Genomic DNA, 287,328 nt, shown 5'->3' with positions numbered 1-287,328 from the left:
TACACACTTCATTTTTCCTGTTGTTAACATGTTACATTAGTATTGTATACTTGTTACAATTAATGAACCAATGTTGATACATTATTATTAACTGGAGTCCATAGTTTATTCATATTTCCTTAGTTTTTACCTAATGTCCTTTTTCTGTTTCAGGGTCCCATCAAAGGATCCCACATTCTATTTAGTGATCATGTCTCCTCAGGCTCCTCTTGGCTGTGACAGTTTCTCAGGCTTTCCTTGTTTTTCATGACAATGACAGTTTTCAGGAGTAATGGTCAAATATATTGTAGGATGCCCCACTTTCATAATTTGTCTGACATTTTTCTCATGATGAGACTGGGTTTATGGGTTTGGTGAGGAAGATCATAAAGTGCCTTTTCAGCACATCCTATAAGGAGTACATGTTAGCAACATGATTTATCCCTGTTGATGTTGACCTGGCTGAAACAATGTTTGGAAGGAAGTCACTATGCACAGCCTACACACACATAAGCAGTGGGCACTTAGCCCTGCCTCCTTTAGGGCAGAGTATCTACATAATTTTTTTGGAATTCTTGTGCACTCATTTGTACTTTCTTCTCCAGGCGTTAGCATACTGCCCTCACCATCATAGGCTGTTATGGATTGCAAGACTAGGTTTAAACAAAAATTTTCCCTGCAGGAAAATGGATAATATTCTCTGCATTTTAGCAGAAAAAGAAAAAACCTTATGATAAAGCTCCATTTTTTAAAAATGTTAGCCATAGAAGGGAAGATAAATGAGGTGTTTGTGGTGGTGGTGGTGATGCTAGATGTTGCGTAGTTTTCTTTATAGGTAGAAGTACTGCATACATTTTATTACCGTCTGAAATGTCTGTGGCATCCCCCAGGGGGCCAGACCTCCTCCTACACCGATTAGCCATATGACTTATTTTATCCAATGAAATGTTAGCAGAAGCGATGTGCCACTTTCAATAGGAATCTTTAACAGCCTTTCTGTTGTTCCTCTATTTCTCTTGCCCTCAGCCACTAGATTAGCATTTTAGCAGATGAGGACAGTCCCTTCCAGAAATAAAGGCCACACTGAGCCCTCCACCAAATCACAGAGGACATAAATATCAGCAAGGAATAAACCACTGATATTTGGGGGTTTGTTGTTACCACACCTTTGCCTAACCTATCCAGTCTGACTGCAGTGTCCTTCCTAAGTTCCTATAATTGGACCACCAAGTGATATGCTTGATTCAGTTCTCATCAGTGATCACCTCTGAAGTACAGCCTTTTAGGGCATCTTTGTGTTTTGTTATGACAAAGGTATGTTTTAAAATTGTTTTCCATTACGTTTAAAAATAAATGTTTCTTACGAATGATAAAAATCCCATCCTTTATTATGACACTGTCAATAAAATTAATTGAACACCCACTAAGTGCAGAACCCTGTAGCAGATCCTGTAATTTGTTTTTTCTGAATACTAGTTTCAGGGTGATGCCATTTAAAAAGTAAAGATACAATATTTAGAAGTAATAGATAAAGACGTTTAGCTGGAATAATATACCAGAGGATGATTTTGCTATGAAGCTAATGAGGCTTCAGTTTCAGAGACCCTCATTTGCACAGACATCTTCTAAGGCTCTGTATTTATAATTTAGTATTATTTTACTTAATAGGGCCCCAAATATGTATGAGCTTCAGACCCACCAAACCTGGCTCTTTCCCTGTATAATACCAAATATGAAAGGATGAAAAAAAAAGAGCTGTAAGAATTATAAGAATGACAGGCAACATTCCCACAGTCTGTGCATCTGACCTCCCAGAAAGTGTTCCATGCAAAGTGGCCCTGAAGTTTGGGTTCCCTGGTCAGATTTAAAACTGAGTCAGCATGTGCATCTATAATAAGATATATATATATATATATATATATATATATATATATATATATATATATATATATATATATATATCCATCATCAAGCAGAGCCTGTTGAACTCAGAAACAACCCAACCTGCAAGGCCAATTCTGTACACCCACTGTAGCATTTTTCCATCATGTACCTTTAATTTTGTTAGTAATCCCAAAAAATCTTTGAGCACATTATTAGTCCTCTCCATAAAAGTTCCAGTTTTCACTGAGATAATTTTTTCCTAGAAGTCATTTCATTTTGCAAATAATTTTTCTCATGGCTGCTGATAACCTCCTCGGGAGGTTTAAGTGACTATTTTTTCTGAATTCATTTTGTCCATTTCTAGGTTTGCAACAATGGATATTGTATTGCTCATCATCTGTTCAGGAATTCCCCTTTGAAGGGAGAGGTCTATGCGCTAATAGAGGTTGTAATGTTAGCATTAAGGATTTCTTTCCCTTGCTAAATATTGAATGGAAACTAGATGAATATGCTGCCTCTATTTTTAATAATTCCTTTCTTAAGCAAAAATGTGTGGGTCATAGTAAAGTTTAATCACAACCCCTTGCTCATTTATGAAATACTCTGAACTGCAATTAGTCACATACAGATGTGAAGTGCTGTTATCACGTGCATGTTAGCAGGCTGTCAAACGGAGTTTTAGAATTATGAAACAATCAAAGAAAAGCCTTTGCTTTTTATACTTTCACAGTGAGTTTCTTTTAAAGGAGTAGTTTTCATATCCATATTAAAGTGATTTATGTACCTCTAATCTATAGCTAATAAGCTTACAGTGAAAGAAATGCATTCAAAATCTAGATGTATATTTAAATGCACATGCCTATATTTATACATAATACTGGTGGGTAAATTAAGTGTTTATTAGAAAATAATTCTTAACATAACTAAATTTTATGCCAATTAAGTTAAAGGAAGAACTTGAACAAATTAATGCCATTTGTGGGTTGTTTTTTACTATGCTTGAAGTAATCATTAAGTTATATTTTAGCTCTTAAAAAAATGTTACCTTAGGGCTTCCCTGGTGGCGCAGTGGTTGAGAATCCGCCTGCCGATGCAGGAGACACGGGTTCGTGCCCGGGTCCGGGAAGATCCCACATGCCGTGGAGCGGCTGGGCCCGTGAGCCATGGCCTCTGAGCCTGCGTGTCGGGAGCCTGTGCTCCGCAACGGGAGAGGCCACAACAGTGAGAGGCCTACGTACCACAAAAAAAAAAAAAAAAATGTTACCTTATGATGGGAAAGTATAAATTTAATGTTACCTTTTGAACTTAGGCTGTTCAACCAGCTGCATAATGTTGTTTGCCATATGAATAAACATATACTACAAATTTTAGGATGCCTTCCTTTTTAAAGGAGTCTATTTTCAGTCCTCTAATAGTTAAAGTTTGCTTTCCTCTGTGGAAAGTCTAAATAAACAGTGCCTTGAGCAAACTAAAAGTTTTATTTATTTATATTTTTAGCACAATAAGAAGTCTGGAGATAGGAAGCTGCTGGTATTGGTTTAGTAGCTCAAGGATGGAAGGCCAAGTTTTCATGATTTTTCAAGGCCTTTTCCTTATTGTCAGAAATGGCTGTTGCAGCTCCAGACATCAAGTCTACTTTCTACAGGGTAGGAAAAGGCAAGGGTGAGGGGAAACGTAAAATAGGTAACACATACATCAAGGAAACAGAAACTTTCTCAGTCGTCCCAAACAGACTACTACCTAGTTCTCACTAGCCACAGCTATGTCATGCCATCAACCCTGTCTGCAAGGATGGCTGGGATAGCAAATTTTATTTCACATTTATTTATTATTTATTTTTCCAGCCTCTATACTAGAGAAAGACAAGGGAAAGAGAGTTTGAATGGGTGAGTGAACCAACCCATAATATCTTCCAAAACTCCAAAGTTGTTTCAAAAAATTGATATTGGCTCCACTAGAAAAATTCTGTTGCTCAGTATTGTTAAAAAGACTGTGTTTCGTTACAGAATTTCATGGAGTTTCAGAAGTTTGTTACCCTGATTTTCGTGGTTAAATCTACTCCAGTTCAGTTTTACAAATGAGGAAACTGAGATCCAGAAGTTTTAAGTAACTAGCCAAAGACCACAGTCAGGTCCTGATTTTTTCAGAACTAAGAGCCCCTCTTTGATCTAACACATACCTTCTGTGTCAGTATCGTCCTCCAAGTGAAATTCTTGCCCAGTCTGCCTTTTCTGTGTAAGCACAAAAAAGAAGGAAGGAAGGAAGGAGGAAGGAAGAAAAGTATGCCTACCATCCTTTTCTAACCTATTACTTTCTTCTGAGCCAAAATTCTATACATGGTAAAAATTTTCCAATACATTTGATATTATTTGGATTAGTATTTAAAGACAGTTTACCACTATAACCCTCCTTTTCTGCTGTCCCATTCTAAATCTTCTGCTGTTAACTTTGCAGTTATTATTTCTGAACATTCAGAACACTGGAATGCACCTTCCTTCTAGGAAGATGATTATAATTGCCTATAAAGGAGTACATTCTCTTCTATAGTTCCTGTGGCTGCCTAAGAAGATAGGATACAACCATAAAAATAGTCTTAAGAAAATTTAAATTTAGAAAAAAGATTAATTTGGGGAGTGATTATTAACAAAAAGTTATTTGTTTTATAATAGTTTTGATCATTGAAATCTATAATCATATAGTGTTAAGTATAATTGGAAAATCTATGGAAATTTTTCATAAAATTTATGAACAAGTGTTTAAAAATTTTAATCTCTGGATTTTATTACATAATAAGCTTTTCTAGTGACTTCCAAATTCCCAATTTTTATTTTCATGCAATTCAGGAACACATAGAAAGTATTAAGAAAAGTAATTCCCATTATGCCGTTGTCTTTTTTCTTTTAATAATTTATGGTAATATGAATTTCTGTTTGAAATTATAGGCATTATTTCTTCTAAGCAAAAGAATAGCAATAAACAGCTTTTAAATTATCTGAATGTCATTTGCAGAAAATTCTTAAAAGAGAAAACACCAGGGTTTTATAACTAAATTTTCATAAATTGCCATGTGACTCTTAACAGAATATCAAATATAAGACAACGATGGAACTGAGTAGAGGGTAACATGAACTTGTCTTAAGGGTGGCACTGCTCTGAGATCAAGTCTTTTATTGGACAACTGATCAACTTCACTAAGCCACAGAACATATATTTTACTCTCTGGAAAGGAAACAAAGCCCTACAGGTATAAAGACAGTGAACAAGTAACAGTCTGACAATGAATTCTGTTGGCATATTTGCTTTCTTTAAGTTATGCACAATTGCAAACAGCCCCCCCAAAACTCAGGGTTTACTTCACGCTCATGAAATTGGTCCCTAGCAGTTGAGCTGCCAGTCTCCTCCATGATGTGTCTGTTCCTGGGCTTAGACAGGCAGAGCATAGCTGTCTCGAAAGTGCATTCTTGGCAAAGGGAGCAAAGCTCTGGAGGACACTGGTTCTAAAAGCTTCTGTGTGAAAGTCGCATACCTCAGTTCCCCCCATATTTCATCAGCAGAGGCAAGTCACTTAGCCAAGTATAACTTCAGTGCAGTAGGAAGTACAATCCTCTCACAGGGAGGAGCCTCAAGTAGTACTGATAATAATATACCAATAATATTTATTAAGGATTTCCTATACACCAGGCACTAGTCTAGGTTATCCCATTTAATTGTTATCACAATCCTAAAACCTGGGTGCTAATAGTTGTCACCACTGAAGAAGAGGAAATTGAGACAGATTAAATTAATGCATGCTAAAATCCCACAGCTAGCCAGTGAAGATTGGAGCCTAAATTCAAACACAGGCAGTCTGCCTCCAGGGCCTAGCTCCTAACCAGTGTGCTGAAGCAGCACACAAAGTCCTAGTCCACAGTTTACTGATTATGGAATGAAGGGGACAAAAGATGCAATATTGAGAAATATGAGATAAACAAAAGAAGCTCATAAGACTCTAGCACTAAGTCAGCCAGTCCTGGTAATACACATATTCAGTAAACTTGATTACTTGCAAAAGCAATCCATGCATCCCTTGCAATATCCATAGAAGTAGAGAAAGAGCCATTCCTAGGGATTGAGGCTAAGAAGACCAAGAAGGATAGTGTGAGAAAGATTATATTTATTGGAAAAAGAAAAAACAAAGATCAAAACCAAGGAGATCTAAGAAATTAACTAATATGTGGATGCCTGGCCTTTCAGACTAGTGAACTGCCTCTCCCTGATTAAGAGGGATTTGTGATCAAAAGGAAACTTACACACAATGTTTCTTTATTTTTAGCTATCTATACTAAAATGCTATCACCAATCTTAATGTGCTAACAGTTTTGTCTATAATACATACTTGTGACTCACTCTCAAATGATGCCATTTTATCAAACCTGAAATTTCATTGATATTGTTCCTAGCAATAGTAGCCATCAGAAAGAACCATTCTGACATTGCCATTGTGACCACATCGGTATTATCCTTAACATCACAGCAGCTCATATTCAGTGAGATTTAACAAGTATCAGGCATTTTGCTCTGCTATTTCAATCAATCCAAATAATAACTTGATGAGAAATATACTGGTATAACCCCTCTTCTGCACTTGAGGAAACTGAGTCTTAAGGGATTAAGCAACTTGCCTAAAATCACAGAGCTAATAAGTGATGAGTCAGGATTAGATGCCAGCTCTGTCTGATCCTACAGCCTAGCTTTTACATAAGTGCCTAGGCAGTCACTTTGTCCTCCTTGTGTATTTAGTGAAAAAAATCTGCATATAAGTGGACCTGCACAGTTCAAACCTGTGTTGTTAAAGGGTCAACTGTATTTGTTTTATCCCTATAATTCCTGAGTTCTAATCCTGGCCCTCTGATACACTAAAAAAAGGGAGCAGTTTTTGTTTTTAATTAAAATTTAAGCTAGGCTTTGAATATAACTCACAATTTATATTAAACCTCTCACCTTGAATAGACAAATAGATGACTGAATGGATAAATAAATGAACAAAATATTGACTGAGCACATTATTAAATGTGTCAATTCATTTGGGGTTCCAATCTTAACTGTTCATTTATGCTCTGCTTTTCATCATTTGTGCCTTTGTGTAATCTTTAATCAGTAGCTGAGTTTTACTGAATCACATTTTCAGTTTAATCTCAATGTAATTTCAGTTTCATAGTAATCGGGTCACATTTTCAGTTTAAAGGGACTATTTCAACCATTCCCTCCAGGCCCACTCTCCTCCCAGTCTGGCTCTGTGCCCAGAAGGCTGGCCTCTGCAGACTGCATCACCTGGACTTCCTTGCCTTTGGACTACTGGTTGGGTTTTGCCTGTGGGAGGCTCAGAGAGAGAAGTCACACCATTCTTAGTCCAACCTCTCCAGCTCTGCCTACTGAGCCATAATTTGGCAATGACTGCATTCTTCTTCATCCTGCAGCTCCCACAGATGCAGCTCTCACAGGGTTCTGCTCAACTGCTTTCACCCCTCAACACCTCAGGCTGAAGGACATTAAGGACTTGTTGCTATTTCTGGGCTGTAGGTACTTCTCTACAACTTGTTGACTCCTCTCACACAGCCCACATCTCCATAAGAAGTGACTCAAACCCTCTTTACCCCTTTGATTGTGCCACCTGTTTTCCTGCTTGGACGGTAATATAGACTAAAAACCACCTGTACTAAAAATAAAGTTTTAAATTAGTCAACCACAAAATGCTCTGATTGCAGCTACCATATAGCTCTATCATCATCACAAGAGTATGGTTGGATAACTGTTTTAAGGAACATCAGGGCACTCACCAAAGCCAAAATTCTAAGATAACTGAAGAACACTGGATTTTCCCATCCAACATTATTTAACATAAGTGGGATGTGTGTATTCCTCCAAGTTTTAGCCTCACCAGAAAGGGAAAGATCACTGTGTATGTATGTGTGTGTGTGTGTGTGTGTGTGTGTGTGTGAATGTATGAGTGTGTGCGTTTCAACTTAAGATGTACATATGTGTCTTCAATGGGCATATCTAACACAATAATAGTAGTATTGACATGACAAGTAGCAGGTTACATGGAAGTGGATCCTCCACATAAAACATGTGAATTATGGACCAAGAAGAAAACTGTTTTTGCGGTACTTGTCACAGAAAAGCATTCTTTCCATTACAGTGTGTTCTTAGGGGCCATGATTGAAGAAAGTAATATTCCTGTCAGTCTTCAAAAGAGGCTGTTCAATACTCCCAACTCCAAAGGCAAATTTAGAATAGATGGTCTAACAGCATAATGAGGTGTTAGGAGAATTGGAAGAATAGGAAACTTCACCATATATGAAGAAAAGGAAAAAAATGTGGTTCTTCTCCCATTTGGTTATTTCATTAGCATCATGGTTCATAACAAAACTACCAAACAACTGAAAGGGGGAAGTTTGTTGGGAAAATATCAAAGTAATCAATAAAAATAGTCTTTAATAAATGCAAAATAGTTAGCAAAATACAGATGACTCAAGGAATGGGGATTAGTTCCATAATGCAGTAAAGAATGTTTTAAACTACTTCTGTTGGTTTGGAACTGCATGCTTCTTTATTATTCCTCCAGTCTTCGTATTTATTTGTATTTTTTAAATGTAATGTCACCATTGTACCTCTCATGGATGCAATTCTTTTTATACCTTAAAGAAATTGACTTTCCCTGAATGAATTCAGAGTAGGGTAAATCCCTAGTCCCACCAATAACACCATCCTACTCTTCAAAAAGAGACTTCGGAGGAGGCTGTTCAAGATAGCGACACAGGAAGAGCCTGAACTTACTTCCTCCCACGGACACAACAAATATACACCCACCTGTGGATCAATCTCCTCTGAAAAAAAGCTGAGAAGTAGCTGAACACCTGCTCCACAGCAAAGAATAAAAAGGATGACATGAAGTTAGGTAGAAGAGGCAGAAAAATGCCCTTACCAAAAAACCCACCGCCTGACATACATTAGGGAGGGATCTCACCAGACAGGTGCTGCTCCTGGAGAAGCAAAGGACTGGCACCCGACATCAGGCACACCAGCCCCTAGAATCTACACAAGAGGGAGGAGCACCCAAAATGCTTGGCTTAGAAAACCAATGGTGGTAGGGGGCTTCCCTGGTGGTACAGTGGTTAAGAATCCCACAGGTTCGATTCCTGGTCCAGGAAGATCCCACATGCCAAGGAGCAACTAAGCCTGTGTGCCACAACTACTGAGCCTGTGCTCTACAGTCCACACACCACAACTACTGAGCCTGCATGCCATAACTACTGAAGCCCGCACACCTCAGAGCCTGTGCACCACAACTACTGAGCCCACGCGCCACAACTACTGAAGCCCACGTGCTTAGAGCCCATGCTCTGCAACAAGAGAAGCCACCGCAATGAGAAACCTGTGCACCTCAATGAAGAGTAGCCCCCACTCAACACAACTAGAGAAAGCCCGTATGCAGCAACAAAGACCCAACGCAGCCGAAAATAACTAAATTAATTAATTGATTGATTTAAAAAACAGAAAACCAATGGGGCTGCCATCCAAGGGTCCCAAAGTGCTATGGGAAACTGAGACTCTCCTCTTAAAGGGCTCCCATGCAATCTCACTTACCCTGAGACCCAGCAAAACAATAGCAGCTTGAAAAGTGCCACAACTATACATGAAATAGAGTCATTTGTGAATATAAAAGCATCAGTCAGAGAGATGGGGATGGTGGAAACACTCCCAGGAGACTGAGACACTGACAGACACCACTGTTGTACTCCCACCTAACCTGCCAGTACAGGCCAGCAAGCTGGGACATGGAGGCAAGCAATCAATTGTGGGCACTCTCTGCTGAGAGTGCCAGAGAGCTCCGGTGGCTTGCAGCACTCTCCCACTTCCTGGTTGGGGCAGGTGTGCTTGACAGTTGTGGCTTTCTCCTCCTCCCTAGCTAAAGTCTGCCAACTCAACACTTCTCTGCCCCCTGGCTAGGGCTGGTGTTTTCCCACCCGTGGCCTAAAGCCAACACGTGCACAGACAAGTCATTCTCATGGTACATTGCTGAAGCCAGTGGATGCAAATAGTCAAGTCATTTCCTGGTTGCCTTCCTGAAGCAAGAGAACAAGCCCTGACCCCTACACTCTCCAGCTACATAGCTAAAGGCAGCGTGTATATGCAATTCACACAGGGGACACATCCTGATCTCTTGGCCCTGGTGGCCAAGGGCACCAGCATTCCTGAGCTCCACAGGACTGTAGCAATCAGAAAGACAATTCTTGGCAGGCCACCACTCCCAGGGCACTGCACTGACAGTTGACTGTAACACAACCCCAGTCTTCCTATGGAAAAAAACTATTTACATAGCCTGAAGTTTCACCCTGCAGGACAGACTTCAGGTTACCCTCACATCTGGAGGCTAAAGAGGAAACATAAGCAAGGAGACCCCACCCTTGCACACCCCTTTAGCTTTATTAAGACTCACCAGAAAGGAGCCTATACACTTATCAGGAGCCACAATTTTTGCAACTGTTCCCAGAAGACACCTGCAGATCTCCTGGTCTGGAGGCCAGCAGGCATTAAGATTATGGCCCCACAGGACTGAATACATATGCATACTTTTTTTTTTTTTTGCGGTACGCGGGTCTCTCACTGTTGTGGCCTCTCCCGTTGCAGAGCACAGGCTCTGGACGTGCAGTCTCAGAGGCCATGGCTCATGGGCCCAGCCACTCCACGGCATGTGGGATCTTCCCGGACCGGGGCACGAACCCGTGCCTCCTGCATCAGCAGGCGGACTCTCAACCACTGTGCCACCAGGGAAGCCCCCATATGCATACTTTAAAAGCTGCTGTCTGAGGGTCTGGCAACTAATGAGCCTGAAATTAAGTGCTAAATGAGATTTCTCTCTTTTGAACACTGATAGGCTTCAGCAAACACCCAAAAATAGAAGCATATCAAGAATAAATCAGGCAGCACCTCTTACAGAGTCAGGACAGACGAGTGTCCTGAGACCTACCCTCCCCACACAGTGGATGGGCCGCAATTGGGTCATCAAGCACCCCAAGACACCACCCTCCTTGCAGCAACCAAGCTTTAATCTGCCTAGGTGGGTGCCCTGAGCCCTGCCCTCACTGCACACTAGCCATGGCCCTAACATAGCCAGAGGGTGCAAACAGCTCACACAAGGAATGCCCACAGAGTTGCATGGTGGCTCTGGTGGCCAGGAGAAATTGTGCTTCTGGGTCACACAGAAAATCTACTACTTAAGACCATTACTTCAAGACTGAGGAAGGTAAGTGTTTCACCTAATACATATAGACAAACACAGAGAGACAGGTAAAATAAGGAGACAGAGGAATATGTTCCAAACCAGAGAACAATGCAAATCCCCAGAAAAAGACCATAATTAAATGGAGATAAGCAATTTACCTCATAAAGAGTTCAAAGACAAAAAAAGCGCATTTAATAATGATAAGTGGGTCAATCCAACAACCAACAAGAGGATACAACATTTGTAAACATTTATGCACCCAGTATAGGAGCATCTAAATATACAAAGCAAATATTATGAGAAATAGACAGCAATGCAATAATAATAAGGGACTTTAATACTCCACTTACATCAATGGATAGATCATCCAGACAGAAAATCAGTAAGGAAACATTGGCCTTAACCAACGTACTTGATCACATGGAATTAACAAGTATATACAGCACATTCCTACCAAATGTAGCAAAATACATACACATCCTTTTCAAGTGCACACAGAACATTCTCCAGGATAGAACACATGCCACACCACAAAACAAGTCTCAATAAATTTAAGAATATTGAAATCATATCAAGCATCTTTTCCAACCACAATAGTATGAAACTAGAAACCAACTACAAAAAAGAAAACTGGAAAAAATGCAAACATATGGAGACTAAACAGCATGCTACTAAACAATTAATGGTCAACAATGAAATCAAAGTGGAAATGAAAAAAATACCTTAAGATATGAAAATGGAAACAGAAAGATCCAAAATCTACAGGACACAGCAGAAACAGTTCTAAGAGGAAAGTTCATAGCAACAAAGGCCTATTTCAAGAAATAAGAAAAATCTCAAATAAACAACTTAACTTTACATTTAAAGGAAGTAGAAGAAAAGAACAAAGCCCAAAATTAATAGAAGGAAGGAAATAATAAAGATCAGAGATGAAATAAATGAAATGGAGACTAAAGAAACAATAGAAAAGATCAGTAAAACCAAGAACTGGTTCTTTGAAAATATAAATAAAATTGAAAAACCTTTAGCCAGACTCATCAAGGAAAAAAAGAGACCAAATAAATAAAATCAGAAATGAGGAGAAATTACAGCTGATATCACAGAAATACAAAGGATCATAAAAGAATAATATGAATAATTAGAAAACAAATTAGACAATCTAGAAGAAAAAATAAGTTTCTAGAAACATACAATCTTAGACTGAATCACGAAGAAACAGAAAATCTGAATAGACTGATTACTAGTAAAAGCATTGAATCAGTGATCAGAAAACTCCCAAGAAACAAAAGTCTAGGTCCAGATGGCTTCACAGGTAAATTTTCCCCAACATTTAAAGATTTAATATCTAGACTTCTCAAATTATTCCCAAAAAATCGAAGAGGAGGAAATACTTCCAAATTTACTTTACAAGGCCAGCATTACCCTGATACCAAAACCAGACAAAGACACTACAAAAAAAGAAAATTGCAGGCCAATATCCATGATGAACATAGATGCAAAAAGCCCCAATAAAATATTAACAAACCAAATTGAACAATACATTAAAAGGATCACACACCATGATCAAGTGGGATTTATTCTAGGGACACAAGGATCTTTTAACATCCACAAATCAATCCACCTGATATACCAAATTAACAAAACAAAAGATAAAAATCATATAATCACCTCAATAGGTGCAGAAAAAGCATCTGACTAAATTCGACATCGCTTTATGATAAAAACTCTCAATAGAGTAGGTAGAGGGAATAAAAAAGGCCATATATGACAAACCCACAGCTAACATCATACTCAACAGCGAAAAACTGAAAGCTTTTCCTCTAAGACTAGGAACAAGACAAAGATTCCCACTCTTGCCATTTTTATTCAGCATAGTATTGGAAGTCCTAGCCACAGCAATTAGGCAAGAAAAAGAAATAAATGTGTCCAAATGGGAAAGGAAGAAATAAAACTATCACTATTTGCGGATGACATGACAGTATAAATAGAAACCCAAAAGACGTCATCAAAAAACTACTAGAACAGGCTTCCCTGGTGGTGCAGTGGTTGAGAGTCCGCCTGCCGATGCAGGGGACGTGGTTTCGTGCCCCGGTCCAGGAGGATCCCACATGCCGCGGAGCGGCTGGGCCCGTGAGCCATGGCCACTGAGCTTGCGCGTCTGGAGCCTGTGCTCCACAACGGGAGAGGCCACAACAGTGAGACGCCTGCGTACCGCAAAAAAAAAAAAAAAAAAAAAAAAAAAATACTACTAGAACTAAAAATTGAATTCAGTAAAGTTTCAGGATACAAAATTAATATACAGAAATCTGTTGCATTCCTATACATTAATAATGAACTATTAGAAAGAGAAATAAAGAAAACAATCCCATTTACAATTAAATCAAGAAGAATAAAATACCTAGGAATAAATTTAACCAAGGAGGTGAAAGACCTGTACCCTGAAAACTATAAAACATTGGTAAAAGAAATTGAAGACAATATAAATAAATAGAAAGATATACCGGGCTCATGGATTGAAAGAATCAATATTGTTAAAATATCCATACTACCCAGAGCAATCTACAGATTCAATGCAATTCCTGTCAAAATACCAATGACATTTTTCACAGAACTAGAACAAATAATTCTAAAATTTGTAGGGGGACCACAGAAGATCCTGAATTGCCAAAGCAATCTTGTGAAAAAAGAACAAAGCTGGAGGTATCATGCTCCTTGATTTCAAATTTACTACAAAGCTATAATAATCAAAACAGTATGGTACTGGCACAAAAAACAGACACATAGATCAGTGGAACACAATAGAGAGCCCAGAAATAAACCTATGCTCATATGGTCAATTAATCTATGACAAAGGAGGCAAGACTATACAATGGGGAAAAGACAGTCTTTGCAATAAATGGTGTTGGGGAAACTAGACAGCTACAGGCAAAAGAATGAAACTGGACCACTTTTTCACATCATATACAAAAATAAACTCAAAATGGATTACAGACTTAAATATAAGGCCTGAAACAATAAAACTCCTATAAGGAAACCTTGGCAGTGCTCTTTTTGACATTGGTCTGAGCAATATTTTTTTTGTATATGTCTCCTCAGTCAGGGGCTACAAAAGCAAAAATAAACAAATGGAACTACATCAAACTAAAAAACTTTCACATAGTGAAAAAGTCATCAGTAAAACAAAAAGGCAACCTACTGAACGGGAGAAGATAGTTGCAAATGATATATCTAATAAGGGGTTAATATTGAAAATATATAAAGAACTCATACAACTCAATATCAAAGAAACAAGAAACCCAATTAAAAAATGGGCAGAGAATCTGAGTAGACATTTTTCCAAAGAAGACATTCAGATGGCCAACAGGCACACTGAAAGATGCTCAACATCACTAATCATCAGGGAAATGCAAATCAAACCACAGTGAGATACTATCTCACACCTGTCAGAATAGCTATTATGAAAAAGACAAGAAACAAGTGTTGGCAAGGATGTGGGGAAAAGGGAACACTCGTGCACCTTGGTGTGAATGTAAATTGGTACAGCCACTATGGAAAACAGTATGGAGGTTCCTCAAAAAGCTAAAAATAGAACTACCATACAATAGAGCAATTCTGCTTCTGGGTATTTATCCAAAGAATACAAAAACACTAATTTGAAAAGACATAGGTACCCCTATGTTCATTGCAGAATTATTTACAACAGCCAAGATATGGAAGCAACTGAAATGTCCATCAATAAAGGAATGGATAAAGAAGACATAGTGTACATATACAATGGAGTATTATTCAGTCATTAAAAAAATGTAATCTTGCCATTTGCGAAAACATGGATGGACCTAGAAGGTAGACAAATACCATATGATTTCACTTATATGTGGAATATAAAAAACAAAACAAACAAACAAAACAAAATGGAAACAGACTCATAAATACAGAGAATAATCTTGTGGTTTCCAGAGGGGAAGGGAGTGGGGGAAATGGATGAAATAGGCGAAGAATTAAGAGATATAAATTTCCAGCTATAAAATAAATAAGTCATGGGTATGTAATGTATGGAATAGGGAATATAGTCAGTAATATTATAATAACTCTGTATGGTGACATATGGTAGCTAGAGTTATCATGGTGATCATTTTGTAATGTATAAAAATATCGAATCACTATGCTGTGCACCTGAAACTAATATAATACTGTATGTCAATTATAATTCAATTAAGATAAGACTTCGATCTTTTGTTCCAGAACAAAAATTTTCTAGTGTCTGTTGAAAACCCTTGAAAAATAGAAATCAGCAACTGTATCTTATGGGGTATTACTCATCTCATAGCAGTTGCAAACTTCAGTGCTTTAAAAAAGCATTTTAGATTTGTAATATATTTTTTAACTATGTATCTTTTTTTCCCACTGCTTTGTGTATTGCTCAGACTTGTCCATTTAATACTCAAGAACAAAGTGCTATTTTTCCTGACTCTTCAGCTTACCGGTAATAAAAGCATGTTTTCTCATCTTTAAATATGAAATGCATCCATGATTTTAAAAATATGCTACTTTATTGCCTGACAAAGACTGAGGTAAAAAATAGGACACAAGAGACATAAATTAATGTTAAGAAAAAGCTTACTGGGGAAAATATTCTTTCCTGACTGCTTTTCTTACTTAGAAGTTTAAAAACATGAAGAAGCCTTCCCCATAAAGGACTGAGGAATTTTAGAAGAACTGATAGGCTATATTCACAAATCCTTATATTGAAATGCTATTTTAATATATTTCATATGGAATTATAGAAAATCCTATTTCCTCCTATTTCAACATGATTTAACCTCAATGGTAGCCAAAATATTTATCCTACAACAAATTCTTTTAGAGACTAATTCCTATATTTCATAATAATGAGTTTTCTACAATTTTATTATAAACCTAGGGTCTATGAGACAAAGTTTAACTGTTTGAGAATACTGTATTTGGAATTTTGAGTTAAACGTAGTGGATTGAACATGTATTTGTCTCAGGTTCTCCTGAAACCCCATTAAAATGACAACAAAGATTTTTTTAAAGCATAAATCCATAAGAAGAAAAAGAATGGGAAAGAAGATGACAACAGCACAGTTGTCGAGGTGGAAACAAGATGGATGAATTATAACCAATTTCAAAGCCAAGAGAAAATGAAAACCAGAGATATGTCAACTCACAGGTCAAGAATTGGAAGTAACTGGAACTTCTAAGTGGAACTGGCTAGTCGATACAGTATTGTAGAGTGCATAGGTAGATAATACTAGCTCTGAAAATTTTCACTTGCCCTTAGGAGATAATTTAATAGCGAACCACTGGATGACTGGGGAAACTGAGGAGACAGACTGTACGTGGCATTGATACCTAGACTGCTTGTAGACTGACTTGAAGTGCCACTGCCCACATGGGACTGTCCAGTTGATGCCCAGACTTTGGGACTGAATTAACACCCTGGAAGGGAGAGATAATCCCCGAGGGAGATGATCCAAGAAATAGTGTAGGTTGAGAGTGGGAAAACCCTAAAAGAGAAAAAAGAGGTATACTATGAACGTTTGAAAATGGAAGTGCTTATTGCAGTGTGTGTGTGTGTGTGTGTGGTGGTGGTGCAGGGGAGGGGAGAGACAAGGATTTGACAACAAAGAACATAATAAAGACTCAGTGTGAGTCCATGAGGATCCCCCAGTAATGGATTTAACATTTTATGCTCCTCTTCATTGCACTATGGAGTCAGTCATATTTACTTGCAGTAGCTTTTGGTTGCCTGCAATGCTTCAATAATTCTGATATACCTTTGTAACCTAGTGTGGGTGATATTGCAGGGAATAAAAATAAGACAGTAAAGGGAGTGGTGCCTGCCCCATGTGCAATGCTCTAGAGGGGCACCTGCTGGGAGAGAGCAGCATCGTGGTTCAGGAAGTGGCCCACAGCAGAGCGAGTGGTGACAGACAGGAGCACATGACGCAGAGAAGCAGCTGAGGGCAGGCAGTTCAGGAACAGGTGTAAGAAAAACTCTCTCAACCTCAAATATTCTGGAAGGAGGTGACTATGAGGGAATGGCTTCCCCAGAAAGCAGACACTGATATGGAGATAAGTGTGCAGAAAGCACAGCTCTCAGAACCAACCCCTTGTGGGGAAGAGAAGGCAGCAGGATAGGGTAGAAGCAAAAGTCGGGCTTCAGAGAAACCACAACATGGCCTTAGCTGACTGCACAGCAATTCCTGGAGCTGGGATGGCCCTTCCAACTTGTCCTGAGCTGCGGTGAGGAAGCTGAGCCATTTTTATCCTTAGCTCAAAGGCATTGAATTTGAGTAAAGAGGTTCCCATCAGCTGAGGAAATAAGTCCCTCTGTTCTGAACAGGGGATTTGGACAGCACAGTAAAGTATCCATGATAGTAGAGAAGATTAGTATAAGGGAAAATGTTAAAATACAACATATACTCGTTTATATCCAATTATCCAGTGATGCATATTTTATATGGCAGAGTGAGAGAGTTCAAAAATAATTATATTAACATGAATAAGTAAATAGTATGGTAAAGATTAGTAAAAAGATTGTGAATATATGATTGAAATTTTCTTGGCATTTTATATTGTTCCTTATTCAAATTATGACCAAATAAAAATAATACATTCTCAGCCTACAATGTAGTTCTTACCCAAACTTGGGAACAAATGTGCGTTGATTTGGAGAGTTACATTTTCAACACACAGTCTCTTTCTTTCTCTTTCTCTTTCTCTGTTCCTATCTCTCTCTACCTCCCTTACACACACACACACACACACACACACACACACACACACACACACACACTTAAGAAGACCTGGGTTTTCTTGGTTATTTGGATAAGTACTTTGGAATGGATAGCTGGTCACCTAAAAGACAAACAAGTTACAGTAGAAGGTTGCTGAACTGCTTTGTAGGAAAAATAGGTTTGGTTAAAAGTAGGTAGAGGTTTTGTTTTGTGGAGGGTGAAGAGTAAACAAGTCTAAGACCAAAAGTGAATTATTTGAGTAGTAAGAAGGGTTCTGAGAAGTAGTGGAGGGGTTGGGGGAAGAGAATGAAGATGTGATGACTGGCAGTCTAAGAAAAACTGAGAGGGAAGAGCAAAGGAGGAGGAGATTTTTATTACATTTAATCCGTGTCATGTGCAGTGTCAACTTCCTTCTCTGTCAAGCCACAAAATCTGCAATAAGTTTTTCATTATTTGCCAATACGTTCTAGAGTTGGATGTTTTCTGCTGTGTTTTGTTTTGACCTCAACAAAGTATGAGTAGTACTGTCTCCTAGGTGCCTTGAGGTTGGAATGCTCACTAGTGCTCACTAGTGGCCAGCCCTATCTGGCAATAAATGCTTTCACAGTGAAGATGATGGTTGAAAATTGAAAGCTAACAGTAGAGAAAAGATATGTGTTCAATGTTATCATCAGACCAACTTCAAGTATGTCAAAGCACCTAAAATCAATTTGTTTACACCATCACCATCAGAAAAGACAATAGCATTAGAACTGGGAATTTGATCTCATGAGCCAATCCATTCTGATCTATTTAAATACCACCTATATATGGATGATTTCCAAATGTGTATCTCAATCCAGATCTCCTCCCTCATTGCAGGCTTTGTAACTGTTACTCAACAAGTTCACTTAGATGTCCAAAACCAAGTGTCCCAACCCCCTCTGCAATCCAGCACCACTAAACAGTTTTTCCCATCTCAGTTAATAACTCCCAAACTACCAACTACCCAAGCCAAAAACTTGGATCCATGTTTAATCACACTCTTTCTCTCATAAACTACATCCATTAACATACACCATCCATCCATAAACATACACCATTCCTTCAAGCTGTCATTACCTCTCACCAGGATCATTTCAGTAGCCTCGTTTTTTTTTTCCGGTATGCGGGCTTCTCACTATTGTGGCCTCTCCCTTTGTGGAGTGCAGGCTTCGGACACACAGGCTCAGTGGCCACGGCTCATGGGCCCAGCCACTCCGCCACATGTGGGATCTTCCCAGACTGGGGCACGAACCCGTGTCCCCTGCATCGGCAGGCAGATTCTCAACCACTGCACCACCAGGGAAGCCCCTCAGTAGACTCTTAATTAGTCTCCCTTCTTGCACTGTTGTCACACTACAACTTAGTTTCAAGATAGAAGCCAACAGAGAAGAAGACTTTCAAGATGGTGGAGGAGTAAGATGTGGAGATCACCTTCCTCCCCACAAATACATCTACATATGGAACAACTCCTACAGAACACCTACTGAATGCTGGCAGGAGACCTCAGACTTCCCAAAAGGCAAGACACTCCCCACGTACCTGGGTAGGGCAAAAGAAAAAAGAAAAAACAGAGACAAAAGAATAGGGATGGGACCTGCACCTCTGGGAGGGAACTGTGAAGGAGAAAAGTTTCCACACACTAGGAAGCCCCTTCACAGGAGGAGACGGGGGGGTAGCAGGGGGTAGGCTTTGGAGCCACAGAGGAGAGCACAGCAACAGGGGTGCGGAGGGCAAAGCAGAGAGATTCCCGCACAGAGGATCAATGCCGACCAGCACTCACCAGCCTGAGAGGCTTGTCTGCTCACCTGCTGGGGTGGGTGGGGTCTGGGAGCTGAGGGTCGAGCTTCGGAGGTCAGATCCCAGGGAGAGGACTGGGGTTGGCTGCATGAATACAGCCTGAAGGGGACTCTTGCGCCACAGCTGGTGGGGGGGTGGGGTCCGGGAAAAAGTCTGGACCTGCCTAAAAGGCAAGAGACCATTGTTTCAAGGTGTGCGAGGAGAGGGTATTCAGAGCACTGCTTAAATGATCTCCAGAGATGGGCGCAAGCCATGGCTATCGGCATGGACACCAGAGATGGGCATGAAACACTAAAGCTGCTGCTGCAGCCACCAAGAAGCCTGTGTGCAAGCACAGGTCACTCTCCACACCTCCCATCCAAGGAGCCTGTGCAGTCTGCCACTGACAGGGTCCCATGATCCAGGGACAATTTCCCCGGGAGAACACACGGTGCGCCTCATGCTGCTGCAATGTCATGTTGGCCTCTGCGGCCGCAGGCTTACCCCACATTCCGTATCCCTCCCTCACCCTGGCCTGAGTGAGCCAGAGCCAACAAATCAGCTGCTACTTTAACCCCGTCCTGTCTGAGCGAAGAACAGTCGCCCTCAGGTGACCTACATGCAGAAGCAGGGTCAAATCCAAACCTGAACCCCAGGAGCTGTGTGAACAAGAGAAAGGGAAATTTCCCCCAGCAGCCTCAGGAGAGGGGATTAAATCTCCACAATCAACTTGATGTACACTGCATCTCTGGAATACCTGAATAGACCACAAATCATCCCAAAATTGAGGTGGTGGGCTTTGGGAGTAACTGTAGACTTGGGGTTTGCTTTCTGCATCTAATTTGTTTCTGGTTTTATGTTTATCTTAGTTTAGTATTTAGAGCTTATTATCATTGGTAGATTTCTTTATTGATTTGGTTACTCTCTCTTTATATATATATATATTTTTTTCCTTTTTCTCTTTTTGTGAGTGTCTATGTGTATGTTTCTTTGTGTGATTTTGTCTATATAGCTTTGCTTTTACCATTTGTCCTAGGGTTCTGTCTGTCCATTTTGTTTGTTTGTTTGTTTTAGTATAGTTTTTAGTGCTTATTATCATTGGTGGATTTGCTTTTTGGTTTGTTTGCTCTCTTCTGGGTTTATTTTTTTTAACATTTTAATGTTTTTATTTTTAATAATTTTTTATTTTAATAACTTTATTTTATTATTATTTTCTTTCATTATTTCTCTTTCCCTTTCTTTCTTTCTCTCTCTCTCTCTCCCCCCCCCCTTTCTCTTTCTCTCTTTCTTTCTCCCTTTTCTTCTGAGCACTGTAACTGACAGGGTCTTGGTGCTCCAGCTGGGGGTCAGGCCTGAGACTCTGAGGTGGGAGAGCTGAGTTCAGGACATTGTTCCACCAGAGATTTCCCGGCTCCAACTAATATCAAATGGTGAAAGCTCTCCCAGACATCTCCATCTCAATGCTAAGACCCAGTTCCACTCAATGACCAGCGAGTTACAGTGCTGGACACCATATGCCAGACAACTAGCAAGACAGGAACACAACCCCATCCATTAGCAGAGAGGCAGCATAAAATCATAATAAGGACACACACCCCAAAACACACCACCAGATGCGGTCCTGCCCACCAGAAACACAAGATCCAGCCTCATCCACCAGAACACAGACACCAGTCCCCTGCACCAGGAAGCCTACACAACCCACTGAACCAACCTTAGCCACTGGGGTCAGACACCAAAAACAACAGGAACTATAAACCTGCAGTCTGTGAAAAGGAGACCCCAAACACAGTAAGTTAAGCAAAATGAGGAAAGAGAATTACACAGCAGATGAATGAGCAAGGTAAAAACCCAACAGACCAAACAAATGAAGGGAAAATAGTCAGTCTACCTGAAAACGAATTCAGAGTAAAGATGATCCAAAATCTTGGAAATAGAATGGAGAAAATATAAGAAACGTTTAACAAGAATCTAGAAGAACTAAAGAGCAAACAAACAATGATGAACAACACAAGTAATGAAATTTAAAATTCTCTAGAAAGAATCAATAACAGAATAACTGAGGCAGAAGAACTGATAAGTGACCTGGAAGATAAGATAGTGGAAATAACTACCGCAGAGCAGAATAAAGAAAAAAGAATGAAAAGAATTGAAGACAGTCTCAGAGACCTCTGGGACAACATTAAACGCACCAACATTCAAATTATAGGGGTCCGAGAAGGAGAAGAGAAAAAGAAAGGGACTGATAAAATATATGAAGAGATTATAGTTGAAAACTTCCCTAATATGGGAAAGGAAATAGTCAGTCAGGTCGAGGAAGCACAGAGAGGCCCATACAGAAAAATCCAAGGAGAAACATGCCAAGACACATACTAATCGAACTATCAAAAATTAAATACAAAGAAAAAATATTAAAAGCATCAAGGGAAAAGCAACAAATAACATACAAGGGAATCCCCATAAAGTTAAAAGCTGATCTCTCAGCAAAAACTCTGCAAGCCACAAAGGAGTGGCAGGACATATTTAAAGTGTTGAAAGGGAAAAACCTACAACAAAGATTACTGTACCCCACAAGCATCTCATTCAGATTTGATGGAGAAATTAAAACCTTTACAGATGAGCAAAAGCTAAGAAAATTCAGCACCACCAAACCAGCTTTACAACAAATGCTAAAGGAACTTCTCTAGGCAGGAAACAGAAGGGAAGGAAAAGACCCACAATAACAAACCCAAAACAATTAATAAAATGGTAATAGGAACATACATATTGATAACTACCTTAAATGTTAGTGGATTAAATGCCCAACCAAAAGACAGAGACCGGCTGAATGGATACAAAAACAAGACCCATATATAGGCTGTCTATAAGAGACCCACTTCAGACCTAGGGACACATATAAACTGAAAGTGAGGGGATGGAAAAAGATATTCCATGCAAATGGAAATCAAAAGAAAGCTGGAGTAGCAATTCTCATATCAGACAAAATAGACTTTAAAACAAAGACTATTATAAGAGACAAAGAAGGACACTACATAATGATCAAGGGAGCAATCCAAGAAGATATAACAATTGTAAATATTTATGCACCCAAAATAGGAGCACCTCAATACATAAGGCAAATGCTAACAGCCATAAAAGGGAAAATCGACAGTAACACAATCATAGCAGGAGTGTTTAACACCCCACTTTCACCAATGGACAGATTATCTAAAATGAAAATAAATAAGGAAACACAAGCTTTAAGTGATACATTAAACAAGATGGACTTAATTGATATTTATAGGACTTACCATCCAAAAACAACAGAATACATTTTCTTCTCAGGTGCTCATGGAACATTCTCCAGGATAGATCATATCTTGGGTCACAAATTAAGCCTTGGTAAATATAAGAAAATTGAAATTATATCAAGGATCTTTTCTGGCCACAACACGGTAAGGCTAGATATCAATTACAGGAAAAAATCTGTAAAAATTACAAACATATGGAGGCTAAACGATACACTGCCAAATAACCAAGAGATCACTGAAGAAATCAAAGAGGATATCAAAAAATACCTAGAAAAAAATGACAATGAAAACACAATGATCCAAAACCTACGGGATGCAGCAACAGTAATTTTAAGAGAGAACTTTATAGCAATACTATCCTACCTCAAGAAACAAGAAACGTCTCAAATAAACAACCTAACCTTACACCTAAAGCAGTTAGAGAAAGAAGAACAAAAAAACCCCAAACTTAGCAGAAGGAAAGAAATCATAAACATCAGATCAGATATAAATGAAAAAGAAATGAAGGCAACAATAGGAAAGATCAATAAAACTAAAAGATGGTTCTTTGAGAAGATAAAGAAAATTGATAAACCATTAACCAGACTCATCAAGAAAAAAAGAGAGAAGACTCAAATCAATAGAATTAGAAATGAAAAAAGAGAAGTAACAATTGACACTGCAGAAATACAGGGGAACATGACAGAGTACTACGAGCAACTATATGCCAATAAAATGCCAATAAAATGGACAACCTGGAAGAAATGGAAAAATTCTTAGAAAAGCACAACCTTCCAAGACTCAACCAGGAAGAAATAGAAAATATAAACAGAGCAATCACAAGCACTGAAACTGAAACTGTGTTTAAAAATCTTCCAACAAACCAAAGCCCAGGACTAGATGGCTTCACAGGTGAATTCTATCAAACATTTAGAGAAGAGCTAACACCTATTACTCTCAAACTCTTCCAAAATATACCAGAGGGAGTAACACTCCCAAACTCATTCTACGAGGCCACCATCACCCTGATACCAAAACCAAAGGTGTCACAAAGAAAGAGAACTACAAGCCAATATCATTGATGAACATAGATGCAAAATCCTCAACAAAATACTAGCAAACAGAATCGAACAGCACATTAAAAGGATCATACACCATAATCAAGTGGGGTTTGTCCCAGGAATGCAAGGATTCTTCAATATACTCAAATCAATCAATGTGATACACCATATTAACAAACTGAAGGATAAAAACCATATGATAATCTCAATAGAAGCAGAAAAAGCTTTCAGCAAAATTCAACAACCATTTATGATAAAAACTCTCGAGAAGTAGGCATAGAGGGAAATTACCTCACCATAATAAAGGCCATATATGACAAACCCACAGCCAACATCATTCTCAATGGTGAAAAACTGAAACCATTTCCTCCAAGATCAGGAACAAGACAAGGTTGTCCACTCTCAGCACTATTATTCAACATAGTTTTAGAAGTTTTAATCACAGCAATCAGAGAAGAAAAAGAAATAAAAGGAATCCAAATCGGAAAGGAAGAAGTAAAGCTGTCACTGTTTGCAGATGAAACGATACAATACATAGAGAATCCTAAAGATGCTACCAGAAAACTACTAGAGCCAATCAATGAATTTGGTAAAGTAGCAGGATACAAAATAATGCACAGAAATCTCTTGAATTGCTATACACTAATGATGAAAAATCTGAAAGAGAAATTAAGGAAACAGTCCCATTTACCATTGCAACAAAAAGAATAAAATACCTAGGAATAAACCTACCTACGAAGACAGATGACCTGTATGCAGAAAACTCTAAGACACTGATGAAAGAAATTTAAAGTGATACAAACAGATGGAGAGATATACCATGTTCTTGGATTGGAAGAATCAACATTGTGAAAATGACTATACTACCCAAAGCAATCTACAGATTCAATGCAATCCCTATCAAACTACCAATGTCATTTTTCTCAGAACTAGAACAAAAAATTTCACAATTTGTATGGAAACACAAATGACCCCAAGTAGCCAAAGCAATCTTGAGAAAGAAAAACGGAGCTGGAGGAAGCAGGCTCCCAGACTTCAGACTTTACTACAAAGCTGCAGTAATCAAGACAGTATGGTACTGGCACAAAAACAGAAATGTAGATCAATGGAACATGTAGAAAGCCCAGAGATAAACCCATGCACATATGGTCACCTTATCTTTGATAAAGGAGGCAAGAATATACAATGGAGAAAAGACAGCCTCTTCAATAAGTGGTGCTGGGAAAACTGGAGAGTTACATGTAAAAGAATGAAATTAGAACACTCCTTAACACCGTACGCAAAAATAAACTGAAAATGTATTAAACACCTAAATGTAAGGCCAGACACTATAAAACGCACAGAGGAAAACATAGGCACAACACTCTATGACATAAATCACAGCAAGATCCTTTTTGACCCACCTCCTAGAGAAATGGAAATAAAAACAAAAAGAAACAAATGAGACCTAATGAATCTTAAAAGCTTTTGCACAGGAAAGGAAACCATAAAAAAGATGAAAAGACAACCCTCAGAATGGGAGAAAATATTTGCAAATGAAGCAACTGACAAAGGATTAGTCTCCAAAATTTACAAGCAGCTCATGCAGCTCAAAATCAAAAAAACAAACAACCCAATCCAAAAATGGGCAGAAGACCTAAATAGACATTTCTCCAAAGAAGATATACAGATTGCCAACAAACACATGAAAGGAAGCTCAACATCACTAATAATTAGAGAAATGCAAACCAAAACTACAATGAGGTATCACCTCACACCGGTCAGAAGGGCCATCATCAAAAAATCTACAAACAACAAATGCTGGAGAGGGTGTGGAGAAAAGGGAACCCTCTTGTGCTGTTGGTGGGAATGTAAATTGATACAGCCACTATGGAGAACAGTATGAAGGTTCCTTAAAAAACTAAAAATAGAATTACCATATGACCCAGCAATCCCACTCCTGGGCATGTACCCTGAGAAAACCATAATTCAAAAAGAGTCATGTACCACAATGTTCATTGCAGCACTATTTACAATAGCCAGGACACGGAAGCAACCTAAGTGTCCATCAACAGATGAATGGATAAAGAAGATGTGGCACATATATACAATGGAATATTATTCAGCCATAAAAAGAAATGAAACTGAGTTATTTGTAGTGAGGTGGATGGACCTAGAGTCTGTCATACAGAGTGAAGTAAGTCAGAGAAAAACAAATATTGTACGCTAACACATATATATGGAATCTAAAAAGAAAAATAATTGGTCCTGAAGAACCTAGGGGCAGTACAGCAATAAAGATGCAGATGTAGAGAATGGACTTGAGGACACGGGGAGGGGGAAGGGTAAGACAAAGTGGGACACTGGGACAAAGTGAGAGAGTGACATGGACATATATACACTACCAAATGTAAAATAGATAGCTAGGGGGAAGCAGCCGCATAGCTCAGGGAGATCAGCTCGGTGCTTTGTGACCACCTAGAGGGGTGGGATAGGGAGGGTGGGAGGGAGATGCAAGAGGGAGGAGATATGGGGATATATGTATATGCATAGCTAATTCACTTTGTTATAAAGCAGAAACTAACACACCATTGGAAAGCAATTATACTCCAATAAAGATGTTAAAAAAAAAAAAAAAGCCAACACAAACAAAAGCCAAAGTCTCAAGAGTGGCCTGCAAGATCCCTGGATAATTGTCTACTTCCTGCTTTCTTCTTCTGACCTGATGTCTTATAGCTCTATGACTCCCTTGAGCATGCCTGGCACACCACTACCCAGACCCTCTGCACTTGCTATTTCCCTTTTAGCAATGCTCTTCTCCCAAATATATGCACAACACAGCCCGTCATGTGAGTTAGTATTTACTCATAAGTCACTTACTAAAATTGAACCCCCCTCACATTCTGTCATTCCTTATCCCCCTTCCATCTTTATATCTATGGTCCTTATCTATGTTTGATGACTGTATTTTTTACTTATTTATTTGAGTACTGTATGTCTTCCCCCCACTTCTACTTGATGCAAACTCCACAAGGTTAGAGATTTTTGTCCTATTCAGTGTCATATCCCTAACCACTTAGAACAGTACTTGGTATATAGCACGACTGCAATAAAATTGATTGAATTTAATAAGTAATTTTACACTCTGAGTATTTGAGAATGTTAATGTCTGCATCTTGACCTTTATTTTGAGGATTTTTTTCAAGTCTCAATAGTATAGTGATCTTCGAACTGATGCTTCTAATTGATTCTCTGCAAATAGAAGCATTTCGTTTGTCTGTTTCACTTTCTAGTTGCTCAGGTTTGATGTTAAGTCAGGTTACCTGCTGACATAATCTTACTATGAGTATATGCAGGAGGTAATATAAGAGATGCTTGCGGCCCAAACTGCAAATCTCAAACCCTCCCTAGGAATTCACTCCTTCTGTAAATACAGAATTACATAAAACATTTCTAACAGAATCGAATCATTTGAGGGATGTAGAATGGAAAACTGAGTAGATAGCTTGAGAGAAAAATACTGGAAGTCATAATTTGCCTTTCATAAATTCACACAAGTGAGAAATTCATCTAAAAATGGAAATTCTAAAACAACCAGAAAAAAATTACGAACCAAATCTTTTTTTTTTTTCTTTTTCTTCTTTTGTAAAAGTGGCTTCCATTTCCTGTGATTTTATCCCACAAAACGGACTATCTACATTGGTAAATGCACTCCTGGGGCACATCTGTCCTTTAATCCTCATCAATCAGCAGCACTTAGTGAGTATCCACTGTTGGTACCAGATACTATGGTGTGTTTAAAAAGAATTAGACAACACTTTCCTTACTTTCCTTAATTTTTCCAAATAGAATGAGCAGCATTGGAAAAGCAACAATACTTCTTTAATTCACACTCCACTAAAGCTGAATTTGTAATTAGAAGAAGGCCAGACTAATGTGTATACTATCTCTAAAGAATGTATTTTTTCAAAGTTTTTAAAAATTAATTAATTAATTTTTTTCTGCACTACGTCTTCGTTGCCATGCACGGGCTTTCTCTAGCTGTGGCGAGGCGGGGGCTACTCTTTGTTGCCGTGCGCGGGCTTATCATTGCCGTGGCTTCTCTTGTTGTGGAGCACAGGCTCTAGGCACGCGGGCTTCAGTAGTTGTAGCTCGCGGGCTCTAGAGCACAGACTCAATAGTTGTGGCACAGGGGCTTAGTTGCTCCATGGCATGTGGGATATTCCCGGACCAGGGCTCGAATCCGTATCCCCTGCTTTGGCAGATGGATTCTTAACCACTGCGCCACCAGGGAAGCCCTAAAGAATGTATTTTTTAAGTAAATAAATTTTCCACAAAATTTCATGAAAACTGTTTAAACTATATTCAAGTACCTTTAAGCATTTAAAAATACTCATTTGCATGTGGATCATTATTAGGCTATTTAGAAATAATTTTGATCTATTTACTAAAAGCCAATCGGCAAAGGACATCTAAGCCAATTTTTCTCTTAGACCTAGTTATGGTACCTTCCTTAAAAGAGAAAAAAAAAACTGTAATTATTTGTAACTATTTTCTCCAGATTTCATAAATTTAGCTGAGGATTTTTCATATTAAATATAAGTGAGTGCTCTTTCTATACTTATAACAAGTTTTAAAACATCCTTATAACTAACTGAAGTTATATAGAAATACACACAAAAAGAGAGGAAGGAAGGCTGAAAGAAAGGAAGGGAGGAAGAAAGAAACAAAAAAAGAAAGAGAGTGTTAGATTTAAAGTCAATGACCACATACATTAACATTATATTTGATGTAACTGAAACCAACTATGTTATGACTACAGATTACTCAGCTGGACAATCAAAGCTCTCCATGAACTGGTCCTATGTTCTTCAATTCATCCTCCAAATAAAGGTGTTTTGTGCATTTAATGCTGGTCTGGAAATTTTCCCAAAGATGAGGACCATGTAATTTACATATTTTGTATCCTCTGTCAGTATATAGATGGTACATAGTTAGGATTTATTATCCAGGAAAAGCAGTGGACTAGGAGCCAGAAATTTTAGTCCAAACCCTTCTATTTATAATTTTGAGTGGTAACATAGCACAGGTGGTTAAGCACCACAGAGCCAGATATCCTGGGTTCAATGCTGGCTTCACCTCTTACTAGCTGAATATACATGTCACAACCTCTCCGTTCCTTGGTTTCCTCAACTGTAAAATGGAAGGCATAATAGTTGCATATACTTCATAAGTTGCTGCTGTCAAGATTAAATGAATTATTGCCTGTAAAGTGCTTAGTACAGTCCCTGGCACAAAGTGAGTGCTCCATAAATGTCAGCACTAATCATTACTGCTACTGTTACTATGACTGTAACTCATTCATTATCTTTATGTTTTGTTTCTTCATGTACTTAGTGATAACTTCCCTGTCACACACCTACCTTTCGAGCCAAGCCAGCAATGTAGCCAAGGCTCATGGAGGAAAGCTGGGCCCAAGCTGTTAAATGGAGGATGAATAATCAACACTGAGATAAGTAAATCCAGAGGAAAAGTCAGGATACTGTAACTAAATGCTATTAAAGATATGTGAACCTGTATTCATTTCTTGGATAGGACAAGGATTGATGACTCCTCAAATAAGAGGATTACTCTACTATAGCTGTCACCTATGAAATGAAGCCACTAGACCTCAGAAGATGGTTTTCTTTTTTTGAGTGATCCAACTTCAACTTGGTATTTGACTTAACAGCTAATAATCCTTTTCTGAAGTGTTCTATTCAATTTACATCTCTCACCTCCTAGAAGGAAGAATGTTAGTGGTGAGGAAAGCTGTCAAGTCTCTGATTACTGCCTACAAATGTTATCACTTGCTTCTGTTCAACAATGTTCTGATGAAAATATTACTACTAATGGAACAACATGCATATGTTCTTAGGATAGAAATAGTATCACTACGTTCTGTTTGCTTACAAGTAAAGTAAATTAACATTGAACTGAGGTGAACAGTCATTCCTTGAACAAAGTTCTCATGAGATTTTAACTCTGAATGCACACATCTCATAGATATTGCAAGAGACTTCAGGCTTGAGCACTTTCCTAAATAAAACCTCATCTCTCAGTAGATACTATCACAGAATGAAAGCAGTTAATGCCCGTTCCTGAAGACAAAGTTCATATTGTGGGGTATGCTGCATTGTGTTTATTGTCATAAACTTTCCCAAACGGGCTGACAAAGGACAAAAGAAAGTGCGGGAAACTACCATCAAGTCAATCTACAAGCAAATTTCACACACATCAGCCATCTAGCCAGTCGTCTTTCTTGAATTCAAACTTATAAAAGCATGTCCAATATCTTCAATGAAAATGACAGAACTGCAAATTTAAATGTAAAAGACGTTTAGGATACAGTGAGTTTAAAAAGTAAAGGGTAGGTAGGTGCAAGCATTTTACATGAAATAAGGAATAGCAAAGAAAGTTTGCAATTAAAACTACAGAAAATTTATAATATTTATCAGGAATCAAGCTTTTTCACATACTCGAATCAATCAATTCAACAGTGGGGCTCTATTAAGGAAATCATTTTGTGTGGACATTCTTTATTGGTAAAGATGTTCATCACAGCATTATTTTTAATTTAGAATTATTCTTAGTTTTAAAAGTTAAGAAAACAATGTCCCCATCAATGGCAGAGTGGGTGTATGCAGTGAGGAGAGGTTAAGTACACTGCATACATCTATTCAATGGAGTTTTATATAATCATTAAAAGTCTTTTTATGATATAATACCATGCAGCTATTTAACGGGGTAAAGAATAAACATGTAGATGATAGTAAAATATTTTTAAATGTATTAAGTGCAAATGTAGGTTGCCCAACTGTATACAAAGTGTGATCCCAGGATTGCATATTTATGTACATAGATTTTATCTGTATATATGCATACTTTTTTGTTTAAATGCATGGGCAAAAGTCTGGAAGGATATACACTAAATTTCACTGCATTTATTTATGTGGGGTGGAATTACTTTTGCTCTATACATTTATGCATTATCTGAAATTTCTATAACTAGCATGAATTATTCATATAATGAGAATAGGAAACAAAGAAATATCCATTTTTCCTTTAAAAATTATATTTGCTAGGTATTTCAAATAACTAAGGAAAACCCTTATGTTATAATATTAAATGCAAAAACAGGATATGAAATTGTATGTATAATAAAGTCTCAAATATGTAACAAAAAAAATGCAAGAAGTATGCCAAAATGAGTAGTAGGATTTTAAGTGACTTTCTTTCCTACTCACTTATGCCTTTTCATACTTTTAAAAATTTCAACAATGAACACTTATTAATTTAAAAATAAGAAATAGATAAACATGAAGTTTTACATATTTATGTTGAATTCCAAGTAAAAATACTAGGAACTAACATTCGCCATTGAAAATTTCCTACTGGAATATGCTTTGATGTGTACGGTGTTTGTGACAGGCATCTCCTGCCAAGCGTTCATTTATTCCTTTTTAAAAACTATCTTGAAATTTTTTGTAGACTAGAGCTCCCAAATTTTTAGCTCCTGGGGCTATAGTGTATCTAACCCAATCAAGTATGAACAAATCAGTGGCTAAGGTAACTAAGTTTTTAATGAAAGACTAACCAGTTACATACTGTGTCCTTGAGCCTTTGTCAAATAGATACAAAATATAGATAACAGTGCTTTAAATTCAGAGCTTAAAAAAGAGGGTGCTACTTTGACTTAAGAAAATTAAATAAGCTGGGGGTGAAAGAGTGAAGGGAGGGCAAACTTGCATAGAATTTAATTGGGGCTTTAAAGGATGGGCAACATTTGATTAAAAGCAAGGGAAGTATTTCATATACAGCAGTCATCATTTACATATAACTGGTTTGAAAATTAACAACTTATTATGCAGATGTGCAAAGAAAATAGTTCCTTTGTGTTTTATAATGCTCATGAATGTTTATGTTGAGTCCAATACTGCAGGGAGTTGGTGGGGAGAGAGTGCTGTTGGTGAAAGATGCAAACTTACCAAATGTTGGGTTCTCGGTCTCTTACACTCTTATTAATTGCTCAGTATTTTAAGATTAATGCTCAGCCTTTCAGATTTCCTTCTGGAGGCAAAGGAGAAATAAGTTATTCTACGTAAAAAGAATAGTTGGTGTAGTCATGAGGTTGTAAAAATTCCTGATTGTATTTCCTTCTCCATAGACCCACCAAGGTAAAATGGAGACATGCCTTATCCTTTAAATAATGGACGGGTTGAATTTAGCCATGCTATCTTTACCAAGAACAGATGTTAGTTGGGGGATAGTATAGTCTAAATCTCAGTCTAAAGACTGTGAATAGAAATGTTTTCTCAATTAGCAAGATGCCTCCCCCTTCCCAGATTGTGAAATGTCACATTTGGTTTCTTCCATCTGAGAGACCCTACAGAGAAATAATCTCTTCTAAGGAGTTACAAGGCACTTTAAATGCTGCTACCTTGTTTCTCTAAGAAAGAGCCCAGATTCTAGAACTTTCTTTAGGCTTCATAGTTTGGAAGTATGAGAAATCAGAGAGACAGGGATGCCAATAATTTTTTTAAGCGTCCTATTCTTCCCATTCAGCTTTCCAACTGTGCTGCACCCCTGCACTGCTGACTAAAGGAACTAATTGCCTACCCCTCACTTGATGGCTCTCAGTTGTGTGTCTTCTCATGTAGGGGACATCTCCCCAGGGCTCTGCCACAAATCCTGAGGAAGCTAGCAGTTGAGGAGAGAAGATCTAAGCTGAAAGACCAGCTATATGTTATGCCTGTGATTCATTCAAAGTTGCCTTACCCTTCTGACTTTTATCCACTGTCTGTGGGCCAAGTCTGTGAACCTCAGCTCCCCTGACACTCAGGCTACACTCATTCTCCATCAAGCATACTGCCAGGGAAGTTTAAGCATTAGCTTTTATCACCAGTCTGGGGAGACCAGCCATCACCTCCAACAATTCTAGTCATTGACTTTCCCACGAAGGACAGAATGTGTTTGATTTCTCCATAGTCTAGCTTAGGCCTCTCTGAGTCACCTGCCACTAATAAAATATGTCTTGAGCCCTCACCACCTGCCAGGCCCTGAGCTTCAGCTCAAGTTGGAATAAAAAGATGGAAAAGGCATGTCTCTACACAAAAACACATCAGAGGCTAAGGAGGAATTAAAGGCAGAGGTGGAAAAAAATCCATCTTAAGACTGGACTGTCTAGAGGGTCTGGGAAGAGGGTGGGTGCCGGAGGTGTCTGGAAGATAAACTGGGGCTAGATTACAGAGGATATTTAATTCCAAGTGAAAATGATGAAATGCAACAAATCTTATTTCTTAAGCACTGGTATTTCTGTGATTTATGTCAACAGTTTATTTTTGAATCTTAAAAAAAGTTATTTTGGTCATTTTAAATATACCACAAGCACATTTAAACTTGTAGATTTTGTTAACACCTGCAGCTTTGTCATTGTACAAAATAAGTCACATTAAATGCTAAATGGAAAAGCTTAAATTAAGTCTTTCAAGAATAGCCTCATCTGGAAACCAGTGCTTATGGTGAGGTTCTGGAGCACTTCTACTCTAATACCATGCTAATCATTATTAACTTTGACTCTGGATAGAGCCTTAAAGACATGTAAAGAAATAAAGCAAACTTGTTGCTGATCAGTCATCAAAATCATTAATGACTGTCTATTAACACATGGCAATATACTAAGTCCTTTTTCAGAGGCAGTTAGAAACATGATTCTCCCCTTTTTCATACTTAGAGCCCTAAAATAAATTTAATTCTGAAAAATCTAATGCCTTAAATCAAAATTCAAATTGATTTTTCACCTATCATCATAAATCTGGTACATGATCTTCACTTTTTCAAGAATCTCCCAGTAACGCCACACACATTTTAGTTATTGACTGCCTACTCTATTATTTACTGAGCACCAACTATGTGCTTGGCCTTTACATATATTACCTAATTTAATCTTTACAACACCTTATGAGATGGACTTTACTATCCTCATTTCAAAACAAGTAACCTGACCCTCAGCAAGGTTAAGTAACAGGGCTTAGTTACAAAGCTAAAAAGGACCTAACACAGTTTTGCCCAATTGCCAAACCTGTGCTTTCTCTCCATTACATGTTACCTGAGCATCAAGTTAAGAAAATACAAAGTATAGAGGACTACTGGGAGGATATATACCAGGCATGGGGGGAGGGGGCGGTCATAAATGTCCGCTCGTCTAGTTCTGCCTAACGGAGCCAATTTGCAAAGAAATCTTCCCAGGAGAGGCAGAGACCTGGTACAGATTTAAAGGGAAACTACTTTACTAGACAGAGGGGTCAGCAGGTTCAAAGGCAAATATGAGAGGAAAAAGCATGTTGGTTTCAGAGACCTTCCTCTGATAAGTGAGTTAATAATGTTAGAATACAGAGTAAGCATGGAGGAAAGACAGAAAGTGGATCAGGCAGAGAAAAAAACACAAAAAGCTTCCTAGAGTTTTGTTTGATATGAAGGTCTTGTTTCCAGAAAATAAAAGTTTCATTTAAGGGAATTCTATGGTTATAACTGAGGTCCTAAACTGAAGTTGCCAAATCAAAAATGTGGCACCCAGGCAAAAATGGTATGTTCATTCATAAACCATTTATTGAGTATTGTAATCCAACAGAAATTGTGCTTGGCACTGGGGATACAAAAGTGGGTAAGATACTCTCCTATTTGGGATTCTCAACTGTAATTGATATTGAGGTGGACTCCCCATCATCCATCCCAGCACTCCTGCTTGGTGTACTAGCAATGTAACTTTGAGGATTGGCCCCAGTAACTAGGCTGTAAAGATTTTTCAAGTCAAATATAGTAATTCTATCTCCCTCTCAACTGATAGGTTCAGGAAACCAGATTTAAGCCGAACAGGATTTTAAAATGTGCTTGAGGGCTTCCCTGGTGGCGCAGTGGTTGAGAGTCCGCCTGCCGATGCAGGGGACGCGGAGTTCGTGCCCCGGTCTGGGAAGATCCCACATGCCACGGAGTGGCTGGGCCCGTGAGCCATGGCCGCTGAGCCTGCGCGTCCGGAGCCTGCGCTCCGCAACGGGAGAGACCACAACAGTGAGAGGCCCGCGTACCGCAAAAAGAAAAAAAAAAAAAAATGTCCTTGAGATTACTCTTGTCCATAGGTGGACTCATAATCCAATCCAGTCTCTTAAAAAGAGACTGATAGATGCATTGATTAATATTCTACTTTATTCCAGAAAGAATTTGAGGCAGCCTGTGAATATGCACACAAAACAGCAGAATAAAGATTAAACAGATGAAGACTTGAGAATAAGGGGAATAAAAGAATAATGGACAACTACTAAAAGAAACAGATTTGATCCTTAACGTTCCTAGGAGAAAAAGCAAAGAAGAAAACATGAATAGTTATAAGAATTGCCAGTTCCATGAAAGAAAACAGTAACAACAATAATAATAACAGCTTACACTTGTTAAGTACTTACGTTCCAGACACTGTTCTAAGCACTTACAAAATATTAATTCATTTAATCTACAGAACAACTCTATAAAGTGGGTAAAATTTTTATCCTCACCTTTGAAATGAGAGAAAGTGAGGACCATAAAGGTTAAATACATTATCAAAGGCTTAAATCTAATAAGTGACAGAGGTAAGAAAAAGTCAAAAACAAATGGAGAGCTCAGAGGAAGCACTGTATTTTTAATGCATTGTCAGAGGGAAATCTCTCTCATGGGTCCTTATAAAGGTAGATTTTTGAATTATAATACTTAATATAATAACAATTATTTTGGTGGTGAAATAATGCAGAAAATTCCTTAGCAGACAAATAAGATTTTTTAAAGTATAGGGAAAAGTCCTTGAAGATTAAGATTTAGAAGTAAAATATGGATACTCTGAAAGATCTTTGTATTCCCTCTCAATGGTTATGATCCTTTTCTCTGCCAGATGAGTAAGGTTTCAAGTTTCAAAAATATAGGCTTAAGCTGATTGCAAAATGAATCTTTCATTGGGGTCTGGAAAACCTACTCTCCTAGCAACTATCTTTCAAAAAAAAATGTAATTCTAATTTGCTATTTGAGGTTTCCAGTAGAATGACTGTTTTTTGTGAACTCTTTTTTTTTTTTTTTTTTTTTTTTTTGCGTTATGCGGGCCTCTCACTGTTGTGGCCTCTCCCGTTGCGGAGCACAGGCTCCGGACGCGCAGGCTCAGCAGCCATGGCTCACGGGCCCAGCCGCTCCGCGGCATGTGGGATCTTCCCGGACCGGGGCACGAACCCGTGTCCCCTGCATCGGCAGGCGGATTCTCAACCACTGCGCCACCAGGGAAGCCCTAGAATGACTGTTTTGAGCAATAGTAATTTCTGTATTCTTTCTTATAATAAATAAAAAGGAAAAAACACCTTTAAAGCCTCAGATATTTTCACATCACAATCATCTTACATTTCCCTTATCATCAACGTTTTGGATTGTTTTCCACTTGGACAATGATTCTGATATTAAAATCATGGATAAATCTCTGGTGATTTATTAGCAGGCATGTGGCCGAGACAGACATGGCCTTTTGGTAGTAACCCCTCTCTACGCCTGAGTCACCTGGTTCCCCCCAGGCTGTTCTCTTCTCCTTTTCATTAAAAGCCATTATAGAGAAAAGATCTGAGCAACCCGCTTCCACTGAGGCTAAATACAGGTAAGGCTTAATACACATCTACTTTACCTACATTTTAATCCAGCAAAGAACCTGAAGGATCCAGTCACTGAATGTAGGGATTATCTGAAGCTAGGGAGATCCAGCCTCTTAAAGAATATTACAAGCTGAGAGAGGGAAATAAGGAAGCTCCCTTATTTTTGCGTAAGAATTTCAAAGTTACAAAAAAGATAAAGTCAAACTTGCTTTTCAAGACCAGTGCAATTCAATGTCTTATCCACAGATCAGTACAGTTCTATGAACTCTTTGCTTTCAGTTTATGACAAGTATAGACTTTGAGAATGAAAATTTGAGAGAACTAATTTTAGAGCAGTTTGACAGAATTATTTTATGTCTATTGCAACATAGTTTTAAAAATTTGATTTGTATTTTTTGTCTTTTTAAGATATTGTTTTTCTAGTAATTCATTTTCATTGTATTTTACAAAAGAATTGGTCTGCAGTGGATTGGATATTAGTTTGAGAATCACTATACTATAATATAAATAATTTTGTATTAATGGTATGTTCTGTCATATTTTGTTCTACTGTCATATTTTGTTCTAACACAAACAAATGGTACCAGGTGACAGAGGTTTTAAAATATTTTATGGAAGAAGTCTTTTATCCATTGATTTAACTGTTGTATGTGTGAATTAGGAAAATATTTCCACTATTTGTGTAAGCAAATGTATATCCAAGAATCAATATCTGAGAAACACTATAATTAGGTAATAAAATACTAGATAGAAGATAAAGCAATTTTCCAGAAGTTAGAGAGTAACCAGGGAAGAGATCTCTAGGTACAGGGGCTGCTACATTTTTTGGCAAATGGCTGATAATGAAGGACAGATTAATAGAATCATAAAAAAGTTAGAAATTATAGAATCCTATTTCTTGTTGATAAATGAGCTCAGAATAAGGAAGAGACTGTTGGAACTAAAATGATGAACTGGTGGGTGAGAACTGCAGTTCCCATTATATACACAGTTTACATGTATAAATATATCCTTGTTGCTATTTTATAATATCCAGATTCACATAATATTAGAGCAAAAAGAAGATACCACTATCATATAATACAACTTCGAATTTACATCTAAGATAACCAAAGACTTAAGAGGTTAAGTGAACATGCCTGAAATTGCCCAGTACTTAAAGAAGGAAGATAAGGAAGAATAGAATTCAAGTATTCTGATTCCCATTTCAGTAATTTCATGTGGCACCATGTTGGGAGAGACTTTTAAGTAAGTTACCATATTAATTCCCTAGGAAAAGTCTTCTACTTGGAACCTAAAGTAGTATATGTCACAAGAATGAAGCTTTGTTTTTCTTATATAAATCAATGATAAAATAAGGTTTATTTAACAAACTAAATGATTAACCATAATGGTAGGACCTGAGGAATTTTGCCAAGTAGAGACAATGTATCTGTGTGAATGATACAATTTATAAAAATTAGAGAAATTCAGGGTTAGAATAAACCTTAACTAATCTATATACACTGACTGGAACAATCTAGCCTACCCACCGGAAGAATGGCAATCAATCCAAACCCAAAATTTCTATGTTTTTGGACTTGTAAACTGTGCTGACTTATAAAAACAGACATTACTTCCTTAGTACTTCTATAATCCAGGTACCAAGCTACTGCTTTATTTAAATGCCTCATAACTTTGGGAGAGTTACTTAACCTCCCTGTGCTTGCCATTTCTTTCCTATAAAATGGAAGTGGGGCTATGGTGAAGAATTCCAAGTATTCAGCTTATAGTAAGTACTCAATAAATGCTAGCTACTATTACCAAGGGCCAAGGAGTCAACTCAAGCTAAAGTAGCCCTCTTGGTTATAATGGGCACAGCAAAATCAACATACTAACTCTACTATCCCTAATCTCCTTGTCTGTAAGCCCTCTATCTGGTGGGAGGAAAGCAATCCAGCTTCTGTAGTATTTCTCAAAGAAGTCATATATTTCTCCTGCTGAGGTAAACAGGCTCAGACATCTTCCCATGCCAGAACTTGCTTGGAGCTATCAGCCTTCCAGGGGTTATTAGTATAACTTTTTAAACAAAAAAAGGGAAATATTTGAAGATGGTAATGAAATTGTAAAATTGTAAACCAAATCAATAGTCACTATAAGGAACTCTGAATATCATACTTCTAATAAAGAAATGTATTGTTTAAAGAAGTGGTTCTCAAAAGTAGCTGGACTTTAGTCTGAAAAGATCTCAGTTTGGGTTAAAGTTAGGGTGACAGAGAATTACATCAGGATCTCTGGGGATGGAGCTGAGTCATCAGGTTTTTAGGGTGGGGGTTAATCTCCCCAGAGGATTCTAATGTGCAACCAATGTTGAGAATCTCTGATTTAATGCTACCAAGTAAAAAAAAAAATTCCTAAGGTTGAGTCTGGAAATCTGTATTTTCAGAAAACAACCCAGATAAGGCTGATGATTGACCATATTGGGAATCACCGGCTTAGGACACGTTAACGTCCCAATAAAATAGCTGAGAGCCTTTATTTATAGTAACAAAGTCTAAAGAAACATTGCCAATGGAGCTTTCAGACAAAAAATAGTTGGTAATAGTTTGTATTCCAGATCATAAAATTGGAAACAGATTCTTAAGATCTCATTATTTACTAACCAATAGACAACATAGGTTAGTAAATAATGTTTAAGTCTGGAGGTTTAAGGTGAAATTTAAATGTCTATTTCCTGCTTCCATTATACTTAAACCATAACCTTTAACACTGAGCCAACATAATTTGTCTTTTACCTACCAGGAATTATTTCCATAGGCAAACTGTATGAAACTCAGCCGTTTTAATACAGAGAGACAGCACAAAAATCACTGCTATGTAGCAACCAAGCAAAAACAGTGATGATTTATGAAACTTCACAGACTCAGAAATAGAAACAAAGCACTAAATATTCATGAAATCCCATACAGTGCCTGCACATAAGTTACATCTCAGTGATTTGTAACTTAGTTATAGGCAAAAAATAATAATCTGAGCACATTCAAACATATGGAACCTTTCAAGTGTTAAGTTTCACTAAATTTTGGTCTTATTTTATTTTGAGTCATAAATAAACTATGAACATGCTGTAAATGGTTGGCCATAATCTAAACCTCCCAAAGAAAAGTAAACAAAGATTTCATCGGAAAAACAAGAGAGCAACTATGGAAAGAAGGATTTAATGAAAATCTTCTCTGATTGCAGTGTTTTTAGAAAGTGGTAGAAGCTCTTTAAAGACACAAAGACACAAGTGAAAGAAGCAAGTAAAATTCTGTCATTCAACAAAGCAACATCATAAACCTATCATGCAAACAGAATTAAAGTAAGAAAACAATCTGTGTCATGTACTCTTTGAATTAATCATAAATTCAAGATATAATCTTATAGTTAATACAATAATCAAGGAAATCTTAAATTTCAATGAGTTACCTTGCCAATTTTGGTTCCAATTTCATAATGTAATTATCCCAATTTTATTTAACTATACCAATGACAGATGCAAACTTCAAATACAAACAGTATGCCTATATTCCATGTTTAAAGTGGAAAGATCAAAAGCATACCACTGGTAAAATCTAACAATTCAACCCAAAATCTGTTTATTTATTTCAGATATATTAACCTTTTTTAAAGAAATATAATTTAATTAATTGCTAAAAATTCATTCTTTTATCCACTTTGCACCCTGTGTTTTTTTTCTTCAGTGTGTGATAAACCATAATTAACCCCAAGTAGCTCCGGAACACAGTGCTGTTCTTTAACAACTGTTAACAAACAAACAAACAAAAACTTCTTTAATTAGAAAAAACTTACAATCAAGATATACACTTCTGTGTGTGCGTGTGAAGGGAGGCTGTTTGTTTTCAAATGGGCTTAGTTTACCTGTGATACAAATAAATGCTCAGAGATAATGTATCACCTCCACTGAAATGCTTTTGTTCTTAAAAAAGCAAGCGGGATACTGCGATGCATAAACAGTAGTTAAGCATTAGGAATGTGAGGTGACACATCCAGAATAAAACTATAAATAAATAAAACATAGGTCAGACCCACTTGAGCGCAAATTGTTTAGATTCAGAGATTCAAGAAAGAGATGTACAGAGCAGTAAAAAGGATCAGAGGATTTAAAAACAAAACCTATAATAAAAGCCTTGACAAAATGAGATTATTCAGCAAAGGAATTTTTTAATAATGGTTCTCAAGTATGTGAAGAGGATGGTATCAGCTGCTCTCCATCTTTACTGAGGAATGAATAAGTAAAAATAAGATTAATTCTCAGGAGAGCAGACTTAAGTGAGATATAAGAGAATATCTCAAATCAGTTATATTTTTAAAAAGAGCAAATCATTCAAAGGATCTGTGGGATTTCCTTCCCTGGAGATATGTACAAGTAAGGTATATATTCTTGTTCAAAATGTTTCAGTGATGTCTTTCTGGGAGGAATAGTCTACTATCACTGAAACTCAGGATAGGAAGATCATGTTTCCCAGTCACCATTTATTGCTTTCAAGTATTCTAAAAATGGAGACTTACTATACAGTTATAAGAATTAAACTTGAAATATTCAAAAGATTTTATGATCTGTAGTTAAAATATGCTTAATCCCTGTTAGATAAACTATGGAAAATGAGAAACCATCCTCTTTTAGTTAACCAATAATTTTCTACATGGCCTTATGATTAAACTTTTTTTAAAGAGACCTTACTCTATCCTTATATCTGGAGAAAACTTGCTAACATCAGGATGCATTAAGCTGTCAGTGTCTTCCCAACTCTCACCTGACAGAGGAGTACTTGGGTGAAGGCTCACTCTAGTTCAAGAAGTCAGATGGAACCAAGCTCTCTATGTAACGAACAGGCATACCTTCAGCATGTGACCCTCTCATTACAGCTCTCTCTAATCCCATGGGAGAGATATGGACACAGCAATAATTTGCTGGCTCTACTACACTGTTATCACCCCTCCAGGAGGAAGATATATGGCAAGTGAAAGAAGAACCTGGAGCAGATCTCCATATAGACCAATCCTGCTATCACTTTTCAAAATTTTCAATGCTTGTCTGTATTCTGTGCACATAAATAGCTAACATTTATTAAGTGTATATTTACATGCGTTATACATATAATATATAAAGTACTGTTACTGGTGGTTCATATTTGTTCTACTTATTTAATCCTCACAATCCTGAAAGGTTGGTACTATTATTGTCATCCTTTTAACACAGATGAGGAAACTTTGGCAAAGACAAGTTAAGTAATTTGTCCAAAGGCACTGAGATATTAAGCTATTGAGCCAGGATTCAAACGCAAACAGTCTGGCATCAGAGTCTGTGTGCAAATCCATAACATCAAACATCCATCCCCTCTGCTGTTGGATTAAACATACAGAAAATAAGAAATCAGCTATTTCTATTCTACTCCTTATACTTGGAAACATCATTAGTCACTACTTTTCTAGGCACCAAACACAGCACAGAACTCTCCAAAGTTAGTGAAAATAAAGTATTGCTTTAAATTATTTATACATAATTTTCAAAAAATAAAACAATATCTCATTGTCATACATTCATTTATCCACTGGCAAAACCTCTTATGTCTACAAAAGGAAGGAAACAGATTGACACTAATAAGCTGTTTCTTGTTTTTCACTGTAGTATATTTGAAAAGAGAGCTCATGAATTGAATTGATAAGAAGTAAATTAACATATAAGGATATGAAGCAGAATGTATTTACACAAAAAGTAACTGTTGGTGAAGTAAACTGCTAAAGTCAACAACAATCACAAGTAATATTTTTAAAGACAAATTACTAGAAGGTAGTATACAGAATATACATTCATTATATATATTTAGTCTCTCTTATCATTGACCTTAAGTTTATCATAAATATAAGAATAACCTTGATTTCAAAGGTCCTAGCAGACATGGGAAAACCAGGTTGGAACTGTAAATATAACTACCATGGCGCAAGCACACTCTAGCTAATTCAAAAAATGAGCCCCATCTCTGAATGTCCCACAGTGAGCTATTTCTGACAATTTCTCAGACTACCAGTTTCTGTTTCTGGTAAATAGCCTGCAGACTTGTCCAGTCCAGTCTCTTTACCAGCCACCATGGCACAATCTCTGATACCACTAGCCTTTTTAACATGGCTTCTCCACAGGGACAAGCGTTCTCTGCCTGTTCCAATTGCTGCTTGCTGCCTGCACCATTCTGGGAATATGAGAAAAGGCTCACCCTATATTCTGGATACAAGAGCTAAGACTAGCTCTAATTATCTTAGGTTTCAGTTTTATAGACTTCATGGGTCAAGGGTAATGAAAGTTAAGGCCCAGGGCCTGCCCAAGGTGAGGAGTCTCATAGGAGACTTTCTACTCATTAAATTGAGACCCCAAAGCTCTCTATCTTCAGAATAATGGTGAATCAGAAGTAAACCTGCCTCCATGGTCTAAAGAGGGTGGGATGGTTTGTTGGTGAGCACAGCAGACAGCAGAGAAAAACAGTGTAAGAAACAGGGGTGAAAGGGTTGGAAGGTGTGGATTCCTGAGAAGTTGTGACCTTAGGCTACCCTTACATAGTTCTGCAGCCTGGGGTTATATCACCTTGACAGTCCAGGGAAACTTAAGGTAGTCGCAGACTAATAGCAACTCCATATAGGAGTCAGAAGCAAATTCTCTCTGGAAGAAAAACTTTCATTCCAGACTTCAAAGAATTTCCTCAAATAAAATTTCATATGCCATAATGGTACATAGCTAAGCATAAACAAGCACAAAAGAAAAAAGCCAGCCTGAGCAAGAAAAATAGACAGCAGATACAGATTCCAAAAACTTCAGACATTGAAATTATCGCATGCATCTTATAAAACAGCTATTATACTATGTTTTTAAAGATAGTTTGAAATAAGAACAAGTTTGAAGATACGTTCAGAGAGCAATGAACTCTAAAAACTGCCCCAGTAGAACTTTAAAAGGACTAAACAAAATGTCTTCAAATGAAAAATGCAATAATGAAAATTTAAAACTCTGTAGTTACACACACCTATTAGAATGGCCAGAATCCAGAACACTGACAACACCAAATGCTGGTGAGAATGTGGAGCAACAGGAACTTTCATACATTGCTGATGGGAATACAAAATGGTACAGCCACTCTGGAAAACAGTTTGGCGATTTTCTTACAAAACTAAATATACTCTTACTATATGATCCAGAAGTCACACTCCTTGATATTTACCCAAAGGAGTTGAAAATTTATGCCCACGCAAAAACCTCCACACGGATGTTTATAGCAGTCTTACTCATAATTGCCAAAACTTAGAAGCAACCAAGATATCCTTCAGTAGGTGAATAGATACATAAACTGTAGCACATCCAGACAATGGAATACTATTCACTGCTAAAAATAAGTGAGCTATCAAGCCATGAAAAGACATGAAGGAAACTTAAATGCATATTACTAAGTGAAAGAAATCAATCTGAAAAGGCTACATATTGTATGATTCCAAAAATATGAAATTCTGGAAAAGGCAAACTATGGAGCCAATAAAAAGATCAGTGGTTGCCAGAGGTGGGAGAGGGGAGGAGAGATGAGTAGGCAGAGCACAGAAGACTTTTATGGTAGTGAAAATATTCTGTATAATACTATAATGATGGATGTATACCATTATACATTTGTCCAAACCTGTGGAATGTAGAACAGTATGAATGAACCCTAAGGTAAGCCATGAACGTTGGGTAATTATGATGTGTCAAGGTAGGTTCATCCTTGGTAAAAAAAAAAGAATGTACCATTTGGTGAGTGATGTTGATAATAAGGGACACTATACATGTGTGGGGCAGGGGGTTACATGGGAAATCTCTGTACCTTCCTCTCAATTTGTTGTAAAGTTGAACTGCTCTAAAAACAAAAATAAAGTTGTTTAAAAAACCCTCAATAGGGACGTCCCTGATGGCGCAGTGGTTAAGAATCCATCTGCCGATGCAGGGGACACGGGCTTGATCCCTGGTCTGGGAAGATCCCACACGCTGTGGAGCAACTAAGCCTGTGTGCCACAACTACTGAGCCTGTGCTCTAGAGCCCACGAGCCACATCTACTGAGCCCATGTGCCACAACTACTGAAGCCTGTGTGCCTAGAGCCCGTGCTCCACAACAAAGAGAAGCCACCACAGTGAGAAGCCTACACACCGCAATGAAGAATAGCCCCTGCTCACTATAACTAGAGAATGCTTGCGCACAGGAACGAAGACCCAATGCAGCCAAAAAACAAACAAACAAAAAAAGGCAATGGGGAGTTGTCTCCATTAGTATTTTTTTTTTTTTTTTTTTTTTTCCGTATGCGGGCCTCTCACTGTTGTGGCCTCTCCCATTGCGGAGCACAGGCTCCGGACGCGCAGGCCCAGCGGCCATGGCTCACGGGCTCAGTCGCTCCGCGGCATGTGGGATCTTCCCGGACCAGGGCACGAACCCGTGTCTCCTGCATCGGCAGGCGGATTCTCAACCGCTGCGCCACCAGGGAAGCCCTCCATTAGTATTTTTAAAAAACACAAAAAACAAAACAAAAAATAAATAAATTAGCCTCAATATACTGGTCTTATAGCATAATAGACACATATGAAAAGAGAACGAGTAAGCTGGAAGATAGGTGAGAAGAGAGGCAGAATACAACACACACACACACACAAATTTTTTAAAGGAAACTGAAAGAGAGGTTCATGGAAAACAGAAGAGATATGTTTTGAGTTTCATCAGAGTTCCAGTAAGAGAGAGAATTAGACAGAGGCAATATTTGAAGAGACAATAAAAAAATAATTTCACAACTGATGAAAAACAGCCATAGATTCAAGAAACCAAATGAATCTCAAGCAAGTAATTACTTTACAAAATTCCACACCTAGACATATAATAGTGAATCTGCATCAGAAAGAAAGAAAAGAAGAAGGAAAAGGAAGGAAGGAAGGAAGGAAGGGAGGGAGGGAGGAAGGGAGGAAGGAAGGAAGGGAGGGAGGGAGGAAGGGAGGGGGAGGGGGAAAAAGAAAGAGGAAGGACGAAAGGGGAGGAGAGAGGGAGGAAGGAAAACCTTAAAAAGCATCTAGAGGGTGAAAAAATGTATTACCTTTAAAGGAATAACATTAAAGGAGACAATTATAAACTCCAAGCCAAAGTTTTTCACCAGTAGTATCTCAAAAATTTGTAAGGATATTTTTCAAGCAGAGACAAATGATCCCAAATGAAAGGTTTAAGATGCAAAAATAAAAGAGAAGCAAAGAGAATAATACATAGGTAGGTATATATAAATGAACGTCGATTATGAAAAGCAACAATAATAAAGTGATTGTAGAAGTGAAAAAGGGAAGGAAGGAAAGAAGGAAAATAGGAAGAAAGGAAGGCAAAATCATAGGCAAATATCCCCACACAATGTCAGAAGGGGATAAATGAAGTTAAATGACTTGAAGTCAAGTGGCATAATTAACATGAAATTAAATGACATTTATAAGCAATGCATCTGATACATAAACATACAGTAAGGTTGAAACTAAAAGATAGGAAAATCAACCAAATGCTATTTAAAATTAACACCAGACAAAATAGAATTTAAGGCAGAAGCCATTACTAGAAAAAAAAGTGTTACTTTAAAATGATATATCAATTCACCAAAAAGTTACAACTTAAATTTGTAGATAACCAATTAGCCTCAAAATATAGAGAAAAGAAAAACTTATAAGGAGAGATAGATATATACCAATAATCACTGTGGAAATTTTAACATATTTCTCTCAGTATTTGATTAAATAGATTTTAAGAATCAGTAAAGATACAAAAGATATAAATAACATTACAAACAAACCAGATCTAATGTGTGTGTATGTATACAGTACTTAACCACTCAAGAGTACATATTCTTCCTAGCACACGTGGACTATGTATGAAACGTGATCACCTAGGACCTTAAAAATAGTTTCAGCAAATTTCAAAGGGCTTAAATCACACAAAGTATGTTTTCTGTCTTCAGTACAATTAAGCTAGAAACTAAAAACAACACCAACAAGATATCTAGATGTTCCCTATACATCTGTTATTTAAGAATTAAACTAAATGGTCCCTGAAACAAAGAAGTCATCATCAAAACTGTAAAATAGTTTTACCTGAATACCAACAGAAATACTATAAAAATATTACATATAAATCTTAAGTTAAAACAGTACTTAGAAGAAAAATGTATACCTTTGAATATTAATAAATAATAAGCTAAGCATACATCTCAAGAATTTTAAAAAAGAACAAAATAAACACAAAGAAAGGATGAAAGGACATAATTAAAAATAATCTTAAAGTCAACCAAGTTTGAAACAAGCAGCCAGTGAGGGTGCATCAACAATTTCAACCATTAGTTTTTTTGGAAAAGACTGATAAAATGAATAGCCTTCTGGTGAAACTGATCCAAAAACCAAAATAGTTTCAAAAATCTAACACTAGAAATGACGAAGGGAATCATATTAAAGATGCTGTAGATGCAAAAAACATAATAAAAGGATATTGTGGGAAGCACTGTCAGTAAAATTTGAAAATTTAGATAAAGTAGGAAATTTTGTAGAAAAATAAAACAACAAAACTGACAAAAAAATGGAAATCTGAATATAACCAATAATCTATAACCTAAATGTAACTGATAACCATTAGAGAAATCAAATAAGTAGTCAAATATCTTCTGGACCAGTTCCACTTAATGTCATAATTTTGACAACTTTTCCATAGGACAGAAAAAGATGAAATGCTCTCCAACTCATACATAGCTAGTATAATCTTGTTTTCTTAACCTAATAAGTACAGACAAAGGATTATGGGTGAAATTCTCTCATAAAGATACATGAAAACATTCTAACTAAAATATTACCTAACTGAATCAAGTAATATATAAAAAGGACAATATATCATGATTAAATTGGGTTGATCCCATGAATGTAAGGTCTGTTTAATATTAGAAATCATTGTAATTTACTATATTAAGCTGATAACCAAGAAAAATCATATTATAATCATGAAAGATGCAGAAAAAAAGCACTTGACATAATCCAAGTCCCTTTGTTGATCAAAAAAAAAAAAAAACAAACTTTCAACAAACTAATAATAGGAAACAACCTTATAGAGTATTTCCTGATAAAATACAACACACAAACATCATACATAATGGTAAAATATTAAAAGTTTTCCCTTTTGAGATTAGAAATAAGGCAAGAATGGCCTCTGTCACCATTTCTAGTCAACCTGACATTAGAGGTCCTACCAAGGCAAGAAAGGGGAAAAGTATAAGGAATAGATCAAAGAGCCATATTGTCATTTATTTCCAGATGATATATGGCTTATATAGAAACTTTTAAAATCCACAAATGACTTTTAAGAATGGACACAAAATTTAAACTATGAACTATATTACTATGTAACAGAAAATACAATTTCCAGTAGATACCATTTAAATCATATAAAAATGAACTGCCTGGAAAAATGTAAAAATGTATATCTGAGAAAAGATTTCTATGGAAAAATTACAGGAACTTATTGTCATTTTAAAGAGTAATTTAAAAGAGAAATAGTATGTTCATGGATTTGCAAACTTAATATTATAATGTCAATTTTCCTTAATTGATTTACAGATTTAATGTAATTCCAATCAAAATCCCAACAAAATTCTAAAATGTATGTGGGAGTACATGGGAACAAAAATAGCCAAAATACCCTCGAGGAAGAACAATATGTAGTCCATAGGGGTCTACTCATTCTAACATATATTTGAATAGAGAAATTCTTTTGTTTTTACTTATTTTGTTTTATTTCATTTTGTTGTAAACTGATATACAGACCTTCCTCAACTTACGATGTGGTTACATCCCTATAAACCCACTGTAAGTTGAAAATATCATTAAGTCAAAGATGCATTTAATAACCTAACTTACCAAACATCACAGCTTAGCCTAGACTAATTTAAATGTGCTCAGAACACTTACATTAGCCTATGGGCAAAATTATTTAACACAAAGCCTCTCATGTAATTTATTGAATATTGTACTGAAAATGAAAAATTGAACAGCTGTATGGGTAGAAATTTGATGTAAGTGCATATCTCATGGCTGACAGGGAGCTGCAGCTGCTGCCCCTGCCCAGTATCACGAGAGAGTACTGTACCACATATTGTTAGCCCAGGAAAAGATCAAAATTTGAAGTTCAGTTTCTAATTAATGTGTATTGCTTTTGCACCATGGCAAAGTGGAAAAATTGTTAGTTGAACCAGCATAAGTTGGAGAGAGTCTGTACAATGGTTTCCTCCCAAAAGGCAACATCAAATCAAATCAGCAAGTATTCACTCTGTACAATACTTGGTATCATCACGGACAGACAAGTGGTTTTCAGAGTTTGACAAAAAGATCCTTCTCAGTGATGAACACTGTAAGAGACTCAAGGAAGGAGGGGACATGGGATAATAAATAGGAGAGCCTCTTGGTTTCAATCAATTCTTAGTGTGCTAATAGGTAGAAATTAATTTTTAGATGTTCAAATATCTAATGGATTTTTAAAACTCCCCAAATAACAAGAATTCACATCTTACACATATTTTTCAAAGTATTTCTGTCACATAATACAGGTATTTTAAGTTGAAGGATATATGTGTACTGTTCATACAGAATTATGTGATACTGGAAAGCAATATTCATCTGTAGGAAAGAACAGGAAAAGATCTAGAAGCCAAATAAAATATGCAAAATTACAAGGGCTAGTGAAATGAGTAGAAGCAAAATAAATCATCTATTACCTTTTATTTTCCCAAAATAAATAAATGTTAATGATGCATACCAGTGGTTCTCAGAAGTGTGGTCACCAGAATGGCAGCATCAGCATTACTTGGTGTCTTGTAAGAAACATGAAGTCTGAGTTTCCACCCTGGACCTACTGATCAGTAACTCTGGGGATGAGATTCTGTGGGAAATTGTTTTCTCAAAGTATTGTAGATGATTATTATGAACAAAATAAATGAGGTAAGGTAATGTTACAATAATGATCTGGAACTCTGAGTCAAATGTGGAAGATTAAAGGCACAAAGAAACTCTTCCTAATAAACTCTTTGATTTCCTAAAAAACAAGTAGATAACTGCTGGAAAGAAAAATATGTTCCTTTTTGAAACTAACTGCCATACATTCTCAAACTACACAAAGCTGTCAAAAAGGACATCTAAATCTGTCCTTGTTTGTAACATGTGTTGTGACAAGATTTGACAGTTTATCAAAGACCTATAATTGTCACCTAAACATCTAGCATTTTGTCAACTGCAAGCATGTTTAGTGAAAGCATTTATTTTACTTATAATACAACAACCATTTTTCTCCACTTTCTGAAAGAACCGACTGACTTTCTTTTCTCCTTAGTTGATCAAGCTGCATCAGGGCTCTCTTTGAATTATTTATGTTGGAATTGTGAAGGGTAAAAGAATAATCGGTAAAGCAAGAAACTATTCCCAAGGTAATAGATATATTCTGGGTATTGACTCAAAAGACCTTCAAAATACAACAATTCTCACAGATCTGTAGAGATGACATTTAAATATGCTTGCCTTGGGAAGGAGAAAGATAAGGCAGTTTCTCTATACCACAATTTTTGTTTCCAGAGTAATTTATTAACAACATCTTAAATAGAGAGAATGTTGTTCAATGGGCATCATTCCTACCTGTAACCTTTGTCAGAAACAGTCAATGATGAGATAGATGTCTTTCTCAACCTACAGAGACTAAAATAAACAGGAGCTAAATCCCCTTACAATAGACCCATGTAACAGAAATATCAGAGTAATAAAGATATTTCCATGACACTACTAATCATTCATTTCTTTCTGGAAATAATTCTTAAAAGCAAAAGAATTTTCCAGTCTCAGCTTTGGAGTTTTGTTCTTTGTTGTAGTTATTCGACAAAAGAGTAAAATTTTTGTGCAACAATTTCTACGTAACCTTTTGATTTTTTCCTTCATTCTGATAAACCTCAAAGAAAAGTCCTAGACATGGTATAGTGAGAAAAGCCCTATTTGGAAATTCAGGGATTCTGCGTTCTAATCCATATTCTGCCTCTAATTAGCTGTTAGATCCCAGGCAAATTGCTTCGTTTCTCTGGGCCTCGGTTCCCTGTCTGTGAATTTGGATGCTAGACCGGGTGGTTTCTAAGGTCATTTCCATCTTTAACATTTTAGGATTCAAGACAAATCCCCGAAACTGTGAGGTGTTGCAACAGCCAGAGCATGGATCAAAAATAGCAACACAAAAATTTCTCGTACTTAACACCTCAAGGGAAACGCAACCAGCTATGGGTTGTTGTTTTTTGCGGTACGCGGGCCTCTCACTGCTGTGGCCTCTCCCGCTGTGGAGCACAGGCTCCAGACACGCAGGCTCAGCAGCCACGGCTCACGGGCCCAGCCGCTCCGCGGCACGTGGGATCTTCCCAGACCGGGGCACGAACCTGTGTCCCCTGCATCGGCAGGCGGACTCTCAACCACTGCGCCACCAGGGAAGCCCAACTATGGGTTTTTAATGTTTACATTAGCGTTCAGCCCAATATAGGTAATAATAAATTGATTTAGAAACCTGTTTTGTTTTTCTTTAAAAACTGGAAAATGTGTGACACATTTAGAACACTAAGAATCATTTTAATTGAAGCTGCAAGTACTTTTTAGTGTTGCTAAATTAAGACACAGAATTTTCTTTAGAAATCACTGTAAGTAGTCTTGGCTAAAGATGAGAATTATATAGTATAGGTGGGTCTGTTGATTTTATGATAGGAAAGAAAATGAATGAAGAGTTGTGGACTGAAATGAGCCTGCATATATGGTCAACCTTGAAGAGTTTGAACTGAAGAGAAAAGCATATTGATGTCTCCAGAGATGTGGTTGGATCTGCAGCAGGACATTTTGATTTAGCCTTTTTGACATAACTGTTTTTATGTTTTATAATAACAGCACATTTAATATATAAAAACACTGTTTTCTAGCAATGTGTTTCACAGACATAGCCAAATCTTATCCATTTCTGTTGCCTCTCCCCATTCCTTACCTCATTCCTGATCTTATCCTATCCATGAACCAAACCCGGCGGGGAAGCTCAAAAGTGGGGTGTGAAGGGCTTCCCTGGTGGCGCAGTGGTTGAGAGTTCGCCTGCCGATGCAGGGGACACAGGTTCGTGCCCCGGTCCGGGAAGATTCCACATGCCGCGGAGCGACGACTGGGCCCGTGAGCCATGGCCACTGAGCCTGCGCGTCCGGAGCCTGTGCTCCGAAACGGAAGAGGCCACGGCAGTGAGAGGCCCGCGTACCACAAAAATAATAATAATAAAATTAAAAATAAAGTGGGGTGTGAGGATATATTCAACAAATTATTTAGTAATTTCAAAATATTATAAAATGATGATTTAGTTTTAGGCTAAATAAAAATATCCCAGAACCAAATGTTAAACACACAATTAGTAGGATAAAACTTTATGATCTCTATCTGATGTTTCCACTATTTTTATGACACAGTTTATTGTTGAAATTCCTGTTATCTATGATCTCTTCCACTTTTTAGTCTGTTACTCCAACCCCCATGCATTTGGAAACTGTGTACTTAAAATTTCCTAAAAAAGACTTATCATATATATATTTTGTTAGTCTTTTTTTAATTATAAAAGTAATGAAAGTTCAATACTACATTAATAGATGTCAATAAATTGTGACATATTCATCCCCAACTACAACCAACCTACTCCCCTCTGCAAAGGTAATCATGATAAAAAGGACTTCCTTAATGATTTGATGATTTGACTATTACTTAATTTTAAATACATAAATATCATACTATACATATTTTTGTGAATGATTTTTTTACATTTAAAAATATCTTGGATCACCTCACACTGGTCAGAATGGCCATCATCAAAAAATCTACAAACAGTAAATGCTGGAGAGGGTGTGGAGAAAAGGGAACCCTCTTACACTGTTGGTGGGAATATAGCTTGATACAGCCACTATGGAGAACAGTATGGAGGTTCCTTAGAAAACTAAAAATAGAACTATCATATGACCCAGCAATCCCACTACTGGGCATATACCCAGAGAACCATAATTCAAAAAGAAACATGCACCCCAATGTCCACTGCAGCACTATTTACAATAGCCAGGTCATGGAAGCAACCTAAATGTCCATCAACAGAGGAAAGGACAAAGAAGATGTGGTACATATATACAATGGAATATTACTCAGTCATAAAAAGGAATGAAATTGTGTCATTTGCAGAGACATGGATGGACCTAGGGACTGTCATACAGAGTGAAGTAAGTCAGAAAGAGAAAAACAAATATCATATATTAACACATATATGTGGAATCTAGAAAAATGGTATAGATGATCTTATTTGCAAAGCAGATGTAGAGAACAAACCTATGGATGCCAAGGGGGAAGGGGGAGGAGGTGGAATGAACTGGGAGATTGGGATTGACATATATACACTACTATGTATAAAATAGGTAACTAATGAGAACCTACTGTACAGCAAAGGGAGGTCTACCCAGTACTCTCTGGTGACCTAAATGGTAAAGAAATCCAAAAAAGAAGGGATATATGTATATGATTCACTTTGCTGTATAGCAGAAATTGACACAGCAGTGTAAAGCAACTATACTCCAATAAAAATAATAATAATAAAATTTTAAAATGAAAAAAATAAATAAAATATTTTGGAGACACTTCCATATGACTTCTTTCATATGACCACTGTGGTCTCTTTAATGGCTGCCTGTGTATGTACACTATCTGATAATTTAGCTATTGACAGATATTTTTGGTTTCCATATTTTGCTTTTATAAGCAATTCTAGAAAGGTTACTATTTGTCATTGATCATCTTATACCCTGTAAATGGGGCAACACCTGACACACAGAACACCTCAGGAAATATTGACTAAATGGACTAATACAGCAAAAAATACTGTTATCAATATACTTTGTGAATCTATTGAGTAGATTCCTAGAAGACACATTGAGCCATATGTTATGTACTCAATTTCCCTTGCAAAATCTACACACTTACACTTTCCATTAGACTAGAAGGAGTTATCTATTTTATAATTTTGGTTTACCTGGTGTGTGAAAATGAATGTCAATTTCTTGATTTCTAGCATTTTTTCATACGTTTATGCCTACTTATCTTTTTCTCAGTCAGTTGGAAGAACTCTGGGCACGTTTTACACATTTCCACCAGTCCAGAACTTTCCTTTCAAAGTTACATGTTTTGCCTTGTAGAAATTTTATATTTTTACGTATTCAGATTTAAGCTGCCCTTGGAAATACAAGCACTAATAGAGGAGAAAAATAAAATCCATGAACTGAAAAAAGATTTGATTCTTTAGTTTAGAAGAGTGAACTAGGTCCCAAGAAGCAATTTTTTTTTTTTGAAGACCCAGAAGGCAGTTTAGAGGGGCACACATCCGGAAGAGACCGGAATAGCTAACAACCGGAAGCCGTTAGTTAGCGTCTGCGGTCTCTCGCGGCTGGCTAGGAGCTGGAATAGTCTGTGGTCTGACCGCTGTTCCTTTCTCAGCTGCCGGGGTGATCACTGGACGTAGACAGCCTAGGGCAGTTGACCAAAATGCCAAATATCAGAATCTTCAGCGGCAGCTCCCGCCAGGACTTATCCCAGAAAACTGCCGACTGACTGGGCCAGGAGCTGGGCAAGGTGGTGACCAAGAAATTCAGCAACCAGGAGACCTGCGTGGAAACAGGCGAGAGTGTGTGAGGAGGGGATGTCCACATAGAGCAGAGTGGTTGTGGCGAAAGCAACGACAATCTAATGGAGCTTTTGATCATGATTAATGCCTGCAAGATGGCTCCAGCCAGCCGAGTTACTGCAGGCACCCCGTGCTTCCCGTATGCCCTCAGGATAAGGAGGATAAGAGCCAAGCCGCAATCTCCGCCAAGCTTGTTGTAAATACGCTGTCTATAGCAGGTGCAGATCATATCATCACGATGGACCAACATACTTCTCAAATTCAGGGCTTTTTTGATATCCCAGTAGACAATTTGTATTCAGATCCAGCTGTCCAGAAGTGGATGAAGGAGAATATCTCTGAGTGGAGGAACTGCACAATTGTCTTTCCAGATGCTGGTGGAGCTAAGAGAGTGACCTCTGTTGCAGAAAGATTGAATGTGGACTTTGCCTTGATTCACAAAGAACCGAAGAAGGCCAATGAAGTGGACCGAATGGTACTAGTGGGATATGTGAAGGATCATGTGGCTATCCTTGTGGATGACATGGCTGACACTTGTGGTACAATCTGCCATGCAGCTGACAAACTTTTCTCAGCTGGAGCCACCAGAGTTTATGCGATCTTGACTCACAGAATCTTTTCTGGCCCGGCCATTACTCACATCAACAGTGCAGGCTTTGAAGCAGTCGTAGTCACCAATACCATATCTTAGGAGGATAAGGTGAAGCATTGCTCCAAAATACAGATGATCGACATCTCTATGATCCTTTCAGAAGCCATCAGAAGAACTCACAATGGGGAATCTGTCTCCTACCTGTTCAGCCATGTCCCATTGTGATAGAATAGCGTTGGGGTTGTTGTATTTTAAATAAAATAAGATAAAAATGTACCAGGACCATTGGTTTCCCTTGGTGTTTGATGAAAAGTTCAGCAGAAGACCCTGTTTGTTCCAGTGTAGCTTTCTACATCCCACATCATGTATATTAGATGCTTATTTTAGATTGGAGAAAGACAGATTGAGAATAATTGCTGGAATATCCTATCTGGGTTGTCTCATTCTGGTTTCTTTGATGATTTTGTGAGCCTTGCAGCCCTAACTACAGTTCAGCTGCTGACTTCAGACTTTGAAGGTGTTGTGTGGAGTTGTATGAAATTAATTGGGGAAACTTAGACTACTTTATATGTGAATGCTTCAGGGTTCACTTTGTTCAGAACAACTAACAATGCAACCAACCCAATCCACCACCACCACATCTCCATCCCACCAACCCCCTCTTACTCCCTATATTACCCTCCCCTCTTCCCTATTTGTCACAAGTTCTCCAAGATCTGTGCTAAATTAATCAAGTCTTGTGCAACCCAAACCTAGTTTACCTGGCTGCTGAGCCATCTGCAAGGCAAGAGCAGCAGCTTTCAGCTTGAACAGCCATTGGGTAGGATTATGAGAAAAGGCTGCAAAGTGCAGCAGATGCTTCTGAGAGGAAGAAGATAAATCTGTCACCATCTGTTTGGAGATTACATATTTTGGATTCTCCCGTGTACCTGTTCTTTTTGATTTAGTTTTACTTCTAACCATCTTGACATTTTCCTGGTCAAACATCCTATTGGATCCAAATTATCAGTTTACCAGTCTTCTGGAAAGCAAGTCCACTTCCTGCTATATAGTCTCTAAAATTTGCACCAGATGTTTTTGCTGTAGCTTAATCTTAGCCTGATACTGCCGTGGTAGTAGATTTTAGGTGGCGTTGTAGTACCTTTTGATTAAGCATTTAATTTTAATCTTTCTTCCTTGCCTCTCAGATGACTTCAGATTTATATTTTAAAGCTTATGTTATTGTCTCTTGTAGGGAAAACCAATAAAAAGTCTGCATGGGGCTTCCCTGGTGGCGCAGTGGTTGAGGGCCCACCTGCTGATGCAGGGGACACGGGTTCCTGCCCTGGTCCGGGAAGATCCCACATTCCGCGAAGCGGCTAGGCCTGTGAGCCATGGCCGCAGAACCTGTGCGTCCGAAGCCTGTGCTCCACAACGGGAGAGACCACAACAGTGAGAGGCCCGTGTACTGGCAAAAAAAAAGTCTGCATGTATGTGAGAAAAAGTCCACATTAAGATATATCCTGAAATTTGATTTCCAAGAAAATTCAGACAGGCCCTAAAAGTTTCTGAAAGGTAAAATGTAAGATAGTTTTAAAGAAATAATATTCAGTTGCTGTCAGACTTCTCATTTGATCTCTCAGGTAATAAGCAAAATGGAACAATATTTTTGCAGTTCTAAAGGAATATTCCTTTTAACCTAAATTTGTGTGCTTAGCCAAACTATTATTTAAGTTTGAGGACAAAATTAAGGCATTTTATATATTAAAAGACTCAGAAACTTTACCACCATGAATGCTTCCTGAAAGTATCACTTGAGGAAACCTAAAACAACAAGTATGTACAACTAAGAGGAACACATGGAATTAAAGAGATAATGGTGAGCAAAGAAAGAAGTGAAACTGATAAATTTTTTTTGTGAAATTATTATGAATATTATCACAATTATTAAGATAAATTTCACATAAAAATTGAGCCACAATGTAAAGCAAATTATTTAAAAATCTGTAAACAAAAGTAGTTACTGACACCAATGATTGACATGATAGAAAAAAACAAAGTTTAAATATGTTTTCTAAAATTCAAGGACAAGCAAGAGAAGAAAAGAATGGGATAAATTATTTCCAAACTCCTAGACAGAAAAAAAAAATGGCATAATAGCCATAATAATGGCATAATGGCACAGTAAACAAATCCAGCTGAAGATAGGAAATGAGGAAGAAAACAGATCAAGTAGAAAATACCAAATATATGTTATCACAAATAAAGTCAATATATTAAGTTAATCTGATAAGAGTTAGATTATCAGAATGAGTAGCAAAAATATCTAATGCTATGCTGTTTATGGGAGACACACCAAAACAAAAAATTAGATATAAAAAGATAGTGAAAAACATACCGAGTAAATGCCTACAAAGAGGAACTAGAAGTGGTACTTCTAGTCAAAGTAAAAACAGAATGTTTTGCTGATTATGAATCTTTATGAACCTAACAATTCAACATCAAAGTATAAGAAGAAAAATAAAACAGTGAGAATATAAGGAGAAATGTATAATCTACATTAACTGTGAAATTTTAACAAAACTCTCACATAAATAACCAAGAAAAGATATTATAGGGTTTAAAATAACTCCACATCACAATTTAATAACTATACAGGGAAATTAAATAGATGATTAACATTTTTCCAGCATGAATGAAAACATTTATAATATTAAAAATGTAGTAAGTCACAAAAAGTCTTCATAAATTTTTTAAAAGGAATTTATAAAGACCATATATAGTAAAGTGGATATACTACAATCATCCAGACTGCATTTTGAAAAAATAAAAGTCTCAGTAAAATAGTAATAGAATGAAGTTTGCTAGATCTAATAAAGAAAATCTGCTAGAGACCTACAAAGATGTACTTAATGATGAAATATTGAAAATATTCCCATTAAAATAAGGCAAATTTCAAAGCCAGTGAAATAAGGCAGGAAAAAGAAAAGAGCTCGCAACACTGGAGGGAAAAGAGGCAAAACTCACATTATTTGCAAATGTCATGATTATCAACAAAAAATCCAGCAATCAAAAGAAAAATTATTCCTACAAGAGGTCAGTAAAGTGACTGTACATCAGGTAGATAAAATAATAGCCTTTCCTAAATACCAACAAATCCTAATTGAAAAATATAATTGAAAAAAGTTTCCACAACCTGGAGCAATAAAATCTGCAGAATAACCAGTAATAAACTCCCAAACTGTAGGACTCGTATGAAAGAAAATTATAAAAAGATATAGAAAATAACCTGAATAAAGGTGTTATGAGATGAAGATGAAGAGCAATATGAGAGTTTCCTCAAATCATCTACTCAGTATAAACTCAGTAAAAATCCGAAAAGGATTTTTTTTAAAAGAACTAGATAGGTCTTCCCTGGTGGCGCAGTGGTTGAGAGTCCGCCTGCCGATGCAGGGGACACGGGTTCGTGCCACGGTCGGGGAGGATCCCACATGCCACAGAGCGGCTGGGCCCGTGAGCCATGGCTGCTGAGCCTGCACGTCCGGAGCCTGTGTTCCACAAAGGGAGAGGCCACAACAGTGAGAGGTCCGCGTACCAAAAAAAAAAAAAAAAAAAAAAAAAGAACTAGATAAACTTTTCTTAAAGTTGATCTGGAAAAATAAGAGATCAAAAATATCCAAGATCTTTTTGAAAATGTTTTTGTACTACAATATATTAAAACATTGTAAAGCTAATAGTAATAAAACTGTTGTACTGATGCAGGGATGAACATGTAAATTAATACTGTAGAATTTAGATTCCTGAAACAGACCTATGTATACTTATGGGAATTTAGTACACACATACACTATTTAGTGGAGGGATTATGTTACTGGAAAAAAAGGAGCATAACTGAATCAATTCTATAGGAAAATCACTATTAGAAAGTCCCTCTGGAGATGCTTTCCTGATATCCTGCCTTGGCAACCGCTCCTGAAATCTACTCAGATTCTCTGAACGGGGGGATAAGACTCCTGCCATAGTTTTTTTTCCTAAGTATCGTCATATACATGTTGATCAATCAGATAACAGTGATGCTTATAATGGGCTTCTTAATGTCAGTTGTCATTTATCAATATCTAGCTCCTTGATGATCTTAACTTTCTGCCTTCTTGATTATATCTTGGAAAGCACTTCCAGCCTCCTTAAAACTTCCACTTTAAGCACCATTATAACATTATTACCTTGTTTATATGAAGCATATCCAATGTTTCTTTTACACATACAAGCAGTCATTTTGGACAAACTGTTCTCAGAATACAAAATAGATGAAAGAGGCCATACCACAGTAAATACCACACACTGCAGAATATATTCACCCCATGGTTAGCAAAGTAGCAGTTCCATAGTTGAAAGCGATAGTGTGCTTATGCTTATTGACCAAAAACTGTTTTATACACTCAATAGTATTACATACCAGTTCATATATATGATAAAACTGGCATATCATGTCATTGGATAAATAATGCACTGATCAGTCAATGATGCTGGATAATTGACTACTAATTGGGGCAGCATTTTTGTTTGTTTGTTTTTGTCTTTAAATGATGCACAAAAATAAATTCCAGAAGGAATGGTTATAAGGAACAAAACTGTAAAACACTGGAAGAAAACGTGGAATAATTTTTATACTCTTATAACAGAGAATTTATAAAAATTTATAAAAGATGAGATTGAGGCATGACTTCTGAGATTCTACAGGCAGGAAATAGGCTGATAGAGCTACTCAGCTGCAGACTTGGGCTACTCTTCGAGAAAAATAAAGAATGACTCTAAGGGCAGAGATGCCAAGAGTGGTACAGAGGTCAGAGGGTTCATTGAGAGAGGGCTAGAGGCTGACTGAGCCTCTTCTGTGAACCCAGAGGCTGATGGAGCCACTGTCGCAGGCCTAGAGGCTGGAGTTGTGGACCCAGCAAGTGGAGCATCAAGCCACAGAGAATTACTCCCAGTCCTTAAAACCTAAAGAAATTTTCCCTGCTGGATTTCATACTTTCTTGGGATGTACAACCCCTTTGTTCCTTCAAATTTCTTTATTTGCGAATGAGAGTGTATATCCCATGCCCGTCCCACCATTGTATTTTGGAAGCAGATAACTGCTTCACCAGTCCCCATATGGAGAAATGCAAGGTGAAGACGGTATCATTCTCTATCACATTCTGGATTTGCTGCAGGTGTTCTATCTAAATGGAGCATTTTTCAATGCAGCTGGGGGTGCAGTCATTAGTTACTTTATGAGAAAATTGATTTCTGTGGGTAACAGAGTAACACGGTGCAGCTCAGTATCCATGAATTTAGAGAATATAACGTGGTACTCTATGGAATGCTTATTGAGCGAGGCAGAAAATTCTAATCTTGGTAAGCCACTGGATCTATGGCCTTTCCCTTTAAACATGATAAAATGACTTTCAAAATAACATTCTTCAAATTTATGAGGTGGTATGTCTCCTACACTATAAAATACATTTAAATTATGATGTTAAGTCATCATTTTATGCTAGAAAGGGACTGTCTTTGGACTTAGCACTGCCTATGATTTTTGGCTAGGTTCCTGAAAGGCTCTGAAGAATTTTGAGGTGCATGATAATAAAAGCCTAGATTACTTTGAAGAGACTGTTGGTAGAAATAGAGACATGAAAGGAGATTCCAGGCAAAGCTCAGAAGGATGTGAAGAGGATGATGTAACTCACAGATCCAATCTACCATCTCAGCAGAAGGCAGGAATGGAAATAGTTATCCAGGAAGGATTGGTGAGGTACCCTCTTATCTCATTGTGGGGACCCCATGACAGGCACAAAATCATAGGGTACAGAGACAGGATAAAATAAATGAGTGCTGTCATTGGGAGCTATTATTCAGCCTACTACACTGCATCCTTTCCCTTCTCTGTTTATCTTTTTTTGGATCCCCTATTAGATGGGTATTTTATTTTCTGGATATATCTTCCCTATCTTATAACTTCCTCATATTTTTCATCATTTTGTTCTTTGTCACTGGGTTGGTGGTTAATTCTTTAATTTGATCCTCCAGTTAATTCAGTCTTCATTTAATTCTATTAGTAATTAATTTTATTATTCATCCCATCTATTGAATTTCCTTTCAATATCAAGCAACCATGCTTTTAATTTTCACATACTCCTTTTGTTTTTGACAGCTTCCTCTCTTTTTTTATGGTTGATATGATTGACATTATTTTTCATTTTATGGAATATAATATCTGGATTCTCTGTAGATTTTAATTGTATTTAACTTTTAATTCTGTTTCCCAGTATTAGCTGTTTTATTGACGACGTACAGTAATGGAGAGAAAGAAGTATAGCAGGGGGACTTTCCTTTGTGATGGATATTTTGACTTCTGGCTGCAAAGATTTCCTAGCTATTGGGGTGACCATAACTTACTTTGGATACTGCACTTTTCAAGCCTAAAAGCCCACATGAAATTATCCCCTCTCACTTTTTTTTTTTTTTTTTTTAAAGCTTTTCTTTTTTTTTTTTTTCCCCGAGCCTCTCCCTTTGCGGATCACAGGTTCCAGACACGCAGGCTCAGCAGCCATGGCTCACGGGCCCAGCCGCTCCGCGGCATGTGGGATCTTCCCGGACCGGGGCACGAACCCATGTCCCCTGCATCGGCAGGCGGACTCGCAACCACTGCGCCACCAGGGAAGCCCTCCCCTCTCAGTTTTAAGAACCGAACTCACAAATTGTCTCCTGTGGCAAAATTCTGAAGTCTACTGGTCTAAAAGTTGGAGACAGTCACAACCATTCCACTGCTCTTTAATGTTTTAATTTAATTCAATAAATTGCTCATAGACCCTTCCCTGTCTCAATACCTGATAACCCTTTGAGAGTTTTTCTAGAAATTTGCTATACAACTTCCTTTGGGGGGATTATTTTATCTCTATGAACGTCCAATTCTTCAGTTCTATTGGGAAAGAACTGGCAATTGGTTTGTTGGCAATTGGTTTCCATATACTTTATATTAACTGGGAATTGTTTACTTTTCTGGTCTTCTGATGGTTTCCCTTCAGACTAAGTAAATATTTATTTGTTTTTATTGACCTCCCTCATTCTCCTTGATCTTTCTAAAACCATTACAAAATGTATAACTATTTTCTTATCAAGGTGCCTTCTTCACTTGGCTTTTTACAACACTATAGTACAGGGGCTTTCCTCCCAACTCTTAGCTCTTCTCAGACTTCTTCCCCGCCATCCCACTGATACAGCTCGTTTCAGCCACTGTGAGCAAATCAGAAGGGTTGAGGCCTCTTCATACACTAATGTCTAAGGTAATCTCTTGCTTACCCTAATATCGTCCTTCAGATTCCCTCTGTACTTCTGCCAGACTTATTCCTAAAATATTACTTTCATAACTTTAATCCCATAATCAAAATTTTCTATTTTTTTCATTATTTACAGAAAAATCCACCCTTTGTTTTCATGTATAGCCATTAAAATCTGGTCTACTACCCCCAATATAAACTTTCCACTTCAGTCTTATTGATCTATTCTTTGCCGCAGGAAATACCTGCAAATCTCTGCCGTAATTCCTCTATACAATTCACCTAACCTCCAGTAGCCTCGCTATTATCCTCCACTTGACTAAATCTTACCTTTCTTCAAGGCCTATTTTTTTTACAAACATCTCAGTATCTGATCTCTTTCTCTCTCCCGTAAATTCCTATTGTGTGCATCATTCTCTACAATGTTGCCCTCTCTTGTGAGATTAATTTGGGTAGTCATTAAGGATTGGGAATATTTCATATATTCTTTGTATCTTTATGATGCTTCATATAATGTTTAATACTAAGCAGTCAGATATTATGCTTCAGTTGATTTTTAAAAATTGATATAAATCTTACCTAACGGTGGGTAAACCTAAAAATGTCTAAGTAAGTGTCTTAAATACCAACCTAAAGATTTTTATTTATTTAAAAAGCAACAGGGGGGCTTCCCTGGTGGCGCAGTGGTTGAGAGTCCACCTGCCAATGCAGGAAACGCGGGTTCGTGCCCCAGTCTGGGAGGATCCCACGTGCCGCGGAGCGGCTGGGCCCGTGAGCCATGGCTGCTGAGCCTGCGTGTCCGGAGCCTGCGCTCCGCAACGGGAGAGGCCACAGCAGTGAGAGGCCCGCGTACCGCAAAAAATTAAAAAAAAAAAAAAAGCAATAGGGAACTGTTGTAGCTTTTTCGATATGTTTTCTGTAGATGACTGTTGCAGTGAAAATAGTACTTTCTGAAAAGAATGTCGCAGCATTGTGCAAACTGAACTGGACTAGAACGCCTATGCAACTGGGAGACCAAATGAGTCCAGGTGGGTTCCATTTTGAGAAATTAGGCCAATGTAATATTTTTTTAGATTTATAGTAAACAAAGAAGCTCTCATTTTCCTAATCCCTAATGCACACATGGGTTGTTTACTGGAATTCAATCTGATATAAATTTCTAAACGTGACACTGACAGTATCTCTTATCAGATGACATGATTAATGATGTTTTCTTCAGAGTGGCTTCAGTTAGTGTTTATTAAGATGCTTCCCAAATCCTAATTCTATTTCAAAGATACAGTCAGATGATTAGACTTATGAGCACCCTGCAAGAATCAGAAAACATAAGGCAGTGATCGGTTTTAAATAATACATTTTACCCAGATTTAATTATTTTGCAACTAGTGACTCTATTCTCTGTTTTTATACTTGTCATTGTTTCCTTCTTTTCTAGGAAAACCATTACTTTCTTTACCCTGATTTCATTGCAGATGCTATGCAGTGACTGGCATAACTCATTGCTTAGAGCTAAGAAAGAGCTAGGATCCTCTGTTTTACAAAATTAAAGAGTTTGGTTGTCAGCTAGGCAATGAATCTGCTTCACAGATTTAAAACTGTGCTTTTCTTCCTTCTCTTTGCTTGCCATTTGGCTTGTTCACTTAACAGCCCTACCACTTCAGAGAGGATTAAAAGGACACCAGCCCTGTGAAGGTCTCCAGGAATGACATACCATGCAGGGGGGACCAGCAAGGGCAAAGACTTTGAGGTGGGAGCCTGCACGTATTAGAGCAACAGAAAGAAGACCAATCTAGCTGGAGTAGCACTGAGCAAGAGGAAAAGCAGAATGAGATTAAGTCAGTAAGTTGGGCAGAGCCAGATAAAGTAGGTAAGTTATCACCTGCTCTGAATTTCTCTGATCACCAGTCACCATCAAATTGATCTATTGTTTGCCCCTGGCCTGTAAGTGCTCAAATCTTTACTGGGAAGACTATGTCTTAAATTATTGCTGCTTAATAATGCAATGTTTGTCTTTCACAGGGGCTTTCTGAACGCAAAAGCAACTCAAGTATTCCCAAACTTGCCAGATGATAAAATTCCTGACTTCCCACTCTTAACCTCCTGAATCTCCAGGGAGGCCTGGAAAACAATATTTTCAAACAATTAATCTAGATGATTCTTATGATGATGCAAGCTTAGGAAATACTAAGCCCCCAAAGTGAAATTAATAGAGAGAATTTTGAGTGTGGAAGGCAATTTTGAGCAGTAGCCTCCCAAATTACATACTACTTTATTAATACTTGTGGCAGTTCTAGGCAATACTGGTACATGAGTTGCCATTTTCCTCTCCCATGACTATGGCCTTCATCTCTAATGGATCCCAAGGCTCCTTCCTGCTGACTCTAGACATAACTTCAGATTTCTTCTCCATGCAGAGGTCCAGGCAGCCCTACCAATTGATAAGACCTGACATAGAAGATGAAATTTATATGACATCCCTTTTGTAGGGTTATTTCTAGACCAGGGAGACTTCTCAGGTGATTTTTACTTTGAGCAATATTGAATTATTATATAGAAAAAGGTATTTGGGGGGGGATTGATCTGTAGGGATAATTTTGTTTTATCGGCTCAGAAATATCTATTGATATAGACTTCATAGGTTCAATATCTGAAAAAAATGGATTTTGAAATTTCTTTTATAAAAGTGTATGTATACAGACATATTTCTGGAGCATGGGGCAGTGAAAATAAAAATTAGCTTTAGAATTAAATAGACCTGAATTTCCATTCCTGAGTGTGCTGCTTACCAGCTATGTTACCACCCAGTTAGTATATGTCTTTGAATCACTGATTCCTCATCTCCATAATGGAGACAAAATATCTCACACAATTGTTGTGATTCAAGATGAACATGTGTGAAACAGCTAGAACAGTTTTGGTCACATGGTGTGTACATGAAATAAAGCCTAGATTTCCTCCTTTCCTTTGCTTGAAACAGAAATCTCCCTCTATTAATAGACTTGCTTAGGAGACTGTTTCCTGTGTTCCTCTATTTGGTAACAGAATTTGGATAGTATAATGTGGAAATTTTAAGAAATACTCTAAAATGTTATTTATTCAAAGTTTGATAGCTCACATGTATTCAAACAAGCAAAATCCTCAGTTAACCCTTTTTTTGTGTATAGGTGTATACCCTAGACTTGTAAGGAAACCATGGAATAACAGTCCCTCAGAATTAAATGGGACCCTCAACATATTTAGTAAAACATACCGAATTCCTACAGGCAAATGATGAAAAAATAAGCTCAAATTGGTGCCTCATTTACAAAAATGTAGTCCCGGAGCTAATAAAGAATTGTCTAAAAATACTTTCAGTTTTTTCAGGAAAGAGTTATGACTGTGAGTTCTATGCAATCTCCAATTATTGAAGTAATATTAAATTGTGTTCATTATACTACCATAAGTCAGGAAAGTTAAGCTAACCTAAGAAAAATAAATAGAAGAGTTTATGTTCTGAAAAATTTCTACATAGCTTAAGTAATCAGAAATCTAAATGAATCAGAAGAATACAGTCTCTGAACATGATAGTTATTCAAAATTTTACTGAAGTTGAATGTAAATACCTTTCAAGTTTTTCCAACTTCTCTGCTTCCTTTGCCCCTCAAGCATGTATACTTCTTCAAAACACAGATCACTAGGTTAAAATATCAAAAAATTAAATTATTGACTCTTACTACCTGTATTATGGCATCAGTTCCTAAGGTCAACCCTTATTTTGCCTCCCACCTCTCCCTCCTCAGCTACTCTCACAGGGATTTGCTAGCTTCTGAACTAATCCTAAAAACTCAGGATCAACAGCTTTGAATCTGTAACCTGGTGTAGGCCTAGAATTGATCACAGTGATGCAACAGGCACCCACAGTTGTTGGCCTTCCACATGTCCTCTGTTTCCCCTTCATCATCAACATAGCTCAGCCCAAGGTCTGCTATATGAGGACCAACCCTCAGGCCTTGGCATTCCTTGGGTTGGCAAACTCTGACACTCCTCCTGTGTTAGCCATTAGATCAGGATTTTCCTTTCATTATCTCTCCTCTCCATATTCTATCAGCTCTGTGCCCTGGTTCTTATTTGGTCTAGGGCCCTAGACTGCACCCCAGGTCAAGGCCCTAGAAGTGTGCTGGCTCTAGTGTCTGCATCCTTTCCTGAGGAGAAGCCTGGAATGATTTCTCCCACACCTGTTGCATTATCACATCTGGTCAACTCTCTTGCACCATCACCTAGATGTCCCGTCACTGTATGCTGCCCATCACATCAACTCTTATGATTCTGGCAGCTGCCAGTATCATGCCTAAGCATGTCTTTTGGATTCCATGCTTTTGAAGCCCCCACTGAACCCCACTGAGGCTACTCTCCCACTTCCCATACCCTTACCTCTGCCACAGTGAATAAGCAGCTTGCCATCTAGTCGTGGCCTTGACCTGCTCCTTGATGATGTCCCCATGTGCTTTTTAACAAGGCCCACCTAAGTTGCATCTCCTTGTTCCCCTGCTGCTAATCTTTACCTATATCTTTACCTTCATCATGCTGACATATTAATCTTCAAAGACATCTTTTTAATGTCATCATTCTGATGTTCAGAAGCCCTATAATAGCTTCCTATTGCCTGTTGCATTTAACAAATTCTTCTTTTGGCTTTTAGGAACCTCCCAGGATCCCTCCAAATTTCTCAGTAATTGCCCAGAGTCAGCTATGACCTGCTCACTGGCCAAGTCCTTTGCTTATGCTGTTGGTCCCACATAGACTGCCCTCCTTTTTTTCTTTCTGCATGCCTCGGTCCTAGTCATTGCTCATAGACAAGCTCAAGAAGAAATCCCAACACAAAGCCTTTCCTGATCCCTCCAGCTATTTACATTAACCCAGTTTTCAACAATTTAGTACTTAATTCTTTCCTGTTTGCTTCATATATTTCATTAGTCCTGATTTTCCTAAGAAGTTTGGAAGGATTCTGTAAGAAATGACCATTGTATCCCCTACACTGTTTAGGACAGTAATAGGAGCCATGAAATAGACAGATAAAACAAGTTCATTTGGTTTAAACAGTACCCTTATGCAAATCTTTCATTCCCATTGAAAACACACTCTTTGCTAAGCTGAGTATTGATTTGGTTATCTCTGATATAGTGATTTAATTATGTGATGCTCTCCTCTGTCTAAGCCATCTAAGTATCAGGGAAAACATAAGGTGACTCTGCCTGTGTAAAGAAGAAACAGGTGTTATAATTGTGGAAACCTGTCTGGAAAGGTAACTGGGATGGTACCTGACTCAGCTGAGTTGAAAGGCCTGGGAAAACTGTTCCCTAATTGTTTCACTCTGAGAGAACTTTTAGGATATTTATTCAAAATAGGGCAAAGGACTGAGGAAAGGTGGAGGAGGATGAACTATGCTCCCAGGAAGAAAGAGAGAGAAAGAAAAAGAGAGAGGGGAGAACGGGTGGAGAAGAATGATTATAAATATAAAGATTCCTCTTCTATGAACCAGTTAACAGCTTAACCAGAAAAGACACGGTAAGAGACCCACGCCTAGTGACACTGACCTGGCTTATAAACAGTGGGGTGCTGGTAAAGGTTTAACAACCAGCTCTCTGGAAAACGAAAGTCCTGACTGATTGCATGTTTTCGTGGAATATATACTCCTACTGCCAAATTCAAGCTACCAATCTGCCCGCACTGAACACAAAATTGGGAAGAATGTGTGTAATCAGGTCCAGTGGGCAGGAAGGAGCTGGCTCCAGCACACCCTTGCATAAAGTTTAGGACAGTCACTATGAGCACTTTCTGAAATTAACTTGAGGGCTTCTGAGTTCTCTCGTGTTATTCAGTCTCCCGAGGTGGCAGGGAGTGAACCCCTTGGTGAAAAGGGCCTAAATGCTTTTATTAAAATAAGACCAGTGAAATAGTATTCTGAAAAGACTAAGTTCTAATGTTCAAATCATCTTTGGAGGCAAGCAACCCAATGCTGCAGAATATATAGAAACACTTCCCATCAATTTTTCTGTTCTTAAAATAACCTGTTTTATAACTGATAATATTTTTTCACACAGCAATCTTGAGCAGACCTTTAAAGTTTACTGTGAGCCTGGTTGACCCTAACCATTGTTTTCAGGGAAGGCCTAAAAAGACCAAGGTCTTGGTCCCTACCTCAGTATCATAAAAAATCTTTTCTTTTGAGAGAGGCTCTAGCAGACTGTTATGCGAAGAATTTGTTGTGTTTTTTTTTTCTCAGTAGTAACCTGTCTTAGTCAGTTCAGACTGTTATAACAACATACTATAGACTGGGTGGCTTAAATGGAAAACATTTATTTTTCACAGTTCTGGAGGCTGGAAAGTCCAAGATCAAGGAGCTGGCCTATTTGATGTCTGACGAGAGCATGCTTTCTGCTTTGCAGCCCTCTTGCTGCATCCTCATGACATGGAGACAGATTTTGTGTCTCCTCTTTTTATAAGGACATTGATCCCATCATTAGGGTCCCACCCTCATGTCCAAATCTAAGCCTAATTGCCTCTCAAAGGCCCATCACACTGGGGATTACGACTTCAACATATTAGTTTGGGAGGGACACACATTCAATCCATATCACAGTCATTTTCTTATAATCAGTAAAAACAGAGGATGAAGGGCTGTGGCCAGGATTGAGGGTAGGAGAAAGCAGAGGAAGGGTAAACTAAAGCAGAAAGCCTGATGGAGAGGTCAGCTTAACTGAAAAAAAAATATTTTCTTCCACTTGGGCCAACAGGGACAATAACCTAGCTATAGTAGCTGTAGAAATGTAAAGGTAAGAAACCGTTTACGAATTAGTTGACCAAAAAGTAAGTAATCTGATCTAGCTAAAAGGTTACAAAAATAAATTGGTGTTAGAGCGATCTGTACAAAATAAGTTTGGGCAACTTTGATTTATTTAAATGAATAAACACAAAATGTTAATTTATGGACATAATTCGGTAGGCTAATTAGTCATGCAGTACAGCATTGCCCTTCGACAGTTTATTTCCATCAGCAGAATTAATCACAGCAGAGCAGATGTAGTGGGGACAATCCAAGGTTAAAACAAATGATACAAAATAATGAACTAGAGTACAAGATGATAACCTGGAGAAAGTAATGATTTATTATTCTGCCAGAGCCTTCTGTGGATTGTGCAGCCACTTTATGCAAGCCTGTCTCCCTTTTAACCAGATATCTCTGATTGTAGTGATCTTTTACTTTGCATTAATTTTATCTGCCTGTGTAATGGTAATGTAACTGTGATAAGAGCCAATTAGTTTTGCACCATTGAGAAGAACAACGAAATGTGACTTAAGAAAACAAAGATAAAATTAACTGTCTAAATGAGACTACAAGGCAATCTCATCTTTACTATTTTCTTATAGGGTTAGAGCACCATATGTTCAGCATCATAAACTGGAGGACAACTATAAGGATACTTGAGTTGGTTCAAAGACATGCTGTACTGAACACGATTCTTCCAGAGTTACATTAACCAGTAATTTAATGCTAACTTTCCACAGTACTTGAGATCTATATCTACGGATTGCATTACCGGCAAACACAAATGTCAGGGTAGCACTGTGGGGAACCAAATCCCTTTTAAACTCTTTTTGGGATTTTGGTTATGCAATAAAATGAGCAAGAGAGTCTTCAGTTGAATATCATCTGGCTTTATTATACCATCACCATTGTTTCCTTGTTGCTTCAGTATATCCGGGAAATTTTCAGTGTGTCTATTGCAGAAGTGTTGCAAAAAGGAAAAACTTTTGGAGTTAAACTTTTGCATGTCTTTTGTGTTTATTCACTTATGCTTCTGGTAAGAAATGGATGCAAAACAAATAATGGCTGAGTAATACAAACCTGTTATACTCTTCAGATCTCATTTATTTATCACAAAAATAACAAATTTCAGTCTTGATAAAGGTTATATTTTTGAGGGTTAGAAAAATTGTTAATGAAAAATTGTATTTTTTAAGCCAAGAAACTGGCACACATAGATCAATGGAACAGACCAGAGAGCCCAGAAATAAACCCACACTTATATGGTCAATCTACAATGAAGGAGGCAAGAATATACAATGGAGAAAGGACAGTCTCTTCAATAAACAGTGTTGGGAAAACTGGACAGCCACATGCAAAAGAGTTAAACTAGACTACTTCTTTCATCACACACACAAATTAACCCAAAATTGATTAAGGACTTAGAAGTAAGACCTGAACCTATAAAACTCTTAGAAGAAAATGTAGGTGGTAAGCTCCTTGACATAAGTCTTGGCAATGATTTTTTTGAATCTGACTCCTAAAGCAAAGGGAACAAAAGCAAAAATAAACAAGTGGGACTACATCAAACTAAAAAGCTTCTGCACAGCAAAGGAAATCATCAATGAAATGAAAAGGCAACCTACTGAATGGAAGAAAACATTCGCAAATTGTATATCTGATAAGGGGTTAATATCCAAAATATATGAAGAACTCATACACCTCAATATAAAAAAGTTTTTAATTAAAAAATGGGCAGAGGATCTGAATAGACATTTTTCCAGAGAAGACATACAGATACCCAATAGGCACATGAAAATATGATCAATATCACTAATCATCAGGGAAATGCAAATCAAAACCACATTGAGATGTCACCTCACACCTGTTAGAGTGGCTATTAGCAAAAAGACAAGAACTGAGAAGTGTTGGCAAGGATGTGGAGAAAAGAGAACCCTTGTGCACTGTTGGTGGGAATGTAAATTGGTACATCCACTAAGGAAAACAGTATGAAAGTCATTCAAAAAATTAGAAATGGAACTACCATATGATCCAGCAATTTCACTCTGGGTATTTATCTGAAGAAAATGAAAACATGAATTCAAAAACATATATGTACTCCATGTTCATTGCAGCATTATTTACAATAGCCAAGCTATGGAAACAACCTAAGTATCCATCAGTGGACAAAGAAAATGGTACACACACACACACACACACACACAGGAATACTATTCAGCCTTAAAAAAGAATGAAATTTTACCATTTCCGAAAACATGAATAGACCTTGAGGACATTATGCTAAGTGAAATAAGTCAGACAGAAAGACAAATACTGTATGATATCACTTATATGTAGAATCTATAAAACAAAACAAACAAACAAACAAATAAAACCAAAACCCCAAGCTGAGAGATACAGAGAACAGATTGGTGGCTACCAGAGGTGGGCAAAATGGGTGAAGGGAATCAAATGTACAAACTTCAAGTTATAAAATAAATGTCATGGGGATTAATGTACAGCATGATGACTATACTTAATAATATCATATCGCATATTTGAAAGTTAAGTGAATCTAAAAAACCCTCATTACAAAAAAAAAGAAAAAAAATTGAAACTATGTATGGTGGTGAATGGTAACTAGATTTATTGTGGTGATCATTTCACAAAATATACAAATATCGAATCATTGTGTTGTACTCCTGAAACTAATCTAATATGTCAATTATATCTTGATTTAAAAATACATTAAAAATAAGCTGGCACTAAAAAAATAGAAAAAATTTTAAAAGATCGAATTATTTAATTTTATAAAGAATCTGTATGGCTAAACAACAATGAAAAGCAAACAATCCTGAATATATGCACAACATATATGACAAAGGATCTATAGCTTTAGTATGCAAAGAGAAATAAACAAATCAGAGAAAAGATGATCACCCTAGAGAAAAATGAACAAAAACAGGTATGAATAATTCACAGAAGGAAAAAAAGGGCAAAATAAACTGGGAATGGGGTGGAATTCAACCTTCCTAGTAATGCAAGAAATAAAATTAAAATAAAACATAGTTTTATTTACTTCCAAATAGAAAAAACTAATAATTAAATACTCAGTATTAGCTGGAATAGTCAAAGATATTAATACATACATTGTTGGCAAACGTATAAGTTTGTAAACTTTTTTGAGGACAGTTTGGAAATGTTTAATGCTTTTTGATTCAATAATTCCAGTAGTAGGAATTTGTCCTAAGAATGTAACCACAGCTCTGCTAAAAAATTTTGCTAAGAGGACGGTCTTGTTAGTGTTGCTTAAAGTAGTGAAAATTTAACAACAATCTTAAAATATATCTATTGAGAAAATATTTATTAAATAAGTTATAGTGCCTCCATTCAAGGACTCTGCAAACATTAAAGCCATGGTTCCCAAACTTGTCTGCAATTCAGAATTATCTGAAGATATTTTTTAAATTCCAAAGCCTGGGTCACTTTTTAAAAATCATGATTTCTGGGCTTCCCTGGTGGCGCAGTGGTTGAGCGTCCGCCTGCCGATGCAGGGGACGTGGGTTCGTGCCCCGGTCGGGGAAGATCCCACATGCCGCGGAGCGGCTGGGCCCGTGACCCATGGCCGCTGAGCCTGTGTGTCCGGAGCCCGTGCTCCGCAACGGGAGAAGCCACAACAGTGAGAGGCCTGCGTACCGCAAAAAAAAAAAAAAAAAAAAAAAAATCATAATTACTGGGAATGAGACACAGGCATCATTATTTTTTTAAGCTCCCAAATTGCAATGTGCAATGTTGTTTGGAAACTATTGCATTAAGGTGATATCAAAAAAATTTATTACCATGAAGAATGTTTATAATATATTGCTTTGTCAAAAAAAATCAGCTTGCAAAATAGTGTTATTGAGGGTATAGCAGTGTTCTTAAACTGGTGTTCTATGTGCAAGGTGGATCATCTTACTGACGGGACAGTTTCAAGCCTTTGATGACGCGCTCCACTTTTACCAAATCTGACTAGGCAGCCAGTCTGCGAGCTGGCCAGAAGCTCAGGGTGGCTTGGCATCAAAATCTCTGACCAAGCAGAAATAAGATGGGTCAATCAGAATCCTGCTCTAAGGAAATTGCAGTTGTGAATTTTGAAGGAATCAGGCAGCGAGATTGAAGCTGAAAGGATGTACAAAGAAAGGTCTTAAGGCAGAGAAGGGGCCAAGAGAAAACTAAAGTAATAATGAAGCAGACAGCATTAATTAGCAAAAGCTGTGAAGTAGTCAAAGAGAGACTGATGGGTGAGCAAGAGACTGGTGGGAGAGACAAGTTTGAAAAGATGTGCAAAATAAGGAAAGACCAACAGAGTTTCTGAAATGTGGCATTAGTGCAGCTCCACAAACCCTTGCTTGGATTGTTGGAATTTCCTCTTTCTGAGTAACCATCTTAAAAACAGCTATGTTTCAATATTAATCACTTGTCAGTATATTTAGGCAAATGTTTTAGTGTTAAAGACCTAGTTCACCAACGATGTTCAGCCCAAGGTTCAGTATCTTTGGGGATATTTGAAGGCACTCTGTACGGAACACAAGTGTTGACAGTACGCATTAAGAAAATCAATTTCAGGTCGTTTTTTAAAATAAATTTTTTCTTAAATGTGAGAATGTGGCTATGGTCAAAATATCATGTCTGCTTTCCTTCTCTAGCTTCACTTTCCCTAGTGCCTTTTTCCACTTTACCAAAAAAAAAAAAAAAAAAAAAGAAAGCATACCTCTTGCCCATTCTGAATTTACGAAGGCTGCATTTCCCCAGATTGTATAAAGATTCTGGGGTGCCAAACATAAGACAGTTCAAAAATTTGGTGTCTGTGAAACTGTTTGGGTCTCTGTGACATTTTTTAAAAAATGATTTCAAGAGGAGGTAGTGAAATATATATATATATATATATATTTTACTTCCTATGACTATCTCAAGCTTGGGTGATAAAACAACGGTGGAGGTAAGTTAATGGGTTTCAGAGTTTTTTAGCATATACTCAGACTCATAGGATATATATTTTCATCAACATTTCTTAAAATTCATTGATATTGTAAATTTATTGTCTTTTCTTTGGGTGGGTCTCCTGTTCACCATCACATGTCAACCACTTCTCTATTTTTTCATTCTTGCCACATACTTAACTCAATTTAGACTAACTTAGAGGAGATGTGCTGTGGATTCTATCATAAATAATGCACTTAGAAACAATAATGAAAAAACTTTATGTAAGCCATACACTTATAACTGAACATTTAGTTAATTTCCACTAGAACTCTCATTTTAGAAATAGGGCATCCTTACCTATGGATATGACCTTTACTGCAGGAAAAAACTTCATCTATTTAATTAGAAATGTATTTCTGGGATTTCCCTGGTAGCACAGTGGTTAAGAATCTGCCTGCCAATGCAGGGGACACGGGTTCGAGCCCTGGTCCGGGAAGATCCCACATGCTGCAGAGCAACTAAGGCCGTGTTCCACAACTACTGAGCCTGTTCTGTAGAGCCCGTGAGCCACAACCACTGAGCTTGCGTGCCACAACTACTGAAGCCCTCATGCCTAGAGCCCGTGCTCTGTAACAAGAGAAGCCACCACAGTGAGAAGCCAGTGCACCACAACGAAGACCCAACGCAATCAAAAATAAATAAATTAATTTTTTAAAAAGAAATGTATTTCTGATAAAATCTTACTTTAATGTTTAACAGTAAATTATGAAAAGTGCAATGCATTTAGCTATCTTTGATCAATCATTTAATACTAAATATAAATATAACTCAATCCAAAAGAATTTCTAACAGATGGTAATAGACAATAAGTAAATTTTCAAATGTCATTTTATGTGTATATTTTGCTTCAGAGAGGTATAAAAATGTAATCAATTAATCTTTTCAAAACATAAATACTTCAAAAATAAAAATAGATTATACTAGGATAAATCAGTGAGGTAAATGTAATGGAAATATGAGCATAAGAAGGAAAAGGAACAATGTATACTTTCTGACAAAAACATCTTGTTGATGTATTTTTCAAATGTACAATTGTGGGCACCAAATCACTATGATATTATATTCCATTAGCTATACTTAAGAGCTCCTAACAGTTTTAATTTAAAATGTTAATATTTTAATATTATGGACATGGCACATTTGGTAACTATTAAACCCAAGATTTAAAATGTAAATATTACTTAAAATGAACAATTGGGTATCTAAATTTTTCAAAACAGTTTTAGGGAATAATAAAACAAAAACAATTAAAGATTCACTTATAGGACACTATATTTAGTCTTTAATATTTTCATACCACTGTAAATGGGCTTATTGAAGACATGGAAAAACATTCAAAATATATTGCTTACTAAGTGACAGTCATAATGTGATACACTGCAATTTTTAAAATCTAGAAAATGTTAAAAATTTAGCACTATTGTCAATATTAGCAAATTATGGCTATTATTTTTAAAATGTTCATCTGATTATATACTAATATTAAATACTAAAATATTAACAATAGTATATCTGAGTGGTGGAATTATGAGTGATTTTTATTTTCATTTTGTTTATTTCTTTTTCTAGTTTATACATGAGCACATATTATTTATATTGTAACAAAAATTTATTTAAAATAAAACAGTAATGTGTATTCTTTGATCTGGACATCAACAGCTTTTCTAAGCAAAAACAATAACAACAACAACAAAAATCCCTGCAGAATTAAACCTTTTAATAGTAATTCTGAAGGTTTAGCTCTGACTAATGCTAAAATAAAACCTTGCTTCTTAATCCTAAATTCAGCTGTCTTTATCCAGGATTCTCAGGATATTTATTCTGAACAAGGAGTGCAGAATCAGAACCCCTAATAGCAACGGTACTACATCAGGAAAAATATGCTGCATAAGTCTTTGTAAAAAGGCCAATCAGCAGAAAACATATTCTATAAAGGCACCTCCTGCGTGGTCCTGAATTATAACTTAACTGAAAAATACAGAAACTAAAGAACACAGAAATAGTAGTCAACTTACATTCTACATTAAGTGTGAAATATTATTCTTCAAGGAGTTCTGAGGCTGTTCAGCGTGTATTAAATCTTGAACAAGTTACAGGATTTTGGAACTGAACAGTAATTAGTTTGTAAAACTGGCTTAAGCATTTCCATCTGCACACATAAATTTTTGATTAATTTTCTTTCTAGTTATGTGGTGAGGCATAGCAATGTATTTTGACTTTGAGCTGTTATCCACATTTAGAGGACTGAAAGGTCATTATCCTTTCACTCTCTGTAAAGATATTTCTTGATAATAATAGACTGTACAAAAATAGTACCAGGTGATACTTGGCTCCCAGTCAGATGGAGCTCTGCTTTGTCTACAACTACAATTTTCAAAGGACTCAATTCTACAAATACTTGACTGAACACTTTGGTTTTGTTAGTTTCATCTTGCATATTTTGGAAATACCCTGACTAGAGGCTCAACTCCACAATTTCTCCTTAACCTAAAATATAGAAAACAAAGTTTTACAGGGAAAGTAAATAATTATAATAAGCAATGTTCTAATAAAAATAAAATATTCTAATAAGGAAAGATGGAATTTTATTTAATCTAGCTCAGTGGGTTAATGAAATAGAACTTTGAATGCCAAATGGGATATTAAGGCAAGACCATCATGTCTTGAACCTACATGTATTTCAGATGTACAGGTTATGACATTCTGTGGGTTATATCTAAGCACTTAAGGAAGAGAGCACTTGAATTTCATGTACAGATAGGAGATATTACTCCCTTAGAAGTGGGACTTTGATTGAAATAGAAGCAGCTTAAAATAAACAGTGATGAACAATTCTAATGCCCTTTGATTTGAAATGAGGCCTCATAGAGAGGAGAAACTGTACTAAGTTTGAACTGCCCAAATTCTCACCTGCAAAAAAATCTATTTTTCATTTTAATATGTGATTTATTTGCCTAAAGTATTGCTATTACTTATTAACACAAAAAATTCTTCATAAAAGCAGATTTTTGTGCTAGATTTTGCTATCTCTTCTATGGTTCCTCATCTTGCTCTCACCCTAAAATTGTTCACACAGTACCCCCCAAAGCTTTCTTAGTTTATTTAGAGATCGACAGTGACTACTATAATTCCACAGTTACTTCTGATGAGGTGTTAGGAACAATAGACTTGAACACCAGAATTTGAACCCCAATGTTAATACTGACTGGATGCTTGACATTCAGCAAGTTATGTAAACATCCAAACATTTGTTTCATCATCATTTAAGAGGAAATGGTAATATCCACCTCACGTTGGTGCAAGGAGTAAATGAGGTAATGTAGGAAAAGATCTACCATTGTTTCTAATACATCACAGTTCCTCAAGAAGTGTTCTGTTGCACTGTATCCTACTGTACCACCTATTAGGTTACATTTATTCAAAATTAGCCATGGGAGAATCTCTGCAGCACTAATGCTAACATACGAGTAACTATATGAAAATAATATTCTCATCAAAAGTCCATTGGATTTGGTCAGAAATATGTCTAGGACTTTCCTGGTGGCTCAGTGATTAAGAATCTGTCTGCCAATTCAAAGGACACGGGATTAAGTCCTGGTCCGGGAATATCCTGCATGCCACAGAGCAACTAAGCCCGTGTACCACAAGTACTGAGCCTGCACTCTAGAGCCCACGAGCCACAACTACTGAAGCCCACATGCCTAGAGCCTGTGCTGAATAACAAGAGAAGCTACCACAATGAGAAGCCCACGCACCGCAACAAAGAGTAGACCCTGTTCGCCGCAACTAGAGAAAGCCCACATGCAGCAACGAAGACCAACACAGCCAAAAATACATAAATTAATTAATTTTTTAAAATACTGTGAGTTAATGTTTAAAAAAAGAGAGAAATATATCTATATTAAACTGAATTCCAGGCTGCAACTGGTTTGATCATGCTCTGTATTAACCTCAACATGCTACAATGTACTTACCTTATTGGTGCATTTTTTTAATGGATGTCCTTAATAATTCTGTCAATGTCGATGCTATTTATTCTAAACTTTTAAATTGCCTTTGGACTTCAGTTAACACAGAGTTGTTACATTAAAAATTAGAATATAAAGCTTAAGAACTTAAGTGTTAAACAAATGGGGTTTGATTTGGCTAAAAGTCCAAAAGCTAATGGTGAAAAAGGAATCTTCGGCTATGGATAGATTTACTTTTAGTAAGATCAAATTATTGAAGGTTTACTGCAAGGGAAAATGTATTAATAAAAATCTTCCTGCAAATGTAGGATTAGCTACAAAGTAATTAATGAAAAGCTGTGTCACTCATTCACATGTGAAGAAAGTATTAAATAGTCATTTCAATGCTGTTGTGACCTTTGTTTCCCTGGGCAATGACAACTTTGGAAGCAATCAAAGCTTAGTCAATAATCACATTAGTAATTGGGTCTAATTGCCATATAGAATTTTTCCTGGGATTCCAAATTCTCTTTTCCTTGTGGGGCTATTAAAAAATATTAAAAGTACTAGTCAGTTTAAACCATGAAATGCTACTCTGGAAACTTCCATGGATATGTTAAAAGGTCAAGTTAATTAGAATAAAAAGAAACAACTACTTGTTTTATTCATCAACTTCCATCTGTTGTTTAGAAATCATAATTACAACATACATTCACTGATAAAAAGCACAGACATAATAACACTAAACAAAAGGGAGATTTACAATCTATTTTCCTACTGGAAAGGTTCTAGCTCAATTCCCCTGTAACTGGAGCATTGAGTAGACAAAAGCTCAGTGTAGTAAAATCTCTACTTATGCAATTCAGCATCACCATGGAAACATCTCCCCCTCAGTGAAATAATGAGATGGTAATGAAAACAGCTGCCACATAACGAACCTAGGCACAAGCAGAGGCCGAGATCCTCATGCCAAAAAGTGAGTGACAGAAGGGTCGACTAGATGGGGGTGGGATGAGAAAGGAGTAAGAAGAAAGCCATCAGTGGGTATTGTGGGAAAGGGCAGGAATAACTACATAAAATTCTAATACTGAATCTCTCAGATTTTGAGTTTTGCAAATTTTGGTACCGAGTTTGTTGCCTTCCCATTGCAGAGACAATGGGGTATACAACTTGAGCTTCGATTATCTGAGTTCAACCTAACGTTTTACACATTTAACACTCCAAACTCAAATATGTAGCGTGACCGTTCAGGGTTCTATATTTTACTGGGTCCTAAGGAACATGTGTAAAATGAGAACAACATCAGGATACCAGGAAGACAGTTGCATTTGGGGGGCATGAAAGGATATGATGTCATCACTTAGGAGCACTCCCAAGTGAATAGAAATTACACTCGCGGGCTTCCCTGGTGGCGCAGTGGTTGAGAGTCCGCTGGCCGATGCAGGGAACACAGGTTCGTGCCCCGGTCTGGGAAGATCCCACGTGCCACGGAGCGGCTGGGCCCGTGAGCCATGGCCGCTGAGCCTGCGCGTCCGGAGCCTGTGCTCCGCAGCGGAAGAGGCCACAACAGTGAGAGGCCCGCGTACAGCAAAAAAAAAAAAAAAAAAAAAAAAAATCCTATTTTTGCCTTCCTAGAGAAAATATGAACCATAGAGGAAGCAGAAAGCTTTTAAGGAGTGAGCAAGTCACATATAAAAACAGTACCTGGGCCTCCCTGGTGACGCAGTGGTTGAGAGTCCGCCGGCCGATGCAGGGGACGCAGGTTCATGCTCCGGTCCGGGAAGATCCCACATGCCGCGGGGCGGCTGGGCCCGTGAGCCATGGCCGCTGAGCCTGCGCGTCCCGAGCCTGGGCTCCGCAGCGGGAGAGGCCACAACAGTGAGAGGCCCGCGTACCGCAAACAAACAAACAAGAAATTACACTCGCCTCCTCCGAGGTAATCTGGGCCCACCGATATCAAGATTATGAACAGAAATAGGTTGGAACTAATTATATACATATATACATATGAATCACTTTCTGTACACCTGAAACTAACACAACATTGTAAATCAATTATACTTCAATAAAAAATTAAAAATAATTTTTAAAAATAATTTTTTAGAAAAGAATAGCCTGTTGAGAAGTACGCAGAGCCGCCTAGTGGTTAAAATGCATTGTTCTGGAATCAGAGAGGAAATGATTTGAACTCTGGCTCTTTCATATGCTAACTGTGACTAGGAGCAAATGTCTCTAATTCTAGATTTCTTCACCTGTAAGATGAGGTCAATAATAGTACCTGTCACTATGTGGTTGTGAAAATAAAATGAGGTAATGCTTGTAGAACACCAATCACAATGAGTGCTCAATAAATATTAGCTATTTTTTGTTTTCTTACAAGTAAATGCGCTGACAGATTATCAGAGCTTTGGGGAGAATGTATTTCAACACACTACGTTTTTAAAAGGATTTTCATACAGTATTAAAAGACCAACTGGGACTGGGTGGCCTACATTTGGAATGGCCCCATTCTATACACTTAGGCAATATTTTGTAACCATGCTTTGCAGGCTGGATATAACAGGAAAGGAAAAAAAAAAGAGAGAGAAATCATACAATTGATACAGAGTTGAAAATTTGCAGGAAGGGTTCGCCAAAGAAGCTTTAAAGGTGCTGGTGAGAGATCCGCATGCACTGTGAGGTACATTGTCTAAAGAGAAGCAAGTGTCATGGGCAGATAAAGGTGAAGACATTAAGAGAATGCAGATGTCCTTGAAGTTGAAGGCAGGTACAGAGGAAGCGAGAATGAGCCACCTAAATACTGAGGAAACAAAGTGGTTGGTGAGCATGGAGAGCAGTGACTCATGAGAGTTCCCTGTCCATGGGCAGTGTGCCTTTGAAGGCAGGTAGGGCTGGTTGAGAGTCCAAAATACAATCAGCAAAACCCACATCACAAGGTCACCATTCCAGCTGCACCTGACCAGCCCAGCTTATGTGTACTGCCTGTCTCCTACTCCACTGGAATTTGACTGCCTTTCTCAGATGGCTCAGGGTACTTCTTGACCACCCAGTATCGAATTCTATTCTCTCTCGCATTATTGGGTCCCCATGAGTAAGGGGTGTCCTCTCTTGGGATCCTGCCCAAGCCATTGCTCTGCCTCCAGGTGCTGGTCAAACTCTTCCTTTCAGATCCCCCTCTAGCCTGGGATTGTTCTTAATAGCATTTCCACCCATGAGCCTTTCTGCTTTCCCCTGCCTCAGCCTTGCTGCTGAAGTGCTCATAGCTGCCTCAAGAGATCACCATCAGTGGCTGGTGTAATGTCTCCTCCCTCTGACTGGCCTTGGTTGAGGTAGAAGAAAGAATGCTAAAACTTTCATCCTTACCTACATCAATCAGAAAACCTCTGCTGATGACGGATGATGAGAGACACTCTCCATTAGATAATGTGTCACTTTGGCAGTTAGCTGTGTTTAGTAGATTTAAAACATGCAGTCTTTACTCACATGTACAGAAATGATAGTGAACATCTCGTATTTTTGCCATTTCAACGTCTTAAACTCAATGTCTTGAAAATTCAACGTCTTTGAGGCAGGTAGTTAAAAAAAAAAAAAAAAAAGTTTTCCTTCTCTTCTTCCTCCTCCTATTCAGTCTTCCCTTCTCTCCCCTAAGTGAACTAAGTTCCCTGGGGACTTATGTATCAGCCTTGTGTATCTACGTGTTGAGGGTGAGGATAGGGAATTGCTGGTCCAAAGCTGTAGTCTGGTTAGCTGTCTCTTGTCCCACCTGGCCTTCAGGCATCATGACCTGACATTTGCTGTGGTCTGGCTGCCCTTACTTGGACTTTGGGTATTGCGAGCTTGCGTCTGCTGCTGATATCTGAGATATGGTGCTGATGTGGTGCCTGGTCACAAGATCTCATGCATTTGGAGTTTTTCTCATCCTAATTTCAGGCCTTTTCCAGTCCTCCAGGTTTCTCAGCTCTACTATATACCTCTGTTATATAGCTCTTCTGTTTCCCTCTCCCACGCTGGAATGTGTGTTCCCCTCTGTAAGACCTCCCGTCTCTGCTGCCCAGACCCCTCCTCCAGCCACAGATGGACATCAAAGTCCTAGAGCACTGAGGTTCCTGCAAAGTTTCTCTAAAGGGCCTGTGTTCTTCTTCACTGTTTTCTTTGAATTCCTTCTAAACCTATTTGGGTTTTCTAGGTAAGGTAGGATCTAAATTTTTGTCATGTGCCTCTCACCTTCTTCTTGACAGCTGACTGAAATTTTATCACTTTTCATAGTGGTGAGAAAAATGACCTAACATTAAATAGTAAATTCTTTCCATTTAGGATTTGTAGTATAAATCAGATTTTCAGACCATAAATTGTCACTCATAAACAGGTTATAAAATAAATGTATTTTTCTTAAAAATTAAATAGAATCAAACTGAATAGAAAATACTACTCTATCACATAATAAGAGTAGCTATTGTTTTATAAAACTCCTCTTTTACTTCTGTGTGGGTTTGTGTGTGTTGTATATTGGATATATATTTATTTCTGTGAGTTACTATCAAAAAAAAAAATTGAAAGACTCTGGTATAAACTAGTCTCAGTTCTCCAAACTCTGACTTTTGGGAACCTAAAATATTTGTCTCCTTCTAATTGTTTGGCTCTAGCAAATCAAATTGCTTTACTCTACTATTTGTCTTTGCTATAAATTTTCAGAAATAACTATTAGTGCTTTATTCCAGATTCTATCACATCTTCCTCTGAGGCAAAGAATAGCACTGGGTGATTGGGTAAGATGCTTTTGACAAGAAGAAAAGTAAGAAAAAAGAAACCTGGGACTAAAATCTTCATGTATTTTCCTATTAAATGGTCTCAGAATATGTACCAACAATTAACTCCCCAAATGGGTGAAAATAAAAGGATTTTCACAGTTCTGTATAAAAGAGACCATTATCCTTTTATGCAACAACTATATCTAACATTTGTTGAACATCTAACATCTGCCAGAGATGGGAACACAGAGATAGATAAGAAATTTCTGCTCACATCCTAACTGGGTAGAGAGACATAAATAATTAATAATTCAGTAAATGCTAGTAATGTAATTCAGTGCAAAGAGCTAAAGATCCATAGAGAAAGAATGTCAAACTTCAGAATTTTAGAATGGCTACTCCATTTAAACTCTGAAGATAAATAAATGCTTCCCAGGCAAAGAATGGAAGGAAGGGTACTCCAGGTAGGAGGAATAGCAAACATGGGAAAAGTCCCGAATGCACAGTGCATGTTCAGAGTGACTGGACAGAAGGTACAAGGCACAAATGTAATGAGATGAGGCTGAACACATAGCTTGAAGAAAGACTGAAAAATGGGAGGTTTTTAACCCAGTCCTGGCAATCGTATACCTGATTAATTTTATTGTTATGTGCCATGCTTAGAAATTTGTACTTTTGTAGGCAGATGGAAGCCAGGAAGTTTTAAACAAGTGTGTGATGCTTCAGTGTATTTTATAAAGATAAGTTCTGAGGAGAAATACTGCAATGTGAAAAAGAAAATTGGTAGAATCAAAAAGAACAAGGTGGGGCTTCCCTGGTGGCGCAGTGGTTAAGAATCCGCCTGCCAATGCGGGGGACATGGGTTCAAGCCCTGGTCTGGGAAGATCCTACATGCCGCAGAGCAGCTAAGCCGGTACACCACAACTACTGAGCCTGTGCCCTAGAGCCTTCGAGCCACAGCTACTGAAGGCCACATGCCTAGAGCACATGCTCTGCAACAACAGAAGCCGCCGCAATGAGAAGCCCGTGCACAGCAACGAAGACCCAACGCAGCCATAAATAAATAAATACATAAATTAATTTTTTTAAAAAAAGAACAGGGTGACCAAACTGCAGGTAGGGATTAAGGGAGCCAAGAGCATTCCCAATTCTCCCAGCGTAGGTAAATGTGTAGATGGTGATAGCGGTACCTGAGATGCGGCCAATAAGAGAAGGAGCTAACTTGAGAAGCATGGGCTCATAAGTGCAGTTGGGTGTAAAAATAGAACTAGGGGAGCAAACTATAATCAACAGTATAATGGCATTTAGTGTGAGCTTCCAGGGAGGGAGGACTGACAAGAAAATGTGTGTCAATCATAAAGACATTCCTTCTCATGTGTTTGATGAGATACTTTGGCTGTATCAGAATGAGGCAGAGTGCACCTCTCACCTTCTGCAGTGGCCCACACTGTCTGTGGAGTGTGTCTTTCCCAAGGCCGTTCTTGCCTTTTGAGATGGACCTCATTCTGTCTATGGAATGTGTATCCCTCCTTATCCACTTCCTAAGTATCACTTTGTCTCTCACTGAATTCTTTCTGCAATGAGACTTAAAGAACCTGAGCTTCATTAAGTCCTGAGACTAGTTAGACCAATTCCCGCTCAGCGTCAACACTGTACAGACACCTTCTGTACCATTCCTTTGCGACAACTTTTCTGGCACTAACACCTGGTCGGGCAACTACCTTGGAAGGGATAGCATCTAAAATCGCCAGCTTTAATGACCACAGTAGATGGAATATATAAGGTTTGCATCCATGTAGGATCAAAGCTGATAGAGAAGATTTTTCTCAACATTTCTGCTGACTGGCTCAGCAGAGTTATGGTCCCTCCCTCAGACATCACCTACTGCCTAATCGCCGCGGATCTACTCCATGCCTTGCTGTCGGGCAGCGGGGCACCTTGTGTCCCAAAGGTGCAGCCTCTTTGTGTTAGATGAAAACAGCTACCCTCTGCAACAGGATTTCTCCCTCCTGGATTTTTATCCTGATGATGTGAAGCACGTGTCCCATGCCCTTCTCTGAGACCAGAGGAAGGAACTGCAGGCACTTCAAGGGAAGAGGACTGAAATGATTTGTCTTTCGAAATGAATGTCAGGGCTTTTGCTTGGGCTTTTAAAATAAGTATATTTTATAAAGAGAATTGTGCTAAATATATTAATTAAAACTCCCCCCCCCCCAAAAAAAAGGAACAAAGCAGAGTAGAAAGAATATATAACCTGGATTTAGTACCAGGGGTGGCGCCTGGGCTGAGGTGATGAACACGGCTGAAGGCTGAGGAAGTCTGTGGCACCTGGAATGGATAGAGACAGGCAGGAGGTGGTGGCAGAGGCAAATCCCCAGCAATGGGAAAATCTACTGTGATCTGAGGAAAGTGTCCAATGGGCAACCAAGCAATGATATAAAATTCAGGGAAGGGTAATACCTGGGAATCCCAGCAGTCAGACAACTATTACAGGGGATGTCTGTCAGCAGGTGACCTATTTACTGGCTGGGGTCTTTGGAGAGAATTCTAGTGTCTGAAGGAGAAACTAGCAAGGCAACAGATGACAGATCTATGGGAAATGGAATACTATGTGGGTTCAGTAGGGGCCAAAGTAGGGAAACAAAAACAAGGATCCAACTATAAGACTCCAGGTAGAGTTTGGGAAGTGTGTTTTGGAATCAAGATGGAAGCCTAATCAGCTGATCAGGAAGATCATAGAGAAAGCTATTGATAGAAAACTGAATTCACAAGTGTCCGCCAATCAACTGTACTTCAGTTTTAAAAAACGAAATGAAAAAAGTGTCCACCAATGTTTCTCCACCTGGCTTGTACATTATAGTCTCTTGGCGGAAATTTAAACAAATATCTTTGCCTAGTACCCAATCTAAACAAAACTAGTACCCAATCTAAACAATTAAAATCAGAACCTCTGGAGCATTGGAGATTGGGCATAGCTGTTCCAAACAAAAACTATACAAATGTTCTAAGCCAAAGTTGAGAAACACTAATCTAGCCCTTTCTCAGCCTTAGCTGCCCATCGTAGTCAACTGGGTATCTTTAAAAAATTTGTGAGTCCAGGGTGTCCCTGGTGGCGCAGTGGTTGAGTATCCTCCTGCCGATGCAGGGGACACGGGTTCGTGCTCCGGTCCGGGAAGATCCCACGTGCCGCGGAGCGGCTGGGCCCGTGAGCCGTGGCCGCTGAGCCTGCGCGTCCGGAGCCTGTGCTCCTAAACGGGAGAGGCCACAACAGTGAGAGGCCCGCGTACTACAAAAAAAAAAAAAAAAAAAATTTGTGAGTCCAGTTTCTACCCCAGATAGACTCTGATTTAATGAGTCTGGGGTTTGGCCTGGACATCAGCGCTTTTAAAAGGTTCCTAGATGATTCTAATGTACAGCGATGGTGGAGATTCATGGTCTAGAACTACAGTTCCAGTATGGTAACCCCTAGACACATGTGTGTTAAAGCACATGAAATGTTACTAGTTTCAACTGCGATGTGCTGTAAGTGTAAAATACACAGTGGATTTGAAAGACTTACTATGAAAATAATGTAAAATATTCATTAATAATTTAATACTGATTATATGTTGAAATGCTAATATTTTAGTTATGTTGGGTTAAATTAATTACATTTACTTTTTTAAAAAACTTTTTAAAATATGGTTACTAGAACATTCAACATTACATATGTGATTCACTATATTTCTATTGGACAGAGGTTCTCACATGTTTCTAGCCCAAAGTCCCAGTTGGTCCTAAGAACTGCAATGAGCTGAGCCTGGGGAAGATCCAGGGAGCAACTCCTGGGGAGGGAAAATGGCCTGTGGCCAAAAACCTCTGTCCCTTATACAACTCCTATTTTGTCATAAAATTAAAGAACATAAGGGAGCATTAAAAGTCATCCAGTTTAACTCCATCTTATTACAGGAACTGTATACTTTATTTTACTTTGTTTTCGGGAATGAAATTCTTCCAATTAGCCATTCTTACTAGGTAACAAGGCTCCTCCTTTAATAAAGTGAATAACTTGAGACTAAAGAAACTATTACTCACTGACACAGAATTCAAACTAATTCAATCAGATTGCTTTCCTCATAGTACCTAAGGGAAGGCTGTGGGGAAGGAGTTTGGACTCTGGGAGGGGAGGTAAGATAACTGGGAACAGTGAGTGCCCTGGGGAAACGGATGGCCTCAGAGAGGTCTTATAAAAGGCACTTAGGGCAGAAAGAAGACACTGAGAATTTGAGCAGACTAGGAGGAGATAGTGGGGGAAAAAAGGACACTAAAAGGGAATCAAGAAGCTTTTTAATTTCAAAATTTTGCCCATTTCCAAGGAAACAAGGAAAAGAAAACTAGACTTTCTAGCAGTTGTCATAAGCCTGACTAATACCACAGTATTAAAGTTTAGTGATACTGAAAGTTAGGTAGGCTTTTCAAAATTGAGAATTGACCATGTAGAGCACTAACTGCTAAATGGAAAATTCCTCACAAAACTTAGCTAGAAACAGCACCTGCACTTTCTAAATGGTAACATGTGGGATATATGAGGACAAAACTAAGCATATAATATGCTCAGGGGGTGGTAGCTTTACAGCTTGGAGTTTTTGCCATTTTGATGGTTAACATCCTGGAGCTGAATACTTTGGACAAGAAGGGAAGTGTTCCTTTCCCTTTCATATACCAGAGTCTGCCCTACTGGGCAGTTTTACAGAGTCAAGAACAATAGCTTGGGCCTAGGAGTCTAAATCTGATTGGTAACTTCTTGACAGCCAATAATTTTTAAAATAAATTATGTTCCAAATACCTTGAGAGACGTTTCTGTTCCTCCTATTCACTTCCTCATATGAGATTGTGTATCGTTTCAAACCAGTTTTCTATGTGCAACATGTAGCAAATGCAAGATTCTTCTTTAAGGTGAGGCATTCTGCTTTGGGATACAAGAAGAGAACCTCAGGAGAGCGGTAAAAAGAATATCTAGCCAAGCAAAGGGGGCCATACGAAGAAATAATTTTGAATTGATGTTCTACTCTAAATGCATTATTGGTTCACAAAAAAACAAACAAAAACAAGCACAAAACCCACATATAATCTTTGTGAGAAGACCCAAGTTTGACCGAAAATTTTAACAATAAGAGAAAATTCTAAGATTACAAGAGCAATGTAGTTAGTCAATAGGTTTATGAACGCTTAGATCCTTGTATCTTGGCAGCTTTATTTTCCCCAGTTTATAAACCAAGATCTACCGCTCAGAACCTTGAATATCAGGCTGTTTGCTGATTGAGTCCCAGACATGTTTCTTCATCTAGTGCAATTCATTTTAAACTCTAAGGCTTTATTTATCTATCTTTCTCAACTCGATAGCAAACGGTTCTGATTCGACTCAGTATAGAGATGATTACCTCTTTACGAAAAGAAACACTGTATTGCCCCCAAACTATAGGTCTGTGAGTTTAACAGATTTTTCTCCTCAACCATGAACTGATTTCTTTCTTGATTAAAAAATAAGTCTGTGGTTCTCAGACTTTACTAGGAACTAGAGTTAAGGCACAGGGAAGCAACTGCAAGAGGAGCTGAAGAGGCTTTATAAAGTAGCTTCACTAAACCTCCCAAACTCCCCAGGAAAATGTGGCCATTATGGAATTGGTTGCGTACCAAATTCCTAGCACAGTTTTTGCAGTTCCTTCTTTATAAGACATAAGTACTATTTAAAATTTTTATAATGCTTACAAGTCTAACTTCTTAGTATAACATTGGCCCAAATGGACAAGTATGCTATATTAAACTGTAACATTTCTAAATAATTTTTATTAAAACAATATCAATTATCATTATCATTAATAATCACAATTCCTTGTGATTATTAATGGAAATCCTGGTTTTTAACTGAGTACATGTCACCCAGAACAAAGACTACATTTCTCAGCTGCCCAGACAGCTAGGTATGGTTACTAAATATGTTCTATTAAATGGGATGGAAGTGATGAGCACAAATTTCAGGAAGCCTTGTTAAAGTGAGGGGGAGAGTGGGTTAAATCGTAACTCCCTGAAACATACAACCAGCTGAAAACTATAAATGTGAGCTTATTTGGTAAAACGGTCTTTGTAGATGTAATTAAGTGAAGGATCCTGCGACCAGATCATCCCAGATTTAGGGTGGATCCTGAGTCCAATGACAGTGTCCTTATAAGAGAAAAGGCAGAGGGACATTTGAGACCCAGAGACACACAGGGGAGATGGCAATGTGAAGACAGAGCAGAGCTCGGAGCTCTGCAGCCCCAAGCCAAGGAACACCTGGAACCATCAGAAGCTTGAAAAGACAAGGAAGGATTCCCCAGTAGGAACTCTGGAGGGAGAACAGCCCTGTCCACACCTTGATTTCAAATTTCTGGCCTCCAAAACTGTAAGAGAATATGTCTTTTGTTTTAAATCACCACTTTTCTAGCAATTTATTTCAGCAGCCTTAGGAAACTAATACAAACGGTATGCATTCTTCTTTTCTTTCCCCTATCCTGCTGACTGGTAATAAAAGCTGCAACCCCAAAAGCAACATGGTACCATAAAGGAGCCTTGGAAATGGAAGGCGAGCACAGCAGAGTAATCTTGCAGCCATGGTTCACTGTTGGAACTGACCAAGTCTCCAATTCTTAAAATGGATAAGCAATATCTTCCTTAAACCACTGCTGTTTTGAGTTTTCCTCTTACTCACATTTAAACCTAATGCTGACCACAACCTCTTATATGATGCTTATTTTGTGTGGTCATCTTCCTGAGAGCCAACCTGATATGGGATTCATCTCTGTATTCATTTTAGATGTTGATATTTGCACCTTACATAGTATGGCCACTCAAGTATTTGTTGAATGGATGGATGGATTTGATTTTAAATCTTCCTGCCAGTTTACAGAAGGTTAAGTTTCTGATCTTAATCAAAATGCGATAAATCCCAAATTTTAACAATAAAGACTACTCTGTGGTGATAGGCACATAAAAGGAAGTCAAGGGAAATTAGGAGATTGTAGCCATTTTTGAGGGAATGTAAGAGAGAGAGGTACAATTTATTTTTAAGTTCCCGTAGTTTTTTAGTTTCTACTCCCCTCTTCCTCCTGTTCTTGCCCAAATGAAAGGTCCTTTTCTCATAATAATGTGTCTATGTGTTGCTATGGAATTGTTTTAAACCTTCATGTAAAACACAATAGAAAGTTCTAGAGGCCTAAATAATGACCCATAGAAAAAGAACTAGAAAGTGAAATCCAACAGTCTTCTACCAAAATCACAATCTAAGAATGAAGCTAGGGACATCAAATTATATATTATAATGTATGTGGAGAGAACTTTTATAGGGATATATCTTCACTTCTCCAAAGCCAACATCTTCCATTGATGAGGTGGGGAGTGGGAGGGGTAAATTTAAGAAAACTTCATATCTGACTAGCTGTTACTGACAGTGACACAACTTGTCACTGGCCTCAGAGAGAAAGAACAAGGAGAGTGATTCACATTTCTTCTTCTTTTAAGTTATAATTGACAATCCTAATGTTTCCAATAATCAGGACAGAGTCCTGATTTGTAAATTTACTTGTGTCTATACAGGTAGTTGGAGTAGAGCAACGACAATAAGCTTGCCAATAATTACATTCAAATTTGGTGTTAACACAAGTCTAATGCATGTGATTTTCAGATTCCTATTGTCCAAATGTTCAGAGTGATCGCTTTTCATTTCACTTCCCTGTGTTTAAATATCACTTTGGTTCTCAATGTGCCATAGTCAGGTGTGCATATTAAAATAAAATCGACTCCATATATTTAAACTCAGTATTCAATGTCACTTGTAGTAATGGAGTCCATAAAAGAATCGATGACTAGTATCCCTATGTCTTACTCTTATGTATGCATGCTTTCATTCAATATTAATATATATAAGGTACTCTTCCCAATTCCAGAATTACAAGGTTAAATCAAATACAAATCTGTCTTTCAAAAAGTTTATACTTCTCATAGATTAATGAAGTGGAGATTCATAGTTGTCCCTTACATCATCCTCTAGTAATATAACCTCTATTTTTTTTTTTAATTAAGCATGTGGCCATGTGGAATAAAGGCTGCCTTTTCAGCTGACCTGATTGCTAGATGTGGACATGTGATTCAATCCCGGCTAATGGAATACGGGTAGAAGTGGGGCATGCAACTTTCAGAAAGAGTCCTTAAAGTGCAAAGGTAATGCTCTTCTTCTTCCTTCAGCTGGTTAGATTGCTGACATGATGGCCCCAGCTTGACCAGCCATCTGGGACCATGAGGTTGGAGCCATGTGCCAAGGAAGGCAGAGCAACAACATAGAAGAACCTAGGTTGGTGACACTATGGAGCACTGCAACAGCTCTTAGCTGCCTCCTTCTGGACTTTATATGAATGAGAAAACAAAATTATTTGCTTAAGCTCTTGTTATTTGAGGTAATTTTGATAATTTTGAGCTACATAGAGCTGTGCTTAATCCTAGTTAATACTGGGGTACAAGATGCATATAGAACATGAGAACAGCCACATAGAGAGCAAAATAAAATGCTGAGGTTACTTAGAAAACGGAGGGATTAGTTCTCATTGGAGGAAACAAGAAAGCTATATAGAGACAGTTGCATTTGAATCACATAGGGTATGGGTATGTGGAAATGAGACTGACATTCCACCATCGGGTATGGAAGTGTATTGGTGGGAAATAGACCTAGAAGGGTAGCCGGGAGCCAGAGAGTGTATGGGCTTGAATACCACCGTAAGAAGTTTAGGCTTTGCTCAACAGGCAATGAGGAGTCACCAAAAGCTTTTGTATATGATCAGTACTCTTCTTTGGAAATATTATTGAGAGGTCATATAATTATGGACTATATTCAACCCTTGATAGTGAGAATACCTGGTGATGCTAGGATAGTTCTTTCTAAACTTTTTCACATAAGGGTATACATAGAAGTAATATCTGTAGAGCACCCTGGGTTAAATGGATGAGGCTGCATATGCTGAGGGCAGCTGGCTCCATACAGAGCTGCTCCGGGCCCCATCTGGGAGCCCTGACACCTTCGAGGAGCAATATGACAGCATACCTATTATCTATTCCCTCTGTGCTATTGCAGTTAGGCAGCTCTGCCACAGGGATGTTTTACTTAGACATATTTATGTGAATGATTTAGAAATGGAACTTGAGTGAAATAAAGGATTACATTCTATTATTAGGGTCAGTATCTTTGATTTCTATATAAACCCTGAAGAGTGTCATTCAATAAGATGAGAGTGCAGATGATGATGATATTTCAATGCATATGTATCTCTCCATCCACACATATAATAAATATATGTGCATATATATATCTATATACGCACATATATATAGACATATACATATATAAAGGAGAAGTGCAGAAACCCAGTTTTACCAAATATAATTTTATATTCATTTTTATAAACAATTAGACACATTTTGGAAATTGTTCATTTTCTCACTTCAGTGACTAATATTCTCACCCCCTACGCCCATGCCATATGGCTTTTTCCTATGTTCCTTTTACTTGTGGGAGACTATGGAGACAGCGCTTGGCCCAGGGGAGCTAAAGGCATGCAACTCCATAAATAAGAACTCTTTGTGAGTTTGTCACATTGACCAGTCTCTTTGAGATTCTAGTTGATACACTTTATTAATTTTTAAAAGGATTAGTAAAAATAAGAATAACTAATATGCACGGAATGTCTGGTGCCAGTTACTGTGTACAAACATAATCTTACTTTATGCTCACGACAATGCTGTCAAGTAGGTACTGTTACTATCCCCACTTTAAAGGAAATCTAATTTTAGGACGATTTAAATCCTTATCCGTTCTTCTATTTCTGGGACAAAAAAATGAAAGAACTATGAACTGTAGCAAATTATTTGGGTGGCAAATGCCTGGAGATATTCTGCATAACCCATTGTTAGGGTCCTTATGAATGTATAAAACAAAACAAAACACCTCACACGGAGTGGCTTAGGGAAAACGTAGTGTTTAATCGGGCAGTTTGAATATTTTGGTCCTTGATGACCCAAATAAACTCTAGCTTTAGCTATTTCCATCAATGAGATGCAAAGAGAAACACAGATATGAGTCATCTTCCTTTTTATAGTGTATTTTTCCTTCACCTAAATTAATATCATTTAAAAAAATCTCAGAAAATTCAGTGTCTTGGATATCCTTGATATTTCTGAAAATGTGTATATTCATGAAAAAATTATTCATCCTAAATTCTATTCTGCGTGATACAAACACAACTTTGACACAGAATGATTGCCATGATTTGAGGATAATATTCCTCAAAAAAAATTAGTTAAAATGTTCGTCTTTATTCTTTTTTGTTTCATCCCATCAACTTAATGAAACCAAGAATGGTAAGATACATGCAAAGCCTGCATCTCAAGCCATGATTTTATTCCTAAAATCAAATCTATTTTTAACAGCTACTGAGAGCCAGGGACTAATTTTTACACAAAATTATGCATACATGAAAAACTGTGAATGAATCTACTGCTTGTTAAAGAACATAAGTAAGTGATGGAGTAAACTGCCACCTAGAGTTGAAATTTTAATTCAGTTCAAAATACAATATAAAAATGATTCTAACAATCTGAGATTGTATAATGCTTTAATATTTACGTGTACACAGAAGTCCTTTACTTCCAAAACTTAATGTCTCTATATATTTGGAAGTTATTCCGAAAAAAAATAGTATTCTTATGAGGAAAATATAAGACTACTAGAAGTAAAACATTGCTTTTTATTGGCTATAGTTTTAAAAAATGAGTCTTTGGGAAAATATACTTAATGTATTAACATATGTATGTGCTCCAAAAGAGTCAAATTATTTAGGATGCCTTATGTCATAAATTCCTAGAACAAAAATATATTCAGCCCAACTCTTTCATTCATAGCCTATTTGATGTCTCTGCTTCACTTACAGCCACAATGCGGGGTCAAAGGCTTCAACTGTACATCAGGATCACTGTCAAAATCTGAGTGAACTATTCAGATTTAAATATGACAGTTATCTGTTCTAAGGTCTGAAAAGCTGAATTTTCACTTCCTTAACTAGGTTGTTCTAAAATCATACCCTTGTCAGAAACCCTGAAATTAATACAGTAGCTATAATACAACTCAGCCAGCTTAATAAATGGTGAACAGCTCATTCTCATTCTCAATTTGCACCTACCCACAAGTGTGAAAAGGATTCCTATGTCTTAACCACTCATATGCAGCATGGATCAAGATGTAATTCTGTGTGTGTGTCATACTGTGAGTATGGATTTTCTGGGTCAGGCAGAGAATGTCTATGACACGCGGGTTTAGAAGTAAGTCATGTGGGCTTCCCTGGTGGCGCAGTGGTTGAGAATCCGCCTGCTGATGCAGGGAACACGGGTTCGTGCCCTGGTCCGGGAAGTTCCCAGATGCCGCGGAGCGGCTGGGCCCGTGAGTCATGGCCGCTGAGCCTGCGCGTCCAGAGCCTGTGCTCCGCAACAAGAGAGGCCACAACAGTGAAAGGCCTGCGAACCACAAAAAAATAAATAAATAAAAGAAGTAAGGCATGTAACTCGGAGCCTGCACAATTCTATGACTGTACGTTTATCACCAGACTACCTTTACTTTTCAAACCTGGCCACGTACCTGATTTATCTTTAAGTCTCTTGGTGCATGGAAAATAGGCTGTTGACTCTTTTCTGCTTCATATAACAACCTCCTTCTTTCTCCTACTCCAGTACTTCCTCATTCTTATTTTCCCCACCCACTTTCCTAGAGATATATTATGAGATATATATTATCCTGAGATATATTGTCCTCATTTTTTTCCATAAAATTCTCTTTCAACAATCCTTTCCCCCTCATTTCCATTATTCTCTTTGTGACCTCCATAGCTCAATCCCCTGAGGGTGTATTTGTGCTTAATCCTGTCTATTTTTCATAACTTTCTTGCATCTCCTCTGAGTTCTCTGTAGGTGTCCTTGCATCTCTTACATCTTCCCCTAGGAAGTTCTTGTCTTTGCTGCTTCTACAATCAGCCAGAAAGGAGGTTTCCTCCTCACTCCCTAGCAGTTTCTGTATTGTTAAATTTTATTTTATTTCTCAGTATTTGATATATGCACCTTATTCTTTTGGTTCAACTTACCTAGAAGTCCCTCTGCATTTTCTCTTTTCTTTCTTCTCCCCCTTCCACTAAGCCATTTCTGTCCGTTGTAGAGGATATCAATCCTCAATCTTCACTGCCCTCTAGGTTTCTACGCCTGTGTCCAACCATAACATTAGTGTCTTGCTATTTATGTTGAAATATCTTACAACATGAATTGAACGCTCCCTGTGTGAAAGGCATTATTCTCTGTGCTTTGCAATATTTATTACTTCATGTTTTAAAAAACCTCCATGAACTAGGTTTTATTACTGTCCCCAGTTAGCAGATAAGGAAACTTATGCATGAAAAGTTTAAGTAATTGGCCCAAAGGAACACAGATAGTAAGTAGTAAAGCTGGAATTTGAACATCACAAGGTTAGGCTTCAGGGTCCATAGACTAGTCACTAGGCTCCACTGCTTCCATGCCTCAGCACTTCTCTTAACTTTTCTTCCTCATTAGTTCTACTGCACACTAGTGTTGAATCTCAAAAGACATCAGACAACCTAGATTTAGGTTGCTTTGAGAAGAGGCTGAGAAACTCAGCTCACCTCAGACTATTGCAATAAAAAAGCACCAAGGGTTCAGGCAGCACTGCTGTAAATAGAGAAATGGTAGGAAGGATTTGGAATCATACAGACTGGGATTTGAGTCTAGGATCTACCACCAGTGTGACTTTGTGTGGTTGTTTGACCTTTCTTGTTCCTCTTCTGTGAAATGGAAATAGGTATCTGTCTTTAGCCTATGTTATGGTTTGAATACAAAATTAACACTCTTTTTTCTTCCCCTTTCTACTCCCAATTGTGTCTCTTCCAATCTAATACTGTGCTTTTGCTGGCTGCTAGCTGAACTGATAAAGGGCTGGAGCCCCAGACCCTGTCTTTTCCCTCTCTAATCTTCCCTAGTTGTTCACTCTTGTAATTTTTGACTCTTGTCAACATCTGCTAAGTGACAGTCTACTTTTTAAATAAAACTTGCTAGAAGTAATAAGTAAACCCCTAGAGAGCAAAGAATATTTTCTATAGGAAATAAGTGATAAATGGGAAAACTGCATGTCAATGCAGAGTGATTGGAAGAATTTTCATAGCTCTCATAAAATCATATCATCGAGACACCTATTCAGTATACATAATGGGAAAGTTAGGCAAATCTACACATATATTTTAACATGTATCAATTAGTATACACGGTATATGAATATATGATATGATTCAGCTTTTAAAGGAGATATTAGATAAGATAATTCAAATCAAATTGTTACCGACTCTCTCAAGTCGGGGCCCAACAAGGGTCCTCCTGCCCGATGTCGCTGGAGCCAATAGAATGAGACCGAGTTCAGTTCATAAGCAAAGGGAAATTATTCTTTGATCAGAGAATGGAGACGTGTGGTGTCATGCTTATCTATCAATCTATTTGTACATGTTTGGATTAACATTATAGCCAATAGCATAATAAGTACTTATGAAGACACTTATAGACTCCAAGGCAGTTATAGACTCTAGCCTTAAAGGTTGGACTAACCCAACTACCCATTAAATAGGTATAACCTACTGTAACCTTAGAACTAAGTTTCGAATTCTTTTTCTGTGCATTGATTAATCATTCTCAACTTAATAGTTTATGTGATTTAGAGAAGCAACACTAAATTTCAACTAAGTGTAAAGTTTAAATGTAGTCATTTTTTTTCTTAAAATGGTCTGTTTAACTTGATAACTTTAGCTCTTAAGCTCTCATTACTAGACTTACCAATTATCCTGATATCTTAGTCTAGTTGTATTCGTATAAGCCTTAAACATTGTTTATTCACTTCTGTCTTGACGGGATATTTATAATGCTGTCTATTGGCTTTGATGACAGTGTTTTTATTTTTTAGAAATTTAAATGTATCACATTTTAATTTTCAGACCAAATTCATTTTCAAAGACATTTTGACTATATTACTTTATTGTGTCTGTTATATTTTAAATGCGATTTAAATAATTTCTTTTTCGTGGAGTAGGTACTATCAACCAAAACTCTTACAGAGGCTAACAAAATATTGCTTCATTTAGGTGAGAGGGACCTGCACAGCCTTCTATGTCATGCTTATCCAAGCAATAAATTACCTTTTTTAGACAAAAATCATCCTCGGAAATTGCTTTAGCTTTTGCTGAAGTGAAGGGATTGAATGCCTAGTACTGGGAACAGTTTATTTTGCTTTTTATCGAATACAGTTATTTTCCACTTGAGAACTAACATCACAAGACAACAAGATGGGTTTCTTACCTTTTACTGTTTTCTTATTCATATTGAGCCCAGTTTTAATTTGCCCCAATAAAGATGTTTCCTGCCCTGTAACTTAATTTCCTTAACCTCTTAACCTAGAAAATAATCTTAAAACAACTGATATATATTTATCCAATTTAGATTTAATGCCTGATATTACTTCCTTGAAAGTTATTTCTAAAGGTGGATAAATGTCATTTTTAAAGCTTTGATAGAATGTAGATACTGGCTTCTTATCAGATGTTCATCTTCCTTGAAGTTTCGTAAAAGTCAAATGAATAACAAGTGCCTCCCACTTTAGTCTCTCTCGAGAACTATGCTCACAATATCACACATATAGAAATAGGCTAGTATGTGAAGAATGTAACAACAAGGAAGGAATTAAATGAAAATTAAGTGCCTTTGGGATTTAAGACTCTTGGGAGGCCTTAAAATCTAGGTTAAAAACGTCAGACAAAGACAAACTCAAATTCATACTCAGGTGAATGTAATCACCTCTAGGTTGGTGTAGTATATATGCTGAGCAAATTTTGACACAGAAAGATATAGGTTTAATTTATTTTGTTTCACATTAACTTAAGTAAGCTTTTGTGGGTTTATAGGTCTTTTTGTGAATCTGAGGGAATCTATGAACCCTATTTTCAGGGGGGGAAATGCACTTACACACAAACACACAAAATCTTGCATACAATTTCAGGCAGTTTACAGACTTGCTGAAGTCCGTCCATTAACTGCATAGGGATTTGTATCAGTCAGGGTTCTATAATTGCAAGTGATAGAAAACCAGCAAATATTTTCTTAAGGCAAAGATAAAGGCATTGGTCCATGTAGCTGGGAAGATATTGAAATAACTCAAAGAAATGGTTATAGGAAGCAATGCCTATAGGACAAACTGGATCTGGGAACTCAGCATCACCAGGACATACTCTATCTGCACTCCTTGAAGTGCAGATATTTCTGCTTGTCTCTACTTCTCTTGGCATGTTAATCTCATTTTCTCCTGTTGCAGGGATGCCTTCTTCATGTGGCTGCGAACATACCTGCCAGCATATCCAGTTTGGCAACCCCAGGAAGAACAGCGCTCCTGAGCAGCCAGGTATCAAAATCAGAGAAGGACTTTATTGTTCAAGTCATAACCAATCAAATGTGAGACTGGAGGAGAGGGGAGTAAGCTGGTAACTGATTAATAAATTGAGGCTGTGTGAAGGGGGTCAGAGTGTAAGTGCTAGACAGTAGTGAGCTTGTAAACTGGCTCTCTGGAAAACATGCATGCATATATTAAAAGATACATATAAACTTATTACACATTTTATTGATATAAAGAATGAGTGGCACACAACTTATTAAAAATGATATAGTGTTCAAGACTTTTATTATTTGAATATAGCCAGCTGATTCTCATTTGATGCTTTTGCTGGTTTTTGCTGTTCTTGTATCCTGGCTAAACTGTGGTTGCAATTGACAAGTGTTTGACGAACATGAATATTGGCTGATATTTTCTTTTTCATTAACTAGTAAAATGCCAGAACTTCACTCATTTGTCAGTGGTGTGAGCAACTTCTTTGCTGAATTGGATAATAATTTTTGAATAGTGGAAGGGTAGTTCCTCAATTTTTTTGTGTGTTATTCACAATGTAACAGCTAGTCCTGACACTTTTAAAGTTTAATATGCATTATTAACATGTTCTCGAGCACTTCCTTAACTCTAAAAAATCAACAAAACAATAATTCGTCTTGACTTGTAATAATTGCCAATTTCCATGGTGTAAATACTCCCACCACAGCCGATTTTAAGCTACTAATAGGACATCAGTAAACAAAGAGTTGGGAAGAAATGAAAACTAGCACACTAACACTATTCTATAGTATTTTCATCATACTCTAAGCATAAATAACCTCAAAACATAGATAATAATAAAAAGTAGTAAAATAATTAGGAAGTGAGGATTTTTGAGTATTTATTATGTTTGTTTTGTAGATAATATATTTAATTATAAGTTTATATACTTTAATTTTTAATAATTACTTTTCTAAAAATTAACTAGTAAAATTCTAAGAATTTTAACAACTCCCTGAGTTCGTGAGTCAGTCTGAACCAGCTCCAGCACACCACTAGTGATGGTTTACATGATTACTATGAAGAAATGGCAGTTAAGAAATAATAACTGGAAGTTATCGTAAAATAGAGAGCCGACATGTAACATCAAGATTCTGCCATGGCATCTCTAAATCTCTAGATTTATCTAAAACGATATACTCAGTAAATATAGCTAGGTGGGTATCCAGCATTAGATACATTCAAATTTCAATGGCTTTACTTTATAGTTTGACAAGTTTTAGATTATTCACTATTTGGGATTTTTCAAATCCATTTTCTCTTTTTATTAGTGCAAGTGAGTGAGAGGTTATTTTATCACATTTACAAAAAGTGTAAATTCCATAAGCTTTATATTTTAGTTAGAAAAGGAAGCAAAAGCAGAATCTCTGAAAGCCTTTTCTGCTCCTTCACTGATGTGTGTGATTAAAATCTGACTTCTATTTCTTCACATTATAAACTCTTATCCGAATCTCTTTCACACTCTAATAATTTTCTAAAATACTAGACAAAGTGGGACAATGAACACTAGGAAAATGCTGTTTATCTCAGATATACTGCTGTCTTTTAGTGAGTATGCTTTGGCCAAGAAATAGGAATAAAGGAAAATAACAGTGAGGAACACTTTCGATATTTTACTTTACTTTTATGTATTTAGCATTGACTGTAGAGGTGTCTACTTGTTGGCTTTCCGGTGACTCAAACCCTCATGTGCTTTATTCAGTAAAAGAAGTGGATAAATGAGAATAATTATTGAATAAATTAAGTTCAAAACTTGGTAGTAATTGTGTCATTTAGTAATTATTTTGTCTTTGATGTTGAATATAGACTTGTTGCTTTTAAACATTGCACAGTTGTAAAACCTTATTGGTTTCCTCAGTGTACGTTTAACATTTTAGTGTCTTTATTTCTAAAGATAAGCAATGCAAAAAAACCCCATACAATTATGTGAAATACAGTATACCAAACGCGTTTCTGAGGAATTGGTTAAAAAGAAAAGGGATAATGAATGAGACTAATATGTAAGGGAAAGATTATCTGGAGCTTAGGAGAAAAATCACCAGAAATGACTGAAAATAAATTGACATTAGTAGTCTGTGATGTCAAAAATGGGAGACTTTGCAAACCACCTGGACTTAACATCTCATACGTGTCGATGTGCTGCAGCAAAATAGGCCTGCTGATGAAGTTACAACCTACGCTTTGTGGTTTGTTCTTTCTGGTGTTTACAAATCACGGGGTCATCCCTTTCTGCTCTAATGGGGCTCAGAGGCAGCTTATGACCATGGTCATGAAGGATACTTTAGGGACTAGGGATTAGCCTAAGGAGAAAGAGGAAGAGTTGATTAATGATGGAGTTGTCAATGTCAGAAGCAGGTGAGGAGAGGGAGATGTAATTCGTCTGGAAAAACACAAAACCATAAGCCTCTGAGGGAAAAAAGTGAAGGGGAACAGAACCGACACAGCTTAAAGTCTGGCACCTCACTTGGAAAGGAAGGCAGAACAAAAGAAACAGACCACATACCCTTTGGTTATAGTACAGATATGGCATAAGGCAGAGGTCAATAGGCCTGAGGCAGACATATGAAAATCATATTGCTGTTAATGATAAACGGGCATCGAGAGGGCTCTTTAAGATAATAATGAATGTGGAATGCATGCTAATCAATAAGAAAAATTCAATAAATATGTGAGATTAGCATTTTACAACTAGGAGAGGTAAAGCGTGTTTACATTAGAGAAGAACTATGGTTAGATTTGACAAATTAACAGAAGAAATCGGGTAAAATGCTATTGGGCTCATACCCTTGTCTCTTATGATATGAGAGGGAGGAAAAAGTGAGTAAACTGGAAAAACAAGTCATCATTAGATAAATGATAGTTTATTCCAAGAGATCCTCAAGAGATCTGGACTGTAAAAAGCAGGAAATGCTTGGGAAAAGAGACAGGTTTTTATTGGCCATTCGAAGGGTATCCTAGATCTGAGGCTGAGCTTGGGGGAGGTATCGTGGGAAAAAATGAGTTAGTTTCAAGTCAGAAAGTTGAAATCGATTTGCTGTTTATTAGCAGAAGACTCTTAGGCAAATTAAATAACCTTCTGAGCCATAATTTCCTCATTTTAGAAGTGGGGCTAACACTGCTTACCATGATGTTTAAAGATAAGGTATGGAATGCACCTGGCACAGAGGAGGTGTTTAAAAACATTAGTTCCCTTGTTCCCAAGCGAACTGTTCAGTGTGGAAGACTGTCAGAGGTGAGGAGTACCTGTAAGACATCCCCAGGGCAAAACCTTCCAAGTGACCAGGAAGTCATTCTTTGATGGAATTCCTGAGTCAAACACTGGTCTGGTCTGAACTCTCCTTAGTTCCAAATTTGGCCACATACTTGGGCAGTGGCTATTAGAACTCTCCGGGAAGGCTCTCAGGATTTTCAGAGCAACTGGTCCGTGATTCTGGTTCATGACTGTCTGTTACTCACTTTTTTCTATTCCATTAACTTCCCTGGTTTTCTTTTCTGAGAAGACTGGATGGAACAGGGTCTTCAGTCCATCCACCTCTCCCAGAAATCTTTACGAGCCATCTCTGTGGGCCTATGTGTGTGTGTGTGTGTGTGTGTGTGTGTGTGTGTGTGTGTGTTTGTGTATGTGCGTGCACACACACGCCTGTGTGTGTGTCTGTCTAATCTGTAACACCCAGGCCCTGACTTTTAAAATGGTTCTCCTTAAAACAATGTGGGGCTTCCCTGGTGGCACAGTGGTTGCGAGTCCGCCTGCCGATGCAGGAGACACGGGTTCGTGCCCCAGTTCGGGAAGATCCCACATGCCGCGGAGCGGCTGGGCCGGTGAGCCATGGCCGCTGAGCCTGCTCTTCTGGAGCCTGTGCTCCCCAACGGGAGAGGCCACAACAGTGAGAGGCCCACGTACGGCTAAAAAAAAAAAAAAAAAAAAAAAAGTGGAACTTTTGAGGATCTACTTAAGTAATATCACTTAAAACAGTCCCGTCATTTGCAGGGAGTGGGGAAGGTGCGAGGAGGGGGAGGATTTCTCAGGTTAGACACTTTCTACTGACAGTAAGTAGAGTGAGAGAGGGTTTTAACAGGTAACAACAACCCAAGATAATAAAAGAATTTGTCACTTGTGCAAAGTTCGAAGATTTTCTTTTTGGATATGGTGGGCAGATTCTCCTGTGTGGTTCCTTCCATCTCAAGTCTCTATTATCTAGCATAGCATAGCATCTGAGGTCACCTTGGAGGGTGGAAAGAGAGGAAGATTGCTACATTCCATTGAGCTAGTTACTGGACCCCACCTAGACAGGCAGGATTTGTAATCTCCCTCAATGCCCAGGAGGAAAATGAAATGACTAGGCCAAGGCAACATCATCATGCCACAGAATGATTTAGAGAGATGTAATGAAATATTCCCTCTTCCCCAAAAGCCAGTGGCTCATAGATTAACAATTTACTTCTAAAGACAAAAAATGAAATTTGAAAGTTGGAAACTCAATTACATTTTTCACAGCATAGAGTTTCAGTGTAACCAAAATTTCTGGCATAACCATAAAGTATAAACTTGATGAATTACCGAGAGACACAGCTTCACACAAAACAAAAGTCCTTGTTTAAGAAATCAACCGTTTTTCACAGAGTACTACAATACAATTAAGATGGTGATAATATAGAATTTAAAGTTAAGACAATTACATTAAAAAATTAATTCTGGGGCTTCCCTGGAGGCGCAGTGGTTGGGAGTCCGCCTGCCGATGCAGGGGACACAGGTTCGTGCTCCGGTCCGGGAAGATCCCACATGCCGCGGAGCGGCTGGGCCCGTGAGCCATGGCCGCTGGGCCTGTGCGTCGGGAGCCTGTGCTCCGCAACGGGAGAGGCCACAGCAGTGAGAGGCCCGCGTACCACACACACAAAAGAAAGAAATTCTGTAATTCTTACCTTAAGCTGAGGATAGCCAGAATGGCTTTTTTTTTTTTTTTAATGCAGTTTTAAGCATGAAAGTAAATATACCAAAGTAATATTTTGTTCAAATTTGCTTGCCTGTGATATTTCCCCTTTCATTTTCCTGCCCTAAACAGTGCAAACAGTAATACATAAAGATGAAGAGGAAGATGCCTTATATTTTAATTATATGATCATAAGATTTGAAAGGAAAGTCAGATCTCATCTATTTCTTATTCCCCTCCCCCCTTTGAGGCTAAAGTATATCAGACAAAAATGGGAAGATGATAAATCATCTCTTCCAACCATTAGAGATTGAGTGATAACAGATGTTTCAACAAGAATTCCATAGCCCTGTGATTTTTAAAAATTGAATAGTTTGGGCTTCCCTGGTGGCGCAGTGGTTGAGAATCCGCCTGCCGATGCAGGGGATACGGGTTCGTGCCCCGGTCCGGGAAGATCCCACATGCTGCGGAGCGGCTGGGCCCGTGAGCCATGGCCGCTGGGCCTGCGCATCCGGAGCCTGTGCCCCGCAACGGGAGAGGCCACAACAGTGAGAGGCCCGCATACCAAAAAAAAAAAAAAAAAAAAAAAAAAATTGAATAGTTAGCTCATTTAAGGTTTAGTGAATAAAGTAATGTGTAAACAAATGAGCAAATTCCATGATGCTATTAAAGGATACTCTGGTAAATAGCCAATCATATGCTTTTACCCAGAAGGCAGACATTTCACTTACAGAAACAAGTTAAAAAAAAGGGGGGATTCCTTCATTCATTCCTTCTGCCACTCCTACTGATAAAAACAAACATCTTCCATTCAAAACAGAACATTTAGCTCTCAGTTAGCAACAGAAAGTACACTTCCCCAGCAACAGGAAAACCCAAAAAGGACATCTATTTTTAACGATAAAATGTGAAACCCTCAGCATTTTGCTGATTAAGTGAACAAGATAAATCTTATCTATCCAAATTAGGTGAATGTCCTATAGATTTCAAGAATAGTGTGATTTTAGATGCTTTTTATTTGATTATTTGCTATGTTTTTTATACACCAGAACTCTTCCTGACATTTCTGCTGATTTCTCTGTTCATGGATATTTGCAGACATGGCCGTTCCAAGGTAGGAGGTGTCTCATTTTAAGTGGAAAGGCGGTAATTCAAGGAGTTCATTACTACACTCCTAACAGTTCACAGCAGCCTCTGCTTGGTAGCAAGGTTTTTGAAAAAGGTGATGATGAATATGCTTGTTGAAGGAAAGTGATAGGAAAACTTGCTATCATAAGTACCACAGTTTCAAAATTGAAAGAAACCTTCAAGAGCATTTGATCTTGAGCCGCAGTGCATTGCCCAATGCTGCAAACAACTGACTGTATTAATGTACACAGTATATTAGTGTTAATCTAATTATATGTTTCAAGCTCTTAACTTTACAGAAAAAGACAGTGAAACTCAAAAATGATGAATTTTCACTTTCAAGGTTTAATCCTATTTAATAGCAAAGACAGGACCACAATGCAAATCTTCTTAGGCTTCTACTCTTCTCATTCCATGGCCAATATTATGGGGCATGTGTCTAATATCTCTTCCATTCAATTATACATACATCTATTAAAGTTATTTTCGTTTTTCTTAATTTATTTTAATCTTTTAAGTTTTTTTTTTTTTGATGTAGACCATTTTTAAAGTCCTTATTGAATTTGTTACAATATTGCTTCTGTTTATGTTTTGTTTTTTTGGCCGCGAGGCATGTGGGATCTTAGTTCCCCAACCAGGGATCGAACCCTCACTCCCTGCATTGGAAGTCTAAGTCTTAACCACTGGACCTCCAGGAAAGTCCCTATTACAGTTGTGTTTTTTTTTTTTTTCTTTTGCGGTACGCGGGCCTCTCACTATTGTGGCCTCTCCCGTTGCGGAGCACAGGCTCCGGCGGACGCGCAGGCTCAGTGGCCATGGCTCACAGGTCCAGCCGCTCCATGGCACGTGGGATCTTCCCGCACCGGGGCACGAACCCGCATCCCCTGCATCAGCAGGCGGACTCTCAACCACTGCGCCACCAGGGAAGCCCTTAGAGTTATTTTTAAATTTAAAATTTTTATTGAAAACAGAAAGATTACCATACATGCAAGGGTGAAGGCAGGTCTCATTAACTTTATGCCGATGAACGTAATATATAACCATTTAAAAACACTGGTGACTCAGAACAATTTTTTTTTTTTACCTTAGTTGTTAAGCTAGTAAAGTAGGAAGCAATATAATAGCAGTCTTTGATTTCACCCATACTCTGTAAAAATGGAACTAGCTGAGGTTAGCCTTAAATAAGCGGACATACTAGGTTCTGTCTGTGAGTACTGATTCCTCTTCTCATTTCCTCCTTTGGCTGAAGGCAGAAACAGGAGGTCAAAGGCCAGTCACTATTCTTATGATTTACAGAAGAAACTGGGGACAGGATCACTGAAAAATTTTAGTTTTTAAAGTTAACTGATTTAATATACTTGAAAACACGATATATACACACATATAATTCTGAAATATATAACTATACAGTGTATATATATACATACATGTATGTATATATTAATGTTTTCATTAAATATTGTCTCTACTACTAGTTGTGCAACTAGGACAAAAAATTTAACTCTCTGGGGTCCAATATCTTCATTTGTAAAATGGGAATAATAACAGTTCGCATATTCTCGGGTTGTTGTGAAGCACTTAGAACAGAGCCTGGCACATGGTAAGAATTTAATATCAGGTATTATAGAGGATTATATACCTAATATATCTAATATTATATATGTATATAATATAGATGTATATATATTTATGATATCTCTATATCCAAGTGAGGTTTCTTCTATAAAATCATTAGTTGTTTGGGTCTGTACATAAAAATGTAAAAGTAATTTCACTATGCATTTCTCTTTATGTTTTAGAGCTGTGAAACTATTCTGTATGATGTGACATTATACGTTTGTCAGAAATCAGCACAAAGAGTGAAACTTAAGGTATGCGAATTTAGAAATTCAAATTATTTAGGAGGTTGGGGGAATCTCAAGAAAGAGACTGCAACAAGAGAATCTAACTATATTACCAATATAAGAAATGACCTCACGGAAGAGGGTGGGAGGAAAGGTGCTGAACTAAGCAACTTTGGAAATGACTGAAGTTTGTAAGACTAAAGATAAAAGAAACTGCACCTAGACACTGTACTCTAGTTGATTTCACAAGGGGTTATAGGCTAACAATTCTGATACAGCTATACATGCATACTGAAATTGAACAAGTAAATAAATGGATGGCTGATAGTAGGAATCAGGTTTCTCACTGCTGGAGTGGAAATTGACAGATAAGCCAAGGAGGAGGCTAGAATGATCCTTCTGGTAATGGGTTAGAGTTGTAGACATCACTATGAATTTGTGTTTAGTTTAATATAGGTACAGATGATTCCATACAGAAATATATATAGATAGGTGTATATATATAGATTAGTGTACATGCATATATTTCCTTGCTTTCTTAACTGCAAGGGCTGAAAAGAAAGGACACCACCAGTAGCAAAGAACACATCTAGATTTTAGATGTGTTCCTAGTTTCTAGTTTCTAGAAACCCAGAATAGATCTTGGTTTCTAATACCATTCTCCAGTAAAGGAACCAAAGTTCCTTAGAGAAATGGCTGATTCTAGGACAGAGGTATGACGAGCCTGAAGTATCTTGTAGTATGAGAAATTAAGGAAGTACTCAAAACCAAATAAAACCAAGAAACCATCCCACATTGATGGGATTATATTAAAAGGACATAGGACAACTGAAAGAGCTCCCAGTGGCCAAAGCTGAGGCAATTTGAGCAACCAAATAAAATACTATTGGATTTAAACCAAAGTATAAAATAAATATCTACGAGTACATATGCATATAAAGAAATGATTGAATCAATAAAAAATGGGGAAGAGACAAGTCACCTATGCAAGATAATTTGAAATAATTTATGTAGATCTATATTCAAAGAGGAGGAGGTGACTGAGGTCAACATCAAGATCTTGTTGATAGCATGTATCCTTGATAGGTGATGGGGGAATGTTACTACACTCACGGCCTGGAGGGTAATAAGATCTACTGTGATGGTCTTTTTCAATTGTTCAATATATGCGAAATGCCTCCCATAGCACCTGGCCCATATATTGAAAAATAGTATTCAAAACTGAGAATTAACCGTTTGAAAAGTGCTGATTTTTATGGTGTAAAAATACTTGTTTTAAAAACTATTGACTGGGTCTGTCAGTGATCTACTAAAATCTCTGAAATACACTACAGACTCTATATATTTGTAATATGGTCCTTTCTATTGAGATCTTGGTACCATTGTGGACTTGTGAATATTATTTTACGGCTGCATTTGCTGTTAGCAAAACTTCATCTTATTACTGTTTCTCTCTTAGTCTTGAGTTGCCTCAGTATTTCCTCAAAAAATACTGTGTAAGAAAAAAGCACCTGCTGAGCTATTTGAAGCTAGACTTCAGAACACTCTTAAATGCCTTGAAATTTCTGCTTCACTGTTGTCATACTAAAGCTATAAGAAAGAATCAGGATGTCGAGCTGCTGTCTGTTCTTAGAATGTGTCTTCTCTGTTGCCAATGCATTATTTTAATACTGATTCACTGGCTGTGATATTGGACCTTGTTAATGAATGTATGGTACTATTTAATGGTCAGTACAGGTGGTAGATGACACGGATGACATTGCATTATGAAGAAACTGGAGTTAATAAAATGGTTTAAGAAACCAAAAGATTAAATGTTACAACTGTTTGATAGATGCAATTTGCTTGGGAGATTGATGCTATACTTTTCCAGTTTCTCAAAAAGAATTATAGTCAACATGTGACAACCTGAATATGTAGATTAATTTTTTTTCTTTGCTTTAAAATTAAAAAATTAGGCAAATTGGATATTCGGAATTGTTGCTCAGAGGTTTGGAAATCACTGGCAGTGGCCTGTTTAAAAGCATCACACACTTGATTTTTGCCTCTGACCTCTTTTTGTCATCCTTTCCTGTGTTAATTAGACTGGACACTGCTGTTGAAGAATCAAACCTTTTGCAATAACAACCACAGATGTATCCTTATCATGTGTTTCTTAAGATGGATAGTTTTGTTTTGTTTCAAATTTCTGATTGATAGCCAAAGAACGTGGCATCTCAGGTCAGCCTGTCCCAGGTTTCCTCTGTAACAACTGATAGGATGTTTTTAAGACCACGTGGAATGAAACTGCTATCTGTGCCAAAATAGACGCTTACTTTTTTTTTTGAAGCTAGCTGCTTCTATAAGCATTCTTTCCCAACTTCCATAAATCTCTGAAATGACATACCTTATTTACTTTGTTGCTTCCCTTGCTAGCAGATTAACTTTGACTCATGCCAATGTATATGTACATAAGAAAGCTTTTCTTCTAAACATATTTTAGCTTTATTATCCCCCCATCCCATTATCACCATTGAAAATATCAGCAGTGTTATAAGCTTAAGGGAAAGGCTCAGTTTACTATTCTGTCATAAACTTCTCTCTGGCATTCTAGTGACAGTAAAAGTAATTCCTCCATTAATTGCAAGATAAGAACACACAATGGTCAATTGAAAAAAAAAATTCTTTCAACACAAAGGATTTTGTTTTCATTTTTAATTAGGCCTTTTCCTTTCAGAGTCTTTTAGGAGGACATTGGGGGAGGGGCAACATTTTAAAAGGATGGTCAGAATAGGCTTCCTTGAAAAAGGAGGTATTTGAGCAAAGATGGAACAGAAGTGAGAGATCTAGCCATGCGGGTACCTGGTGGACAGATCCTTCCAGATAAATATTCAGTGCAAAGGCCCCAGGGCTAGAGGATGCCTTGCTGTTATAGGAGCAGTGCTTAGAAGAAATGAGGTCAGAGAGGTGGATGTGGGGTGGGACTGGGGAGGCTAGATAACATAAGGTTTTTTAGGTCACAGAAAGAACTCTGGCTGAGAAAACTTGGAGGTAATGATTTTGGCCTGCTCCTAGGTCTACGGACAAACTTCTAAATGTTAAAAGCATAGCCATGTCATATTACAGGTTGGTACAAACCTCAAGTTGTGCCTACATTTAATTTATCACCTTTAAAATAAGTGAAAATGCCTTCCTTCTGGAATGGGAAAAACATGTGAAAAGAAAATTAAATACTCAGGCCAGACACCTAAATTACAGTTTTAATTTACTAGTTGGTATCTTAAATATTAATGAGCCTCCTCTGTTTTCTTATTTATAGGTTGGAACAGTTATCTTTTTCCAGGTTCCTTGTTGTCTCTAGTATCTCTTCGTTTCCTTAATATCTTAGGCCAGAGAGTATTTTCCAATCTTATTTTCTATTCATGGCTATTTTGTCAATCCCTGTAACACATTTTATTCTGTTGCAGAGGTCAGAATTTTGCTAGCCAGGTAATATGAAAATTATGTATTAGATGTAGATTAAAACAACAGCAAAGTTACTTTGCCTCACTTAGTTGAATTGAGTAAAATCAGGATTTATCTTGAATTTCTACCTGGCTACCTAAATGAATCATTCTCTTTCCTTGATGAGGACACAACAGAGGTTACACAAAGTTTCTAATGCCTTTACTTAATGTTTTGAGAATTTAAGAGTAATGTATTAAGTAAATTTCATTTTACACAATAGTACCATTGTTAAGGGAAGGGGGGACTCCGGTTAAGGGGAAGGATCTTCTTTCCTAAATGCCTCTGTATCTCCTTAAAAGAGGTGGAAGAATTCTGCGTGTCAAATTTGAAAATTTACTTGTCAATTTCCTTGGAAACTGGTTTCTAACATACAACAAGGTAACTCACTTTGACAGCAGGTTCAGGTAAATTACTTTCATTACAATTCTGGTAGATGTGACTGCCTCCAGTTTCACACACTGTAACTCGCCTAGTGGCAGGTTCAGAACGGTGTCAGTAACAGGGGCTTCTATGCACCCTGCGTTCCAGAGTTCAGTCCCATTTAAGTTAGGACTATTGACAATGAAACGTGCTGAAATTTGCTCATCATGACACACACACACGCACACACTGTATCAAGAAACCAGTGAAGTTGTACAGTCCGCAGTTAAAAAGTAAAATTGGGTTTACATTTTTTAGAGGTCTCTTACGAAGAGCAAAACCAAGCGCTCATTGTTATACAGGTGCTGGCCAAACACCGAATCAGCGACACTCTGCTACGACCGGGGTAAAGCTGATATGCCTGTATCACTTCTACTACCTGTCGCGCACCCCAGTAGAGAACTCGCTGAGGACTGGTAAGGACAAAGGAAAGTTTCTGTCAAAGTTTAGAAGGAAAGAGGGTCTGAGCAGGGAGCACTTTCAGATCACATTTAAGCCCCAGACAGTGGAGAAAGGCGAACATCCCCCTCCTGCTCTTGGGTCGCCGCGGGGCCGGAGATATGCGAGAGGGAAGTTTTTCTACTGGACATCTGCCGCCTTGTCCCCGAGACGCGCGAGGTCCGCAGCGCCATCCGTTGAAGCCTCGGCCTCTGCTCGTCTCGCTATACCCCAGGGCCGACCGACCCCGGCGTGCGGCGGAGGATCAGCGGCAGCCGCGGACGCACGCGCTGACTCCCGGGCCGGCATCGCGCTGGGGCCTCTTTGCCCTCCCAGCGGTCCCAAGTCGGCCTCTGCGCCCTGCCTCGGGGCCCTTGCAGCTGGCGCCGATTGGGTCTCCGGCCACACGCTTCCACTTCCCCTCGCGCCGGCGCTATGGCGACGGTCACGAGACGCCGGCTGCCCCTGCGCCCGCCAATGGGAGCGCACGTCGCGGGGAGACGCGGACGTCGCTCTTCCAAGATGGCGGCGCGTCCGTCGCGAGCTGCCGGGCCGGGGGGAAGCCAGCGAAGCCGAGTACAGCCGCCGTCCGGGAGAGGACTGAAGGAGCTGTTGCCGCCGTTGGCGGCGGCTCAGGCAGTTTTCGCTGCTGCTACGGCTGCTGCCATGCGGCGAGGCTAGGGAGGAGCTCACTTCCCCGGGGTGTAATAATGTTAACAGAGGTAAGCGGCGACGGCGGCCAGTGTTTACCTGTGAAATGGGGAAGGGGCCGGCGCCGGCCGGTCGGATAACATTATTTCCGCCGCCTGCGGGCTCGACCCTTGGTAGCGGGCCCTGGGGCCCGAGCAGAGCGGGGATCCTACAAGTGCCCCCTGAAGAGGAGCTGTGCTGACTCAACAGTCCCGCTACCTCCGGCTGCCTGTGCCTCTTCTTTCGTAGTTGCCACTTGCCCGTCGTCCCTGGCACTGGTCTCCCTCCTGCTATCGCTGCCTCCTAACTCGCCGCTCCCATCGTGGCGTCCCCTTACACGCTGGTCTGTGGCAGTGTCGGTCTCTCTGCGTTGCTGCTGGTTCCTGTTCCCCTACGGTTTGCCCGAGGTCTCTCTCTCCGCGGGTCCCTGGCCTCCAGGCCCTCCACCTCCAAGCTCGGTCAGCATCCTGGGTTTGTCACTCGGCCAGACCGGTTTGTTTCCTACCCCCTCGACTGCTTCGTGAAGAGGACCTCTTTTTCTCAGGGGGATACTTAGATAGCCCAGTTACATCACCTCCCTCTCCCACACCCTGTCACCTTTCGCTTAAATCGTAGGAATCTGAAAGTTGAGTTTAGCATCTATCCTCTTGATTTGCTTAAGACTTCCTTGGTACTCTCAGTGGAACAGTTTTTTCCCTTGGTCCTGAAATGGAAGTAGGGCAACTATGACTAGCCAATCAATTTCCCTTTTCTAGTGCTTGATGACCATTGCAAAAAGCAGGCTTTTTTAAGAAGTAGGGTTTGCCTTTACTAGTAGTACTTTAAGGGGAAGAACGAAATTGATGTAAGTAGGTACTTGACCTAAGTTAACAGTTATGTGTTGTGGTATATTGTTAGTGTGGGTGTCATTGAAGATAAATTCTGAAGCTTGTGGATTTGAGGAAATATCTTATATATATATATAAATCTATACTCACTTTAAGTCCTGTGAAGCTTCCAGTGTCAGCTGTCAGGGACTAGTTTGGGCATCTTTGTGGGCTGAACTAAGGATAGCAAACAATTTTAATGAGTAATGGGAAGTATTCCTACTTGGGCTAACAAGGACATAAAAATGTTTGTAGATGAGTGGCTTTTGTTGTGTGAAAATGTGATAATAAAGGACTTGCCTTTCCAGTCTTACTAACTCTGAGGAACTTCATACTTTGGTATTTGTACTTAATAATCTGCACACAGCCTGGTGTAGGATGGGCCTGGTAAATACTTATTGGTTGATTTTTAACTCATGAACTACTTATTTCTAGTAGTTTGTGGTTCACTTTATATTTCTGAATTCCACAGTTGTTTTTCATTCCTGTGGTTAAGTGTATTCCCATGGTTAATTTTATTCACAGAGATTATGGTATATCATAAGCTCTGTTGTCATTAGCAGTATTAGGTTAAAAAAAAAGGCAAGTAGCAGAAGTTCTGTTTTTACCTTTAGTGTGATATTTTGTGGGGAATAATTAGCCTTATAATAAATTTTCAGTCGTGTTGCTAATGTACTATATTTTATGAGATAATCTTTTGGTTAAATTTGGCTTAGGTTAGCAGCCTTTGAAGAGTTGTAATGCTTTCACATGAACTCAGTGCTTGCTAGTAAAATGAGAGTCTTGATTTGGAAAGGCTGAACTTTCTAAGCTTCTGTATTTTATTTTATTTTATTTTATTTTTTGGCTGTGTCACGCACTTTGCGAGATGTCAGTTCCCCGACCAGGGATTGAACCCGGGCCACGGCAGAGAAAGCCACGGAATCCTCACCACTTGGCCACCAGGGAACTCCCTGAAGCTTCTGTATTTTAAAATAATTTCATCTTTCAGTGAAATATTTTAAACAGTGAGTCAGTGATGGTAGTTAGATATGCTTTAGTGCTGTGTGTGTGCGTGTGCGTGTGCGTGTGCGTGTGCGTGTGCATGCGCTGTGCGTAGCTTTTAAGTGGAAGAGCCAGGGTTCCAACCTGGGCAGTCTGTTGAGTTTATCGTTAACCACTACAGTGGATTACCTCTCCAAAGTAAGGTCCATATTAAATGGTACTTGGATCTCATCTATGGTTGTGAGTAGTCATTTTATAGATGAGAAAACTGAAGCCCAGAGACTTGTCCAAGGCCAAACAATTATTAGTAGCAAAGGTAAAACTAGAATCCCATTTCCTGACTCTCAGTATAGAACTCTGACCATTTTGCTCTCTATGAGTAGTTTTCGGCTCTCTTGAGAGATTTTATTTAATTAATTTATTTATTTAAATTTATTTTTCTTTTATTTATTTTTGACTGCATTGGGTCTTCGTTGCTGTGCACAGGCTTTCTCTAGTTGTGGAGAGCGGGGGCTAGTCTTTGTTGCCGTGTGCAGGCTTCTTATTGTGGTGGCTTCTGTTGCAGAGCACGGGCTCTAGAGTGCACGCTCAGTAGTTGTGGTACATGGGCTCAGTAGTTGTGGTTCGCGGGCTCTAGAGCGCAGGCTCAGTAGTTGTGGCACATGGGCTTAGTTGCTCCGTGGTATGTGAGATCTTCCTGGACCAGGGCTGGAACCCGTGTCCCCTTGCATTGGCAGGCGGATACTTAACCACTGCACCACCAGGGAAGCCCCACCCACTCTTTTTTAAAAATAGGAGTGAACTTCCATATATCAGACTTAGGGTATAGAATGTTTACCTGAGAATTTGTTTCAATTAATCTGAATTTTTGCAACATTCAAATATAATGAAATATTTATTAGTGAATTTTCATTACACACACTTTAAGAAGCTACTGGGGTTATTATTTCTGAGCATGTATTATTACAGAGAACTAAAGGTTTAGAAGATGTACGAAAATATGCTGAATTTGCAACACTGCTGTGGCGTACTCTAGAGGTTGTCTCTGCATAAAAACCACTTACCAGCCTGTTGACACTTGTGCTTTTAAAAATAGTGAATAAAAATCGTACTTATTTAAACTTAGTATTTGTTTGGGTTGTGTGTAAATGTGGAGCATTAGTAAATGTTACATAAAAATTGTTTGTAGTTCTAAGTTATTTCCATCTAGATTTATTGATTTTTAATATATTAACACTCATTCTTGATTTTGTGGTTAACACATATGATACAGATGGGTAAGGCATAAACTGCTGCACTTTTAGAGGTCCCAGGTTTAGTAATTAAGAGAGTAAAATTTTGTGGTTCAAATAAATTTGGAAGAGTTGCCTAAAGGAAGTTAAAAAGGACTTCTTATAGCTTTTGATAGGTGATTTGCTGTTAAAGAATGTGTTAGAATTTGTGCCAAATTGCATAGAGACTGTAATGGTTAATTTTATGTGTCAACTTGATTGGCCCTTGGGGTGCCACATTAAACATTATTTCTGGGTACCTCTGTGATGGTGCAGCTGGATGAGGATGAGATTAGGATTTGAATTGGTGGATTTGTTAAAGTAGATTGCTCTCCCCAATGTGGGTGGGCACCATCCAACCGCTTGAGGGCCTGAGTAGAACAATAGGAAGAAGGAATTTGCCCCTTTTTTCTGCATCACTGTTTCAGCTGGGACATTTCATTTCATCTTCTCCTGCCCTTGGACTGGGATTTATACCATCAGCTCCCCTGATTCTCAGGCCTTTGGATTGAATTACACCACTGGCTTTCCTGGCTCTCCAGCTTGCAGACAGCAGATGGTGGGACTTCTCAGCTTCCATAATCTTGTGAGCCAGTCCCTCATAATAAATCTCCTTAAAAAAACTTCCTATTGGTTCTGTTTCTTTGGATAACCCTGACGAATACAGATACTTAACAGAGTTTCTTGTATTTCGCTTTGGGAAATCCTGAGATGTGATGAGTTGTGCATTAAGAGAGAGTCTTCGGACTTTCAGAGCTCTTTTTAAAGACACACACACAACACACTCTTGCCCATAGTAAGTGCTTAAGAAAAAATTATGACTTGATTTTGTTGATTAATACATTAGTTAAGAGAAATTCTTTTGGGGTGGGTTACTCCTTAAGTGACATGAACTATTTCTTTAATTATTAATTAATGACATTATAAAGGCTACTAACCAGAACAAGAAGCATAGGCCCATTGCTATTCAAAGGATGTTAAGAGGTGGGAAAGAGATTTTACAAGGGAAGTAGAAGGACATTACTGTCTAGAATGAGGCTGGCTTGCCACTCTATGTCTTTTGACAAGCCAAGTTGAGTATTGCCAACCATTTCTCAAGAATTCTAAAGGGCTTTTGTTTTATTTTCCCCCGACTGATTCCACACTTTCAGAGAGCTTATAAACTATATTTATTTAGTATTTATTTTCATTATATTTTCTTATTCTAGCACACATATACCATTTTTCATCACTTCTGATTATCAACTAGTTGGTTGACAGAATTGCAAACAAAAGCAAATGTGTGATTTTTTTAGTTAAACTCTACAACTTTATATTAGATAACTGTAGGTTTTCCATTTGGCATTTCAGAATATTAAAATAGAGGTTTTAGATTTCCATAACCATCCTTGGGAGTCCTAGGTAGGGAAATACTAGTGTTCAGATGGATTGTTCCAAAGTTTGTTGACCAGTGTTTAATAGAAATTGATAAAAGTTTCTTAACTAGTCCACTGTGTTTAAAAGTTTTGCCTTAATTGCTACAAGTTTATAAAATAACTTTTATTTACTTGAGGAAATATGGAATTAAAGTACAGACGTTTGTAGTTTTAAAGATACAAGGCATTGGTTTGTGAATCGTAAGGCTACTGCAAAGTGTATGGGGTTACATTTCTGTGTGCAGTAACTACCAGCACATGTATAGACTTTGGCAGATTATAAAGGGTGCTTTATCTCTTAATTTAATCACAGTGTTAGATGTGCTCATGCTTATGTTTAGTGTCATTTCTAGTTTAACTGGAATAAAGAGTATCATCTAGAGTAAAGAGAGAAAAAAAGGGTATGCGAGGATGTTTGAAGTAAAACGTTTTAGGTGCATCCAGTAAGCTCTGTTAGCTGAGTAATAATGGAAAAGGAGGAAGCATGAGCTTCTGGAAGAGGAAGAAAACAGGTTCTATCATGGTTAAGAGTTTCCAATGCTGGCTACTCACTAATTAGCCATTTGGTGGCAAAGCTAAGTGACTTTATGGCCTTCCTGAGTGAGGTTCTCAGGGTATGGTTTTTTAAATTGTGTTTTGAAATTCTGCGGTTTCACAAACCATCAAGTGCTCCCTCAACTGTTGGAACTCTAACATTGACTTTCTATTTCTGAGTCAAGTTTAATTTTCATATTACAATGCCTTATATATTTGTGAGGAGAGGGAACTTTGAATTAAAGCAAGTGGACAGCTGTGTTTTATCATGTTAAAAAATGGTTAGGGCTTCCCTGGTGGCGCGGTGGTTGGGAGTCCGCCTGCCGGTGCGGAGGGCGCGGGTTCGTGCCCCGGCCCGGGAGGGTCCCGCGTGCCGCGGGGCGGCTGGGCCCGTGGGCCGTGGCCGCTGGGCCTGCGCGTCCTGAGCCTGTGCTCCGCGGCGGGAGAGGCCGCGACGGTGAGAGGCCCACATACCGCAAAAAAAAAAAAAAAAAAAAAAAAAGAAAAAGAAAAAAAAAAAAAAATGGTTAAAACTTGAGTAATAGGTTGAAGTCATGGTGATGCATACTTTGTCTATCAACTACCACAATAGTGAGGCTACACAAATATGACCTATATGTTAGGCATTCTAAGGATGAGTCTTAACTTCACTTATTTATGATGTGACATTGGGGAAGTTGTTTGAACTTTCGGAGCCTTAGTTTCCTTCTTTGTGAAATTGGGATAATAATAGCACCTTCCTAGCTACTCTCACATTGTTATGAAGATCAAATAAAATGATAGAGAGTAACATTCTTTGTAAACTGTCAATCATTATACAAATATTAGTGGTTAATACATCAGTTTTGTTCTCTGTATGTCTTGCACTAATATGAATTCAGGTTCTAGGCTCCATCTAGCTTTATGGCTCACTAGCTTCTCAGTGGATCCCAGGAGAAAGAGGGTATCCCCTGGCCATTGGTGCAGTTACTGGGAGGCAGGGACTAGACTAAAAGAAGGGAAAGGAAAAAAATAGACTGAGAGCATGTCTTGCCGAGTAATAATAAGGATAGTTTCTTGTGTGGTTGGTAAATTGATTCCAGAGAATTACTGAAAGGGCAGTTCGAAAAAATAGTTTGAAAAAGGTTACTTATTTGAGGGTTAGTAGTCAATTTGTGTGTACATAGTGTGAAATATTTGTGGGAAAAGAAATCCTTTATTTTTAATCAACCCTGGTAAATTATTAAAATCCTGTTAGATTCTTAAGAAATAAATTAATAAGTTCTTAATTCTTAATTGTTTAATACAATTTTTATAAGGCTTTGGTTGTAACTTGTACTACTGGAGATTAATATTTGTGGATCACTTTGTTCACCAAACATAAATACCCCTACTCTGTGGTAGGCACATGCTAAGTTCTGGAGCTGCAGTTGTGTCTGACCTGAAACCTGCCCTCAGAAAATTCACTATCAGAGCTAACTGGTGCCAGTTTGGCCATCATTCAGCTGAAGCTTTGAGGTCTTTTGTCAGACTAAAACAAATTACATAATTAAAAGGTGAAAAATTAAGAGGAATAAAAGGTTGGAGAATGTAATTAGAAGGTAATTACTTGCATTTGCCTTATAACTCCAGGTAAGACTACCAGTTTGGATGACATGGCAGCTCTAAAATGAGCTGCTTCTTACAACTGAAGAGTCAGCCCATTTCTACTATGTCTATTTGCTCCAAGCTAATTGACAGTGAGAAGTGGAAAAAAAAAAAAAAGAACAGAGGAGCAAAAAAAAAAAAAAGAAATTGAATTTGTCTTTTGTTTTGTTTTTATGAAAAGACTCTTTATATCTCCTTAAGAGGTCTACCACATTTTACTGAAAGACGTAGCTGAATTCCATTGCCTTGGTAAAAGTAATACTTGGTCCCTACCCCTGTATATTACATATTCGCGTAAACTCCTGAATGTGCGGCTTACCATTGTATTCCAGTGTCTGGAACAGAGCTTAATGCTTAGTCCTCACTAAATATCTGTCAAATAAAAGAATGTTGAATATTCCCTCCAGCAAAATGAAAGTAAAATTGAAAAATTACTAAGACAGAAATGGTCTTTGATAAATTTAAACTATCACATTAATTACCCTTCAAGAATTGGTTATTATCTCTGTCCATTGGGCTTTTTAAAATAGTACACTGTGGTTGAATATTATGTTTGGGATCACCAAACACGCACACAAAAGTTAGACCAAAAAAAAAAGTGAACATTAAGAATTTAGTTAGAATGTAATTCTGTTTTAATTTTTCCTACAGAGAAGAATCTGATTAGATTGATGTTATTTTCACGTAACAAATCATAAATGCAAGAACAACTTGGATTTTATTTTGTGTTTCTTACTACTTACTTTTTATGGTTTCATTTGTATTCCTGAACTAGATAAACCTAAAGCTTTGTTTATAATAGTACAGTAATGCAGATTTTTGTGGTGCTTTGTTCAGTGTTTCGTGTTTGTATGACCTTTAATGTTGTCTCGAAGTTTGCAAGTAAGAGTAAAAATTTAGTCATGAATTTCAAAAAGTTGGAAGTTTGGGGGTACCTTTTCTAGGAGGGCAGCTGCTACCACGATCTCTTACCTAAAATACCTCTCAATGTCACTCTTAGAGCATTGTTAGATCATTTCACCCATCTGTAATTCCACTGTATATTCAGAAATAATATGTACCAGAAAAGTTCAATAAAATAATTCTGCAACTGGTTTAATGATCTTTCAGTTAATGCCAGAGGCAACTGGAATAATTCACCATTGTTAGATTACTGCACTGTTTTCTCCAATTTCCTGAGGGACCTTTTAATTCTGATGCAGCTGTGAAATTCCTAAGGTGAATCCTGTTTTGCCTTTGACCTTAGCCCTGCATTATTGGAGAGTCCTTGAATGTTACTCCATTTAAACCTGAATTGGTTTTGCTCTTGGAACCCTGGAGCTATCTTTAGCCTGGCTGTGGTTTGGCAGGTGAGCAAGTCTGTGATTCTTTGTATTGTGACATCTTTTATTTTCAGGCCAGAGTTGTGTGACAACAGGACATGTATGGAGAATGACTCTTGGATTCATGATCATTTGAGGCTTGGAAGTTATAAAACTGAAGTAGTGCAGTTTTAATGGAGGAGTTAAGTCAAATAAAATTTCACTGCAGTTTAGTTATTACATAGATTTTGGGAAATAATGGTCTGATTTTAAGATACTGTGATATTATGTGTTATCTAATGTTTCTCCAAGTCATAATATTGTACTGTAGAATTTGTTCTTGATTTCTCTTCCTGAGATTATTTGAGGTGGCATTTTTTTCTTGCTCAGAACTTTCCTCAGGGTGTTTAATCAGATCACAACTGTTAGTATAACTAGCTACTTGAATGTCCAGTGTTAATTACTAACATCAGATACTTTTTCTTGAGTACTACCTAAGTGCTCAACACTCAGACCGTTGCAATAGTCTAATTCTGGTAAGAGTTAGCAGAGTAAGAGGAAGTGGTCTAGAGGGAGGTTGGCAACAACTTGAAAGGTGGAACACAATAAAGGTACAGAAAAAGAAACTGAAATAATGGACTTTATAAATAGTGGGTGTGTTGATTATATAAAAATTTTAGAAAAATCAATTAGGCTTAAGAATATTTTATAATTTATAAAAATATATATTTTGAACCAGAAAGCTCTACCGGTTAATGTCTGATAGCTCAGAATATTCAATCAAATAATAGGCACTAATGCAAACTTTATAGAACTACAGAAGTTAGTGAGATAGTCTTTATACTGGGACTCAGAGTGTTAATCATCTCTCTCTCTCTCTCCTCTCTCTCTCCCCCCCACACTGCCACATATCTTCTAATCACAAATGGGACATTCTTAGTTTCTGAAGAAGAGTGTATGCGTTTGGTTAAGAGTGGCAATTGGTGTTAGATTATTTGGATTTGAATCTGTTTTGTCACTTCAGAGTATTTTGACCTTAGAAAGTTATTAACCTTTTTGAGCCTCAGGTTTCTCATCTGTGTAACTTTTAAATTAATGATACCCCATAGGGTTGTTCTAAGTATTAAGTGAAATAACATGTTAAGTACTGTGCACAGTTCTTCCCACAGTAAAACTCAGAAATAACTAGATTTTAATTATTATTTCCTCAGAAGTAAATAACAAGTGGTTTATTTTTTATAACTTAGAATGTGTTTGAAGTTGTTTTTTGTATTCTGTCTTTGTTTTATTGAGGAAGTTTAAAAATGTCAAATTAAATAAAATAATCCCCTTTGATGCAGATGATCTAATTTTTCCCTTACTTTCTCAGTTTTTATTAACTTTCTAATTTATATATTGCACTAAGAGCTAGATCTAGACTAAATATCAGGAGGAAATCAAGAGAGGTGACACTTGTATACTGTGGTCATAACTAGAACTTTTGACCAATAATTTCTTCTGCCAACTAAAGCTTTTACCATAGATGAAGTGAAAGGGAAAAGTTGTAGTATAATCTCATATTATGCTTTAAAAAATGCCAGTGTTGTGTTGTTTTCTGCTAGGGGAAGTGCTAAGGTTTTTGTCAATTTGATAAAGTTTTATGTTAAGTAGCTCAGAATTTATTTAAGCTTTTCTCTTGAATTGTTCCTTTCATAGGGAATAGAAAGATGAGGAATATTAAAATCCTTTGTTTAAAAGAATTATATAGTTAGCTTGATTGGTATTAGTATACTGTGTAGTATAAATTAGTATAAGTTAAGAAAAAGACTTAGGGCTAAGTTAATACAAATAAGATTTCTACTTATACATCTAAATATGGGTATTAAGAATGTAAATTCAGTTCCTTTATTCAGGAGCTGCTTATCCGCATTCATGTAATAGTACAATAAATTGTTATTTTCAAAGAGTGGCGTGTTCATGTGATAATAACATTTTACTTAGCTGAAGATTATGCCATCAAGGTCCTTTGTGGGTGAGTCTGTGTATGTCTCTATTTTCCTTATTATACTTATTTTTTCCCCCTTGTCACTGTTGCTTTGTGGATGTGTTGATTTTTTCCCTTACCTCTTTTATTATTCTCCTCTACGTCTGTAGGTGTGCTTGTTTTCTCAGTTTTTTCCCCAACCTTCACCCTTTCCTTCCCCCACCTCCAGCAAATTAAACAGGCCACAATAATTTAACTTCTATTTTTTAAGTTATACTCCACTTAATGGGTTTAAAAATACTTTCCATTGCTTAAAAATTTAAAAGGCGAATGTATACAACAGTTTATATATATTTTTAAATAATACAGTTCAGTATAATTTCGTTTTGTGATTGTATACTTCTTGTCTGAATTTATCTTGATTAAAAAGGCTCATAATCTCTGAGTTAACAGAGAACAATGTTGAGCTTTATTTTTTGTTGTGAATTAAGAGCATCTTGTAGTACTTTCAGGGTCATTGTTTTGATGTGAAGTTGTTACTGTATAGCCTTCAGGAACATGAAGGAAATTTGTCTGAACCTGTACCAACTCTGGAATATACCTTGAAAGTTATCTGAATACTAATACCTATAAAATCTACACCAGATTCTTAAGGGGTACCAAGGACTAAGATATTAGTGTCAGTTTAGTTACTTCAGGTTTTTCTGATAAATTGAATTTTTAAATCTTACTAAATCACTTTAATTTGATTCCTTAGGTATGTGTGCAGTATTTTGCCCATGCACTCCACATCCTTTTTTTTAAAAAAAGTCTGCTTGAGAGTCAGTGTAAATGCTTCAGGACATGCTTGAATTTTATTTTTTTATTTTTAAAATTTATTTATTTATTTTTGGCTGTGTTGGGTCTTTGTTGCTGTGTGCGGGCTTTCTCTAGTTGTGGCGAGTGGGGGCTGCTCTTCGTTGTGGTGCGCGGGTTTCTCATTGCGGTGGCTTCTCTTGTTGCAGAGCACGGGCTCTAGGCACGTGGGCTTCAGTAGCTGTGGCACTTGGGCTTAGTAGTTGTGGCTCGCAGACTCTAGAGTGCAGGCTCAGTAGTTGTGGCACATGGGCTTAGTTGCTCCATGGCATGTGAGATCTTCCTGGACCAGGGCTTGAAACCATGTCCCCTGCACTGGCAGGTGGACTCTTTCTTAATCACTGTGCCACCAGGGAAGCCCCATGCTTAAATTTTAAACCAAGTTCAGTTCATGGTCCACTTCTATGACTTAGCTGTTTCCTCATCTATAGAATAGAGTTAGTAATATAACTTAAGTCATAGAGTTGTGAGATTTAGAAATCTTTGTAAAGTGGTTAGCAAAGCACTAAGCAGTTAATACTAACACTTAATACGTCATGGCTCCTACTGTTTCGGAGGATGCTCCTTTTCAAAAGAAGAAAGGGAGAGGTAGGAGATTGGTGACAGTTCAGTGCTAGGCTGTGCTTTGAACATTTAACTCTGTTTACTGTAGTTTCCCCTTGGATTATATATTATGGGGAAAAGCAGAAGTTGAATTGTTAATATTGGGACTATTATTCTTGTATTGTTACAGTCTTATATGAATGAGGTGAAGGGGGGCCACTTATGAATATGGCCTGTTTTATCTTGCATTGCAATAGTTAACTGCCGTAGTAAAAGTTTTGTGTACTGTAGTAGAGAACACTTTGGTAAATGACAGTCTTCTAATGTATAAACTAAATTCATTCTTTCTGATTCACTTTTGTAAAAGGAGCTTAAGGTGAATTGCTGTGTGACTGAGTTTATTTTTCAGTATGAGGTAATGAGAGAATGACCTTGGTGTTTGAAGATCTGTTTTAAAAAAACCTATTTGTTTTTGGCTGCATTGGGTCTTTGTTGTTGCACACGGGCTTTCTCTAGTTGCAGAGAGTGGGGGCTACTCTTAGCTGTGATGCGTGGGCTTCTCATTGCGGTGGCTTCTCTTGTTGCAGAGCATGGGCTCTAGGCGCACGGGCTTCAGTAGCTGTGGCACGTGGGCTCAGTAGTTGTGGCTCGGCTGTAGAGCACAGGCTCAGTAGTTGTGGCGCAAAGGCTTAGTTGCTCCGTGGCGTGTGAGTTCTTCCCGGACCAGGGCTCGAACCCATGTCCCCTGCATTGGCAGGCGGATTCTTAACCACTGCGCCACCAGGGAAACCTCTGAAAATCTTTATGTACTTACTATAATGTGGCTCAAATAGAGTGGGTAGGCTGTAGACAAATTATTGGGTTAGAAATGCCAAATGCAATACTGTATTATATCAAAATAATACATTTTATTTTAGTAGTGTTAAAGTGACAGAATCTAAAGAGAACAAGATATTTATGGAACAGGAGGAAGATTATTGAGAAACCTGGGCATTCAACATTTTAATTTCCTTTTGATGTTTTCTTTCTGGCCTTGAAAAATATAGTGGAATAAAGCTCCCTTCCTCACTAAAATATTCCCATAGTAGTTTCAAGAAATGTAATGAATTAGAACTCTGTTATTCAGAAAAAGAGCTTTTTAAAGGAATGATTTAAATGTAATTTAAAAAATCATTTTTTGTTGTTAAATGTCTTAGAAGAAATACAATTTTTAGCGTGTTTAATTATTTCTAAGAATATGATTAAAATTACTAGCAACATAATTTTCAACCGTTTTAAAATTCTCACAAACTTGGTGGAAATCTATTTTCTTTATCCATATACATTGACCTAGGTACAGGAATAGCGTAACCTGTGAGAGATGATGTCAGTTTAATTCAAAGACTTGTTTCTGTTGTTTGTTTGAGCCTCAGGTAGGTTATATAGGGATCTCCTTTCTTTGTGCAGGCATTTACAGCTAATTATTTTTCCTTTTCAAATGAAGATAGCTTTTCTGGCAAGTAGTTTTTTAAAATGATTCATGCTTATAAAAATTTGAAACAAAGTTAAGTATAGTGAAAAAATAATTGCTCCAAATTTCATGCAGAGTAACCACGATTAATATTTCTGTCTTCAGTTTTTGGGAAATAATGGTCTTTGTTTGTACACTTTTTAAAAAAGTGGGATCATGTATACAAATACATTTGCAATCTCCTATCTTAGTATAAATTTGCAGAACAATTTTATCTATGAACATTCATGTAAAAATTATAAGTAAAATAGAGTAATGTCGGATTATACATTAAAGGAAGACTGTGCTACAATTAAATGAGATTCATTGCAGATATGCAGAGATGACTCATTATTTAGAAATATATTATTATAACTCATTATTAGTCAGTGGAGGAAAAAATCCTAAGTTTTATAGGAAATGCCCAGAAGGCAGCATTTAAATTCCACTTTATTCCTTATTAAATATATTTAATAAAATAGAAATAGATGAACACTATATTAAAAATTGTATTCAATGTATATGCATTAGCATACAATTTTTGTTTTTCTCTTTCTGACTTATTCACTCTGTATGATAGACTCTGGGTCCATCCAACTCACCACAAACAACTCAATTTCATTTCTTTTAATGGCTGAGTAATATTCTGTTGTATATATGTGCCACATCTTTATCCATTTATCTGTTGATGGACATTTAGGTTGCTTCCATTTCCTGGCTATGTAAATAGTGCTACAGTGAACCTAGTGGCAGGGCAGGAATAAAAATGTAGACATAGAGAATGGACTTGAGGACACAGTGGGGGGTGGGGCGCGGGCAGGGAGGAGGGGGAAGCTGGGGCGAAGTGAGAGAGTGGCATGGACATATATACACTACCAAATGTAAAATAGTTAGCTAGTGGGAAGCAGCCACATAGCCCAGGGAGATCAGCTCGGTGCTTTGTGACCACCTAGAGAGGTGGGATAGGGAAGGTGGGTGGGAGGCTCAAGAGGGAGGAGATATGGAGATATATGTATGCAGATGGCTGATTCACTTTGTTGTACAATAGAAACTAACACAGCATTGTGAAGCAGTTATACTCCAATAAAGATATATTAAAAAAATAATAAAGTACCGGTGGTAGGATATTAAGAAAAAAATTAATTGTATTTAAAACAAATGTCAGCAGCATCCTTTGTACTTTTTAATCTTATGCTTAGACTTTTTTTATTATGAACAAATTTGACTTAATTTTTCATGCTTGCCTATCAATAGGTGAAAAATTCTTGCTTTAATAGTTTGAATTTCTTTGATTGCCAGTGAGGTTGATAATTTTTCATATGCTTATTGGCCATTTGTATTTTCAGTTTTGAATTGTCTGTTCCTATCCTATTTTTCTTCTTGGAGTATTGGTCTATTTCTTAATGATTTATAACATTCCTTTACTCATGGATTTTAATGTTTTCTTGTATATGATGCCTATATTTTTACAAGTATATATATATTTAACTTATGGATTTTATAAATATTAATAAAAATTAATTATATGTTGTCAGAAATGTCAGTCCTTTCCTACAGATTTTGCCATTTAAGAGCTCTCCTGTCCGTAGATTATACAATGATTTATCATTTTTTAGTCAGAAATTCTACATAGTTTTAGTTGTTTTCTACATATTTTTAGTACTTTTGTTAGGTATTTTATAGGGGAAAAATACTCATAATTTTTATCAGTTTTTTATAATGCAAACTTTCAAACATACAGAAACTTTGAAAAATGTTGCCATTAGCACCCAAGTACCAATTACCCAGATTTGTTCAAATTTTTTTATATTTGTTTTATCTCTGACTCTCTATGTGCCATTTATGTTGATATTGTAGCTGAACCATTTTAAAGTAAACTGCAGGTATTATAAGTCACTTCTGAAAATACCCTCATGAATTGCCCAAGAATAAGGATGTTTTTGATATAACTACAGCAGTATTGTTGCACCTAATAAGATTACCACTAATACCCTATTATCATGTAATAGTATATTCAGATTTCCTCAGTTTGAACTAGGATCTAATCCAGCAATATCATTGTTGTGTCTTTTTAATCCAGAATTGATAATCTCGCCATCTTTCTTCCTCCTCTTCCTCCTGCTCTTTTTTAGAAAAAATTAATTAATTAAATTTATTTTTGGCTGCTTTGGGTCTTTTGTTGCTGTGCACGGGCTTTCTCTAGTTACAGGGGCTACTCTTCGTTGTGTTGCATGGGCTTCTCGTTGCGGTGGCTTCTCTTGTTGCAGAGAAGGGGCTCTAGGTGTGTGGGCTTCAGTAGTCGTGGCATGTGGGCTCAGTAGTTGTGGCTCACGGGCTCTAGAGTGCAGGCTCAGTAGTTGTGGCACAAGGGTTTAGTTGCTCCGCGGCATGTGGGATCTTCCTGGACCAGGGCTTGAACCCGTGTCCCCTGCATTGGTAGGCAGATTCTTAACCAGTGCGCCACGAGGAGGGAAGTTCTTCCTCCTCTCTCTCATCCTCTTTCTCCTCTTCACTGTTGTGGATGATTATCTTGTGCATTAGGATGCTGTGTAGGATGCACACAGCAAAATCCTTAGCCTCTGTGATACCCACCCCCCATTTGGATAACCAAAAATGTCTCCATACATTGCTAAATGTTTCCTGGGGGAATAATTGCCCTTGGCTGAGAACCACTGCAGTAAAGGTAGTGCCTTTTCTGCACTTTATCTTTTTAGATACTTGCTTCTAGAATTGTTTTTATCACGAATCTGTTTTGTTCCATTGATCTGTGTGTCTGGACTTCAGCCTCTTTTTCTTATTTATTTTACTTCTCTTTGTTGTTTAGTAAGTAGTAATTTAAAAAACAGCTTTATTGACATAATTTATATACCATACATGAGTACAGTTCAGTGGCTCTTAGTATGTTCACAGAGTTGTGCATCTGTTGCCACAGTAAGTTGTAGAACTCATTACCCTCAAACAGGAAAACCCTTACCCTTTAGCTGTCACTCCCAAATCTTCCCTGCCTTGAGCCCCAGGCTATCACAAGTCTATCTCCATGGATTTGCCTGTTACAGACACTTTATATAAATGGAATCATACAGTGTTGTGGTCTTTATGACTGGCTTCTTGCACTTAACATGTTTTCAAGTTTCATACATATTGTAGCATGCATCAGTATTTCAAATTTCTTTTTATTGCCTAGTAATCCATTTTATAGAAACACCACATTTTGTGTATTCTTTCATTTATTGATGGACATTGGGTTATTTTCACTTTTGGGCTATTATCAGTAATGCTGCTATGAACACTTGTGTACACGTTTTTGTATGGACATGTTTTCATTTCTCTAGGGTATATACTAAGCATGGAGCTGCTGAATCATATGGTAACTCTATGTTTAACCTTTTGAGGAACTGTAAATTGTCTTCAGAAATACTGCACCATTTTTATTCCCACCAGCAGTATAGGAGGCTTCTAATTTCTCTGCATCCTCAAGAATATTTGTTATAATCTGTCTTTTTGATTATAGCCATCTGGTGGGTGAGAAGTGATATCTTGTAGTGTATTTGATTTGCATTTCCCTAATGTCTAATAATGTTGAACATTTTTTCATATGCTTATATTATCTTCTTTGGAGAAATGTGTACTCATATCTTGTGCTCATTTTAAAATTAGATGATTTCTTAGTCAGTTTTTATTTATTTATTTATTTAATTTATTTTTATATATATTCTTTTGGCTGCGTTGGGTCTTTGTTGCTATGCGCAGGCTTTCTCTCTTTGCAGGGAACGGGAGCTACTCTTCATTGTGGTTCGCGGGTTTCTCATTGTGGTGGCTTCTTTTGTTGCGGAGCATGGGCTCTAGGCGCGTGGACTTCTGTAGTTGCAGCACATGGGCTCAGTAGTTGTTGTGCACCGGCTCAGTAGTTGTGGCGCACAGGCTTAGCTGCTCTGCAGCATGTGGGATCCTCCCATACCGGGGATTGAACCTGTGTTCCCTGTGTTAGCAGGCGGACTCCCAACCACTGCGCCACTAGGGAAGTCCCTCTTAGTTTTAACAGTTCTTTGTATATTCCAGGTAGAAGTTCATTATTAGGTATATGATTTACAAATATTTTTTCTTATTCTATGGGTTGGCATTTCATTTTCTTGAGGGTATCATTTGCAGCACAGCATTTAAAAATTCTGACATAGTCCAATTTTGTTGACTGTGCTTTTTGTGTCAAAAGATATTTAAAATTTGTAGTATATTTTCTGTAATTAGCTTCAGGAAATGGTATCAAGGATCACATAAACAAGACAAACTAAATATATAAAAATCGAGTTGAAATTAAGCCATTATAGTTTTCCCCAGCTTGAATTTTGAAAAAATAATTTTTTTCTTAAATTTTATTATCATATTAGGTATGTGTGTGTGTGTTGATAGAAGACTTTACTGAGAATTTGAGGGTGATGAGGCATTTGGTTTACATTGTAGTAGTGCTAGGTAATTAAAAATCACTCTGCTCTGTAGTAGAGTAGCTAGCTACAGTAACCTAAAATTCTGCAGTGTTCCAATCATCAGTTGCCATGCTTTGAGTGTTTTCATGGTTAACCGCACCCCCTAGAGAAGGAGGAATCCTCCAAAAGCAGAGACTGTTTATTTCTAGTCCTGCCCTCTCTGTCTGTAATAATCTGTTTACCTTCTCCTGAATTCCTGGCTCTATTATTTCATGATTTTTGGTGTGCTTATGCATTATTTTTTCTCCCGGCACATTCCGAGTTTCTGGGTCTTGACTTTGCAGATCCCTAACTAGGCCGGCTTATTCTTTCAGCAGCACTACATGTCCAGGAATCACAGCTCAGTCATATTCTTGAGGATCATCTCTGATTATGGTCCCGCTGCCTCTTCACAGTCACTTGCAGCAATGTGTCTGCTGTCATCATCTCCACCTTCTTTTATACTTATTAACGTTTTAAAAATTTTATTTACTACCTAATTAAACTTTGACAATATACAAATACATATCTGTTTTTTAAGATTTTCCAGTTCATTTTAAAGGTTATGTGTATTAAGCTATTCTCTCGTTATTACCATAATTTGACCAATTGTTTTGTCTTGCTTTCTTAAACAGGATGTTAGTTTCATGTTTTTCACTTGCTGGAGTACAGATTTTATGACAGCCTTTACCGTCATTGCTTGATAGAAATAAACATCCATAATAGTGTATTCACTTAAACATTTTAAATGACTGTTAATTGAATGTAAATAAAATGAGTTAAGGATATGGTGTGTCTTTTGTAGGAAAAGTGGTATGTGTAATCTAAAAAGAATAAAGTATTATTTGCAATATATATTTGTTAAAAAGTTCATGCTGCTTGAAAAGTAAACCAGTGCAGAAGTGTATTTAGTAAGAAGTGAAAGTATTTGCTTTTTCTGTTTTAAAAGCAGTCTGGGTACATACTTCTATACCTTTCTTTATATTTAATACACATGAGAGAAAATTTTCATTAAGTTAAAAAAATTACTCTTAAAAGTGGTGCTGTAAATTATCTTTTCCCACTTTTATAAGTTTCTCAAGTGTTAATCTAATTTTTCCAGTAGTGTTTATTGTTACACTTTATACTCCTGTCTTCTCCCCTTCCCTCTGCTGTATAGATAGGTGCTCACTGAATTGATTTGACACAGAAACAAAGGGCAAGTGAAATTGAAGTATTAAGATGCCAATTAATGATATGAAAGGAAGGTAATCTGGTGAAGATGTCACTAGGAAAAAATATTGATGTGTATATCACATTGATTTAGATGATTACTGAGAAGATCTGTGGATTTGATATATACTTATTCAGAGTATACTGGACGTGCCAGATGTTATACTTGTCAACAGGAATACATCAATGAATAAAACATACGTTTTATGATCTCATGAGACTTAGGTATATGGTATATACAGGAAAATAAATAGACAATTCCAACATAATGTGATAAATGAAGATATTGGCAAGAGAGTGGTTGAAATGGTGAACTGTGCAGTCCAGTGTAGATAGGGAAGTGAATGCAGAAGTGGGCTAAGTAAGGAGAAAGTAGAAGAATTAAGTGTCTGCAATTCTGAATGGTAATGAAAAATAGATGCAGTAGGTTTAACTAATTTAGAACTGGAAGATTGTGATCAGAGAGTAAGATAGTTAATTTTCACATTTCCCATTCAGAGAAGACAGGGTGATGAAGTCTGGAGGTGGTCTTAAAGTGGCTAAAATGGACTTGCAGTGAATGTCGGTAGAGGTGAAATGCTTATGATATTAAAGTAGAGTGTTGGGAGTTCCCTGGTGGTCTAGTGGTTAGGATTGGGCGCTTTCACTGCTGTGGCCTGGGTTCAGTCCTTTGTTGGGTAACTGAGATCCCACAAGCTGCATGGCGTGGCCAAAAAAAAAAAACCGAAAAACAATGTTGGGTGGATGCATGTTGAAATAATTCAAGGTTATGTAGTACTTAGGACAGAAGCATGTAAAGAGTTTTGAGTGAATGATTAGGAGTGCCTTGGGGATCAGTGGTTTGCACCTTTGACTGCATATTGGAATCACTTGGGGAACTTTACAAACTGCTAATGCTGTTACCCTAACTTCGCTGCAGGTTGGAAATTCTAATGGCTAGCTCGCATCCTCAGGTATTCAGATTTAATTTGTATGGGGTGTAACCTGGGCAGTGGGGCTTTAGAATGCCCCTGGGAATTCTAATGTGCAGCAGTTGCACAGTGACAGGGTTTTGTTTTATTTTGTTTGTTTTTTTTACAGGAAACTGGCTGGGAGTTAGGGTTAGGAACATGACCCTGCATCTTGAAGTTGGAGTACATGATAAATGAAAGAATAAGCAACCGTTGAGGCAGGAGAAGCAGCTTTTACTTAAAGCAAACAGTGAAATTGTTGATGATATAGATCCATTTATTTTTACGCTGGAGTAGAGTAAACCTAGAGGGAGGTTTTGGGAGGAAGGTAAGCAGTGGGAGGTTGGATAAAGGAGGCAAAAAGAAGAACAGTACAGTGGTTAGAGTACAGGAGAGGACTGATAACTGTAATAAATTTATCTTTTGGTAGTGACCAAAGATAACAGGGCATAGTGGGTTCACAGTTAGTCTGGAAAATACATTCTGCAGTCCCATGGTGGATGAAAGTTGGAAGTTGGGTGAGTGGCTCTCAGGAGTAAGACCTGGGGTTGAACTTAATAGAAAGTCCTAGCTTTGTATTCTTCTCTTTGTTAAGGGGTTTGGATTGGTTGCATAAGATCCATGGAGAGACCCAGAGTGTCATGCTGCTGTTCCGCAGGCTGCTAGGTGACTGGTTAGGGGCCTGGTCTTTTTTGTCCTGATGCTGGCAGGAGGAGGATCTGGAGTGTCAAGGCTTGGTTAGGTCTGCAGAGCATAGCTCTGCTCCCTCCAGCGTGCTTGCTTGTGTGAGTTGGACACTTTGCTGTACCTAACAGTGGCAAAGCCTTTGCTATTTCTTTACTTTTACACTTGATGCTTTTCAGGAACAATTTTAATTGCCCAATTCCAGATTTTTTTCAACATTGAAGAAATGATATACACTTAGAAACAGTGAAACGGGACCTTGTATATTATCTACGCAAACTTTCCTTATTTGTACATTACAATTTTATCCATAGAGAATTGAAGTCAGTTTCACAAAGAAACTGTTCAGCCTAGATTAAAGTATAAACTATATATGAGACTAGAAATTTATAATTGTTACACTGATTCAAATTTGTTGTCAGAATAAGTTGGTTTACTGCAACTCATTTGATTAATTTGACATGTAACTTGATTTTTTTGCATTGTTAAACTTGGAAGATGAGAACATCAGATATCACTGTCAGTGGAGTGCAGAAAGTTTATATTTCTTTTAAATTAAAGAAAGCGTTTTAAAGTATAATACTTGCAGAGTTCAAGAGCTACCCTAGTTATGCAAATGAACTGTGGAATTACTTTTGAATGAAGAGTTCATTCAAAAACATTATCAAAATTTTTTAATATATTTTTGGTCAGAATAGGGTAAGTAGTAAAGTAGTAAATTTGGTAATAGCCTGATGTAGAAATAAGAAAATTGTATGCTTAGTGGAAAATGTACTTTTGCATAATTACAGTATATCATGTCAACTAGTAATTAAAACCCATATGCCCTTACTGAGCAAAATATATGTCCATGATTAAAGCTTTTGTACTTTTTAAAATTAGATGATTTTGTATACAGTGACTTCATTTCACATGTGTTTGAATTATGAAAGTAAAAGTAACTTTTTGAGGTTGTGACACGAAGCATATGATACCTATGATGGGTCGTAGGGATTTAGGTTACATCAAAAGGATGCTTTTAACAGCTAGGTTGTGACATGTATTTTTTTATATGTATCTTTTGTATTCATAGTTTTCAGATGTGCTTATTAGCAAGATGAAAACTGAGGAGGAATTATGCTAAATGGTGCTTGTTTTCCTTTTCTCTTTGTGGATTGCATTCATTGATTTACCTATGTTTAGGTGGGTATGAATGGTACTCATTTTTCTAAGTCAGTTGATATTTATTAAAAAACTCTGCACAGCTACTTAGTTGTTTCAGTCATTTGTGGGGACATTTCATAGTTTAGTTTTGCCAATACAGATTTAGACTATTCATAGGAATGTTAATAAGATTTTTCTTTGGCTGTGGCAACTGACATCATTTGGCTTAAATTTTCTAGGCCAAAATTATTTCTGCTATACTGTATGGTGGTAAATTCTGATAACTCAGCTCAACGTTTATTATGTTAGAGTATATCCAAAGCTGCTTCCTGAGGAAAATTTTGGCTTGCTCATGTGGCTTTAGTCTGCTAACTTGTAGAAGTAGCATCATGAGAACACTATTTAGGCTCTTTTATGGTTTACTTTATTCTTAGGTGTATATAGATTAACTCTAAATTGGAATATAGACTACCCACATTCAGTGACGGCAGATTATATGATTCTCAGCACCTCTCAAAGCCTGAAAGAATTGATATTAGGGGAAAATGCCTGAGAGTTATTTAATCCAGTCTTTCTTTTAGATTCTCAAATTTCATCTATTTATTTATTTATAATTGTGGTTAGATTCTCTAATTTGTATCCTTGGATATAGCTTGACTACTAGAAAATTACAATCTTAGAACACATTAGTTTTACTTCTTTCAGAATTGCCTTCATTGACATTCCTTTTAATGTTTATGTCCACTTTATTTAAAGTCATTAGGAGAAGCAGTTTTGTTAAACTTTTTAATGACTTTCCTGTAAAACTTGCTGAGAACATTAACCAGTACTTCATGCTTTGTTTTTCAGATATATTCCTATATGATACAATTCTTTAAAAATTCAGAGCTGCAGATATAGAGCACCAGTTAACGAGAGGAAGCTTGGATATCATCTGTTTCCAACCCGTTTACAGATGAAGAAATTGAGGCTCAGAGAGGTCAGCTATAAGTGGCTGGCCTAGAACCTGGGTTTAGAAATTGTCTTCTAACAACTGACCCAGTTTTTTTCCCTTAAGTTTTCAAAAAATTGAGGTGAAATTGAAATTGACATAACATAAAGTTACCATTTTAAAGTGAACAATTTATTGGCATTTCGTACAATCACAAAGTTGTGTAGCCACCACCTTTATCTAGTTTCAGAACATTTTCATCCCCCTGAGTTACACTTGTTCCCCATTTTATTCTCCTCCCAGCAGTTGGCAGCCACCAGTCTGCATTCTGTCTCTATGGATTTATCTTTTTTGGGTATTTCATATAATGAAATCATACAGTATTTGACCATTTGTGCCTGGCTTCGTTCACTTAACATAATGTGCTATCCATGTTGTAGCATATATCAGTACTGCCTCATTCCTTTATATGATTGTATAATAAATACTCTGTTGTAAGTAGAAACCACAATTTGTTTATCCATTCGTTCATTAGTGGACATTTGGGCTATTTTTATCTTTTGGCTGTTGTGAATAGTGCTGCTGTGAACATGTATGTATATGTATTTGTTTGAGCTTTTAGTCTTTTTGGATATATACCTAGGAGTGAAATTTCTTGGTCATATGGTAATTGTATGTTTAAATTTTTGAGTAACTGTCAAACCGTTTTACACGGTGGCTGTACCATTTTACATATCCCCAGATTTGTTTGTTTATTTGTTTCCCTTCTACTCTCCTATGTAAGATCATGGTGACTTGAAAAAGAAAATGAGCCAAAGATCAGTTTTTTGTTGTTTTTTTTTAGGATATCAACTCTTACTTAGTACATTTTATACAGTAGATTTTTCAAACGGGTTTATCTTTGTTCCAGTGGTTTATTTGTTTATTGAATATGATTTTGCTTTGTTCATTTCATTCAAACTGAAGTGAAGTTGTGCTCCTTCATTTCTTTTCTCTCACTGTATTTATGTTCATAGAACCCAGAGAACGGTTTTAGAGGTCTAAGTAAATGTAAATCTCCCTACTGTGCAAGATAAAATGAAAATAATGAAAAAGAAAAAATAGGGAAAAACAGTAACAAAAATAGTCTTGGGAACCTTCAAAAAGTTATTTTTAGGTTTTAACTGACTTTTAGTGCAGGTCACATTTCTTTGTCTTCTACTTTTACCAAGGGTTTGGGAATTGTTTTTTGAGTCTCTTGACATTTGAGGGCGATCCTATCACTATAACATCTTTATGAAAATAGTGCCTTGTGTTATACTTGATAAATGGATAGTGTAGAAAATTTAAAGTAAATGGTTTAAGATAGGTTAAATAGTCATCAGATATCTGAGGTTTTTTAGATAAGGCTAATTTTGATTCAGTTTGGACTAAATAATAACCTTCTGACATTATTGAAGTCTGCCTATTTCTTTCAATAATTCATTTTTTAATTTGTTTTTTATCATAAAATGACCCTCACTAAATTATGTTTGCCAAGGAAGAAAAAAAGTTAAGAAGCTAATGTCAGCTCTGGAAGATCTAATTGAGTTTTTCTGTTAACAGAGAAAAGAGAGTATAAACTTACATCTATAGTACTGAGGAAAGAATCTGAAGGTTATTATTTTTATTTCTTTAGTTTTAGAAGATAGAGACCTACTAAAAGGTACATAGAACGCATTTAGCTTTTTGAAAAGTATTCGGTATGGTAGACTTTTTTTTTTTAAGGATGTAATACACGGAGGAATTCTAGAATAATCCTGTAGTCGACAAGAATTTTATTATAAGGTAGTGGTGAAATCAGTGAAAGAAGAGCCTTATTAGATAGCCAGACTTCACAATACATCAGAAACATCTGCCTTGCATGATTTCAGATAGATTGAGATGTAGACTGGAGTTATGGATACAACACATATCTGGTCACCAGAAGGTCATGTACAATTTATATAATACTGATCTAGCTACGTGGGTAACCTGTGACACTCCTAGCATTAGGCTTTTGTAAGTGCCTGTGCTGGTGCTGTGCCATCCTGACTGACTCTTGTTACTGCCTCACTGCTGCTTTTATTCCCATCACCATCAACTGACAGTCCCAAGAGAAGACTTTATTGGCCAGATCAGAGTCACCATTTACTCTGGGTTACCTATATTATTTGATAGAGCTATTCTGTCAGGCTGTCTCACAGACCAATAAACCAGCCTTAGAAATCCACCCTTTTAACTGTGGCCCAGTGTGGTGGGGGTCATTCTTATAACTCAGAGCATGGTGATCTATACTTAAGGAGTCCCTCAGAAGATGGTTTAGACCATTGTAGGTAGGCATTTTTAAGAAGTCCAAGAATGGAGGCAGTGTAGTAGATGAGTACTTTGTCCTGAACGGCAGTATCATATTTTCACATAGATACTACATTTATCTCAGGTACTGCTTTTTGGATTTCTGGTAGCCTTAGTGATGATCTCAATAGAAAAATAATTTATTACATATAATCCAGTTAAGGGTTTTAGGAAAGAGCCCTTTTATACTCCAAGTTTACATTCTTCTTGCAGTTAGAGAAATTCACGAAAGACTTCCAGAGTTGCTTTGAGTATATCTTTGAATTTGTTGTATATACACATACACACCCCTCACACTATCATCTCAAGTTAATTTTTAAGCCATTTAAGTATATATAAGAAGTCTGTAATCCATTTCCTTTTAGAAGTGAGTAAACAAAGGTTGAGAGACATTTTGATTGCTCAGGTACACATGATCTTTGAGCAGAGCTAGGAGTAGAAACCAGCTAGGATTAGAATTCCTAACTACTTTTGTGGTACAGTGTGTAGTATCTGTTTAGACTTAAAGAAACAAAAACTACTTCTGTATTGTTGGCATTTATCTCATCTTGTTTAGGAATTTTTCCATTTGTGACTCTTGATTGTAAGGAAAAGAAATATACCCCAGTTACCTCACATAAAAAGGAAAATCCAGGGAAGTAAAATGGAATGTAGCTGGTCCTGTGGGAACTAAAAAGCTGACCAAAGCCTCAGTTCTCTCTCTTTAAGGGAAGCACAGAGTTTCTCATCTTGGCTTTTCAGAGTGTATCTGCCTCATTTCAGTTTTTCTCAGTTGGCTTCCTTGCTTACCGATTGGCCTGTATGTCCCCTTAAAATGGCTACTCCAGCCCCAGAACATATATATCCTTTTTGAGGTTCAGTGTCCACCATTGGCTGGCAACAGTTTTTAACTTTTCAAATTACCGAGAGAGAGTCTTGCTCAGATCACTGATGGAGCCCAGTCTCACAAAGTATGCATTGTCTGCCTTAGTTTACAGCCAAAGTATGCATTGGCTGTCTCTGTCAGGTATACATTCCTGGTGTAGACAAGGTTGGGGATGGGGCAGTAGATACAGTGATAACATTCTCAGGGCTGTGGATGAGAGGATGGGATAGGCACATACCTTTTATAGTATGTAGCAATTACTGATTTCATTTTTAGTTGTTTACTAAACTATATAGATATTATATTTGAATGGCAAAGACTGAACAGACATTATCATGGTATATCACTCTATATCCCATATATTTGTGCATTTTTAAGTTCATTAAATGTAAATAAATCTCTAAAGTAGTAACTCTCAAGGGTGAAGATACAGGAGATACATGCTTCTAGGAAGTATTTCTTTTTAATGTGTCTCCCCCCTGCCCCCGCTGCCCTTCGTCATTCATGCATATCACAGAATCTTTGAGTTTTTATTATGCTCCAGGAATTTTGCTAGCTATGGGCAGATAAAGTTGAAAATGGTATTTTCTCTGCCTTTAAAGAATTCTATGCTTTGGAAGCTGAGCTGTCTTTAATGAAATTATTAGAGGTCAGTCTCTTTGTACCATTGATTCCTTCACCTACTGCCCTGTGAGTCATACCTTATCTTACTTGTACTCTTTATTGGATCCTTCCGTAGAGCCTAACTTATATACAACTCTGTTCCCACTCACCCCTAAACTACTGCAGTCTGGTTTGTACTCACTACTCTACAGTTGTCACTCTCAGTAAGACCAACAGTTACCTTCTAGTTGTCAAATCCTCTGGACATTTACTGGCTTTTATCTTACTGAACTGTTCTTGTTTTGGACCTGTTGATCATTCTTTTTTTTAGGAAACCATCCATTACTGGTTCTTTTTATACCTTTCTAAGCTTATCTTCTCAGTCATCTTCATGAGCTTCATTCTCTTTTTCTGCCTCTTAAAATGTTGATGTTACCAGTATTTCATCCTTGACTTACTGCTCTCTTCATGATCTACTTCATTCTCATTTTTTTTAGATGACTGTGTGGTAATCAATTCTGATTCTGTGTATCAGTAGTCCTCAGTATTCCCTTGAAAATAACTTGTATCACTCTATCCATTTGCTTGCTGTCTGTCTTCACTTGAGATCTGTATGTATCTTTGCTCAGAACATGTCCCATACTGAACTTCACTTCTTCATCCACAAAGCAAAACAACAAACTTATCATCCCCCAACCTTCTTTCTTGTATCTTGTTTGGGGTGACTAGTTGTTTGGCCAGATACTACTCAAGCTTAAAGAGCTGTGATGGCTCTTTGTCATGGTCCATGCAATCTATTGATCTATTGGTCGGGTTATCTAGATATCTCTCCACTATGCAGACATCTGTTCATCCCCACTACTTCTGACCTGTTTCTGGCTGTTAGAGAGTATGACTGTAATTACTCTTCATAGGTTTTCCTGCCTATTTCAAATCTTGCCCATAATTGATAGAATGGTTTAACTTGAACATTCCATATGCTTCTCACAATCTACCTTGTAAAAACAACCTTCAGTGACTTCCCCATGGGACACTATTTCTTGCTTCAGTGCCTACTCCTGTTGTCTTCTCTTTATCCGTTGCCCTCTTCTTCGAATGGCTGTGTACTCTTATCCTCTGAAATTAATGTTAGGTGTTACCTTTTTCAGGATGCTTCCTCTGATTTGCCGCCCCTCTTCCCCTTCAGGCTGGCTCAGATTACCTGCTACCTCTTTTTAGTGCCTTGTAATAGCTGATGCATGTCTATCATTTTTCTTACTGTATTATTTTATAATTTTATATGTAATTCTCTTCCTCCACAAGATTGTGAGCTTCTTGAGGCCCAGAACAATCCTTTACTTGCAGAGCCTGGCTATAGGGGGCACATGCTAGACTTCTAATAAATGTTTGACCAAAGAATGAAAGAAGTTTCTAGTTTAGAAAAAGCAGATATTCATAAATAATTATTATAGAACTTTAAATAGTGCAGTGGAGGCAGAGAATGCAAGGACTGAACATTCTATCTGGGAAGAGGGAGAGGTGCCTATGAGGGAAGACTCGCTTTATGGAAGATATGTTTGATCTGGTTCTTGAAGGGAACTTGATAGAGATTTTGCTAGAGAGGAAAGATGATCCATCCTAGAGAACAAAAGCAAGAGAACAGGTCCTACTCATGAAAAAGCCAGGTATTTCAGAATCTTTTTTCAAAAGTCATTTTGGCAGTGCGAAGGATGTAACAGAGGAGAGGCAGGGATTGTAGTCTTGCAGGCTTGCAGGCTGTAATGAAGGTCTTGTATAAGGCTTTGGTGGTGAGGAGGGCCCCAAGAGATATTTAAGATGTAAAATATAACTAATTAGTTGGATGTGAGAGTTCCAAGAGGACAGTTCAGGGTAACTCTTACGACTTCTCTTTTCAGTGATTGGATAGGCAGTGATGCCTCCTTTTAATTAATTAATTAATTAAAAAATACATCTCTGTTGTAGTATACTTGCTTCACAATACTGTGTTAGTTTCTGTTGTACAACAAAGTGCATCAGCCATCTGCATACATATGTCCCCATATCCCCTCCCTCTCGTGTCTCCCTCCCTCCCACCCTCCCTATCCCACTCCTCTAGGTGGTCACAAAGCACCGAGCTGATCTCCCTGTGCTATGCGGCTGCTTCCCACTAGCTGTCTGTCGTACATTTGGTAGTGTATATATGTCCATGCCATTCTCTCACTTCGTCCCAGCTTACCCTTCCCCCTCCCCGTGTCCTCAAGTCCATTCTCTATGTCGACGTCTCCTCCTTTCAATTTAAATGAGGGAATATAGGAAATTGGGGTATGGAATGAATTTAATTTTAGACATGATGAGTGTGAGGTACCCATGAGAAATTCAGGCAGAAGCATTCAGTATGCTGTTGAATATAAGTGTTAGAAATTCAGGAGGTATATCTGGGCTGGAGGCACAGTTTTGGAAGTCATGGTACATATGAGGTAGTTAAAAGTGGTAGATTAGAAAACAAGATTACTTAGGGATTGCATATGTAGTAAGACTGTAGGAGAGTGAAAACAGAATCCTGGGCATTGCAGGCTTTCTTCTGCTTAAAGATAATCTGGTATACTTGCAAAGCAGTAGAAATTTTCTTTGATCTCTTTAATTTCCTTTTATTCTTTCCCACTTTACTAGATTTCAGAAATTTCCCCTTTGCAGCCCCTATTTGTTCCTTCCATTCTTTACTCCACTGGATTCTTCTTGAGGCTATTAGTTTATTCCTCTTTGAAGTGTCTGTTGTCAGACTAAACTAGGGAAAAGGAAACGCTTAATGTGAATTCACATCCCTTCATGAAATGGGGATATGTATTTCTAACTTCCACTAAGAAATAGGTTGTCTGCCATTTTTTAAACTTATTACTTTCTTGGTTTATCTTTTGTTTTTCCTCTTCTGATAGTAACATAGATACAGATAAATATTTTGCTTCTTTCATTAAAACAACTGTAAAGTTATGGTGATAAATCATATCTTGGACTCAGTCAGGTACACCTTATAGCAAATTTGGAGACTGTGGCACTACCCAGGAGTTTGTGGCTCATTTTCATGGGGATTGTTGCCACTCAGCTTCATTCCATTATTGCCTTGCAGGGAGGTGATTCCACTGATGCCAGATTTTTCTGTTTTTCAGGAAAAGTCAAAAATCCTGATTTTTATGTGATTTTTAAAAAATGTTTATTGAATTAAAAAAATACTATGCTGGCAGTTTTTGATCCCTTTCTCAAACTTTAAATTCTTTGTAACAGAGACCAACCATCATCACCTACTGAGCTGTTTGAGGTGTGTTTGGTTCTCTTGCATTCTAGGGTAAGAGAGGAAACTTGACTTGGAAGCCTCAGAAGACTAGTGGAAAAGGAGAAAGGCTCAATCTCTTGATTTGGACGATTGAGTAATAAAGGGTCATGAAATCAGATGGACTGACTCCTATCCCATCTGCACTAAGTATTCTGGTAATGAATCCTCCCTATTTTCAGCTCCTTATTTGCTGAGGTTTTGATCCTGGGCGCCATGATCAGTGATTTGCAAATGGAGTGTTTAGTTAGGGAGGATATTTTTCTATTATTTTATCAGGCATATTTAAGTACAAAATTAAACACACACACCCACCCCCATCCCCACACCCAGCTTCGCTGTTTTGCCACCAGAATGTAACCCACGTGAATAATAATGTTTCTGTCACTTGGTGGGTTTCAAGTTCTGAACACCTGATTTACTGAATGTACTCAAAGTATAATTTGTTAGGGCTTACTGTATTTATTTATTTTTGTTGAGTCAAAGAATTTTTATAGAAAATCTCCTTATTCCGTAGGAAAATCAGGGAGATATGTTGGAACTGACCTTTGGATTTTCTGTTTGTTCTCCATGGGAAGGAAAAGTAATGATTCCTGCAAGTGGAACTTTCATAGTTTTGAGTGCGCATGTTCCCTTTTAGCAACAGCTTTCCCTTGTAAATAAATTCCATTTGTTTAAAAATTAGATCTCACAAGTAAAAATTATATTTAAAAAACTGTGCCACAAGATGTTAGAATTTGATTGTTGATTCTTGATCTAATTGGCTTTTGATCACACTAGAGTAGATTATGAGAGGAATTCATACACTAGGTATCCTGAATAAAGACAGTGTGATTTTCTTTGGGAGGAGGGAAGTCTAGGTGGAGGTAGTTGAAGTATGTGCTAATGTATTACGTCAACTAAAATTCTGATCATCAAACAATTTTCCTTGATTATATGATACATATTTTGTGTATGTTTATAGTTTCTCTTAAGGTTTTCTGTATCAGAGATGTTGACCTCTTGTTTCCTGTTCTAAGATGAGAGATTATGAAATCTATGAAATGAATCTAAATAGTTAAATCTTTTTTTTAAAGGACACATTTAAAAAAAATTATTTATTTTACTTTTTAAAATTTTTGGCTGTATTGGGTCTTCGTTGCTGTACACGGGCTTTCTCTAGTTGCAGAGAGCGGGGGCTACTCTTTGTTGCGGTGTGTGGGCTTCTCATTGCGTTGGCTTCTCTTGTTGCGGAGCAGGGGCTCTAGGTTTGCGGGGTTCAGTAGTTGTGGCACTCGTGGACTCTAGAGCATAGGCTCAGTAGTTGTGGCGCGCCGGCTTAGTTGCTCCAGGGCATGTGGGATCTTCCCGGACCAAGGCTCGAACCCGTGTCCCCTGTATTGGCAGGTGGATTCTTAACCACTGCGCCACCAGGGAAGCCCCTAAATAGTTAATTTTAACATTATGTAAAAATAGGTTTCTTTTCATTTTAATAAAGTTGAATGAATTTTGAGCAGTTTGACGATTGAGTTTCATACTTTTGTGCATTCATAATGACTATGACGGTGTATCAGTTTATTATAATTCATGACTGGTGCTGTCTTGTTATTTTCTCCCGTTGTAAAATCATCTTGTATTTGTGATTATATGTAGTTTTTTAAGACTTTTTTAAAAGAGCAATTTTAGATTTATAACAAAATTAAAAGGAAAGTGCAGAGAAGCTTCTAATTTTAATGAAGTCCAGTTTATCAGTTATTTTTTTCATGGATTATGTCTGGTGTTATATCTAAAAATGCATCACCATACGCAAAGTTGTCTAGGTTTTCTCCTAAGTTTTCTTCTGGAGTTTTATAGTTTTATGTTTTATATTTAGGTCTCTGTCCATTTTGAGTTAATTTTTGTGAAAAGTATAAGATCCGTGTCTTAGATTAATTTTTTTTTTCGTGGATGTCTATGACAGCACCATTTGTTGAAAAGATTGTATTTGGTTATGTGTAGTTTTTGGAAACTCTTGAATAGTGCATTTATCTCTCACAACTTACTTTGTTGCCATTTATAAATGGAATCTTTAAATATATTTACACGTAAAAGTATAAATAGCCTTGAGCATTAGGCTTAAAAGTTCAGTAAACAAATGATATTCTCTGTCCTACTTTTGAATGAAAGATTACTTCCCCTGTGGCACACTCTTATGTAGTGTTAGCAGTTGTGAATCTTTGTTCACTTGGAATTTTAATTTTTGGAAATTACCAAAACTTTAGTAAATCAAGTGAGTAATTAATTTCGGGTAATACCATTTTGATGGAAAGAGTGGGTAACTGAAAAGAAACTTTTTATTATGGCACTTACCACATTTGTGTTATCATTACATGTGTATTTTACCTTTTTAGTTTATGAGCGTTTTGAGGGCAGAAACTGCCTTATTAATCTTTGTATAACTAAGGCCCAATACATGGTTATCTAATTGTTATAGGATCAGTGTAACCCCTCCAAATAATTATTTTGAAAGGCAGTAGTTCTTATTTAAAATAAATACATAACCCACACATAAAATAGGATATTAAAACACATTACTCACAGAAGTTCCATATTTAAAAGAATCTTTTCTTAATTGAATAGCCAAGTGTATATTGCTCTACTATCAACTAGTCACAGGAAATTTTTAATCTCAGTTTAATTCTCTGGGCTGTGAACATGTAGCATGTTTGTGTGCTGTTTATTTCCTGCATTGGTTCCTTAAGAAATGCAAGTGCATTCATTATGTAAGTGAATTTTGTGATTATTGTGTGTATTTTAAAAAACGTTTTTAGTGAAAAATTTTGAACTTTACAAGTAGAAGGATTAGTATAATGAACTTCCTCTGTCACGCCCAGTTTAGGCATTTACCAACTCATGGCTAATTGTATTTTGTCTATATCCTTTTTCACTTTTCCTCTACTGTCCACTTCCAGAATTATTTTGAAGCGTATTCCAGATACGTGATTTCATCTTTAAATATTTCATCATGCATCTCTAAAACATAAGGGTTCTTTTTGTTATAACATAATAACTGGTACCATTCATTATTTAAGCTAAAAGATAAGCAGTAACTTGTTAATGTCATTAAATATTCAGAAGATGTTTAGAATTACCCAGTTTCTCTTCCTTCTTTCTCTCCTCATTCTTCTTCTCCTTTTTCCACTGTATTTTTGTTAAAATCAAGTTGAATAAGCTCTGCATATTGCAGTTTTAACCCACAGGTTCTCCTTAACTTTCCTCTTCCCTCCTCTTTATTTTTTTTCCCTTTGCCCTTTATTTGTTGAAGGAATTGGGTCTTTTGCCCTTTAGTGTTTCCCACAGTCTGAATTTTGGTAAGTTCATCTCCATGATGTAACATTTTCTCGGTCTTCTGCTTTTCCTCAGTCAGATTCAGGTTCGAGTCCCCCCACCCCAGCCCCACAAAACTCTCTGATAGATGGCGATGTGTATTTTTATTTCAAGAGGCATTCTCCGCCCCCTCCATCCCTCCCTTGCACGTGTTAGACTGGTAGCTGCCTAAATATGTTAGGGATTGCAATATGGCAATATTCTGTCATTTCTTCTTCTTATATGGATTTTTTCCTTAAAGAGAAACCGATTTTTCGTCAACTCTGTGATTACCCTGATAAATGCCTAATTCTCTACCACTTTTCAAAAAGAGCTGGTTCTTAGAACCCTTCAAAGGTGATCAATGAAATTTAAAAATCTTTCTATGATTTCATGAACTCAAATATTTGAAGTGCTCCAATACATTGCAGTTGTTAGTGTTAGTGATTCCATCTTTAGCCAGGTGAAGCCTCTTCAGGTTGTCTGCGGAGTTCTGACATATTCTTAGTAATCTTTGGTAGCTTTCTGGTATGGCAAAGTGTTCCAGGCCCATCTTAAACTCAGTTCCTGCTCCAGACTTGGAATCAGCCATTCCTCCAACAGCCCTAGTTCGTTTTAGTGGAACTATCAACACTATTTTTTACTGAAGAAATGATTCATAGTAAAATTACTATATTGTAAAATCAGTTGATTTGCTTTCTCTGTGTGGTTATTCCACATTGTTAACATATTCAGTTAGATTTTTAAATTTCACTTTGCTTTTGAATTTTAGAGATTGCTTTTGAACTTCTTTTTATATGTAAAATATTTATACTGATAAAAAGTCAGATTTACAGAGCAAGGTATTTTCAGTGTCTAGTTCTTATCCCTGTCCCCTTTACCCCATTTTCTCCATTCCTTAGATTGTCATTTAAAAAAAATTCTGTATATCCTTATATTTAAAAATAATAAGCAAATGTTTATAAATTTATAACTCTCACCCTCCCTTTCTTAGATGAATGATAGCTATATATGCTTTCTTTTACTGGTATGTTATTGAATTAAAAAAATAATCAGGGTAAGTATACTGATACAAAAAAATTTGTTCAAAATGCCCAGGATTGGTATTATTTTTCTGATATCTTGATGGATTCTTTTAGTTCACATAATTAGAAATGTAGCTGTCTTATTCTTTGGTAGCTTTAAAAATTTTGCTTTAATCAGTTATTTTTAAGGGAATACTTTTCCTTTTTGTATGTTATCTATATATACATGTATACATACATACGTATTTGTTTAGGAATGAGACTGATATATATGTAAATTAAAAATCAACATTTATGGGCTTCCCTGGTGGCGCAGTGGTTGAGAGTCCGCCTGCCGATGCAGGGGACGCGGGTTCGTGCCCCGGTCCGGGAAGATCCCACATGCCGCGGAGCGGCTGGGCCTGTGAGCCATGGCTGCTGAGCCTGCGCGTCCGGAGCCTGTGCTCCGCAACGGGAGAGGCCACAACAGTGAGAGGCCCGCGTACCGCAAAAACAAACAAACAAACAAAAAAAATCAACATTTATCTGTCAAATGGAAACATTTATAAGGAAAATAATCTATTTTATTTCTCTCTTTTTTAAAAAACATCTTTATTGGCGTATAATTGCTTTGCAATGGTGTGTTAGTTTCTGCTTTATAACAAAGTGAATCAGCTATACATATACATATATCCCGAGATCTCTCCCTCTTGTGTCTCCCTCCCATCCTCCCTATCCCATCCATCTAGGTTAAACGTTTGTTTTAAAAAGTCTTTACTATGATTTTTTGCAGTTTTTAAAATTATTATTTTAATTTTAGTTTATTTTTTATTTATTTTTGGCTGGGCTGGGCCTTTGTTGCTGTGCATGGGCTTTTAGTTGTGGAGAGCGGGGGCTACTCTTTGTTGCGGTGCGCGGGCTTCTCATTGCTGTGGCTTCTCTTGCAGTGGAGCACAGGCTCTAGGTGCACGGGCTTCAGTAGTTGCAGCATGTGGGCTTGGTAGTTGTGGCTCATGGGCTCTAGAGCGCAGGCTCAGTAGTTGTGGCACTTGGGCTTAGTTGGCTCCGCGGCATGTGGGATCTTCTGAGACCAGGGATCAAACCTGTGTCCCCTGCATTGGCAGGCAGATTCTTATCCACTGCGCCACCACGGAAGTCCTGCAGTTATTTATTATTAAGGCACAAAAACATTATGTATAACTAGAAAAATACAGCTTCTAAAAAAACACCTTTGATTAATTTATTTCAGCTTTGTGTATGTACTGGACCTTTTATCAGGAAACCTTGTTAACATGGTTTTGCAGTTGGAGGCTTTGAGTCTACTAGAAGCCTGTCAGGACTGTTCTTTGCTATACTGCTCCATCCACATTTTAAATACTTTTATTATTCTTTATAAGGGAAAGCATTCAGTAAATACAGTCCTTTGTTTTTTCAGTACTGTAATTTCTTTTAGACTCTTAATTCCAGTGATCCCCAATGAATGGGCTGTGGCCTGGGGAGGGGTTGTGCAGCCTAACTTAGTTTGTATCCTGAAAAAAGAAGTGCATATGAATGTACCTGCTATTGTTTCAGACTGTATAGTTATTTTGTAATTGATGGTATCTAGTTTAAAAAACACTGAAATAATGGTAGCTTTTTTTGTTTTCTTGTATTTTCTTCATCATTGGATGCTAGGAGTCCTAATTATGCAGTAGTCTATGATCTTTTATAACTACTGCTCGAATAAAACATTGACGGGTTTGTTAAAGTAGTTACCTACATGTGTACATAATTAATTCTCGAAAGTATATTAAAGTTGAACAATAGATTTCTGTTTTAAGGGAGAGGGTTCTGTTACCAAAGAACTAAAAATACATGGGGCTGGTGTATATGTGTGTATATAACCTAATTATTCTGGGAACCCCTAGTTGAGAGAGAGAGGATAATCTCCACAGGTATCCAGTGGCCATTATCTTTGCCAGCTGGGCAGTTAGCCATCTTGGAGACAAGGCCCTCTATCCCTCCTGGCTCAACAGCTGGATTGAAAATGTGCACCGATTATCATGCTAGTCTTTAATCATCCTCACAAGGATATACTAGGTATCTTAAATACATGTGAGTGGAAGAGGATCTTTATTTCCGTGTCCCAGGACTATGAAAAGAGGGGTTTGGGGACCAACTTAGGTAAATGTACTGATGATCCCTGTGTGGCTGCCTCTCCGTAGCTGCCTCCCTGAAAGGGAAGTCGTGATGTAGGCTGATGTGTAGGGTATGTTGAGACAGTCAAAAGTATGTTACTTCTGTACATCAGTCCTATGGGAGAAAAAGGACCAAGCTCTTGGGAGATTTGGTGTTTTTTTGGAGGTTGGGGGCTTGGTGCGGGTTGTGCTGGTAGGAATGTATAACTCTACCTAAAGTCCTAAGGTGGGAGTGAGGGGCAGGACTTCAATTTAGCGTTCTTTTCTTTTTCACTTTCTCTTCCTCTTTTCCTTTTCTTGCCCTTTTTCCCCCTACCTTCTCTTTCCATTCCCTCCCTTATTTAATTTCTCTAGTTAGTAAATTAATTAATTAGTTCTATATTTAGTGAGCAGCTTCTTTGTAGCAGGCCTTGGTTAAATTATTATGTAATGTTGAATGAGCCAGAGTTCTGTGTCAGGAACACATTCTATTGAAATTACTTGGAGAAGAATTTCCAATTTATTATAGGTGGAATAAGGTGGAAGGAAAACAGTCTATAGTTTCAATAAGGCGACTCTTCTTATGGGTACTTGTTTTTGTTGTTGAGTTCTTTTATATAATTTCTCTGATCCAAGTTGGCACTGAAGTAATATCAGCTTTAGGATTCTCAGCCCTATCTGGCTGCCCTATGCCATGTAATGTGTTGAGACATATCAGGTGAATATAACTGAGAGTGGCTGACTCACTCTAGTAAGACTCTTATGAGAGTCCAAGGTCTGTTCTCTGGGAGCTCTGACAATCTGTTCTTCATGTGATCTATTAATATATAAAATAGCTGTTTGCACTTAGCCCCACTCTCCACACGTAGCCAGGAGAGTCTATGCCTAGTTCTGTATCCAAGTTACTTAATCAGTCTGCTTTAGATAGACTTGATTTGAGAGATGGTCTCACAGCTCAGCTCCTTCATTGTGCTAGTGTGAATTCTGGATCACAGAGTGGTTAGTGATTTTGCAGTGGTTACACAGAACATTAGTGGCAAACTGGAACCTGTAATTTCTGATTCTGTGCTTTTAGTACTGTATTCTGCTACCTTTCCTATCATATTGGGGTGTCCAAAGAGTGCCTTTGGTTTTTAAGTAAAAAGACACATTTTTCATTTTCACCAAGAACTGTATTGAACAGCGTATTCACCCTTTCGTTCCACTATGTTCTGCCATTTTCCAGGCAACTTCATAATTCCGTCTTCCAAAACTTTTTAACTTTCTGAGCAAAGAACTGTTCCAGGTGCCTTTTACAGTCTTCCAGGGAATTGAAATTTTTTCCATTAAGAGAATTTTGTAAAGATCTAAATAAATGGAAATCTGAAGGGGCAGATGAATCAGAACTTCCCAGCCAAGCCATAACAGTTTTTGCCTGGTCATCAAAGAAACATGCAGTCTTGCATTTATCCTCATGGAAGATTATGCTTTTTCTGTTGACTAATTCTGGATGCTTTTCGTCAAATGCTCCTTTCAGGTCGTCTAACTGGGAGCAGTAGTTGTTGGAATTAATCATTTGGTTTTCTGGAAGGAGCTCCTAATAGAGGACTCCCTTCCACTCCCTCCATATACATAACATCGTCTTCTTTGGATGAAGACCCGGCCTTTAGTGTGGTTGGTGGTGGTTCATTTCGCTTGCCCCACGATCTCTTCTGTTCCACATTATTGTACAGTATCCACTTTTCATTGCCCGTCACAATTTGTTTTAAAAACGGAACATTTTCATTATGTTCAAGTGGAGAATCTCATGTAGATATACGGTTAGAAGTTTTCTTTCACTTAACTTATGTGGCACCCAAACATCAAAGCAATTAACATAACCAAGCTGGTGCAAATGATTTTCAGTGCTTGATTTGGATATTTTGAGTGTGCCAGCTATCTCCCACGTGGTATAATGTTGATTGTTCTCACTTAATGTCTTGATCACTGTCCACTTCAACTGGTCTACCCAACCATGGAGCATTGTCCAGTGAGAAATCTCCAGCACGAAACTGTGCAAACCACTTTTGACCCATTCAGTCAGTCACAGCACTTTCTCCATACACTGCACAAATCTTTATTTACGTTTCAGTTGTGTTTTTACCTTTCTTGAAATAATAAAACATAATATGCCAGAAATGTTGCTTTTTTTCTTCCATCTTCATTATTAAAATGGCTATACAAAAATTCACCAATTTTTGTAAGTCTTTTTTGAAAATGCACGCTGATAGGACAGCTGTCACATACAATCTAACAAAATTGTTTCAAATGAAGTTGAAGACAGCTAAGTGCTACTGGAGCTGTCTTGCGGGAAAAACTGAACGAACCTTTTGGCCAACCCAATAAAAGTCTGTGATGAGGATGAAATGAGATAAATGGTAGTATGAATTGATAGGCATAAAATATCACAATGTAAATTATTTCCATTTGCTTTCTACTATCAGGAGGCATTTAAGATTTTTTACATTGTCACTTCTCAATTTTAAGCATCTTGGCAGCAGGAGTAATTTTTTAATGTCTTTGTGTGTCCCTCTGCCCAAGGCCAAACTGACACATATAAGAACCAGGGCATGCTAATAAAATTGATACCCTTTGAAACTGAAATTATTTTCATTATTTGTAGATAAACTGATTGTCTAATAAAAATTATACTTTATATTTATGTACTTGATACTCAAACCAGGAATTTATTACATTTATTGCAAATAGTGTTCTGACTGATGTCTTGGGAGGCATATTAAGATGATGAATATTTAAATAAAAGAAAGCACTCATTTATGATTTTGACTTTTTTTCTTATTGTGAGTTTTAATTTCAGGCAGTTGCCAGCTGACAAATTTTAAGGTTCATTAAGGAGTCAGGATTTGAGTAGGATCAAATCCCACTCTCATACTAACTGTGTGACCTAGGGCCATTTAAAAAAAAAACTTCTCTGTGTTTTACTTTCTGTGTTGTTAAACTAGGGATAATAATAACGATTAAGCTAAAATTGACCACTAGACCATGGGCTTATTTACTCCCCAAAAAACCATGTAACGTAGGTGAGGAAATGAAGGCGTGGAGTGGTTACACAGCTAATAAATAGTAAAGGTGAGATTTGTACTCAGATAGTTTCACTCCAGAGTTCATATTTTTTGAGCACTATGCTGTATTACCTTCTTGATTACTTCATAAGTTGTTCTGAGGAGTAAATGAGATAGGTATATAGAATACTTGCTACAATTTTGATTTTCAGAGGTTTTGGGTTCTGGAATTGTAAGGTTTTGTGGACCTAGAGGCTAATTTAGGAGAATTATAAATATATAATTGTCCTTAGTTCTGAACAGTTTTGGTAGCTTATTAGAAATAAAAGTATCACAGACCTTACCCCAGATATAATGGATCAGAATCTGCATTTTAAGAACCTGCATTTAAGATTCTTAAAGTCTGAGAAGTACTGCAGTAGATGATCATGAAGGTTTCTTCCATCTCACAGTTGGTGTGTCGGTGATTTTAGGGAACCAGACACATGGATATTTCAGTGTTGATTATTGTGTTTGGAGAAGAAAATATTAACATATCAAGTATTATTTTAATGTAAATCACTGTGAAGTGGATTTATTTATATTTTTTGGCTTCCATTCTGAATTTGTAAAAAGTTTCTGATGAAGTTCAAAATTTTTCTAAATTTTATCATCCTGTATCATCTTAGGAAATAATTAGAACTCAGAAATTTTAAATGGTTTTAGATCAAATGTTCTTCTTAATCTCACCAGTTAAGATTATAATATTAGCCAAATATGTAAATGGGAACACTAACTATAATATGAAACTTTCTTAATTTTGGACAGTTCTCTATTCTGGTATTTCATTGAATAGTTTAATATTTGAAGTTATGAGATTAACCACAAAACAAAAGAGCACCTGACTTGCTTGATTAGAAATGTTTAATTTTATTAGTCCCTGGAATGTAGAAATTCCTCTCAGACTTAATTAAAGAAAGGTTCTTCTCCATAGATTTTTGTTTTTTTCATGTGACAGTAATGTCTGTTTTGTTCACTGTTAAATCAGTAGCATCTGGCACGTAGCTATTCACAAATATTTGTTGAATGAATAAGAGTTTGTTTTTTGATGACTTTTGTTGCCATTTTCAAATGAGTAAGAAGAGACTTGTAAGATTCTGAAAATTTGAGTTTTTAGACAATTGAGCATCTCCCCATGTTAAATAATTGAGTTAATAATCTTTCCCACATTATATAATTGTGATTCTTTTTTGAAATTTTAATTTTTAAATTTCTTTAATTGATAGTCAAACAGTTGGAGCCATAGCACATTTATATAGTTTAGAGCAAACACCTGGTTAAAAAATATAGAACATTAGAGTATTGAATATTTGAGAAGCCCCCTGTGTGTTGTCCTCCAGTTGCATGCTCCCTTCTTTCCTTTATCTCCAGAGATAGCCATTTTGCTTGGATTCATTGTTCAAACCTCTGAATAGATCCTTAAACAGTAAGTTGTTTAGCTATGAAAAATGGCTAGCAAGCATAAATATAACTTTGTAAAGAAAGAGTAATATTGCTAATATTAGGTCAAATATCATTGAAGAAGGTAGGCTGGATAAAGTGTCTGGGTCATAGTCTGGTCTGAGCTTTCCTGAGAGTTTGGAAGAACTCTTTTCAGGAAAGTCAGTGGAAAAGGTTTTGAATGAATCTTGGGAAATAGCATCTGTTTTTTATAGTTGGCCATCTTGCAGTACTAGTGTAGATCAGGTACTGGATGTTCAGCAGAACTATCGTCAGAGGGACTGATATGTTCTGTACTTTATTCTAAACCACCATGGCCTACTTTCAGCTCTTGGAAAGAAGTCAGGGGAGACCACTTCTATAGGTGCAATAGTATCCCCAGCTGATTCAAGGAGGAGATCATGAAGGCAGGGTAGAAACATCAGTAGGCATTCTGTCCTCTGGTTAAAAAGATATGGCCAGGATGAGGAAAAAAGGTAATAAAAATACAAATGAACAAGAATTGTGTAGGCCTTATATAGAAGAAATTTTAAAAAGACCCTTCACCGAGGGACATAGAAGACATGAATAAATGGAAAAATATTATTTGGGGATAGGAAGACTATTATAAATTTTCCTTAAATCTTATCTAAGATTTCTGTTCATGTGTCACTTAATGATGGAAAGCTTCTTAGATCAACCACATACAATTGTTTTATTTTTCTCTTTAGCATTTATCCCCATCTGATATATATTTACTTATTTATATGTCTTTTTTCCTCTTCTGGAATGTAAACTTAAGAAGGTATGTAAATTAATGAGGGTGTGCTTGTTGTTCTTCCCTTACGAAAACCTAGATTTATGAGGGTATATTTTATTCCTTGTGATATCCCCAGCACTTTGAACTTACAGCACATAGGAAGCAGTCAGTGACTGGTGAATGAATGAATGAATGAATAAATAAGTAAAACTGTGCTTTCTCTCATAGTCCATAGCACTTATTGTCTATTCCATAGTTTTTTGGTCATTAAGTTCGTTCAGTTTAGCATCTTATAATGCTTTCTATTATTTTCTTTTGGTTCAGTGTCTAATTGTTTCATTCCTGTAAGACATTCTTCTCTGGGCTTCTTGATGGCAGGAGTGGGACAAATGCATCCTTTGTGTACCTCACAGTACAAGGCAAATGGATATAGGAACTTGTTGAACTGAATACATTTATTTATTTCATAATGACTTAAATTGCTAAAATCCAGTTTGCCTTCAACAAAAGGAGTATTTTTAATAGATAATACAGTATAATTCTAAACGAAATAGGGAAATAGGATGGAGAATTTAGAGATGTTTTGTTGAGCTCGTAAATTTTGGTAACGGGAAGTTGGAAGTTGTACAGTTATAATTTTACAAATTTCTGTACACAATTTGAGTATATAAAAGTATAATTTTTAGTGAGACATAGGTTTTTTACCTTGAAATTTTAATTTTTAAGAAGTCTCATGCTGTAGTTTTAAGATGAAATATAAACAAGTACAATCTGTTGTCTACTTAAGCTTTCAAACATGCTTTTGCATATATAAGTGTATAAATGTTTTTATTATACTTTATCACTTTTCATGTCATTCAACAATTTATGTAACTTGTTCATTTATATTGCCAATAGATTGTTTTTTAAATCATTGCTGATATGCTATAAATTTGTTTCTACATATAGATTTTGTATATTGTTTCTGAGATATAAATTTCCAAGAATGTACCTAACACTTTCAAAAGTAAATATTTTTAAAATTACTGAAACAATACCATGAATGCTTAAAAGGAGAAACATAAACTATGTAAAAGTTTTGTTGATTCTTTTCTAGTTCCTATGGAAAATTATTTATTTATTAAAAAGATTTTTTTTCCTGCTTTATTTCAGACCAGTCTGTCCATATGGGGATGGGGAAGCCTTGGCATTGTCCTTTCTCTAATAACGTTTGGACCCTTTGTAATATTTTATTTGGCATTTTATATCCTCTGCTTTGTGGGTGGGTAAGTATTCTCAATGATAATTTTATAATTCATGTCATGTTCAGTTGTTCAAAGTGGAAACAAATGACCATGAGACCTCAATAAGAAAAAAAATGATCATGAGAAATGGCAGTATGATTTATTTGTGAATGCTATTTTTGCAAATTGTTTTTACCAAAGTTAAAAATAGTAAAATTAAGATACCTATAGAAATAAAAACAATGATGATTATGATTTGTACCAGCAATATGGGTCATCATCTTCAAAAATAAATTTCAGTTTCTGATGATATAAACTTTTTGTGTAACTTGAAAAGTTTTTTAAGATTTTTTTATTCCTTTTGGTGTTATTTCTCCTTTAAGATTGAAATTTTCTTATCTATTATAATAATAAGATAAATAAGTTAAATTGAGATGACACATCAAGTTTTACAGACTAGAAGATGCTGTTTCATTGATTAGACTTCAGACACTAATGTTAATTATTATGTTAATGTTAATTATTGTGTTAATTATTTCCCTTAGTGAATGCTGTCATTTTGTTCTAGAAAATTCCAACAAACACCTGATTTTGCCGTGTTCTCTTCATGGTTATTTGGTTTACAGTGTTTATGCTTTACCTTGAGTTGATAAAACTTTACAGGAGAGGTATCAGTCATGATTTAGTACAGCTTCCTATGTAGAACGTTTGTTATCAGATATGAATTATATGTAAGAAAATGTATAAACAAGAGAGATGCTTGCTACTTAGATACTCTGAACAAGGTAGTTTAGCTGAAATGAGCATTTTGTTGTTAATGTTTATGTGTGTATGTATATATATATGTGTATTTGTGTATATGTATAATACATTTATGTAATTATTTGTGCAGTGAATACCTATGAGTTCTTTCAAAAAAATCTTTTGAGACCCCAAATATTTGGAGGAATTGTTTGAGCCTATAGGTTTAGAGGACTTAGCTGAATTGAATAGCATATATAAACTGTGGCCTGAGTGAGACTGTATAAGACACTGAAGGGATGGCTTCTAAATATATCTACCACCTGTCACATTTTTCAGGTTATGAGTTTGAAAGTCATGTGTAACCATTTTATAGGGAGGTCACCCACTGATTGTTGAACAAGTGAGAATTAATTTAACTGGGAAGCTACATCAAGGACTATTCATAAAACTGTATTTTATATTTTATTTAATACTTTCCTTATAATTGCTTGGATATGGTATTATGTACTGAGACAATTAAGAAATAAGCCATAGGAATCAGATAAATGGAGTTCTGAATATCTTTATTGATTATAAAGATGATTGAAGACTTACAGATCTGCAGCCTTTTGGGCTTCCTAAATTACATTCTTTAGTCACAAATTAAGGCCAGAGCTGCATGGTTGCACCACTCCCCCACAAGGTCATGGCTGCTTTTATTGATTGGAAAGGAAATTGAGGAGATATTTCTCTCACAAAGGAAAGATTTATTTTATTTCACTAATTGAATAAGCCTTTGGCAAAAGTGAGGAAGGATTTCAGAATATTTTACAATACTTCAGAAAGGGAAGAAATTGCAGCATTACAGATGAAGGTAGAGGGGTGAGAATCATTTCTCTTAGACTCAACTGCTCCATATAAAATTTGGGAAAGGGAAAAGGGTGACGAGTCCATTCATTTAGAAGTCCCAGGAACCTTTGTTGTTCCCTTTTTGAGTCTGCTAATTTATTAAGGAATAATTTCAAGAAAGTTTTTGGATATTTGTAAAGTTCTGTGAAATTTTTTAGTTAAGTTGGGATATTGGTCGGTGTGGGGGGGCCACTAAAAACTCTTTAGATAATATTAAGTCACATGAAAGGATATGAAATTCCAAGTTCATGTTATGTCATAAATTGATTTGATATTCTGTTCCAGACTACTGATGTCAGGAAATATAGTGCCACAGTAAGGGGACTTCAATTTATATACTAACAAGCATCCCAGAATCATCTCAGAGGATTAGTTAATTAAGCATTCCCAGGTTACTCAGTTACAGTCAGTGAGTATCACAATTCCTGAGTCAAAAATCTTTCTAATTTTGGCTCTTAATTATGAAGAATGATTGTCCTTTTTTTAATGTAGCTTAATATAGTTTAGTGCCTTATGAATTTTAAGAGCAAAAATAGGCTTTTATATATCAATCTTAAAATAGTTATATTTCATATAACTAAAAATCATTTCTTAGTTTTTAGTGTTTTTTTGTTTTTGTTGTGTAAGTTTTAAAGATTTGTTTTTGTTCTTTTTCCTAGTTAAAATGCAAGTCAGAGAGGAATTAATACATTTTCTTATGGAAACTATCTTTTTTTTGGCTAGTAAAACTTAAGTTTTTGAGTTCTGCAGTTTACCTGTATACAGTGTTGATAATGTATATATTTTGCTTGTAGTCAAAGGTAATCCCTTATTTTCTAATATAAAGAAACCCTTTGGAAAGAAAAGCACTCAGAAATTTTTGGGTTTTGGGTTTTTGAATTTTGGTGTTTTTTTTTGGTTGTTATTTTGGGATACCTTCAATACTGATATGAGTCATTTAATGGCATTCTGTTATGTTTGTTTGGTTATGCAATCATTTGTAGCACCTGTTTTTACTTAAACCTCAAGGCTGAAGCTATTAATTAGGTTCTTTCTGAGATCATACTATTCCTTAGCTTACTTTCCTACTGTCACACTGTGGGCAAAGGTGAACATTTAATCAGTTTATTTTATGATAATGTTTTTAGAAATGCATTGCTAACTTAATATCAGCATTTTATTGTGTCTAAATATGCTTACAGCTAGGTAAAACTGAAATACAAGACCAACCTGGTTCTTAATAATGTCAGATACAACACAGATATGTGAAATTTACTGATAATTCTGAGGCCAGCCTTTTAAAAAAGAAACAGAAACAATTGATGACATGAGTTGATTTGACTTTATCTGTTTCTCCACCCTCCTCCTTGCTTTTGTGGTGCCTGTACTGAAGAGTGGTGAAATGGCAGATAGCCACAAAAAGCAGAGGACCTTGAGAATCTTCCTTTCAGTAGCTAAGGCTGACTGTGTTTAATTTTTTACTGTTCCCTTCTTGTCACTGCACCGTTCCTTCCTTCCTTCCTTCCTTCCTTCTGTCTGTCCGTCCGTCTGTCCATGTTGGGTCTTCGTTGCTGCACATGGGCTTTCTCTAGTTGTGGTGAGCGGGGGCTACTCTTCATTGCAGTGCATGGGCTTCTCATTGCAGTGGCTTCTTTTGTTGTGGAGCACGGGCTCTAGGGCACACGGGCTTCAGTAGTTGTGTCACGCGGGTTCAGTAGTTGTGGCACACAGACTTAGTTGCTCCGTGGCTTGTGGGATCTTCCCGGACCAGGGATCGAACCTGTGTCCCCTGCATTGGAAGATGGATTCTTAACCACTGCACCACCAGGGAAGTCCCCAACTACACTCTTTCAATCGTAAGATTACTGTAAATCATTATAAAATTAAAATTTAATATTCTTTTATGGATTTCCTATCTACTTAGTAGTGCTTAGATTTATTTGATAAACTTTAAATGTAAGAAATACTGATAGCATTTAGTCAATACAAAGTATTCTAAACCAGTATTTATCTTACCTTGACTCTATAATTGTTTTAAAAATAATTAACTTTTGGGGATATATTTATATTTCTTTTTTAAATTCCAGTCTTATTTTAAACAAATCGTAAATTGGATCTTTTTTTCCTTGTATAGCCTTTGTTTATTCTGTATTCATAGTGGTAAGTTATATCTCGCTTTAATTAGTTAACAGAATTATAGAAATGTGTTGCATAGCTATAGATGTACATCTCATTTGTCTTTGTCTTTGGTTATTAGCTTGCCTACTTATTTAATGAAGGTTTATTTTCCTAAAGTTTGAAAATGTTGCCTGAGATTCTTTATGAAGTATATTGGATGAAAACTCATAAAGGCATTATTGTATAAATTCACAAAATGTTTATAGTTGTTTTAAACTTCAGAACTTAACAAAATCTGTCAATTCCTTGCCTCGCCAAAGTCACAAACTGACTTTTTAATGAATGGTAAGCCATCAATTAAATGTGAAAAATATATTTGGTAATAAATAGATGTGTTAAATTGTAGTGAAGTTTTGTTTTTGTATCTATAATTAAATTTCTTTCAGGGGTTTTGTGGTTACTCTCCTCTTTGGAAAAACAAACTCAGAGAAGTACCTAGAGCAGTGTGAACACTCATTTCTTCCTCCAACATCAACTGGGATTCCTAAGGTAAGAATGGTTAAGGAATGTGAAACCTTAAAGTCCTGCTGCATGCAGTGATGATAATGTGATCATCTTTATATGGCTTGGCAGATTTTCCTATAATTCACTAGTGCTCACTATAAATTTATGAGAAACTATCTGATCAGGCTTATAAAATGCATGTTAGATGTTAAAGGTGAGAATGCAAATTTGAGGAAAAGATAGAAATTTGGGGTCTTTTCCTGCTGTCTTAACTTAGAATTTCAATGCATCATGTGTATGACTTGTGGAAATGTCAATGAATATAGTGTTTTGAATGAAATAAATGCATAGGAACCAGAGGGAGGAAAATGGGCACTTTTTCTTTAACTCACTTGAAAAATAGAGCTTGCGATTAGGCTGTGCAGTTTCTGTAATTTTAATAACTCAAGTCCAATTTTATATTATCTTTCATATTCCTATTTTTCTATTCTTTGTTTTTCAATATCATACTCTATAAATAAAATTGGAATTGCATACTAGAAGTAGGCTTCAGATTCTCTTTGCCTTCAATTATTATTGTGGGATTAGGATGGTTTTTCTTGTATGAAGAGAGGCAAATGGTCTGGAGTTGACGCCAGTAACTGAATTTTACAATTATTAACTTATCCATTATGTGCTAATAAGACTTTCATATTGATAAATAAATACATTTTTTTCCAATACTTACTGTAACATTTTTTTCCAATACTTACTGTAACTTCGAAAGTTTTAAAGAAACTTACTTTTGTCTCTCTTTAAAACTCCCTTTAGTGTGTATTCTTTGAGTTTGCTCACAGATCTTTCTGAGGAAATGAACCTTGTTTTTTTTTAATTGAGGTATAGTTGACTTACAGTGTTGTGTTAATTTCTGCTGTACAGCAAAGTGACTCAGTTATATACATATGTACATTCTTTTTAAAAATATTCTTTTCCATTATGGTTTATCCCAGGAGATTGGATATAGTTCCTGTACTATACAGAAGGATCTCATTGCTTATCCATTCTAAGTGTAATAGTTTGCATCTACTAACCCCACACTCCCAGTCCACCCCACTCCCTCCTCCGCTCCCTCTTGGCAACCACAAATCTCTTCTCTGTCTGTGATTTTGTTTCTGTTTCAGAGATAGGTTCATTTGTGCCGTATTTTAGATTGCACATATAAGTGATATCATATATTGTTTGTCTTTCCCTTTCTGATTTACTTCATTTATATAATAAGATAATCTGTAGTTGCATCCATGTTGCTGCAAATGGCATTATTTCATTCTTTTTTATGGCTGAGTAATATTCCATTCTATATATGTGCCACATCTTTATATATTCATCTGTCGATGGACACTTAGGTTGCTTCCATGTCCTGGCTGTTGTAAATATAGCTGCAGTGAACATTTTGGTACATGACTCTTTTTGAATTATGGTTTTCTCAGGGTATATGCCCAGTAGTGGGATTGCTGGGTCGTATGGTAGTTCTATTTTTAGTTTTTTAAGAAACCTCCATACTGTTCTCCATAGTGGCTGTATCAATTTACATTCCCACCAACAGTGCAAGAGGGTTCTGTTTTCTCCACACCCTCTCCAGCATTTGTTGTTTGTAGATTTTCTGATGATGCCCATTCTAACTGGTGTGAGGTGATACCTCACTGTAGTTTTGATTTGCATTTCTCTAATAATTAGTGATGTTGAGCTTCTTTTCATGTGCCTACTGGCTATCTGTGTGTCTTCTTTGGGGAAATGTCTATTTAGGTCTTCTGCCCATTTTTCTATTGGGTTGCTTGTTTTTTTGCCTTTTCTTTTTGAATCATTTCCTAGCTTTCCATATTTTCCACTCACTTGAGCGGTACATAGAGAGGATGCAAAATATTTTAAGAATTAAGATCCTAAACAGTAATAAATCATAGTCAAGACTGGTTAAGTCTTTATAATCTATTTTTTAGTGTATGGTATAAAAATGGTGATTTTGATTGCTATTTCTAAAATGATTCATAAGTATATTTTATGAAAAAATCTTAGAGGTTGCATGTGATAACTCGAGACATATGTTTTTTATATGTATTTTTGCTTTGGTTTGTATTTTTAATTGAAGAGTGTCTTACTACTTTTCACCTGATTCCCAGGTCACTGGTCTTCCTGAAGACTACAGAGAAAAATTCATTTTCTTTAGTTGCTAAAAACCATCCCTAAGTAAAATTAATTAAAAATATGTTCATTTGGCAGCTGGTATACTGTTTTGGGCTGGGAGGGAGAAGGAGGAAATAGGGGTGTGTTTAATAAAGACAATTATTGGGCTTCCCTGGTGGTGCAGTGGTTGAGAATCCGCCTGCCGATGCAGGGGACACGGGTTCGTGCCCCGGTCCAGGAAGATCCCACATGCCATTGAGCGGCTGGGCCCGTGAGCCATGGCCGCTGAGCCTGCGCGTCCGGAGCCTGTGCTCTGCAACGGGAGAGGCCACAACAGCGAGAGGCCTGCGTACCACCAAAAAAAAAAAAAAAAAAAAAAAAAGACAATTATTAATTAGACTCACCTGAAACACTAACTTATGATTTTAAAGTTTCATTGAAATATGGCAATATTATATCTGATATTTTCAATTTCTCACATTCTAAATAATGTTTGCTGATAATTGTTTTTGGTGATAACACAAGATTATTTTCTGGATGTCTAGTTTTGTTAATTTGAGAAATAGTGTTTGCTTTATACCCGAGTCTCAAGAAATAAGGTTATTTATTAACTTGAAGATAATGACAGGGAAGTTACAATGAATATTTAGTTAGAAGTAAACTACAGAGACTTTAAATCAAGAAACTATGTAATAGAATATTATGGTTTCCTTTCAGTGCTTAGAAGAAATGAAACGGGAAGCCAGGACTATAAAGATCGATAGAAGATTGACAGGTGCCAATATAATTGATGAACCTCTCCAGCAAGTGAGTTTCAGTATGTGGTATTTGAATTCCATATGTTGTGTGCTAGGTGCATTTCTTTTGAAAATACTAAGGAATAATTTTTGCTATTTGTGTAATATGCTGGAAATTCATTATAATGCTGTCCTTGGAGTCTGTACATAAAGATGCTGCCTTACTTATGAACTTATTTATAATAAGGTGTTTGCTTAATATGATATTAAAGCCTTTTGGTTGAATTTGCATTTAGCAAAAAAAGTTTTTACTGACATCTGATAATGTTTCTAATTATTTTATAGTTAAAATGTTACTCTTAAGCTGATGAACAAGCTTAGTGGTTTGATAAATCAGATGTTTTTCCTACTAGTTTTATTACTTTTTAAAATGGATTTTATGGTTTCATTCAAAAATACTTTAAAAAATAGAATTAAAATTATTCTCCTCTAAAATATTTTTCAATTCTTGATTTTGTGATTATTACAAATAATGTATACTTTAAAATTGTAATACTATTTTTTAGATGAACCCCTATTTAGTTTGTCTGATTTACAAAAACATAATACATTAAACTGTATTATTTGCTATTTATTGGCTAGCAGTGTTGTTGGCAGCATCACCGGTATTAGAATTAAGTGAATTGTTATTTTTGTAATTTGATGCAATGAATCTGATGATATTCTCAAAAGAAAACATATTTCCAAGATTATTAGCGTCTCCTGACATTATTTTGCATCTCATTCCATCAAACTGATTAAAACTTCATTATGTTATAGCATTGGAAATTTATTTTTTCTGCAGGCTTCATCTTTAACTGAAATTGGGTGGGACGTCGCCATAGATAATTCTTTAATCTTTTAAAATATTTGGGCAGTGGATGAATTGGGCTACCAAAATAATTGAAAAATTTTTGAAATTTATTTTAGTATATTGTTGCTTTTTTAATGAAGGCAGTTATTTACCAGTACAATTTAGTATGTAGAGAATAAATATAAATAGCAAATAATCCTTTCAGGTTTTAGTTTGCCACTGTTACTTTTTAAATCCTAAAAAATTGTATTTTTTTCCATATTTTTGTTTTAGGTTATCCAGTTTTCCTTGAGGGATTATGTCCAGTATTGGTATTATACACTAAGTGATGATGAATCTTTTCTTCTTGAAATTAGGCAGACTCTTCAGAATGCACTCATTCAGTTTGCTACTAGGTAAGGTCACTGCATTGTATTCATGCAGAAAAATTTAAATATTGTTTGTATCAATAGGGCAAATAACTTTTAAATGGAAGGAGAAAATTGATTATTACAAGGTAAGTAGAACAGTAGATTATTATTGTGGGATAACTCTTAGATTTTAGAACTAGAGCCATAAAAACCTTTACTCCTTTACATTTACAGAATGTTTATCTTGACTAATCCCTGTTCTCTTAGTCTGTATGTCCATTTCTTCCTCAGGGTCCAGTTGTCCAGTCATGTGACTGTTCAAAGTCTTTCATCCCACTTACTGATAATACTTTTTTCCCCTCTTACCCAGGTACTCTTGTTCTGTTTTATTTTGTTTTTAGTTGCGTATCACTCCCTTATTGTCCTGTTCTGGAAATACGATTTAGTACAGTTATGCTCAAAATGAGTACTGGGCCAAGTGGCAGTGCCAAACAATTGGAACCTGATTCAGAAATCTGACACAGGCCTCCGGACTTCTCTGGGGCCAGCAGCCAGCCGACTTGGGGCCCGGGGCCGCGGGCTCAGCCGACTACCATGGGCTCTGTGTCAAACCAGCAGTTTGCAGGTAGCGGCACCAAGACACTGGAGGAGGCACAGGAGGATGTGGCCCGGGCGGCTGAGGAGCTGCAGCTGCTGCACGGAGCCGGCATCTGTAAGTGGTTCTACGTGCGCATGGGATTCAGCTTCCTGTCCATGACTGCCCGCACCAGGGTCTCACTTGACCCCCCGGTGGATGTCTTTGTGCACCAGAGTAAGCTGCACATGGAGGGCTTCCGGAGCCTGAAGGAGGGTGAAGCTGTAGAGTTCACCTTTAAGAAGTCTGCCAAGGGCCTGGAATCTATCCGAGTCACCGGCCCTGGTGGGGTGTTCTGTATTGGGAGTGAGAGGAGGCCCAAAGGAAAGAATATGCAGAAACGCAGATCAAAGGGAGACAGGTGCTACAACTGTGGAGGTCTAGACCATCATGCCAAGGAATGCAAACTGCCACCCCAGTCCAAGAAGTGCCACTTCTGCCAGGGAGCATCAACCATATGGTAGCCTCGTGTCCACTGAAGACCCAACAAGCTCCCAGCTCACAGGGAAAGCCAGCCTAGTTTCAGGAGGAGGAAGAAGAAATCAATAGCCCTGCCATGCTCCCAGAGGCCCAGAATTTAGCCACAGTGGGTGCGGGCTATCCGTTTGTGATCAGAAAGTTTTGAGGAATAGGGATCAATTGGCAGAGTGGAGAAAGTGGGAACAGGGTGGGTAGGGGGCAGCTGGCACTGCCATATATCTCAGGCCAGGGGCCAAAGTGTCACTCCCTCTTCCCTCTTTGTGGGGGGAAGCGGTGAGGCAAAGAAACTCCAATCATGCTTTATCCAAATGCATGTGAGGGCTTTGGGGGGTAACCCTTCCTGCATGCTTTATCTGAGTCTCCACCCCCAGAATCTCCAGCTTTTGAAAGTGGCCTGGATAGGGAAGTTGTTTTACTCTTCAAGAAGGATATGGAATAATATTTCCTGTGCCAGAGTGAAAAGATTAAGCATGAGACCAGATTGATGGACCCAACCCACAAGCCACTACATTCTGTGGCAGGAAATATCTCAGGGGTAAGGCAGGGTTTTCCACATCTTGTCTGCTCACAACCTCCTCCTGGGATAGAGTGCTGAGAGAACTGTCCCAAGCAGTGGGTTGTGATGATAGGGAAAAGGGGAGGTGAGGGAACAGCTGCAGACCTGCTGCTTCTAAGCTCACTCACACCCCATTCTGGGCCAATACAATTTTTTAAATTTGCTCCCTTGGATGACTGTACCTTGGGTCCCACTTTCTTCAGGATGCCAACTGCACTAGCTATGTGCGAATGACGTATCTTGTGCATTTTAACTTTTTTTTTCATAATATAAATATTCTGGTTTTGTATTTTTGTGTATTTTAATCTAAGGCCCTCATTCCTGCACTGTTCTCAGGTACGTGAGCAATCTCAGGGATAAGTTGGCAGCAGCTCCGGGTCTGCACAGCAGGAATACTTTTTGTTGCTCTATCACCAGAGAGAACTATTTGGAGCGTATAGCCTAGTGAACTACCTCATTTTTGCCAATTAGAGCTGGCTTTTCTGCCACAGTGTGCTCTTGAAACCCCTCCGTCTTCAATGTTTCATGGGAGACAAGGTTTTAACTGGGTTGCCCCGTGACTTGGTCTCCTTCTACTGAAAGATTGGAAATTGGTCTGAACAGGAAAAGGTGGTACAGAGAGGTTAGGAGAGGCTGGGCCAGGTAAAAGGTGCAGAGAGGGGAAGCCAAGATTAGGCAGAGGTCATCTGTATGTGTGATAAAGGATTCCTGTTCCAGACCTCTAATCCCAGGGCATAGGACTTGCTTTACATACCAGGTCCATCCTTCACTGGATTGGGCTAGGCCTAACATACACAACAGGGTGTATTGTATGTGTTTTTGTAAAAACTGTGAGTTGGTAAGGACAGGTTTTAAGAAAGATGCCTCTACCCATCTTGAGCTGCCCAGGGATGGATATATGAAGCAAGGACAAGATCCTTAACCTTTAACAAGTCTGGACTTTTCCTCCTTGGTTTCTAGAGAGACCATCAGTGATGGCTTCTTTGTGCTTCCCAGAGCCAGTGTCCTGCCCTGCTGCAGCAGTAATTAGTGTCATGGTAGCTAAAGGAGAAAAGGGGATTTCGTTTACATGCTGTGAGATCACTGCAAACCTACCTCAATGTGTTGTAACAGGGCAAATGCAATAGAACGCATTGGGTGATGTGTGTCTGATCCTGGGTTCTTGTCTCCCCCTATGGTTGCCCCCCTCTAGTTATTGTATTTGTCTGGGCTTCATAGGACTTCACAAGTAGCTGATTTGGTGATTGCTAGGTGGCCTAATTTGTGTAAATATAATGTGTTGGTCGTCTCCATGTTCTTTTGGGGTTTTATTGTTTACAAACTTCTTTTTATATTGAGAAAAATAGCCAAAGCATCTTTGACAAAAGGTCTGCACCAGCCAAAATGATCTGAAACATAAACTTGGGGGCCCCTCTTGAAGTAGGAGGTCTTGAACTACACTTTCTTTTGTGTTTCCCTTCCCGTTTCCTATTTCAAACAAGATGTTTTGTCCTAAAAACTGTATTCTTACCCCCCTCTTCTTTCCCCCTTCGCTCCCCCCCAAAATAGTCCATACACTTATACGTTTAATTTGTGGGGTGTCTGTGATTAAATGATTTGTTCAAAAATCCTGAAGAATCCTAAGGACTCACCATCCCTTGTTCTCAGTCTCCTGAGTCGTGACCATTCCTTGATTTGATTCATGCCAAACAGACTGCTGTCTTTAGATGGATTAAAACCTACTTTAATCTCTAATCCTAGGGTAGAGAGGAGCAACGAGGGGGCCTTCCATGCAGAAAGTGGGGTTGGGAGACCACGAAAGGAAAGATGAATGTATAGCCAAGTCACTCAGGAACTTTTATGTAGATGCAAGAAACTTACGTCACAGTGACCACAAAATTGTTTAGTAGGAGAAGGACGAATGTAACTCCATGTTTACTGCTAAAAACCAAAGCTTTATGTGAAATCTTGAATTTATGGGGAGGGAGGGAGGGTAGAAAAGCATGTACCTGTTCTTCATTCCTTCCGTTCACTACTGAACTGCAGGAGACTGAGCCCCCTTGGGCTTTGGCGACCCCATCTGGGCAGTGTTTATTTGTTGGTTGATTGCTGTGCCAGGTACTTCCTTTCCCATTTGCTATCATTTTGTAACACACATGCTGACCCTTTTCCCTTCCCCTTCTTTTCCTTGGGAAAATACAATGAATAAAGACTTATTGGTACCGAAAAATAAAAAAGAAATCTGACACAGTGAAAGGCATGCTTGGACATGATCAAAAGGCATTTTATGGCTGTAAAACAATAAGGCGGGGGAGGGGTTCTGAAACATACAACAGGGTGAAGTCCTATACCTTAGGAGTCAGGGAGCTTATCCCATATTGGTGTAAGGAATGGTTTGTTTTCTGTCAGCCACCACTAAAATCCCCAGAAGGTTTTTGTTGCTGTTGCTATTTTTAATATTAATATTTATATATAGATAATGTATGAAATATATATAATATGTACAAATATAGACACAACATATATGTATTTTATATATATATATTTTATAAAAGTAAATGCAACACTTAAACATTCAGGATTGATCCTAATCTTCTGGAGCGAGTTCCTCTGGTGTAATGGAGGAAATATTTGTTTGAATCACCATGCAGGTTACATTCATCTTCTACTGGAATAAGTAGAGCCTCCCAGACAGTCACCTGACTACAAAATAGTACAGGATTAGCTTTTGGGAACACAAATAAGCTCTCTTGTTCCTCCTCATTGGTCACATCTTAGCTTGGTTCTTGCCTGTCTTCTACTCAAGCAGGGCCTTAGTAATAAACAAAGCACTAGCAAAAAGTCCCAGAGTTACTTCCTCTTCACCCTCTTGAATAAGTCTTCCCTTGGCTTGGACTGAGGACCCCTTGCCCCATAGGTGCTCTTCTGACTAGATTGTATGAAGGGAGTGGGAGCAAGAGACAAAATGGCTAAAAGAAAATTGGGAGCCACTGATCCCCATCTGGAGCTACAACTTAAGATGCCCACAGACATGTGCAGAGGAGTGGGATGGGAGGGGGGTGTCCTTGGGAAAGTAGTCTGCTTGTTTGCCTTCACTTCTTGGCCTTGCCCTGGGCAGTCACAGCCTCCATGACTTCACACATGGGCTCTTCATTTCCCAGGAACTCCATGGGCTTGATGGGCTTCAAGTTCTTGTCCAGTTCAAAGACAGTGGGACTACCAGTGGGCAGGTGCAGCTCCACGGTAGCCTCTTCAGAGAGACCCTCCAGAGGGTTGACAGTGCCCTGAAGACTATTGCCGTGGGCTGTATTGAGTACCCCCTTCCCCTCCTCCATTTGGGGAACTATTTTTTCATTCCAAAAGGGCAGAGCTCTGGCAATAGTGTCCTTCAGATTCCCACAGGAGGGTAGCTGATCTTCAGTGAAGTCTGCATACCTCAGTCTTTATTGATGTTGCTGTAGAAGGGATGTTTGAGCTTCATAGGAGGTGGTAGGACATAGTAGCGTGTCCAGATCTTTACCTGGGTTTCGTCATGCTTGGCAGCAGTTTCTGCTTTATTGAAGTCAAGTCCTCACTATTGGCGGCCACACTTGGTCATTGGCATTCAGTGCTGTCCAGAAGATCCAAATCGCTTTCTTCTGCACCATGGTGAAGCAGATGTCAAACTCATAGCCAGCATCTTGTAGCACCTGCATGTGGTGCTTCACCTCCTCGTGCCTCCTGGGCTCACGTTGGCTTTGCTCCAACCACTGAAGCCATTCTACAGGTTCAACGTGCTTTTCCTGTATGGGACCAGCACCACCTTGTAGGTGGCCGTGGTGGCGGTTCCTGGTGCAGCATAAACTGGGGCTCACTGAGATTCCAAAGTCACCCCAGATACTCTGTTTTATTCAAGTGCTCTGAAAATAGTTCAGCATAACTGCTCACTTTTGGCACATACCTAACGGAGTCCTCTTAGAGGAAGAAGAAACCAAAGGAGCATAAGTCAGTGGAGAATATGTATTCAGTTTATTTGTTTACTTTCAGAAGAGAAGTGTATTTTAATGAGTTTCCTTTAAGAAACTTTTCTGAGATATACAAAAATTCTCACTTTACAAACACCCCTTACATATTGCCTCCCATATGACAAAATATTTTGGTCTATCTCCTTGTATTTAAACTGCTTGATTTTGGGGAGGGCATTTCATATACAGAAATTATTTATTTTTGAAAGAAAGGATTCTATCTTTGGGCGAATTTGCAGTCTTTTTTTTTTTTTCTTAAATAAAAGAGTTTGCTACCCAGTACACAGAGTGATTTTCCTATGAGCCTGTGGCCTCAAGGCAGGAGGCTGCATTGCTATGCCAGGAGTACACTCAAATCTGAAGGTGTTATTCTCCAGCCAACCCCTCTTCTTCCCTACTTAGGTTCTTGAAATATACTTTTGTACTTTTGAGAGTCTTGGAGAATAGAGCTTTGCCCTAGGGCTGTTACTTTGTTTCCATCTCTGTTCACATAGATATTTCTAGCTCATGCTGCCCTGTCAAGACTTTCTTCTATAATTTAGTTGACCTTAAGCTTTAGAGTGTGAGGTGAGTTCCTCAGCCTGAGGTCACTGAGGAGGTTTCATGTAAGTTTCATGGTTTGAATTTTAACCTTACTTAGATAGATTTGAGTTCCTTCTCCCTTATGATTAACAGCAAACATTGTAAAGTAGCCAGCCATAATTAGGAGTGTAGACTTACTGTGGAACACAGAAAATATAATAAAGTATAATCAAAGAAGTCAGAAGTTGGATTTTATCTCCTTATTTTATATATGTAACATTACTGTGTGTTAGGTATTTTTTAAGACCATTCTTCTGAATCAGTCATTCACTGCTTTTTATGGTAACACCATCCTAATGATTTTTTCCCCCTTTGGAAGAGTGGGAATAAGAAGAGTTCATTATTCTTGTGTCTGACTGCTTAAGAGTATATGAAAATATAAAAAATTTTAGACCTAGAAAGAACTTTGAACTAGTAATTGGAAGACTTGAGTTTGTATCCTGCTCTACCATTTAGCTGTGATACTGTGAGCAAGTATTAAAAATTTTTTGGATCTTGGTTTTTCTCACATGTGAAATAAGCCTAATAAATACCTGCCCAGTACTGTATTCCTCACAGGGTTATTGTCATGATCAAATTCATCTATTCATTCAACTAATATTTTGTGTCTGCTTTGTACCAGCCAGGTGCTGCGGATACAGCGGTGAATAAAGCAAAATCCCTGCTCAGTGGAATGTAATGAAAATAATCCTTGTGAAAATGTTTTCAAAGTTGTGAAGGAATTTAGAAGTTTAAGTTTTTATGCCGTCCAACATCCATAATTTCACAGACAAGGAAGCTAAATTCCAGAAAGATTAAGCAATTAGTCTAGGATTATCTGTTGAGTTGGGGTCAGAGCGAGAATTAGAATCAGATTGTTCTTAATAGTTAGTATTCTTTCCTCCACTCCCTACCAGATATATTATCTAGATTATTCATCTTCATTTCTCCCACCTTTCTTTCATATTATTGCAATGCTTTCCCTGTTTTTGATCTTATAACCACCTTTTCTTTTAACTTCCTGTCATAAGTTCCCCCCCCCCTTCTCTAATATTCTGTGCTTTCAAGCTAAATATTTGGGTGATTACAGGAAGAGCCAGGTTTCTTCCATACTAGACTGATATGAATTTATATCTTTGCTTGTTCATTGGTCTTAAGTTTTGGGGCAAATTAATCAGCCTCTCTTGAGCTTTAGTTTCCTTATTTGTAAAAAGCTGATAATAAGCTACTTTTGAGGCTGATTTCAGTCTAAAAAACAATATGATGTAAAACCTGTAGCATACAGTAAAGCTCAGTTGTTTGTGTCTTTTCTGTGAATGACTTTTTGTCCTTCATTGGCTTTTTCTGTTACTACTAAAATGTATGTCTTCACAGAGGCTCCTTGACTATTTCCAATGTGAATATCAAGAAAATTAAGTCTGGTTTTAATCACTCAAATACTTTAAAAATTCTTATTCTTGTCTGCTGTGCACTGTGAAGCATAAGTTATCATTTTTCTCCTTCAAATTACAATCTTGCATAGGGTTCTTAACCAACAGCCCATGAAGCCCTGAAGATGTATGTAAAATTGTCTGTTTTTTTTCCTATTGAGTGATTCTATAGATTTTATTTTCAAAAAGGGCCTATGAACCCAGAAAAGATTTAGAACCACCAAATTCTAGTGTTCATATTTATTCATCAGCTTGGGGAAACAATTACAGAATATCAACATAAAACAGAATACTCATTTTGAGATATAACAGGAAGAAAAGGATATACTTAGAGTGTGAAATTCTGGTTTTGAGCTTTAGCTCTATTATTTATTAAGCTTTGTGGCCTTGAATGGGTAAAAAACATAAATTCTTTGAGTCTAGTGATAACCTATGTCTGCTTATCGGGTTGTTGTTAGGATTAAATGACATCGCATGTGAGAGAGTACTTTGTAATGATAACACCTCATACTAACATTAGTACCTGTTAATTCTAGTAACAGTTTAGGGATGGAAACCTTCCCATAGCACTTGAGTTCTCTGTGGAACCTGGGCATAAATTAGGCTGGAGCTTTAGCGGATGAATCTGTGATAACCCATGTATTTTTATTCTCTCTTCAAATAAGATAGTATGATATGGGATAGAAAGCCCTGGGAGATTTGTATTATAATTCTCCCTGTACCATTAAGTTACAGTGTACTTAAAAGAAAATTTCTTAACAGCTCTGTACAGCAGTGATGCTGAACTTGTAGCACACTCTGAGTTGTGAGGGGCAAACGAGATGGTGTGCATGAAATATTTCATAAATTATTTGTCAACCAATAAATGACTTTTTTTTTTTTTTTTTTGGTGGTATGCGGGCCTCTCAGTGCTGCGGCCTCTCCCATAGTGGAGCGCAGGCTCAGCGGCCATGGCTCACGGGCCCAGCCGCTCCACGGCATGTGGAATCTTCCCAGACTGGGGCACAAACCCATGTCCCCTGCATCGGCAGGCGGACTCTCAACCACTGCACCACCAGGGGAGCCCTATAAATGACTCTTTGAGCAAGTTATTTGACTTTCTGTGCCTAAATCTCTGCATCAGTAAAATGTGGTAATTTTCTCAGGATTGTTGTAATGATTATATGGGGGAAAAGTGCACATATAACATCATAGGATCTGGCACATAGTGTGTGTTCAGTGAATGTTAACTTATTTGTTTTTATTGTTGTTTTTGTTATTTGTTACATTCCTAGGATATATACACAGATTCTTTGACCTTGTCTTCTTAGCTCTATTTTTTTTTTTTTTTGAGGTGGAAGGGAAAGGGAGACAAAATTAAAGCACATGAAATGGAGAGAAATAAAGTGGTGATTTGTGTGGCATTTAGAGCATTTCATCTAGAGATAGAATGGACCAGAGTCACTGATCAAGACCTCATGTGGATTGAGGCCAAAACTGGACTTCAAGAATGGGTGTATGAGATGGAGAGGGAGGGATAAAAGACATGTTAGGCAAAAGGAATAATCTGAGCACAGTTCTTAGAAGGGGGATAAGTTTGTGTGTGAGGAGGTACTACAAGTGAACAAGGAAACTTGTTGTTCTCAAAAGTGAAATGTGGTTACTAAGTCTACACATCTGTTCCCCTGAACCCTAGGGTTAGTGGAAAGGAGATATGTTCTAATGCTACTGTGTTCCTTCCTGAAGCGTTTTCCCATGGTGTAAGGACATAGGAAATGTCGGTTCTGAGATTCAGTGGTTCTGATGCTGATGGGATCACTGTTCCTGGAATGACAGGGGGTTTTGCTACTGAACTCACGTCCCACTGCTCGCTGTTTGAGAGACAAATTTTGGTTGGAAAGGAAAGGTGGTTTTATTTAGGAGGCTGGCAACCTGGGGAGAAGGTGGACTCACGTCCAGAAGCCAACTCCCCATTGCTGATCGGTGGCAAGAGCTTTTAAAAGGGAGTTTCAGGGGTGTAGAGGCAGATGGGGAGGGCTTTGTGCAGAGCAGCATAGTGAGCTCTGATAGTCATCTTGAAATGGGTCGTGAGGTGGTCTGATTAGCATCATCTTGATTGTGTTAAGTACAGTGAATCTTCAGTTCCAGGGTCAGTTTGTTCCCATTTCTTTGAGGTGAGTTCTTAGAATTGTGTAAGATGGAGCAGCTTATGTCATGGCTACAGTCTGGTCATCAAGTAGTTAACTTTTTCCACCTGGTGAAGGTTTTAGTATCTGTAAAACAGCTCACAGGATATGGCTCAATATTATCTGTAGCCCTTGAGGAGGAACTAAAGGTCCTTGACTTTGTTTAAGGACTGAACTATTATTATTTTGTCCTGTTTGACTATTTTCCTTTGTTTCTGTATTTTTTCATTTCTTTGATTAAATTTATTCTTTGCCTGAAGTTTTTCTACAGACAAGAGGCAGGTGGAAGACGTGGTGGTGGTGGGATCTGTCTAGGGAAGTTCCCAAGGGTCTTGCTTGATTTTAGTTTGTTTTGAAAGGTTTCCATTTTTCTCACTCCCTTTTGCTATAGAAATATAAATCGTATGTTCCTAGACTTGTCCAAAAGGCAAGTAACAATAATGGACGGTAATGGACATTTGCAACAGTAAAGTTTTATACTCTTGTCATTTTATATTCTTTGCCATTTGAAAACATAGCTCAAAAGAGATGTTAATCAGAAAGATGCAAAAAGAATTAGGAACCATCTAAATATTTAAAAGGGGAGAAAAAGTTAAAGTTTTCATATCTGTAGAATAGACCAGGGGTGGTTAACTGTATATTTTTATAATTCATATACTGTACAGTTCACCCACTTAAAGTCATTGGCTTTCAGTATATTCACAGAGTTGTGCAGCCTTCATCACAGTTAATTTAAGAACTTTTTTTAAAAAAATTTTTATTTAATTAATTTATTTTTGGCTGTGTTGGGTCTTCGTTGCTGGGCGTGGGCTTTCTCTAGTTGCAGTGAGCTGGGGCTACTCTTCCTTGCAGTGTGCAGTGGCTTCTCTTGCTGCAGAGCATGGGCTCTAGGTGTGGCGGGCTTCAGTAGTTGCAGCATGTGGGCTTAGTAGTTGTGGCTTGTGGGCTCTAGAGCACAGGCTTAGTAGTTGCGGCTCATGGGCTTAGTTGGTCTGTGCCATGTGGGATCTTCCTGGACCAGAGATCGAACCCATGTCCCCTGCATTGGCAGGTGGATCCTCACACTGTGCCACCAAGGAAGCCCTAAGAACATTTTAATGACCCCACAAGGGGACCTGATATCCGCTATCAGTCTCTCCCCATATCCCCCACAAAGCTTCTAGCTCTAGGCAGTCAATTATATACTTTTTCTCTCTATGCATTTGGACATTTTACATGAATGAAATATTACAATATGTGGTCTTTAGTGACTGGCTTCTAAGTGTAATATTTTCAAGGTTCATCCTTGTTGTAGCATATAGTATTACTTACTGCTTCTTATTGCTGAATAATTTTCCATTGTATGGATATACCACATTTTGTTTATCCATTCATCAGTTGGCAGACAGTAAGGTTGCGTCTGTCTTTTGGATTCTATAAAGAATGCTACTATGAGCACTCATGTACATGTTTTTGTGTGGACTTAATGTTCTCATTTCTTTTAGATGTACACCTAGGAGTAGAGTTTCTGGTCATAGGTAACTCTGTTTAACCTTTTGAGGAGCTGCAAACTTTTTAAAAGTGGCTACACATTACCACCAACAATGTATGAGGGTTCCAATTTTTCCACATCCTTTCCTGTACTTGTTATTGTCTGTCTTTTTGATTATAGCCATCCTAGTGGGTGTGAAGCAATATTTCATGATGGTTTTGATTTGCATTTCCTTGATAGCTAACGATGTTGAGCATCTTTTCATGTGCAAATTAGTCATTTGTATATAGAGAATGTCTGTCAGATCTTTCCCCTATTTTAAAATTAGGTTATTTGTCATTTTATTATTGAGTGTACTGTGCTGCTGCCTGGTTTTGTAAGTACAGTTTTATTGGACAGTTGTGCTCATTTGTTTGCATTTTGTCGATGGCTGCTTTTGTGCTACAGTGGCAGAGTTGACTGAGATGATGTGGCCTGCGAAGCCTAAAATAGTTGCTAATTGGCTCTTTTAGAGAAAGAGTTTGCTGACCCCTGGAATACATAGATTTGCATAATTAAAATATTAAGAAGTAGTATTAACGAAGTAGGAAATACTTTAGAATAAAAAGCACACAAAGTGGTGTACACTATGATTTTAGCTTTGTAAAAATTGTAAGTATGTGAGCATAGCAAAGAGACTAAAAGAAAAAACACTAAAATTTTAACAGTGATCTTTGGATTGTGGATTTAAGGCTAATTTATAGCTGATACGGAAAATCTAAAGAAGGAAATTACATTTTACAAAATGAGCATATATTATTCTTATAGCCCAAGACAGAAGCATTTGGTGCTCAGCAATAAAAATATCTAGGATGACTTTGCAACCAAATTCATTTTCCTGTTTCTCATATTCTTCGAACACATAAATAAAAGAAACCGTTTTTCAACTGTAGATGACATGTTTTGTATAGGTAGCCACTGAATCTTTATTTCCTTGGGAAGTTATCTTGAAACTAATACTTAAATATAGTGTTTTATACATGATAAGGTAGTGAATACTCAATAAATTATTGTTAATCGAGTTTCCATTTATGACTTCCTTGGTAATTTTTTCCCCACAAAATTTAATATATTTCACTGTTGGGTCTAGGAATATTTCATTTATCAGGTAAATTTTACTGAAAACCTTATTTATTAAAATACTTAATAGCATGAATTTAATTTTTAATACTTAACATTATACTTACAAATATTCACACTTAGCCCCAGGTTATTCTTTTTCTTTTCCTGTAGCTTGATTAAGGCTTCCATCTCTGTATTCTTTATACTCAACCCCTAAAATTAGGTGAGTGTGCTTCATGTGTGTTCCTCTATCTAAGTTTTTCTTTATATTTGAAGATCCAAGTTCTTTAAAAGTTATGCATCCTTGACCTCTTTGAAGCATTGAGGCACAGGATGTAGAACTGGATGCATTTCTTAGGTGGAGTTATGGTTCACTAAATACCATTTCCTTTACTATGGTTATATAAAACTGCATGCCTAAATTTTTTTCCATTTCTACCAATTTGTTTATAACGTTTATGAGTCAGAAGGTTTTGTGTTGTTAAGGTATAGCAGAGAAAACACCAAATTGAAAGTTAGGAACCCTGGGGTTATTGTTTGTTTTTTGTTTCTGTTTTTTTTTAAAATAAAGCCTTGATCTTAATAACTATATAATCTAGAATAAGTAATTTAAGTTTTGGTTCTGTAATTATAGGGGTCTGTGGTAATTATTTCAGATCTCTTTCAGTTCTAAAAGACTGAGATTCCCTAGTTTGGTTGGTACTAATCTTGATTTGTTTGTTTTCACTCATACTTCCTCTTCAAAACACTCACATTCTTTATCACACCCCACATTTTGAATACCATTTGGGGAGTTATTTTTTATAGTGTGTAGGGTTGCTAATTAGATTTAATTTAGTTTGGGATTAAAGTACTCCTCTAGTCTGTTGTTTTACTGATAGGAGATCTTAGAGTAGGGTGATGATAAACTTTATTTAAACCTTTTATTGTATTTCTGCATGGTCAGAAAGGATACAAGACTTAAATGTGAAAGATATTTACTAGACCAGTCTTTTCTCTGTAGTTAAAAGTCTTGTATCAATGAAACTTTAAAAATTTTTATTTGATTATCCAAACTAGTACTATTCTGTACTGAATACTGAAAACAATAAATTTGTAGTTTTATAAGTTGACTACTTTAAGTTTTGTGAAGTGTAAATACTCCCACCATGGTTGATTTTAAGCTGTCAGTATGAAGTCACTGAATGTGGAGTTAGGAGAGAGATGTGCACATTTGGCTCTCCCACTTCAGCATACAACAGTGCAGCCAAGGGAGGGGAGCAGACAGATTAGTAACCATGAAGTAATGAAATTTGTTACCTCATGTGGTTTCTAATTTAGCTCCCATGAAAGAGTAATTCTCCATATATTTTTAAGGGTTATGGTAGAGAGTAATAGTACATTTAATATAAGTTCAGTTTCATTATTTTATACTCAATCCTTATAACTACATCCTTAAAGTAGATTTTAAAATGGAAACAAAGGTGCTTTAGGGAGGTGGTTATGGTAACGTGAAGTGTTTATAATATGAGCAAATTGAGACTGGAAGAAGGGGAAATCTTTTTAATGGATTTAGGAGCAAGTTTACAATTCTGTGCTTTAAAAATATTGCTCAAATTCAATTTTAGGCTGAAACTTTTGACGCTAACAACGTACTCCCTCAAGGACTCTTGAAGGATGGAAACATGTAAAGGTTTATGTATTTTAAAGAGTATATCCTGGGCTTCCCTGGTGGCGCAATGGTTGAGAGTCCGCCTGCCGATGCAGGGGACACCGGTTCCTGCCCTGGTGCAGGAAGATCCCACATGCCGTGGAGCGGCTGGGCCCGTGAGCCATGACCGCTGCTCCTGCGCGTCCAGAGCCTGTGCTCCGCAACGGGAGAGGCCACAACAGTGAGAGGCCCGCGTACCGCCAAAAAAAAAAAAAAAAAAAAAAAAAAAAGAGTATATCCTTTATAATAGTGAAGTCTGAGGGGGAAATTACTGTCTGATTCCATGACTCAAGGAAGGAATTTTTTCTTTCACAGATAGGACACCCACTTTCAGCAAAAGATGTCAGAGTCAGTGATCTAAAAATCCTCTAATGGAATAAAACTTCTCAAAATGTCTTCAAAGATGCTTGTCAAAATCTACCCAGAAAAACTAGGAATCATTAGTATAGGAATTTGACTATATCAATGATTTTTTTTAAATGTCTGAATTTTGTAATTAGGAGGTAAAAGACCTCATATAGGAGATTAATACATATTATTATAATTTTATGCAGTTGGTTATTATATCACTCTTATTAATACACATTTAAAAAGTCTTTATGCATGTGTGTGTATATATATATACACATACATACGTATACGTACATACATATTATGCAGTATACAGTATACTGTGTCATTCTTTTTTTATTAAATTAAATTAATTAATTAGTTTATTTATTGGCCTCGCCACACGGCACGTGGGATCTTTAGTTCCCCAACCAAGGATCGAACCCATGCCCCCTGCATTGGAAGTGTGGAGTCTTAACCACTGGACCACCAGGGAGGTCCCTACTGTGTCATTCTCATTGTTTTAAAATAAGGTCTTAGTAGTCATTTCTGTGAAAAAATAATATAGCATCAGGAACATAACATTTATTATAAGATTGTTTCTGTGGAAAAATCAGTTTTTACTTTTATCATTTTGACATAAAGGGCCTTTTCCAGGGCAGTATTCTGCCCAGTGTGTGAAGATTGCCTCTACTGCCAAATGGTCACCCACTTCTTTAGTTAGGCAGGTCTACATGACGACTCTTGCATAGGCCATGCTCTTTTCCCTCTTTTGTCTGTTCCTATATCCTTCTTTACCCCATTTAAATACTAGTCATTCATCAAAATATTTTTATAGTACGGCCTCTTTAATTAATTCCTTTTGACTTATGACATAGCACTTAACTAACTTCTCCTTATAAGCTCTTTTTGGAATGGTACCAATTCTGTACTTCTGTAATAGAAATTCTCTTTAGTTAGCCAGTTATTCTCCATTCCCTTTGTAAGACATACTGACTCATGCCCTTAGCATTAAAGCTAGGCTAATAGACTACATTCTAGTACTTCTGTCCACTTCTGTCCCTACCTTTTGACTTTTAAACTTATCAGAAGTTAGTTGTTGATTCCTGGGCACAGAAAGTCTGATATAATTGTTTTGTGGTATGAGCTGAGCATAGATGCTTTAGAGGAGGAAGACAATTGAGTGTGTTAAAAAAGGAAGTTGTATTTGTTTCTGGACCTGTGTACCCCGCTTATACTTTTTATTATAATCATATAATTTAATTTACTTCTACATAGACTGAAGAATATGAGTATGACAGGGTAGTTCCTATGAAAACGAGGTCACTTGCTTTGGAATTTACTCAGCTCGTTGCTAAATAGATCACAGTAGAATTAGATGTGTAAAAGACAGCTGTAAAATGTTGGTGAAAAGCCTTGAAAGACTCTTACTCTGCATTTGGATTTGTTTACAGATGTTGTTAGTTGTTATGCCATTTAAAAGAAACTGGAAACCATAACTTCCTCCATGTGAGAATCGTTTATTCAAGACAAAGGCCACATTAATAACACTTAGCAAAACATTAATCAAAAGATCTTATCTTAGTCTTACACTGAAAGATTTATATGATATAAGTTAAAATGAAATACATTCATGATTCCTTCTTTTGATCAAATATTTCGATTTACTTACCAGTTACCACTTTTCCATGTACTGTGTTCCTGTGTGTGTGTGTGTGTGTGTGTGTGTGTGTGTTGGGATGCGTAGGTAGTTAATCATAGATTCTTAAAGCTGTAAGTGTCCTAGAGGAAAACCATGGGAGGTGACGTGACTTGCTGAATTTCACAACTAATGAAATGGTGTATCTTTTACTTGAATCAAGGACATGTCTTCAGTCCAGTTCAGTCTTAGTTGATTTTAATGTGTTTTTTTGTGTTACTGATGATGAGCTGTATACTGCTTAGAATAGATGGCCCCAGTGAAGCAATTTATGTAATCTCTGTCTCAGCCCACATATTTGGGACATTCATTGCCTTTTTTTGGCATTAGCATTAAGTAGCTTTGGGGTTTAGAGACACAAAAAAAACTTCTCAATATACGTCCTATTTCAGAACTTTAAGGAGTAAAGAAGCAGTTGCTGTATGTGGTTCATGTGGCCATTCTCCAAGCACCTATTAACAGTGCTCTGACCCTGAAAGAGAAATCAATAAATCAGTATGTATCAAGTGCCTCCAGTGTTTAACATATTATTTAGCCATTGGGGAACACCACTAGTGAATAAAACATAGTGGAATAAAAGAAAAAATCCCTGACTTCCTGAGATTTTTATCTCAGCAGTTGAATTATTTAACTGCAGGTTGTAAGTGCTATAAAAAGTGAAAAATGTGCTGCCATGACAATATGTAACTAGAGATCCAGACCTAGTCTGAAGGAATAAAGCAAAGGGTGAGGGTCAACAAAGAGTGCTGTGTGGAATTGACATTTTAGATGAACTCTAAAGTATAAGTGAGAATTGTCAAAGGAATGTGGGGGAAAGAAGGTAAACTTATGGAGAGTGGACAGGGTGAGCAAACTTGGCAGAGGGAATAGTCTGTCTGGAAGCATTGAGGTAAACACAGAACAGAAAAGGAAGGTCAGTGGAAGAAATGATGAGCAAGTAAGCAGGGCCCCAGCTATGCATGATTGGAGAGTCATTAAAGGGTTTTTACAGCTCTTGTTTTGTATTATCATATTTATATTTTTAAAAAGATCACTCTGGCTGCTGTATGGAAAATAGAGTGGAGGGTAGATTAGAGTGGACGTGGGAGATCAGTTAAAAGGCCAGGAATAAGATGATGGTGTTAGAGATGAAGACAAGGCATGCCAAATATATCAGAGAGCTACCCTTGGTAGTTTGACTTTTCCTTTTGTTCTTTAATTAAGACTTCATTGCTTATTTGCATTCCTAGTTAACCTTCGTAATTCTTACAAGCATTCTGTCAAGATATATAAGCTTCAAGGGCCTAATATAAATTGTATATTCTCAGGGTAGGGTTGAATATATCCCATATTCTCTTGGTCGTATAGGAAGTATGCTCTCATTTTTAAATTCAAGAAGTGAAAGCCTCTAAGTAATAATAAAATCAAAGTGTAGATAGTAGGATTCATTGTGTAATAATCCAGGTGTTTTTACTAGGAGTCATGTGGGGGAATATTTTAAACAAAGTGAAAAAGAGCCTTGACTGTAGGCCTAACTTAAGAATAAATAATGTTAAGAGCTCTAATAGAAAGCTACCTGTGGATCAATAGAAGGAAGTGTGGTTTTCAAATTTTAAGACAAATACTACTAGAAATTGTTAGTAGATATTTTCCTAATTATATAAATGGGAAGTCATGTACTACTGTTGTTCTCATCTTCCTAACCTAGAACAGTTCCTTTGAGTTGAGATTTACAATAGATTTGCATGTGTTCAGGGTAAATGAGTCAAGCAGAGGGAAAATGATGACCTTGGATAGAGAATGTGAAATACTGTGTTCCCTGTTTTCCCCACCCTTAATATATTTGTATATTGAAGGTAGAAATCTGTATTTAGTACTTAAAATAATTTTCATATATTTGCATTGCTTGTTAACTTTCAGTCATTTTAAATGTCATTACATCCTTCATAATGAATTGAGATAGGTTTTAAAATGCCTTCTAAAATTAATAAATTTTGTTTTGTTTGAAAATTTCAGTAAATTCTATAAATAGCACTGTACCGTGACACAGAACATATGTAATTTGAAAGATTATGTATTCTGCTTCTAAATTTGTTAGAATGAACCTTTTATGGATTAAATGAACTAATGGCCTATACCAAGTAAATTTTGTTCTTATAAAATTTTCAGGTTTGGATGATTTTGTACAAATATTCATGTAAAGAGTTTTTGAAAGATGCTTACACAGATTGTGCTTTTCTTTTTAAAATAAGGACAAAAAGAGACTCTACAGACCTCTAGGTTTAAGTTTTTATTTTAGGTTTTATGTTGAGACTGAGTATTGTTACCAAGTTTAGTGTATGCTTATATACATGGCTCTTACATTCTCAGTAATGGTAACCCCTCCTCAGATCCCAGAGCTCAGGTTACATTTATTTTTGTTAAATTGTTTGTATTCATGTACTTATAATTTACTCTTTCTTTCCATGTATATAACAAAATCATAATTGTGCATTAAAAATTATGAGTGTTAATAATTTATGCTTTTGTTTGAAAATAGCCATCTGTTATATTCCTCAGTGCCATTACCTCATTTAAAAGTTTTTTCTCAAAAGACAGTAATCAAGTCAACTTATTCACTAGCTTCTTTATTATACATGTATGGTGAATTAGCATAATGAATTATGGTAACTTTTTTTTGCTCCCCCATTGTCTAGCATCTTCATGAGTAGCCTCTTTATCTTCTATTTATTTGGTATGTTCCTAAAGGGGTGAATTAATTTTAATGCTAACTTAAGGAAAACAGCATTGAATAACATGTTTGTTTAAAAATATCATTTAATCCAAGGAGATGTATAATCTGGTTTTATCTGTTGTATTTGTTATCTGTTTCACTGGTTTATAAATTAGCGATGTTTGTTGAGGTCTGTTCCTTTTTAGATAAGAGTACTAGGTAACTTAATACACTTAGTAATCACCTTTTTCATGGTAAGTGTGATATTTTACATTACTCTTTAAAGCATTCCCATGTGACTATAGTTATTTCAAATAGTTAAATTTTTAAGTGTTTGTATATGCAAACAGAAACCAGTCAGGCTCATACCAAAGGTATTTGGTTCAAAACTTGGACTGTATAACTAAAAGGAAGAATGTGGAGAATTCAGAAGGGTTTCAGAAGGAACCAAGAAATACCTCAACTGCTCTTTTAAAAGAAAGCAAAAATATTCTGAATTCCTAATATATTGTTATGTCTGGGATGAGAAATTGCATAATATACCTGTTGTCTTTTATTTATTTTAAGCATTTAGATAGTACTTTTAAGCTTTGGCACATAAAATACTTCAAAGAATATTGTTCGAGGGTTTAAGTAGATTTGATAAACTGGGTCTTTTGAAAGGGAATGCTAAGGTGTAATAGTGGTTAAATGAGTAAAATCTCAGTATAAATAAATTCAGTCTCTTTGATAATCATGTCTTTCAGTAGTCATTAAATGAACTTATTTTTTGATTAAAAGAAGCATTTATATAATGCTTTTATGTCATGTGTTTTTTGTAAGGTCTAAAGAAATAGACTGGCAACCTTATTTTACTACACGCATTGTAGATGATTTTGGCACACACCTACGAGTATTCAGAAAGGCTCAACAGAAGATAACAGAGAAAGATGATCAAGTGAAAGGTAATATCTTTATCCCCTTTGAAAATTAGGATTTTTAAATCTGTTTTTCATTATTATTCTGTATGTCTTGAATTGTTCCTTCTTTGTCCAGGTACAGCAGAAGATCTTGTAGATACCTTCTTTGAAGTTGAAGTTGAAATGGAGAAGGCCGTTTGCCGTGACCTAGTGTGCACATCTCCCAAAGATGAAGAAGGTTTTCTTTTCAGTTTAACTTTTTTGAGAACAGTAACTGTTCACATTGGTTGGAGACAAGTTAGCAGAATCAGTGAACAAATTTAAGTGTAAAATCTAAGAGTGAAATTATTCTTACAGGACAGGCAGCATAGTAAAGACACTGCTACTATTCACTTTATTGTATTTTTAAACTCTTAACAGTAGTTTCTAGATTCTTTTTTCTTTTTTAAAGGTCATCTTTAAAATTTAAAGATGGCAATTAAAGAGTACCTCTTTAGTCATCTTTTAAAATACAGCAAACTGAAACATTATATAATTATAAATTTACTTTTTTTGATCTATAGTAGTTTATCTTCCCCTTGAATTTATTATTTCTATTTCAAGAGTACACCTGTTACCCTAAATATTTCCTAAAGGAATGATTATAATATTTCAAATGAAATTTATAGAGTTGAATGTACTTTTCTTTTTGAGAGGTTAGACCCGATAAACTTTAGCTGAGGATGTTGTCTTTTCCTAGTTTTACAACGACTAGGAGTCTGTGCTACTTGGCACATTTTTTTGATTAGCTGTTTATTGCATTGGCCAAAAAGTTCGTTCTGACCCAATAATTATATTCCCGGGAAGTGTCAGCATATGAACAATTCAGAAACGCATTTCTGGTTGTGGAAATTGTTTTCTTAGATTTTTTAAAATGTGCTCAGCTTTTTTATTTCTTTGCCTTCCTTTCCGCTTTTTCCCTTTTTCCTTCTTTCCTTTTTATATTTATTGTGCAGTTCAGTTCTTAACTGCTACTTCATTAGCACTAATATGAAATAACTAAATGTAAGAAATAGATATAATAATGTACAGTCCTTTTATGTAAATCAAGCCCTCCTCAATCAGTAAAATATTGGGTTGGCCAAAGTGTTCATTCAGGTTTTTCCATAATGTTACAGAAAAACCCAAACGAACATTTTGGCCAACCCAATAGAAGCGCATACTCTTCTTGTTATTATCTGCCAATATAGGGGAAGTTCTTTCCTGAAAAAATAGTTACAAGTGTATTTTTAAATGTACAAATAACTTTTAAGTATGCAAAGATGTGTGGTAGGAGTGTAGAATACATGGTACAGCTAAAACTTTTTGGGGAAAACACTTTTGTGATTGAAGTTTCTCAACAGTTCAAAATGTGAGATAGAATTGGGCAGAATAAAAAATATGTATTAGTTTGATTAATGAATAGTTGCTATTTGGAGAACAATAAAGGAATTTTTAGTGAATACTGATTACTAAGGTAATAAGCTGGTATAATCAGGCAACTGCTTATTTCTACCTTTATTTGTGTTTATATCAAGAGTAGGTAGAGACTTCGTATTTTCTAATGTTGTTATAGCTACTTCTTTTATTTCTAGGATTCCTAAGGGATTTGTGTGAGGTCTTATTATATTTATTGCTACCTCCTGGAGATTTCCAGAACAAGATCATGCGATACTTTGTCAGGGTAAGCCTAAGCTTATACAAAATACATGGCTGTAAAGAAACTTAGAGTAGTAATTATTAAAATTTTTGTCCCAGGACCCTGTTATGCTCTTAAAAATTATCGAAGACCCCAAAGAGCTTTTGTTTATGTGGGCTTTATCTATCAATATTTATTGTATTGTAAATTAAAACTAAGAAATTTTGGAACACAGAAATACACAAGCCCACATTCCATTAATGGTATCATCACACCATCATGTTCCTTTTTGAAAATATCACTGTATGCTTGTCTCCCCCCACACCCCAGAGGTTCCTAGACAACACCTTGAAAACTGCCTGAGTTAGAGTTAGATACTTGGATTTTTGATTATAACAAAGATATGTTTTAAATTTTCTTTAATATAGCTTCACCTATAAATTAGGCTGACTAAAGTAACACTTCTGGATAGGCTCTTTCAGAAAAACCTGGGTAGCTAAGATTCTACTTCTTGTCATTGGAAAATAAGTTAGTCAGATGAGAATAGTAGTCTTGGACTCATTTATTCCCTGGGTATAAACCTTTGGAGTAAAATTCTTTGTACACATGTAAAGGAATAACATTTTGGCTTTGGCTGCTGGTTGTGATTGAGAAATGCTAGCTCATGCTAACATTAGCCCTTACCCTGGCTGAATGGGTAAAATTAAAGTTTCTAATTTTTCTAAAAATGAAAGCTTATGATCTCTTTAGTCTACCATTCTGCAGAACAGATACACCAATTCCTAAGGTGTCTGTTGTTATTTAATGCTTGTATGTTATTATTTAAGCAGTATCAATTTCCTAATAGCTCTCTAACTTGAGTTCAGTGCACTTCTCAGGTAGGGTAAATGGTACTGTGAAGTGAGAAGAAAATGCTTGATTTTGATGGGAAGAGTCTGATAGATTATATATAGTGAAGACCAATTATTTGGGCTAGTCATTATCAAGAGAGGTAAATATCTGGCATGTCTATCACTAGATTCACATCTACCACTGAAGGAAGATACTGCTAATCAGTCATCATACTCATTCATGCTGATTATTTGGCAGCAGAGTCTTTGCCTGGTACTCCAGATAGCCATTGTTAGGCAGTATCTCAGCAGCATTTCACATGGCTGGCCATGTTTTCCTTCTTGAAACTCTTTCATTTCTTGCATTCCACGTCATTAGTGTCTTCTCTTTTTCTCCTCCTTTGGTCTCCTTTTTAGTCACCTTTATATGCTTTAATTCCTCTTCTTAACTTTTAAATATCCAAGTTCAGTTCTGAGCCCTCTTCTTGCTCATCCATTCCTATGGCTTTAAACACCAGCCAAATGCTAATAAAAGTTTATGTCTTTAGTCCAGACTTCCCTTCTGAGCTCTAGGCCTCTCTGACCAGCTGCCCACTAAAATCACTATTTGATTGATTCACAGCCCTTTTAAACTTTAAATGCCCAAGATGGAAATCTTATTCTTGTCTCCAAATCCTGTCTACCTTTTATAAGTCTTTTCTTCATCCCAGTAATAACTATCCAGGAAAAGTTTTAAATCTCAAGTCCTTTTAAAAGGCTTACAGTAAGACTGTGCATGATGTGGCTTTGTTTACCTCTCTGGCCTTCATGCCATGCCGTCACTGTGTTCCAGCTACATTGGCTTCTCCAGAAGTGCCATTTCTCCCCACCATAGGGCTGTCTTGTACTCTTTTTCATCTGCATAGAATGATTCTCCTTCTTCTCTTGGCTAAACTGTATTTGTCCCACATATCTCACTTCCTCAGAAAGGCCTCCAATCTAGAAGCCCCCTCATAATTCCCTATTAGTGTAGGTAAGTACTGTTTTCCTTCATAACATTTACCATATTTTAAAATGATAATTTGGTTGTTGCATTTACTTGCTTGATGCCTCTTTCCCCCAGTAGAATCCTAAGTCCTATAAAGACAGCGACCATATTTTGTATTTATCATGATTATGTACTTAGTGGTTATCACAGTACCTGCCACATAGCACATACCCAATCAGAGAATTGGGTTTAATGCAAAAGGAAACCTATTTGTCCTTCTTGCTGGCTGTGGTGGACATGCTACTGCTGCTCCTTAAAGATTAAATTGACTTTTAGGAGACAGGAATGAAGATGAGTCTTGTTACATGGGGTTATAGTTTAAAATAAGTAGGAATGTTTAAAGAGCAAGTATGTTTTGCCATAGATTGTTCTTTTAGAGCAATATTTTATTTATTTTTGCTTGAGTCTAATTGATTTGAGTATAATTGTTAGAGCACTGTAATCAATTTGTTTTTCTTTTAACTTGGTAGTTCTTTATCAGTTTTCTTTTGTTGATAATTAAATCTAGGTTTTCCCAAAAGACATTTTGTTCAGATTAAATAACGGTTTAGAGAGTTCTTAGCTCTTTCCTTTATATGGATCCTTTGTATGGATTGTACAGATCACAGTATTTGACTGAGATAATTGCTGTTTAATTGCTTCTCCTTTCTTCCATTACTGTGTTTTATTGATTTAGAGATTCATGGCCTCAGTGACTCTATCTTTTGAGCTTTCATATTTGGCAGCTGGTACTTGTCTTAAAGTATATGAAAATTATCTGGAAATTGCTACATATTTTGGAATATTTAGAGCTCTCACTACAACCTGTAGAGGAATTGTTGAGTCATATGATTACATCTTGACTAACCAAACGCTTTCATGAGGCAAATTAGGAGATCAGCATAGTTTTCTGAGACATATTGATTGATTGCATTAATTAATAAGAAGCACTAGATTTATTCAAAGATTTTGTCCACATGTTTTTTTCTCTCATTTTGAAAAGAAACTTGTAAAAAATACTTTTTTGTTTGTGAATTTTCTCCTTACAAAGTACATTTAAAAAATGTGAGCTTCTGGGCTTCCCTGGTCGCGCAGTGTTTGGGGGTCTGCCTGTCGATGCAGGGGACACGGGTTCGTGCCCCGGTCTGGGAGGTCCCACATGCCGCGGAGCGGCTGGGCCCGTGGGCTATGGCTGCTGAGCCTGCGCGTCCGGAGCCTGTGCTCTGCAGCGGGAGAGGCCACAGCAGTGGAGGCCTGCGTACCACAAAAAAAAAAAAAAAAAAAAAAGTGAGCTTCTGTGGTCAGATTCATAATTTGAAGGAAGGGAATCTGTAAATAAATATAATTTTTAAGAAGTTAGAGTTAAAGCTAACCTTGAAAGAATAAGCAATTTCTTCTACTTTGAGACTGTACGATGTCTCAAAAGAGATTTCAGAAAGGTACTGGAGCCTCCATTAGTGCCTCTTGGAAATATGAATTCATCATGGGGGAAAAGTTGTCAAAAGACTTCTACAGCTTACAAAAGTAGAATTTAAATAACGTATTTCTCTAAAGGAAAATAAAGTGAAGGCTACCTTCTATGAACTTACACCAGAAAATGGCACAGATAAATTAGAGATCTGGAAAGGAATAAATAAATAAATTGGTCCTTTACTTAGAAAAGTGAAACGTCCTGTTAAATTTGTAGCTATTTAGCCTCTCCAGTATTCATAAGAAATGATATATCATAAATTTAGATATCACAGGCATAAACGACTGAAGAGTAGTAACAGGTAAAAATATTGTCTTAGTAGAATCAGCACTAAATTCTTAGTTTCTTCATTTCCATCATTTAATATTTATCAAATTCCAGCCATGTTTAAGACAATGACCTTGAGAAGAAGAGGCTAAATATTTTTGAAGATAGATAAATCAGTAGATTAACTAATCTCACTCATATACAAAAAGTTCCTGAAGAGCTGTAGTGTATTAGAGAAGTAGAAGACACAAAATTACATACAGACTAGTATGTGATAAATGGCTTAAATACAGGGCATTAGTGTATTTTAAACGTATAAGTGAAAAAGTGTTCAGCTGGAATGATCAGGGTTTTCTTAATTGGAAAATTAATTCTGTACTCAGTCCTTGAAGGAGAGGCAGAATCTTAATAGGAGCATAAACAGCTGCAGAGAATGGGAAGGTATATTTTAAAGAATGTTGAGTAATTGTTTTAACATATGTTATTTTATTTTTATTATCTTCCATTAGGTAAATTTCAAACTCAGACAGGTGTAGAGAATAATACAAAAGACATTTATGTACCAACAACCCAGATTTAACCACTGTTAATATTTTGCTGTAGTTGCTCTGTCCCTTCCTTGAAGGCAATCACTATTCTAAGATTGGTATCTTTTCATTTTCTTTTTCGTTTTTATACTTTTAATGTAGATGTAGGAATCCATAAACACTTATAGTGCCATGTTTTGCCTTTTAAAAATGAGTATAAATGCTAACATTTTAGAGGTATCCTTTTGCTTTTTTTCCACTCAACTCTCCTTATCATTGTGGCCATGTATCCAAGTTGATATAGGTGGCTTCATCTCATTTAACTGAGGTATACTAGCTCATCTTTTTGTAAAATCATGTCATTTATCAAGTTTTACTTTTATGTGTACCTTACCTTTCTTAAGTAACAGCATTGTGTTAGGAAATTTACATTGTGCTATGGATTTGAGAAGTATATTAGATTAAGTTTGTTTTTGTGTTTTAACATTTTTGTCCAGGAAATCCTTGCACGAGGAATTCTTCTTCCATTAATAAATCAACTCAGTGATCCTGATTATATTAATCAATATATCATATGGATGGTATGTACTTTGTAAAATTACAACTCTTGTTTTTAAAACAGTTTTTTTAAATGTACAAATATGATTTGGAGGTCAGGATGATTAAGCAATAATTTATTCAAGAAATTAAGTAAAAATACATCTAAAGATAATCTTTATATTTTCAGTATTTCTATTTCCTTATGTATTGAATGTACTAGCCAGATTCTGTGTAAGCAAGTTTGTTGATAAGGTAATCTTCCTTACAATTTTGGTGCTGTTTCTACTTACTTAAATTTAAAAAAGGATATTTTATTGTCTGTGTGTATAGATGATGAGTATTTTTAAAAACTGCTATTTGATTTTAAATACAACTGTGTTCTGAACTACTTAAATAGTATGTACTTTACAATTTATTCTAAATCTGTTTCTGTAAGTTGCTTAGTATGTCTATAAGATAACTCAGTTTTCTTATTTGTCAGATACATCAAAGTGTTAGTGGTTATTAAGTTTACTAGCTCTAATTTTTTTTTCTGGTTATATACTTTCCTCAATAAATTCATGGCTGAGGAAGAGTGTAAATGGGCTATTACTGAGAATACTTTAATAGATACTTCTAGGTCTTTGATTTATTTTTTTGAATCTGAAATTTCTTCCCCACAGTGTCTTTTGTTAATTCAGTCTAGCTTTCCTAGGAATGAACTACTTGATTGTTCTTTGTTTAACCATATCCATTATCAGACTTGCCATTTTTTATTGTTGTTCCTGTTGGAGTGTTTGTTTCTCCCGTCAGATGGTGGGTTACCTGCAGGCAGAAATTATCTTACTATCTTTGTGTTCCTAGAATCTTTCATGGAGGTCACAGAACTTGATTTTTCGTTTCCTTTGTCAGCTTCTTCAGAGTCCTGCTAGGCTCTACTAAGAGCTTTAAAAATATGCATATCCGCTTAATTAAAATTTTTAAAAATACATATCCTTTGCTTAGGAATTCTGCTCCTGAAATTTATTCTAAAGTGCTAATAAGCAAGTTTGCAACAATCCGATTTAAGGCCATTAATGACAGTGTTGCTAGTAATACTAAAAAATTGAAAGCAATTTAATTGTCCCACATAGAGGGATAATTTAGGCATATTGGTACAATAAAATACTGTGCCGCCATTATTATGGTAGTGTATCTTCATGAATATGAAAAGATATGTATATTTTTATATGAAAAGCATAATTAAAAATGATGTATGTTTAGATATCTAATCTTTTAAAAAATAAATATGTAAGTAATTATATATTTATGAATGACTGATTCTGATAAGATGTATACTAAGATTTTTTTTTTTTGCCTTTTAAACATCTTTATTTGAGTATAACTGTTTTACAATAGTGTGTTAGTTTCTCCTTTACAACAAAGTGAATCAGTTATACATATACATATGTTCCCATATCTCTACCCTCTTGTGTCACCCTCCCTCCCACCCCTCTAGGTGGTCACAAAGCACAGAGGTGAACTCCCTGTGCTATGCGGCAGCTTCCCACTAGCTATCTAATTTACTTTTGGTAGTGTGTATATGTCCCTGCCACTCTCTCACATCGTCACAGCTTACCCTTCCCCCTCCCCATATCCTCAAGTCCATGGTCTAGTAGGTCTGTGTTTTATTCCAGTCCTACCACTAATCTCTTCATGACATTTTTTTTTTCTTAGATTCCATATATATGTGTTAGCATACGGTATTTGTTTTTTTCCTTCTGACTTACTTCACTCTGTATGACAGACTCCAGGTCTATCCACCTCATTACAAATAACTCAGTTTCATTTCTTTTTATGGCTGAGTAATATTCCATTGTATATATGTGCCACATCTTCTTTATCCATTCATCTGTTGATGGACACTTAGGTTGCTTCCATGTCCTGACTATCGTAAATAGAGCTGTAATAAACATTTTGGTACATGACTCTTTTTGAATTATGGTTTTCTCAGGGTATATGCCTAGTAGGGGATTGTGGGGTCATATGGTAGTTCTATTTGTAGTTTTTTAAGGAACCTCCATACTGTTCTCCATAGTGGCTGTATCAATTTACATTCCCACCAGCAGTGCAAGAGAGTTCCCTTTTCTCCACACCCTCTCCAGCATTTATTGTTTCTAGAGTTTTTGATGATGGCCAATCTGACCGGTGTGAGATGATATCTCATTGTAGTTTTGATTTGCATTTCTCTAATGATTAATGATGTTGAGCATTCTTTCATGTGTTTGTTGGCAATCTGTATATCTTCTTGGGAGAAATGTCTATTTAGTTCTTCTGCCCATTTTTGGATTGGGTTGTTTGTTTTTTTGTTATTGAGCTGCATGAGTTGCTTATAAATTTTGGATATTAATCCTTTGTCAGTTGCTTCATTTGCAAATATTTTCTCCCATTCTGAGGGTTGTCTTTTGGTCTTGTTTATGGTATCCTTTGCTGTGCAAAAGCTTTTAAGTTTCATTAGATCCCATTTGTTTATTTTTGTTTTTATTTACATTTCTCTAGGAGATGGGTCACAAAGGATCTTGCTGTGGTTTATGTCATAGAGTGTTCTGCCTATGTTTTCCTCTAAGAGTTTGATAGTGTCTCGCCTTACATTTAGGTCTTTCACCCATTTTGAGTTTATTTTTGTGTGTGGTGTTAGGGAGTGTTCTAATTTCATACTTCTACATGTAGCTGTCCAGTTTTCCCAGCACCACTTATTGAAGAGGCTGTCTTTTCTCCACTGTATATCCTTCCCTCCTTTATCAAAGATAAGGTGACCATATGTGTGTGGGTTTATCTCTGCGCTTTCTATCCTGTTCCATTGATCTATATTTCTGTTTTTGTGCCAGTACCATACTGTCTTGATTACTGTGGCCTTGTAGTATAGTCTGAAGTCAGGGAGCCTGATTCCTCCAGCTCCATTTTTTTGTTCTCAAGATTGCTTTGGCTATTCGGGATCTTTTGTGTTTCCATACAAATTGTGAAATGTTTTGTTCTAGTTCTGTAAAAAATGCCAGTGGTAATTTGATAGGGATTGCATTGAATCTGTAGATTGCTTTGGGTAATAGAGTCATTTTCACAATGTTGATTCTTCCAATCCAAGAACATGGTATATTTCTCCATCTCTTTGTATCATCTTTAATTTCTTTCATCAGTGTCTTATAGTTTTCTGCATAGAAGTCTTTTGTCTCCTTAGGTAGGTTTATTCCTAGATATTTTATTCTTTTTGTTGCAGTGGTAAATGGGAGTGTTTTCTTAATTTCCCTCTCGGATTTTTCATCGTTAGTGTATAAGAATGCCAGAGATTTCTGTGAATTAATTTTGTATCCTGCTACTTTACCAAATTCATTGATTAGTTCTAGTAGTTTTCTGGTAGCATCCTTAGTATTCTCTATGTATAGTATCATGTCATCTGCAAACAGTGACAGCTTTACTTCTTCTTTTCCTATTTGGATTCCTTTTATTTCTTTATTTTCTCTGATTGCTGTGGCTAGAACTTCCAAAACTAGGTTGAATAAGAGTGGTGAGAGTGGGCAACCTTGTCTTGTTCCTGATCTTAGTGGAAATGGTTTCAGTTTTTCACCATTGAGAACAATGCTGGCTGTGGGTTTGTCATATATGGCCTTTATTATGTTGAGGTAAGTTCCCTCTGTGCCTAGTTTCTGCAGGGTTTTGTTCATAAATGGGTGTTGAATTTTGTCAAAAGCTTTCTCTGCATCTATTGAGATGATCATATGGTTTTTCTCCTTCAGTTTGTTGATATGGTGTATCACGTTGATTGATTTGCATATATTGAAGAATCCTTGCATTCCTGGAATAAACCCCACTTGATCATGGTGTATGATCCTTTTAATGTGCTGTTGGATTCTGTTTGCTAGTATTTTGTTGAGGATTTTTGCATCTATGTTCAGTGATATTGGCCTGTAGTTTTCTTTCTTTGTGACGTCTTTGTCTGGTTTTGGTATCAGGGTGATGGTGGCCTCATAGAATGAGTTTGGGAGTGTTCCTCCCTCTGCTATGTTTTGGAAGAGTTTGAGAAGGATAGGTGTTAGCTCTTCTCTAAATGTTTGATAGAATTCGCCTGTGAAGCCATCTGGTCCTGGGCTTTTGTTTGTTGGAAGATTTTGAATCACAGGTTCAAGTTCAGTGCTTGTGATTGGTCTGTTCATATTTTCTATTTCTTCCTGGTTCAGTCTTGGCAGGTTGTGCATTTCTAAGAATTTGTCCATTTCTTCCAGGTTGTCCATTTTATTGGCATACAGTTGCTTGTAGTAATCTCTAATAATCTTTTGTATTTCTGCAGTGTCCGTTGTTACTTCTCCTTTTTCATTTCTAATTCTATTGATTTGAGTCTTCTCCCTTTTTCTCTTGATGAGTCTGGCTAATGGTTTATCAATTTTATTTATCTTCTCAAAGAACCAGCTTTTACTTTTATTGATCTTTGCTATTGTTTCCTTCATTTCTTTTTCATTTATTTCTGATCTGATCTTTATGATTTCTTTCCTTCTGCTAAATTTGGGGTTTTTTTGTTCTTCCTTCTCTAATTGCTTTAGGTGCAAAGTTAGGTTGTTTATTCGAGATGTTTCCTGTTTCTTAAGGTAGGATTGTATTGCTATAAACTTCCCTCTTAGAACTGCTTTTGCTGTATCCCATAGGTTTTGGGTCGTCGTGTCTCCATTGTCATTTGTTTCTAAGTACTTTTTGATTTCCTCTTTGATTTCTTCAGTGATCACTTCGTTATTAAGTAGTGTATTGTTTAGCCTCCATGTGTTTGTATTTTTTACAGATCTCTTCCTGTAATTGATATCTAATCTCATAGCGTTGTGGTCAGAAAAGATACTTGATACGATTTCAATTTTCTTAAATTTGCCAAGGCTAGATTTGTGACCCAAGATATGATCTATCCTGGAGAATGTTCCATGGATACTTGAGAAAAATGTGTATTCTGTTGTTTTTGGATGGAATGTCCTATAAATATCAAGTAAATCCATCTTGTATAATGTATCATTTAAAGCTTGTGTTTCCTTATTTATTTCCATTTTGGATGATCTGTCCATTGGTGACAGTGGGGTGTTAAAGTCCCCTACTATGATTGTGTTACTGTCGATTTCCCCTTTTATGGCTGTTCGTATTTGCCTTATGTATTGAGGTGCTCCTATGTTGGGTGCATAAATGTTTACAATTGTTATATCTTCTTCATGGATCGATCCCTTCATCATTATGTAGTGTCCTTCTTGGTCTCTTGTAATAGTCTTTATTTTAAAGTCTATTTTGTCTGATATGAGAATTGCTACTCCAGCTTTCTTCTGATTTCCATTTGCATGGAATATCTTTTTCCATCCCCTCACTTTCAGTCTGTATGTGTCCCTAGGACTGAAGTGGGTCTCTTGTAGACACCATATATATGGGTCCTGTTTTTGTATCCATTCAGCCAATCTGTGTCTTTTGGTGGGAGCATTTAATCCATTTACATTTAAGGTAATTATTGATATGTGTGTTCCTATTACCATTTACTTAATTGTTTCAGGTTGTTCTTGTAGGTCTTTTCCTTCTCTTGTGTTTCTTGCTTAGAGAAGTTCCTTTAGCATTTGTTGTAAAGCTGGTTTGGTGGTGCTGAACTCTCTCAGCTTTTGCTTTTCTGTAAAGGTTTTAATTTCTCCATCAAATCCGAATGAGATCCTTGCTGGGTAGAGTAATCTTGGTTGTAGGTTTTTTTCCTTCATCACTTTAAATATGTCCTGCCACTCCCTTCTGGCTTGTAGAGTTTCTGCTGAAAGATCAGATGTTAACCTTATGGGGATTCCCTTGTGTGTTATTTGTTGTTTTTCCCTTGCTGCTTTTAATATGTTTTCTTTGTATTTAATTTTTGACAGTTTGATTATTATGTGTCTTGGCGTGTTTATCCTTGGGTTTATCCTGTATGAGACTCTCTGTGCTTCCTGGACTTGTCCTGTATTAGGGAAGTTTTCAACTATAATCTCCTCAAATATTTTCTCAGTCCCTTTCTTTTTCTCTTCTTCTTCTGGGACCCCTATGATTCGAATGTTGGTGCGTTTAATGTTGTCCCAGAGGTCTCTGAGACTGTCCTCAGTTCTTTTCATTCTTTTTTCTTTCTTCTGCTCTGCAGTAGTTATTTCCACTATTTTATCTTCCAGGTCACTTATCTGTCCTTCTGCCTCAGTTATTCTGCTATTGATCCCATCTAGAGTATTTTTAATTTCATTTATTGTGTTGCTCATCGTTACTTGCTTCCTCTTTATTTGTTCTAGGTCCTTGGTAACTGTTTCTTGCAATTTGTCTATTCTATTTCCAAGATTTTGAATCATCTTTACTATCATTATTCTGAATTCCCTTTCAGGTAGGCTGGCTATTACCTCTTCATTTGTTAGGTCTGGTGTGTTTTTGTCTTGCTCCTTCATCTGCTGTGTGTTTTTCTGTCTTCTCATTTTGCTTATCTTACTGTGTTTGGGGTCTCCTTTTTGCAGGCTGCAGGTTCGTAGTTCTCTCTGTTTTTGGTGGCTGTCCCCAGTGGCTGAGGTTGGTTCAGTGGGTTGAGCAGGTTTCCTGGCTGGGGGGACTAGTGCCTCTGTTCTGGTGGATGAGGCTGCGTCTTGTCTTTCTGGTGGGCAAGTCCCCGTCTGATGGTGTGTATGGGGATGTTGGTAGCCTTATTATGATTTTAGGCAGCCTCTCTGCTAATGGATGGGGCTGTAGACCTGTCTTGCTCTTTGTTGGGTATAGGGTGTTCAGCACTGTTCGTTGCTGGTCCTTGAGTGAAGCTGGGTCTTGGTGTTGAGCTGGAGATCTCTGGGAGATTTTCACCGTTTGATATTACGTGGAGCTGAGAGGTCTCTTGTGGACCAGTGTGCTGAGGTTGGTTCTCCCACCTCAGAGATACAGCCTTGACTCCTGGCTGGAGTGCCAAGAGCCTTTAATCCACACGGCTCAAAATAAAAGGGAGAAAAAAATAGAAAGGCAACGAAGGAAGGAAGGAAGGAGGAAGGGAGGGAAGGAAGGAAGAAAGGAAGGGAGGGAGGAAGGAAGGAGGGAATAAGGGAAGGAAGGGAGGAAGGAAGGACGGAGGGAAGTAGGATGACTAAGATGTTAATAGAGAGGTAGGATCCTGGAAGTTTTAATTTTTCTCTTTATATATTTCACTTTACTTACAAGGAGTATTGGTTATGTAACAAAATGATTTTTTAAGAAGTAGGAAACAGGTAAAATTTAAAAACATTTAAGTAATAAAGTAAGAGTAAATGACATGAAAAAATGGATATTGTATACTTACCTTAAATAATCAGGGTACAGTACTGTATAATCTTACCTATAGTACAGAAAAGGATGCATGTTTACCAGAATATTATAGTTCTGTCATGAGGTTAGGAATTATTTTTATTCCTATTTATATTTTTCTTTAGTTTTGAGTTTTTCTTTTGCTAAGCTTATATTAAGTATATAATTAGTTATATGGGAAAAATATTTTGGGGGGACTTAACACATACTCAAAAAAGAAAAACCATCAAATTTTTACTTGTTCTCCCCACAGTTGGGCTGGTACTATTATTATGTATGATGGGTGGGTCTTTTTGTTAATTTAATGAACAGGAATTGATCACTATTGTACTTTGCTATAAAATATCAGAAAATATATTTAAAAGAGAAGAATATATCAATAAAGGACCTTTAGCCTACTTTGTTGTCTGGTTTGCACACTTTTGGCATTACTTGTGTGGAAAACCCTTTACGTGTGTAGGTATTATAAAGATTAAAATTGGCTGAGTTTTTACTCTTTCACCCAGTTAAATTTCATATTAATGATATCTAATTATATAGTTTTTTTCTATTTGAAAGGAAAAGTTTAGAGCAGTGTAGTAGTAACATATAACTTCTCTATATAAAGTGTTCGTGTTACCCAACAATAGTTTAAAATTTTTAAGTCATTTCTAAAAACAGTGTGGACGGATTTGCATTATTCATCTCGAAATATATATTTTATTTCTTTTTAAGACAAACTAGTTAATGTTAAGTCCTATCTCTGACTGTGTAATAGAGTATCTAATTGGTTTATATTGTTATTCCCCCCCCCCAGAACAGATAAGTGAACAGCTGCTTACTTGTTCTTAATGTATTCTTAGAAAAATCAGGTCTTTAAAAACCTACTTCTTGTTGTATTATTGAAGTAAAATTTATACCAAGCGAGAGAAATTGCCAAGTAGTCCTACAAAGTTGTGTTATAATTTTGTACTTCCACTCGCATTGTTTGAGAGTTTGGTCTCTCCACATTCTGATAGACATTTGGCATTGTCATTTTGTTATGGTTAACTTGCACATCCTTGATGACTAATGATTTTGAGCATTTTTTCATGTGCTTATTGGCCTTTTTTTTTTCCCCCATAGCTTTGGACTTACACAAGCCCCAGTGCTTTGACTCCTTGTTTAGAATGGACAGTATCCCAAGTTGACTACCTTTTCATAGCTCCCCTTACTGTTTCACTTAGCTTAAACTTTGTTGACAGTCATAGTCATTCGTTTCTTCACAACATCCTCAACTACCTTCCTCTCTCTCTCACTTTATTATTTGTATTTGCTTGGTGAAACCACACTCTGGTTAAATCCAACTTAACCTTCTACTCCATTCCTATTCTTAAATAGCAAGTGGCTGGAGAAAATAGATGAAATAACAGTTATTTATGTCATTACGGTGATTCTGTTAAATTTATGTCAGAGAATGCCACTCTTCTGTTTAAAACTCTCCAGTAACTATTTATTCCATTCAGAGTGAAAGCCAAAATATTTACTAAACCGTACCATATTTGCCCTCCATTACCACTGATCTCCATTACTCTACACTTCTTTAGTTTAGCTCTAGCCATCATGGCTTCCTTGCTATTATCAGACCCTCTGAGCATGCTCTTTACTTTGTAGTGTGCTATATATCTTAACTTTGTTAATAGTCTGTGACCTACGAGAATTTAAGTACCAAGAGTACAGAGATTTTTATTTTGTTTTGTTATAAACAGTGGGGATATAGAGGAAAGTTGTGCCTGGCCCATGGTAGGCACTCAAGATTCTGTTTTCACTTAAGCGAGTCTCCCTCCCATCTGTATTTTAAACTGTATTTTCAGATCCGTGATTCTAACTGCAACTATGAGGCCTTTATGAACATTATTAAATTGAGTGACAATATTGGAGAGCTAGAAGCAGTCCGAGATAAAGCAGCAGAAGAATTACAATATCTTCGATCTCTAGATACAGCTGGTGATGGTAAGTATTGATAATTTATTTAAGCATAAGAATGTTTTACTTCTTTAATGATTACTGTGTCTTCAAACAAAACTTTAATTTACTTAAATGTCATTTTATGCTATTAGTTGTTTTCACCGTAATTAAATCTGACTTTTGTTATGCTAATATGTACTGAGACTAAAGCACAATAATTTTCTGAATATGAGACTCTTATTGCAGTTATCTCTAAAGTAAAGATAATTGGCATGGTTTAATTTTAATTAAATAATTTCACTGTAAAATTTTCAGTTATTTCTTTTATTAAATAAAATAATTGCTCTATTCATTGGTTATGTTAAATTATAGTAAAAAATAAAAAAAAAGTAAAAAAAAATATGTTTAAAGTATTTCACAAGTAACACTGCCACTTTCTACCTCATAATCAATTTGTTTGTTTTTAGATATCAACACCATCAAAAATCAAATAAACAGCTTATTATTTGTAAAGAAAGTATGTGACTCAAGAATACAACGGTTGCAGTCAGGCAAGGTAAGTAAAGTACTTTTGAATTAATATTTAGTTATAAATACTCTATATTCATTAAAACATCTAGCAAATGACAAAAGGTAGAATATTAACCAGTGTAGCACTCTACAAAAGAACTAAGAATTTAGAAAAAAGTTTATCTTACACAATGTAGTGTATTTGTTAAAACAAGCTAAAGAGATTAAAATGCTGCATGAAAAATACTGAAGTAATTAAAGATTTTATTTCTTGATTTATATATTTATCTACTCATGTATTATTTATTCAAAATTCAACATTTATTATGTTTTGTACACTGGGCACTGTTTTTTAGATGGACCTAACAGACAGAAATCTCTGTCATGGAGCTTACATTTCCATAACATCTTACAGAAAAACCCGAACGAAGTTTTTGGCCAACCCAGTAGTTGCAGAATCAGAAAATTAACCAATATATAAATTGATGTATTATGTAAAAAATGTAGCAAATAAGTAAATGTGAAAAAAATAAGTAAAGCAAAGTAGGGTGATAGAGAATGTCTGAGATTGTTTTAGGTATATGCTGAGAGATTTGGTGACATTTGAGCAAAGAGAAATGTGAGTAAGGAGAGGGTCCTGTGAATTTTTTTTTTTTTTTTTTTTTTTAAGGAATCTTGCAGGCAAGCGTGAGAGCATGCAAAGGAAAGTGCCTGCTGAGTTAGAGGAGGTCATTGTGTGTGGTATGGAATGCATGAAAGGGATTGTAGTAGGAATGAAATTAGAGAGGATCCTTTGGGTTTACTGCCGTAGTAAGATTTTTTAAAATTCTAATTGTGATAGGAATCCATTGGAGATTTGCCCTGGCAAGTGACATGATGTGACTTATGAGTTAAAATGATTACTTGGACTCTTTGTGATGAATAGATTGTAGTGGAGTGGTGGGGACAAGAATGAAAACAGATCACTTACAGAACTGTTGCATTAGTTCAGTAAGAGATGTCTGTGGAGGTTCATGTGAGAAGTAATTAGAGACTAGATATAGTGATAACAGGATTTGCTAATGGATTAAATATGGGGTGGGAGAGGAAAAAAGGACTCAAGGATGATTCCAGAGTTTTTTGGCTTGAGCAACTGTATGAATAGTGTTGTTGTTTACTAAAATGGATACAGCTGAGGGAGGAGGAAGTCTGGAAGAGAGAATCAAGTTTTGAATGTTTTAGTTTGAGATCCCTGTTTGACATTCAAGTAGACATACTAATTCGTAAACTCGAGTTCAAGGGAATGTTTAGTGATGGAACAAACTTTGAGAATCCTCAGGATTATCAGATGTTTATTTAAAGTAAGTTAAGAGACTGGATGAGGTTACCTAAAACAATGAGTTTAAGTAAGAAGATATCAAGGACTTAGTCCTGAGGCCCTGCAGTTACTTAGTGTTTAAGAGAAAGTGGAAGATCTAGCCAAAGAAACAGAGTGACTGGTGAGATTGAAGGAAAACCTGAGAGTGTGATATCCTAGAAGCCAAGTGTAGAAAACGTTTAAAGAAGTGAGAGATCAAGTATATATATCAAAGGCGACTAATAAGTTGAGTAAGATGAAGATTTAGAATTGACTCTTGGGTTTGCCAGCAGGGGGATTATTGGTGATCTGATGATAGCATTTTGGTGGAATAGTAGAGAGAAACCCTGACTGGAGTCAGTCCAGGAGAAAATGGGAGTAGGTGGATTAGAAACTGTGATTATAGGTAGCTGTTTGGAAGAGTTTCATTGTAAAGGAGAAGCAGAGATTTGGGGCTTTAAAACGTAAAAAAACATTTTTTACTACCTTTAGTTTTTAGTGTAGTCACCTTTTTCATGCTGGTTTTCTATTGGAAATTTATTTGTGACTCTCTGGTCTTGTAATTTTGCAGTGTACTTAAATTCCTTAAGGAATGTCAGACTTATTTTTAAAAATCTTGAGTTTAGTTTGCTAGTTTAATTATAAGTTACATTACTTGAGGCCCACATTTGTCATTTATATGTGTGTGCGGGTGTATGTCTGTCTTTGTTTCTGTTAACTATATTTTTAAAGTGAGTTTATACATGCATGTAAATTCGGAGTAGAAGAATAATATGGTTTCACTTGTTCTTACTGTTTCTTTATCTAGTTACCTCACCTAGATCTTAAGAGTTAATGATCCATACGCATCATTATTTAAAGTCTGTTTGCCTAAACACTTTCCGATATTGAATCCTTTTGAAATTTTGAAACCTTGTTTGGAAGCTTGTCAATTCTATTTTGAGTATCAAGCTTTACCTTTTTTAATAGCTCAAGTCATACAGTGTTTTCCTTTGGAAGAAAACTCACACTCTTCACAGAGATGTAGTTTTTTAACCATGCTACTTATCTTAAAGTCTTAGGAGGTGCTGTATTCTTTTTATCAGAAATAAAGTGATAGTGAATACTCTTTTCCATTCCATATCTATAGAGGTGCTGCTGGACAGGAAAAAGAGGTGATAAAATCTGAGGAAGGAAGAATTAGGAGAAATCATGTGCTGGGACTAGATTGCTTTACCCCAGACATTTTAAGTTGATAATCTGTTATTATTAAGTACTTATATGAAGGAGAGATACTAATTACAGAGAAAGCTTTTTTCTCCTTTTTTCAAATCATCTTTCTTTTCCTTTATGTCCTTTTCCTTTCCTACCTTTTCCTATGCCTAATTTAGTATCTGCGCCTGAATAAGGCAGCCTTTCTAACTTTCAGAAAAGCTGTGTATCTTTTTTTAAAAATAGAGAATTGTGATATATGGATTTGGGAATGCAGAGAAGCTGGTGAAAATCATTCCCAGAAACACTATGGCTTTTTGTAGAAGGGGCAGCAGGTTTTGAGGATGCTGACTTATTCTAACCAGCTTTGTGACCCCAGGCAACATTTCTGATCCTCAACTTTCTTATCTGTTGAGTGGGATTGGTAATATTTATCCAGTAGGATTGCTGTGGAGGTTAATGAAGTAATGTGTATAATGCACCTAGCACAATGCTGGACATGTAGATTCTCTAAATTTGAACGTGTTAAAAAAATTTTTTTTTCACCCTATGCAGGTAGTTACCTGCTCTCTTGCTTTGAAGTATATGTAATTTACTATTCAGGTAGACTGAAAAGAAATACATTTTCTATAAAGAATATAGAATTTTTACGCCATTAGGAGCAGATTAACTCGGGAATATTTTCTGTTTTCCCAGTAGATAGACTTCAATCTGTACTTGAAAATATTGGGATTTGTTTATTCTTGAACATATTAAGGGGATCCACATATCCCCTTTAGCTCGTAAAATGTTCATTTTTGTGTAGCGATAGAGAATCCATGAAAATACGTTTCGATTTTTTTTTTAATTAGAAGAAATGAGTGCTTATCATACTTTTAATGTATATTTACTAAGCAGCTCTTAAAATAACTCTAGGAAATTCAGTGAGCTGATACTTTTTATTGGGCACCCACATGTACAAGAAGAGAAACCTTTATTTTTATTCCACTTTAACTTAAATTTTTTACATCTGTGTAAAGATCTTTAACCTAGTGAGTGAATAGATGAAATATTAATCTACATTAACTTTTATTTGTAGGAAATAAATACTGTGAAACTGGCAGCAAACTTTGGGAAACTTTGCACAGTCCCCCTGGACAGCATTCTTGTAGACAATGTTGCACTACAATTTTTTATGGGTAGGTAAATCCATTTTATAAAAATAATATAACCCTTGAAATTTTTAATAATTGTAAATATTGTTAAATTTTAAATACCTGAGATTAGGTATGGCATATATATCTCTCTTCCACCCCTCATTTTCTGAAATACTCCCTTTTCTTTGGAAACCAGAGAGATTTATTTTGTTGTTGAGGAAATAAATGCTTATTTTAACTCCAATGTGCATTTGCTAATCTGCTTTTAAATAAACCCCAGGAGATTCTACTATGAATTTAAGTTATTTGAGAAAGAGTACTTTATCAGGAATACTTGGTGTGTATAACCTGTGTATATCATTTTGGTGCATGAATGGGGGAGGGGCTTTGTTTTTATGCCATTTTAATATATAATATTTATTAATTTTATTAATATTACATCAAAATTGCTTTTACCTGGGGGACATTTCCAGCAAAACTCCCTGATTCTTCATTATTGAAGAGCCCAAACCTTATTTTTAATATTTATGATAATAGTAATAGTATGATTAATAATCTTTGTTGAGAATGGAAGCTGAATGTTGGTGAAGTAGTTTATTTCTGATGAAGCCTTCTCTGGCAGTTTTATCCCCTAGAGATATTTTAGTGAAAAATCAGATTTTTTTTTTTAAAACGTGCTTCCATTTGCTTTTTCTGCATAACTGGTCTTCTCAGCCTAACCAGTTTATGATATAACTTTTTTTTTTAACGTCAAGCATTTTCTAAACATGTTCAAAATGTAGAGTTTTAAGTATTTGAAACTTTAATCCTTCTTAACTTGTCATACAGCTGTATGCATCCAAAAATGTGTGACTTTAATATCTATGTTGTTACGGATTTTGTTTGGTAGATTACATGCAGCAAACTGGGGGTCAGGCACATCTCTTCTTCTGGATGACAGTGGAAGGATACCGTGTTACAGCCCAACAACAGCTAGAAGTTTTATCCAGTCGTCAGAAAGATGGAAAACATCAAACCAACCAAACCAAAGGTCTTTTAAGAGCAGCTGCTGTTGGAATTTATGAACAGTATTTATCAGAAAAGGTGAGAATATATTTTGATTACTGTTTTCTTATCTTCTCTGGCAGTATCATTAGTAATGATTTTTGTAGTACTTGTAAATATCCATTATTCATGCTGCTATGCACAACTGCCTTACATTGCCTTATTTAATCCTGATAATAGTATTATTGTGTATTATCCTCATTTGATAGGTGAAGAAACTGATTCAATTAGAAAATTGAATTAACTTGTCCAGGGTCATGCAGATAGAGTGACAGTTAAAATTCAAGGTCACACACACTGTAGATAATAGGTAGAAAGTAGAAGGATGGATACCATGCAAATAGTAACTAAAATAGAGCTGGAGTGGCTATACCAATATTAGTAATAGATTTTAAGACAAAAAATTGTTACTAGAGAAACGAGGAACATTTTATAATTCTAAAAGGATCAGTTGATGAAGATAATAAAACAACAAAGCCCCCACATACATGATGCACAAACTGACAGAATTGAGGGAAAAGTAGACAATTCAGCAATAATAGTTGGAGACTTCAATACTCACTCTCAAAGACTGATAAAACAATTACATAGAAAATGACCAAGGATATACCAGAATTGAACAGCCCTATAAACCCATTAGACCTCTCCACATTCTCAGTGGCTTAACTCAACAAAGGTTTATTTCTCTCTCATGCCACAGTCCAGCGAAAGTCAGTGAGGCAGGGTGAGGAGTGGAGAGCGAGAAGCAGTGAATAATAGGGTGACCCAGGCTTCCAGACTCCTTTATTCTTAAAGTACATTTACTTTAAAGTGACTTCTGGGGCTTCCCTGGTGGCGCAGTGGTTAAGAATCCTCCTGCCAATGCAGGGGACATGGGTTCGAGCCCTGGTCCAGGATGATCCCACACGCTTCGAAGCAACTAAGCCCGTGCGCAACAACTACTGAGCCTGAGCTCTAGAGCCCGCGAGCCACAACTACTGAAGCCCGCGCGCCTAGAGCTCCTGCTCTGCAACAAGAGAAGCCACTGCAATGAGAAGCCCACACACCACAAGGAAGAGTAGCCCCCACTTGCCACAACTAGAGAAAGCCCGCATGCAGCAACGAAGACTGAATGCAGCCAAAAAGAAAAAAAGAAAAGAAAACACAATATATCAAAATTTATGGGATGCAATTAAAGAAGTGCTTACAGGGAAATGTGTAGCCTTAAATGCCTAATTAGAAAGAAGAAAGATCTCAAATCAACAATCTACGTTTTCACCTTAAAAATCTAGAAAAAGAAAAGCAAGACAAACCCAAGCAAACAGAAGGAAGGAAATAGTAAAGATCAAAATGGAATCAGTGAAATAGAAAACAGAAAAACAATAGTGAAAAATCAGTACGATCAAAAGTTGGGAAAAGAGCAACAAAACTGTTAAACTTTTAGCTAGATTGGCCCAGAAAAAGGATACAGATCACGAAAATCATGAATGAAAGAGGAGGCATCACCACCAACTCTATAGAAATTAAAGGGCCTATAAGGAAATACTACAATCAACTTTATGACAACAAATTTGACAACTTAGATGAAATGGACAAATTCCTGGGGAGACACTAATTGCCAAACTGACTTAAGAAGAAACAGAAAATATAGTAAATAAGTGTAATTAATAGTTAAAAATCATCTTTCAAAGAAAAGCCCAGGCCTAGCTGGTTTCACTAGGTATGAAATCTATCATACATTTCAGGAAGAAATACTACCAATACTTCACAAACTCTTCCAGAAAATAGGGGAGAAAGAAAACACTTCCCAGCTCATTTTATGGGTTGTGTCATTCTCCTATCAAAGTCAGACAAAGACAACATTTAGAAAACTACAGACTAATATCCCTCATAAATATGGACACAAAAATCCTCAAGATTCAAGGTTATTGACACTCCAGTACTTTTAATGGCTATGCTATAATACCTTTTAATTTATACTTAACACAAAAATTGTATTTGAATTTTAAGTATGAATGTTACTTGGAAACTGCTTGTTTGTGCATTTGCTTAGATTTTTGCCTTAAGAAATCTACCCTACTTAAAAAGAGTACACAGTTTTAAGAATAATAGTATAGCAAACACCTTTATACCCCATCCAGCTTTAGAAATAGAACATTCATTATAGTTTTAAAGATCCCTATATATTCCTTACCTGTCATTACTTCCTTGCTTCCTGATGAAGCCCGTTTTCTGTAATTATTCACTTGCTTTCCCATACAGTTTTATTACACCTGTATGTTCTGAACAGTATTACTGCTTCAGCTTTCTGAGGTTTTGACATTACAAAAATGTCAGGAGATAACTTTAGACATTTGCCTTCCAGATGGCTATCGTTGTTACCAGTCATAGTAAAGATGCCAATGGTGGCCTGCAGTAAATCATATTTTCAAAGAATGGGACAAGAATAATGTCTTACTCTCATTTGAAAATGCATCAAGAATGAGTATGGTGAAATAAACAGAAATTTATATGCTTTCTCTAAAGCTATTGAATGATTTTTGAAGGGACTAAAATAAACCTTGAAACGGATGCACTGAACTGAGTTCTTTATGTGTAGGCTGTAACAAAAACTCATATAATGAAAAAAATGACTCACTTTTTGGAACTAAGGCTATTGAGAACTCAGGATATCACCAGAAGGGAACAGCTAGTTTAAAGAAGATTTTCTCACTTTCTTTACTAAAACTATAATTTATTTGGAATGCACCTTTACCACATTTAAATGATCTGTATGTTTTAAAACCATTTTCCTTGAAAAGGAGAGGTTTAACTTACGACATTCATTATGCTTCGAAGTACTTAAAAATGGGCATTTTAGACATGGGTAGCCTGTATGATGAATTCATAGATGCAAAGGACCTGATAGACAAACAGCTGGTCTATGAAACAAAACTGGAGGTACAAAATTGATAGACATTTTTTTGGAGAGCTGGAAATAAATCCCTACAAGTCTAAAAACCTGCTGTTTTTAGTGAGTAAAAAAATCCCATTATTCTTTGCCTAAATGATTTTATTGAAGGGGTATTTAACTTGATGTCATGACATTGCACTGGTTAGAGAAATGAGTGTGATATATAGGCTTAAAAGCAGAGCTGATAGTCATAGTGAATTTTACTTTACAATTGATTGTACTTAGTTATACGGCTGCAAAAATAATATCCTGAAAGCTGCAGGCAGATCAGAGAAGTATCATTTAAAAGGACAACACACTCTTATTCAACATAGTTTTGGAAGTTTTAGCCACAGCAGTCAGAGAAGAAAAAGAAATAAAAGGATTCCAAATCAGGAAAGAAGAAATAAAGCTGTCACTGTTTGCAGATGACACGATACTATACATAGAGAATCCCAAAGATGCTACCAGAAAACTACTAGAGCTAATCAGTGAATTTGGTAAAGTAGCAGGATACAAAATAATGCACAGAAATCTCTGGCATTCCTATATACTAATGATGAAAAATCTGAAAATGAAATTAAGAAAACACTCCCATTTACCGTTGCAACAAAAAGAATAAAATATCTAGGAATAAACCTACCTAAGGAGACAAAAGACCTGTATGCAGAAAGCTATAAGACACTGATGAAAGAAATTAAAGACGATACAAACAGATGGAGAGATATACCATGTTTTTGGGTTGGAAGACTCAACATTATGAAAATGACTCTACTACCCAAAGCAATCTACAGATTCAATGCAATCCCTATCAAACTACCACTGGCATTTTTCACAGAACTAGAACAAAAAAAATCACAATTTGTATGGAAACACAAAAGACCCCGAATAGCCAAAGCAATCTTGAGAACGAAAAATGGAGCTGGAGGAATCAGGCTCCCTGACTTCAGACTATGCTACAAAGCTACAGTAATCAAGACAGTATGGTACTGGCACAAAAACAGAAATATAGATCAATGGAACAGTATAGAAAGCCCAGAGATAAACCCCCACACATATGGTCACCTTATCTTTTTTTTTTTTTTTTTTTTTTGTGGTATGCGGGCCTCTCACTGCTGTGGCCTCTCCCGTTGCGGAGCACAGGCTCCGGACGCGCAGGCCTAACGGCCATGGCTCACGGGCTTAGTTGCTCCGCGGCATGTGGGATCTTCCCGGACCAGGGCATGAACCCGTGACCCCTGCATCGGCAGGCGGATTCTCAACCACTGCGCCACCAGGGAAGCCCTGGTCACCTTATCTTTGATAAAAGAGGCAGGAATGTACAGTGGAGAAAGGATAGCCTCTTCAATAAGTGGTGCTGGGAAAACTGGACAGGTACATGTAAAAAGTATGAGATTAGAACACTCCCTAACACCATACACAAAAATAAGCTCAAAATGGATTAAAGACCTAAATGTAAGGCCAGAAACTATCAAACTCTTAGAGGAAAACATAGGCAGAACACTCTATGACATAAATCACAGCAAGATCCTTTTTGACCCACCTCCTAGAGAAATGTAAATAAAAACAAAAATAAACAAATGGGACCTCATGAAACTTAAAAGCTTTTGCACAGCAAAGGAAACCATAAACAAGACCAAAAGACAACCCTCAGAATGGGAGAAAATATTTGCAAATGAAGCAACTGACAAAGGATTAATCTCCACAATTTACAAGCAGCTCATACAGCTCAATACCAAAAAAACAAACAACCCAATCCAAAAATGGGCAGAAGACCTAAGTAGACATTTCTCCAAAGAAGATTGCCAACAAACACATGAAAGAATGCTCAACATCATTAATCATTAGAGAAATGCAAATCAAAACTACAATGAGATATCATCTCACACCGGTCAGATTGGCCATCATCAAAAACTCTAGAAACAATAAATGCTGGAGAGGGTGTGGAGAAAAGGGAACACTCTTGCACTGTTGGTGGGAATATAAATTGATACAGCCACTATGGAGAACAGTTTGGAGGTTCCTTAAAAAACTATGAATAGAACTACCATACGACCCAGCAATCCCACTACTGGGCATATACCCTGAGAAAACTGTAATTCAAAAAGAGTCATATACCAAAATGTTCATTGCAGGTCTATTTACAATAGCCAGGAGATGGAAGCAACCTAAGTGTCCATCATCAGATGAATGGATAAAGAAGATGTGGCACATATATACAATGGAATATTACTCAGCCATAAAAATAAATGAAATTGAGTTATTTGTAGTGAGGTGGATGGACCTGGAGTCTGTCATACAGAGTCATGTAGGTCAGAAAGAGAATAACAAAATCCATATGCTAACACATGTATATGGAATCTAAGAAAAAAAAAAGTCATGAAGAACCTAGGGATAAGACGGGAATAATGACACAGACCTACTAGAGAATGGGCTTGAGGATATGGAGAGGGTGAAGGGTAAGCTGTGACAAGGTGAGAGAGTGGCGTGGACATATATACACTACCAAGCGTAAAATAAATAGCTAGTGGGAAGCAGCCGCATAGCACAGGGAGATCAGCGAGGTGCTTTGTGACCACCGAGAGGGATGGGATAGGGAGTGTGGGAGAGAGGGAGACGCAAGAGGAAAGAGATGTGGGAACATATGTATATGTATAACTGATTCACTTTGTTATGAAGCAGAAACTAGCAATTATATTCCAATAAAGATGTTAAAAAAAAAATTAAAAAAGTAAAAGGGAACACAAAAATACCTTACAAGATCATGGAATAAAAAGAAAAGTAATTGTTTACTTTTTATTAAATATAGATATATCTATTTAATTAGTTCTATTATATGTATAATCTCTTTAAAAGTCTTGGGCTTCCCTTGTGGTGCAGTGGTTGAGAGTCCACCTGCCGATGCAGGGGACACGGGTTCGTGCCCCGGTCTGGGAAAATCCCACATGCCGCGGAGCAGCTATGCCTGTGAGCCATGGCCGCAGAGCCTGTGTGTCCGGAGCCTGTGCTCCACAACAGGAGAGACCACAGCAGTGAGAGACCCGCGTACCACAAAAAAAAAAAAAGGCTTACATTTTTATATTTTAAGAATATACAATAATAGCGCCTACAATATTTAAATTTAAAAGTAAAAAGTTTAAAATATGTTAAAATAGCTGTATCAGACAGAGTACAGAAACATTAAGTATGTCGTTTAATATTCTCATTTTTTTGATTAGTCCAATTAATTACTAATTGCCACTGTTAACTAGTCCTTTTGTTTTGTTTAAATAACTACATATGTGTAACAGAAAAGTAAAGAATGCAGATTAATAGATTATTTTTGAAAAACACCCATTTTTGTATTTTTATGTTAAAGAATTAACAGATATGTATAAATATTTCTTCCAAATTACGTTTTTTGAAAGACGGGATGTCTGAAAGTTTTGGTCACCCTCTTCCAAGGATGTGGCCTAATCCAATTCTGTATACCTGAGATTATAGAAAAAATTAAACTAGATAAATAGATAATGTTATTATTTTCAGATTTTTCTCTTATTTCCTAGAAACTGAGTTTTACTGAGCTTAGAGGGCAAATGAAAGGACAAAACTAACTTAAATCTTGTTCCTCTCTGATCTTTGTCACTTAGTTGAAGTTGTTTAGTTCTCCTGTTCTTAGTTCAGGGGAAACAAAAAAACACCCCACTCATACACAAACAAATAGTAGGTAAGTATCCTCTTCCTCCTCCAAAAAAACCCCACACAGATCAAAAAACAACCACCACACAACCTACTTGGGTTTACTACCAGGAGTGTTGAATTAACAAGGGAGCATTAGATGTTGTGTAGCTGTTTGCTTCCTGTTTACTTTAAAGAAAACTAAAAAAAAAAATTTTGTTCGAGTGTATTTGATATACAGTGTTGTGTTAATTTCTGCTATACAGCAAAGTGATTCAGTTATACATACACATACACATCCTTTTTCATATTCTTTTCCATTATGGTTTAGCACAGGATATTGAATATGGTGCCCTGTGTTATACAGTAGGACCTTGTTGATTATCATTCTATATATAATAGCTTGCATCTTCTAATGCTGAACTTCCATTCCATCCCTCCCCCACCCCCCCTCCCCTTTGGCAATCACAAGTCTGTTCACTATGTCTGTGAGTCTGATTCTGTTTTGTTGATAAGTTCATTTGTGTCATATTTTAGCTTCTGCATATAAGTGATATCATATGGTATTTGTCTTTCTCTTTCTGACTTAACTTCACTTAGTATGATAATCTCTAGATTTATCCACATTGCTGCAAATGGCATATTTCATTCTTTTTTGTGGTCAAGTAGTATTCCATTGTATATATTTATCACATCTTTATCAATTCATCTGTCATTGGACATTGAGGTTGTTTCCATGTCTTGGCTATTGTGAATAGTGCTGCTTTGAACATGGGGTGCATGTATCTTTTGAAATTATAGTTTTGTCTGGGTATATGCCCAGGTTACTTACTTACTTTTACTTTTTCTTCTTTTCTTGATATATCTTCTTTTCTGTTCCTTCGATAGTTTATTAGCATAGAAAAATTACTTGAACAATGCATTCTTTTGGTACTTTCTCTAAAAGTTACCATCCTTGTTGCTCATTTATTCTCCAGAGCCTTCAGAACTAAAAATACAAAAGTTGACACGCCAAAGATGACCATATTTCTAGCTTCTCAGCGTTATTTCTTTCAGTAAAGTAATTTTTCACATTGAACATGATATTTTATATTTCTGTGTAGTGTCTCACATTATGGACCTTGAGATGGAAATTGTTGGAACAAATTAACTTTTCAGATTTTTTCCAACCTGTATCACGCTGGAACTTTGCTGCAGTATTATAAAACCAAATTAAGATAAGCATAGTCTTGTTTAAGTGCCATTCAGAAGGATTGTTGCTAACGTTAAATGATAAATAACAAATGGATTATTCTTTTGGTATTTTATTAAATATGCATCTAGGACTACTGAGCGCTCAACACTAACTCCTAATGACAGACTTTCCTATGTGCTAGACACATATGCCTTACATAAATCTCTTTTCATCCTCATAATAACCATATGTGGTATTTACCACCATTTTGCAGATTAAGTGAAGCCTAGTGAGAGGTAAGTTGCTTGGCAAAAGTCAAGATTTAAATCCATGTTTGTCAAACTGTTGACCCTGTAGTACCTGATGACAAGAAGGTTCTAGCTCTTATTTCAGCCTTTAAGCATCAGGGTGTCATTTACAAACCAAGGATTTTCTGGCATTTACTTTCAATAATATGATTCCATTATTCTCCTACTATGAAGGCCTAACTTGTATTTAGAAATTCCAAGGATCAGTATTACTGTTATTTTTCTCTGTTTGTCAGGCATCTCCAAGAGTTACTGTTGATGATTATTTGGTAGCGAAGTTAGCAGATACTTTGAATCATGAAGATCCAACTCCTGAAATCTTTGATGACATTCAAAGGAAGGTATTATGTACAACATTTATCATTATATTTTTCTCGAAAACAATGTATATTTCTGTATGCATGTAATTTGTTTATAAAAGGTTATTGACACATTATGAAAGTACATTGGTAACTAAAAAGATGAGTTATGGTAATAATATCAGTACTTCACAATTACAAAAAAGGCCAGCCAGTTTTTCTTTGTTTATTTAATTGATAAATGAGGAAAATCCTTAGCTGGGTTGTTTAATTTGTATCTGACTGAAGGACCAGATGTAGATTCTAGAATTTTATGAATTGATGATGTATAAATAACATGATTCATTTATTTGAATATGTGTCTTGAGCCTTTATGTGTACTTGTTTCTTAGAGAGTACTACTTTCTGGAACATTTTATATAACCTTCTGTCGTGTGACTTGTGTTGCAGTAGGACCTATTTCAGTACAATTTGGGTACTGGAGGGACCAGAAAAAAATTATTGGTTGTGACATAGTCTTATTACTGACATCTTGTTAATATGGAGCCTGTAATTCATTACAGTAAGACCTCTATCTAGCTTTTGTTGACATCTTATTAGTGGAAATCACTGCATTATCTGTATTAATGATTGAATATCTTGATTTATTTCAATAAGGTATATGAATTGATGCTACGAGATGAAAGATTTTATCCTTCCTTCAGACAGAATGCACTTTATGTGCGCATGTTAGCTGAGCTGGATATGTTAAAAGATCCTAGTTTCAGAGGATCAGATGATGGTGATGGAGGTAAGGTGGCACACATTGTACATTTATGTGTATATGTATATATTATGTGTATGTGTATATTTATGTGTATATGTATATTTATGTGTATATGTATATTTATGTGTATATGTATATATTCTGCTTACCAGAAAAAGTTCTTTCAGATAAGATAAATGTTCTTGAAACCCAAATATAAATTGTAATATATTTAAAAATCTGTAATTAAATGACAAAGTTTACTTACTATGCTAAATTAAAATGTTAAAATTTAATAACAAATTTGAATATAACTATTGAAAATAGAATTATTAAAGAAACATGTTTTCTTGAGTTGTGTCACCCCAATGTTTTTATGGTAGTTTCCCTTTTGTTTATAAGTAATAATAGTCATGACTAGCAATAGGATTATTGAGAAGATTAAAGAAATAACAAGTTATGATTCTGAGAATGTACCATAAACTATAAAACATTATAAAAATACAGTTTCTTCCCTCTTTAATTGTACCCTTTTCCAAATCCTGCACAATATAAGCTGGAAGAAGTTATAAGAGTCATTTATTCCAGTCTTTCAGTTTTTTTCTATCTACATGTTATAGTAAAGAAAGCAGGCTTTAAGAGTCATAGTATTTAGATTTTAATCCTTTTCTTATTACCTGTGTGATGTTGGCCAAACAATTTCTTTAAGTCTCTTTTTCAGCTGTAAATCTGGAATAATATTCTTCTCATAATAACATCTTACCTCAGAGTTGTCATATTTTAATGGAATTCTGTATATAAAAATGAAACATAGGGCTTCCCTGGTGGCACAGTGATTGAGAATCCGACTGCTGATGCAGGGGACACGGGTTCATGCCCTGGTCCAGGAAGATCCCACATGCCGCGGAGTGGCTGGGCCCGTGAGCCATGGCCACTGAGCCTGCACGTCCGGAGCCTATGCTCCGCAAACGGGAGAGGCCACAACAGTGAGAGGCCCTCATACCACAAAAAAAAAAAAAAAGAAAGAAAGAAAGAAACATAAACTAAAACGCAAATATCAGTTTTTATTAGTAGTAAATAGTTTGTTATTTAAGAATAGTGGGAGAGGCAGCCCTTAGAGTACAGCTTGCAGATTTAAGACCTGATGACCATTTTACTTGTGATTCAATTCAGAAGTACTTATTAAACTCTAATTAAATATCTAGTATTTGATAAACTTTCTAGCAGATGAGCAGTGTAAATACAAAGTAAATGGGAAAGATTGGACTAAGAAATTATTTTAAGAGTGCTTTAATTATGCTCATTTACTTATAAATAGATTTTATGGCCAGGACTACTTGAAGTTGGAGATATAATAGATATATTAGATAGTGAGCACTGCTTTAAAAAATACCTCTATTATGGAAGCTTTCAAGCCTCCCCTCTTCTCTACCCATCCTCCCCCTCCCTAGTCTATATTAGTGAAATTTTACTGTTTTTTTAAAAAAACTTTTTTCTATAATTTTTTTAACATCTTTGTTAGAGTATAGTTGCTTTACAATGGTGTGTTAATTTCTGCTTTATAACAAAGTGAACCAGCTATACATATACATATATCCCCATATCCCCTCCCTCTTGCATCTCCCTCCCACCCTCCCTATCCCACCCCTCAAGTGGTCACAAAGCACTGAGCTGATCTCCCTGTGCTATGTGGCTACTTCCCACTAGCTATTTTACATTTGGTAGTGTATATATGTCCATGCCACTCTCTCACTTCGTCCCAGCTTCCCCTTCCTCTTCCCCATGTCCCCATGTCCTCAAGTCTATTCTCTGTGTCTGCATCTTTATTCCTGTCGTGCCCCTAGGTTCTTCAGAACCATTTTTTTTTTAGATTCCATATATATGTGTTAGCATACAGTATTTGTTTTTCTCTTTCTGACTTCACTCTGTATGACAGACTCTAGTCCATCCACCTCACTACAAATAACTCAATTTCGTTTATTTTTATGGCTGAGTAATATTCCATTGTATATATGTGCCACATCTTCTTTATCCATTCATCTGATGATGGACACTTAGGTTGCTTCCATGTCCTGGCTATTGTAAATAGTGCTGCAATGAACATTGTGGTACATGACTCTTTGAATTATGGTTTTCTAAGGGTATATGCCCAGCAATGGGATTTCTGGGTCGTATGGTAGTTCTATTTTTAGTTTTTTAAGGAACCTCCATCTTCTCCATAGTGGCTTTATCAATTTACATTCCCACGAACAGTGCAAGAGGGTTCCCATTTCTCCACAACCTCTCCAGCAAGATTTTACTTTTTAAATAATCTAAGAAATCTGGTTACAGAACTTTCCATGTTATAATAAGTTTTATATTGATTGTTGATCTAATATCTTGGTTATTTGTAAAATTGGGATAATATTTTATTAACTGGATTTGATTGCATAATTGAGGAAATGTTTTTGTTTTTTTAAGAACACTTCTGTGGGAGATGAATAGTAAAATTCAGTGTACCCCAAGTTTGTTATATAGTATGTCTATTTACTGTCTCTCTTGAAAAATCTTTTGCAGAGCTACTATGAAATTTGCAATAGGAACTCTACTTTCAAAAAGGACTATCTAAAATGTTTTTATTGTTTATTTTAATTTTGTCTTCTTTAGAAATTTCCTTAGTATTGTGAAACGGATTTGCTATCTGACCCAGAATGAAAGAGGATAAATTGAATCATAATCAGCTAATATATGAGTGTCTAAGTATTATATAATGATGACAGTAACAGTATATTCTCTGGGAGTAGGTTTTGATCCTATAGTGTAAGAACTTCAAAATCTAAATCGACTTTTAGCTTCCATTTATATTTGTTTGTATGCAACTAATGGAAGCAAGTTATTTATGTTGTCTCAAACTTCTCAAAACCTCAATTTAAAACACAAAGTAGATTAAAAGTTTTTTTTCTGCAACTAGTTTTGATCTGAAGTAAATGTACTTCTCTTATATATCAGTCATTGAGTAGTCCCTCACATCGGAATCATTGATTGTAGTTTGGAATTTGTGTGTGTGTATGTGTATATATATATATATGTATGTGTGTATATATATATATATATATATATATATATATATATACACATGTATGTAAATCTATCTATCTATATTTTGTCTTTCTAGGACATTGCTTTTTAACATTCTGTGTCCTAATTGATGAGCTTTTATATATTTTATAACTGAGAAATTGCCTAACCCTTTTTTGAAACGATTTGAAAAAAGTATGTGGAATGATGGGTATAATATGAAACATTATTATTAAAAATGGCAGTTAGGTATATTATCTTTGTCAGTGTTTAGGTTTTAGGCACTTGTGGCAACTTTTTGAAATAGTGATGCTTACGATTTTCTTGGCTTTATAAGATTGTTTAATTAAATATAGGCCTTTCTTAAATCTTCTGGTTATAAATTCATTGTCTGACTTTTAAAATTAAGCTTCTTGGCACTTTGTGTATTTTTTAAAGTCCTGAAGTTTTGGCTACTTTTTAGACATTTTGAAATAATTACCTAATCTAGTGTTTAATGTATAGCTGATTTTAAGAAAATGCAGCCTAAATTGAGCACAGAACTAGTGGGCCAAGTTTTATTATGTGTAAGAGTATCCGCTGGTGATTTTTCTTTGCTGTGGAAGAAATTTCATTCCTATTTAACTAAAATTCTGTAGGTAAGTAGGTAGGTAGGTGGCTGGATGGCGTGCTAACCCATGCTCTCTCTCCTCTCCTCCCCTTCCTTTTCTTTTTCTTTGTTCGTGATTACCTTCTTTAGTTAGTTCAGCTTTAAATTATTTTAAGAGTAGATATTTTTTCCTTTATTAAAACATACTTTCACAGCCTTTTAAAAGTATTTAAATTGTGCTGTTTTAAATTTTAATTTCAATCACGTTTTTCTCATCATGTCAAACAATAGTTTCTTTTGTTTTCTAATATGAATAAGCAGTTATTAAAGTTTTGATTAAATATGGACCTAGATTGGCTTTAGACTCTGTTTCTGGATCTTATTATTGATCAAGAAAGTAAACTATGCCTTGTTTTGCTCCTAGTTTCTCTTTTAATTTGATATGTCTTTGGTGGGAAGACTTAAGAGGTGGGCAGACCACAGAAGGAGGTAGGAGGCATATAATTGAGTAAGGAGGTTAGAGAACTATTTGTTTATTCATTTTAATTTTCACCTTGCTATTAACCAAGGGGTAATCCTAGGTGGGATTTCCTGTTTTTGTGACCAAAGTTTTGAGGAACCGAGAAATGTTCTTGGGCATTTAGAGTTGTTGAAGTTGGAAAGCAACACCAACTGCCTATTTCAAGAGTAACAGAAATTTCCTTTGAAGACCCATCTAGAGATCCAAATTATAAATAATCTCTTAAGGGCTACAAGCCATACATTAACTTTAAACTGTTTATGAATATTGCTTTACCATATATTCATTTGTGTTTTTAACAGAGGGATATCTTAATTGGTAACCTAATTTGCTCAGATATAGACAAATTCTGAGGGAAAGATTAATTTTAATAATTCACTTACTCTCTAATGTTAATTTTTAAAAATAATTTTAGTTGCTTTTTAATTAAATGACATTACACATGGAATTTTATGTATCTTTTGTTCTATTAATTGTATATTCATTTAAGAATCTAGATTTTGAATATTTTTGATCCAGATCAACCAAGAATAAGTAGACTTTCTAGATACATTAAAAGTCAATCTATTTATCCTTCCTATTAAAGAATAATTTTATTTGTAATATTAATCCAGTGGGACAGAAATAACAAAATACCTCTGACATTTCCTAGTGGCCTTCACTCTGCAGTGTTTACCTCATATCTACATTGTATTAGACAACTTAATATGATACTGTGAGAATAAAATATATAATAATTGCTTTCCTGTACATAATTACCTTTTTTGGGAGGGGAGCAACTTAGGTACATAACTATTTTCACTGAAATTTCTGGTTTGGAAAACCGTGGGAATAGGTGTTTGGGAATAGTGTACCACAATTTACTGTTCTGTTGTGTCTTGGCTTGTGTGACTTTTGTTCTTGGTGTTTGAACCTTAGATAGATAAAGCTCTGTTTCAAAAGTTTTTTACTGTATACTAAGTTGAATTTCCCTTCTCACAGAATCTTTTAATGGGTCTCCTACAGGAAGCATAAATTTGGTAAGTACTGTTATGAGTACTTTAATTAATAAAGTGGCCTGAAAACAATATGAAAGACTGAGCTTTAACATATGTCAATAAATGATGTATTAGAAGTCCCCTAGTCATCCTTTGTAAGAAGTTGTTATGCTTTTAAAGAAATATTAAATTCACCAATAAGGGATCTGTTAATTAGAACTTGAAAATGACATGAAATTTATTTTCATTTAAAAAAATGTGTTTAAGGGCTTCCCTGGTGCCGTAGTGGTTGAGAATCCTCCTGCCGATGCAGGGGATGTGGGTTCATCCCCCGGTCGGGGAGGATCCTACATGCCGCGGAGCTGCTGGGCCGGTGAGCCATGGCCGCTGAACCTGCGTGTCCAGAGCCTGTGCTCCACGACAGGAGAGGCCACAACAGTGAGAGGCCTGCACGTGCTCGCGCGCGCGCACACACACACACACACACACACACACACACACACACACACACACACACACACACACACAAAATGTGCTTAACCCACACCTGAATGATTTAGTTGCAGGTGATAAAAAATGATTTTATTATTTTTCAACCCCAGTATTTAATATTTGAAAATAACTCTGATCAGTGCTATGATGGGCAGTAAATATGTGACATATAAATGTTTACACTGGAATTAGTTTTTTTCTTCTTGTATTTAGAAAAGAAATATAAAATTAGTTGGGATATCTGAAAACTTAAAAGGTATTTCTTAAAGTCTACACTATAAAAAATTCAAGTTATTTTTTAAAAAAACCCTTTTTTAAAGCTTAGAGGGTTTTACAAGAATTAAGCAACTGTATTCTATGATTACAGGTTTAAGAATGACATGTTTTAGCATATAAACTCATTGACATTTCATATATTCAAAGTGAAGTGTGAAACAATGAACATTTCAGTTCTTTTATATATCCATCCTTGCCATTGAACACCTTATTTCATAAAATGCTACTGGAAAGAAATATTAGTGTTCTATGAAAGTTTCAGTCCAGAATTCTTGGGGGATGGGCGGAGATAGTTTGCTTTGTTTTTCCTTCTACCTACAACACATTTTCTTTCAAACTTTTTGTGATAGCTGAATAGTTTAGAGGTTCATTGTCTTAGTTCCTCAGTACTACATTTATTTCTAAAATTACTTTATTGTATAAATGTTCTATTACTGTGCAAAGTATAACCTTTAACAAAACACTGAAGCAAATCAGCCATAGTGTTATGTCATATATTTAGTAACATTTTAAATGTTTTCCTAAATTATTTGGTATCATTACCATTTACTTCTCATATTCCACAGAGTTATAATGAAAAGGAATAGCTCCTAGAGAATGAAGAGTGTTAGCAATATAATGCCCATTATATAGAAAAAGTTTCCAAATGTGATAAAACTTTTCCTTGGTTTGAAATTTTTAAATATTCACATTTGTAGTTCTTGTACAATTGTTTGAACACTAGTAAAAAATATTTTTTTTCTTCTTTCCCTATTGGGAATAAATGATTTTTCAAGTAAAAGATCCCTTTTATCACATAGTTATATAAACCACAACAGTGTGGATTGAAAAAGGTCACACTTGAGGTCAGTGACTTACAGTTTTTTGGTTTTCACATAAATCTGTTAAATCTAAGCTTTTAAGTAGCTAGACTTTTCGATTCTTTTTTTTAATACATAGACAAATTTTAATGAACAGCTGCATTTTAAAACATAGTTGAAGATTATAAAGAATTGTTTTAAAAACCATCAGACATTTTTCATGTTTGAATATAACATTTATTAATTGTATTAAAATTATAAACTAGATCATAATAATTTATTCCAGTATACCAAGCAAAGAAAATATTTAATGTGGTTTTACTCATTTTGTGATTGAGACTGACACATAAATTATAAACATTTTTAGAAGTGCCATTGTAGTTGTGTTTGCTCAACTGATTATCATAGTAAGTTTGAATATTTGGTTTTTATCTTAGCATGGTGTTAAAAAAACCCACCACTTTTTTTTTTTTTTTGGCAAGGAGTTCAAGAATCTTAACAGAAGAATTACTTTACAAATTGATTTTATTTCAGGACAGCATTAATGCACTTGTTTTTAAATCACAGTTTTCTATGACTAATTAATACTTATAGTTCTAAATCACAATGTAGTTCTATAGTTATTATTTCACCAGTTGTAACTTTATGTAGTCTGCTTGATATTTACATGTGCATTGTAACTGTCACTAATGGTTGAGCTATCTCATTGGATTTTTAAAATCATATTTAATGAAAATAATATTACTTGCATATTTTAAATGTGCTAGAAAGACATTTATATATATACAGTTTTTCAACAACTTTTGGGTTGCATAGTATATAAGATGCTAACATGTTTAAAGTAATAAGTAAGCAGCATTTAGCTTTTTAAATGTTACCTGCAAGGGAAGGTTACCAATAATAATAATGTTTTTTTGAAAAAGATGATTGTTTTATATTCCCTGTGCTAGCTTGTAATTATAAGAAGATTACAGTAGATAACAACCTTAAATTTTGTAGAATATTCCATTTCCTCTGGGGCTTCTATCTTTCATGTAAAAATAATACTAAAACAAAGGTTGTGCTATTTCTGTCAAAATGTTTTATTGTAGGTCAGGTGAGCACTTAAAAAAATAAGTGCATTCTATTTCTTTTCAAGGCATTTTCATTCACTTTATATCCTGATAGAGTTGTAGAACAGTTATTACACCATTATAACATTGGGAAAACTGAGAAACAGGAAAGACTAGTTAATATGGCTAAAGTCTCTTAAGGTATCAGTGGTGAAGCCTGGACTAGACCTAATTTAATTGAATGGTTCTCCCACTTGATTTGTGGTTAATCTGTATGGAATTATCAAATTTTTCTTCTCCTGATGATCCGTCTTTAGTAGATAGAATTTTGGCTTTCTTCTTAGACTGTAATTGCTTAATTTAAATGGCTTTATGTCATATGCATGAGTTCATTTAAGTCATTTAGATGACTCTTAGTAATAACGGGTAATATCACATTAATACTCCAAAGTTCATTCAATCCTGTGGTTTTTCAAAGTGTAAAATATGTCTGAATCATATAATGTCTGTGTGTTATAGGTCCCCAAGACCACTCCTATGTTCATTGATTTACTAAGAGGACTCACAGGTCCTAGCATAGTCATACTCATGGCTAGAATTTATTACAACGAAAGGATATAAAGCAAAATCAGGAAAGGGAAAAGGTGCATGGGGCAAAGTCCAGAGAAAACCAGGCACAAGCTTCCAACAATCCTCTTCCATGGAAATCACATAGGACAGACTTAATTTCACCAGCAGTGAATATGACAACATGTGTGAAAAGTTGCCACCAGGAAGGCTCATCTGACACTAAGTGCCCAGGGTTTTTATTGGAGGCAGATCACACAGGCACCCTCTGCCTAGCATATACTAAAATGACTCCCAGAAGGAAAGCAGGTATTCAGTATAAACCACATTGTTTGTACAGATAGTTTACGTAGAGTGAGCCACTCTTAGCAGTTAGGGAATGGTGGGAACCTTCTCTAAATCTGATTTCCCAGATATTGTCCAAGGGCCAACCTTGAAAGCAGTCCTTTCTGAGGAGGGCAACTTCAAGTCTGTTGTGTTAATTCTTTTCCATACAGTCTGCCTTCATTATATGCATTATGTTCCCTTCTGTGTATGTGTGGTTGTATGGATATGTAACAAAAAAGTTTTAAGTTTAGAGCTAAAGTCCATAGTTACAAAAGAATTATTCTGAATCGATCAGTAATACCTTATGTTTATGGAATAATTTTTGAAAATTAATTATTTAAAATATCTTAAACTGTGGATTCACTTCATTTAGTTAGTAATCATAATAATGGCTAACATTTTTTGTGTTAGGCAGTCTTCTAAATGTTTTACATGTCTTTTCCTTTAGTCCTCACATAACCCTTTGATGTAGGTACGATTATTCTCATTTTATAGATAAGGAATCTAAATTAACAAACTATTTCTAAGTTAACAAAAGTGTTAAGTTAAAGAATACAAAGTTGGCTCTAGTATATTTCAGCATTAAAATTGAAATGTTGATTTAAGAATATGTCTGCTTATTTTTATCCACATTTTTTTTGCTATGTATTGAATATATATAATTGAAAAGAAGCAAATTATAGTATGTGGACAGGTAATGAAGGAAGAAATAATCTGATATATTAAGTTGATTACTAAATTACTTTGTTTTATAGTTTCTTAATCTTAGGTTCTCTCTCCTATTAGTATAAATAAAGAGGATTATTGTTTGGGGGGGAAGATACAAATAATATAAAGCTTACATGGGGCAAAGATGAGTAATGTTATATATGATGTAGAATTCTTTAACACTTTTTTTCCTGTAAAATTTAACAATTTTGTGTTCTGATTCCCCCCCTCCACCACCCAGTCTTTAGATGACCTTTCAAATGTATCTTCTGATGACTCAGTACAACTTCATGCTTACATTTCAGACACTGGTAAGAGAATTTGTGGTTTAATTATTACTTAATAACTATTGACTATTATTACTCCTACATTATTTTCCACATTTATTTTTATAAATCATTTTTCTGTTCTGTAGTCATGTTTTCAAATTACTTTTTTTCTGTAGCATGTTCTTCATTAAATTCTATGATGTTTATTATTACATGGGTGTTTCCTTTCTTTAAGGTTGTCACTGTTATCATTTGAAAAAGGTTAAATTTTAAGCATTTTGTCATGGCTAATAAACTTGGAAACCAGTCTTCTTTTTCTTTGAGTCTAGCTGATAATTGTCTGCATAATTCTTGTTAAATTGTCTTGGGGCAGATTTTAGTTTAATATTTGTTTTCATACATGGAAAGTCAGATTAGGTATCTGGATAAATGAAGCTTTTTGGTATAGGAGTTTATAGAAGTTCAAGAAATGCTTGGATGAGGTGAGATTCATGACTGAATCAGCATATGTGCAAAGTGGCTAGTGAACTGAGGAAAAAAAATCAATTTCCATCATTGTTATTTGGTTATTAGATATTGCCAATGACAGTTTTCTTATCTGGCTTCTCACTATTCCTACAATATAGGAGTGTGTTTGTCAGATTACATACTGAACTATAAACGTACAGATAAATACTTCAGTTCAATTTCATACTTATAATTTAGATAATTTGAAAAGAGATTTAATAGTACAGGTGTAGTTTTAAAAAGATAATTTGCATCTATTTTCTTAAGATCTTGTTTTCTTTTCACTGGAGCTGCAGTCTAATTTTCCATTGTGTTTTCTGCCAGATTTCTGTAATGTTATCTATAATTGCTCTTTCAGTTTTTCCTTTATGTTTTACAAATAGTTGGTGCATACGTTGCTCTTAAAGGTCATTAGATAACACTCTTGTCAATAAAACCAGAGGGTCTAGTTACATTTCTTTCTAGCTTTTGATACATTTGTCTCACTTTTTCCTTCCTTAAAATTTTAAAATTCTTTTAAAAAACTATCTTCTTTGTTGAGTTGTCTTCCAAATATGAAAGTCTTTGTTAAAGTACAAACATTTAGAATTTGTCCTTTTATTTCTTTCTTCAAGTCCTTAAACTTTTGTGTGTAGAAGATACTAATGTCCATATTTCTTATGTGGATCTTTCTCTTCTCTGAGGGTTCTAGTTTTCTAGCTGCTTTGTCCATTCATTCAACAAATATTTATTAGCTTCTTAAAAGTTGCAGAAGCATAACACTAAGCATTTTTAATAAATTGTAATTTCTGTCAGAAAAATTTATGTATAAACACTAAAGAGGCAGCATAGTATAGTGGTTAAGAGCACAGCTTTTTGTCCAAATTGCTTGGGTTCAAACCCCAGCTCTTTCACCTAATAGTTGGGTGAACTTGGATGAGTTCCGTAACATCTCTGTATCTCAGTTTCCTCATCTGTAAAATGGGATATTAATGATAATGATAATAATAATAATACTTGCCTCATAGGATTGTTATGGGACTAGTTAACTGTATTCGTAATTACATGGTGGGCATTATATATTAGTGTTTGTTCAATAAAGATTTCTTTTATGAGTTGGGCTCCAGAGTCTCTTTGAGTCTGGATCCCATATCCTTAACATCTGTATGACGGGAAGTAGAACTTAAGAGTCCAGTGCAGTGCAATTTAAGGAGTCGTCCATAGACTACAGTGTACTGGCTTCTTCACTGAGAAATCTTGTTTTAAAAAATATTGGCTACATTAGGCAATTTGCTTAGTGATGAGATTTATTTATATTCTGATCCTAGTTCCTTGTCTGGTTATGGATTAGGAACAAAGAGGTTGCACATCACCTGTTATGAGTAGTAACATTGTCCTAATGCAAACAAAACCTGTTATTTCCACCATCATCTCAAAATATATGTAACCTCATTATCTTTTAAAATCAAATTACCTTTCTTAGTGCTTCTTTTATAATAGCCCCATTATTCTTCCTATTGTGCATGCATCCTAGTCATGATCTCCCTTGCCTATCAATTTGTGACAAATCTGATTATTCTTTTTTTAGAATGCTTTCTTACATTGCTTTCTTCTTTTCTATTTCTTGCTATTCTCCTTGTTCTTATTAACTCCTAATTGGTTATGGTTTACTGCCTAATTGGCCCCTGCTTCCTATTATCCTTTCCCAAACCTATCTTGAACACAACAGGTGAAGCCATTCCCTTGTTGCCTTGCTAACTCTGTTGAGTGATGGTGGTTTTCTTGTGTGATGAAAAATTGTTGTACACTTTGTTCCACTTAGGTCTCCGAGTGAAGGATATTTGAAAGAGGTAACAGTGAATAATAGAGTTAAAGCCTCTGATAGCAAGATGACCCAGGTCTATCCCTAGTCTTCTATTTTGTCAAGTCAGGAACACGGATATTAGATGGTAAGGGAATGAAGGACAGTTTTAAATAGAAAGTGCAAATCTTAGAGAAATTTTAATGAAAGGCTGGGAGAGGTTCCTGTCCAACTATATTTGCCAGTATAGATTTGTAGCTGTTATATTGTTAAAATAATTTACTAAGAAGCTGCACGGACCCTTCTTTGCCTACTTATATACAAAATACAAATATTTAGTCAGCTCCAAAGCTTGGCCACTTTTTTTTTTTGTAATAATGGATCAGTATAATCTATTATTAGAAGAGCAGTTTATACTTCTGGTCAACATGGTAGTCTAAACTGCTGTGGGAAATCTTGCTTCTCACACATTGAAGGGCTGAAAACAACAGAATAAAAATAGCTAAAAGGGGAAATCTACAGGTGTAATTGACCATGAGGAAAAGCAAATTTAGGGAAATGAAGAGGAGTTGAAGCCAAGAAGCTTAGAGGAGCATGAAGACTGCTGTCTTGATTTTGACAGCATTTTCATGCCCTCAAATTTAGAAGAGGCAGGATGGGCTAAGGCAAGGAGAAGTTGGAACACAGTCTTTTGCATAAAGCCCAGAGTCACAGAGGGTGGCTTGATGTGAAAGAGGAACCAGAACTTAGCCTACTGTCAAAGGAAAGAACAGAGAATGTCAACCATTCCCATGGTTGGGAATGGTATCTATCACCCATATTAAATTGAAAGCCTGTCTTGTATGGTGACATTGGTGTGTCTAGATTCAGCCATTCTCAAGTGGTTGTGTATGACAGGGTTTCCTAGCCCAAGAATATGTTAAAATTATTTGTAGAGATAAAACAAGGCAAGAACCACACTGTAAAAAAACCATATAAAATTATAGAAGTAAAAAAAATTAGTTATTGAAATTAAGGTGAGTGGATGAATTAAGAAATAGACGAGGTACAAATGAGTGGAGACTCAGTAAACTTTTAGAGATCTGAAGAGATGATCTAGAATAGAATACAACACGGGGAAAAAATGGAACATGAGAAAGACAAAATGATTCAAAATACATCTTTTTACTTAAGATTAGTACAGAATAGGAATAGGTTTTGATTTTCGAGGCTACCTGACTTGGATGGTTTGTGTCAATTAAGTAAGAAAATGACTATTTAGAACAGTCTTCAGAATAAATTACACTTGTAAATTGTTGAATATTTTAAACAAGAAAGAAATTTGCCAAAAGAGAAGATAGATCTTATCCTATAGCTTTTGCTTGCTGTTCAGTTAAAAAACTGTCGAGTTACAGCTGCATAGTGAAGGCTAGTACAGAAGGTTATTATTTTGTTTCTGTTGTTTTTCTTCTATTACATTTAAAAGACTCTAATACTATACTATGAGGTGGTACTGTGTTATCATAACTAATAATAAATAAAAGCTCATTGGGAAGAGAGTCCAAAGTAGACATCACTTTGTGGTTGGCAGTATCATCATAACCTTGTAGGTCATTTTGTAATGTAGCCATCATATATAATGCGTTATGGATGTGAGTACAGAGGATGGGAATCTATTTTATCCTTTGGTGACATCCTTTTGTCTCAGTCTGTCATTTCAAATTCTTCATTTCATGTTGTCCTTTTTGTTTGTTTTTGTTCTTCATCTTCCTCCTTTCTGTGTCTTTTGTTCCTCTTCATTTTGTTTTAAATGACTAGTATATGCTGACTATGACCCATATGCTGTGGCAGGCGTTTGTAATGATCATGGCAAGACATACGCATTATATGCCATCACTGTACATCGGCGCAGTCTAAACAGTGAGGAGATGTGGAAAACCTACCGTCGTTATAGTGACTTTCACGACTTCCACATGAGGATCACTGAACAGGTAATGAGGTTTTTGAAGTTTGTGTACTTTACATTGTTTCTTGATTCCATGTTTGATTCTAAATAGCTCTGACTGATGCTAAGGTATTGACCAAAGCTAAGTAAATAAGGTAAGAATTTTTTGTAAGCAACATGAATGTTATAATGATTTTGCACATTTAACCAATAAATCAAATTTTAACCAGTCCTAACTATAGTGGACTAGTGACGAAGTATCAGTGGTGTACCTTGGAAAATTAGAATAAGTGTATATTTCTGATATTAAGAGTGTGTGTATGTGCTGTGCTTTGCATAGGTAGTTGGGTTTGGTTTAAAGTAAGGATGGGGATCACTGGAAGACATTTGGTGGTTTTGTTTTTGGCAGTATAATTTAAAGCTATGGTTATTTTAAATGGCGTCCTTTTCCAAGTGTTAACAGTTAAATCCTTGATCCATTAAGTTATGAAGAACCAAAATCTAAATTAAGTTTAACATTAAACAGAATGTTTTTAATTCTTACCAAATATAACCGTCTTGTTTCATAGAAGTATGAGGACTCTTAAAACATAAAGAATGTAAACAAACTATTTCTCTGTTTTATTTTTTATTAAATATTCTTTTCTTTTTAATTTAGAATAAAATAACTTATCACAGGATAAATTGGAATAGGTGTTCTGTGAAATTTATTTTTATTTTTTTTAGAAAGAAGTCCACTTTCTTTAATGTTGTACAAAAAAGTATGAGTAGAACCAAAAGTAAATTAAACATTATCACATTTGTTTACACCACGATCGAGTTTTTCATACTAACTTTACTATTCAAACAACAGAAAGTAGGTGATAATTTAGGGACTGGGGAAGAGATAAAACCAAAAGAACTTTTCTATTATGTTTATTCTACACTGTGTATAGCTGTGCTCACAGAGACGCCTTCCCCTACTTCTCTGCTGTGCAGGAATTCAGTTGTATATAAAATTGAACCTGCTCAAAAGCTGGGGGAGACTAGAAATGATGGGTCCATATCCTGGTGCATTGTCATACAGTTCAAACAGTGGTGCAGCTACCAGCTTGTAATTTTTAGGGACTGCAAACAAGGCCTTCTCTTGAAGCTGAACCAAAAACAACTTCTTATGTTCCTTAGGTTTTGTAATATGTGCAGGAATATATGGATACTGAGGAGGTTCAAAATTTTGGTCTCCACCAGTTACCAATGCAGTCATCAATAACCCAGTCTTGCAGGACTCCATCTTGACGACCCAATATCTCTGTCATTAAGCGTTTTATTCCTTCAACTTCATCTTCTCCTGGGTTAAGCTCACCACCAGGTAGTTTAAAGAGAGTTGTTCCCAGCTGTAGCAGTAACACATGGGGTAGCTAGTGCTCATGGACAATCAAAACCCCTTCTACAGTCCTCCTCATGCCAGTTTTCTCAAATACCACCCTCATGCGCTGAAATCTGGCTGCAATGGAGCTGTCCTTCTCATAGAGGGGCTCTTTTGTACCAAAAGTGTAATTGGTAAGAGGGTACAGGTTGATGGTGCACTCCTGGGTGAGGGGCTTGGTCTGCTGGATATACTTGTTGCTGAACCGGTTGACCCTGCAGGGCCAGCCGGTATGCGAGCAATTGGGCGGCACCACGGACATGCTGGCGAGCTCCGGCACTAGCGGCGAGCAGAAAAGGAGAGGCAGGGAGACATTCGCTGTGCAGGCAGCCGTTATCTGCGTCCCACTCAGCAGCCGCCACCCACCATTAACAAGAAAGCTGAAATTTATTTAAAGTCATGAGAATCTTTCTTTCAGGGTTTTAAAATAAACAATTATTAAGCCAATAAAATAATAATAATTAATGGTGACATTTGATTGGGTGGACTAAAGCTTTGAAATGACATTTTACTACTTAAGTAATCAGAAAGTATATTTTTCAGTTAGGGTAGTGGAAAATATATGGTTGGCACCATGATAACCTCATTAAAATACTTCGTGAATAGAGTGAGATAAACTATTAATAGCTCAAAAGTGTTTAGGACCAGGTTAAGCCTGGTCTCTAAACACTTTTAAGCCCATATTAAAAGGACTGTTTTTAATTATATTCATAAGGAAATTAATAACTTTGGACATAACTGTTCTGTTGTTCTTGTTGAATAGATCTTTTCTTCATGTTTAGCTTGATTTGTTTGTAGAGGTGAAAGAATTTTCTGCCCCACATTGAAGAAATAATTGCTTTATTTACTTTTTCTATTATTACCTGTTTCATATTGTTTTAAAATCACATAGCTTGGAGCTTCTGGGTTGGCAAACACATGGTATGCTCAGATAGGGCATGGATGCTCCATGCCCTTTTCCATATCTTGCCTTATTTATCTCTTCCATCTGGCTGTTATTGAGTTATATCCTTTTACAACAAACCAGCAATCTAAAAAAGTCTTCTGAGCTCTGGCCTGGCTTAGAACATCACCGGTACTACTGATGTCCTACATTCCTTCCAGATCACATGCCAGCCTCCCACTGCTTCTCAGAGCTCGATTTAAGTAACCAAGAGGCTTGTGTCCTGAGTTTGAGAACTTCCCTTGCTCTGCTGTCTTGTATTCCAGATTCTCCTACCCATCTTGCCCATGAGACAATGAGCTTCCTGAGGCAAGGATCTCATCTCTCTTATACTCCATTCTGTCAGCTGCACCAAGAACAGCCTGGAATGGACCGTGTGGCTGACAGGGTCTTTGTGCTCTGGCCGGCTGTCAGGCCTGTGCCTCTGAGGTGGGAGAGCCGAGTTCAGGACATTGGTCCACCAGAGACCTCCTGGCTCCATGTAATGTTAAACAGTGAGAGCTCTCCCAGAGATATCCCACTCATCGCTAAGACCCAGTTACACTCAACGACCAGCAAGCTACAGTGCTGGACACCCTATGCCAAACAACTAGCAAAGCAGGAACACAACCCCTCCCATTAGTAGAGAGGCTGCCTAAAATCATAATAAGGTCACAGAGACCCCAAAACACACCACCAGACATGGTCCTGCCCAGCAGAAAGACAAGATCCAGCCTCATCCACCACAACACAGTCATCAGTGCCCTCCACCAGGAAGCCTACACAACCCACCAAACCAACCTTACCCACTGGGGGCAGATACCAAAAACAACGGGAAGTATTAACCTGCATCCTGCAAAAAGGAGACCCCAAACACAGTAAGTTAAGCAAAATGAGGAGACACAGAAACACACAGCAGATGAAGGAGCAAATAAAACTCACCAGACCACACAAATGAAGAGGAAATAGGCAGTCTACCTGAAAAAAAATTCAGAGTAATGGTAGTGAAGATGATCCAAAATCTTGGAAATAAAATGGAGAAAATACAAGAAACATATAACAAGGACCTAGAAGAACTTAAAGAGCAAACAAACGATGAACAACACAATAAGTGAAATTAAAAATTCTCTAGAAGGAATCAATAGCAGAGTAACTGAGGCAGAAGAATGGATAAGTGACCTGGGAGATAAAATAGTGGAAATAACTACCACAGAGCAGAATAAAGAAAAAAGAATGAAAAGAATTGAGGACAGTCTCACATACCTCTGGGACAACATTAACCACACCAACATTCGAATTATAGGGGTCCCAGAAGAAGAAAAGAAAAAGAAAGGGACTGAGAAAATATATGAAGAGGTTATAGCTGAATACTTCCGTAATATGTGAAAGGAAATAGTCAAGTACAGGAAGTTCAGAGGCCCATACAGGATAAACCCAAGGAGAAACACACCAAGACACGTATTAATCAAACTATCAAAAATTAAATACAAAGAAAAAAATATTAAAAACAGCAAGGGAAAAACAACAAATAACATACAAGGGAATCCCCATCAGGTTAACAGCTGACCTTCCAGCAGAAAGTCTGCAAGCCAGAAGGGAGTGGCAGGACATATTTAAAGTGATGAAAGGGAAAAACCTATAACCAAGATTACCCAGCAAGGATTCATTCAGTTTCGATGGAGAACTTAAAACCTTTACAGACAAGCAAAAGCTAAGAGAATTCAGCACCACCAAACCAGCTTTACAACAAATGCTAAAGGAACTTCTCTAGGCAGGAAACACAGACAAGGAAAAGACCTACAATAACAAACCCAAACAATTAAGAAAATGGTAATAGGAACATACATATTGATAACTACCTTAAATGTAAATGGATTAAATGCTCCAACCAAAAGACATAGACTGGCTGAATGGATACAAAAACAAGACCCGTATATATGCTGTCTACAAGAGACCTACAAGAAAGAAAGAAATAAATTTCAGATCAGAAATAAATGAAAAAGAAATGAAGGAAACAGTAGGAAAGATCAATAAAACTAAAAGCTGGTTCTTCGAGAAGAGAAAAAAAATTGATAAACCATTAGCCAGAGTCATCAAGAAAAAAGGGAGAAGACTCAAATCAATAGAATTAGAAATGAAAAAAAACTAACAACTGACACTGCAGAAGTACAAAGGATCATGAGAGATTATTACAAGCAACTATATGCCAATAAAATGGACAACCTGGAAGAAATGGACAAATTCTTAGAAAAGCACAACCTTCTAAGACTGAACCAAGGAAAAAATAGAAAATATTAACAGATGAATCACTGAAATTGAAACTGTGATTAAAAATTTTCCAACAAACAAAAGCCCAGGACCAGGCGGCTTCACAGGCGAATTCTATCATACATTTAGAGAGGAGCTAACACTTACCCTTCTCAAAGTCTTCCAAAATATACCAGAGGAAGGAACACTCCCAAACTCAGTCTATGAAGCCACCATCAACCCTGATACCAAAACCAGGCAAATATGTTACAAAGAAAACTGCAGACCAGTATCACTGATGAACGTAGATGCAAAAATCCTCAACAAAATACTAGCAAACAAAATCCAGCAGCACATTAAAACGATCATACACCATGATCAAGTGGGGTTTATCCCAGGAATGCAAGGGTTCTTCAGTATACGCAAATCCTTCAATGTGATACACCATCTTAACAAATTGAAGGAGTAAAACCATATGATCATCTCAACAGATGCAGAAAAAGCTTTTGACAAAATTCAAAACCCATTTATGATAAAAACTCTCCAGAAAGTAGGCACAGAGGGAAGTTACCTCAACATAATAAAGGCCGTATGTGACAGACCCACAGCCAACATCGTTCTCAATGATGAAAAACTGAAACCATTTCCACTAAGATCAGGAAGAAGACAAGGATGTCCACTCTCACCACTGTTACTCAACATAGTTTTGGAAGTTTTAACCACGACCATCAGAGTAAAAAAAGAAATGAAAGGAATCCAAATCAGAAAAGAAGTAAAGCTGTCACTGCAGATGATACGATACTATACATAGGTAATCCTAAAGATGTTACCAGGAAACTACTAGAGCTAATCAGTGAATTTGGTGAAGTATCAGGATACAAAATTAATGCACAGAAATCTCTTGCATTCCTATACACAAATGATGAAAAATCTGAAAGAAATTAAGGAAACACTCCCATTTACCATTACAACAAAAAGAATAAAATACATAGGAATAAACCTACCTAAGGAGACAAAAGACCTGTATGCAGAAAACTGTAAGGCATTGGTGAAAGAAATTAAAGATGATACAAACAGATGGAGAGATATACCATGTTCGTGGATTGAAAGAATCAACTTTGTGAAAATGACTATACTACCCAAAGCAATCTACAGATTCATTGCAATCCCTATCAAACTACAATGGCATTTTTCACAGAACTAGAACAAAAAATTTCACAATTTATGTGGAAACACAAAAGACCCGGAATAGACAAAGCAATCTTGAGAACGAAAAATGGAGCTGGAGGAATAAGGCTCCCAGACTACAGTAATCAAGACAGTATGGTACTGGCACAAGAGCAGAAATATTGATCAGTGGAGCAGGGTAGAAAGCCCAGAGATAAACGCACACACATATAGTCACCTTATGTTTGATAAAGGAGGCAAGAATATACAGTGGAGATAAGACAACCTCTTCAATAAGTGGTGCTGGGAAAACTGGATAGGTACATGTAAAAGAATGAAATTAGAACACTTCCTAATACCATACAGAAAAATAAACTCAAAATGGATTTAAGACCTAAATGTAAGACCGGACACTATAAAACTCTTAGAGGAAAACATAGGTAGAACACTCTATGACATAAATCACAGCAAGATCCTTTTTGACCCACCTCCTAGAGAAATGGAAATAGAAACAAAAATAAACAAATGGGAGCTAATGAAATTTAAGAACTTTTGCACAGCAAAGGAAACCATAAACAAGATGAAAAGACAGCCCTCAGAACGGGGGAAAATATTTGCAAGTGAACCAACTGACAAAGGATTAATCTCCAGAATTTACAAGCAGCTCATGCAGCTCAATATCAAAGAAACAAACAACCCAATACAAAAATGGGCAGAAGAACTAAATAGACATTTCTCCAAAGAAGACATACAGATTGCCAACAAACACATGAAAGGAAGCTCAACATCATTAATCATTAGAGAAATGCAAATCAAAACTACAATGAGATATTACCTCACACCAGTCAGACTGACCATCATCAAAAAATCTACAAACAGTAAATGCTGGAGAGGGTGTGGAGAAAAGGGAGCCCTCTTTCACTGTTGATGGGAATGTAAATTGATACAGGCATTATGGGGAACAGTGTGGAGTTTCTACCATACGACCCAGCCATCCCACTACTGGGCATATACCCTGAGAAAACCATAGTTGAAAAAGAGTCATGTACCACAGTGTTCATTGCAGCACTATTTACAATAGCCAGGACATGGAAGCAACCTAAGAGTCCATCAGCAGATGAATGCATAAAGAAGATGTGACACATATATACAATGGAATATTACTCAGCCATTAAAAGAAACGAAATTGAGTTATTTGTAGTGAGGTGGATGGACCTAGGGTCTGTCGTACAGAGTGAAGTAAGTCAGAAAGAGAAAAACAAATACCATATGCTAACACATATATATGGAATTAAAAAAAAATTGGTCATGAAGAACCTAGGGGCTGGGTGCGAATAAAGGCACAGACCTACTAGAGAATGGACTTGAGGACACGGGGAGGGGGGAGGGACAGCTGGGACAAAGTGATAGAGTGGCATGTACATATATACACTACCAAATGTAAAACTGATAGCTAGTGAGAAGAAGCCACATAGCACATGGAGGTCAGCTTGGTGCTTTTTGACCACCTAAAGGGGTGGGATAGGGAGGATGGCAGGGAGATGCAAAAGGGAAGAGATATGGGGATATATGTATATGTATAGCTGATTCACTTTGTTATAAAGCAGAAACTAACACACTATTGTAAAACACACTATTGTAAAGCAATTATACTCCAGTAAAGATGTTAAAAAATTAAATTAAGATATACAGTGTAAAATAAAATCACATAGCTCATATATCTCTTTTTCTATTTACTTGCAAATTTATGGGAATTTGGTATAATACGAAATTTTCTTTGTGTGAATACTTGTAATTTTTTTCTGTTCCAGACAGATAATATATATGTATATTTTTTGCGTTACGCGGGCCCCTCACTGTTGTGGCCTCTCCTGCTGCGGAGCACAGGCTCCAGACACGTAGGCCCAGTGGCCACGGCTCACGGGCCCAGCCGCTTTGTGGCATGTGGGATCTTCCCGGACCAGGGCATAAACCTGCGTCCCCTGCATTGGCAGACGGACTCTCAACCACACCGCCACCAGGGAAGCCCAGACAGATAATTTTAAAAGGAGATTGATTAATTTAGACTCTAACAAAATAACTGTTATGTTTAATTTTTTATTAATGTTTTAATATTTTAAAGTTTTGGAAATAAATTGTTGTTTTGCTGAGTACTGTTATATTGCCTTGGTGTATTAGTTTGCTAAGGCTGCCATAACAAAATAACATAGACTGAGTAGCTTAAACAGCAGAAATTTATTTTCTCATAGTTCTGGGAGCTAGAAGTCCAAGATCAAGGTGTTGGCAAGTTTGGTTTCTCTTGAGGCATGTCTCCTTGGCTTTCAGATGGCCCCCTTCTTGATGTGGCCTCACATGACTTTTTCTTTGTGTGCTTGCATCGCTTGTGTCTCTTTGTATGTCCAAGTTCCCTCTTATAAGGGCTTTGATTTGAGTTAGCTACCTCTCTAAAGTCCCTGTCTCCAAATTCAGCCACATTCTGAAGTATTGAGGGTTAAGGTTTCAACATACGATTTTTGAGGGAATAAAACATACTGGTAATGCCCGAATAAACTATGCATTCTATAAAATTGAGTCCATAGTTTAAGATACCATGGATAAGTCCTTTTCTAGGAAACTAAATATCTTTTAGGACACCTTGAAAACTATAAATGTACTTCTATAAGGTGTCATTTTTTAAAATATTAATTCATAAAACCAGGTACTCTGTATTGTACCTTCATTCATTGTGGACCCATTGTAATATTTTGTGAACCACCAAACTTGTGACTATCACTACAGCATAACATTTTCCCTGTAAATCAGGGGTCTCCATCCCCCAGGCCGCAGACTACTATTGATCTGTGGCCTGTTAGGAACTGGGCCGCACAGCAGGAGGTGAGCAGAGGGCAAGGGAGTGAAGCTTCATCTGCAGCTTCCCATTGCTTGCATTACTGCCTGAACCATACCCCCACCAGCCCCGCCCTGGACCATGGAAAAATTGTCTTCTGTGAAACTGGTCCCTGGTGCCAAAAAGGTTGGGGACTGCTGCTGTAAATGACCTCCCCCTCCCCCCTCCTTTTTTTTCGCCTTGGCTAGGACGAAAGAACTGCTTTTAAGTTTCATGCATTAACATGTAATGAACTTGTTCGCATTATAGCTCCCAGCGACCATCTGATTTGCCATTCCATTTAATAATTTATCAGAATCTTCCAGTTTGGGGATGAAAATTATCCTACACCTTTTCATTTCCTCTTTTCTTTAATCTCTGCACCAGGAATGAGTTTTCTTTACAGAAGCATTGTTGTTGTTTTTAAACAAAGAATGGTTTTAGAAAGTTTGTTGCACTTCTGGATGTGCATCACAAAGGAAAAGCAATGAGGCTGCTCATTGAAGTTTTAGATACTAGGTATTGCTGGCCAAGCACAATCCTTCACTCAGTGACTTTGCTCTTCCACTTTGTTAGCAGATAGTATGGTTAAAATCTGTGCTTCATCAAGGCACAGTAGATTCCTACATACCTGGACTTTTGAAGGTGGAGTCAGTAAATGCTAGATTTCAAGCATGTACACTTTTTTTTGTTTGTGGCTTTACAAAGATAAGATAATATGCTTGATAGCTTTTAATTTGTTTTTTTCTTAGTTATCTATGAGTTTATTTTTCATGCATTTTCTTATAGGAGAAGAAGTATGTGTTGTACTGGTTGTATATAGAGAGTTATGATATAGCTGTAATTTATATTTTGAAATTTGCTTTTTCTTCCTTTAATAGTTATTACAGTGATTAACTGATTTGATGTCATCAACATAAAATATTTCTTTGAGGTTTTTTTTAACAAACCAGGAACTCATAACTTTGATTATTAAAAATTTACTGGCTAATACTTTATTCACAAGTTAAAGAGTTGTTAAGCAAAATATTTTTTTAACGTTTATTATTAATTTTAATAATATTAAAGACATAATTTATAAATAATGATAGAATATTCAGTACTGTATCATAAGTTCTTTTTAGCCAATTGAATAGCAAAATATTTTTAAAGCCTTTTGTTACGAAAATTTTGAACAATTTTAAAATCACAGAGAGTATAAAATGAAACTCCATGTGGATATCACCCATCTTCATCAGTTATCCATGTTTGTCATTCTTAGAAAATAACTTCTTTATAATAAATAACATTCGAACTGTGGTTTGGACATACTTGGACAGTATTTTATATTTTCTGGTTTTGGCTTAATATATTGCAGAATCTGTTCTAGATGCTTTTGATATGTAGAGAAATTGTCACTTGGAAAATACTTTTCTGTTTTTGTGAAAAAACTAAATTACTGAATGTATTTTGTTTTCTAGTTTGAAAATCTGTCAAGCATATTAAAGCTTCCCGGTAAAAAGACTTTTAATAATATGGATAGAGATTTTTTAGAAAAGAGAAAAAAGGATCTAAATGCATATTTGCAGGTAAGTTCATGTTTATTATTACCCGTAGATTTTCATTTCAATATAGCATACAAATATAGCTGATTTCTTTATTAGAGAATATTTGTACTATAATAGTGGGATAGCAGCCACTTTTGAGGTGCTGAGATGTGACATGCAATCTGCTCAGTAATTTATTTCTCTTTTTATTAACTTAGAAGTTTTCTGGACACTCAGCGCTAGGAATTTTGCTTCTTCAGGTTTGGATGAATATACACACACACCGGCAGGCACACATCCATTCTACACTACTATAAAGTCTAGGAAGTCTAGGTATTTTATGGTAGACAATTAAATGTTCCCAGTTCAGTAAATAGTTGCTCTTCATGATGTATCCAAAGCTAGTAGATTTTTTTTTCTTTTCCATATGGCTTATTACATGATATTAAATATAGTCCCCTGTATAGATTTTTATTCTCAGATAAAGTGAATAGCTGCCTGCCATGGTCCAGAATGATTCTAAGGCTTCTAAAATTACAGGATAATTCAAGAGAGGAATAGATCCAAGGGATTTTTCTGAAGTGTAGCATGCTAAGCATGTAGATTTCTCTTCTGGAATAATGGAATAATAAAACGTGTCTCATAGGTTACGTACTGCATAAGCCGTTGGGACTATCAGAAATAACTTTGTTTTAGACCTGGGTACCCAAATGCCAGATTTTAATAGTATCACTTTATGGTTTTTTGTACTAATGAATGATTTATAAAGTTTTCTCATCTTTTAGCTCCCTACTTCTCTCTTTAGAACAGGGGTCAGCAAATTCCAGCCAGCAGACCATATCTAGCCTGCCACCTGTTTTATTAAGAGTTTATTTTATTATTAGAACACAGCCACCCATTTAGTTCACTGCTGTCTATGACTGCTTTTACAGTACTACAGCAGAGTTGAGTAGTTGCAGCAGACTTCATGCATCACAAAACCTATAATAATTATTATATGAACCTTTACAGGAAAAATTTGCTGACCATGTCTTAGTATTATTTTTAGTGAAACTTAGCTAATACTGTACTTGATATTTTGTTTGGAAGGTTTCTGTCTCTTAAACATTTATAGGTTTAATTGGGTTTGTTTATAACCATAATTGTAATTCCATGGCATTATAATTTACTGAAAGGGTAGGAAAAACATATACATCTGCTATTATTGACCTTTGTCTTTTGGCTTAAGGCTAAATATCTGAAATCATTTATATGACTCTTGTCAAACATTTTGATTTTTTAAAATGTATTAACTTCAGTTGCATTAAAATCTGTATCAGTTATTTATAAAATTTAGAAAATAAGCACGTTTTTTCCAAATCTGGGGCCATAAATATGTATTTTAATTGTGGCTATACTGTCTACTTCTTAGGTAATGATCTCAATATGTCAAAACATTTTTCATTGAAGAGATTAAGCTAGAATGTTAGACTGTATCATTAACAGTGTAAAAGCAATATTTTGTTCTGGGCCTTCTTTATAATACTTAAAAAATTTTGTTTGAATTATTTTATGTACTTTCTATTAATGTTAACTTTAAAATTAGAATGTGAATAACACTTTACTGATATGGTTCTTCTTAGTATAAGCTATAAAGCCTGAAAATGGAATAGTAAATAACATTTGGGGGAATTCCCTGGCGGTCTAGTGGTTATGACTCCGTGATTCCACTGCAGGGGGTATGGGTTCGATTCCTAGTCAGGGAACTAAGATCCCACATGCTGCATGGCACAGCCAAAATAGATATATAGATAGGCAGGTAGATAGGTAGATGGAAAAAATGTGTTAAAATTTTTTTTAAAAAATAACATTTTTACTATACATTCTTAACTTTCTAGCAGATGAAATTATAAATAATAGTTAATTTCCAGTACCCTATCAATATAAGATACCTCTTTTCTTTTCCTGTTAGTTACTGTTAACTCCTGAAATGATGAAAGCATCCCCAGCTTTGGCTCACTATGTGTATGATTTCCTTGAGAACAAAGCCTACAGTAAAGGGAAAGGGGATTTTGCTCGCAAGGTAAGCAGACCATTGCATTGGTTTTCTTTGTAGGTCTGTTTTCATACTTTGTTTTTAATAAAAGAAGATAAATTTGTATTTGTGTGTATGTTTTAAAACTAGAAAACTTTATTAAATGCTCCTTGGCATGTTTATCTTCTATGCTTTATTAAGCTTACTATTGATAAGTATATCTAGTAAATACAAACTCCTGCCTTTACATATTGATTAAAATCTAGCAAAAGCTTGCAAGAAAAAAAAGCTCTTAAAATGATACAGTAAGGAAAATTGGCCTAAGACAGGTCACAAGCTTTCGTTAGCTTGAGAAGGAGCTACTTCTTATTGGGAGGAAATGTCGTTTATTTGGAGTAAGGATAAGAAAAATGTTAACTAGGATATGTTTCTGAAAGTAGTTGTGCCTTTTGAGTGAAATATTTATTGTTTAAAATTCTGGGGACACAAGACCTATTAAGATGCTAGCTTAAGGCAATAAATGATATACTGCTCAAATTGGGCAAGATAGCTCACTGGGTGAGAACACAGACATTGGAATCAGGCAGCCTTTGGTTCAAATTCCTGTTCTGCCACTTATTAGCTGTGTCCTGCAAAATGTTACTTAACCTTCTGGGCCTTTAATTTTCTAAAGATTGAAGGTGTTAATCCTCAGTTTAGAGCATGTATGAATCAAATGAGATAATCTGTGTATTACAGTGCCTCTCTGAATAAATGTTGGCTCTTAGAAGTAGTAACAATAGTAGCAGGAGCTGTAGCAGCAGTTGGGGAAGCTGGAAGTAGGAATTCTGTGGATTATTTTTGCAACTTTTTAAAAGCCTGAAATTATTTCAAAATGAAAATTAAAAGACTTCCCCACCACTCCTTGCTTCTAAAAAGGCTGACTTGCTTAAAAAAAATTAAGGAATTGGTACAAAATAAGTAAGATTAACAACTATAAGCATAGAATTTCATGTGATTTCTCAAGGATACTACAGTTTAACATCCAAGTGAATGTTAACATTTCTAAGTGGAATGTTTTATTTTAATAAGAAATTCCAGGTTATGTACCTTATAATGGTAGGAAAAAAATATGGTGACCTTATCTTTGTATTTCTTGATTGAAGTGATTGAGTTTAAATTCCAACTCTAAATAGCTTTATTGCCAATAGAGATGCATTTCAGTATTCCATCTTTTTTATGTTTATTTTCTCTCTTAAGGTTGTATCAGTTTTAAGATAAACTAATAAATTGATAAGAGCTTTTTGAGATAAAAGAAGCATTATATTAAATGTAGACAGTGTCTTTTTTACCAACCAACAGTTGTGCATGTATATATGTAATGGGTAGGCCAAAAAGTTCGTTTGATTTTTCCGTAAGATGACTCTAGTAGTGCTTAGTTGTCTTTAACTTCATTCAAAACAATTTTGTTAGCTCGTATTGTGACAACTGTCATATCAGCGTGCATTAAAAAAAAACATCAAAATTGGTAAATTTTTGTGTAGCCATTTTAATATTGAAGATGGAAGAAAAAGCAGCTCTTTTCGCATATTATGCTTTATTATTTCAAGAAAGGTAATAACGCAACTGAAACGCAAATAAAGATTTGTGCAGTATATGGAGAAAGTGCTGTGACTAAATGGGTCAAAAGTGGTTTGCGAAGTTTCAGCGAGATTTCTCGCTGGACGATGCTCCAGGTCGGTTAGAGCAATTGAAGTTGATAGCTATCAAATCGAGACATTAATTGAGAACAATCGACATCGTACCATGTGGGAGATAGCCGGCACACTCAAAATATCTAAATCAAGCACTGAAAATCATTTGCACCAGCTTGTTTATGTTAACTGCTTTGATGTGTGGGTTCCACATACGTTAAGAGAAAGAAACCCTCTTGACCATATTTTCGTGTGCGATTCTCTACTTGAATACAACGAAAACGTTCAGTTTTTAAAACAAATTGTGATGGGCAATGAAAAGTGGTTGCTGTACAATAATGTGGAACAGAAGAGATGGTGGGGCAAACGAAATGAACCATCATCAACCAACTAAAGGTCGGTTTTCATCCAAAGAAGGTGATGTTGTGTATATGGAGGGATTGGAAGGGAGTCCTCTATTAGGAGCTCCTTCCAGAAAACTAAACGATTAATTCCAACAAGTACTGCTCCCAGTTAGACCACCTGAAAGCAGCATTTGACAAAAAGCGTCCAGAATTAGTCAACACGAAATGCATAATGTTCCATGAGGATAACACAAGACTGCATGACCAGGCAAAAACTGTTACGGCTTGTCTGGGAAGTTCTGATTCATCTGCCCCTTCAGATTTCCATTTATTTAGATCATTACAAAATTCTCTTAATGGAAAAAATTTCATTTCCCTGGAAGACTGTAAAAAGCACTCTTTGCTCAAAAAGATAAAAAGTTTTGGGAGGATGGAATTATGACGTTGCCTGAAAAATGGCAGAAGGTAGTGGAACAAAAGGGTGAATATGTTGTTCAATAAAGTTCTTGGTGAAAATGAAAAATACGGCTTTTATTTTTACTTAGAAACTGAAGGAACTTTTTGGCCAACCCTACACACACACACACACACACACACACACACACACACACACACACACACACACACACATATTAGAGTCTAAAAATTAGAGTCTAAAAATCCTTCTCAATCATTTCTGGAAATTCACAGTAACATACATTTTTCATAAATCATATTGGTAATTACCAAGTTCATCTTGACCTCTTTTAGATTGTCAGAATAATTTTCATGCATATCAAGAACTAGGAGTTTTCAGCTACATTTCTTTTTTGGCTAAATTGTAGTTTAATATTTTCCTTAATTATATTTCATTGGAATTTAAATAGCTATTAGAGAAAATCACCTGTAAACATTTTATCAGTAGCTAACTCAGGTTGAGAAATAATACTTTATAACACATTAACTTGGCCACACAATTTGTCTAGCTTTGCAAAATTTATGGGCCAATTCCTAGAATAAGTAATTGACAAGTAGTCCTTCTCCATGTACACAGTATCTTTCTATCTAGTTTTGTATCATGGTGTGATGGCAGTTTTAGGCTGTAGATAGGCACCTAAATTTAAGTTAAAATTCATTTGTTCGTGTTTTTACCGATACAAATAACTCAACTGAGGTGATAATTGAATGAATAGACAACATCTATGTATGTCAGGCTAAGTGTACACTTGCTGACAATCCATAATTTACTCTTCTGCCTGGTAATTTTGCAATTTTCTTTTTTTGTGTGTGTGTGTGCTTTAAACATCTGTTTTAAGACGAATCGTGATTCTGGAAACATTATCATATTGTGATGGGCTGCTTTTATGCTTCTAAATTCTGCTGCTTTCAGGGTTGAGCGTGATAATCACGTGTGGAGGTTTTTCCACGCCCCTTGTTTCCCCCACTCCCCACCCCCAACACAGATAATTAAGCTTTGCCCTCAGAAATTGGAGGAAAAAAACATGGAAGAAAGAAAAGGAAAGAAAAAGAAATGGATTCTGTAGGTCTGGGACTGGTGCACAGGCAACTGTTTTCAGTTATCTAATTCATGATATAGATTAAATTCTCTTATTTTGAAAGAGTGTCAGTGGTAGTTAGCCCTATGCCTAGATAGCATTTGAGGTTGTATTCATTTAACCAACATAAGGTTATGTTGGTTGAACCCATGTTTCTACTGCGAAGTGTAAGATATATAATATTCTAAAATATTTTTGACAGTGTTCAAACAGTTTTTAATGTAGGTTAAGATTAAAGTGAAATTCATGCCTTCTATGCTTCTGAAATTCTACCTCATCTGTTAACATTAAAACTTAGTAGAATGGTGGCAGTTTTCCCTCAAGTTACACATTTTAAGTATGGTATTCTCATGTTTACCTCTCTTAAAAATTCTACTTGTGTTCTTATGACTTAGAGTTATTACAGTTAAAGAAAACACTTGGCAGTAATGTCATGTTGGAAATAAAGTCCTGATTGATTTGAACACACTGTTCTCGTTAACTGAGAACTACTGTATATAGAATTAGAATCACACACACACATATATATATAATTTTACACCCAAATATATGTATATAATTTTATACATAAGTGTGTGCACACACAAGAGAGGTAACTTCATCTTTTTTACCCTTTTTAATCTCTGTATCGCTCTTCACCAGTGGTAGTGGTTTTAAAGCCCTTCTTCCTCATTTCTGTCCTTTGGTTCTTTAAAGTTGTTGTACTGTGACAGTGTCCCTCCTAAATGTTGTATATTCCAGCAATATATCACTGTGGGCTCTGCTTAACCCAAGGAATTACTAAAACTTACAGTTATCTTGAAATAAACTCTTTGTTGTTATTGTTTACTACAGTACCTATTTCACCTTTTCTAGTTTTTCTTCTTGGCAACCATGAAAGCATATTAAAGAATTTTATCTTCTTGATATCATCTGGTAACATTGTGTTCCTTAAGCAGTGGGGTTCCATTTTTTTGCTCTTATTGCTTTTATTTTTTTTCTTTTTTGCATAGAACATAACTCATTTCTGTGGTAGTTTTTTATGAGATTCAGTACTTTCTGGAAAATAGTCTTACAGTTTTGTTTGACTTTGGTTATTGTGTCCCCTTTTTCTTTTCTCCCCTCCCTCCCTTCCTTTTTCTCTCTTTCCTTCATTTGTTTTGTTTGTTTTAGTCTGTTAAAAATCTCAGAGAGATCCATATGCATCTACTTTGGTTTCTTTAAATGGCTCTCTTAATTGAAATTATCTGACATTTGTACAGTCAGAAGGTCAATTTTATTTTATTTTATTTTAACATCTTTATTGGAGTGTAACTGCGTTACAATGGTGTGTTAGTTTCTGCTTTATAAAAAAAATGAATCAGTTATACATATACGTATTTTCCCATATCTCTTCCCTCTTGTGTCTCCCTCCCTCCCACCCTCCTTATCCCGCCCCTCTAGGTGGTCACAAAGCACCTAGCTGATCTCCCTGTGCTATGCGGTTGCTTCCCACTAGCTATCCATTTTACATTTGGTAGTGTATATATGTCCATGCCACGCTCTCACTTTGTCACAGTTTACCCTTCCCCTCCCCGTATACTTAAGTCCATTCTCTAGTAGGTCTGTGTCTTTATTCCCGTCTTGCCCCTAGGTTCTTCATGACCTTTTTTTTTTCTTTCTTACATTCCATATACGTTAGCATACGGTATTTGTTTTTCTCTTTCTGACTTACTTCATGCTGTATGACAGACTCTAGGTCCATCCACCTCACTACAAATGACTCAACTTCGTTTCTTTTTATGGCTGAGTAATATTCCATTGTATATATGTGCCACATCTTCTTTATCTATTCATCTGTTGACGGACACTTAGGTTGCTTCCATGTCCTGGCTATTGTAAATAGAGCTGCAGTGAATATTTTGGTACATGACTCTTTTTGAATTATGGTTTTCTCAGGGTATATATGCCCAGTAGTGGGATTGCTGGGTCATATGGTAGTTCTGTTTTTAGTCGTTTAAGGAACCCCCATACTGTTCTCCATAGTGGCTGTATCAATTTACATTCCCACCAACAGTGCAAGAGGGTTCTCTTTTCTCCACAGCCTCTCCAGCATTTACTGTTTGTAGATTTTTTTGATGATGGACGTTCTGACCAGTGTGAGATGATATCTAATTGTAGTTTTGATTTGCATTTCTCTAGTGATTAATGATGTTGAGCATTATTTCATGTGTTTGTTGGCAATCTGTATATCTTTTTTGGAGAAATGTCTGTTTAGGTCTTCTGCCCATTTTTGGCTTGGGTTGTTTGTTTTTTTGATATTGAGCTGCATGAGCTGCTTGTAAATTCTGGAGATTAATCCTTTGTCGTTGGTTCACTTGCAAATATTTTCTCCCATTCTGAGGGTTGTCTTTTCATCTTGTTTATGGTTTCCTTTGCTGTGCAAAAGCTTTTAAGTTTCATTAGCTCCCATTTGTTTATTTTTGTTTTTATTTCCATTTCTCTAGGAGGTGGGTCAAAAAGGATCTTGTTGTGATTGATGTGTTCTGCAGAGTGTTCTGCCTATGTTGTCCTCTAAGAGTTTGCTGGTGTCTGGCCTTACATTTAGGTCTTTAATCCAATTTGAGTTTATTTTTGTGTATGGTGTTAGGGAGTGTTCTAATTTCATACTTATACATGTACCTGTCCAGTTTTCCCATCACCGGTTATTGAAGAGGCTGTCTTTTCTCCATTGTATAATCTTGCTTCCTTTATCAAACATAAGGTGACCATGTGTGTCTGGGTTTATCTCTGGGCTGTCTATCCTATTCCATTGATCTATATTTCTGTTTTTTGTCAGTACCATACTGCCTTGATTACTGTAGCTTTGTAGTATAGTCTGAAGTCTTGGAGCCTGATTCCTCCAGCTCCATTTTTCGTTCTCAAGATTGCTTTGGCTATTCGGGATCTTTTGCATTTCCATACAAATTGTGAAATTTTTTTGTTCTACTTCTGTGAAAAATGCCAGTGGTAGTTTGATAGGGGTTGTGTTGAATCTGTAGCTTGCTTTGGGTAATAGTCATTTTCACAATGTCGATTCTTCCAACCCAAGAACATGGTATATCTCTCCATCTATTTCTATCATCTTTAATTTCTTTCATCAGTGTCATATAATTTTGTGCATACAAGTCTTTTGTCTCCTTAGGTAGGTTTATTCCTAGGTATTTTATTCTTTTTGTCGCAGTGGTAAGTGAGAGTGTTTCCTTAATTTCACTTTCAGATTTTTCATCATTCGTGTATAGGAATGCAAGAGATTTCTGTGCATTAATTTTGTATCCTGCTACTTCACATTCATTCATTAGCTCCAGTAGTTTTCTGATAGCATCTTTAGGATTCTCTATGTACAGTATCATATCATCTGCAAACAGTGACAGCTTTACTTCTTTTCTGATTTGGATTTCTTTTATTTCTTTTTTTTTTTTTTTTTTTTTTAATTTTATTTTTTTTCTTTTCTTTTATTTCTTTTTCTTCTCTGATTGCTGTGGCTAAAACTTCCAAAACTATGTTGAATAATAGTGGTGAGAGTGGGCAACCTTGTCTTGTTCCTGGTCTTAGTGGAAATGGTTTCAGTTTTTCACGATTGAGGATGGTGTTGGCTGTGGGTTTGTCATATATGGCCTTTATTATGTTGAGGAAAGTTCCCTCTATGCCTACTTTCTGCAGGGTTTTTTTCATAAATGGGTGTTGAATTTTCTCAAAAGCTTTCTCTGCATCGATTGAGATGATCATATGGTTTTTCTCCTTCAATTTATTATTATGGTGTATCACATTGATTGATTTGTGTATACTGAAGAATCGTTGCATTCCTGGGATAAACCCCTCTTGATCATAGTATATGATCCTTTTAATGTGCTGTTGGATTTTGTTTGCTAGTATTTTGTTGAGGAGTTTGCATCTATGTTCATCTGTGATAGTGGCCTGTAGTTTTCTTTCTCTGTGACATCCTTGTCAGGTTTTGTTATCAGGGTGATGGTGGCAGCTTCTTACCCTCCTCCGCCACCCGCAGTCTCTTCCCGTGAAGGGCCTTCCTATTGTGTGGAAACTTTTCCTCCTTCACAGCTCCCTACCACTGGTGCGTGTCCTGTCCCTATTCTTTTGTCTCTGTCTTTTCTTTTTTCTTTTGCCCTACTCAGGTACGTGGGGAGTTTCTTGCCTTTTGGGAGGTCTGAGGTCTTCTGCCAGTGTTCAGTAGGTATTCTGTAGGAGTTGTTCCACATATAGTTAGTTGTATTTCTGATGTATTTGTGGGGAGGAAGGTGATCTCCACGTCTTACTCTTACGCCATCTTGAATGTTCTCTCAGAATGTCAATTTTAAAGCTTCCTGTTCCTTTGAGTTCATTTCTTTTTATATCTCTTATCATATTTTATTTATGGTTTTTCTGTTCTCCCTTAATAAAGTATGGCTTACATGTCTGATTTGCAGCTTTTGTTCTTCCTAATAGATTCCACATTCTTTCCATGTATTCTAATTGAGCATGTAACATATCCTAAAAATTATTTTTTTAAAAAATAAATCTTACTTGTTAGTTTTTTGAGCTGTTTATTTTATCTGCTTATTTGCTTTTTAATACCACCTCAAAATATCTATGTCATTGTTGCCTTGAATTTGTGGCAGAAGTATGTTGTAGCTGTTTATACTTGCATCAATTTCTAGTTTGGAAAAATTTTCAATTTTTCAGAGTTTTTCTTAATAAGAAGGCAACCCAAGGTTTATATTCATTTCTACCAATAACCATATCACTCAAAAGTTTGATTCATATATTTGTGTCTGAAAATACATTTTAAAGACACACTGAAGACAACAGTTCTATCCTTTTAAAATGCAATGAGATTATTGTAGACTGGAAAATTATTACATCTTTCATGTGTTGCACTCTGTATTTTCCCATGCTTCTCAGTTGAATAACAAGTCTGATACAGTGAAGTTACGATTTAATATCTTTTCCCCTTTAGATGGACACTTTTGTAAATCCGCTTCGAAATTCTATGAGGAATGTTTCAAATGCAGTTAAATCCCTTCCTGATAGCTTGGCAGAGGGAATGACTAAAATGTCAGACAACATGGGCAAAATGTCAGAACGATTAGGTCAAGACATAAGGCAATCATTTTTCAAGGTAAGATGTTTTCAGTAATGCCTAAAGGAAACTATTTTTAGGTCAACTAAGATTTACTGAGCTCCTGCTTAGATTTACCTTATTTTCCTTTATAAGTCCAAAACCCTATAGACACATAGTCTCATAAAGAATTTAAAAACTAGAGAATTAATTCTTATCAAAAATGAATACTGTGTTTGGGCTTCTTTGGTGGCGCAGTGGTTGGGAGTCTGCCTGCTGATGCAGGGGACATGGGTTCGTGCCCTGGTCTGGGGGGATCCCACATGCTGCAGAGAGGCTGGGCCCATGAGCCATGGCCACTGAGCCTGTGCGTCCGGAGCCTGTGCTCTGCAATGGGAGAGGCCACGGCAGTGGGAGGCCCGCATACCACAAAAAAAAACCAACAAACAGAAAACAAAAACGGATACTGTAAAATCCAGTCACTCCTCAGTCTCTGCTGCAGTAGAATTTTAAAATCCATTTAAAGCACATATTTAAAATAAGTAAAGTTAACATTCTTTGTACTGTTTTATTCCATTTAGACATGTTTATTCTATAATGTCATTAAAATTTATAACAAAACAGGTATGTGCTGTTGTGTAAATTAGTTTTACTAGTATTCATCAGCAAATATAAAGTCTAATTTCTCCTGAGTCACACGATCAAGATTCACGAGATCAAAGAGAGGAAAAGTCTTTCAACATCATCAATCTCTGCAGCCATATCTTACTGTGCATATACCTGTGAGAGGCATAGAAGAGTTTCCTGGGAAGCTTTTTCATTACGCTAGCAGAATAGGTAGTTGACCAAGTAGTTTTTTGCTTCCTAATTTACATTTTTAAAATAATTTTGACCTAGTTGTTTAAGGTTATAATCAAGACTATAGAAGAAATCATGTAACTATTAGAATGTTTCAATGAAGAGGAAATATATATAAACACTGATAGAATTTCTTTATTGTTAAGAGGCAACTCCTAAAATATAGTGTGTGTAAATCATACTTTTCTATTGATTCTCATACCTTTTCTGATGTTTCATCTTAATTTCTAATCATGGGGAAGTACATTAACACTGAAGTGAGGGTTGTCTTGTGCCGTTTCTGCTGATAGCTACCCATATGACTTCGTACAAGAGTCACTGAACTTTTCCAGGTTTCTTTTTCCTCACCAGTAATGTGAAGGGGTTATAATAGGTGATCTTGATGGTCCTTCCTGTGCTGAGAAATGGTTATCAACTAGCACTGTTTTTTTCTGTCCTTTTCCCCCATAACTTACATTATATAGCAGTCAGTTAATTAGTTCCTTTAAGCCTCTTAGCATACTGTCAGGCTCTTTATGGTAAAAGAAAAAAGATTGGAGTTCTATTCCCCTACTGTGCTACTAACTTTTGGTCTTTAAATCATTTAATCTTACTTAGCTTTAAATTGTAAAAAGTATGGGAGTTTGAGTAATATCTCCATCCAACTCGAATCCTTTTTTAAAGGAAAGAAAATCTGTTGGTAATGAAATAATTACCCTTTTATATTGAGTTTCTAACTGTAGATTGTTAATACTTTGTTAATGCTATATAAATTTTGTTTATATGTTCCCAAAATTAAATTGAATGCTGTTCATTATATTTGATACTACTCATTTTGGTTTATTTTATTGTGTTCTTTCTTTCTTTCTTTTCTGCTTTAGTGTGTTTACTTTGTTGTTGTTGTTGTTGTTTTTAATATTAGGTTCCTCCTTTAATTCCGAAGACTGATTCAGATCCTGAACATTGTCGAGTTTCAGCTCAACTTGATGATACTGTGAGTTAATTTTATTTTGGTAGTATTCAGTTGAAATTCACATCATACTTGGCAGATCTTTTTAACTTTTTAATAAAGTATAATTATATCTGTCATTAATGTACATATATTATAAACATTAAGTTTCATGAATTCTTACAAACTGAACATATCCATGTAATCAGCACTATAAACTAGAAACAGAACATTACCAGTACCCCAGAAATCCCCTAATGCTCTCTTCCTGTCACTATCCTCTCCCCTGCCAAGGATAAACACTATCCTGACTTCTACCCTGCATTTATACTTTATATAAATGAAACTGTGAGGTATGTACTCCTTTAAGTTTGGCATTTTTTGCTCAACATTGTGATAATCTTCCATGTTTGTTTTGTGTGATTGTGGTTTCTTCATTTTTGTGGCCTTACAGTCCAATTTTGTAATTATAGTACAATTATGTTTTGTAAATATAGTACAATATATTTGTTATATTACAAACTGTACTCCTATGAACATTCTGGTACTTGTCTTTTGATTAAATAAATAAGTACATATTTCTTTCTGTACCCAGGAATGGAATTGCTTGGTCAGAGGTTATGCAAAAATTCAGTTTTAATAGATACTGTCAAATAATTTTCCAAAGTGTGTGTACTGCTTCCAATGCCATCAGCAATGCATGAGAATTTCAGTGGTTCACAGCCTGCCAAAACTCAATATATTATGCCTTTTTAATTTTAGCCATTCTCTTTGTTGTATCTCATGCGGATTTCCATTTCTCTGATGACTGTTAAAATGTTGAACCTCTTCTCATAAGTTTATTGGCCATTTGGGTGTCCTGTCTTACATGTCTAGCTCTTTCCCCCATTTTTTTTCTGTTGGCTTGGCTGTCTTTGTCTTTGATTAGTAAGAGTGTGTTGTATAATCTGAATATTGTTTCTTTGTCAGATATAAGTATTTGTGTATTGTGAATATCTTCTTTGTGTGCTTTTATGTTCTGTGTACAATCTGTGCCTACTGCAAGGTCACAAAGATGTTCTCCTATGATTTTCTTTAAAAATTGTTTTTGTTTACCATGCCAAAACTTAGATTTGCCATTCATCTGGGATCAATTGTGTGTATGGAATGAGGTAGGGTTCCAGTTGACCTAAGCACCATTTACTGAGAAGTCCTTTTTTTCCCAGTATATGTTTCTCCCCTGTCACAAATCTTTTTATTTTATGTATTTGGGTCTGGGCTTTATATTCTCTTCTATTAAGCAGAGTTATTTTAAAGTTATAATTATCTCTCTTCAGTTTCTCATTGAATTTCTTTATAATAAACTGTCTTAAAGATAATATTTTTGTTTTTTCAAGAATATTTTAGAATGTTTTTTATGCATTGTACTGTTGTAATATCCATAACATTATATCTTTTGTTAAGGGTTTTTACAATTTAACTGTTTATTAGAATTGTCATGTGGCATCAGACTCATGACTATACTTGATCAGAGAATAGAGCAGTAGTGATTTTTGGCTCCAAAGTGGTTAAGCTATTGAAAAATATGTGAAAGAGAAGGTATGCTAAGAAAATGTTTACAACACAGTGAAAAATGTATGACTCATGCTGTTTTCTCATGAAAAAATTTAAGTATTTAAATTACAACATTGATGAAATAATTGGAAAGAGTAGCTTAGTGATGAAAGAATTACAAAATTACTGGCAGTTATGCAGTTTTGTTGCATATCTAAACCTGCACCTATTATACATTGATATATTTCGACATCAAAGCATTCTAGTTGTCTTTCTTTACTTTTTATATCATTAATTGAATATTCCCGTGATGAAAGTGTACAAATTTTTACTTCTTAAAAATAAAAAGAAAATTCTAGTAATCTAGTTGCCTTTTGTAATGTTAGCTGGATTTTATTTCAGCTTCTTTTTCATGAAAATACCTATATACATACAACGCAGTAACCAAGCAAAACAGATTGCTCTGTGTAGATTGTATTTTGTCCTATTAAATAAAGAGAAATGTTGAGAATATTTTGTTTATTTGAAAAAGATGCCCTAGAGAATAGGCAAAGGGGCTAGCCTTTGCCCTATAAACTAATACAGACTCTACTGCAAGATCACAAATCATCTTTTCCTAAGACCATCATGAATCCAATTTGAGAAGTTTTTTTCGCTACAGCCTTGGAATTTACTCATCATTGTAGAGTTGTAAAATTCTGTATTCTGTCAAAATGGCTGTTAAAAATATGTTTTCTAAATTAGAATGAAATGTTGGTTACAAAGGCTGTAGTATAACTTGTTCTCCAACCTGTAAATAGTAACAGTCATTTGATAAAAGCAGCAAAATTAGCCATTCATAGTAGCGAGGTAACTCAAATAAACGTATCCTTATTTCTTCCCATATTTTGTCAGGTGGATGACAATATTCCACTTAGGGTAATGCTGCTTCTCATGGATGAAGTATTCGACTTAAAAGAGAGAAATCAGTGGTTGAGAAGGAATATCAAAAACCTACTTCAACAGCTTATTAGAGCCACATATGGTGATACTATTAATAGGTACCACTTTTTTTTCTTAAACTACTTAGAGCTGATCTTACTTAGCTTTTGAAGTTTTACTTCTGGAAGCAGATTGCTCAACCTTTTGTAGGTGAATTTCCTTCTCTGGGTCTTTGAAGATCATTAAAGCAGACTATTGCTCTCAGAGATAATCTTCATACAAATTAAGTTGCTTACTCCATGAAAGTAATGTTTCTTTATTTTATTCACCTTCTAAAATCGTGACCTTACTCATTTGAATTTCTTTACTTTCAGAAAAATAGTTGACCATGTTGACTGGATGACCTCACCTGAGCAAGTAGCTGACTTAGTGAAACGTTTCAGGTATGTCTTAAGACACAGTCACTTCTTTCAGATAGTATAGAGTAGAGCATTGTTATCACTAACTTTCATTGCATTCCTTCTCTTCCTGGCCTTAAAGTTGGTTTTAGTCATGACTGATGAGCAAAAAGACTTGCAAGAATTATAAACATTTGTCCCATGGACCTATTCATCTCTGTTTTTTTAAAACCAGAATAGAAAAAAGTGTAAATGAAAAATCTTTAAGATGTTAGGCTACATTTTATCATAGTAATGTGGCTTTAAAATAATTGAAATATTAATGTAGACATGGCATGGTAATATAATCAGGTTACCTAGTTTCCAGGATTAATTTTTCTCAGTTGTATTTGCTAACCTTGATTTGATTGATTGATTGATTGATTGGTTGGCTGGTTGCATGGGGTCTTCATTGTTGCATGCTGGCTTTCTCTATAGTTTCCTCAAGCGGGGACTACTCTTCATTGTGGTGCGTGGGCTTCTCATTGCAGTGGCTTCTCTTGTTATGGAGCATGGGCTCTAGGTGGGCGGGCTTCAGTAGTTGCGGCACATGGACTTAGTTGCTCTGCGGCATGTGGGATCTTCCCAGACCAGGGATCAAACCCGTATCCCCTGTATTGGCAGGCAGATTCTTAACCACTGCACCACCAGGGAAGTCCCCGCTAACCTTGATTTTAAATGAAGAATTTTAGAAATATGTATGTCCAAGGTCTAAATTTTTATTAACTATTTGAACCTCTGAAAAGTTTCAAATTAAGAGTCCAATCCATATGTTCATTCTACAAAAATATTCTGAGCGCCTTCTCTGTGTCTAGCCCTCTTACCAGGGACTGAGAGGTACGGTTCAGTCCCTTCAAGGAAAGCATGCCATGGCAGAGAAATAAATGTGTTTTCTAAAAGCGAGAGATAAGCAAGGCATAAACATTCATGGCATCACGTACTTTGAAGTAACAGAAAGAAAGGAACTGTCAATATCGAACACTGTTTACTTGGCACTGTCCAACTACTTTATGTACACTTTCTGATTTTATCCTGTTTTACGAGATAGGGATTTTTGTCTCCGTTTTGTTACAAGGAAATTGAGGATTTGAGAAGTTAAGCAGCTTGCCCAGAGCCTCATGTGCTGGACAGTGGGGAAACAGGTCTCTCTAATCTGAAGCTAAGTTTCTCCTCACTATACCATACTGTTTCTAAAAGCTGTACCACTTGCCCTGGCACCTTCATTCTGTTTCAGGGTGGGTGGATATTGTTCTTCTGGAGCACTGATTCTCAACCTTGCCTGCACACTGAAATCACTTGGAGAGCTTTAAAAAGTACTAATGCTTAGGTCCCATCTGCAAACAGTCTGATTTAATTAATCTGGTGGAGGACCTGGTCGGTCGTTAAGCTCTTTTAAAGCTCCCAGGTGTTTTCTAATGTTCAGTCAGAGTTAAGAAGGACTACTCTGGGCAGTGTCTCTCTCTCTCTCTCAGACCAAATTCCCAGATGGAAGCTTAGTTACTGTGCTCAATTCCTACCTTTGGCCTGAGAACTAGGGAACAGGAATCAAGCACACTGTGAAAGTAAAGGAGAATGGATTAAATATGTGAAAGAAACATAGTAATCAATACAGCTCTAAGGTGTGGGTGCAGAATTTGTTTTATATTGGCTTAGTTTTAAGTTATTCCAGGGCATACTTCTGTTATTTTTTCTTGTATATATCCTTTAAAACCTAAAATTGAACCCTGTATGTAGTTAGTTTGTTGAATATCACACCTATATAAAATTTCAGAAGTGTTTCCTTTTTCTGTTTACATTTGTGTTTTCTGTAGAAAATTGGAATAATTTTACCAACTTGTATCATTAGAAAATGAAAATGTTTACAAAATTTATTTAATCTTCTTAAATAGAGATGCCTTTTGGCCAAATGGCATTTTAGCAGAGACTATTCCATGCAGAGATAAAGCTATTCGAATGAGAACAAGAGTTGCAGGAAAAACTAAATTACTTTCAATTATGCCAGGTAAGTAAACATTTTTAGTATAAATCTTATTAATTTGTATTTCTTCTGAATTTAAGGCATTGAGCATGCTAAGGATAGGTGCCTTTTGACTATAATAATTATCATTTAATGGCTTATCATATACTAGGCACTGTGCTAGGCATTTCTCATATATCTTTAACTAATCCTCATAACAACATTTTGAAGCCTAGGTACTGTTAACATCACAGCTTTATATGTGAGGAAACAGAAGCTCAAAAGGGTTAAGTGAGTCACTCAAGGTTTATAGCTAGTAGGTGAGTGTTGGGACTCTGACTCAGCTCTGAGTTCCTTGAAAGCCACTGCTTTCAACCACTTGAAAAAGTGTTGCTTTTAACCACTTCACTTTGCTGCCTTGAAACATTTTGAGAATGAAGTTGATGATAAATTCTGTGACAGATGAAAGGGCTGATAAAAGTATATTGAAGTATGAGGTTTTCAGGAAGAATATTTGTTCTACTTAAGAGAACAAACACATTTTTTCAAAGAATCCCTTTGAAACAACTGATTGGCCCATTCTTAATCTTTACTAAAACATGATCCTAAAGAAAGTGTACATAGTGGCATTCTGTTGATCTAATTTGAGTTACTTTAGAACACTGCTGTCTCATTAATGGAGATTCACTTTGTCCGTTTTGTCTTCTCTCAACAAGAGCAGTTTTGTGTAGTTGGGTGGTTGTTTGATCTCTTCTTTGGTTATAAATATCTTTGAAAATACCTAGATATCTCTTCTCCACATTTTAATTGCGGGTGTAGAGAATAGAAAAATATTTAAGTTCTCAATATCTATTTCTTTTCATATAATTGTATTTTAAATTTAAACTCTATTTTCATCGTAGATTTTAATCAACTTTCTCTTCTGACAAGTTGGAAATTTGCCACATAGCTATTTATTCTGCCCTGTAGACTATAATGTTGCATTTGGAGATAAAAAGCAAGTTACAGAAACAACATTTTAGAAAAATTTTTAAAAACCCAATAACCTAGGATATTAATGTAGTGTTAGAATAAACCAGATGGTGCTATAGACTGACTCAGTTATATGGCTGGAAGAAATCTTAATGCATTTATACAGTAAATATTTATTGAGAACCTTTCATGAGCCAGACACTATTCTTTAAACTTATCGTTGCCTTCTTGGAGTTTACATTCTACTAGGGAGACACAGAAAACAGATGAAAGATATAGATAAAGCACAGTATGTTGGATAGTGGTAAGTGCTGAAGAGACAGATAGTGTAGGAAAAGGGAGGTGTCAGGTGAGTTGCAGTTGCAGATAGGGTAGCCATTGGGGGCCTCCCTGAGATGATAACACTTATGTGAAGACTTGAAGGAAGTGAGGATAGATGTAAAAGTATATATTTTTTATATATACAAAATCCCTTACCTGTTTTTTAATAAATTTAAAAACTATTTGCTTTAAATTATATTGTACCCTAGTTAGAAATATACATTTTGGAAGTTGCGTGTTTCTTTTGAGAGCAATAAAGTATTGCTTTTGAGGCCCCTCCTATAGGGGCCCTGACTATGAATAATTAAGAAGAATAATAGGGTATTGGTTCAAGATGGCGGAGTAGAAGGACATGCTCTCACTCCATCTTGCGAGAGCACCGTAATCACAACTAACTGCTGAACAGTCATCGACAAGAAGACACTGAACTCACCAAAAAAGATACCTCACATCCACAGACAAAGGAGAAGCCACAATGAGACAGTAGGAGGGGCGCAATCACAATAAAATCAAATCCCATAACTGCTGGGTGGATGATTCACAAACTGGAGGACACTTATACCATGGAAGTCCACACACTGGAGTGAAGGTTCTGAGCCCCACGTCAGGCTTCCCAACCTAGGGGTCTGGCAACAGGAGGTGGAATTCCTAGAGAATCAGACTTTGAAGACTGATGGGATTTGATTACAGGACCTCGACAGGACTGGGGGAAACAGAGACTCCACACACAGTAGTGTGCGCATTGGGACCCAGGGGAAGGAGCAGTGACCCTGTAGGAGACTGAACCAGACCTACCTGCTAGTGTTGGAGGGTCTCATGCAGAGGTGGGGGGTGGCTGTGGCTCACAGTGAGGACAAGGACACTGGAAGCAGAAGTTCTGGGAAGTGCTCCCTGGCGTGAGCCCTTCCAGAGTCTGCCATTAGCCCCACCAAAGAGCCCAGGTAGGCTCCAGTGTAGGGTTGCCTTAGGCCAAACAACGAACAGGGAGGGAACCCAGCCCCACCCATCAGCAGACAAGCAGATTAAAGTTTTACTGATCTCTTCCCACCAGAGCAAAAGCCAGCTCTTTTGTTCTGGTGGGCAAGTCCCTCCCATCAGGAAACTTGTATAAGCCTCTTAGATAGCCTCATCCACCAGAGGGCAAACAGTAGAAGCAAGAAGAACTACAGTCCTGCAGCCTATGGAACAAAAACTACAGTCACAGAAAGACTGACAAGATGAAAAGGCAGAGGACTGTACCAGATGAAGGAACAAGATAAAACCTCAGAAAAACAACTATATGAAGTGGAGATAGGCAACCTTCCAGAAAAAGAATTCACAATAATGGTAGTGAAGATGATCCAGGACCTCGGAAAAAGAATGGAGGCCAAGATCAAAAAGTTGCAAGGAATGTTTCACAAAGACCTAGAAGAATTAAAGAACAAACAAACAGAGATGAACAATACAATAACTGAAATGAAAAATACACTAGAAGGAATCAATAGCAGAATAACTGAAGCAGAAGAACCGATAAGTGACCTGGAAGACAGAATGGTGGAATTCACTGCTGTAGAACAGAGTGAAGAAAAAAGAATGAAAAGAAATGAAGACAGCCTAAGAGACAGCTGGGACAACATTAAATGCACAAACATTCGCCTTATAGGGGTCCCAGAAGGAAAAGAGAGAGAGAAAGGACCCGAGAAGATACTTGAAGACATCATAGTCGAAAACTTCCCTAACATGGGAAAGGAAATAGCCACCCAAGTCCAGGAAGCTCAGAGAGTAAAAATTAAAGACAAAGAAAAATTATTGAAAGCAGCAAGGGAAAAATGACAAATGACATACAAGGGAACTCCCATAAGGTTAACAGCTGATTTCTCAGCAGAAACTCTACAAGCCAGAAGGGAGTGGCATGACATACTTAAAGTGATGAAATGGAAGAATGCACAACCAAGATTGCTCTACCCAGCAAGGATCTCATTGAGATTCGATGGAGAAATCAAAATCTTTACAGACAAGCAAAAGCTAAGAGAATTCAGAACCACCAAACCAGCTCTACAACAAATGCTAATGGAACTTCTCTAAGTGGGAAACACAAGTGAAGAAAACAACCTATAAAAACAAACCCAAAACAATTAAGAAAATGGTAATCGGAACATACATATCGATAACTACCTTAAATGTGTATGGATTAAATGCTCCTACCAAAAGACACAAGCTCACTGAATGCATACAAAAATAAGACCCATATATGTGCTGTCTACAATAGACCCACTTCAGACTTAGGGACACATCCAGACTGAAAGTGAGAGTATAGAAAAAGATATTCCATGCAAATGGAAATCAAAAGAAAGCTGGAGTAGCAATACTCATATCAGATAAAATAGACTGTAAAGACTGTTACAAGAGACAAGGAAGGACACTACATAATGATCAAGGGGTCAAACCAAGAAGAAGATATAACAATTATAAATATATATGCACCCAACATAGGAGCACCTCAATACATAAGGCAACTGCTAACAGCTATAAAAGAGGAAATTGACAGTAACACAATAATAGTGTGGGACTTTAACAACTCACTTACACCAATGGAGAGATCATCCAAACAAAATTAATAAGGAAACACAAGCTTTAAATGACACAATAGAGCATATAGATTTAATTGATATTTATAGGACATGCCATCCAAAAACAGCAGATTACACTTTCTTCTCAAGTGCGCAGGAACATTCTCCAGGATTGATCACATCTTGGGTCACAAATGAAGCCTCAGTAAATCTAAGAAGATTGAAACCATATCAAGCATCTTTTCTGATCACAACACTATGATATTACATATCAGTTACAGGGGAAAAAAGGTAAAAAACACAAACATGGAGGCTAAACAATACATTACTAAATAACCAAGAGGTCACAGAGGAAATAAAAAAATTCCTAGAAACAAATGACAATGAAAACACTACGATCCAAAACCTATGGGATGCAGCAAAAGCAGTTCTAAGAGGGAAGTCTATAGCAATACAATCCTACCTCAAGAAACAACAAACATCTCAAACAATCTAACCTTACACCTAAAAGAACTAGAGAAAGAAGGACAAACAAAACTCAAAGTTAGTAGAAGGAAAGAAATCATAAAGATCAGAGCAGAAATAAATGAACTAGAAATAAAGGAAACAATAGCAAAGATCAGTAAAACGAAGAGCTGGTTCTTTGAGAAGATAAACAAAATTGATAAACCATTAGCCAGATGCATCAAGAGAAAGAGGGAGAAGACTCAAATCATTAAAATTACAAATGAAAAAGGAAAAGTTACCACAGACACCACAGAAATGCAAAGCATCATAAGAGACTACTACAAGCAACTCTATGCCAATAAAATGGACAACCTGGAAGAAATGGACAAATTCCTAGAAAGGTATAACCTTCCAAGGCTGAACCAGGAAGAAATAGAAAATATGAACAGACCAATCACAAGTAATGAAATTGAAACTGCAATTAAAAATCTTCCAGCTAACAGTCCAGGACCAGATGGCTTCACAGGTGAATTCTATCAGACATTTAGAGAAGAGCTAACACCCATCCTTCTCAAACTCTTCCAAAAAATTGCAGAGGAAGGAACACTCCCAAACTCATTCTATGAGGCCACCATCACCCTGATACCAAAAGCAGATAAGGATAATACAAAAAAAGAAAATTACAGACCAATATCACTGATGAGTAAAGATGCAGAAATCCTCAACAAAATGCTAGCAAGCAGAATCCAACAACACATTAAAAGGATCATACACCATGATCAAGTGGGATTTATCCCAGGGATGCAAGGATTCTTCAATATACTTAAATCAATCAATGTGATACACCATATTAACAAATTGAAGGAGAAAAACCATATGATCATCTCAGTAGATGCAGAAAAAGCTTATGACAATTCAACACAAATTTATGATAAAAACTCCCCAGAAAGTGGGCATAGAGGGAACCTACCTCAACATAATAAAGGCAATATACAACAAACCCACAGCAAACATCATTCTCAATGGTGAAAAATTGAAAGCATTTTCTCTAAGATCGGGAACAAGACAAGGATGTCCACTCTCCCCACTATTATTCAACATAGTTTTGGAAGTCCTAGCCACAGCAATCAGAGAAGAAAAAGAAATAAAAGGAATCTAAATCGGAAAAGAAGTAAAGCTGTCACTGTTTGCAGATGACATGATACTATACATAGAGAATCCTAATGCCACCAGAAAACTACTAGAGCCAATCAATGAATTTGGTAAAGTTGCAGGATATAAAATTAATGCACAGAAATCTGTTGCATTCCTATACACTAATGATGAAAAATCTGAAAGAGAAATTAAGGAAACACTTCCATTTACCATTGCAACAAAAAGAATAAAATACCTAGGAATACACCTACCTAAGGAGACAAAAGACCTGTATGCAGAAAACTGTAAGACACTGATGAAAGAAATTAAAGATGATACAAACAAATGGAGAGATATACCATGTCATTGGATTTGAAGAATCAATATTGTGAAAATGATTATACTACCCAAAGCAATGTAAAGATTCAGTGCAATCCCTGTCAGATCACCAGTGGCATTTTTTGCAGAACTAGAACAAAACTTAAAATTTGTATGGGGTCACAAAAGACCCCAAATAGCAAAGCGGTCTTGAGGGAAAAAAATGGAGCTGGAGGAATCAGGCTCCCGGACTTCAATCTATACTACAAAGCTACAGTAATCAAGAAAATATGGTACTGGCACAAAGACAGAAATATAGATCAATGGAACAGAATAGAAATCCCAGAGATAAACCCATTAACCTATGGTCAACTAATCTATGACAAAGGAGGCAAGGAGACAAAGGAGAAAAGACGGTCTCTTCCGTAAGTGGTTCTGGGAGAACTGGACAGCTACACATAAAAGAATGAAATTAGAACACTCCCTAACACCATACACAAAGATAAACTCAAAATGGATTAGAGACCTAAATGTAAGACCAGACACTATAAAACTCTTAGAGGAAAACATAGGAAGAACACTCTTTGACATAAGTAACAGCAGGATCTTTTTTGATCCACCTCCTAGAGTAATGGAAGTAAAAACAAAAATAAACAAATGGGAGCTAATGAAACTTAAAAACTTTTGCACAGCAAAGGGAAACATAAACAAGACAAAAAGACAACTCTCAGAATGGGAGATAATATTTGCAAACAAATCAACCGCCAAAGGATTAATCTCCAAAATATATAAACAGCTCCTGCAGCCCAATATTAAAAAAACAAACCACACAATCCAAAAATGGGCAGAAGACCTAAATAGACGTTTCTCCAAAGAAAACATACAGATGGCCAAGAAGGGCATGAAAAGCTGCTCAACAGCACTAAATATTAGAGAAATGCAAATCAAAACTACAGTGAGGTATCACCTCACACCAGTTAGAATGAGCACCATCAGAAAATCTATAAACAACAAATGCTAGAGAGGGTGTGGAGAAAAGGGAAGCCTCTTGCACTGTTGGTGGGAATGTAAGTTGATAGAGCCACTATGGAGAACAGTATGGAGGTTTCTTAAAAAACTAAAAATAGAACTACCATATGACCCAGCAATCCCACTACTGGGCATATACCCAGAGAAAACCATAATTCAAAAAGACACTTGCACCCCAGTGTTCATTGCAGCACTGTTTACAATAGCCAGGTCATGGAACCAACCTAAATGCCCGTCGACAGACTAATGGTTAAAGAAGATGTGGTACATATATACAATGGGATATTACTCAGCCATAAAAAGGAACAAAATTGGGTCATTTGTAGAGACGTGGATGGATCGAGAGACTGTCATACAGAGTGAAGTAAGTCAGAAAGAGAAAAGCAAATATCATATATTAACGCATATATGTGGAACTTAGAAAAATGGTACAGATGAACTGGTTTGCTGGGCAGAAATAGAGACACAGATGCAGAGAACAAACATATGGACACCAAGGGGGGAAAGGAGCGGAGTTGGTGGTGATGGTAGTGTGATGAATTGGGCGATTGGGATTGACATGTATACACTGATGTGTATAAAATGGATAACTAATAAGAACCTGCTGTATAAAAAAATAAAATTCAAGAATAAAAGAGAAAAAAAAAGAATAATACATGGTGCTCCCATATTTACATGTCTCTAGTAACTTCATGTTTCCTATGAGTGAACTCCAAACTTCCTTACCCTGACAGTCACAGCCCTGTCAGTTTTCCATTTTTTTCACCACTTTCTCTTACAGGAATCCTAAAATTCAACCAAACTTTACTACCCCATTTCTTGAGCCTGTCTTGTTTTTGTTTCCACTTAGTGCTCATTTGCTCATTCCTGTTCTTAAATCCTTCATCTGTTTGCACCTATGAAAATGCTGCCCAGGTAGCAAAATCTACTTCAGTTGGCACTTCCTTGAAGGGAACCTTTCCTTATTATCTCAGGTTGCATTCCCTCCTTGTAAGTGTCTTTATGCTTTTAGTATTTTAATGGCACTGTTTCTGTGTTGCAAGTTTTTTGAAATCATAGATAAACCTTCACACATTTTCTTATAGTATTTCTCACTGTGCATTAAATGTAGTAAGAGTATGTGTATAGTGTTTTAGAGTTTACAGATCACTTTTCACATTATCTCATCAAGGCTTTATAAATTCAGTTATAATGATATTGGTTATTGTAAATTCCCATTTTACAGATGAGGATGCAAACTCAGGGTAGGTAAGTTATCATATAGGTATTAAGGGACAAGATTACAACTCTAATTTGGGGTTTCCTATTTTCTCCTGTGCTGTATTTGTCTCACAGTATCTATTGCGTAAGTGCATGCATGCTTGCAAACGTATATAAGTTTTAAGTCAGTTATTAAACTTATATTAAGGTCATTAACTGAATACTTACTATTTATCAGTTACTCTGCTTTGTACTTTACATACTTAGCATAGTTTAGGCCTTGGATTTCCTTTGAATAATGAATTGTGTTTATTTCCCCTCTCCCCTACTTCATGTAGATGAACTGAAGCACATTATTGGGGCTGAGACAACACGGAAAGGTATTCTTCGTGTTTTTGAAATGTTTCAGCACAACCAGTTAAATAGGAGGATGGTTTATGTCTTTTTGGAAGGCTTTTTGGAAACCTTATTTCCACAATATAAATTCCGTGAACTTTTCAACAGACTGCATTCACGGTCAAAGCAGATGCAGAAATATAAACAGAAACTTCAAACTACTCAAGCGCCTTCTTTACAGAAAAGGTGACACTCCAATCTACGAAGCTGGTGTTCGTTTTGTCCAGGACTGATGGTGTGGACGGATCTTCTGGGGCTTAACTCATATACTGTTGTGTCTGCACCAGTCTTTTAGTGTCTCAAAGTAGATTATTAATACATCCATAAGACTGTGGTTTTCTCATCCTTGTCTATAATCCAGCCACTACCAAGAGAGATTTCTGTGTCTTAAATGATTTGGTGCATATTTTTGCAACACTGAGAGGATACTGCCCCCGTCTCAAGCAAGAATGACGTTGGTCTCTTCCTTTTCAAAGTAATCAGCATATTCCAGCAATGACAACGTGCCAGAGTATATATATGAGAGCTAAGGAAAGCACAAAACAAGAGTTCACAGATAAATTGGCTGATTTGTTTAACAGTGGGAAACTGTGCAATGTACTATTTGGAGGGATTTGTTTTGCATAATGATTTTATAGGTCTTTTTCAGAATTTTGATATAGTGTAGATAGCCAGGTGAGTGATCTTTGGAACATCTGTTTCAGGTCTAAGGAAAGTGACAGAATGCCCTTAAAGTATGAAGTAACATTATATCCAAAATACAGTTTTGTGACATAAAGTAAAAACCTAGTATAAAATAAAACCAGTCAAAGCAAAAATTTCATTGGATTTGTTCTTCATTGGTAGAAAACAGATTTTAATTGATTCTTTTGTGTCTTAAGGGCTCTATTTTGCTCTTACGGTACTCAGTCATAAGCTTTATTTTGGCATTCTGTGTGTAAAAAGAAGCATATGATGGCTCTTATTTAAGTTACAAAATTATTACAGTTTTCTTTATCTTTAAGAGATTACTGATTATATCATAGGGGCTATAATTTGTTGAAAGAACTGCCAAATACTTCTAAAAATGTGGAAATTTAAAAAACAGTACTCTTGAAAGTTACTATGATTTTAAATTGTGTGATCTAGACATACGTTAGGTGATTGCAAAAATAGCAAATCAAAGGATTAAATGAGTTTATTAGTTGTATGTAAACATACAAATTCTTAACTCTATTATAGTGTACATATATAAAATAAAACAGAACTATAATATTTTTTAAAATAGGCTTTATTTATATTTTGCATAATGTAAAATTCTACTAAATAAAGCAAGTTGGCAAAACCCCTCAGTGTATACATTTAAGTCCCTAAAATAATTTTATACCAACAACAACAAAATACCTTTTCCAGTTTTGGAACCTCTGCATTTCCTATAGTTTTCTCATTCTCCATTTGTCAATCTTGGAAGTCTTCATATGTTTTGTATGCAGGATTTCTGCATAGTTTTAAATACTTCCACTGACTAAGGGTTTGGGTGTGTCAGCGTTTTTTGTTTTAAAAATATTTAACACTAAAACCTTAAAATAGTGAAGCTATTTATCAGACCACTGAGCCAAGATGCTGGTATTAAAAGAACGTCCGGGTGCTTAAGATAAAGGGACAGAGTATTGGTATCCCAGTTGTTTGGGAGCTTTAAGTTTGGAACAAGATGTTATTGTCTTGTTCTCACTGAGATCCTACTAACAAAGTGAAGCCGAATAGAATAAAGCCTTCCTTTAAAGCTTTATAATAATAATCATATTTATTAATAATGCTGTTGTGCATACTTATAGTATGCATATTTTCAGCCTGTGTTGCATGTCTTCAGAATTATGTAAAGGAAATCCCTTTCATTTAAACTTCCAAATGAGAAAAGATCCTTATTGACTCTGGTGGAAGATATAATATTTCTTCTTCTCAGTGTGTCTTCCTGCCCTGGTTTCTCCTCATGCCCCAGGCTTTGGAAGAAAAGATATGTGAAACATGTCTGTAGGAAGCATCAGCATGGCCGTAAGTGCAATGATTTTCAGATATACCCCTGCCCATTTCAAGTATATTTTTGACATAAATAAATCTAAGAGTAAGAGCCTAGTGTGTACATGTGAAAAAGCATTTCTAGATAATGTGAGGAACGCTGGCCATCAACCAGGGAAAGAAAGGTCATGCAGGATTGTGAATTTTCATGGAGCCCTGCAAGAGAACTGCAATCATACCAAAAATTATTTGAGTAAATGGGTTTTTAAAATAATTTTTGTTTAAAAGAGTTTATATTTCAAAAGCAGAAATGTCAAATGGTAGTCTCTGTAAATGGTTATGCATCTTCTCCTTGCACATCTATGTTTTACATCAGAGAGAGCCGTGGTCATGCTAAAATTAGAGATACTTTTTGAATGACTTGGTCGAGCTGTGTGTAAAATATTTAACCCATAAGTCAAGTACAGTGTACTATGTTTAATAAAGTTATTACATTTAATGCATTTACTGCATATATGAATATATACATGAAGAGGCTTTATGTCTTCTGATATTTGATTTTTGAATGTGTTTTTAAGTCAGTGGTGCCTTTAGGCAAGAACCTTCTAAATTAATCATGCTTTGTTTGGGTTTTCTGACTTTTCAGGTAACATAAACTTTAGAAACCATCACTACTAACTTATAGTTAATTCACCTAAAAAGTTGATTGTATGATTTATATATAAGGGTTAGATGGGCATTTCCTATGATTAGGGTTTTCTGATTGTTGCTGAAAACAATTGTGCCATTGACTAATGGATGCACTTGGTTAGCCTTAATTTTTTTTTTTTTTTTTAATTTAAAACCTTGAATATTTCAGCTCCTTCATTTTAAGTTTGTGCTTTGGTGTTTGGAAAAAAATCAGTTAAGTGCTACCAGGAAAATGTACCAATTAAAAAAAAATTAAGAACAATATAAAATTTCACAATCTAAAAGTTTAATTTGTGCAATATTTTCATTTAATGCATGTGTATTTGAGTAATTGTAAAATAAATGAATTTTTAATGTTTTGAGATCTAGTTTAAGCTGTCTTCTTAACCCAACAACTTACATTCCGTTGTTGCTGCATCCTTTTATTTAAGGACTTGTTTTAAAAGTCTTTTTGTCACTCCTTGTAAAATTCTTTTGTTATTAGTAAATTTTGCTTATAGGAGCATGGCTCCTGTATTACAAGGGAAAAATATAAAGAGCACATTTTAGGATTATAAGTGTTAAAAGATAACTTGTGCATATCATTCATTGTACAGTAAGTGTCAACTGTGTGCCTAACTATTCTATCAATACTTCTTTAACGAAGAAACAACAGTCAGAATGTCAGTTATTTTTATTGAACTAAAAAGATTAAAAATTTTATTTGGTTTGCGTTATGTTCTGTCCATTAGAAAATACTAATAAAGTATTAACAAACCTTTTTGTTGAATTTTATTTAGTAGTGATGTGTTTTTATTACTTGAAAAAATACTTGCTCAGTTGTCTTATCTTTACTATCTGTGTATATTTTCCTCTTTTCATTTTAGAAATCAAGCAATTCAAGTTCCAGGTTGATAGATGAACTTATTGAGTGATTAATGACTTACAGCTAACTGAATTTAATTTTTCCTTTTATGGGGCAACTAATTTACTACCATGTGTTAAAGAAACTTCATACTTCCCTACATGCAAAATTATAATTTTCTCATGGAGAGGAAGATCTATAAATAATCCATTAGCAATTTTTGTTTGATCTCATTTTAAATTCATAGCCTGCCTGCTATTTTAGAGGTTTCATTTCTAAAGGCAATAGATTCAATACTCAGAAATGTAGCTCTGCCTAGTTGGTGATATAGTCTTTGCAGGCTTCTTGGATCTATATCCACAGACTTCTCAGACATCAGTGTGATTACTCCTACCCTACCAGGGGCAGGCATGGTGTTTCTCAAAATGCATAGTGTAAAATAGTGGTCCCTTTCAGATGTTCCTGAAGGAATAATTTTATACTTTTATGTAGCTTACGTAAGTCTACATACTATTCAAAACCCTAAAATGTTCCTTCACAATTCAAATGATTGCATCAAAGGTTCTGAAAAGTTATATAATGAATAGCTCTGTTTAACTTTGTTTTCCTGACTTCCCAAACTTAGTTAACTACAGAATCTTTTGTCATAAATACCTATTAATAGCTTGAGGATAGTGTTCCCGAGGAACGTGGTTAAAAAAAAAAATCTTAGTAGGGGAGAAAAAAAGGTGAGGCATCTTTAGTTACACTCTATATAGAAAAATCCATGAATTTGGGAGATGGTGTTTGGTTTTTTTTTTTTTTTCCTGTTTTTTTAGCTTGTCATTCGTATACAAAGTTCAGTGTTTGAAAGTAAAAGGACAATTTGAAAAATTAACAGGAGATATTGGAGTTGAATCTGGCCCTGGATACCAGAATAATGAACTCAGTGAGGGATAATAGAGTATGTCTCCTGAGAAGTAGGAAAGATACTTGCTACTTCTTAAAGATCCTTATTTTGCTGATGTGATCAAAAGAGTAGTAACTAGGAAATGCAAAGAGGAGAGAGAAATGTAATATAGGTCAGATTTTAAAATGTGTGCCAGACATTAATCCATATATAATAGGGAGATGCTGTGTTTGATCTAGGAACAATGGCAGCAGCTAAGAACCTACTACTTCATAAGGAAAACAATTAATAGAATGGAAATTATACTTAATGTCTGTTTCCCAATGCACAGTGTATGAGAATTGTATGAAATGTGACATTTTAAGTTGGCAAACATGAACTTTTACATATAATTGAGTGGAATAATAGGTCTAATTGTTTGTTGGAAAACTGCAAGACCACCCCCCTGGTGATTCACCAGGAGGCCTCTCAGGATTCGGCCTTTAATCATACTCACAGCAAAGATTTCTTACAGCAAAAGGATATAGAAGAAGATGAAAGGGGAAAAGGGTGCATGGGGTGAAGTTTGAGGGAAACCAGGCATGAGCTTCCAAAGTTCCTCTCCCAGTGCAGTCCTGCAGGATACACTTAATTCCCCCCAGCAATGAGTTGTGACAACACGTGTGAAACATGGCCAATCAAGGAAGCTAATTCAAGACTGCCTACATTTTTTATTGGGGGCAGGTCATGTAGGCACCCTCTGCTTGACACCAAAATTCTGGACTCCTGGAAAGAAAGCACATGTTCCACATAAACCGTATATTTTGTACAAACGGTTTACACATACTGAGCCACTTCTATCAGTTTTGGGAATGGTAGGAGTACTCCCGAAATCTAAGTTCTCAGATAGCTGAGAACAAAGGCCAACCTTATAAGCGGGCCTTTCAAAGGACAGTAGTCATACCTGCTATGTTAACTCTTTTCTACACAACTAAACACCTTGATTCAAAGAAATGGCTAACAGAAAGCGATGAGTCGCACTGAAGATCTTTAAGATTTATCCTTGTGTAGAAGCCTCCACACCTGGAAGTGGAAACATGACAGAATTCAGATGCAGATGAAAGGGGAAAAGATAGTGATAATGTTATGAATGTATGTTGCAATCCAAGAAGCTGGAGGAACATATTTGTGTATTTCCAATAAAGATTCCCATAGCAACAGTTACACAGCACTTACTAATCGCAGCTTTTTGAGGTGTAGATACTATTACCTTCAGTTTATAGATGGGAAAACTCAAGCATACCAAAGTTTTAGAGCTGGTAAGTGATCAGGCTGAAATCTCAACAGGTGATCTTACTCGAGTCTGTGCCACAGTTTCTCAACAGTGGCGTTATTGATATTTTGGGCTGCATATAATTCTTTGTTGTGGGAGCTGTACTGTGCATTAAAGATGTTCAGTAGCATTCTTGGGCTCTACCTACTACATAATGCCAGTAGCACTTCCCCCATCCCTAGCTATGACAACCAGAAATGTCTCCAGACGTTGCCAAATGATGTCTGGGGGCAAAATTGCCGCCAACTGAGAACCACTGATCTGTGCTCTCACTTAAAAAATAAAGTAGGAACTGAAGACTTCAGTTCTGGGTATTGTTTTTTCTCTACAAGCTAACACCTGACAAATCTGCAGCTAGTTTTTTTTTTTTCTGTTACAGAATTTTTTTTTAACATCTTTATTGGAGTATAATTGCTTTACAGTGGTGTGCTAGTTTCTGCTTTATAAGAAAGTGAATCAGTTATACATGTACATATGTTCCCATATCTCCTCCCTCTTGCGTCTCCCTCCCACCCATCTAGGTCACAGGGAGAATGTAAATGGGATGCCTAACCCTGCTTTAAGAGGAGGAGAAGGCTAGAGGCAGCAAAACCAAATATTTTAACTTGTCTTGATTTAAGTAGGCATCCCATAGTTGGGAAGAAGCGGAAGGGAAGAGAGGGACTTTGCAACTGAGGTAAACAAGAAAAGCAGGGTTTTTCTTGATGTTTAAACATGTGAGATGAATGATTACATGAGAAAATTGCTGTTTTACTCCCATGACCAGGCTATTAACTCAGTAACATTGATACTTGTGGGATATTTTACTTTCAACTGTTGTCCTTTTTATTTTGTGCGCCAGTCTTTCTAGAGCCTGAAAATTGTTTGGCAGTCTTCTTTATAAGTAAAAGCCTTTCCTAAAGTGCTCTTGTGTCTACAGTACGGTTTCCTTTGACAAGTGAAAGTTCCGCTGGGATGCCCAGGTGAACTGAGTTTGCCTCCAGGGATGAACCTCATTCAACAATTAGAGCTTTCACCCTTGCTGCCTGTTTCCTACTTTTCTTCCCTCTGGTTCGTTTTCTGAGTCTAGGTCAATCTGGTTCTGATTTTGATTAGTGCACAGATTTTTTATTTCTCTGTTGGTGGAAGCAATGTTGGGAAGCTGATTTTTTTGTGGTCTGACCTTCTGATTCTCTCTCAAGCAGCCATTTGCTTTTTTTGTTTGTGCATCTTGAGGATTCTTAAGAAAACTTACTGGCATTTCAGACATAGGTTTAGTCTGGCCAATAGCAGGTCTCGCCTTAGGATTGAGAAGTTCACATTACAGCCTACAGCAGTAATGGTGTTTCTTCTGCCAGAGGTAGAATCCTCCATGTTGTTTGTCTTATTTGCACAGCACAAAAAACTAAAAAAGACATTGAAGAAAAAAAGTTGTTGTGCCTGCTTGAAAGATAGTGGCTCCTTGCAATCCTTTGCGTTTCTGACCTCCCTCCTTCCAAAGCTGCTACAACAAATTGGTGAGTTTTGTTCTTTATTTTTGATTCATGGATAAAGTTGTAAAAGTAAGCCTGCTACTGTGTGTGTGTGTGTGTGTGTGTGTGTATAAGTGGGGAGGGAACCTTTTCTGTCTTTGTAAAAGAGAAGTAATTAGCCTTTTACAAATGGTCTGTATATAATTGTAATACTGTATATGCCGATGGCATTCATCCTCTTTATTGTCTCAAGTTCTGGGAATTGAGTGAGCATAAAAATTGATCATTTATATGCACTACTGAGGATATCTATTTCAGATATACAGATTAACCATCAAATACTGAGTTCATACAAAAATTTAAGAAAAATTGAAATTAGTTTTATGTGGTTTTAGAGTAAGAGTGGTTGAAGTTAAGCATTTTTCTTGGTTTTTATAACAGTTTTATAAATGGGTCTGTATGTATGGTGGGATGGGACTGCAGGTTGAATGGAAAAGATTACTTCTGGTTTGTTAAGAGCTTCATGACGTTCTGTGCAACTTGAAGGGTGCTGAGTAGCCTGATTTTTCTTTCTCATTTCTTTACAAACAAAACTCCATGATGAGCCAGGTAAAAATATGAAAAAGAGCTTGTGTTAAAAACAAAACAAAATACACACACGCATATATACTGAAATAACAAATCCATCACTCAACTCCTCCAGAGTCCCCTCAAGAGTTGGATGAAATTCTTTTATCACATGAGTATGAAGTATTTTCTAAATGTATTTGTTGATAGACTAACATGCCTTTGCCTATCTCCATAGATAGTAAGTTAATTATAAAGTCTCTTAAAGTTAATGGAGCTCTTTAATTTGATTGCATAAATAGACTAATTCAGACTTAAATAAATTGAAAACGAAAGAACAAAATAAATTTCAGAGAGAAAGCAAAAAAGTCCAGTGGGCAAGTTTGCTAGCTCTTTAATTAAACTCAAATACTTGTTGAAGGAGGTGAGTGAAAAAAGTTAGCCATTCTTTACATTAATGGCCTTGATTGCCTAGGATACAACATAAAAAACAAAAGTATACATATGTTGTACGTGTATAACAAGAAGAAATAAGAAAAATACTAGTCCTTGTTTTAATAATTAGGTATGTAAATGTAGAAAAATATGAGATAATATTACTAAACAAAGGGAATACTTGGACAAATTAGTTTTAATAATTTTGGTTTAAAATGACTATATGTTTTTGCTCTGGTGTGAAAAGTAACATTATTCTAAAGTTTCTAACTTATACAAAATTTGGATGAGTTTTCCAATGGAAAGTGTAATTTGAATGCTGTCAATTTCCTACACTGATGTAAGTTTTGTTTGTCTCCATAAAATATGTAAGATTATGAAAACTGTAAAAACTGTGTTTGACTGAATTAGCAGTTTTAAACTGGGAGTGAGTTACCCCTCATGGAACATTTGGGAATATCTGGACATTTTTGACTGTCAGGGCTGGAGAAATTACTGTTAGCATCTTAATGAGTAGGGCCAGGGATGCTGCTAAATATCCTATATATAGCACCCCACAACAAAGAATTATCTGGTCCAAATTGTCAATAGCACTGGGGTTGCAAAACCCTGAACTAAATGTAATTATTATTGAAAAAGGATATGTTCCTCTGATGCTACAGATCATAAGACAATGCTGTGTAGTTATTGCATTTACAATGCCTATGCAAAAAAAACCTGTCGTATTGCTTTTGAAATTCATGTATGTTGTTAACATGTATCAATAACATCCTTTTTCTTGTTAGTACTATTCCATAATATGGACATACTACAATTTATCCACTCACCAGTTAAAGGACATTTGGTTATTTTAAGATTTTTGGTAATTATGAATAAAGCTGCTATAAGCATTGCTGTATAATAAAGAATTTGGTTCCTGGGAGCTATACTCTAAATCCGTGGAATTTTGTGAGCGTTAGGATTGTCTTTGCGATTCATGAGCTCCTTTAATCTTTTGAGTTTATGCTAAGGAGATGAGTTGACTTAGGATGGGGTTTGTCACCAGAAAGATCAACCATGTGATTAGAGTTGGGGCTTTGAGCCAGCTGACCTCTGGGGAGAGGAGGCGGACTGGAGATTGAATTCAGTCAATGGCCAGTGATTTCAATCATATCTCTCTGTGATGCCCTCAATAAGAACTCTAGACATGGAAGTTCAGTAGAGCATCCTGGTTGGAGAGCACATGGCAGTGCCAATAAGTGTGACCACCCACCCTGATTCCATGCGAAGGGAAGAGAGCATGGAAGCTCCCTATTGTGGGACCTCCCAGACCTCACTACTTGTGTCTTCTCACTTGACTGGTCCTAATTTTCATCCTTTATAGTAAAGCTGTAATCATAATTTATTGCTTTTCTGAACTCTGTGAACTGTTCTAGTGAATTATCAAACCTGAGGGAATTGTGGTAACCCCTGGATTTGTAGCCAATTAATCAAAAGTACACTTGGGCACCCCCAAGTGTGGCTGGCATCAGGAGTAAGGACAGTCAGGTTGGAGACTGTGCCTTTAAACCTGTGGAATGTGATGTTAACTCCTAGTGGTTAGCATCGAAATTGTACTGCAGTACACCAGCTGGTGTCAGAATAAGCACTCAGTACAAGTCTATGTGTAGACATATACTTTCATTCTCTTGGGTAAATTCCCGGGAGAGGGATTGCTAGGCTATATGATATGTATATATTTAATTTTATTAGAAACTGCCAAACTATTTTCTAAAGAAGTTGTAGCATTTTGCACTTCCATTAGCAATTTATAAGAGTTTCAGTTTCTCTGTATTTTTGTCAGCATTTGGTATTATAAGTCTTTTATTTATTTATTTTTTAAGTGTGGTCATTCTGATGCATGTATGGTTGTCTCTTTTTGTGACTTAAATATGTATTTTCCTGATGACTAATATTTGGTGCATCTTTTCATATGCTTATTTGCCGTCCTGTCTCTTTGGTGAATTGTGTATTCAAATCTTCTGCTCATTTCTTTTTAATAGGGTTGTTTGGTTTCTTATTAATAAGTCCTAAGAATTTTTATATTCTGGAAATGTGTTCTTTAACAGATGTGTGTTTTGCAAAGGTTTTCTCCCAGTCTTTGCCTTATCTTTTAATTTCCTTAACAGTGTCTTTCAGCTAACAGGATTTTAAAATTTTGATGCAGTGCAGTTTATCAAATTTTCCTTTTTGTTTCTTTTGTCTTGTCTAAGAAAACTTTCCTTACTTAATTCAATACCACAAATATGTTCTCTTGTGTTTTCTTTCAGAAGTTTTATAGTTTTAGGTTTTACATTTAGGTCTTTGGTACATCTCAAATAAAGTTTTATATATGGTGTGAGGTATGAATTGAGGTGAGTTTTTTTTGCATATCAGTAACCAATTATTCCTTTATCATTGTTGCAGAGACCATCCTGTCCCCCATTGAATTACCTTGGCACCTTTGTTGAATATAAATTGACCATACATGTGTGGTTCTTTTTCTAGATTTCTGTTCCAAGGATCTATATATCTATCTTATGTCAATACTGAATAGCTTTATAGTAAGTCTTGAAATTAAGTTATATGAGTCCTTAAACTTGGTCTTAGTTTTCAAAATAGTTTTAGTTGTTTGGACTGCTTTGCTTCTCTCTATAAATTTTAGAATCAGCTTATCTGTAAAACAAAATAAGACCAAAAAACCCTCTTAGGGTTTTTTTTTTTTTAACATCTTTATTGGAGTATAATTGCTTTACAATGGTGTGTTAGTTTCAGCTTTACAATAAAGTGAATCAGTTATACATATACATATGTTCCCATATCTCTTCCCTCTTGAGTCTCCCTCCCTCCCACCCTCCCTATCCCACCCCTCTAGGTGGTCACAGACCACCTAGCTGATCTCCCTGTGCCATGCGGCTGCTTCCCACTAGCTATCCACCCTACGTTTGGTAGTGTATATATGTTCATGCCACTCTCTCACTTCATCACAGCTTACCCTTCCCCCTCTCCATATCCTCAAGCCCATTCTCTAGTAGGTCTGTGTTTTATTCCCATCCTACCCCTAGTCTCTTCATGACATTTTTTTTCTTAGATTCCATTTATATGTGTTAACATACAGTATTTGTTTTTCTCTTTCTGACTTACTTCACTCTGTATGACAGTCTCTAGGTCCATCCACCTCACTACAAATAACTCAGTTTCGTTCCTTTTTATGGCTGAGTAATATTCCATTGTATATATGTGCCACATCTTCTTTATCCATTCATCTGTTGATGGACACTTAGGTTACTTCCATGTCCTGGCTATTGTAAATAGAGCTGCAGTGAACATTTTGGTACATGACTCTTTTTGAATTATGGTTTTCTCAGGGTATATGCCCAGTAGTAGGATTGCTGGGTCATATGGTAGTTCTATTTGTAGTTTTTTAAGGAAGCTCCAAACTGTTCTACATAATGGCTATATCAATTTACATTCCCACCAGCAGTGCAAGAGTGTTCCCTTTTCTCCACACCCTCTCCAGCATTTATTGTTTGTAGATTTTTTGACAATGGCCATTCTGACCGGTGTGAGATGATATCTCATTGTAGTTTTGATTTGCATTTCTCTAATGATTAAGGATGTTGACCATTCTTTCATGTGTTTGTTGGCAATCTGTATATCTTCTTTGAAGAAATGTCTATTTAGGTCTTCTGCCCATTTTTGGATTGGGTTGTTTGTTTTTTTTGATAGTGAGCTGCATGAGTTGCTTGTATGTTTTGCGTGAGAGAACAAGGCAGGGATATCCACTCTCATCATTCCTATTCAGCGTTATACTGGAGTTCTTAGTGAAGTAAAGAAGGAGTGAGGGGGCTTCCCTGGTGGTGCAGTGGTTGAGAGTCCGCCTGCTGATGCAGGGGACACGGGTTCATGCCCTGGTCCGGGAAGATCCCACATGCTGTGGAGTGGCTAGGCCCATGAGCCATGGCTGCTGAGCCTGCATGTCCAGAGCCTTTGCTCTGCAACAGGAGAGGCCACAACTGTGAGTGGTCCGTGTACCGCAAAAAAATAAATAAACAAATAAAAGGAGTGAGGGGGTGAGGGAGGGAGACGGGGAAAGGGAGAAAATAAAGGCCATTTAAAATCTTCATTTCAAATGTATATGCCCCCTTTCCCCATCTCCCTCCCTCACCTCCTCACTCCTGCTTTACTTCACTAAGAACTCCAGTATAACACTGAATAGGAATGATGAGAGTGGAAATCCCTGCCTTGTTCTCTCACCATTAAGTTTGGCAGTGAGCTGTAGGCTTTTTGTAAATACCCTTAATCAGACTCAGGAGATTCCTTTTATTCCTATTTGCTAACAGTTTTGATCACAAATGGATGTTGAAGGTTTTCAAATGCTTTGCATCATTTTCAGTGATCATATGGTTATTCTGTTTTAGTCTGTTGATATGGTGAATTGCATTGATGATTTTCCAATGTTGAATATTCCTTGTCTTCCTGAGATTAATCCCAATTGCTCATAATTTATTATCCTTTTTATAAATTGTTAGATTTGAACCACTATTACATTTTTTTTTATGCCTGTGATCATGAAGGGTATTAGTTATTAGTTTTCTTGTAATGTCTGGTTTTGGTAACTGGGTAATGGTTTCATAAAATGAGTTGGGAGATATTCTCTCTTTTTCTATATTCTGAAAGAATGTATATAAAATTGGCATTATTTCTTCCTAATTGTTAGAGTTCACCTGTGAGGCCAGAAGGGCCTAGAGTTTTGTGGGGTTTTTTTTTCCAGTGGAAAATATTAAACTAAGAATTCTGTGTTGAATTAGTTGTTGAATCTCAACAACTAGTGTTGTTGAGATTCTTTCATAGAAGAATTATTCAGGTTATTTGTTTCCTTTTGAGAAAACTTTGGTGGTTGATGTCTTTCAAGGAATTTGTCCATTTCATTTAAGTCAGGGTTTCTCAACCAAAGTGATGTTTGGGCAAGATGATTCTTTGTTGTGGAAGGGTGTCCTGTGCATGATGGGATGTTTAGCAGCATCCCAGGCCTCTACTCACTAGATGCCAGGAGCAAGTCCCCCACTTGTGTCTTCACACATTTTTGCCAAGTGTCTGCTCTTGGTTGGGAACCACAGACTTATGATAACAAGTTCATTGGCATAAAGTTTCTCATAGTATTCCCCTCTGATCTTTTAATGTATTGTAAGATCTGTGGGATCTCTTTTTTATTTATGATATTGGTAATTTGTATCTTTTCCTTCTCTCCATGCTCTTCCTGCTCTACCTCCTCTCTCTTTCATCAGATTGGCTAGAGAGTTTAATTAATTTTATTAATCTTTGCAAAGAACTACTTTTGGTTTCATTGACTTTCTGCTTTTAGTTTTATTTCTGCCCTTTACTATTTCTGTTCTTCTGCTTGATTTAGGTTGAATTTGCTTTTCTCTTTCTAGTTCTTGAAGGTGGAAGCTTAGATTATTAATTTGAAAACTTCGTTTCATAATATGTTCATTTAATACTATAAATTTCCCTCTAAGTATGATTTAGTTGCATCCCATAAATTTAGATTTGTTTTTTATTCTTTTTCATGCAATTAAAGAGATATTTCATTTCTATTTGACTCCTTCTTTGACCCATGGGTTATTTAGAAGTGTGTTTAATTTCTAAACATTTTGAGATTTTTCCATATATCTGCTATTGATTTCTAGTTTATTTCTGTTTTGGTTAGAGAACATACTTTATATACTTGCCATTCTTTTAACTTTGTTGAGGCTTGTTTTGTGGCCCAGAATATGATCTATCTTGGTGAATCTTTCATGTGCACTTGAAAAGAATGTATATTCTGTTGTAATTGGGTGGAGTGTTCCGTGATTGTTGGTTAGGTCAAGTTGTTTGCTTGTAGTGTTCAGGCCTGTATCTTTATCTCTTTTTTCCTGCTTTATCTTTCAGTTACTGAAAGAGAGTGTTGGTATTGAAGTCTCTGCAGTTGTGATTCTGTGTTTCCTTTTGGTTCTCTCAGGTTTTGCTTCATGTTTTGGGGGTTTTGTTTATATATATTTAAGATTTTTATGTCTATATAATGAATTGACCCATTTATCATTGCTTAATGTTCCTCTTTATCCCCACTAATATCTTTTGTTCTGATGTCTACTTTGTCTTATATTAATAAAGGCCTTTAAAAAATACTTCAGGCTAGATTTAGCCTATGAGCTAAATCCTTAATCCTTGTTGACCCCTGTGTTAGAAAGTTTCTTGTTGATAAGACTTAGTTGACTGTTTTTGTTGTTATTGTTGGTTTTTTATGTATTTTTATCTTTGCCTTTTAATTTGAGTATTTAAACCATTTTTATTTGCTTTAACTATTAAATGGTTGAATTTATCATCTTGCTGGTTGTTTTTATTTTTTCACATTCTTTATTCCCTCTTTCCTCTTCTTTTGCATTATTTTTTGTGAATCCATTTTATATTCTATTGTGACTTTTAGCTTTATCTCTTAAAAATATTAATGGTTTCTCTAAGGTTTAAAATGTGTAACTGTAACTTATCATAGCTGTAGCTGCCTTAAAATAATATTAAACTGCTTTATGTGTGGTGTAAAAATTATACAACAGTATATTTTCAATTCCTTCTGCCTTCACTGTTGTACATTTTGTTTTTAGCTATCTTATAAGCCCTACAGTAAACTGTTAATTATTTTATGTTAGTCAAATATCTCTTAAAGTAATTAAAAAGAAGAAAAAGTATATTTATGTTCATTTTTACCATTTTCGTTGCTTTTCATTTCTTTGTGCAAATCCAAGTTTCCATTTGGTAATAATACTCCTGCCTGAAAATGTTTAATTAACATTGCTGTGGTACACATCTACTGTCATTGAGTTGTGTACAAAAGTCTTTATTTCATCTTAATTTTTGAACAATATTTTCACTGTGCATAGAATTCTGGGTTGACTATGCTTTTTTTCACCCAGTATTTTAAATATGCTACTCTGTGACTGTTGAAAGATCAGTGGTTGCCAGGAGTTTGGGAGGAGGGAAAGGAGGGTTAAATAGGTGAAATAGAGGGGATTTTAGGGTAGGGAAACTTTTTTATAAATCAAATGGTGATACACGTCATTAGGCATGTGTCAAAACCCACAGAACAACAATTAAGAGTAAACCTTAGTATAAACCATGAACTATAGTTAATGTAGTCCATCATTTACATTGTTATAATTGTACATTAATAATGTACATTACATAATTATTTTAACTACATTAATTATATTACAATAAGCAATTGTAACAAATGTACAACACTAATGTAAGATGTTAATAATAGGGAAAACTGTGTGCAGAGTTGGAGGGTAAGGCTGGGGAGGGGCTGGGTATATGGAATTCTGTGTACTATCTCTCGCTTCTGTAAATCTAAAACGACTAACAAAAATAAAGTCTATTAATAATTTTTTAAAATGTCACTGTTGTCAGTCTTGCATGTATTGGGATGAGAAGTCTGATGTAATTCTTTTTTTTGTTTCTTTATATACATTGCATCCTTTTAAAAAATGCTAACTGCCTTCAGGATTTTTATCTTTGCTTTACAGCAGTTTGACTATAATGTGTCTATATTCATATGTGGACATGCATGTGTCTATGTGCATAACACATTTCTGGAATTTGTTTCCATTCCTTGGTCTCTTTGTGTTCAGTCCAGGAGAGAGGATTTGATTGATTCATCCAATCAGCATCCAGTTTAGGGCATTCCTACTGGGTGGAGATTTCAGGACAGCCCACCTCAGAAGTTAGCCTTGGGTCAGGAGCCATTCTTTGTCCAGTCATCTATGGCAGGGCTTTGTAGTATAGAGCATGAATGCCTATAGTTGATTGTCTCAGCAGGCATCAGAGGCAAGGAGATTTCTGATAGATGTCATAGGCATGGACAGCCAGCATCCCAAGCATGGCAAACTCCCGTCCAAGTAGGAAAAGCAAAATCATTTTTTGGGAGAGGGAAATCAAGATAATTTTCATACTCCTATCCTGAATCCCAGAAGTATTATAGAGAAGCTCATCCATCCTCTGGGTGTCCATATCTTCATAGGAGACAGGTACTTACATTTTACCTAGAATTTATATGAGGTAGAATTAGGATAGAGTTACCTCTGAGGAGGCAGAGGAAGGTTTAAGTGATACATACAATCATGTAGTTAGTAATATACCGAAGATTAGACACCAGGTCTGTGTTCCTATTACAATAGCATCATACATCCCACCAAAGCTACCCTTGTCTAAAGTCAGTACATAGAAAACAGCTTTTAAGGAAGTCACTAATTAATCCCCCCTGCTGAAGCAGAATTGAGGGGAAAGATACTCCTTTATTAGCTGTAGTGAGACCTTGTTCCTTCCTGCCTACTGTTCCTACTTGTACTTGCCTTGTGCTATTTCAGAGTGAGGCAATATGCAGTGAGGGAAAACAGAGAGAAAGGACATTGGGATAAGATTCTCAGTAATAGTTCTATAACCCACTGACTCTGTAACCCTGGTCACGGACAAAATGGTTCTGGGGCTGGGGCCGGCTTGAGCCCCAGCTGTGCTCATTCTTGAGTCAGATGCTTTCAGGCATGTGTAATTGACTTAAGGAGAGTCCATAAGAACCTCCTGGAAGAGAATGTGTCCCAAGTGAAGAGGGAGGCTGGATTAGAAGCTTGGTCAAATAACATTGCCCATCGCCCATTGATCAGAAAGGGCATCTCAAAGATGGGACTTTCCAAATCTCTGTGAAACCTTGGAGTCACAGACAATTATCTGGGACTCATGTAACTGAGAGCATAGCTGAGAAATGGCGCTGAGATGAATTCCCCTCACTGCAGCAGGACCACTTTGTTGCACTGGGGGCTCTAAAGATCAGAGCACTTCTCGGGCACCTGTGAACCACTGGCAAGCACAGCCCTGATGGACGTAAGGCCCAGCAGAGCTCTGGGCCCTGGCTCTTCCTGTGTGCATTCCTTTAGGAGTTATTTTCCTATTAGCCTAAATTATTTGTTTTCCTTTCGAGACTTTTCACCTCTTAGGAACTAGGTTTTCTAGATGATGTCCACACATTCTTTTGCAGAGCCATTTCTATTTCTTGAATTATTGCTGAGCTTACAGATTACTTGGGGGGATTTCTTATGTGGATAGAACAGCATCAAATAATAAATAGTAAAGAAATGAGTGATTCTGTTCTCCTTCATTCCATCTGCAGCTGGTACTTAGAGCCACCCTGTCATGCTGGTGTGTGAAGGGTACAATGATATAACCTTTAACTTATGGAGTCATTTAATTTATTTCTGTTTAGTTGTCATGGAAATAAGTTTACCATGAAGCAGTTCACAGACTATTAAAAAAATAACTAGCTACTTTTACATTACATCCTCTAACTGTGTACTTCAGAGTGGCCCTTCAGAGTTGATTCACAAGACTGCTCTATCGATAGCTATGGCATACATTTTCCCAAAGAAGAAGAATCCTAACATTTAGTGAGTGCTTGACATTTGAAGTGCTTTACATATTTTGCCTTGTGTAATCCTTGAAAAATCTCCATGAGGTAAGTATTATTATTGTTATTATTATTATCTCCATTCTGTAGCTGCAGAGACTCAGTTACAGGGACAAGGCACATACTCTGTGCAAGGTCATACATTTAAGACTTGGTTAAGCCAAGAATTCCAAGTTGCTGTTAATCACTATTCCATCTTGCTTCTGAGTAGTGAGGTGAATGCCACTGGGTGGAAAGTTAAGCTTGAAAACAGGACTGGATCAAGAATCACAGTGGGGACAAATGGCCAGGACAAGAAAACCCACGGCCCATGAGGTTTGAGCATATGAGATTGTCTGGTTCATGGATCTGGGAGGCCAAGTGAATATCTGATACTTAAAGAGAATAACTTCTAGAAACCTGGGCTGTGCACGGGAAATGTAACACATCATTAATGCTGCATATCAATTAGTGGGCCTATTTCTGTGAAGTGACAGTCATGGTTGCAGACCATTTCCTTTGGATTACCGCTTCTTGCTCCCCTCCAAAGATTTGAAAGGAAATAAAACTGTTGTTCTACACCCATAAGATTATATATTCAGAATGCCAGTTTCAAGAAGAAATAACATATCCAGAGTTGTTTTATGTCAGTGTTGCTTTTAATCTCAAAGCAGAAGGCCTACATAAGTTTGTCCTGGGACTCAGACTTACCTAAAGGACTAGGGAGCAGGCTGGCCAGGGCTCCCTTGGCATGAAGGACTGAGAAGCCTTCTGAGATGGAAGAAAGTTCTTAGAACCTCTTCTAAGGGCAAAGGGTTCAAGGGAAAAGTAGGATGTCTATCACTCATTTAGATGGCCCTCAAGTCTTATTTCTACTTTAAGTCTGAATGTAAAGGATATAATGAAAGACCAGGTCAAAAATTAATCAAGCCATGATCCTGAGGGCATGAAATGTCAGGAACTTGGGTGTCAGCACCAAGAGACAACCTCTCAGTGTGGAGCTCGTTGGTTTGCAATTTGGACACAGATGAGACCATGAGGGCCTCTGCAGCCATGGTGGTAACTTCTACAGACATTAATTAGCAGCTGAGTGGGCAAGGAAGAAAAGGCTGAGTGCTAAAGGGTAGCCAGGAAGACCAGGCCAAGGGACACATGAGATGCCTCCTAGAACAATTTGAGGGAAAATTGAAACATGTGAAGCTCCCCCAGCAAGGGTGAGTGGAGCCAGAGAGCCAATCACTAGTGACTGTATTGCAACCCAGCGTTTACTTGCAGGCTGTGCTGGCAAAGCTCTTTGTGTATAGAGCTGTGTGGCTGTTCTCTAAAAGTGTTGCGCTTTGGGTCTCCTACTTAAAATTCATGAATCATCAGGGGCCTGTGAGAGATACTTTGGACTATGACAGACCAATCAGTGCTCTTGTGATGTAAGCTTGAAACTTTCTCAAGTCTTTCTAATAAAAAGTTCAGGCTTAAGAATAAATAATCCTCAGACTATTGGAAAATTATAATAAAGGGACAGTTGTACTGTTCAGCTAGTGCTTGAAGAGACACATCTAAAAGACACATCTTTAAATTCATACACAGTGCTTGATAGTCAAGCACTTGAGATTGCTGGTGAACAAAGCCTACTACTCTCTTGGAAAATCTTTCAGCAACAGGTGTTCTTTCTCTCTTCAGGACATCAGAGTGTCAAAGAAGCGTGAAATTTTCCTTAATGCAGCTAGCTGCTTATCAAATACAAAGAAATGAAATTGTGAACAAATGCCCTTTGGCACCTGTTTTTGCCATCTTGGTTTGTTTTTCTTCCCACAGCATTTTACACCTCCTAAATTTGTGACTGACCCCCTTCCTCCCAGCTGTTCAGGCCTAAAGAGGGCACACACATTCATTCAGGGTTATTGGAGCTTAACACATGGCAGGGGTTGAACCCAGAACATTGGCTCCATCACATGCAGGTCTTGTGACCCAGCTCTCCCACTGCCTTATCCCACTATTCGTGGGTAACTTTAGACTTGGGGTATGATATGAGTCTGTAAAGTTCAAAAACTGTCAGAAAGTCTGTCCCATTCAAACAGGCTTTCTAGGGGATTAAAGGGACTTTGGGTCACAGAGTGGCCCATGCAGAAGCTTTGTGATATGAAAAGTGATTTTAGGTAAAGTAGCCCCTGTGGCATTCTCACCATTTTCTTGAGTCAAGCTGCCATTTTGTTGTGGGGTGGGGGAAATATGGGCAGATCCTGGAAGCCAACAGCAGGCACACACACCAAATTAAGAGTCTGGAAAGTTGAAATGTTTGAGTTTGATCCTGCATTTTCACACAATGCCAAGGACATGTGAATGGATGCAGGTGGTGCTTTTTCTTCTGGGCTACAGACAATGTGAATCTAATCCCAATCCTCGTGGCTGCTATTTTCCAAAGGTACCTGTAGAGTTGAGTGGACAGAATGATATGAATTAGAAAATCTCATTGGGGGAATGGCACAATATCTTTATCAACAGGGCCAGTGTTTCCCTAGATCTGTTTGCTTCTGAAGCCATCACTGTAAACCCACTGTTAGTTCTGTAACTTCCCCAGGACCATGAGGGATGCTGGCAGTAATATGGTACATTAAATAGGCCATAAATTTATCTCCAGGACTGAAATAATAATATTTGAGTACAAAGGCCATGGCTTCTGGCTGCCCTGTAAATCAAAAACATTGTTCCCAAAGGAACAGAATAAACCCACAAATAATCCAAAGTACATAAGAGAATTCAATTCATGATAAACAGGGCATCTCACACCAGTGGGGCAAAGAAGGCAATTTAATAATGGGTGTTGTGGGGCTTCCCTGGTGATGCAGTGGTTAAGAATCCATCTGCCACTGCAGGGGACACGGGTTCGAGCCCTGGTTCGGGAAGATCCCACATGCCACGGCAACTAAGCCCGTACGCCACAACGACCGAACCTGCGCTCTAGAGCTCGCCATCCACGACTACTGAAGCCTGTGCACCTAGAGCCCGTGCTCCGCAACGAAAGAAGCCATCGTAATGAGAAGCCCGCGCACCACAATGACGAGTAGCCCCTGCTCGCCACAACTAGAGAAAGCCCGCGCGCAGCAATGAAGACCCTGTGCAGCCGCAAATAAATTAATTTTTTTAAAAAAGGGTGTTGTGAAAATAGCTTGTTCATACCTCACCTGTATATCATAATAAACTTAAAATACATTAAAAGTCCCATATTTAAAAAGAAACCTTAAAAGCACCAAGAAAACATTGGGAGAATTTCTTTGTATCCTTGAAGTGAGGAAGGTCTTTCTTGTGATGGCTCAAAATCCAAAAGCTATAAAAGGAAAGGTTAACTCAAGTACATAAAACAAAAATAACATTTCATGGCAAATTATACTGTAACCATAACAAAAATCAAATGATAAACTGGGAAGAAAATTGTAACAACCAAAGGCTAAATTCCCAGTACATAAGATCTTTCAAAAATCAATTTGAAAAAATATTTATTCTACACATAAAGGCAGTACATTATACACATTCTGCATCTGACTTTTACCTAAGCGGTAGCTTCTTCATACTTTTTCACCTCTGTATTTCATTGTTTGGGGAATATGTAATTCTTTACCCAGTCTCCTATTAGTGGACATCTGAGTTTGTTTTCTACTCTTTTGCTTTAAGTAATTTCTTAAGAAAAAGAATTGTAATGTTCAAGAGCTTAGACTGTGAAGCCAGATTGCCTGTGGGTTCCGATTTTGGCTGTTATCAATTTCAAGCTGCTTGACCTTGACCTTGGACCTCTCTGTTTCCTCATCTGTTTAATGGGTTTGACGATAATAGTATCAACAAGATGAGACTTTTGTGAGGATTCAATGTGATAATATCTAGGTAAAGGACTTAGAATCGTACCTGGCCCATGATAATTGCTATGGGAGTCTTAGTTATTATTATTGTCACTATGTGCCAAGCAATTTACATTTTACTGGCTTTAAATAAACAACATCTGATTTCATAATATTTAGGACTCTCAGTAAAAGAGAACTTAACAGAGAGATGCTGTTTCCTAAGGGCAAAAAGTGGGATCCAGCGATGAGGAAATAACTCTCTTACTTGCTGCTTCTTGCTTTTTAGTGAAGAGCTGCTTAGAAAGGCATCATGACAGGCAGGAGGCCTGGATGTCAGTAAATGTGGAGAGCAGCTCTGGAATCTGCACTTGAATAAGCGTCAGACAAGAATTTGAGAAAGTACTGCTAACTGTTCCCTGGCTGTGTATTTGAATTGTAAGCATACTGACTTAGAGAAATTGGTCAGGTTCAAGTTTCTTAAAAGTTAAGCCAGTGTTTAACTATAACAAACATCCTAAACCAGTCCAGAAGAGAAAATGCTGAGTTTATTGAGGCAGTATCTTTTTGTAACTGCCTTCAGGATATGCTGCTTGTTTGTGTTTTATATTCTAATTTATATTGCAAGTCCTTGAGGTCCATGAATTTGATTTCCAGTTTCTTCAATGTCCTCCAAGACCAGGACATATTCTCTTAGGTCATTCTTATTAATACTATTTTCATACTGTTTAGAGCTGCTAAAGAAAGAAGGAAGTTCTAATGCTGCTTCAAGACTTCTTGCTACCCTGTAAGAGCAAGACTTGGTGGCATACAAGAAAGACCACAGGCTTCATATTCAGTCAAATCTCAGCTCATCAATTACTAAGGTGAGAAATGTTGGGAAAGTTACTAAACTTTCCTGAAAATCAGTTGGCTCATTTATAACATCGGGATGATAATACTTAATGCATGCTACAGTTATTCCAATGAGATAATATTTGTAAAGAGTATGCCACATAGCAGGTGCTCAGTGAATAGCAGGTATTATTTGATTAAAGCTGATTTTTCCAGGCGATTCTCTTCTGGTTGTCTGATGCCCCCTCCTGGACAGTCCAGAACTTAGATTAAGCAAGGGTCAGCTCACTTGCTTCAAGTTAAAAGTCATGTGATTTCCAGAGGCAGTGTTTCAGAGAGTCTGAAATCAAAGCCAGATAGCCAGTCCAACTAAGAAGAAAATCCAGGAGAAAGGCACTGGGGTGGAAACAAGAGAAACCAGATAAGGGTGGAAGGCTGAGCCCAGAGTTTTCTGAATAGTAATATTAAATATGATAACTACTTTCTGCTGATATTTACATGTCTAGAATTTACATACATAATCTCAGTTAATCTTCACCAAAATTCTATAGGACAGAGGAATAAATAAATCTTCAGGACCTTGGATTAGACAACAGTACCAAAAACATAAGAAACCAAAGGCAAAAATAGATAAATTGAGCTTCATCCAAATTAAGTGTTTTGTTTCAAAGAACACTGTCAAGAAAGTGAAAAGACAACCCACAAGGAGAAAATATTTGCAAATCATATATCTGATAAGAGACTTGTATACAGAATATAAAGAACTGTTACAACTCACTGAAAAAAAGACAGATTACCCAAATAAAAAATGGGCAGAGGATCTGAATAGATATTGTTCTGGAGAAGATATACAAATAGCCAATAGCATATGAAAAGATGCTCAACATCATTAGTCATTAGGGAAATGCAAATCAAAACCACAAGGAGATACCAATTCATATTCAGTTGTAAAATGGCTTTAATCAAAAATACAGAAAACAAAGATATAGAGACACTAGAACTCTCATACAGTGCTCGTGAGAATGTAAAATATGCAGCCACTTTGGAAAACAGTTTGGCAGTTGCTCAAAATGTTAAACATAGAGTTACCATACGACCCAGTAATTACACTCCTAGGTATATTCTCAAGAGAAATGAAAATGAATGTCCACACAAAATCTTGTACATGAATGTTCATAGCAGCATTATTCGTAATAGCCCAAAGTAGGAAGCAGCAGAAATGTCCATCAACTGATGAACAGATAAACAAAATGTGGCATATTCGTACATTGGAATATTATTCCAGCAATAACAAGGAAAAAATATTGGTGTGTTCTAAAACATACATAAACCTTGAAAACATACAAAATGAAAGAAAGTAGTCACAAAAGGCCACATAATGCAAGATTCCATTGTTATGAAATGCCCCCAATAGGGAAATCTATAGAGACAGAAAGTAGATTAGTGGTGACCAGGGACTGGGGGAAGAAAGGGAGTTGTAGGATGACTGCTAATCGGTATGGAGTTCCTTTTCAGGGTGATGAAAATGTTCTAGAATTAGACAGTGGTGATGCTTGCACAACTCTGTGAATATACTAAAATCACTGCGTTGTATACTTTAAACGTGTGATTATATGTGCAAATTATATGTTAGTAAAGCTGATAATAAATGAAAATTCAAAAAATCTTATGCTGTAGGTATTATTTCTATTGAATAGATAACGTACCTGCTCCTTCCCAAAGTCCAAATGAGCTAATTATGGAGCCAGAATTCAAAAGCAGTCTGTCAAATCCAAAGCCTGGATTCTTGACCAGAATGTTCTAATGCTGTAAGGCTTTCCTGAGCTAGAGAGAGAACCTGAGGTAGCTTTTACAAGGCACTTGTGGTCTACAACCTGCTAGGGAGGGAGCTATTTCTTAATGGTCAGGCCTGGCTTCTAAGATTATTCTGACATGATTGTGGTTCATCACTTCATTGAGGAGTCATCTCAGGATGCTGGAGTTATTCATTGGTTGCTAAGACTTTGATGAGATGGACTGATGTGTGGGACATATAAAGTTCTGTTCCATGGCAGAGAATATTCACTGGGAAACTCTGAGTCCAAATGCTCTGGAATTTTGGTGCGTTTCAATATCACCTGATAATCTTGTTGAAAATACAGATATCCAGACCTCACCCCAGACACAGAGTTAAAAACTGAACATCGTTGCCTGGTGTTGTCAGCTGGGTGGGATTAGGGCAGAGAATCTGATGATAATTGACAGGTTCCTGCAAATAGGCATTGCTAACTAAGAAGCTCCCGGGAAATTATTACATTTCTGGCCCTGGAGGTGCTCAGAGAGCTACTGTGTTCAAGAAGCTGACCCCTACCTGTTGTCTCAGGAGGAGCTCAGGCGGCCTTGCTTCAAGTTGGAAACCACAACAGTGGCCTAAGGAACAAAACTTTCATTTGGGGGCATCCAATACATGGTTTGACTATACTGACAAAAATAATGTGTCTTCCTTTGAAATCTAGTCAAATAATCAAGAGAAATATGAAATTTTAATTAGAATTCATCTCAAGTCTTTCCACCAGAGAAAAACATTATTCCATACTTTGATGAACACAATCCCAGATATGATATGACTCTGAGCCTATGTACATGTGGAGAGATAGCTATACAAGTTTACATAAATGGGTAATGCAATCCATACAGGATACCTTGAAAACTTGATATCAATATCTTCAAGATCCCCATGTTTTAGGGAGAAAATACATCATTTTTAATGAAAAAAAACAACAACGAAGGTTTGATTTTCCACAGTTTCATAACAGTCATCATTATATTCGAAGCATAAAAACAATTCTAATCTTAAAGTACATATCCCAAATAATCAGATCCCCAAATTTTCATTGATATTTATGTCACTACCCTTTCTTCCCTTCTTTGTTGCAAAGCTAATAAAAAGTAGATTAAGATAAACAGTTAATATTTACCATAATTTTTTAGCAGTGCAGAGAATAGCATGGTTGTCAAAAATTTTATGAGTGCTTTCTAGATGCATGAATGTGTAAAAGTCCTTAGAAATGAAGATCATGGTATTTGAGAGTTTATAAATTTTAAATTAATTTTTTTTACATAGGACAGAATATTAGGGGTTTTTTTGTTTTGTCATTCTGAGTTACTCTGCAGTTCTAAATTTTTACTGGTGCAAGAATTAACTTAGAAGCTATCCTATAAACCTCATACTTTGTAATAAACACACACTAAAAATGTCCCCATAAACATTCATTGACAGAAATTCTAGAATTTTTTGAAGCCAAACTTTATGTCCCAATAATCATTTTTCTTATCTTCAGGGAATTCAACAGAATACTTTCTGCTTTTACACTGGGGGATGCACATGAGACTGGAATTCTTGATTCTAATCAAGAACAAGGGGTAAATTAATCTAGAAAAGAAATTTGGTGGAAGGAATTTTGTTTTGCAACATGGTGTTTTTTATTTCCCATGACATGAGAGCTGGTCCTAAAAACATGAGTTGTTTCTCAAGAGACATGCTCAACTTGATCTGCAGAAATAATGAGAAAGAGCAAATCCTTTTTGTTCACTGATAAATGAACTATTAGTAAGGTTTAAGGAAACATCTGGAACAAACTGCCTGAAAACTCTTATGGTAAACCATAGCACATTTAAATATAAAAATATGTATTGACACTTTTTTCTCCACACATGACTGCCTTTTCCCACTGTTGGTATGAATCCATTTTCTTTTTTTAGAGGTATATTCCTCCTTCTAGAAAATATTAAAATTATCTTGGGATATCCATAAATAAGCAAAAGAAAATTAATTTTTTTAATTTCAAGGGATTTTTGCACACATATAACTTTTCTGCTTGTTAC

At 36.6% G+C, this 287,328-nt stretch overlaps 2 protein-coding genes and 3 pseudogenes across 5 annotated transcripts; 3 read left to right on the top strand and 2 right to left on the bottom strand.

Annotated features, from left to right (window-relative positions):
* The first annotated feature begins 54,329 nt into the window (after nt 1-54,329).
* Nucleotides 54,330-55,312, top strand: PRPS1L1 (phosphoribosyl pyrophosphate synthetase 1 like 1). The gene is given in 2 exon segments (XM_059074000.1): nt 54,330-54,639; nt 54,642-55,312. Coding segments are annotated over 2 exon segments (954 nt in total). The 5' UTR covers nt 54,330-54,356.
* Nucleotides 55,313-111,201: 55,889 nt separating this feature from the next.
* SNX13 (sorting nexin 13) lies at nt 111,202-264,593 on the top strand. 4 transcript variants are annotated; one of them, XM_067042605.1, is made up of 27 exons: nt 111,202-111,423; nt 133,537-133,666; nt 153,638-153,750; nt 157,884-157,986; nt 160,816-160,905; nt 161,962-162,083; nt 181,653-181,774; nt 181,866-181,967; nt 183,343-183,431; nt 187,985-188,068; nt 197,150-197,288; nt 197,711-197,799; nt 201,359-201,458; nt 202,306-202,499; nt 210,747-210,851; nt 211,467-211,599; nt 216,702-216,739; nt 221,161-221,230; nt 225,306-225,445; nt 235,467-235,574; nt 237,484-237,594; nt 246,050-246,211; nt 247,911-247,982; nt 250,365-250,510; nt 250,766-250,834; nt 252,718-252,830; nt 261,094-264,593. In XM_067042605.1, exons 2-27 carry the CDS (start codon nt 133,643-133,645, stop codon nt 261,339-261,341), a joined length of 2,886 nt encoding a protein of 961 aa, XP_066898706.1. In that variant the 5' UTR covers nt 111,202-111,423; nt 133,537-133,642; the 3' UTR covers nt 261,342-264,593. The 4 variants fall into 4 exon arrangements, with proteins under 4 accessions (XP_066898706.1, XP_058929759.1, XP_058929758.1 ...); XM_059073778.2 differs by having other exon boundaries at nt 111,252-111,423; nt 225,273-225,445; XM_059073776.2 differs by lacking the exon at nt 133,537-133,666 and having other exon boundaries at nt 111,205-111,423.
* LOC131762915 (protein lin-28 homolog A pseudogene) lies at nt 162,633-163,297 on the top strand (annotated as a pseudogene).
* On the bottom strand, nt 166,780-171,635 carry LOC131762914 (phosphoglycerate mutase 1-like; annotated as a pseudogene).
* On the bottom strand, nt 226,277-227,066 carry LOC131762294 (cleavage and polyadenylation specificity factor subunit 5 pseudogene; annotated as a pseudogene).
* Nucleotides 264,594-287,328: the final 22,735 nt, after the last annotated feature.

The sequence above is a fragment of the Kogia breviceps genome, chromosome 9 (assembly GCF_026419965.1).
Source record: "Kogia breviceps isolate mKogBre1 chromosome 9, mKogBre1 haplotype 1, whole genome shotgun sequence".
Taxonomy (NCBI): domain Eukaryota; kingdom Metazoa; phylum Chordata; class Mammalia; order Artiodactyla; family Physeteridae; genus Kogia; species Kogia breviceps.
Note: the sequence above shows the minus strand (reverse complement) of the source record. Positions and strands in the feature narration are given on the sequence as shown.

Coding starts and splice junctions, on each gene's coding strand:
- SNX13 (XM_059073778.2), top strand. CDS start 133,643: ATGAAGAAATTGAGGCTCAGAGAG. Junction 197,289..197,710: donor TCTAGATACAGCTGGTGATG/GTAAGTATTGAT, acceptor GTTTGTTTTTAG/ATATCAACACCATCAAAAAT. Junction 201,459..202,305: donor TGCACTACAATTTTTTATGG/GTAGGTAAATCC, acceptor TTTGTTTGGTAG/ATTACATGCAGCAAACTGGG.